We start from the raw sequence: 288,358 nt of genomic DNA, 5'->3' as shown, positions 1-288,358 counted from the left end.
TGATATACCCAATGTACAATTGTTTGCATATACCGGGTAGTGATAAGACTATGATGTATGGATTACATTGGTACAAGTTAACATGATATACCCAATGTACAATTGTTTGCATATACCGGGTAGTGATAAGACTATGATGTATGGATTACATTGGTACAAGTTAACATGATATACCCAATGTACAATTGTTTGCATATACCGGGTAGTGAGAAGACTATGATGTATGGATTACATTTGTACAAGTTAACATGATATAAACAATGTACAATTGTTTGAATATACCGGGTAGTGATAAGACTATGATATATGGATTACATTTATACAAGTTAACATGATATACCCAATGTACAATTGTTTGCATATACCGGGTAGTGATAAGACTATGATGTATGGATTACATTTGTACAAGTTGACATGATATACCCAATGTACAATTGTTTGCATATACCGGGTAGTGATAAGACTATGATGTATGGATTACATTGGTACAAGTTAACATGATATACCCAATGTACAATTGTTTGCATATACCGGGTAGTGAGAAGACTATGATGTATGGATTACATTTGTACAAGTTAACATGATATACCCAATGTACAATTGTTTGCATATACCGGGTAGTGATAAGACTATGATGTATGGATTACATTTGTACAAGTTAACATGATATACCCAATGTACAATTGTTTGCATATACCGGGTAGTGAGAAGACTATGATGTATGGATTACATTTGTACAAGTTAACATGATATACCCAATGTACAATTGTTTGCGAATACCGGGTAGTGATAAAACTATGATGTATGGATTACATTTGTACAAGTTAACATGATATACCCAATGTACAATTGTTTGCATATACCGGGTAGTGATAAGACTATGATGTATGGATTACATTTGTACAAGTTAACATGATATACCCAATGTACAATTGTTTGCATATACCGGGTCGTGAGAAGACTATGATGTATGGATTACATTTGTACAAGTTAACATGATATACCCAATGTACAATTGTTTGCATATACCGGGTAGTGATAAGACTATGATGTATGGATTACATTTGTACAAGTTAACATGATATACCCAATGTACAATTGTTTGCATATACCGGGTAGTGATAAGACTATGATGTATGGATTACATTTGTACAAGTTAACATGATATACCCAATGTACAATTGTTTGCATATACCGGGTAGTGATAAGACTATGATGTATGGATTACATTTGTACAAGTTAACATGATATACCCAATGTACAATTGTTTGCATATACCGGGTAGTGAGAAGACTATGATGTATGGATTACATTTGTACAAGTTAACATGATATACCCAATGTACAATTGTTTGCATATACCGGGTAGTGAGAAGACTATGATGTATGGATTACATTTGTACAAGTTAACATGATATACCCAATGTACAATTGTTTGCATATACCGGGTAGTGATAAGACTATGATGTATGGATTACATTTGTACAAGTTAACATGATATACCCAATGTACAATTGTTTGCATATACCGGGTAGTGATAAGACTATGATGTATGGATTACATTTGTACAAGTTAACATGATATACCCAATGTACAATTGTTTGCATATACCGGGTAGTGATAAGACTATGATGTATGGATTACATTTGTACAAGTTAACATGATATACCCAATGTACAATTGTTTGCATATACCGGGTAGTGATAAGACTATGATGTATGGATTACATTTGTACAAGTTAACATGATATACCCAATGTACAATTGTTTGCATATACCGGGTAGTGAGAAGACTATGATGTATGGATTACATTTGTACAAGTTAACATGATATACCCAATGTACAATTGTTTGCATATACCGGGTAGTGATAAGACTATGATGTATGGATTACATTTGTACAAGTTAACATGATATACCCAATGTACAATTGTTTGCATATACATGTACCGGGTAGTGATAAGACTATGATGTATGGATTACATTTGTACAAGTTAACATGATATACCCAATGTACAATTGTTTGCATATACCGGGTAGTGATAAGACTATGATGTATGGATTACATTTGTACAAGTTAACATGATATACCCAATGTACAATTGTTTGCATATACTGGGTAGTGATTATTGTTTTATGATGACTATAATTAGATCTGGCATAAATCCTTGACATTTATGTGTAGCTGTGATTAACTCTCCTCAAATTCTGAATACTTTTTAAGCTGTCTACCTTGAATCTTTTGAGTTGTGATAATTGAAATCTCAGCTAATGTTACAGGAACTGGCAGACTATGTTTGTGTTTATAAATATTCATTTGATGCTCATATCGACTAATTATGGAACACTAATAAAGAAATGATTTTTTTTAAACAAACTTACATGTACCTTTTTTTTTTGCACACAGCACTTTTGGGGACCAGGTGAGTTTTTTGCTGTTGAAATATGTTAGCATATATGCATTAAACCATGTATGCATTTTCTAATCCCTGTTATTCCCTGTTTCTGTGTGCATTAAACATGTAATCCATTGCCTTTTCTAATCCCTGTTATTCCCTGTTATGTGTGCATTAAATCTGTACTCCATTGCCATTTCTAATCCCTGTTATTCCCTGTTTCTGTGTGCATTAAATATGTAATCCATTGCCATTTCTAATCCCTGTTATTCCCTGTTATGTGTGCATTAAATCTGTACTCCATTGCCATTTCTAATCCCTGTTATTCCCTGTTTCTGTGTGCATTAAACCTGTAATCCATTGCCATTTCTAATCCCTGTTATTCCCTGTTATGTGTGCATTAAATATGTACTCCATTGCCATTTCTAATCCGTGTTATTCCCTGTATTGTGTGCATTAAATCTGTACTCCATTGCCATTTCTAATCCCTGTTATTCCCTGTTTCTGTGTGCATTAAACCTGTAATCCGTTGCCATTTCTAATCCCTGTTATTCCCTGTTATGTGTGCATTAAATCTGTACTCCATTGCCATTTCTAATCCCTGTTATTCCCTGTTTATGTATGCATTAAACCTGTAATCCATCGCCATTTCTAATCCCTGTTATTCCCTGTTTATGTGTGCATTAAACCTGTAATCCATTGCCATTTCTAATCCCTGTTATTCCCTGTTTATATGTCCATTAAACCTGTAATCCATTGCCATTTCTAATCCCTGTTATTCCCTGTTTATGTGTGCATTAAACCTGTAATCCATTGCCATTTCTAATCCCTGTTATTCCCTGTTTATGTGTGCATTAAACCTGTAATCCATTGCCATTTCTAATCCCTGTTATTCCCTGTTTATGTGTGCATTAAATCTGTACTCCATTGCAATTTCTAATCTCAGCAATGTATTCGTAAAACTGACATACACCAAGTTTCTAAATATTTTTTTATCAAATTTGTTCAAATTTTGCATAACTGCAAAACATACAGTACAGTGTAAACATAACATTTAGCTCACTTAAGGTAGAATGCTAATTTTTGGCTCACTGTCAATCTTTTTATGAGTAAATTAATATGCATATAATACCATTTTATCAGTGGTTTCCATGCACCACAATGAAAACACACTCCTCATTGAAAACCTATTATGAATTTTTTAATACTTCTATACAAAGTATAATTGTAAAACACTATTACATTTTATACTTGTTCACCATATGTCAAAATTTTGTGATTTTGAGATTTTTCCTTGCCCTAGGGAACCATGGAAAAATGCCCTTAAACAGACAAAACATGCTATTTTTACTGTAATTTGTTTTTCTCAGAACTGAGTATGGTGACCCCCATAATTTTATATTTATCTTCATCTTTGTAATATTTCAAATATGTAAAAATAAATAATTAAAATAAGAATATTTTTACTTATGTGTAGCCTAAAGCTAGCTTAGCTTAGCTCCAAACTGTCACATACATTTTTGTAAATACTAAAAAGAGTAAGTTAAAATTATGTATGACAATCATTATGATACTTACTTTAAAACATGTTTATTGTTAAAAAAACAAAGCCAGCTTGATTTAAACTAAAACTGTATTGTAAAATTTGCCAATGCATGTAATTTTGGTACTGGTTTTGATGAACTTTAATTGTAATATTCTCTGTTTTGTTGTAATATGTATATTCAACCAAATACAATTTTATCACCGTAAATTTTGTTGCATTAATATTTTGCTAAAATATTAAGAAAATCACAGCCTGTGTGTATATCTGTTTCTATATTGACTGATTTGCTAAAACATTGCATGACTTCACATAAGTTTATTTTTTGAGTCATACCAAAGTGGCTGACAAACAGCTAGTTTTATCTATTACTTGAAATGTACCCAACCATTCTTTGGACACCCTGAGGGTGAATTCATAAAAAGTGCACTGAAATAACTGAAAGTGCACTTGTTGGGTCTCATATGCAAGGCATTTTGTTTTACAATCCATTATAACTATTGATTGCTTGGTTCTGTTTCTATATTTATACTTTTATGATCTCTTTTAGCTTATTAGAATATACAAAATGTAATGACAATTTACATGTGTCCTTGATATTTATATTCACAACACTGCTTATGCACAAAATGAAAATAGCATTACAATCTACACAGTCACGGACATCGCAAATATTGGCCAATTTGTTTAATTTTTTTTTTGTTTCTCCTCAGTGGCAAATTGGGGAATTCCTTTAGCAGCCATAGCTGATATGAAGAAAGACCCTGAGTTAATTAGTGGAAAAATGACTTTTGGTATGTAATGATACTTGAAATCAATATTTGACTCAAACATTCAAGAAAAGAACTTAAATAAAGTGGAGCGCTGTCGTATGATTCTCAAAAATATATACAACATTGGGAAAAATGTTACAGACTATTTTGTAAGCAAAAAGTATGTAATGTAATATTGGTCAACATCAGTTTACCTTTGACTTTGTTTAATTTTCTTGATATCATCAATATCGTGATTAGCCGAGGTATTAATGAGTATTGTCTGTTTCTGTGAATTCAGGTTTCAGCCATAATCAGACTCAATTAAAACTCTAAATCGTCTTGTGGAGATCATTCTAAAGTTTCAATGGAGACTTCTAAATATTACATAAAATAAGTGAGAAATGTCTGAATGTGTGTGAACTACAAGGAACATCTAATTAAGTGTACTGTATGTATTGAAATATATTCAAATTTATACAGTGGCGTTTTGTCAATGATTTTCAACACAACTGAAGATCATTTTGGCTTTCCATTTGATAAAATTGTTCAAATTGTATTTTTCAAATAAACATCTAATAATGCTTTTACATGTGTAGATTTACAAAGATTCTTCTCTGTTCTGAAACACTACAAACTGTATTAATTTAAAACACTGACAAATATTGGGAATTCTTGCATATATCTTGCTATTCTTACATATTCATACATGTACTATTAAAAAAACTTTACAGATGATCCTCATAAACTGTAAATTTAATGTAGATGGCCAATCGCAGAAAACAAGGCAAAATAAACATTTTCTGGTTAAAGGATGTCATGATGATTTTTTTTATCCTTTCCGCTATTTATCTGTACACATACATTAAGAATACAAAAATGTTTTAATATTTAAATTTACCTATTCAGTTGATGCTTGGAATGTATGTTTAGGTTAACGTGTGCTTGTGTTATAATAATTATGTGTGTGTTTGTTTACAGCTCTATGTATTTATTCAGCTCTCTTCATGAGATTTGCATGGAAAGTCCAACCTAGGAATTTTTTATTACTTGCCTGTCATATAACTAATGAAGCAGCACAGATAACACAAGGTGCTAGACTTATAAACCATGGGTAGGTAGTTTTTGTTTTTTTCAATTCACCAGGTTTGAAACATGTTGAAAATTAAGACAGTAAAGCAACTGAGGCGGTTGTAAGACGTTTTAGGTATACAATGTAATTCTGTAAATCATGTTGAAATGTACAATTTTAACGATTTGATTCAATGCACAAATTTAAAGAATCCTAATTTAGGGAAGTCTTATGAGAGTCTTTCATTCAAATTTAAATAGCTACTGGTGCATATTGAATTAGTGAAATTAAAGATTAGTTAAATTAGTTAAATTAATAACATGCTACAGTACACCTATGGCGTAAGCTTTGGCTTCTTTTCGCTACAGTATAGTGACATCGCTTTCACTTCCACATAACATTGTGTCAGCCTCACATCAGCTTTGTGTCGTTTTTCTAAGTGGGAGTAAATTATTTAATGATCTCCTTCAACACTTAGCCTAATTGTATATTATGAACGACAACAACAGTATTCATTAGGCCAAACATCTCAACATTTTCATTGACCTACTATCTGATTGAAATTGACTGGAGAATTTCCAGTTTATTTCCAAACATACAAACCTGCATTTCTCATGTTCTCACTGATTAGTCCCCGTTCGGATGCAGTCCGAAAACGGGGACTTATGTTTTGCCCTGTGTGCGTCCGTGCGTCCGTGCGTCCGTGCGTCCGTGATCACCTGTATCTCGAACATGCATGGACCGATTAAGTTCAAACTTCACTCATACATCACACATTATATGGGACATATGCACATGCATTTTTTTCATGATCCGATTAACGATAGCCGAATAGCGGCCATTTTAAGGCCGAAAATGCATCAAAATCGCACATTTTCACCATTCCGGACCCGGATCTCAGTTATGCATAGTCGGATTTTGTTCAAATTTGGTACATACATTAAACATAATAGGACCTTGATGCACGTCATTTTTTTTTTTGGATCGGGTTCGAAATGGCCGACTGGCGGCCATTTTGTTTTAAAGAATTCAGTTCTGGATCCGTATCTGAGACATACTTGGATTGATCGAGTTCAAACTTCACACACACAAGGTACATCATGTCACAAATATGTATGTGCATTTGTTTCATGATCTCATTAACGATAGCCAAATGGGGGCCGCTTTAAGGCCGAAAATGCATTGAAATCGCACATTTTCACCATTCCGGACCCGTATCTCAGTTATGCATGGATGGATTTTGTTCAAATTTGGTACATACATTAAACATAATAGGACCTTGATGCACGTCTTTTTTTTTTTCGGATCAAGTTCGAAATGGCTGACTGGCGGCCATTTTGTTAAAGAATTCAGTTCTGGATCCGTATCCAAGACATGTCTGGATTGATCAAGTTCAAACTTCACACACACATGGTACATCATGTCACAAATAGATATGTGCATTTGTTTCATGATCTGCTTAACAATAGCGGAATGATGGCCATTTTAAGGCCGAAAATGCATCAAAATCACATATTTTCACAATTGCAGAACCGGATCTCAGTCATGCATGGATGGATTTTGTTCAGATTTAGCACAATGTGTTGTACATATGCAGGTGCATTTCGGTCATGATCTGCTTTGAATGTATATGTCACTCAAATATGAACGGAACGGGGACGTGTCATTGACAATGACTTGTTCATATTATATTATTAGTGACTCCCAATCTAAAATTCCAGCATGTCCTGTTCATAGTTGTTTATAATTATATGCGCACAGTAGGCTGGTGTGTAGTTTAAATTTCCCTTAAAGGGAAAGTATCAGTACTGGCATAACAATTATGTAACACTTTTTTTGCTGGTGTAAACTATTGGTGTATAAATAAAATAGGGCACCCTAACCCAATGAGCTTTCACAAGGCTGTAAGTGAACTAAGGTCCTAACTGCATTTGAGTAGCATGGTCAACTTAATTCACTTTTATTGAATTCAAAGTGAGTTAAACATTCCATTGTTTCATGCAACCTCTATATATTTGTTAAACTTTTATCCACATTGAAGTTTTGAATTTCTCTTTTACAGATTACAAAAAGGTAAATTGTCCAAAGAATCAGCATCACTGAAGTAGATTATACCCACAGTATAAAGACTAAAAATGAAAGTACTGTTTAGAATCTTCCTCATATGAAAATTTCTGCTTACAACTTTTCCAAGGATGATTTAGATTATAACATGATCTAAATCCTAATTTGAGCCAATAAACTTTGTTTTTGTTTTGGTTTTAAGATTCTTTGTTAAGTGCAACATCAAATAAGGGAGCAGCCAACACAACTTTACAAGGAAAACATGGATATTAAATGTAATATCAGGTTTCAAGGCTGTGGAGTCCATAACATTACACTGAATGATCTAAAAAGCATGTATTAGAGATGTACCTACCGGTATGCAGAATTTGACTACTGTATTGACATTGGCTGTTTATTCTATTGATTTAGCTCTTGAGCTAACAGATAACACACATTCGAAATACAGATTAAAAAATTAGAGTTGTAAGCAGAAATTTTCATATGCTACAATTGATGCTGTAGATGTAAGCGGGTCATATCATCCAAATATCTTTTCCTACTCCAATTCAGCTTATTTTCATTATTATGCTTTCTGTGATTTAGTTTCTAAATTTGGATTGGGCAATTTAGGTGGTCTATCTATAATTGGTTTTGTTGATCAGGGTAATGTATCACAGGGTACTACCATACTCAACTAAATTTATGTAAAACATTTAGTGGTTCGGACCTAGATGTAAAAAATAACACAATTCAGGTATAAGCTTGAAAGCCAGTATATTACATTTTCCCTTAGCCTGGTCAGTGTGTCTAGATAGGAATATTTATTTCTCAGCTTAAATATGCAAATACACTGTCGTTTTAAGAGCACATTTTTTTAAAGTCTTTTAATATAAATTTACAGACCAATGCTTTTTTTTTTATGGTGTTACCATATTTGCTTTATTATAAGTATGTGTGCTTAAAGCTTAGTATATGAGTTTGGTACAGTGAAATTCAAGTAGTTTTGACATGACCTGGAGATGCACTTTCAATAAAGTAACTATAATGTGTTCTATGTATCAATGCATTGGATAAGTCACTGTAATAGTAGGGGAACGTAATCTAAATTACTCTCTTAAATTCCCTAATATATTTGTAAATTGTTACTTATTCCCCACATCATATTTCCAACTGCGAAATCTCTGATTATCTGACATCTTAGTCATCTGATCTGCAAACTGAAAAGAAAAAATTAATGGGATTTCCTCAACATTGCAAAACAATTTTGTATTTACCCAACCATTCCTAAACACTGTAGTGATGAAAATCAGTTTTCAACATTACTGACAATATAATACTTGTGTACATCTTTTCAATGCATTGAAACAAGAGTTACTAACAATGTTTTTTTTGGGGGAAGAGTGAAAAAAAGATTGTCTAAAATGAACTTGGCTAATGTATACCAGAATCATGAGATGAGGTGTTTTGTAGACAATCACACAATTGTTGTGATGCAATTTAATAGTTATAATGGTGCATCATTAACGAAACAGAAAAACATACATTTAATTTAATTTGTAATTTGATAAAATAAAATAGACAAAATAAGTGTAAAAATGAAGGGAATCAGGGGCCTCAACATTTTTGTTTGTGCTTCAAGTCACCTACACACTCACATACAATTTTATTTTATTCTTGAAAACTGACCTCCCAGCAGTCAACAAGCTGACCATTTTAACTCAGGATTCCTACAAAATAAGTTTTATTAGAAATCACACATCCACACACATGATCAGCATGAATGTCACAAGGCGAGGACTTCCTGTAATCAACGACTTATACCACCACAATCTTACATAAACATGAAATAAATGCACACACTGCATTGACCCTTTGCTTTCGGCAGAACTGTATCATTTGCATGAATTCAAAATGGTAAATTTTGTGCATTGCCAGGCAAATTAATTGATATCAAATGTAAACATATTTATTTGTACTAAATCCCTTTTAGAGTAGAGGATGTACATGTAGGGAATGACTCTCACTACTGAAGTCATGTTTCAACACTTTTCCAACATTTGAGAAAGAACTCTCTTTCACATCTAAAATTCCAAACCTTGGCTATTCACCAAGCTATGTTAAATATTCACATAAACTGTGGTTGTTACTTGAATGCATATTAAGAAAAACTGTGGTGAATCTACATAGAGAATAAATAACAAAGTGTGGACAATGGGTCACATGACCAAGAGTGGTATGAAATTCATACATATTGAGTTAGAATATTTATGACAACAAGCAAAATCAATGCAATTGAATTGTTATAAAACTAAGGTTTATTAAAATATTCTCCTCTTGTATTCAGAATGAGGGGGAAGTCCCCATTATTTTTAGATAAACCCTCTATTTAGATGAGATGCTGCACATAAGTGTTCCACAACTTTCAGTGCATCTAAATGTTAGTGATGAGTTTATTTGATTTGTTTGACTTTATGTACTTATTTACATCAGGTTTGATATGCATTTATTCTGAATTTCTGCGCGTCACAGCTGTTTCAATAACTTTGAATTCTCAAACATTGACCATAAATCATACAACCACATATGTCATATATTAGTCAAGGCACCAATAAACATTTCTGAGTGCTTAATTTAATGCATTCTATATTAATTTTTCTGCAAATACTTGAGGAAACTCTACAGCAGTAACCATAACAAGTAAATTTGTCTGAAAATGAGTTATGCGAATTATATATACAAGAAAACTAATGATGGTACATCACTTTGTCTTTTGGTTCATGAGAACTATCAAATTTGCTTGTCTAATAATTGATAACTTAAAAGTTCCTGATTGCGTGTTCACTATTGATCCTAACGAAGTGAATCTAGGCATAATATTTCATCAGATGTTTTGATTTGGCTTTTCATTTATTGTTTGTATCAACATAAGCTAATTTACATTATTATCGGTTATGAATTAAGTTTTTTCTTAAAATTCAGTCTGTGTGATACTTTAAAACTATTTATTTTCACCACTTTGATGTTTTGAACAATTTCCGTTGGGTGTAAGTTCACAAACTTTGCAACGAAACAATTAGTTCCACTATTATTTTACATGTTCACATGAATTTAATTTAGTGGATTTTACTTATCTGCAAAAACAGAAAATTAAAAAGCATTGAATAATTGATGTGATTTCAGTACTTTCAATGTCATTGACAATGCCTTCGCTCCCATTATAAAAAATAAATTGTTTGTCGCCATGCTTTCAATGTCATTGACAAAGCTTGTTAGCTACTTTGCTTATATGATACAGATCACCAAATCATTGCAATTCATATGTGCTGCTGTAATATACACCTAATACTAAGCAATAAGTATTTCTAATATTCTGTAATTGGCTTTCTGTTGGTGATGATTTAGTTTTAAATGGTGAACATTCCATCAGAATATTTTATGGTTTCATTTATTTATTCAAATTTAAACATAATTCTCTATTGGTAACTAACAAAGGTTTAGTAGATGCCGAGATATGTCAAAACACTATGTTATCTGTTAAACATGTCAGTAGACCAATCATGGAATTTCCTTTTATTGTTTGATATTCATTTATGTATATATTGTGTTAATTAATTTAACTGATGATTTTACGATCATATTCTTGTGTGATATTGTGGTCTGTTTTTGATATTTCCAAAGTGTACACAAAATAAATTATATCAAACCAAACCATATCTGTCTTATTATTGCCGAAATGAGTTGTAAAATGTGAAAATGGATGATTCATGCTAGGAAAGTGTTTACAAGTCTAAGAAAATGTTGATGCAGTCACAGTGAACATTTTACTAGGGTCCTTGAGATGGTGTAATGACTAACATTTCACGAGGGTCCCTGCAACTGTCACATTGAACATTTCACTAGGGTCCTTGAGACTGTCAGAGAACATTTCACTAGGGTCCTGGAGACTTTCAGAGAACATTTCACCAGGGTCCTTAAGACGGTGTCGCATTGACCATTTTACTAGGGACCCTGAGACGGAGTCACATTGACCATTTTACGAGGGACCCTGAGACGGAGTCACATTGACCATTTTACTAAGGACCCTGGGATGGAGTCACATTGACCATTTTACTAGGGACCCTGAGACGGAGTCACATTGATCATTTTACTAGGGACCCTGAGACGGAGTCGCATTGACCATTTTACTAGGGACCCTGAGACAGAGTCACATTGACCATTTTACTAGGGACCCTGAAACATAGTCACATTGACCATTTTACTAGGGACCCTGAGACATAGTCACATTGACCATTTTACTAGGGACCCTGAGAAGGAGTCATATTGACCATTTTACTAGGGACCCTGAGATGGAGTCACATTGACCATTTTACAGGGGACCCTGAGACGGAGTGACACTGACCATTGTACTAGGGATCCTGAGACAGTGTTACATTGACTATTTTACGAGGGACCCTGAGACGATGTCACATTGACCATTTTACTAGGGACCCTGAGACGGAGTCACATTGACCATTTTACTAGGGACCCTGAGAAGCAGTCATATTGACCATTTTACTAGGAACCCTGAGACGGAGTGACATTGACCATTTTACTAGGGACCCTGAGACGGAGTCGCATTGACCATTTTACTAGGGACCCTGAGACAGAGTCACATTGACCATTTTACTAGGGACCCTGAAACATAGTCACATTGACCATTATACTAGGGACCCTGAGAAGGAGTCATATTGACCATTTTACTAGGAACCCTGAGACGGAGTCACACTGACCATTTTACTAGGGACCCTGAGACATAGTCACATTGACCATTTTACTAGGGACCCTGAGAAGGAGTCATATTGACCATTTTACTAGGGACCCTGAGACGGAGTCACATTGATCATTTTACAAGGGACCCTGAGACGGAGTGACATTGACCATTGTACTAGGGATCCTGAGACAGTGTCACATTGACTATTTTACGAGGGACCCTGAGACATAGTCACATTGACCATTTTAGTAGGGACCCTGAGAAGGAGTCATATTGACCATTTTACTAGGGACCCTGAGATGGAGTCACATTGACCATTTTACAGGGGACCCTGAGACGGAGTGACATTGACCATTGTACTAGGGATCCTGAGAGAGTGTTACATTGACTATTTTACGAGGGACCCTGAGACGATGTCACATTGACCATTTTACTAGGGACCCTGAGACGGAGTCACATTGACCATTTTACTAGGGACCCTGAGAAGCAGTCATATTGACCATTTTACTAGGAACCCTGAGACGGAGTGACATTGACCATTTTACTAGGGACCCTGAGACGGAGTCGCATTGACCATTTTACTAGGGACCCTGAGAAGGAGTCATATTGACCATTTTACTAGGGACCCTGAGATGGAGTCACATTGACCATTTTACAGGGGACCCTGAGACGGAGTGACATTGACCATTGTACTAGGGATCCTGAGACAGTGTTACATTGACTATTTTACGAGGGACCCTGAGACGATGTCACATTGACCATTTTACTAGGGACCCTGAGACGGAGTCACATTGACCATTTTACTAGGGACCCTGAGAAGCAGTCATATTGACCATTTTACTAGGAACCCTGAGACGGAGTGACATTGACCATTTTACTAGGGACCCTGAGACGGAGTCGCATTGACCATTTTACTAGGGACCCTGAGACAGAGTCACATTGACCATTTTACTAGGGACCCTGAAACATAGTCACATTGACCATTTTACTAGGGACCCTGAGAAGGAGTCATATTGACCATTTTACTAGGAACCCTGAGACGGAGTCACACTGACCATTTTACTAGGGACCCTGAGACATAGTCACATTGACCATTTTACTAGGGACCCTGAGAAGGAGTCATATTGACCATTTTACTAGGGACCCTGAGACGGAGTCACATTGATCATTTTACAAGGGACCCTGAGACGGAGTGACATTGACCATTGTACTAGGGATCCTGAGACAGTGTCACATTGACTATTTTACGAGGGACCCTGAGACATAGTCACATTGACCATTTTAGTAGGGACCCTGAGAAGGAGTCATATTGACCATTTTACTAGGGACCCTGAGATGGAGTCACATTGACCATTTTACAGGGGACCCTGAGACGGAGTGACATTGACCATTGTACTAGGGATCCTGAGAGAGTGTTACATTGACTATTTTACGAGGGACCCTGAGACGATGTCACATTGACCATTTTACTAGGGACCCTGAGACGGAGTCACATTGACCATTTTACTAGGGACCCTGAGAAGCAGTCATATTGACCATTTTACTAGGAACCCTGAGACGGAGTGACATTGACCATTTTACTAGGGACCCTGAGACGGAGTCGCATTGACCATTTTACTAGGGACCCTGAGACAGAGTCACATTGACCATTTTACTAGGGACCCTGAAACATAGTCACATTGACCATTTTACTAGGGACCCTGAGAAGGAGTCATATTGACCATTTTACTAGGAACCCTGAGACGGAGTCACATTGACCATTTTACTAGGGACCCTGAGACATAGTCACATTGACCATTTTACTAGGGACCCTGAGAAGGAGTCATATTGACCATTTTACTAGGGACCCTGAGACGGAGTCACATTGATCATTTTACAAGGGACCCTGAGACGGAGTGACATTGACCATTGTACTAGAAATCCTGAGACAGTGTCACATTGACTATTTTACAAGGGACCCTGAGATGATGTCGCATTGACCATTTTACTAAGGACCCTGAGACGATGTCACATTGACCATTTTACTAGGGACCCTGAGACGGAGTCACATTGACCATTTTACTAGGGACCCTGAGAAGCAGTCATATTGACCATTTTACTAGGAACCCTGAGACGGAGTGACATTGACCATTTTACTAGGGACCCTGAGACGGAGTCACATTGACAATTTTACTAGGGACCCTGAGATGGAGTGACATTAACCATTTTACTAAGGACCCTGGGACAGAGTCACATTGACCATTTTACTAGGGACCCTGAGACGGAGTCACATTGACCATTTTACTAGCGACCCTGAGACGGAGTCACATTGACCATTTTACTAGCGACCCTGAGACGTTGTTGCATTGACCATTTTACTAGGGACCCTGAGACGGAGTCACATTGATCATTTTACTGGGGATCCTGAGACAGAGTCACATTGACCATTTTACTAGGGACCCTGAGACGGAGTCACATTAACCATTTTACTAGGGACCCTGAGACAGAGTCACAATAACAATTTTACTAGGGACCACGAGACGGAGTCACATTGACCATTTTACTAGGGATCCTGAGACAGAGTCACATTGACCATTTTACTAGGGACCCTGAGACGGAGTCATATTGACCACTTTATTAGGGACCCTGAGACAGAGTCACATTGACCATTTTACTAGGAACCCTGAGACGATGTCGCATTGACCATTTTACTAGGGATCCTAAGACAGAGTCGCATTGACCATTTTACTAGGGATCCTGAGACGGTGTCGCATTGACCATTTTACTAGGGATCCTAAGACGGAGTCACATTGATCATTTTACTAGGGACCCTGAGACAGAGTCACATTGACCATTTTAATAGGGACCCTTAGACGGAGTCACATTGACCATTTTACTAGGGATCCTGAGACGAGTCACATTGACCATTTTACTAGGAACCCTGAGACATAGTCGCATTGATCATTTTACTAGGGATTCTGAGACGGTGTCGCATTGACCATTTTACTATGGATCCTAAGACGGAGTCACATTGATCATTTTACTAGGAACCATGAGACGATGTCGCATTGACCATTTTACTAGGGACCCTGAGACATAGTCACATTGACGATTTTACTAGGGACCCTGAGAAGGAGTCATATTGACCATTTTACTAGGGACCCTGAGATGGAGTCACATTGATCATTTTACAGGGGACCCTGAGACGGAGTGACATTGACCATTGTACTAGGGATCCTGAGACAGTGTCGCATTGACCATTTTACTAAGGACCCTGAGACGATGTCACATTGACCATTTTACTAGGGACCCTGAGACGGAGTCACATTGACCATTTTACTAGGGACCCTGAGAAGCAGTCATATTGACCATTTTACTAGGAACCCTGAGACGGAGTGACATTGACCATTTTACTAGGGACCCTGAGACGGAGTCATATTGACCACTTTATTAGGGACCCTGAGACAGAGTCACATTGACCATTTTACTAGGAACCCTGAGACGATGTCGCATTGACCATTTTACTAGGGATCCTAAGACAGAGTCGCATTGACCATTTTACTAGGGATCCTGAGACGGTGTCGCATTGACCATTTTACTAGGGATCCTAAGACGGAGTCACATTGATCATTTTACTAGGGACCCTGAGACAGAGTCACATTGACCATTTTAATAGGGACCCTTAGACGGAGTCACATTGACCATTTTACTAGGGATCCTGAGACGAGTCACATTGACCATTTTACTAGGAACCCTGAGACATAGTCGCATTGATCATTTTACTAGGGATTCTGAGACGGTGTCGCATTGACCATTTTACTATGGATCCTAAGACGGAGTCACATTGATCATTTTACTAGGAACCATGAGACGATGTCGCATTGACCATTTTACTAGGGACCCTGAGACATAGTCACATTGACGATTTTACTAGGGACCCTGAGAAGGAGTCATATTGACCATTTTACTAGGGACCCTGAGATGGAGTCACATTGATCATTTTACAGGGGACCCTGAGACGGAGTGACATTGACCATTGTACTAGGGATCCTGAGACAGTGTCGCATTGACCATTTTACTAAGGACCCTGAGACGATGTCACATTGACCATTTTACTAGGGACCCTGAGACGGAGTCACATTGACCATTTTACTAGGGACCCTGAGAAGCAGTCATATTGACCATTTTACTAGGAACCCTGAGACGGAGTGACATTGACCATTTTACTAGGGACCCTGAGACGGAGTCGCATTGACCATTTTACTAGGGACCCTGAGACAGAGTCACATTGACCATTTTACTAGGGACCCTGAAACATAGTCACATTGACCATTTTACTAGGGACCCTGAGACATAGTCACATTGACCATTTTACTAGGGACCCTGAGAAGGAGTCATATTGGCCATTTTACTAGGGACCCTGAGATGGAGTCACATTGATCATTTTACAGGGGACCCTGAGACGGAGTGACATTGACCATTGTACTAGGGATCCTGAGACAGTGTTACATTGACTATTTTACGAGGGACCCTGAGATGATGTCGCATTGACCATTTTACTAAGGACCCTGAGACGATGTCACATTGACCATTTTACTAGGGACCCTGAGACGGAGTCACATTGACCATTTTACTAGGGACCCTGAGAAGCAGTCATATTGACCATTTTACTAGGAACCCTGAGACGGAGTGACATTGACCATTTTACAAGGGACCCTGAGACGGAGTCGCATTGACCATTTTACTAGGGACCCTGAGACAGAGTCACATTGACCATTTTACTAGGGACCCTGAAACATAGTCACATTGACCATTTTACTAGGGACCCTGTGACATAGTCACATTGACCATTTTACTAGGGACCCTGAGAAGGAGTCATATTGACCATTTTACTAGGGACCCTGAGATGGAGTCACATTGATCATTTTACAGGGGACCCTGAGACGGAGTGACATTGACCATTGTACTAGGGATCCTGAGACAGTGTTACATTGACTATTTTACGAGGGACCCTGAGATGATGTCGCATTGACCATTTTACTAAGGACCCTGAGACGATGTCACATTGACCATTTTACTAGGGACCCTGAGACGGAGTCACATTGACCATTTTACTAGGGACCCTGAGAAGCAGTCATATTGACCATTTTACTAGGAACCCTGAGACGGAGTGACATTGACCATTTTACTAGGTACCCTGAGACGGAGTCGCATTGACCATTTTACTAGGGACCCTGAGACAGAGTCACATTGACCATTTTACTAGGGACCCTGAAACATAGTCACATTGACCATTTTACTAGGGACCCTGAGAAGGAGTCATATTGACCATTTTACAAGGAACCCTGAGACGGAGTCACATTGACCATTTTACTAGGGACCCTGAGACATAGTCACATTGACCATTTTACTAGGGACCCTGAGAAGGAGTCATATTGACCATTTTACTAGGGACCCTGAGACGGAGTCACATTGATCATTTTACAAGGGACCCTGAGACGGAGTGACATTGACCATTGTACTAGGGATCCTGAGACAGTGTCACATTGACTATTTTACGAGGGACCCTGAGATGATGTCGCATTGACCATTTTACTAAGGACCCTGAGACGATGTCACATTGACCATTTTACTAGGGACCCTGAGACGGAGTCACATTGACCATTTTACTAGGGACCCTGAGAAGCAGTCATATTGACCATTTTACTAGGAACCCTGAGACGGAGTGACATTGACCATTTTACTAGGGACCCTGAGACGGAGTCACATTGACAATTTTACTAGGGACCCTGCGACAGAATCAAATTGACCATTTTACTAGGGACCCTGAGACGGAGTCACATTGACCATTTTACTAGGGACCCTGAGATGGAGTCACATTAACCATTTTACTAGGCACCCTGAGACGGAGTCACATTGACCATTTTACAAGGGACCCTGAGACGGAGTGACATTGACCATTGTACTAGGGATCCTGAGACAGTGTCACATTGACTATTTTACGAGGGACCCTGAGATGATGTCGCATTGACTATTTTACTAAGGACCCTGAGACGATGTCACATTGACCATTTTACTAGGGACCCTGAGACGGAGTCACATTGACTATTTTACTAAGGACCCTGAGACGATGTCACATTGACCATTTTACTAGGGACCCTGAGACGGAGTCACATTGACCATTTTACTAGGGACCCTGAGACGGAGTCATATTGACCATTTTACTAGGGACCCTGAGATGGAGTGACATTAACCATTTTACTAAGGACCCTGGGACAGAGTCACATTGACCATTTTACTAGGGACCCTGAGACGGAGTCACATTGACCATTTTACTAGCGACCCTGAGACGTTGTTGCATTGACCATTTTACTAGGGACCCTGAGACGGAGTCACATTGATCATTTTACTGGGGATCCTGAGACAGAGTCACATTGACCATTTTACTAGGGACCCTGAGACGGAGTCACATTAACCATTTTACTAGGGACCCTGAGACAGAGTCACAATAACAATTTTACTAGGGACCACGAGACGGAGTCACATTGACCATTTTACTAGGGATCCTGAGACAGAGTCACATTGACCATTTTACTAGGAACCCTGAGACGATGTCGCATTGACCATTTTACTAGGGATCCTAAGACAGAGTCGCATTGACCATTTTACTAGGGATCCTGAGACGGAGTCACATTGACCATTTTACTAGGGACCCTGAGATGGAGTCACATTAACCATTTTACAAGGGACCCTGAGACGGAGTGACATTGACCATTGTACTAGGGATCCTGAGACAGTGTCACATTGACTATTTTACGAGGGACCCTGAGATGATGTCGCATTGACTATTTTACTAAGGACCCTGAGACGATGTCACATTGACCATTTTACTAGGGACCCTGAGACGGAGTCACATTGACCATTTTACTAAGGACCCTGGGACGGAGTCACATTGACCATTTTACTAGGGACCCTGAGACGGAGTCACATTGACCATTTTACTAGGGACCCTGAGACGGAGTCATATTGACCATTTTACTAGGGACCCTGAGATGGAGTGACATTAACCATTTTACTAAGGACCCTGGGACAGAGTCACATTGACCATTTTACTAGGGACCCTGAGACGGAGTCACATTGACCATTTTACTAGCGACCCTGAGACGTTGTTGCATTGACCATTTTACTAGGGACCCTGAGACGGAGTCACATTGATCATTTTACTGGGGATCCTGAGACAGAGTCACATTGACCATTTTACTAGGGACCCTGAGACGGAGTCACATTAACCATTTTACTAGGGACCCTGAGACAGAGTCACAATAACAATTTTACTAGGGACCACGAGACGGAGTCACATTGACCATTTTACTAGGGATCCTGAGACAGAGTCACATTGACCATTTTACTAGGGACCCTGAGACGGAGTCATATTGACCACTTTATTAGGGACCCTGAGACAGAGTCACATTGACCATTTTACTAGGAACCCTGAGACGATGTCGCATTGACCATTTTACTAGGGATCCTAAGACAGAGTCGCATTGACCATTTTACTAGGGATCCTGAGACGGTGTCGCATTGACCATTTTACTAGGGATCCTAAGATGGAGTCACATTGATCATTTTACTAGGGACCCTGAGACAGAGTCACATTGACCATTTTAATAGGGACCCTTAGACGGAGTCACATTGACCATTTTACTAGGGATCCTGAGACGAGTCACATTGACCATTTTACTAGGAACCCTGAGACATAGTCGCATTGATCATTTTACTAGGGATTCTGAGACGGTGTCGCATTGACCATTTTACTATGGATCCTAAGACGGAGTCACATTGATCATTTTACTAGGAACCATGAGACGATGTCGCATTGACCATTTTACTATGGATCCTAAGACGGAGTCACATTGACCATTTTACTAAGAACCATGAGACGATGTCGCATTGACCATTTTACTAGGGATCCTAAGACAGAGTCGCATTGACCATTTTACTAGGGATCCTGAGACGGAGTCACATTGACCATTTTACTAGGGACCCTGAGACAGAGTCACATTGACCATTTTACTAGGGACCCTGAGACAGAGTCACAATGACCATTTTACTAGGGACCATGAGACGGAGTCACATTGACCATTTTACTATGGATCCTAAGACGGAGTCACATTAACCATTTTACTAGGGATCCTAAGACAGAGTCGCATTGACCATTTTACTAGGATCCTGAGACGGTGTCACATTGACCATTTTACTATGGATCCTAAGACGGAGTCATATTGACCACTTTACGAGGGACCCTGAGACTGAGTCACATTGACCATTTTAATAGGGACCCTGAGACGGACTCACATTGACCATTTTACTCGGGATCCTGAGACGAGTCACATTGACCATTTTACTAGGAACCCTGAGACGGTTTCACATTGACCATTTTACTAGGGATCCTAAGACAGAGTCGCATTGACCATTTTACTAGGGATCCTAAGACGGAGTCACATTGATCATTTTACTAGGGATCCTGAGACAGAGTCACGTTGACCATTTTACTAGGAAACCTGAGATGGTGTCGCATTGACCATTTTACTAGGGATCCTAAGACGGAGTCACATTAACCATTTTACTATGAATCCTGAGACGGAGTCACATTGACCATTTTACTAGGGATCCTGAGACGATGTCACATTGACCATTTTACTAGGGACCCTGAGACGGTGTTACATTGACCATTTTACTAGGGACCCTGAGACGGTGTCACATTGACCATTTTACTAGGGACCCTCAGATGGTGTCATATTTAACATTTTACTAGGGACCATGAGACGGTGTCTCATTGACCATTTTCCTAGGATCCTGAGGCGGTATTATATTGAACATTTTACTATGTTCCATGCGATGAAGACACAGTGAACATTTTACTTGTGTCCTTGAGACGATGCGTTTGAGACGTTTGATGGTTATGAATGACTGAAAAGATGAGTAAGTTATACCATTTGATGAATTTCGGCACACTGTCAGTATCAATGTATGTTTAGGCTGGGGATGATAAAGAACTCCTTAATACCACAGTATTAGAAAGCTCATAGGAGTTCTGATTCGTTTGAGAGCACTAGCGTGGCAACAAAGTAATCCCCATAGACATAATATCACCTCATAGACACATGTATAGTATCACTGACGGTACCTGTATTGCCATTATTTGCAAAAGATCTTGCTTTAGCTCACAAGGGTGTTTCACCACATTTCTGATACCCAGTTTCAAAGACTAGAAAAAAGTATTTCATAATAGGCTTCCCACATAGCACTATTTTACTCTGTTGATATAGTTTCTGCATTACACACTATGCACAATTATGGCCATACAAATTGACATTTTATCGCACTCCATTGGACTGGCCGTTTGCCAGTAGTCACAGTGCACATGTTCCTTACATAGACTAAACATAACATAAGCCAACCTCATGCAGACAGTTGTAGCACAGACTGACTCTTCTTTGCAACTGACGAGAAATAGTACAGGTTCAAGTCTTCCGCCAGGCGATGATGTACCACCCTAACACTTTTGAAGATTAGCGATTGTCAATAGACCTAAGCTGACTAAATCAGGACACCCAGGCAGATCATTTCCAAAAGGAATCTCCAGCAGAGTCACTGATACCTATTCTTCTTCATTCAGGATACAAAGTACTATGGCTGTGTTTCCCCTTTCAGTCGAATGTATGTATGAGTATGAGTATGAGTAGTTATGCTATCGATTCTGAAGAGTCAGCGTGTCAGAGGATTATACAGCAGTTAGTAAATGACTTTCCTGTCATCTGTGATTTTTGGTTATGCCCCTTTTCCTATTTGGAATTTGGGAATGTTATAATTGTTATATTAGAGTGCAAGACAGATAACGGGCCTCTGTGTTTTTAGAGTATAAAAGTTTCAATTAATATCTCACTAATGATTTAGTGAAAGGTAAGTATGACCGAATGTTGTAAAGAAGTAATTAAAACACGAGGCCAAAGATGTGACAACCCCATAAACATCAGCTACCAATCTTGTCAGATAAACATGAGCACCAACCCGATAATGAAATTAATCGGTCACTGGAATGATGTTACTAAACCTGTTACAATATCTGAAAGAGTGGATTGGGTGCAGTACTAATACAAGATGGCCACCCAATTGCCTATGCATCCAGAGCAATGACAACTACACAACAGAATTATGCACAGATTGAGAAAGAGGCACTTGCAGTTGTATTTGGATGTGAAAAATTCCATCAGTACATATACGGGAAAGAAATTGACATAGAAAGTGATCATAAGCCACTAGAAGCTATATTAAAAAAAACAATTGGCAGTGCCCCACCAAGAATTCAGAGATTTATGCTGAGATTACAGAAATACCAATACAACGTGCACTATAAATCAAGCAAATATATGTACATACCAGATACGCTATCCAGGGCATACCTAAACAAATGTGATGCAAAGGACGACTTGGAAATATAAGCCCAAGTTCACATGGTGACACAAAGCTTGTCCTTGACACCTGAACAACGTCAATGGTACCAGAAAGCAACAAAAAATGACAAGTCACTACAGACACTTAAAGAAGCAGTTAGGAATGGTTGGCCTAATAGTAAGCAGGACATTCCATACAACATAGAAGAATACTGGAATTGTAGAGACGAGATAAGTGAGGCCGATGGACTAATGTTTAAAGGTGAGAAACTGATAATCCCTTGTGAACTAAGAAGTGACACACTCAAGAAACTACATGAAAGTCATATGGGAGCCGAGAAGACTCGCAAACGAGTCAGAGATGTAATATTTTGGCCAGGAATGTCTTGTGCGATAACTGACATGGTTTCAAAATGTAGTACATGTCTGGAGTATCGACCAAAGAATCAAAAGGAACCCTTGATACCCCATGAAGTCCCAGAAAGACCATGGCAGAAGGTAGGAACTGATTTGTTCACATTAAATGGTAAAGACTACCTTACAACCGTTTACTACTACTCAAAATGGGTAGAGGTACAGTTATTAAATGACAGTACTGTGTCTGCAGAAATCATAACGCAGCTGAAATCAAGCTTTGCTAAATACGGTACTCCAGAAGAAGTAGTGTCTGACAATGGACCGCAGTATGCAAGCTACAAATTTCGCAAATTTGCAAATGACTGGGGATTCAAACACACAACATCCAGTCCACGATACCCTCAATCCAATGGCATGGCAGAAAAAACAGTTGGAACAGTAAAAGCATTACTAAAGAAAGCAATGGATACTGGTAATGATCCATACTTAGCACTACAAGAATACAGAACAACGCCAATTTCTGGTATGGATTATTCTCCAGCTCAGCTCATGATGATTAGACGACTGAGAACCAAGATACCAACATCACACCGCCTCCTACAACCAAAGGTGATACTACAAGTACCTGAAATGCTGAAAGATAGACAAGCATTGCAAAAAAGATTATATGACAAAAGTGCAAAGCCACTACCAAACATAAATACAGGTGACACAGTCAGAATGAAAGTCGGAAGGAATTGGGAACCTGCATTAGTGGTTGAAAGAGCTAATACACCACGTTCATATGTTGTGTCTACGCCAAATGGACAGACATATCGTCGAAATCGTCGTGACCTTATGAAAACAGTGGAACCACCCACCTGAAATCAATGTGCCATACCAAGACGACACCAGCTCAGAAACACCAGACATATCTCCAACCAAGCAGTTGTCCACGGCATCACCACCATCAACTGCTAAGCAAGAATATAGAACAGCATCCGGAAGACTTGTAAAGAAGCCAGCAAGATTCAGTAATGAATAGAATATTTGATAGCCTAATTAGATGAACATCAAGTCACTGTGGAAGAGCAAAATAATCTCTGGGCTTGATGTGTGGAGACAATAGTCTACTTGTTCTCCATTTAGTGTTTATTAGTTGAGTTAAATTTATAGATGTGTTTGTTACTATTTCAGTTGATTGTTACATTAGACAAGTATCGTATAACATACTCAACGTTTCAGAATGTCGCATACAAGTGATCGAAGTTATTATACAGCTATAACATTATCATCAACATTTATCGAATCTATACATAAATTCAACAATTGATTGAAGTCCAGACTGTATGAACTTATCATCCAACTAAAAAGGGGAGATGTCATAGTAATGCATGTTAAGCATTTATATTTCAAATATGAATATTCATGATAAGCAAATCAATGTATTTTGCACATGCGCAATTGTACTTGCTTCTTGTCGTGTTGTTGTTAAATAAAGCAGTCGCGTAAACAGATGCTGGTAGCTTGACATTACAGTCAATAACTCTTTTGAGAATGGATAAATGTACATATAGTTCTACAAACCAAGCGATGCTCAATTGTAAGCTAGTGACGTTTAATAATTCCTCCATCAACATATGATCGATTCCACAAGATTAAATTCAGGTTGATAGACCAGACAAAATTAAGGATTAATTTTAATTAACATTCATTACACAGTTTTACACACTCCGTCTAATTCAAATCAAAAGAAAACTAGATAGTGTGAAAGTTACAGTTGTATTTGTGTTTACATGATGTTAATTGAATCGTTTTGTGATTGTTATATTTTATATGTGACTGATTGTGCATTTATAATCGGGTTGTCATCACTCATTATCTTCTGAGCAATTATACAGGCAGACAACTGTATATTCAGGGCTCATAGCTTGTTACAATGGAGATGGTAAAATTAACAAGGATGAACGATTCTTTTACTTGGGATTCTTGTGACAAGGTGTGTGTATCTCAATTCTTAAAGATTACTGATTTAATCTTTCACTCATGATCAGTGTTTGAGCTTAGGTTATAACAGTCTCACGTTACATGGGATCTCATATGTTATAACTGATGGTTGGCTACAATAGCTACAATAATGAACTGAAGTCATAAACAGCTCAGTATTCATTGAATTTGCCAGATATATTTCACAACCAATTCATTTTACCTTTCAATACCCACAAATGACATTCACCACGAAATGAGGCCAGCTTCATTATATACACATAGTTGCTGTCGACATAGGAAGTAAAGTAAGCAAATAACACCGAATAAACGGCAAGGTAAAGACTATGTCTAATTATAACACGTACTGCGTGCGTGACTCGAACTGGCGCTCGCGTACGGCACCTAATCGCCTAGCTTCACGCCACTACACGTCTTCCCCTCGGCCACCGGGCATCCCCAAAAAAGGATCCTTAATAACCGAGCTTATTACGTGCAGAGAACGTGAAACCCGTCCACGCGATCCGCGCCAAAGAGCGTGGCCAGAATGCGGCAAAGGCCTTCAGATCTGGCTGTAGTAGGATGGTGAAAGTAATGGTACAGCATTGTAACAGTGAATAAATTCTGAGAAATATTTCTAAACTCATAGTTGCTGTCGACATAGGAAGTAAAGTAAGCAAATAACACCGAATAAACGGCAAGGTAAAGACTATGTCTAATTATAGTAAACATGTACTGCGTGCGTGACTGGAACTGGCGCTCGCGTACGGCACCTAATCGCCTAGCTTCACGCCACTACACGTCTTCCCTTCGGCCACCGGGAATCCCCCAAAAAGGATGCTTAATAACCGAGCTTATTACGTGCAGAGAACGTGAAACCCGTCCACGCGATCCGCGCCACACAGCGTGGCCAGAATGCGGCAAAGGCCTTCAGATCTGGCTGTAGTAGGATGGTGAAAGTAATGGTACAGCATTGTAACAGTGAATAAATTCTGAGAAATAATTCTAAACTCATAGTTGCTGTCGACATAGGAAGTAAAGTAAGCAAATAACACCGAATAAACGGCAAGGTAAGGGTACGCGAGCGCCGGTTCGAGTCACGCACGCAGTACGTGTTTACTATAATTAGACATAGTCTTTACCTTGCCGTTTATTCGGTGTTATTTGCTTACCTCATTATATACAGCTCTTTTAGTTGTCATTGACACACACTCTTTTAAATTAAATATTCTAATGTGGTAGTAATAATAATAAATTAATCATAGAAGTAGTAAAACGACATGTTTCCACACATTACCAAAAACATCTCCATGCCGTTAATCGAAGAATACCATCAATTCCCCTAAAATTATATTTTCTTTGTGATTTGGACATAAAAAATGTTTTCTCAATGAATGTCAGAGGCCTTCCTATCACATTTTGCAGTTAAAGTCGGACCTTTTTTTTGAAATTTGAATCAGATCACCTCTGTTCTCAGCCAGCTGCGAGCAAAATAAGGCCATCGTATTTCTCGTTGTTCAGATGCTAAGAAATGTCTAGCTGCAGATAGTTATTGCAAGCCTACAATAAACATCTGTGGGCATGGATTGTGTCATGAGGAACAAACATATTAAACATGTGCCATTCTTGAACGAAGCTAATATATTCGGTAAGGAGATGCAAGCATCATTCTAACTTAAAGGGTTTTACGAATTTCAGTGACCAATCAGTTTCTGTGTTGGACCCAGTTCAAGTGTGTGGATAACAATACTCAACAACTCTGTTTTCATATAAATACGATTTTACCTGTTTTCTCAGGAGGCCAATGTTACAGGCATGAGAAAGACTATAGTGATTTGGTGTTTCAAGCTGTTGAATGCATTAACTGCACTACAAGTTGAAGCTATACTATATGTACCATTTCTGAATTTAACTAGTACTACTAAATTACCACTTGTATGCATGTCTTGTAACCTGTTTAGTGCCAATGATGAAATGCCGTCCTGCTGTTCTATATAAAGTTTCGCCCATGTCATGTAGTATAGCGTGGCTGGTATCTATTGGACTGAGTTTAGTAAAGTCTTCCAAAGGCTCCTAGATTATCCAATGATGACATATATGTCGATCTTTTATTCTACATTGCACCAAATAGTAATTATCCACAACCATTTACCATTCTTGTCACTGCAACACTGAGTGATTCACTATTTGATTGCCCAGCACTTGAATGATCTGATTAGCGTACTGCAGAAACCTGGTAATTAGTACAAGTTGATCTTGTATTTAGTACGACACAAGACACAATAAGAGCAATAATCAGGATAATTATGGCAATAAGCAGTCATGTTTAAAATTCTAAGCAGTGTTGTTCTAAAGAGAGGTCATCTTGTGAGGTCATCCTATAAGTGAGATGCATCTACTGTCGACAATGTTGCTCAGGGCAAATCCATGTCTTAGTCAGTTAGTACAAATTTAAAGCCATGAAAGTTTGCTATAGCACGAAGATTATTTTTGGTATGTATTCACTATTTCAACTTACAGAACCAACGATTTATTACCGGAAAATCAATTAAATCCTGCAATGATTGCCTCTATGTATCAGAAAGAAAATCTGTCTAGTGGTAGAACTCGATTTTGAAAAAAATTGCACCTACTTGTTGTCATCCAACCCAAAAAGTACCCTCTCTACCAGACGGAGCTATGTAGTAATCGTTATTATTATGTGCCATCGAGTTAGAGCGTGCCGTATTTTACGGGGTATTTTCATCCTACCATATATAAGGAAATGCGAATTCCAAAGCGTCCTTTAGTAATAAAAACAAACATGGCTGCCACCAGGGTTTGACGGGACTCCAAACAAAGAAGTTCGCTGATTCTGTTCTAAACTTTTTGAATTTCGGCATTCCGATGATGTATCCTTGGAAGGATGTATATTAATAATAATTCATATTCTAACAAAATAAATTTGATCAATTTTGATTATGTAATTAATAATACGTTACTGTCTAGGGTCGATTCAGTCAATGACCTCGGTGTATTATTAAAATCAAACATGTATTTTAAGGATCATATTGATAATATTGTTAAAAGTCACTTTGAACGCTTGGCTATATTAAGCAAATTAGTACTATAAAACCATTGTACATTTCATTTGTTCGAAGCAGTTTGGAGTATTTTTCAGTTGTGTGGAACCCTTCAATCATTCAATCCCACATTGACTACATTGAAAGAGTGCAAAGAAAGTTACATTTTTATGTCCCAAATCGTAGTTTACGTTTTACCCCTCTATTTTGTCTACCGCGCTGTCGTATTGATATTTTTAAATATTCTCCACTTGTGAGATGCATGAACAATTTCAATAATTTATTGCGGAATAGTTCAGAACTTGACATTTTTAGTAATTTGAGCCGTTTTAAATCTGAGGTACTCAGTTAATTCTTTAAAGTTGAATTCAGATATTTTAAATGTATATGTATTTTATCGTATATTTTTGTATGCTATTTATTGTATTTTGATGTATGTTTGAGCAAGGAGCCTGTGAATGGGACTTGTGCCCGTGGGTCTTTTCAAATGAATAAATAAATAAATAAATAATTTGTCTTTGTGTCAAGTAGTTTTCGAGTAAAACAAGTTTAGTTGATACTGGAGAAAAATTGTATGGGTATGTAATAATGACTCTAGGCGTTTTTTTTCTCATACAGAAACTACGAAAAGGAAACCCCTCCAAGGCTATCATTATTTTTTAAGAGGCTCTAAGTCGTGCATACATATATTCCGTACAAAATGGACGCAGTATATATTGCCAATAGATTGCTCATTGCCATCATATTTCGGCACATATATTTAAAGCATATGGCACTCCATGGACAAAACGTAATACATAGTCAGTTCAATCAGAACATTTTTTTGTGAGATAAAGAAACAATTTGTCGGAAACTATATTGTTTGTTTGTTTGTAAAAATACGACTGATTCAGTACTTTACAATCATCCTTCTGTGTACACTTCTTACCCACCCTTAACACCGCAGCATTAGGTTTTATGTTGCATGTCAGATGACAAGTGGCCAAGTTCATGTTAACTTGGCTTGTGCATATGATTAATAAGACCAATCGTTATGATAGAAGATTAGGTTATCACGATTTTTTATTTTCATTGAACTATTTAGCTTTTTTTTTAAAAAAAATAATTATAATTTGAACCAACCAATTTATTGTTATGAACACTAGCTTTGTGTTCGAGAACTGTGACTCATTTAGCTCTAACACTTACACGTAGAGATACTAGATTCAACCCAAAGGAATACATATTAGTCCATTACATTTTCCAATGGAGAAATGTATGACAATTAGTTCCCGTCGTAATATTGTTTCATTTTGAACCCTAAAACAGTTAGGTAGAATTAATTAGCTCACGGCTTCAGTGCTGTATCTCTAAGTCTCTGAGCATTGATATTTAGCTAGCCTGTGTTTCATGCTTTGTTCTTGTTTGAACCCCGTAAATATTTAATATTAATTTGCATAAAAAAAGTTTTAAGTTAACTGTAGTCAGTGATTTTTTCCTTCTATTTTATGCCTACAATAATCTCAGTTCATAAAAGTTCTTTCTCGGGTTTTCTTCACTTTTTTACTGTGTTTCCTGTTTCTGATATCAAACTATATGTGCTGACAGACCAACGTTTTTATTTCAATAACGTTATTTTATTGTTGTTCTCTGCTAATTATTAATTAATATCTGTATAATCAACATGACGGTATTATAATACCAGTTAATGAAAAAGGTTACAATATTGTACTTACAGTGTTGGAAGTTTAAGGATACAAGAATTATCATATTTTGTGTTACCCAAATCGTACAATACACTTCTTTGATTGATATGCAAATTAGAGTAACAAAGGATCGTGAAGTTCCATTAAACACGATGACAATACTAGTAACATCATTTACATTGGACTACTGTCACGTGACAATATATCTAACAAGAGAAAATATGGAAAGTACAATATATTAGGTATATTCCGGTTTGAAATCTTGTGCAAAACGTTGTTTAGAAAACCACTTCCGTTTGGCCTAATTTTACCATATCTTCCGTGATTATACATTGGCAATATTACCTGCGTCGCCTAGAACATAAAGACACGACACCAATAATAAAAAAGAGAAATAATGGGGCGTGAAATAGATGTCCACTCTACACATTGATTGGTTCCCGCCCTAAATGTCATGGCACGCCAAGCCACAAGAGACCGGTATCTAGTAAGATTTCCAGCATTATGATTGGTCCAGCAACTATATTTTCTATAGTTACATTACGTCAACGCTGTGCGTCAATCACAGGGAGTGTTCGTTCCTTAAAACAGCAAATATAATATTTAGAATAGTTTGCGGTGTCAGTGTAGTGATTCATGTTTATATGTTAACGTATGTGCCTGTTATGTCGTTCTTTGTACAGTGAATAATTTGTACTTCAGGTAAGTTGCGCTGAGAGTGTAACCAAATCGGATTGTGAAACAACATTGTAGGACATGAATAATTGTAATACAGACAATAACAATCTAATTTGATCAACGGCGCAATATTTCAGTATGAAATTGTTTAAAAACATTGTTGCTACTTTTAATATAATATGTCGAAACTTTGGTAAGTGGTTTCGTATTTTGCCATAATGTGGGTATAAGGCATATAACCATGGCTATTCTCGATCGCTCATTGGCTAATTCAAGACAGCTATTGTACAAGTTGATTCAAGCACAATTTGAACAATTCAAACATACGGGATCGATGAAAGCACCCTTTATTAGATAATTGCCAAATGTGATTGGTACTTTGTATATTTGAAATGTATATGGTTGACGTCTACCAATACAATTTGTCTGCAGAACCCTACCAGATTTCAATACGAATCCAATGTAATCTAGTCTAGTATATCACGATTCACACGTAGATTTAAAGCCAATAACCTATTATGTATTCGCTTGTAAGGATGTGTGTGTAGATGTACCCCTGAGAGAACTCGCTCATGTGCTTGCCTTGACCTCCGACACATACACTAAATTGGCTGTCATATGACATGTATAGTATGAGAGATCGTATCATTGATTGCAGTAGGTTATTACAAGTTTCGTAAAGATAAAAAACAACACGATTACCACAGTGTAGTTAATATATTCCCCATGGAGAGTGTCACTTGGGGAAAAACAGCAGTTCCATGCTGATTGAATTTCAATTTCGCTTGAAGTATGTAGATTGTTTTTCACTTCACATCTTCGCTTCAACTACGAGACGTGTAAATTGATATCCACTGATATCCATGTTAATAAAACAGCTATGTATTTCAATTGAGTGATTTGTTAGAATTATTAGAATAATGCTTAAATTACGATCTAATTCTTTGTTAATGCCAATAATTAGCTAACTTTTTAAAATCTAATTTTGGTTAATCATTTCTAATGGATTTTCACAATTTTGTTGATGAAGGAAGTACATTGATTCTTAAAATTATTTAACATTCTTATACATTACAGTTTATACTGGCATTAAGGTGGAGTGCACATGCATTGTGTCTAGCTCCGTATATGATATCAAATCAAGTCTGTCAAATCCTCACATGATCTCAAAATATAAATATTATTGAACACATTCTAGAGAATTGCTGCAAAAAGGAAAATAAGAAATTGATGATGAAATTATACCTTACTCTGACGTCATAAAAATTTATCTTGTGGTTTATTTTAGTATAATCGCCGAAGGCTTATATACCTTACTAGCGGGATCCCGGGGATGAAATCGAGGGTCTCTGAAACGCTATTTCCTGCGTTTGGAGGGGCAAATTTTGCTGACATGCATAGCTGGGCTTCAGCTTGATTTGGGAGCGACGCCATCCGCCACCAAAACATTTTTCAGGGGGGGGGGGATGTTGCACCCCTACCCTACCCGGTGCCGCCGCCAATGAACCTATTGGATTCCCGATGGAGGTTTCCGAAAATATTGGTATTAGAAAGGTAATGCCTATATCACATGTTTATTCAAGAACAAAGGGTAAAGCATACAATACATATTTTGTATTCACGTAAATTAACAGACGTTCAGCGCTAGGCACAATACAACTGGATATGTGATTGTTTCATTCGTAGAATAGGGCTTTATTTGCATCTCATTGGTGTGCGTTTACGAATGTAGTAAATGCCATTGTTTTTGTGAACATTTTGTAATCGCATGAGGATCAAACCCGAGTGTGATTAGTGTGAGTGTGATGACAAAAACTATGAAATTTACAATCGTTGTAAACGAACTCAAACTCGTGCGATTAACTATATACATATCACTTATGGGATATGTGTGTTAGTTGACATTGTTTTTATAGTTACAATCCATCAACAGCTGTCTCACTATTTGACATCACCACATCTGAACTGTATACACATCGTAACTTGTTCGTGATGGTTAGCTATTTTTGAATCGTCATGATATCACGGCATTTCAATATATTTAGCACTAATTGTCAAATCCTTCGTTAATTCTTGAATTGAAAGTAAGTATCATCACGATTCTCTGCGGCAACTAAGTGCCGGACCGCAAAGCATTCATTCATAGCTCGCATCGAATGAGTGCACCAAGTTGAAGCGGCACGTTATGTTAGAATCCGCACCAGTTTCTTTGCACATCATGTTGGATGTACAAGTCACACGTCAAAGGGTGAGATACTAGTGAGTCGCCATTAAATGAACCCTTGTGTGCACTACGTTGTACAAGACATGAGAATCCTCGTCAATAAGGTGAGATACGAGTGAGTCGTCATTGAATGAACCCTTGTGTGCACTACGTTGTACAAGACATGATAATCCTCGTCAATAAGGTGAGATACGAATGAGTCGTCATTGGATGAACCCTTGTGTGCACTACGTTGTACAAGACATGCAATTCCTCGTCAATAAGGTGAGATACGAGTGAGTCGTCCTTAAATGAACCCTTGTGTGCACTACGTTGTACAAGACATGCAATTCCACGTCAATAAGGTGAGATACGAGTGAGTCGTCATTAAATGAACCCTTGTGTGCACTACGTTGTACAAGACATGCAATTTATCGTCAATAAGTTGAGATACGAGTGAGTCGTCCTTAAATGAACCCTTGTGTGCACTACGTTGTACAAGACATGCAATTCCTCGTCAATAAGTTGAGATACGAGTGAGTCGTCATTAAATGAACCCTTGTGTGCACTACGTTGTACAAGACATGCAACTCCTCGTCAATAAGGTGCGATACGAGTGAGTCGTCAGTAAATGAAACCTTTGTGTGCACTACGTTGTACAAGACATACGATAACTCATCAATAAGGTGAGATACGAGTGAGTCGTCATTAAATGAACCCTTGTGTGCACTACGTTGTACAAGACATGCGATAACTCATCAATAAGGTGAGATACGAGTGAGTCGTCATTAAATGAACCCTTGTGTGCACTACGTTGTACAAGACATGCGATAACTCATCAATAAGGTGAGATACGAGTGAGTTGTCATTAAATGAACCCTTGTGTGCACTACGTTGTACAAGACATGCAATTCCTCGTCAATAAGGTGAGATACGAGTGAGTCGTCATTAAATGAACCCTTGTGTGCACTACGTTGTACAAGACATGTGATAACTCATCAATAAGGTGAGATACGAGTGAGTCGTCATTAAATGAACCTTTGTGTGCACTACGTTATACAAGACATGCGATAACTCATCAATAAGGTGAGATACGAGTGAGTCGTCATTAAATGAACCCTTGTGTGCACTACGTTGTACAAGACATGCGATAACTCATCAATAAGGTCAGATACGAGTGAGTCGTCGTTAAATGAACCTTTGTGTGCACTACGTTGTACAAGAAATGAGAATCCTCGTCGATAAGGTGAGATACGAGTGAGTCGTCATTAAATGAACCCTTGTGTGCACTACGTTGTACAAGACATGCAATTCCTCGTCAATAAGGTGAGATACGAGTGAGTCGTCATTAAATGAACCCTTGTGTGCACTACGTTGTACAAGACATGCGATAACTCATCAATAAGGTGAGATACGAGTGAGTCGTCATTAAATGAACCTTTGTGTGCACTACGTTGTTCAAGACATGAGAATACTCGTCAATAAGGTGAGATACGAGTGAGTCGTCATTAAGTGAATCCTTGTGTGCACTACGTTGTACAAGACATGCGATACCTCATCAATAAGGTGAGATACGAGTGTACCCAACCAATACTGCCAGGCACCCAGACATACAGTACGTCAAACCAGTGCCTCAATCCAATACTGTAGATATTGTCTTTCTGTCTCGTTTTAAGAGAGACCAGTGTCTCAAACCAATACTGCCAGGCACCCAGACATACAGTATCTCAAACCAGTGCCTCAATCCAATACTGTAGATATTGTCTTTCTGTGTCGTTTTAAGAGAGACCAGTGTCCCAAACCAATACTGCCAGGCAACCAGACATACAGTACCTCAAACCAGTGCCTAAATCCAATACTGTAGATATTGCCTTTCCGTCTCGTCTTAAAAGAGACCAGTGTCCCAAACCAATACTGCCAGGCACCCAGATATACAGTTCGTCAAACCAATACTGCACATATTGTCTTCCGTCTCGTCTTAAGAGAGACCAGTGTCCCAAACCAATACTGCCAGGCAACCAGACATACATTACCTCAAACCAGTGGTTCAATTCAATACTGCAGATATTGTCTTTCCAGTCTCGTCTTAAGAGAGACCAGTGCCCCAAACCAATACTACCAGGTACCCAGACATACAGTACCTCAAACCAGTGCCTCCTCCAATCCTGCAGATAGTGTCTTTCCGTCTCCTCTTAAGAGAGACCAGTGTCTCAAACCAATACTGCCAGGCATCCAGACATACAGTACCTCAAACCAGTGCCTCCATCCAACACTGCAGATATTGTCTTTCCCGTTTCGTCTTAAGAGAGACCAGTGCCCCAAACCAATACTACCAGGTGCCCAGACATACATTACCTCAAACCAGTGCTTCAATTCAATACTGCAGATATCGTCTTTCCCGTCTCGTCTTAAGAGAGACCAGTGTCCCAAACCAATACTGCCAGGCACCCAGACATACAGTACCTCAAACCAGTGCCTCAATCCAATACTGCAGATATTGTCTTTCCCGTCTCGTCTTAAGAGAGACCAGTGTCCCAAACCAATACTGCTAGGCACACAGACATACAGTACCTCGACCAGTGCCTCAATCCAATACTGCAGATATTGTCTTTCCCGTCTCGTCTTAAGAGAGACCAGTGTCCCAAACCAATACTGCCAGGCATCCAGACATACAGTACCTCAAACCAGTGACTCAATCCAACACTGCAGATATTGTCTTTCCCGTTTCGTCTTAAGAGAGACCAGTGTCCCAAACCAATGCTGCCAGGCACTCAGACATACAGTACCTCGACCAGTGTCTCAATCCAATACTGCAGATATTGTCTTTCCCGTTTCGTCTTAGGAGAGACCAGTGTCCCAAACCAATACTGCTAGGCACACAGACATACAGTACCTCGACCAGTGCCTCAATCCAATACTGCAGATATTGTCTTTCCCGTCTCGTCTTAAGAGAGACCAGTGTCCCAAACCAATACTGCCAGGCATCCAGACATACAGTACCTCAAACCAGTGCCTCAATCCAACACTGCAGATATTGTCTTTCCCGTTTCGTCTTAAGAGAGACCAGTGCCCCAAACCAATACTACCAGGTGCCCAGACATACATTACCTCAAACCAGTGCTTCAATTCAATACTGCAGATATCGTCTTTCCCGTCTCGTCTTAAGAGAGACCAGTGTCCCAAACCAATACTGCCAGGCACCCAGACATACAGTACCTCAAACCAGTGCCTCAATCCAATACTGCAGATATTGTCTTTCCCGTCTCGTCTTAAGAGAGACCAGTGTCCCAAACCAATACTGCTAGGCACACAGACATACAGTACCTCGACCAGTGCCTCAATCCAATACTGCAGATATTGTCTTTCCCGTCTCGTCTTAAGAGAGACCAGTGTCCCAAACCAATGCTGCCAGGCACTCAGACATACAGTACCTCGACCAGTGTCTCAATCCAATACTGCAGATATTGTCTTTCCCGTTTCGTCTTAGGAGAGACCAGTGTCCCAAACCAATACTGCTAGGCACACAGACATACAGTACCTCGACCAGTGCCTCAATCCAATACTGCAGATATTGTCTTTCCCGTCTCGTCTTAAGAGAGACCAGTGTCCCAAACCAATACTGCCAGGCATCCAGACATACAGTACCTCAAACCAGTGACTCAATCCAACACTGCAGATATTGTCTTTCCCGTTTCGTCTTAAGAGAGACCAGTGTCCCAAACCAATGCTGCCAGGCACTCAGACATACAGTACCTCGACCAGTGTCTCAATCCAATACTGCAGATATTGTCTTTCCCGTTTCGTCTTAGGAGAGACCAGTGTCCCAAACCAATACTGCTAGGCACACAGACATACAGTACCTCGACCAGTGCCTCAATCCAATACTGCAGATATTGTCTTTCCCGTCTCGTCTTAAGAGAGACCAGTGTCCCAAACCAATACTGCCAGGCATCCAGACATACAGTACCTCAAACCAGTGCCTCAATCCAACACTGCAGATATTGTCTTTCCCGTTTCGTCTTAAGAGAGACCAGTGCCCCAAACCAATACTACCAGGTGCCCAGACATACATTACCTCAAACCAGTGCTTCAATTCAATACTGCAGATATCGTCTTTCCCGTCTCGTCTTAAGAGAGACCAGTGTCCCAAACCAATACTGCCAGGCACCCAGACATACAGTACCTCAAACCAGTGCCTCAATCCAATACTGCAGATATTGTCTTTCCCGTCTCGTCTTAAGAGAGACCAGTGTCCCAAACCAATACTGCTAGGCACACAGACATACAGTACCTCGACCAGTGCCTCAATCCAATACTGCAGATATTGTCTTTCCCGTCTCGTCTTAAGAGAGACCAGTGTCCCAAACCAATGCTGCCAGGCACTCAGACATACAGTACCTCGACCAGTGTCTCAATCCAATACTGCAGATATTGTCTTTCCCGTTTCGTCTTAGGAGAGACCAGTGTCCCAAACCAATACTGCTAGGCACACAGACATACAGTACCTCGACCAGTGCCTCAATCCAATACTGCAGATATTGTCTTTCCCGTCTCGTCTTAAGAGAGACCAGTGTCCCAAACCAATACTGCCAGGCATCCAGACATACAGTACCTCAAACCAGTGCCTCAATCCAACACTGCAGATATTGTCTTTCCCGTTTCGTCTTAAGAGAGACCAGTGTCCCAAACCAATGCTGCCAGGCACTCAGACATAAAGTACCTCAAACCAGTGACTCAATCCAATACTGCAGAATATTGATTTAAAAAAGTTAGCTTCTAAACCATGCTTCTGTTTCCTGTCAAAATTTGTTTACGGGTACATATGTTTACTATAGAGAAAGTGCCGTCTTGAAAACTGTCTACCAGTTGTCAATTTTGTAGGGCAGCAGTTCAAATTTCACTACTTCAAGTTTATGCATAAATTAGCACCCAGGCAGATTGTCTGTACGATTGTTGTACCACTGTTCAACCAGAAACAATGCCCCGACGGCGTTTTGAAGATAAACACATTGTCAACCAATTGTGGAAATTTCAAAACAAAAGGTCAAAGCGTCTAGGAGCTATTATTTTCAATGTTTTGGGATGTGCACTAAAATAAAGCTGAGATAATTGCTAATTTGAATAACCATTCACTCAGTAAGAAGTTTGCTAATGCTCATAATTAAAATGGCTGTAACAGTTCCAAATTTAAATGTATTATCGTTTTGTTAAAAGTAAAATATAGTGCATAATATGGAGATCCCGTCATTTCTTTTTTTCCCCATGTTTCTTTTTTTATTATTTATGTGCTGCCATGCTAAATCTTGCTAAGCAAAAGAGAGAATGTTTGCACCTGTTATTTATATTCTAAAATCGTCTTATGAGTATGTTCCACTATTCATAATTCTACAAAAGTTTAACAGTCTATAGCCAAGACTGTTTGGATAATAAAAAGCAAAGAAAAAAATTCACTCCCAAGTGCCCACGAACCTGCAACTCTATCTTAAGGGACCAATGTCCCAAACCAAGCATTTTTTGTGCAAAATTTGTAACGTTTACTAGTATTCTGGCTAACATTACATCCCCTCTTAAACCAGAAATTGCTGAAAATAAGTATTAAAGCAATACTACATTTATTTACAACCTAGTGAAGACACACAATACCATTTTCTACAGTATTTTAATATCTGACATTTTACATTACAGAAACTCACATTTGAATAAGATTGGAATTTATATATAATCTTTATAAAAATTAAAACAAACCTCACAAAGTCCACGCCACAGTTATATAAGCATAAGTAAAACGTATAAGTCGAATGTTCCTTTTTTTATATTTGTGTGAATGTGTGTAAGTATATCCACATAAGACATGTATGGGATGATTACGCACCTATTGTCACACTGTATAGTGTGTTGTACAATAAATGATAGAAAGGTACACTAGCTTTCTTTGTTTTGTATTCATATTGTCATAAATACTCAATTGTTATCTGTAACACACAGGAGTGTTAACAACAAAAATATAAAATGAGAGTAATATAATACCTTCATATATTTGTTATAGAAAAATACATTTCAGCTTATATAGGAATGTAGAAATCCAATCAGGTTACGAGTTGCGTCTCTATCACGCCGAAGTAAATTGAGCTGAATACGCAAATACCATCAAATTTAAAAGGTTCGACGACATCAAAATAATAGGTTGATTATATAGCCTGGTTCCCAATTCGCTAAGTAGGGAAATCCTTTAAAAAAACGCTTCAGTGTTGAGTGCTCATCCGTGTCACACTGGATAATGTACCTACACTGTAATATTCACAAAAATATTATAATTCCTTAGCTTTAATATACACAGCATATATTTTTGTATGTCTTTTATTTATCAGATTTTGACCGCCACTCCCTCTGTCCAGTTTCAAATATTTTTTTTAGATAATGCTTTCAGCAATGTAAATATTCTTAGTGTAAACTTGTTTCTGTGCCTGGACAAGAATTTTCTTTCTCTGTCGTTTTTTGCATCTGAGTGAGGAGATGAATCGTCGTCGAAAACTTTCATTCAAAAAAGCGTAAATAAAAGGATTGATACAGCTATCACAGAAAGCCACCAATTGAACAATTGCTAACATTAGCCGGTTTGTCTCATTATCTGGAAGGGGTGGGAATTCTCTGATAACGCTGACAATATGGAATGGGGCCCAGCATACAGCAAAAAGTACCACCACTAATATAAGCATCAAGGTGGCTCGTCGCTTTCTTCTCATCGAGGCAGCTAGATATTCAGGCAGAATCTGCGAAGGTCCAACAGCATTTCTCGCCCAAAGTCTATGTCCAATTCGGGAATAAAGCCCAATCATGACCCCTATTTGTAAAATGTAAAATGTCCCAACAATGAAAAATGTGAACATCTTCTTCTGTTGTTGGTTGGGCCACACCTCTGTACATATTGTGTACTCCCGGTCCCAGATCACGTCCGTGATTACATTTGTCTGTAAAACAAATAACTGCGGTGACATAGCTATCATAGCAACAACCCAAATGAATGCTGCCATGAGTATAGCGCGACCTGATGTCATTTTCACTTTGTTCTGCAGGGGGAAGCACACGGCGTAGTAACGATTGATGGCAATACAAGTAAGTGTAAGTATATTGGATGTGACGGAGACTGTCGTTATATAAGGAAGTATCTTACACATCACTGTTCCTAGGACCCATTCTGCGGTGATAGCCTCGATAAACGTGAAGGGAATACAGAACACTGCGATCATAAAGTTTGAAATAGCTAAAGATACTATGAACACGTTTGTCACAGTGTGCATGGTTTTATTTGATACAACGGCCATGATCACCAAAGTGTTGCCAATGACAGCGAGCAAAAACACTAACGAATAGAAAATTCCCAGTGCTATCTTGGAATACGGAGAAAGTTCGTGTAGGACAGTCGGAAATTCCAGTTCGAAGTGGTCGACGAAATCCCTTATACTGGTGAGATTAAGCTCGGCTAACAGTTTGTGAATGAGCGTTAGGTTAAATCCGAACTGCCCAGCAAAAACGTCATCGTACTCGTCATTCTCCATTTTATGAACCGGAGTAAATCTCCTGCAATATAGACGCTGTCAGTGATCTGTGTTTTTCTCCTTGAAGTAACACGGTCTAATTCAAATACGATTTGATATCCCCTAGATGATTATCTGTGACACTTAGTCAATATATTTTGGCGTCAGTTTTATTGTGAGGATGCACTTTAAGAGATAGCAGTTAATTACAGGCGTCGCTTTGAACAGTGTACATCGCTCTAATGAGTCAATATACAGCAATATCGGGACAAGGTCGTTGCTCATAAAATACTTGTCTTGAGAACGATGATGTCTTCATATGTCTGCAATACAAGAAAAAAAACATGGTTGAAGGTGTATGAATAAGCTCGTCACTGACAAGTACAAATCATGCATACGTAGTAACAGAAAAGTGGCAATAAAAACAAAACAAGAATATACTATGACCGTAATTTTACACGGGAGAATTAAATATAGAAACTTAATATTCATCCGACAATTTGGCATTGGACACATGCAGTGTACTGTCACCTAGATTGAATGTATATTATAAATTGCTGAATCGATCCGTTGTGTATTCTCTGATGGTTTACAAAGTGTCCGGTACCATGTGTCGGATAACAGCTAAGTAGCGTGGAGGCAAATAACGTCCAACAAGTCAGATCCTGTAATCCTAGAATACAGCTGTGTCTCGACGTTGTGCATTCAAGCAAAGCTTCCTTTACGTCATTTAACATGCACATCCAACAACGTCTTATTATTTCCATGATAAAAATGTTAGACAGAAAGCAATTACTCACACCTGAACTACAGTCAGACATGCGGTTAATGATGTATTTGTGGAAGTCCCATGGACTACATGTGTGATGAATATACATGCATTTGTAAACTATCGACGCTTTATTTATATATTAAGGGTTGTGTTTATTTTCATTGATTGTACAATGTTTTATGTTTCGTTTCCTTCTATTTAGTAGCAATGCAGACAATATGTCCCCGCCCCAATATTTTTCTGCGATGTCCTGCACGACAATTATTATATTAATAATACAATATTTTGTAAATTAATTTATATGATTACTAAATGCGCATAATTACCTCTCCATGATATACATTAGACGACTCACAAATAAGCCATATGCAATAAGCAGAACACGAGAGATATGATTGAGAAAATAATATTAGTGTTCAATCGAAAAATTGTAATGCGTGCATACATCATGTTTTTGATTGTCTCTATAATACTTTGCCTTGGGCTAAGGGATTACTGCCATGATATATATGGACTACTATGACGTATTCTTGGAAGCACTGGTACTATATAGCTGGCTAAAATGGCACTACGTATCGTGAAGACCTTCCTGGTATTCTGGGTATTATGCCATTGCAATAAATTCCCTTAATACCACGGCTTAATACATGATTGAGAGATGGAAATTGTGATGATTGTCTGTTTACCCGAAGGAGGATCAATGGGATGATTAGTGTCCGTTATGATATAAATCAGAGCGTTTCACTCAGTCAGTGGTGCGAGATTACAATACTATCTAATTCGAAACCTACAGGTGGTCGATACATGTGTATATTAACTTAGACAAATTGTAAAATATATGCTACATACCATTCAATATGTAGATGATATGCCATGAGTTAACCTGCACTATCAGATTTATTAAACAAGTGTAATAATTTTCATTTGCTCAAAATAAAGTTTAATAATTGTCTATATTATCTATACTGTGTAATACAAGTTCATGCAATCTGATTGGACCATACATGGCCGTCATCGCTTCGGCAGGCAACACATTGTGATATTGTTTTGACAATCAATAGTTATTATTTAATTTATTTTTAGATTACATAATGGGAGCGTCGGCATAACAACGTGAGATGAGTTCTATATATTTCCCTGTGGTATTTGATGTATTATTTAACTCATTGTAACCATTAGTAACGTTACACGCTGGCACGAGTGCAATTCAAATATTGTGTGTGTTAAAGTGACAGTTCTATAATATCTATCTAACGTACATTTCAACCGATAATTCTCATCACCTACATTTATACAGGAGGAAATTTTCATTTAATATAGTATAATTATAATAAGTTTTGCATTTATATTTCAAAACTAATGGGCGTCGTCTTCTTTACATACAATACAATATATTATAAGATCACATATCAAGTGATTACGGGAACACACACTATGAATGAAAATGCATCTTTCATTGTGATTTGCACATGCTATATCCAGCTGTATACAGATTACAATAAATGTATGTTTCTGATCACGGGTACGGTAGCACAGTCAATAATTACCTAATTCATGAGATGCTAACTTGACCACCGATCACACTATAACAAATGACTTACAAGGTGGGTTTAGCTATGACCTCTAAAGTCGAAAATTGTCTGTAACATATGATAGTCGGATAAAGCAATGTAAGCTCGTGACTCATATATTATTATATTATAGCTGACTATGACTGTATTAAGCAAGGATTATACATCCGCCATCACGACATACGCGTGTTTAATGATACCTGTATTTTACATATACAAAACCAAATCAGAACGTGCTTCCACCGATAAAGACATGGTGGTAAATAATAGAACACACAGGCAGTCAGAATTTATATTGTGTGTATTACACACTTTTATAGAATGAAAGTGTTCAGACAATATAAACATTATTCTGTACTATGTTGTATAGTTATATTGGTGCTATGTATGTATTTAATATAGTTGAATTAATTTGTAATATAGTTGCGATGTAAACTGAATTAAAAGGCGTTGTTTATAGGGTTGGGTTTTAATTGGAGTTTAATTAAACTCAATTACAATGCAAATCAACGTAGAATTGCGTTTTATATCCCGTGACTGAACATAGAAATGTTTGCGAAGCTTAGGTTTAGTAAAGAGGGAAGGTATGGTACAATTATATTAATATTAATATTAATATAAACTGTACCATACCTTAATTAACTATTAATATAAATTATGTTTTCCGAGGATTATGAAAAAGGTCCTTGAAAGGTGTGTATGTGTGTATTTTCAATCTCGTTTTCCATTGTATACTACACAAAATCCAAAAATATCGTAAACAGATCTTGTCTCAAGCACTTAGTTTCATAAATAATGCACTCATCAGCTCAGTGTGTTTTGGTTTCATTCTTTCTGTATAGTTTCTTAGATAGATTTTTGTAGATGTTCGTAGATGTTTGACGGCATGGTGAAATAATCTAGATTCGGGTTGTCAACAATGGCAACTGGCTTCGGGATAGATCGTTTCTATATCTTATCACTATTCTATGGTTTCCTCACACGTAACCAGATTTCACACTTTTTCAAAGTGCTTTCATGTTCATCTAGTCTAAGGTTGTGATATTCAGTAGTATTAAATCTAATTCATAATGGTCGTGTTTAGGAAAAAAACCAAGATCATGGATAGGTATAATGTGAATCTTGGAAAATTGGGGATGTCGAAAGCTCTTGTACTTGATTATCACTAGGAAGACGACTACATAAATTAAACCTTTGGGTTACTACTTAAGAATATGTTTAATTCATACATAGAGTGTACCGACTAATGGGATTACCTACCATATTTGATACAGTAAAACAGAAAAGCCACGTGCCGTAGAATAACAATTTCCACTCACTGGGATTGTACTATGATCGAATCCTATATAGTTTTCGAGGTGAAGCTCGTGTTCACTATGATGAAATTGTTTTTGCATATCTGTTGACCGACTTATTCAGTTGATTACTAGCGAATTTCTATGTAATGTCTGTCATCGTTTAGGCAGGCGAGGTCCTGGACGGAACTTGGCTCAGTGATTTGGAACTAATTACGAGATAACCATCGCTATTCTGACTACTATTTCTGACAGTTGGTATTCGTAGTTATTAATGTAGTGAACGATTAATCAAAAGATATGACGTATTCAGTACTTATTCAGTACGCCCTAGAGTCTTTTTTACTGCTTTGTAATTGGTTTGAAATTTGAGAATGAATAAAGAGAGTTTGAGTTGGTCTTGGCGAGTAAACCACGATAGACGCAGTCCAGTCCTGGAGGGTCTTGGGGCGAGCCTTGAAGCAGTCCAGTCTTGGGCTAGTCTTGGTTCAGCCTTGCGATAGTCTTGGGGATTTTTCCCCAGGGCGCTGTGTCTTATAGAGTGCTCGACTGATCGACTAAGACGAGAGTTGAAACGTATTTCGTTGTGTGCGTCTTACTTTCCCGATCCCGTACCTCAAGGGGACGTGATAGAGAGACGAGACGAGTTGTTCTCCTGGCACGTGTCGAGAATCCCAGAGAAAAGATTTTCCCCGTGATACGTGGTGGAGAATCCGGGCATTCAGTATGCCACCGATGTACAACGCTGAAGAGATGAAGACTTCGGAACCCCTTATAAAGGACGAGTATCGGATAGGACAGTATAATCAAGAATTGAGCGACATTAAAGACAAGAAGATGATAAAGAACGACCCGGACTAACGCGATGACAAGAGGAGACGCTTATAGACTTTGATTAGAACTTTAGCTATCTGTGTATTGCTTAGAGAACTGCTCGCTGGACACTGTAACTGACACTGTGTAACTCAAGACATTGAACTCTTTTCAGAATCACAACACTATTGTTCAGTAATGTAATGTATTGCTTGCTTTTCCTATCGTTTTTTCTTACCGTTTTTTGTGTGATATCGAATTGTATGTTATGTAAGCGCCCAGATCTTTGTTTTGAAATGATATTTAGTGACGTTCGAGGTCCTTTATAATGATTTAAGCGCGCGTCAGTGGACAAGTATTTGCAACACAGTGTTATGAGTTTTGTGAAGTTTTATGAAGTTTTAATGAGTTTATGAATACGGAATATAATGGGAGGAATGATGCCCCACGTGTTTTAAGAGTTTTGAGATTTGTCAATGTACAGAGATATCGACGTTTTAAAAGTTGTTTTTGTTTACGTGTTGTTTCCGCCATACTTCTGACGCTTTTTGAGTTGAGAGCACCTTTGTAACGTTTTCTAATGACTTTTTGAAATGAGTTTGGTGCGCCCATATACTTATTGTTTGATAACGCAAGCTTTTGTTCATGATTGACAGGATTATATGAAACTTAGTAGTGTCTATCGTTTTGCTTTTCCCCGTCTTTTTTGCCAGAGGAGTAATGTGTTATGAATAGCTTTGTCTTTGCATTCCTTTTCCACGCCGTAAGACTTGTGTTTAGATTAACGACTTGTGAGTTCAGTTGAAGTTTATAAGCGTATATGACAGGAGTTGGATTAATAGCTTTTTATTCATTGTTTATTAGTTACCACTTTGCAATGCTTTAACCGAGAGACGCATCCCTGGTAATCACGTGATCGTGCTGTCGACCGCCGCGATTGGCCGATCGCTTGGTTACACCGCCACGCCTTAGTTTTTTGACCTGTTGATATAGAGTTTGTAACCTTAGTAACGAGAGACAATGCAGCGAAGGGTTACCTCAGCGAACTGTTTGAGAAAAGCGAGTCGATTGGTAGCCTTTCCCTTGTTTTTGATTGATAACTGTTGACATTTGTGACTTTATAACCATTGTATTTAGACTTTATAATCAGTTTATTAATCAGTGTGTTTTACTCATTTTTGATTTATATCTTTTATTAGTATTGTATTTAACCCATATGACGATGAGTAGAGGACGATATCTCTGATTTATGAACGTGTTATGCCGTGAGGCATTGCTCAGTTTGAGTGAAGGGATGTATGATGAAATTGTTTTTGCGTATCTGTTGACCGACTTATTTAGTTGATTACTAGCGAATTGCTGTGTTATGTCTGTCATCGTTTAAGCAGGCGAGGTCCTGGTCGGAACTTGGCTCAGTGATTTGGAACTAATTACGAGATAACCGTCGCTATTCTGACTACTATTTCTGACAGTTGGTATTCGTAGTTATTAATGTAGTGAACGATTAATCAAAAGACATGATGTATTCAGTACTTAGTGTGATTGGCTTTATGATTGAAGGTTACGCCCTAGAGTCTTTTTTACTGCTTTGTAATTGGTTAGAGTTTTGAAAATGAATAAAGAGAGCTTGAGTTGGTCTTGGCGAGTACACCACGATAGACGCAGTCCAGTCCTGGAGGGTCTTGGGGCGAGCCTTGAGGCAGTCCAGTCTTGGGCTAGTCTTGGGTCAGCCTTGCGATAGTCTTGGGGATTTTTCCCCAGGGCGCTGTGTCTTATAGAGTGCTTGACTGATCGACTAAGACGAGAGTTGAAAAGAATTTCGTTGTGTGCATCTTATTTGACTGTAAAGCGTAAGTGACTTTCCCGATCCAATACCTCAAGGGGACGCGATAGAGAGACGAGACGTGTTTCCCCCCTGGCACGTGTCGAGAATCCCAGAGAAAAGATTTTCCCCGTGATATCACTATAAAATAATTCTTGTTTAGCACTATCATGAATTTTAATTACAATTGATCGAATTAATATATAAATATAATTCAATCTGAATATGACTGTTATTTATTCATATGAATTTTGTTTGAAGATCCTGAGGCTTGATAATCTTATAAATCTTAGAACTACCTGCTAATGTTTAATGTTAGAAAGCCAGTATTAGGCGACTCTAATAATCTTTGTCGGATCCAATGGATCGCATTTTGTATTTGTTGGACAAAAACCTTTCCCGTCATTATAACTAGTAATTATAAGGCAATGATAAACTCGGTCAAACTGACATTCGTTTGGTTAGATGTTAAGATGGTTGAGCATATAGTGTACCTGATTGCTGAACAAATACGATAATGTGTCATTTTCAAAATGTGTGTCGTATCTGCCAAGCCCCCACCCGATGGACAATTGTGTCTATCCCTTGTGCAAACCAGTGTACAGTCGCTAGAATTGAAAAAACAAATGCCGCGGTATCCAATTTACTATAAAATATAAAACATCTGTATGCAACATCTTTATCGAGTATCCTGATATCCACATCCAATCAAACGTTTCCTGTGGGAAGGATTTTGAACAGAGTCTATATAGAACAGAGTAAATTACTTCAACTTGATGAAGTTAGATGGAAAGCAATCAACTTGCCTAGCAATACAGAGTGTAATTTGATGTAGGAGGAAGACAGCAATTTAATTCTATTAGTAATAGCACTGTGAGAAACTTTCTTAATTGATTTCACTTCTTTGAAAATACTTGTCTTTTGTCATAAAACAGTGCGACGTGAATTAGTATAGACTGGCAAGATTTGTATGTGATCATTATACAGTATACTTACGCAGATTGACTTTAGATACGTAGAAAGGTAAAGTGGGAAATCGATATGCAATCTTCAGTTTTATTCTAACTGGGATGCATTTCAAAATAAAGTATTTTTTAAGAAATTTAAATAATATATGTAATCGAATATGTCTTATTTTATTTATATTTTTCTGATTTGTATTTGTGCAATGTCTTTGATTGCATTTGTACTTGGTTTGCTTAATTCTTAAAAGGTCTAGAATTAATGTCGTAGAATTCAACTTATTATGTATGTGTTTGAAGATCACTGTGTATGTGTTTGAAAACACCACTATCTTATTTTGTCCATTTAGTAACAATTAGGTTTAATTAATTGTTGTCGACAAAGTATGTGTAAATGTGTAAGCTGATTCATAGATGGTATTTAGTGAAACTGTTATTAAAGAAAAGCAAGAAATCCTTCCATGGTGCGTCTCCTTCAAAAAAGTATCTAAAAACTAGTCGTCTATATGTTTTATAATAAATACAACAAAATATATTTTGTTTCAATCGTTTTGTATACATGTACAGTCCAATTACATTCCACACTCAGATGTGCTAACTATCTAACATAAAGTAAATCAAGTTAATGCCTTTTTCATCTCTAGCAATGTTAGTATATATCATTAATTATGCGTTAAACATCGCACAAATCAAATTGTCTGGGGCTTTATACTGCGTATCAAAGGTTTAAAATGATCAACCTACTTCATTGAACAATATGTAATTACATGAACTTATTGAGAAACAAGTATTATTACAATTTAAATATCAGTTGACTCATATCTGAACAACTACGGTCATATCACGTTAGTTTATTAGTCACAGTGAAGATTTATTGGTTTCATATTGATATGAGGTTGATGAGCACACAGACCAGAGATAATTTTATTATTTTGTTCACAAGGAAATAATGCCAAATACCTCGACAACGTTATATATCTTGCCATTAGAATTTTACTTTCCTTTTCTAACTAGTGTTTTTGTGAAATATATAGATTGCACAAACGTTGTTGCTTTTTACGAGTTCTTCGTACGATCCCAGCATGTACTATATTTTTGAGGATTAATAAATTGTACGCCCACATATTGGTTGGACGACACTATCCCATGTTTAACGGGAATAACAGAGATACACTACAATAAAACAGGTTCTCTTGTCCGACGCTGACATTGAAGACATTGCTTAAACCTACAAGGTTGCCTTGACTACCGTGAAAGAATAAAGATTACAAACCCGTTCATAGAAGAAGCAATAAATGCACGGTTATACAATGTTAACAAGCTTTGATGAAAACAGAACCGTTTGATACGACAAAAATATATGTGTGTATTTGAGATGATAGTGACAAGTTGCAACTATATGGGAAGAATACAGTTGTTTGCAACCATGGCAACGTATCAGTGAATTGACTTACACATATTTAAACAATGATGTCATTCTCTGAATGGTGAAGTATAATGTAAAAATACTATCATAGAGTATATAATGAGTAGCGTCAAAAAGCAAACAAAACAATTCTCCGATAGAAAACTGATTGACGGCGTTCCATAAATGTTTTATAACCTGGAACCCCTCTATTAGTTATACTTGAGGGTAACACCCTAGATTACTACGCGTACGGTTTGTGTTAATTTTCAAGCCTCCGTAATAAAGATCAAATGGAAAAATTATATTCAGTGACAGGTGTATGATTTTTGTACCTATTTTTGTTGTACAGTTAGGTCAACATATTTTGCTAAAATTATTTGTTATGTCCTCAATGTATATTCTGTATTCAAATGGAAAAACATTCAGATTTTTAATGAATATTCAATGTGGTATATTAAAAAAATGCTGGGGCAGCCGATGAATTTGGCATTATGTTTATTTTTCTTGTAAGCCAAATACACCGCTAACTAATTCACATGTACCTGACACAAACGCACGTTCTGGGGTCGTTGCGAAGATCACATTGCACCGTTCAATTGAAAGATCTATTGACTTTAACAACGTTACATGAATGGTCATATTGCACAACTAACCGTTATACTCAAAAGAGGACCACAGATGCGACAGTGACGTCCAAATAAACTACAGTAACTAATATTCACCGTTGATTGAAAGGCACCAAATGAACTGACAGAATTACGAACCTATTCAAGTATATGAATTCTTCTCAAGCATGAACCGTTTCACAAATTGTTAAAAGTCTCATAACCAGATTGTTGGAATACAATCATTGACAGCCGCGCTGTGCCGTTTTTGAGCACATAAGTCAGGTAGAGAATGCATGTATTTATTTTTGACGCATTGGCGTTGCGAAAAATCGTGTAGTAAAATGAATATATATCAGTAAACGTGATTTTTGACTAGTCAATTTCAACGCGGTAACTACTGGCAACAGTATTTAGTTACTACGTATCGAACCACGTTTTAATGCTCTACAATGTTCACATATATGAAGTAAAATGAGTTCAACAATTTCATAGATTAACGCGTGAAATCTAAAAGGTATGACTTTCAGTGTGTATATATGTTGTGCTAACGTGTGCATATCAATTCCCTCATAATCATTAAATTGCGGTGGTCGGCGCGCCGCGTCCTGTTCGATATGGGACTCATAGCGACGTAAAAAACGCGTGTAAAATATATTGTTTGTTTACATAAAAGTGGAACACACGCTGCGCGACGACCACCGCCCTTTAAAAACCCGGGAGTTAAAATTAACCACGATCACAGAATAACATTCAGTACATCACTGTTACTACATCAACATTGCATTGAGTTTGGAGTTTAGTAAAGCAATAGTAGCGATATATAGTTATGTGATTATTTTAAACACTGTAATTTTATATTAGAGGTGCTACATTTAATTGTTGATCATTGGGAAAATATGATATCAATCAAATTATCAGAAACAATGTTGGAGCTGTGGTTAATGCCTTACTGCCTTAGATATAGTAGGAATTTTGCATTCAAATCACGTAGCCAGTCGAAACACAACGTTTGCTTGACCATCATGTCGATTTGGCGTGAAATGACCTTCAATGTAACTGAGCCAATTGTCGGTGACAGAATAGCGGAATGCAGGTGAAAAATGAATTCCGCTGAATAATAATCTCTGACGCATAATAACGCTGAATTCATTCTACATGATCTCAATTGAACGCGTCTTTCAAATCCGAAAACAAATCACCAAGAACAAATCAAGTAACGGCTAATGGATTCGAATCGTATTTTCAGTAATATAAGTAATATGGATTGACTTATGTTATTCAGTGTTATTGTCATAGAGATGTGGATTTAGACTTAAAAGGTTATTGATAGATGTTTGAGTCGAGTTAAATGAAAAAATAGTTTAGAAATAAACATCATCTTTGCGTCAGAATCTGCAGAAGGCTCCAACACTAAATAAATTATTTTTATTCAATGTCTTATCTAAATCTAAAACTGATGAATAACTGTGTAAAAACATTTCTTATATAGATGAAACATTGCTTACAGTCCTTTATTAATTATGTAAAACATATATGGCTATTATATGTAAACCATATGTTATATGTTTATGTTCATTCATTCATTGTCAGACAGCATAATAACATTGTGGCGTACTGTCCAAAAGTCCATTAAGAATGTCCATTAGTCGATCTGTCGTATTGGGACCGTATAAAAAAATGTCATATGCATGTCATGAAAATGTCGATTTTTCTAGCCAATTCTACTTTATTTTTAATTATTTCTGAAATTAAAATATAAGTAGGTCTATTGCATGTGCAATTTCGGGTCCCACATCGTAAATCCGTATTCAATAGACCAATGACAAATGGTATAGAATTTCCCATTAAATTGTCCGCCTATAGAAATATTGTTGTATCTTATCACAATTCCCTTGCTGATGGTGGCGTCCACGGACATAATTAAACGACACGGCATATAAAAATAAAATGCAAACACAAGGCATCAATGTGTAACAAGACTTAAGTTCATTAAATTTTACGATGGTATCTTGCACACATCGGCGGATGTCTATTGCGTCGATATCGTGGTAATGAGTTATTATTAAGCAGCTGAAAGATATGTTTTCAGTCTAATAGCTACAGACAAACCTTTGATTTTCGTCCAATTACAAGAACAACCTTTACATCCAATGCAGTATTTATAATACCCAAACAAGTGCATGTGTAACAAATAATCAACATTTATCTGAACAGACGAGACGCATATTTCAACGCTACCGTAATTGACCCGTCATTAGGATTCATTGGAAAATATAAAAATACAATTTCAACTGCGGCATAGGTTTTTACTGTTCGCAATTACACACGGGCACTGTTTTTGTCCATTAAATAATTGTGGATTTTCTTTTGATATTTTAGTTTTAGCAGTTAGGAAATATTCTATAATATAATTGTGTTGCACCTCATTGACATAAAACAATATAAAACAATTGTCTCCTGGCGAATAGAGCAAAGTCAAGTGCAATTGACATCCATTTATTATGTTGAATAAGGTTTCTTGTTCATTTCATAGTGCCTGTAAATCGGCGAATTAAAGATATTGCAACAAACCGTCTATATAGAAAATGCCAATGTAAATGACCAGAGAATCCGAGGCGTCAGATAATATTGATAATAGTAGCACATTTATTTATTGGTATCTCATGATTGACCTTATAATATAATATAATATGAAATTTATTGAATTGGTGTAGCAAATTTCATTTGTTCCAAGCCTTGGTGCCTGATGTTTTGTCGAACTATACATCTGTTTTACACTCGTTTTAGCATAAATTATTATTATTATTATTATTATTATTATTATTATTATTATATTTGTACACTGTTTTGACTTTCCATGCCACTTTGCGGTTTACGATTTTGTCAAAACACTCTTTTAATAGTTTTATATTAACTTTATACCGTTATTTTGAGGCGTGCCTGGGCAATTTTCTTCTTTAATAAATAACGCTCTATGATCGGGAATACAGTTAGTGTATTTCTTGTTTACCAGCGCTTCGTATGCTGCGATTATGGTTGTCTAATTTGACAAGGCTGGCAGACACGTAGATCATTTCAAGTCACGGATAACGAATCATATTTATTAGATGAAAATAAACCAAACGAAAAAAAACGTAATACAATTATTGAGAGACGTGATGTGGACAATGTTGTTTTCATTATAATGCATGTTATTGCCAATATCTTATATGTGTTGCTGTAGCGTGTGATCCTTCAAGCGGAAATATGAGATTTCAAAAACACGAGTTTATATTCGTCATCATGTAAAATCAATAAATAACAATTCCATTACATTACATACGAACGAAACAATAGTTGCATGATTGAATTGGCAATTCACTCAAACAGCTACATATATAATGAGTTTTTTATTAGGTTTAACCTTGGTAGTAAACATTCACAATTTACAAATGACGAAGTTACCTTACTCTGCGCTTCAAAATGTTTAAAAAAATCCAGAATGTTGATTCCCAATCTTAGTATAGTAATTTGTGCAGCTAACTCTATTCATCTAGGTTAACAGTACACATATTGGCATCGATGTGCGGCTAAAGTAGACACTTATATAAAAGTTGAGTGATTACGCATACAAACACAAAATATCCGCACTTCATTTATCTAACAGGGTCAGGAAATGCAATACGACTTAACTGAAACATATTAAATAGCACAAGTAGATAATATCATTTATAAAATGTTCAAATCGATGAACCAGAAAATAGTATTTAGAGCGATCTGCTTAAAAACTTTCCGATTTCATAGGCGCATTCACACTGAACCAAAACGTGATTCAGCATACTAATAGGTTTACCAATCATTATCCAAATGAGTTCTACATATATTTCACGGTCACTTTGTTATCTACAAAACTTGATATATCGTTGTGAAATATGAATTCAATTAAAACACATTCATTGCAAAAGGTAAAGCAGTCCCTCTCCTTGTGTTCTACTACAGTAACTATATTTACGACGGAAGGTAAAGCAATCTCTCTACCCGTGTATTATTACTGCATTCACGGCAAAACTAAAACAGTCCACGTCCGTGAGTCACATCACTAACACAACGAGCTAAAAGAAGGAATATCCGATTAGAAACTTTTAAAATCTGCTTACTGTATGTTGTCATTGAACAATTCTATATCGAGGATAAATCTAATTCTATGTAACTAATTGTGAAATGTGAACTAGTTTTCACTCGGCTGTTCAAGAATGAGTATCTTCGGCAATTCTACTCGTGGAGACACGAACCTGCATCTCTACCTTAAGTGTATAGAGTAGGGTTTGCCAAATTGGTCTTGCAGCTTTGGAATATCCCAGACAATTCGACATTTGTTGAATGAAGTTGTGCAATCCACCTTCACATTCAATTTCAAACCATAATTTGAGATTTCTATTACTAGAAATTATTAATTATTAACTATTACTTTGAATAATATTCAATTCTACTGTGGTAAACGGTCGTATTTTTCCAATTTTGTTCTACGCATCAATTTTCTACCAGACATTTTGACAGTCAGCTAATTGGTGTTCCACATGTTCATGGTGTTTAACCAGTCAATATCTTTTGTAAACTAAGTGTATTTATAACGTGTATGCTTTAAAAGTTATTGTACCTGATATGCGTATAGAGTAGCGAAAATCTAGGATTAGTTCGTAATGAAATTATTTCGTGGAATTATTCTTGCTATCTTGTGTATTCTATTCATTTCACCATTTGTATGTATGTGTGTGTGCTTGTGTGTGGCACTATAGACGACATTCCAACAATTCTTGACATCATTAACTATATATTTGTTGTCTACGTCACAAATTACACAACATGCATTTTATCTTAAATATAACATTAACAAATTAAATTAAAAAAATAAAACAAATAAACTTAGGTCAAACAAAATGCCGACAAACATTTATGGTCAAATCGATATATATGGACTTTAAGGATTAGCAAGCGGTGATTCTGGGTATTGTGAGAAAAAAATCACAGCTAACTAACAATTTCTCAGTAATTATCATATATGCAGACATGTTATTACCACAGTGACGTCACAATGTATTATGTATTTCATAACTTCCATATCAGCACATGCGTGATATGGTACCGGACTACTTTCAGAGTTTACAGGTTCATATTTGCCACTACCGTGAGCAAGTTGGTGATGTTTTGAAACGTACACAACAGAACACACGAATCCGGTAAAACTATTAATGTATACAATATGGTATATTTTTTGTATATCTATACGCCGACAATTTCCCGTTGTCTGTCAGCGTATGCGCTCGTTCGCCCACCAGTTCCGTGTATGATTCAAACCGACGATCGTTTTACAACTGTCATCGGATTCCGTAAACTTGAAAATTGACAACCTTGAATTGTGCAAAAACAAAATGACATGAATGTTGCTACATCATTTATATACGAAGCAAAACAGACATGTAGAAATAGTTCATAGTTGATGTATTATAAATATTGCATAAATTCATTCATTCAAAATTCTATGGCGGCATATTCCCTGTCAAATGCGGTGAATCTTGAATTACTAAACTGGGGAATTGGCGTTCGACTGTGCATTCCAATACATGGTGCACGACTCCAAGTCGCGTTTGGTCCTCATGACACCTTAGCCTCTTCATTCATTTATTGGATATTCAATAAATTAGTATTCCGAAGGAGTGTGATTGAGAGATCGTCCTTGTGAATATTATCATATTTTCCCTTTCACAGGCTTAAACGATAACCATCAATAAAGAGACAGAACGGCATTATTCATGTGATGGCGTATTCGGATATGTATGCGATGCTATCTTTAGATGCGACGTGTTCAGCTATGTATGCGATGTTATTTTTAGATGCGGCGTGTTCAGCTATGTATGCGATGTTATTTTTAGATGCGGCGTGTTTAGCTATGTATGCGATGTTATCTTTAGATGCGGCGTGTTTAGTTATGTATGCGATGTTATCTTTAGATGCGGCGTGTTTAGCTATGTATGCGATGTTATCTTTAGATGCGGCGTGTTTAACTATGTATGCGATGTTATCTTTAGATGCGGCGTGTTTAGTTATGTATGCGATGTTATCTTTAGATGTGGCGTGTTCAGCTATGTATGCGATGTTATCTTTAGATGCGGCGTGTTCAGCTATGTATGCGATGTTATCTTTAGATGTGGCGTGTTCAGCTATGTATGCGATGTTATCTTTAGATGCGGCGTGTTCAGCTATGTATGCGATGTTATCTTTAGATGCGGCGTGTTTAGTTATGTATGCGATGTTATCTTTAGATGCGGCGTGTTTAGTTATGTATGCGATGTTATCTTTAGATGCGGCGTGTTTAGCTATGTATGCGATGTTATCTTTAGATGCGGCGTCTTCAGCTATGTATGCGATGTTATCTTTAGATGCGGCGTGTTTGGTTATGTATGCGATGTTATCTTTAGATGCGGCGTGTTCAGCTATGTATGCGATGTTATCTTTAGATGCGGCGTGTTTAGCTTATTTATGTATGCAATGTTATCTTTAGATTCGACGTGTTTAGTTATGTATGCGATGTTATCTGTAGATGCGGCGTGTTTAGTTATGTATGCGATGTTATCTTTAGATGCGGCGTGTTTGGCTATGTATGCGATATTATCTTTAGATGTGACGTGTTCAGCTATGTGTGCGATGTTATCTTTAGATGCGGCGTCTTCAGCTATGTATGCAATGTTATCTTTAGATGCGGCGTGTTTAGTTATGTATGCGATGTTATATTTAGATGCGACGTGTTTAGTTATGTATGCGATGTTATCTTTAGATGCGGCGTGTTCAGCTATGTATGCGATGTTATCTTTAGATGCGGCGTGTTCGGTTATGTATGCGATGTCATCTCTCTAGTGCGGCGTGTTTGGATGTGTATGCGAGTATACAACAAATATTGGAGTTCTGTATTCCACAGATTTAGTAATGTATTAAAACTTAAATGTTGACATAAAACCTGCAATATACACATACAATGAAAAATCTAATAACGATTCAACGTTTTATATTCACTTGGCCCAGTCTGAAATTTGTGCAATAATATCAAATGAAATACAAATAACTATGATTGAATTTAAGCAATTGCAAATATGTTATTGATTAACATTCGAATTTATTGACGTCAGAAAACTAGAAAGAACATTCAATTGGTCATATATTCCTGCAATAATATACATGGACGAATAGAGGGATTTAACGTTATGCTCCGGGCCAACCCAAACTCGGAGTATTTACTATTTCAGAGATCTACACAGTTAATTGAGATGCAAATTACATTTAGTTTGTTTTATGGATAGTGTGTAAGTATAATTAACCTTTGGTACACAGTTATTGACCTCTAGGTAGTCGTCTATCATTGTAATTATATTATAGTATCTTAACCCAATAAATACCGTAGCGGCGGTATTGAAGTAATATCAGGAAACATTGCAATGTAATGGCTATGTCAAACGCGAGTGGACTATTTGCTAAAATCATCAATTGACCGTGATTTAATTAATTTGCACCATGGCTAACGCCAATTTTGGACGTTTCAGCCTATAGCATACTGGGAGTTGATGACGTATATTATGCAACGCACACTGGCCACCTCAGAATAGTCCATATACAACATAAGCCACTCGTATTGTCCAATGTAGACGATAGTATATGTAGGTTACAAACGTGAAGATACCGTAGCGTCGCCACCTCGGCGGCTGATTCACTTGATTAACCGTCGTCTCCATCATCAAGGCGACGAATGCATGCTATTACTCAGTGTTGTCATCATTTCAGCGACGATTTATTGTTCATTGCTCGTCGTTGTCATCATTTTAGAAGCGGATTCAGGCACAATAACTGTCGAATTCACCTTATGGTTTACATTGCCGTTACCTCGACGGCGGATTCAGGAATATCCGTTGTTGCCATGGCATCTAGGCAACGGCTCAACATTATAAAATTGTCCGTCGTTGCCATGTCATTTTGGATGTGGTTTCACGTTGCTGCCCGTCGTTACCAAGGTAGTGAAAATACCAAATTCTTTCAAATCGTTGATTTTTGCAGCGCTATAAAATTCAACGCGGATTTGTTCATAAATGATAGAGATAATATGAGATGGAAAAGTTCACAATGTGACGGTTATATATGCACATACACTCAACCATATTAGATAAATACGCGAGACGAAATTTTCAAGAAAATCATAGACTATTTGTGATTAGAACCATTAACACAACACGTCACGTCACGTCAAGTCACGTGATGATTTATATTGAAAAAGTGCTCAGTTGGATCCTATTCTTCAATTTTATTACATTGTATTAGATTATACGCAGCTGCTTTGGACAAATAATGAGAATATGAAGTCAACTCATAAATGTTTGCGGATTTTCCTGTTATCAAATATACCCAGGGAAAGTTAATGTACGGTATAATTCCAAATTTACGTATAATATTTTCTGGTTAGTTTATAATAACCTAATAAAAATGAATTTTTAAAATAAGTAATTAACAAGATGACCCATTGTACTTTTATCAGTGGAACAATGTAGAATACTTACATTTAAAGGCTCACCGTCTGTGTACGTGATAGAAGCACAAATTAGAAATGCGTATGTTATTTATGCGTGTTCAAGTGGCTTGTGTGCAATTCGTGACATTCAAAGAAAAATCTTGCTTCCCATGCAAAAAGTAAATAAAACCATGTGATTGTTTCACTGCCATTGCAATTCAGAAGAAAAGAGTATAGAGTTGACGTGAATGAATCACAGAATCAGATTGAATTTAGTATTCTATGTACAATACATTAGGCAGATGACGTGTTTTTTTTCTGTTTTGTTTTGTTTTTCGTGTGTTTTTCCCCAAAACTGCCTCCATTTTACAACGTTGTGTCAAACAAGTGCTGGTCATTCACGTCGGATGTATTACCACCCATTGAAAAGCGAATAACAAAATATTCTTTCATTCACATATCAGAGTATATAGTGACCGTGACTACGTTATATATTAAAAAAACATACGTGTTCATTTCTTGAACATATGCGCTTATAATATAACAATGTCAAAACGTACATCCCTATAATTCCCAAAGAAACATTGTTGTGAATCTTCCACCAGATCTTCTGAATGTATATCATTGCAAACCCTTGCGCACATAATGCTCAAACTGGTGAGTATATAGCTCTGTTTGTTTTAATGTCTTCATTCAATCTCAATACAAACCAAGCTGCGTTAAATATAACACCCGCTCGTCTCGTTTTGTCAAAATTACAAAACATATTGTACAGAGAGCAAAGATTATAATATTGAGAACTATGTCGTAGTCGAAATATGACAGCAATTTGATTGCGGTAACTGATGTGATATAAGGGTAAAAAACAACTTACCGCGTTATCAGGGTTTCGACGGTAAGTGTTTGGAGCATTATTATTTATATACAGCCATATACAGTACAATGTACACTTCTACGTGATACACCGCCAATCATGATTCACAAAGATTGTGAATGTAATGCGACTATCTCCGCATCCGATATACGCCGTGGAATCCAACTATTCCAACCTCGTAGTGGCGGTTAGATAGACATACGTCACTGTCACTAAAGGCGGAGCCTTTGATCAGGTGAACAATCAAAACATCTAAATGCGAGGGAAATAAATTACGAATCAACCAATCACAACGCTCGTGCAGGTCGCGAGTATGGTTTGCGTAACAACATATGCGGCAGAAATAATATTGTCGTCATTTGTTTTAGCTCAGTATTGACGCGTTATTACATGAAATCAACAATATTTGGATACATTTAGCGCACAGTTTAGAATCTACATCACTAATTTATTCAGACAATATTTTTTCTGAAAAACAAAAATAGCTGGACATAATAAAGACACATTATTTAATGGATTCACTATTAATACAGTACAAAAAAATTTGTACACATAGACTTGTATTTTGTAAGAAAAAACAATTCCTCACAAGCATTCTACTCCTAAAGTTATACAATATGGAGTTTTCAAAATATTATATACAAAATCTATGTCAGATTGATCAGCATGTTTGGCGCTCTCAGAACGGTGCATGGCGGTACATTGATCAGTATGTTTGGCGCGTTCAGAGCAGTGCATGACGGTACATTGATCAGTATGTTTGGCGCGTTCAGAGCAGTGCATGACCATACATTGATCAGTATGTTTGGCGCTTTCAGAGCAGTGCATGACGGTACATTGGTCATTATGTTTGGCAGTTTCAGAGCAGTGCATGACGGTACATTGATCAGTATGTTTGGTGCTCTCAGAGCTGTGCATGGCGGTACATTGATCAGTGTGTTTGGCGCTTTCAGAGCAGTGCATGCCGGTACATTTTAACGATAATGACTTTTCTGTGAACCAGCTCACTTCTATGAAACTACACTTAACAAACTTACCGTTAACAAATAAGATGCAACTAAGACATTCACAGTGTTTGTACGTATTACTTCACATGTTTGATGTTTATAGGTATGACCCCTAACCTATAATCGTGTATATACGTCATATACATGAGTTATAGTGTATATATTGGAAGCATTATATGTGTTTGTAATACTAATATGCCTTGAGCACTGTTGTACATTGACAGTGTAATGCGTTTTATCTAAAGACATCAAATTTTCCGCTAACTTTCCTGGTTGGGTTGAGTGGGAGTGGGGTGGATCGAAGGTTGGGGTGTTAATGAACGCTAATGTAAACATACTTGTAAATTGATAATATTTAAATAACTTCCAGCATATATTTATTGGAAAAAAATCTTCGTCTACAGTTATAAACCAAACCTTATACTAAAGTGTAAGAATGGTAAACTAACGCCTATAAAAATGTAAACTTCTAAAGCTGTACAAACAAACAAAGTGAATAAGAAAAAGAATAGTTCAGTTTCATAGTAAATTGATTGCTAAATCAATATCATTTATTTATTTATTTATTTATTTATTTATTTATTTATTTATTTATTTATTTATTTATTTATTTATTTATTTATTTATTTATTTATTTATTTATTTATTTATTTATTTATTTATTCATTCATTCATTCTTTCATTCATTCATTCATTCATTCATTCATTCATTCATTCATTCATTCATTCATTCATTCATTTATTTATTCATTTATTCATTTATTTATTTATTTATTTATTTATTTATTTATTTATTTATTTATTTATTTATTTATTTATTTATTTATTTATTTATTTATTTATTTATTTATTTATTTATTTATTTATTTATTCATGTATTTATTCATTTATTCATTCATTCATTACAACCACAGAAGCCATATAAGGCCAATAACAGTGGTGTGTTAGTAGACACATTTGTTAAAAACAATACAACAGTAAACAAAATTACAATTAGAAAATAATAGACTTAAGCTTCTTTTTAAATTAAACAATCTCAGATTAAAAAAATCGCAATTTATGTTGTTATTAAACAACCTAGGCAAACGATTTAAAAACCCATTCTTAGTGACTTCAATGCGTCCAATTGGTACAATAAAAAGAGAGATTTTCCTAAAACTACGTGCAATATGTAAACTGAAAAAAAGGAAATAATTCACTGTATAACCCTAAGACACACTGACACATGAAAACCATATCAAAATAATCTCTGTGTGCTGCTAACGTGGCTTTATTTAAAGTATTGCACATAATTTCATATTGTGTGTCCGCGCCTCAGCCAACTTGATCATATAACAATTTACAAAAATTACGCTGGAATCTTTCAATGCGTTTGACATCAGTTTGATGAATACCATTCCATCAAACTATCCTAAATGATAACTGTGTTCCACTGTTGTTTTGTATACACGCCAACTAAAACAAGGTTACACAAATATTACAATTGAGTGAGAAAACTAGCAACTATGCAGAGAAATTGGTTTTGTATTCTATGAGTTCAATTGATTTACTTGTAACCATGGCAAAAATAAATTACGATTTCTATTTTTTCTAAATATGATTGGTTATCGATGCGTGAGTGGCGTGTATGCAAATGAGATGCCTTATATCCAATGAACTTGAAAACAGAATGATATATGCAGGATGACAGGTACTTGATCCATCTTTATATCACGTTCATCATTTTGCAAATGTGAAATTAACCCGAGGCATCTAGCAGCATATAATGAGAAGATGTCACGTTTTTGATATTCGATAAAAAACGTGTACACACTGCAATTAAATACGTAGTGTATGTCTTTTTTAAGATTCATAAACAATATCATTATAAATTATAATTTATTGCTAGGTGATTTTCAAACTAAAATTCGACATTGGCTAATATAATTAACCTATGTCGCTTGTTACATGTTTGCTGTAAATGTATTTGCCGAGGGATCGCTCTCTCATTTTTAAATTCTTTATTTCTTGAATCTAAGCTCAACACCGTAGTACGTAAAATAATAACAGGTAATATTACGCAATCGTATATACCGCATGCAGTGACATGTTGAGTAAATCCACTTGGGACGTGCACTAAGAATATTGATATATCGCATCGTGTGTAATGTTACATTATATTCGTGAAAAGCGTGTTTAAGTTTTCGATTAATATAAGTATTCTGATCCATTGAATATGACGAGAACACGGTGGCATAACACTGTGTGTGATGACATAGATAATTAGCTTGTCTCAGATACATAATAATGAACGCCTAAATGAAGATTGTTGTTCCAAAAAATCTATTTCATAGTTAATCCGCCTTGTATGACACCGACCGAGGGCAATGTGAGAAGTATCCTATTTCGCTTCTGGGAATGCTTTACTTTAGTAAGATGATTACAAATGTAATATAATAGCTGAATGAGTAATACTCAATTAGGCACGAATATGTGGTTTATGCACAAAAAGGTTGCCGAGTTCACAATTGCCAATTTTATAATTGATATCAAAATTAATATCCTAAATGGGAGATGATTGTCAATTGTTTGTGTGTTGTATACGTATTTCTATTTTATAGAAATATATTATCAATTGTAAACCAACAATCATAACGGATAACTCACAAGTGGCTATTTGGTTGAAGTTTTGTTTCAATGTATCCCACATACGTGTACGTAGTAAACTAAGACACCATTTAGTAAAGCAGAAAATGTGATGCGGCGATGCGACTATTGCTTTTTTTGTAATGCCGATAGACATATACCATGCACAGGGAAGCAACACAAGTGATTATTTGAAATTCGGCAATGCTACACTAGCAACATTCACATGGGTTGGATAACATGTTGCATTATAGTCTGGCCACTTGATGCTTTTTCTTCAATAAATATAATATAGAGATGCTAAAGAAATAACTTTGAATCGGAAATGAAATAGTTTTTATTTTTATTTTAATGTTTTATTTTTAATTATTTTTTAGAACAACAACAATAGCAAGAAAGGTACAAGAAAGGAATGGCTATAGTTACCAGAATACACAAAGAACAGGATACTCCAAAAACAGTAATGATATATTTTAAATTGTGATTTAACAAATTACGGAATTATGAACTCGGGTAAAATATGTCTACTTTGGGATTTGATATAAATTAGTGGAGCTTTCTAATATGGCCACTCAAGGCATTTAAATGAACATATATATAAATGCAGACCAATCCAATCCAAGTAAATATCCGCACTTGGTTCTTGTGCCCAACATTACGTAAATCATCTTTATATTATACACACTAAAGTAATTGATGGCAATACAGTAAGTGAAACAAACATTTTCACATCTGTGGATAATTAAAATAAATCAATCCATTTACCAAAGTAAATAAAATTTACAGCCTTACACTTCGTGTTAATCTATAATCCGGCAAGTCTTTGATTTAACAAATTCGGATAAAAAAATATACCACATGTGTAGAAGCCGAGAATAATTAATAGAAACAGCTTTACGAATATGGAATTAATATTAATTATCAAAAACAACAGTTTTATGATATATAGAACAAATATTGACTTACACAAACATTCCTTGTTCCTAGGAAACGCTTGACGTCAATGCCGGAAATTAAAATTCTAGCAACGGTTTAAAATTATGAAGGTAATTTAGAATTGTCCCAATTTCTTCAATTGTTGTATAATTGTGCAAACAAAGCTATTTTATGCACAAGCGATCTTTCAAAAATAAACAAACTATTTAAGTCCTATTTCCTTTATATTTATACGTTGCTAGTTCCTGTAATGCACGTTGTCATGGAAATTAATAAATTTATTTCGAATAATTGCGTCATTGCTTTTCAAGAAGATAAATTCGCGAAACCTACCTACCTACCAATAAACTATTTTATACACATTCGTGTGTGGAAGTTTAATCAAATATATCATAAAACGAAAAAAAATATAACAACTGAGCTTTCTTTTTCAAACAAACTCATTTCACTATCTAATCTTATAACTCCACACATTTTAGTTTAACATCAGTCGTTTAGATTCTGATATATATATATATATATGTATAATTGATATTTATTTTATTTTATTTTGCAATAGTTGTAATCGATAACTATCGTCATCTTCCATTATCTCCATAATGTTAACTAGGTATTACTAGGTAAAAAAGTAGTGTGTTGCGAAAAAAAAACATTCTTCTCGTTTATCCCACGACGACAAATATGAGTAGTGAAAGTTGCGCATCACGACTGACGTTGATTCTACTAACTATCACAGCGCGGAATCTAACGCCAGATTCAAAATACATATTACGTAATAACATGCTAATATAGCATGTGGTAGTACACTGAAAATAGAAAGGTACTAATACTTTCTTTGTGATACATGTATAATAGGACTGCAAGATTGTAAATTGTCGTCCATAGAGAGTTTAATTGTAGTATGAGACTTGTACATTGTCGTCTATGGAGGGTTTAATTGTAGAATGAGACTTGCACATTGTCGTCTATGGAGGGTTTAATTGTAATATGAGACTTGCACGTTGTCGTCTATGGAGGGTTTAATTGTAGAATGAGACTTGCACATTGTCGTCTATGGAGGGTTTAATTGTAATATGAGACTTGCACAATGTCGTCTATGGAGAGTTAAATTGTAGAATGAGACTTGTACATTGTCGTCTATGGAGAGTTAAATTGTATTATGAGACTTATACATTGTCGTCTCTGGAAAGTTTAATTGTAGAATGAGACTTATACATTGTCGTCTATGGAGAGTTTAATTGTAGAATGAGACTTGTACATTGTCGTCTATGGAGAGTTTAATTGTAGAATGAGACTTGTACATTGTCGTCTATGGAGAGTTTAATTGTAGAATGAGACTTGTACATTGTCGTCTATGGAAAGTTTAATTGTAGTGTGAGACCTGTGAATTGTCATCTATAAGAAGTTTAATTGTAGTGTAAGACCTGTACATTATCATCTGTAAGGAGTTTAATTGAAGTGTAAGACCTGTACATTGTCATCTATGAGAAGTTTAATTGTAGTGTGAGACCTGTACATTGTCATCTATAAGAAGTTTAATTGTAGTGTGAGACCTGTACATTGTCATCTATAAGAAGTTTAATTGTAGTGTGTGACCTGACATTGTCATCTATGAGAAGTTTAATTATAGTGTGAGACCTGTACATTGTCATCTATGAGAAGTTTACTTGTAGTGTGAGACCTATACATTGTCATCTATAAGAAGTTTAATTGTAGTGTGAGACCTGTACATTGTCATCTATAAGAAGTTTAATTGTAGTGTGAGACCTGTACATTGTCATCTATAAGAAGTTTAATTGTAGTGTGAGACCTGTACATTGTCATTTATGAGAAGTTTAATTATAGTGTGTGACCTGTACATTGTCATCTATGAGAAGTTTAATTGTAGTGTGAGACCTGTACATTGTCATCTATGAGAAGTTTAATTGTAGTGGGAGACCTGCACATTGTCATCTATAAGAAGTTTAATTGTAGTGTGAGACCTGTACATTGTCATCTATGATAAGTTTAATTGTAGTGTGAGACCTGTACATTGTCATCTATGAGAAGTTTAATTGTAGTGAGACCTGTACATTGTGATCTATGAGAAGTTTAATTGTAGTGTAAGACCTGTACATTGTCATCTATGAGAAGTTTACTTGTAGTGTGAGACCAGTACATTATCATCTATGAGAAGTTTAATTATAGTGTGAGACCTGTACATTGTCATCTATGAGAAGTTTAATTATAGTAGGAGACCTGTACATTGTCATCTATGAGAAGTTTAATTATAGTAGGAGACCTGTACATTGTCATCTATGAGAAGTTTAATTGTTGTGTAAGACATGTACATTGTCATCTATGAGAAGTTTAATTATAGTGTGAGACCTGTACATTGTCATCTATAAGAAGTTTAATTATAGTAGGAGACCTGTACATTGTCATCTATGAGAAGTTTAATTGTTGTGTAAGACATGTACATTGTCATCTATGAGAAGTTTAATTATAGTGTGAGACCTGTACATTGTCATCTATGAGATGTTTAATTGTAGTGTGAGACCTGTACATTGTCACCTGCAAGAAGTTTAATTATAGTGTGAGACCTGTACATTGTGATCTATGAGAAGTTTAATTATAGTGTGAGACCTGTACATTGTCATCTATGAGAAGTTTAATTATAGTGTGAGACCTGTACATTGTCATCTATGAGAAGTTTAATTATAGTGTGAGACCTGTACATTGTCGTCTATGAGAAGTTTAATTATAGTGTGAGACCTGTACATTGTCATCTATGAGAAGTTTAATTATAGTGTGAGACCTGTACATTATCATCTATGAGAAGTTTAATTATAGTGTGAGACCTGTACATTGTCATCTATGAGAAGTTTAATTATAGCGTGAGACCTGTACATTGTCGTCTATGAGAAGTTTAATTATAGTGTGAGACCTGTACATTGTCATCTATGAGAAGTTTAATTATAGTGTGAGACCTGTACATTGTCGTCTATGAGAAGTTTAATTATAGTGTGAGACCTGTACATTGTCATCTATGAGAAGTTTAATGATAGTGTGAGACCTGTACATTGTCATCTATGAGAAGTTTACTTGTAGTGTGAGACCTGTACATTGTCACCTGTAAGAAGTTTAATTATAGTGTGAGACCTGTACATTGTCATCTATGAGAAGTTTAATTGTAGTGTAAGACATGTACATTGTCATCTATGTGATGTTTAATTGTAGTGTGAGACCTGTACATTGTCATCTATGAGAGGTTTAATTGTAGTGTGAGACCTATACATTGTCATCTATGAGAAGTTTAATTGTAGTGTGAGACCTGTACATTGTCATCTATGAGAAGTTTACTTGTAGTGTGAGACCAGTACATTATCATCTATGAGAAGTTTAATTATAGTGTGTGACCTGTACATTGTCATCTGTAAGAAGTTTAATTATAGTGTGTGACCTGTACATTGTCATCTATGAGAAGTTTAATTATAGTGTGTGACCTGTACATTGTCATCTGTAAGAAGTTTAATTATAGTGTGTGACCTGTACATTGTCATCTGTAAGAAGTTTAATTATAGTGTGTGACCTGTACATTGTCATCTGTAAGAAGTTTAATTATAGTGTGTGACCTGTACATTGTCATCTATGAGAAGTTTAATTATAGTGTGAGACCTGTACATTGTCATCTGTAAGAAGTTTAATTATAGTGTGTGACCTGTACATTGTCATCTATGAGAAGTTTAATTATAGTGTGAGACCTGTACATTGTCGTCTATGTGAAGTTTAATTGTAGTGTGAGATCTGTACATTGTCATCTATGAGAAGTTTAATTTTAGTGTAAGACATGTACATTGTCATCTATGAGATGTTTAATTGTAGTGTGAGACCTGTACATTGTCATCTATGAGAAGTTTAATTGTAGTGTGAGACCTGTACATTGTCATCTATGAGAAGTTTAATTGTAGTGTAAGACCTGTACATTGTCATCTATGAGAAGTTTACTTGTAGTGTGAGACCTGTACATTGTCATCTGTAAGAAGTTTAATTATAGTGTGTGACCTGTACATTGTCATCTATGAGAAGTTTAATTATAGTGTGAGACCTGTACATTGTCATCTATGAGAAGTTTAATTATAGTGTGAGACCTGTACATTGTCGTCTATGTGAAGTTTAATTGTAGTGTGAGATCTGTACATTGTCATCTATGAGAAGTTTAATTATAGTGCGAGATCTGTACATTGACATCTATGTGAAGTTTAATTGTAGTGTAAGACATGTACATTGTCATCTATGAGAAGTTTACTTGTAGTGTGAGACCTGTACATTGTCATCTGTAAGAAGTTTAATTATAGTGTGTGACCTGTACATTGTCATCTATGAGAAGTTTAATTATAGTGTGAGACCTGTACATTGTCATCTATGAGAAGTTTAATTATAGTGTGAGACCTGTACATTGTCGTCTATGTGAAGTTTAATTGTAGTGTGAGATCTGTACATTGTCATCTATGAGAAGTTTAATTATAGTGCGAGATCTGTACATTGACATCTATGTGAAGTTTAATTGTAGTGTAAGACATGTACATTGTCATCTATGAGAAGTTTAATTATAGCGTGAGACCTGTACATTGTCGTCTATGAGAAGTTTAATTATAGTGTGAGACCTGTACATTGTCATCTATGAGAAGTTTAATTATAGTGTGAGACCTGTACATTGTCGTCTATGAGAAGTTTAATTATAGTGTGAGACCTGTACATTGTCATCTATGAGAAGTTTAATGATAGTGTGAGACCTGTACATTGTCATCTATGAGAAGTTTACTTGTAGTGTGAGACCTGTACATTGTCACCTGTAAGAAGTTTAATTATAGTGTGAGACCTGTACATTGTCATCTATGAGAAGTTTAATTGTAGTGTAAGACATGTACATTGTCATCTATGTGATGTTTAATTGTAGTGTGAGACCTGTACATTGTCATCTATGAGAGGTTTAATTGTAGTGTGAGACCTATACATTGTCATCTATGAGAAGTTTAATTGTAGTGTGAGACCTGTACATTGTCATCTATGAGAAGTTTACTTGTAGTGTGAGACCAGTACATTATCATCTATGAGAAGTTTAATTATAGTGTGTGACCTGTACATTGTCATCTGTAAGAAGTTTAATTATAGTGTGTGACCTGTACATTGTCATCTATGAGAAGTTTAATTATAGTGTGTGACCTGTACATTGTCATCTGTAAGAAGTTTAATTATAGTGTGTGACCTGTACATTGTCATCTGTAAGAAGTTTAATTATAGTGTGTGACCTGTACATTGTCATCTGTAAGAAGTTTAATTATAGTGTGTGACCTGTACATTGTCATCTATGAGAAGTTTAATTATAGTGTGAGACCTGTACATTGTCATCTGTAAGAAGTTTAATTATAGTGTGTGACCTGTACATTGTCATCTATGAGAAGTTTAATTATAGTGTGAGACCTGTACATTGTCGTCTATGTGAAGTTTAATTGTAGTGTGAGATCTGTACATTGTCATCTATGAGAAGTTTAATTTTAGTGTAAGACATGTACATTGTCATCTATGAGATGTTTAATTGTAGTGTGAGACCTGTACATTGTCATCTATGAGAAGTTTAATTGTAGTGTGAGACCTGTACATTGTCATCTATGAGAAGTTTAATTGTAGTGTAAGACCTGTACATTGTCATCTATGAGAAGTTTACTTGTAGTGTGAGACCTGTACATTGTCATCTGTAAGAAGTTTAATTATAGTGTGTGACCTGTACATTGTCATCTATGAGAAGTTTAATTATAGTGTGAGACCTGTACATTGTCATCTATGAGAAGTTTAATTATAGTGTGAGACCTGTACATTGTCGTCTATGTGAAGTTTAATTGTAGTGTGAGATCTGTACATTGTCATCTATGAGAAGTTTAATTATAGTGCGAGATCTGTACATTGACATCTATGTGAAGTTTAATTGTAGTGTAAGACATGTACATTGTCATCTATGAGAAGTTTAATTGTAGTGTGAGACCTGTACATTGTCATCTATGAGAAGTTTAATTATAGTGTGAGACCTGTACATTGTCATCTATGAGAAGTTTAATTATAGTGTGAGACCTGTACATTGTCATCTATGAGAAGTTTAATTGTAGTGTAAGGCCTGTACATTGTCATCTATGAGAAGTTTACTTGTAGTGTGAGACCTGTACATTGTCACCTGTAAGAAGTTTAATTATAGTGTGAGACCTGTACATTGTCATCTATGAGAAGTTTAATTATAGTGTGAGACCTGTACATTGTCATCTATGAGAAGTTTAATTATAGTGTGAGACCTGTACATTGTCATCTATGAGAAGTTTAATTATAGTGTGAGACCTGTACATTGTCGTTTATGAGAAGTTTAATTATAGTGTGAGACCTGTACATTGTCATCTATGAGAAGTTTAATTATAGTGTGAGACCTGTACATTGTCATCTATGAGAAGTTTAATTATAGTGTGAGACCTGTACATTGTCGTTTATGAGAAGTTTAATTATAGTGTGAGACCTGTACATTGTCATCTATGAGAAGTTTAATTATAGTGTGAGACCTGTACATTGTCGTCTATGAGAAGTTTAATTATAGTGTGAGACCTGTACATTGTCATCCATGAGAAGTTTAATTATAGTGTGAGACCTGTACATTGTCATCTATGAGAAGTTTACTTGTAGTGTGAGACCTGTACATTGTCACCTGTAAGAAGTTTAATTATAGCGTGAGACCTGTACATTGTCATCTATGAGAAGTTTAATTATAGTAGGAGACCTGTACATTGTCATCTATGAGAAGTTTAATTATAGTGTGTGACCTGTACATTGTCATCTATGAGAAGTTTAATTATAGTGTGAGACCTGTACATTGTCATCTATGAGAAGTTTAATTGTAGTGTAAGGCCTGTACATTGTCATCTATGAGAAGTTTACTTGTAGTGTGAGACCTGTACATTGTCACCTGTAAGAAGTTTAATTATAGTGTGAGACCTGTACATTGTCATCTATGAGAAGTTTAATTATAGTGTGAGACCTGTACATTGTCATCTATGAGAAGTTTAATTATAGTGTGAGACCTGTACATTGTCATCTATGAGAAGTTTAATTATAGTGTGAGACCTGTACATTGTCGTTTATGAGAAGTTTAATTATAGTGTGAGACCTGTACATTGTCATCTATGAGAAGTTTAATTATAGTGTGAGACCTGTACATTGTCGTCTATGAGAAGTTTAATTATAGTGTGAGACCTGTACATTGTCATCTATGAGAAGTTTAATTATAGTGTGAGACCTGTACATTGTCATCTATGAGAAGTTTACTTGTAGTGTGAGACCTGTACATTGTCACCTGTAAGAAGTTTAATTATAGCGTGAGACCTGTACATTGTCATCTATGAGAAGTTTAATTATAGTAGGAGACCTGTACATTGTCATCTATGAGAAGTTTAATTATAGTGTGTGACCTGTATATTGTCATCTATGAGAAGTTTAATTATAGTGTGAGACCTGTACATTGTCATCTATTAGAAGTTTAATTATAGTGTGTGACCTGTACATTGTCATCTATGAGAAGTTTAATTATAGTGTGTGACCTTTACATTGTCATCTATGAGAAGTTTAATTATAGTGTGAGACCTGTACATTGTCGTATATGAGAAGTTTAATTGTAGTGTGCGATCTGTACATTGTCATCTATGAGAAGTTTAATTGTAGTGTGAGATCTGTACATTGTCATCTATAAGAAGTTTAATTGTAGTGTGAGACCTGTACATTGTCATCTATAAGAAGTTTAATTGTAGTGTGAGACATATAAACAACATCAACTTTAATCTAATAATGACTTTTGTGAATGAGTGTTAGTTCATAGGAGTAAATGGATTGCGTGCACTGTTGGCAATTGATCACACACTACTAACCCCCCCCCCCCACCACCACCACCACCACCACCACCACCACCATATATATTTGTTATGTAAATGTAAAAATCTTGCCCATAGTTGATGATACTTTCATCATCTGTCATCTACCGTATTGTTATCTGCCTTACGTTGACAACCTGTTGCCACGTAACCTTGCCTAATCATGACAAACCACATTGTGCCCACTCACCATTTTTATCTGTGTTTCTTCGCTCAGCATGTATTAACTGTCCAAGGCAATAGACATGTATTCTACTTACAGTAGTTTTAGGAGCAGCTTCAATTAGATTTTCAAAACAGAACATAAAAATGTATCACGGTGATTTGTATGTCAAACTTCATTTATGCAGCATATTACCTAGATTTTTTAGTCTATTCCCTGGTAATTCTTTTATGCTTTTCACTGCAAATGGTTTTTATAGATGTAAAAATAAATATAACAGTTAATGGAACATTTTCTCTCTTCACGTTCTATCAATCCACATTTCGTTCGTATACATGACAGATACTATAAAAGTGCGTACATGTTGAACAAGCAGGCAATGGTCTTTTTATTTATAATTAGGCATGGCTTTGCTGCAAGTTTTGAATATTTGTTTCTGTATGTTTGTTTTTTCAGGGAAAAGCTAAACCTGGTTAAGAACGGCCTGGTGTGTGTGTTTAGGGCGTAATTAATTTAATTTTCAAAAGGAATTAGATAAAGTAAAAGGAAGAAAAAAAAGAAAACGTTTCTTACACAGCTGGATATCTTAATGTGGGATTCTTTAGTCAATTGCAACAGTTAACATCGAATTTAATTACTACATCGTGGAAACACATTTTCAAGTTCAAATTGCTCTATCCGTCGCATTGGAATTTAAGAAGTGGGCTCTCATTCGGTTCGTGGCGGATCGGTTGTTGGATAAGAATGTGCCCTTCAATCAAATGAAAATAAGGTGTATGTACTGTTAGCGTGTTCGTCACTGCCCTATAGCATAATAAATCGACATTACACAGTCGCAAGTGACATGCCGTCGGATAGACTGTAATGGTAAATGGCACCGAAACTAATGAGAATTGCTGCCTTCCAGTTATGTCACAAGTACAGTACTGACGTCAATACTTTTTGATCGCGACATAAAAGTATGCAAGTTATTATGTCGAAATTGTATGTATGCTCTGTCTTTTTTGATTCATTGTGTCCTAAAACACTAATGTATTCTAACTAACTTTATATACCAGATACAATCGATGGAATTGGTGCATCATCCTGTAAAAATTCATATAAATACACATTTGGCGGTTCTGAATCGTCAATACACGAATACTTGCAAATATACAGTAGGTTTACATTAATAAATGCTTGATAGTTTGAGCTAAAGTCGGATACTTCCATCATGCAAAGAAAAAACGTCATGAATTTCGACAGTTAGTGTTTACTTACGCACATCTTTTATCTTTAACATTTGAAAAGCATGACGGTATGTTTATTAATTTCACGCAATAGAATACATCTACGATTCTAAGATTACTGAACTATCCTTCAATTTAAATGACTGTGTTCTGTGTGTGAAAATATACAACATCTACACACATTTGAGAAAAAAGGGTACAATGTTTCAATATAAATGATCTATTTTTGTCTCCATAGAATAGAAAGATTGCTTCATCATTTCGATCGTCTTGTTTTCACACTTATAACATTTCCGAGTTCTATAGTGTACAACATACTAAAACACAAATGCACACGTTTTTTTTCAAATGTGGTTGTACGTATCAGATTAATAAAATATCAAACGTCATCCTCACATTATTAACAAGTATTATATTAAACACAAAAATGAGCCACAATCATAAAATAATTAAAAAAAAGTCTGGCGAGCAATTTACAAGGACAACACAAATAACTTGCAAACAATTCACAAACACAACGTTATATAAATCTGTGTTATAGCCATTTTTTACTTAGACAAAATGTACACTGTATTATGCAAATAAACAAATTTTTCTATTCAAACATTGCTCCGAGCGTTTTGACTTGTTTGTTGTGATACTTTACACTATTGTAGCTGCTAGATTGTCTACAAGAACGCCTGGTGTTTTGGACAATGTATATTGTTCTCATGTGAATAAGGCACAAGGATATATACTGTATACTGTCGTGTTTTATACTTTCAATGTCTTTGAGAAAAAATGCATACAACAACTTTTAGATGTTCTTTTGTAGGATAACATATAGTGTAAACATTTCAAAGCAATATATCGGCACTCACGAATAAAAATTTTGAAACTCTCTAAAAAACTCTCTAAAGAAACCGAAAACCGAAAGGAAACTATATGTCATCAAAATGTCACATTGTTTTGTTTTGCAGAGTGCATATGAACCTGTATATATTCTAAATGTGCATAGTAATTCAACGGAATACAGGGAAGTCGCAGCTCTATGTTGGTAATGCGAGTATGCAACAACAAAGAAGATAATAATCCGGTCACGGCAGAATAAGGTTCCTGTTTGTGTAATTTTAACCTTTGTGTATCGGTGAGATCATAGACCTTAGAGTTCTATGGTGAGATGGGAGATAATGTACTAGTGCTTTGAAAGAAACTGAAACTATTCACATTAGATTTTTGACTACGTGCCATGTTAATACCTTGAAGTCACTGATTCTATACGACAAATAATAATTGACATGTGCATCGTGTATTCAACATATTGTGGCCGTCTTACCGTATAATTTTGTGTAGAAATATATGATGCCAACGTTCAGCAATCCATCATTATATCTTGAATTGAAATTACCTAGTCAAGTATACTACATGCGTCATATTCAGGCGTGTCTTTTGTACCATGGTACGAGAGAAAAGAATAAAGGTATATTATATGAAGCATCGGTACTATCCCATAATAGTATCTCATTGGCCCAACACAAAGACATTACCCCTTGCCTTTTATCAGATCATAAATTACATTCATTCAAGAGTTTAGATATCGCTCGCTTTACATCAATTATAGTAATGACTATCACATGCACTTAGATTATCCTGTGGACGGAATGACTGTCACTTTAATTACAGTAAGTGAGTATGGGATGCAAGGGAATAGAAACGAGATGTAAACATAATCTTGTATGACGCAGACGATTCAAATCTTTAATAATGTAACTCGAGTTTAATCTTTTTTTTTCTGGCTGCATATGTATGCTAATAGCGCAAGTTCGTCCAGATAATTATAAAAAAAAACTAAAGGTTCGATTGAGAAGAATATCTTGACGGAACGAATGTTATCTTTTAGTCTATTAACCGAGTTACCTAATTGGTAAATATTGAGTAGGATATAATGCTCTCTAGTAATGTCTAAGTGCGATTACAGTAGTTCTCGCCTTGGGTGAAATATAGCGTATGTTCAATTGCAACAGATAATTGAGTACATTTGAAAAGCTTCAGTACAATGTTTACTCTACTTATTGTGCTCCTCTCACTAAGGAGTTTACTTACCATGGGGTTATTCGCTGGGTAATTGATATATGCTACTAGTTGTATACGATGACTTTAATTGATTTTTTTCAACAATAATTGGTTTACCTTCAGGAGTTACAGTAAATGGGGGGGGGGCATTTGTGAGCATTATTCTCATATGCGTCATTCTACTATAAATACAAATACATTTAAATAGCTGAGCAGCAGACCACATATGATCTACAAATCTACCTAGTTATATCTCACATGGTGTCACATTGGCATTTGGATGATAATTGAAGATGGCTTTCGATGATACTCACGTTACTGTAACTCCAATGGTTTAATTCTAAGTCCTCTGAATTATTCTAGTAACTTTGTTTGAGGGAAATGTATGTGTTGTATATAGACGACTTATCATAAAAATAATCTCATCTACCTCTAAAAATGTGACACTACTTATTCAATATGAATATTTTGATAGATAAATGTATAATTTACTAAGAAATGGAAACAAATAAACAATACATCAAGTTACTTCTTGGGAACATAGTATGTTGCACTTATTTAAATAAATAAATAAATAAATAAATAATCTAAATTATCTAAATACAGTTGTCTGGCTAAAAGTGCTAAATGTAATTTAAGTCACAAACAAATAATAGTTTTTGAATTAATAATATTCAATAAATAATTAAGTCGTTGAGAAAGCTATTATTTTATGTCCTATGAATTGTAACAGTAACACTTTGTTATGAATGTACATCATCGTCTTACTCCAACATATGGTAAATTGTGCTTTTGGTGCTCCAATTATTGGTAGTTGACAGTCTGTAGTCTGTAGAATACATTTCTTGTTATGCTATATTTAGAAAACAATCATGGTTTTGTTTTCCGAACACTAATTCTCCAACGTAAGGTTTCTTGTAATGTCCCGATTAGATAATATTTTGACCTTATATCTCCAAAACAACTGCACATATATTGATCTTGATAATATCAACTTGGGTACTTGCTTTTATGATCGATAAGTAGCTGCAATCAGAAGTATCATTGTGGAATTTACATATAAATGACCTGGGCTCGTGCCACCAGTTAGTTATTACATTCATAAATGTATCACTGCAAGTATGTCTATTAGATGAAAGGACGGTTATACTGAACATATTAGGGACTTTAATGAAGTATGAAAGAGATATGTCGCATAGATTTTGTTAGAGAACATTTTGAATGTTTCATGTGGTGGGTTTAGTGTGATTCTTCTGGCTAGAAATATAAATGCGTTGAATAAATACATAGTTATTTGTAGGTAATATAATGTTTACTGCAAATTTATGCGTTGGTTATTGGGTTTCATGACAATACCTTCAAGATAAGATTAGTGTATTGTGCTATAGTTGCAGGACGGGGCATTCACAATATAACCTGCGAAGTACTGCTATATAGGTTAAAGTTGCATCACTATTGTTAGTTAGTCGGTTGGTTGCGTCGTTTATTAATATTTATTTGTTACCAGGAGTTTAATCACATTTTTTGTGTGTATTGTTTGATGTTCAACTGTAAATCGTTATAATGTACACTCTCGCATGAAATCGGACGTCAACGGTAGTCTTTCTCTGCCCTTAGATACATTTATATGAATCTGAAACTACTAAGAAAATATGTACACGACAGTACAATTCATAATATTCTTTTTTCTCTTATCTTTTTCTCTTTTTCTCTTATCTCTTTCGATTTTTTATTCATTTGTATCCTGAACCAGAAGAGTACTATTACATTATATATTGAGAAGTTTAATTACATTTCAACTTTTAGCCAGTAATTGTATTTAGATATAGCTTATAATACAATACTTCTTTGTCTTAATATGTTGTTCTATATCCAATTTTAAGAATGTGGGTCAAATTACCTTGTTTATTTCTTTTTTCCCCGCCTCATTTATTATTCATTCATCCATCAAAATTATTTTAGTCATATTGTTACTATACACAATATAATTGATTATTTTTAATGTTATTGGCCGTTCTATTACATCTATTATTAGCATTGGTAAATAACCATTGTTTAACTGCGAGGTTGATTGGCTGGTGATTAGCTGAGAGGCTAAACAGCGCCCAGTCAAACAAGTTTCTATAATTTTATTCGGCGATGGTTTAATGAAGACCGCATTCCAACAGCCGATGTCAAATATTAAGACGGTTAAGCATATTTATACAACATGTACATATAATAATGCAACAGTATTCTCTCTGAACAACGGCAATGACCTTAAATACTTTTCTGGTAAAATGCAAGTGCCAATCATTTATTTCAAATCAGCCGTTCGAAATTATGTCGAGCTTCGAATCAGTCAAAATGCATTCTTCATAAATGAAGTTCAATACAAAGATATTAAAGGAAACCTTAAATATGGTAATCACAGGATTGAGTTCAAGATGAGGGTACAGTTCATCTAAAGTGTAACCTGTTACTGAGTTTAATGTCACAAGTTCAACCACTTGTCATACAAACGTTATTTAGTGTTCACAACAATTTTAACTACAATGTTATAATTAAAAAAACTGAATTCCTACAGCGATATGTTGAAAGAAATGGATATTATATGTGTTGCATACACTCTCTGTAACCAGGGCATAGTATATTTGTCGATATCATCCGCTTGCAAATACAATTTGCGTTAAAGACAAACGTTAAAGAAAAGAATAAAAAGATAAAAATGAAAGTACCTTCTAGTATGAACACTTACGTAATATCATCTCAGAAACATGCGACAAGGAATGTAAAATTTAGAACAAAGGTATTAGCATCAGAGTTGTTTATCAACCAGATTTGATTTTTAAATTTCTATGTCACGTGGTATCAGTACGAACACATCATTATTATCCGTCAGTCGTGTTAATAGTTAGTTATTATATTACAAATGTTTGACTTATATTACAACGTGATACACAAGCTACGAACAGATTTACATCCGACATATCACGTTATTCGAAAACCACAATTTGTCAATCATGTTCGTTGATACGTACAAATAACACGGATGTAAAACTGGAGATGATATGAGCTAAGTTTTATAATATAAACACAGTGCCAGTTTAAAACATTATTGACTGTCTTGATTAATGAACTTATACACACATGTAGATATACATATATTTATATGTCCTAGATTATAATTGCTGATTACATATCCAGAATTTATCTTTAATTGATACAAAGTGGAATTTACCTATTATAATACCAGCAGTATTAAATCGAAATGAAATAATTAAAATTGTCTCTAGCTTAATTGTCGTTTTTAAATAGACATGACACGTGACGTCAGACAACTCTATTTATTTTCTCTTAATCGAATTACTGTAACTGTGATTGTTGGCAAAAACAATCTGGATGACTACTCATTATTTAAAAGCATACAATTTGTGGTTCGTATGTTATGCCGTCAAGCACTCTGTATGCACACGCATATCGAGTTCAATGAAAGTTTATGTTAATGACAACTATTCTAATAAGACTACCTCACCTAATCTGTATTATATTGTACAATAATCATACTTTACAAAAATGACTGTAAAATAAACATTTGTAAATATTACACAAATATTCACATTAATTTGCATAGAAAATAATATTAAATGTCGTTTTCATTTTTGTTTTCAGAAATCCTGCCAGAAGAAGTACAATTGGTGTAAATTAGTTTAAATTCACTTGTATTAAATATATTTGAATTCTGAGATGTGTCATTGAGTTCAAGATGAGTACGGGATCACAAACCTACATTCCTTTACTTACAATGTTGGAACATAACGGACAAAATAATGACGTGGAATATAATATACAATATAATATAGCAGAAAGTCTATGCTCTTATTGAGTAATGTCTTCCAACAGCGTCATGTAACACGAGAAGTATACACACTATAGAACGAAAGTCTAAAAAACAATATGCATCTTAAATATAATCCCACAAAATGTTCATTTAGGTTGTCAACAACAGGCATCAGGGATTTTGACAGAGCAGCATAAATTGTCGCCCACAGCTCGGATTAAAGCAAAACAACTTTTTTTTGTAATCAATGGTGTTTGCTGACGACAACCTGAAAGAAAATATCGTGGGATTATATATTTATTAGACGTTTTACCAGACTCTAAAAGGTGAAACGATGGAGCGTTGAAAGTGTGTCTATTTGCTGAAATAACACAAATCACGAATAAATCATTCATATAGCATGTAGATTCAGTTTTTTTACGTTGTGCAATCACTTGTAATAAAACATATTATAAAACTCATTATATACTGGCCTCGATTACAGTATATTTCAGTGTACTTGGGTACAGTATATATAAATTGAGTTTATTACTTACTTTGCATTACAGCTGAAATGTTAACTATGTATTTCATACTTTGTTCATGATACATGATCTGCCGGTCATGTAATGGTGAAATGTGATAGTTTTGCTGTCAATTACGTACGTACAAAGCAAATACGCACAACATAATAATAATAAAAATAATTCCATACATGAACCGTATTCAATTGGTGTTTATATAACAAAATACATAGCTACACGGGTATACATTGCTAAAATTCGTCAAAAAGGAATATTATTACATTAAATATAATGATATTGCAGAAAAGCATTCTTTTGTTTTTGCATACAAAATGGACAAATTTGCACAAATTAATAAATACGACTGTCCTTCTATAGATTTGCATATGGCGGGCATATAATCAAAGTGTGGTACTTATTTTAAATTAGATTCAGCTAATTTACAAGCAGTTTATTTGTCAATGTTGTATTTTCATTTGCCTACCATTGTCACTGCTCGACACATTCTCCCAAATATCGAAAGCTGTAAACGATCTTTTCGAAAACTGAATACATTTTTATTTCGAGATATCGCTCTAGAACTAATGATAAGTGGGTGGTTTGCATGTTTCAAGTCTATAATAACTAGTTGTATCTGTATATCCTGAATATTTATATGTCTATTCGTGGTTGTTTAAAAGTATCGAAGAATTTCATTTGCAACACCTTGATTGTATTATGCTTCTTTAAAACCATGAGTTAATATGATATATTTAGCTAAGTATCTCAGTTATTTTTATTACACACTACTATAACTTACATCAAAATTGAAGAAAAGTGACAAATATCGTGTTAAATTTGAATTGAGTCCCATCATAACTTAGGTATACGGTACAATGTATACTGTACAATGTTATGTTTGCACTCCCTGTGCCACAATGACATCACCATCGTCAGTGTAGGCGTGAGAAAGTGCACATTCTATAGTTGTTGACACGAGCAAAGTGACATATGAACAACATAACGATGTGAGCCAAAGGGCGGGTATTAACCATTGTTGTAACAGCTAATGATCTCAACGAATCTATACTGAATCACAGCAAAGGAACATCGCACGTGCTCTATTAAATGTGATATACGTACTTGCTAAAGGAAGTTAATACATATCAAACTTTCAAACGCGGAAGAACTGTAGCTTTGTCAAGTTCTGCAGTACATTGTGTTCGTCATGCTTTATTTTAGATCAAAATAAAGAAAAAAAAGTGTCTAAGCTAATTATTATGTTGTATTTTATTTTGGAATGCTACGTTTATATATAGCTATGGGTAGTTGGAAAAGAGGAAGGACACAACGACAATTTGAAAAGGATAAAGCTAAAATAAAAATACATCAATAAACAATGTTTATAGTGTACAATATCGCTTAATTGGTTCTGATAATCATAATGATGGTTGCTTCTATTTCACTCACATTTCTGCTTTTTACAGCAGTTAGAGGTTAAATTCCTTAGTACTTTCTGCCTGTATTCAATTCAAATTTGAAAATATAGAACAAAACACATTAACGTACTTTATTAATATATACTAATTAACTACTATTAAATGTTAGATCATTTAGTTGGGCAGTTTGTGAGTGATATCTTGGATATATGGATTATATTTTGTCATTTTCTTGTATTCTAATGTGGCAACCAAACCACGTGTGAGCAAACATAATAGCTTAATAGTAAGCTGCAATGCATATAGTGCATGGATGATGATATCAATGTAGTACTTTATACTGTTATTAAGTTAATCAATAGTTCCAAACGTCACATTCCTTGAATATTTGGAGTCATACTTTCAATGTTACCAAATATCGCAATTACCCAAACTGTATGAGAAGACAATATTGAAGCATTTCCGGCTTTATGTAATTTTATTTTTTGAAAATCTCAACGGCGAGCAAGCGACGTGACTGATCAACATTATTATATACCCTATATTAATATATAATGTAATTTAGTCTCTCACCTCCTTGGCTATTGTCGCCGATTTTTTTTTGTCGGGCGTCTCTAATAAACCGCTTGACAGAATTAATGATATTAACAAAACAACGTACAAGGTTCAGTGAAAATCGTTTGTTTTTTTCGCTCGGAAACGCAAGGGCAATGATTCGATTTTCAAGGACAGGACTTTTGTTTCGAGTTCGTTGTGTGTCTAAAAACGTACATTTTTGGTGAATATAGAACATAGTATACAAATACTGTCTACGTTATACTTCAAAGTGGAAATATCATTATGACAAGGAAAAATAAAGGGTATATAATAAATTCTCTTATTAACATTTTATGAGTATTTTGTGAGTGTACATGGGTACATGTATTGAACTATCTACACCCATTAAAATTATCAAAACTTCAAATGCAATCATAGTACACATGCAAAGCAAACAAGAGTGGTTTTGGATTTGTTAAAATATGTTCAACAAATGTTTGAATTTAGGATCTATCAGGTGGGTAATACAAGATGGTGATAGACCATATGGCCAACCCATATTAAAGCTGATCACCAAACATTTTGGAAATTTTTGCAGCCAAATCATGTTTTGTCACAAATCCAAGATGGCGAACAAACCAAAATCAAGTTAACATTATTCTTACTAGCATGAACAACTTGAGTAGAGTTTGTTATTTAACTGGTTTACTGAAACAAGCGCTATTAAAAACGATAGAAGAAGTAAAAGAAGAAGCCAAAAAAAGAAAACTCAAAAACTGTAAGAATAGGGACCTAAGCCCCAATGGATTGGGCCATTAATAACAATAGCAACCTAAACCCCACTGGATTGGGCCATTGATAACAATAGCAACCTAAACCCCACTGGATTGGGCCATTAATAACAATAGCAACCTAAACCCCACTGGATTGGGCCATTAATAACAATAGCAACCTAAGCCCCAATGGATTGGGCCATTAATAACAATAGCAACCTAAACCCCACTGGATTGGGCCATTAATAACAATAGCAACCTAAACCCCACTGGATTGGGCCGCTAATAACAATAGAGACCTAAGCCCCATTGGATTGGGCCGCTAATAGCAATAGGAACCTAAGCCCCATTGGATTGGGCCATTAATAACAATAGCAACCTAAACCCCACTGGATTGGGCCATTAATAACAATAGCAACCTAAACCCCACTGGATTGGGCCGCTAATAACAATAGAGACCTAAGCCCCATTGGATTGGGCCGCTAATAGCAATAGGAACCTAAGCCCCACTGGATTGGGCCATTAATAACAATAGCAACCTAAACCCCACTGGATTGGGCCGCTAATAGCAATAGGAACCTAAGCCCCACTGGATTGGGCCATTAATAACAATAGCAACCTAAACCCCACTGGATTGGGCCGCTAATAACAATAGAGACCTAAACCCCAGTGGATTGGACCGCTAATAACAATAGAGACCTGAGCCCCACTGGATTGGACCGCTAATAACAATAGAGACCTAAGCCCCACTGGATTGGGTCGCTAAAATCAATGGGGACCTAGGCCCCACTGTATTGAGCCGCTAATAACAATAGGGACCTAAGCCCCATTGGATTGGGCCGCTAATAACAATAGAGACCTAAGCCCCACTGGACCGGGACGCTAATAACAATAGGGACCTAAGCCCCACTGTATTGAGCCGCTAATAACAATAGGGACCTAAGCACCACTGGATTGGGCCGCTAATAACAATAGGGACCTAAGCCCTATTGGATTGGGTCGCCAATAACAATAGGAACCCAAGCCCCACTGGATTGGGTCGCTAAAAACAATGGGGACCTAAGCCCCACTGTATTGAGTCGCTAATAACAATAGGGACCTAAGCACCACTGGATTAGGCCGATAATAACAATAGAGACATAAGCCCCACTAGACCGGGTCGCTAATAACAATAGAGACCTAAGCCCCACTGGATTCGGCCGCTAATAACAATAGGGTCCTAAGCCACACTGGAAGAGACCGCTAATAACAATAGAGACCTAAGCCCCACTGGATTGGGCCGATAATAACAACAGGGACCTAAGCCCCACTGGATTGTGGCGCTAATAATCACATACTCATAAGCCGATTAGGTAATATAACTCGTCCACCTACAACAGCGTAATATGTAAATGATGTGCAAAATTGAAAGCCCGAAGTACATTGATACCCACACAACTATTTGAACGTGATTGTTTTGTCTATGTGCGGTTGACAGAGGTAGGATATAGAATGTTATTTTTTAATTTTCACGAAAGAAAAATAAACTAGAAAAAAATACATTATTCGAATCCTCAGGTCGTATTGTGTTTGTATGAACTCAATGTATCCACCTGTGGTTGATGTGATGTAAGCCGGATAATGTACTCATAATAGTGCAGTTATTCAGATATTACTTTCTTGTCGTTCAATATCTGAACGATTGCCCCACTCGTATATTATTCTCAAGAGGCAAACATATTCTTTACATTGCAATTCCGAGAAAGCCTCATTAAAATTCGGAAATATGACACGTTCAAGGTATGCATATATTTTTTACTATGCGTGTTTAGCACAGTACATATTGGTACAGAAAGTGTGGAATAATTACACTTTAACATCACTGCAATTTACAACTATGTTTAGCACAGTACATATCGGTACAGAAAGTGTGGAATAATTATACTTTAACATCACTGCAATTTACAACTGTGTTTAGCACAGTACATATCGGTACAGAAAGTGTGGAATAATTATACTTTAACATCACTGCAATTTACAACTATGTTTAGCACAGTACATATCGGTACAGAAAGTGTGGAATAATTATACTTTAACATCACTGCAATTTACAACTATGTTTAGCACAGTACATATCGGTACAGAAAGTGTGGAATAATTATACTTTAACATCACTGCAATTTACAACTATGTTTAGCACAGTACATATCGGTACAGAAAGTGTGGAATAATTATACTTTAACATCACTGCAATTTACAATCAAATAGAAAGTTTGCTTTACAGTAAAATCTTTTTGTTTGACATTTAATGGCATTATAGTCTGAAACGTTATTTTACTAAATAGGTGTGTGTTCCTGCACTCTGGTAGCAATAATTGATCTTTTCAGTATAAAGTACATACACTCTGACTTATATTGATGACCCTGTATAATGACCCTAGTCTAGTTCTCAGAAATGATCGCAATCACCGTCTGTCTATAATTTTACCATATCGTCAGCGTACTTGAAATGATGAATTGTATTGCCACCATTGTCACAGCCCATATTAATCGATTTCACATCATGTTATCACTATCTCACCAACACGGACTGCAGGTAATAGCAACATCATTTTCGCTACATTTATTGAAAGGCTTCGTGGGTTTGCAAAGATGCGTACCGGCATTGCTTCACTCAGTTTCCCAAATAATGGCTGTTTTGACTAAAACAAATTCAAAGCACATTCAACAATATTGTCTTGATTTGCCATATAATCAGCACACAAAGCTGTACATGTGGACAGCCCAGGAATTTAATTATTAATAAACTCGTGCAGGCGCCATAGAACGTGACAGATCAACAACATGTTTAACAATGGAACCAAACAATTGTTTGAGTAGTGAAGTAAGTATAAGCTCATGGCAATGTAACGCCACGAATATAGATATGATACATTTATAACACATATCTAGTTGTCAAGCACGAACCAAACTTATCATTCCCATAATACCGTGCACGTATTTTTGCTTAGCTATAGTAATCTGTTTTACGAGATACGCATTCGAAAAATTCAAAAGTATATTTTTAGTAGCCGGTCACACAATTCCTCCTGACATAAGTGATAAGTGGTAAATTATATTCTAATGCCTTGCAGCATTGACGAACATGAGAACTGGTCACGTGACATCTTGCAGGATTTACACAATAATTTTAATTGCATGCATATGTACGTACTAAATGTAATGTGGCCAGGTATTAACCTGGTGAATGGGAAATTATTCTAAATAACCAGGTATTGACCTGGTGAATGGGAATTTATTCTAAATAGCCAGGTATTGACCTGGTGAATGGGAATTTATTTCAAATAGCCAGATATTAACCTGGTGAATGGGAATTTATTTCAAATAGCCAGATATTGACCTGGTGAATTGGAATTTATTCTAAATAGTCAGGTATTGACCTGGTGAATGGGAATTTATTTCAAATAGCCAGATATTGACCTGGTGAATGGGAATTTATTTCAAATAGCCAGATATTGACCTGGTGAATGGGAATTTATTCTAAATAGCCAGGTATTAACCTGGTGAATGGGAATTTATTTCAAATAGCCAGATATTGACCTGGTGAATGGGAATTTATTTCAAATAGCCAGATATTGACCTGGTGGATGGGAATTTATTCTAAATAGCTAGGAATTAACCTGGTGAATGGGAATTTATTCTAAATAGCCATGTATTGACCTGGTGAATGGGAAATTATTCTAAATAGCCAGGAATTAACCTGGTGAATGGGAATTTATTCTAAATAGCCATGTATTGACTTGGTGAATGGGAATTTATTCTAAATAGCCAGGTATTGACTTGGTGAATGGGAATTTATTCTAAATAGCCATGTATTGACCTGGTGAATGGGAAATTATTCTAAATAGCCAGGAATTAACCTGGTGAATGGGAATTTATTCTATGAGAGCCAGGTATTAACCTGGTGAATGGGAATTTATTCTAAATAGCCAGGTATTGACTTGGTGAATGGGAATTTGTTCTAAATAGCCAGGTATTAACCTGGTGAATGGGAATTTATTCTAAATAGCCATGTATTAACCTGGTGAATGGGAATTTATTTCAAATAGCCAGATATTGACCTGGTGAATGGGAATTTATTTCAAATAGCCAGATATTGACCTGGTGGATGGGAATTTATTCTAAATAGGCAGGAATTAACCTGGTGAATGGGAATTTATTCTAAATAGCCATGTATTGACCTGGTGAATGGGAAATTATTCTAAATAGCCAGGAATTAACCTGGTGAATGGGAATTTATTCTAAATAGCCATGTATTGACTTGGTGAATGGGAATTTATTCTAAATAGCCAGGTATTGACTTGGTGAATGGGAATTTATTCTAAATAGCCATGTATTGACCTGGTGAATGGGAAATTATTCTAAATAGCCAGGAATTAACCTGGTGAATGGGAATTTATTCTATGATAGCCAGGTATTAACCTGGTGAATGGGAATTTATTCTAAATAGCCAGGTATTGACTTGGTGAATGGGAATTTATTCTAAATAGCCAGGTATTGACTTGGTGAATGGGAATTTGTTCTAAATAGCCAGGTATTAACCTGGTGAATGGGAATTTATTCTAAATAGCCATGTATTAACCTGGTGAATGGGAATTTATTCTAAATAGCCATGTATTGACCTGGTGAATGGGAATTTATTCTAAATAGCCAGGAATTGACCTGGTGGATGGGAATTTATTCTATGATAGCCAGGTATTAACCTGGTGAATGGGAATTTATTCTAAATAGCCAGGTATTAACCTGGTGAATGGGAATTTATTTCAAATAGCCAGATATTGACCTGGTGAATGGGAATTTATTTCAAATAGCCAGATATTGACCTGGTGGATGGGAATTTATTCTAAATAGCTAGGAATTAACCTGGTGAATGGGAATTTATTCTAAATAGCCATGTATTGACCTGGTGAATGGGAAATTATTCTAAATAGCCAGGAATTAACCTGGTGAATGGGAATTTATTCTAAATAGCCATGTATTGACTTGGTGAATGGGAATTTATTCTAAATAGCCAGGTATTGACTTGGTGAATGGGAATTTATTCTAAATAGCCATGTATTGACCTGGTGAATGGGAAATTATTCTAAATAGCCAGGAATTAACCTGGTGAATGGGAATTTATTTCAAATAGCCAGATATTGACCTGGTGAATTGGAATTTATTCTAAATAGTCAGGTATTGACCTGGTGAATGGGAATTTATTTCAAATAGCCAGATATTGACCTGGTGAATGGGAATTTATTTCAAATAGCCAGATATTGACCTGGTGAATGGGAATTTATTCTAAATAGCCAGGTATTAACCTGGTGAATGGGAATTTATTTCAAATAGCCAGATATTGACCTGGTGAATGGGAATTTATTTCAAATAGCCAGATATTGACCTGGTGGATGGGAATTTATTCTAAATAGCTAGGAATTAACCTGGTGAATGGGAATTTATTCTAAATAGCCATGTATTGACCTGGTGAATGGGAAATTATTCTAAATAGCCAGGAATTAACCTGGTGAATGGGAATTTATTCTAAATAGCCATGTATTGACTTGGTGAATGGGAATTTATTCTAAATAGCCAGGTATTGACTTGGTGAATGGGAATTTATTCTAAATAGCCATGTATTGACCTGGTGAATGGGAAATTATTCTAAATAGCCAGGAATTAACCTGGTGAATGGGAATTTATTCTATGAGAGCCAGGTATTAACCTGGTGAATGGGAATTTATTCTAAATAGCCAGGTATTGACTTGGTGAATGGGAATTTGTTCTAAATAGCCAGGTATTAACCTGGTGAATGGGAATTTATTCTAAATAGCCATGTATTAACCTGGTGAATGGGAATTTATTTCAAATAGCCAGATATTGACCTGGTGAATGGGAATTTATTTCAAATAGCCAGATATTGACCTGGTGGATGGGAATTTATTCTAAATAGGCAGGAATTAACCTGGTGAATGGGAATTTATTCTAAATAGCCATGTATTGACCTGGTGAATGGGAAATTATTCTAAATAGCCAGGAATTAACCTGGTGAATAAGAATTTATTCTAAATAGCCATGTATTGACTTGGTGAATGGGAATTTATTCTAAATAGCCAGGTATTGACTTGGTGAATGGGAATTTATTCTAAATAGCCATGTATTGACCTGGTGAATGGGAAATTATTCTAAATAGCCAGGAATTAACCTGGTGAATGGGAATTTATTCTATGATAGCCAGGTATTAACCTGGTGAATGGGAATTTATTCTAAATAGCCAGGTATTGACTTGGTGAATGGGAATTTATTCTAAATAGCCAGGTATTGACTTGGTGAATGGGAATTTGTTCTAAATAGCCAGGTATTAACCTGGTGAATGGGAATTTATTCTAAATAGCCATGTATTAACCTGGTGAATGGGAATTTATTCTAAATAGCCATGTATTGACCTGGTGAATGGGAATTTATTCTAAATAGCCAGGAATTGACCTGGTGGATGGGAATTTATTCTATGATAGCCAGGTATTAACCTGGTGAATGGGAATTTATTCTAAATAGCCAGGTATTAACCTGGTGAATGGGAATTTATTTCAAATAGCCAGATATTGACCTGGTGAATGGGAATTTATTTCAAATAGCCAGATATTGACCTGGTGGATGGGAATTTATTCTAAATAGCCAGGAATTAACCTGGTGAATGGGAATTTATTCTAAATAGCCATGTATTGACCTGGTGAATGGGAAATTATTCTAAATAGCCAGGAATTAACCTGGTGAATGGGAATTTATTCTAAATAGCCATGTATTGACTTGGTGAATGGGAATTTATTCTAAATAGCCAGGTATTGACTTGGTGAATGGGAATTTATTCTAAATAGCCATGTATTGACCTGGTGAATGGGAAATTATTCTAAATAGCCAGGAATTAACCTGGTGAATGGGAATTTATTCTATGAGAGCCAGGTATTAACCTGGTGAATGGGAATTTATTTTAAATAGCCAGGTATTGACTTGGTGAATGGGAATTTGTTCTAAATAGCCAGGTATTAACCTGGTGAATGGGAATTTATTCTAAATAGCCATGTATTAACCTGGTGAATGGGAATTTATTTCAAATAGCCAGATATTGACCTGGTGAATGGGAATTTATTTCAAATAGCCAGATATTGACCTGGTGGATGGGAATTTATTCTAAATAGCCAGGAATTAACCTGGTGAATGGGAATTTATTCTAAATAGCCATGTATTGACCTGGTGAATGGGAAATTATTCTAAATAGCCAGGAATTAACCTGGTGAATGGGAATTTATTCTAAATAGCCATGTATTGACTTGGTGAATGGGAATTTATTCTAAATAGCCAGGTATTGACTTGGTGAATGGGAATTTATTCTAAATAGCCATGTATTGACCTGGTGAATGGGAAATTATTCTAAATAGCCAGGAATTAACCTGGTGAATGGGAATTTATTCTATGATAGCCAGGTATTAACCTGGTGAATGGGAATTTATTCTAAATAGCCAGGTATTGACTTGGTGAATGGGAATTTATTCTAAATAGCCAGGTATTGACTTGGTGAATGGGAATTTGTTCTAAATAGCCAGGTATTAACCTGGTGAATGGGAATTTATTCTAAATAGCCATGTATTAACCTGGTGAATGGGAATTTATTCTAAATAGCCATGTATTAACCTGGTGAATGGGAATTTGTTCTAAATAGCCAGGTATTAACCTGTTGAATGGGAATTTATTCTAAATAGCCATGTATTAACCTGGTGAATGGGAATTTATTCTAAATAGCCATGTATTGACCTGGTGAATGGGAATTTATTCTAAATAGCCAGGAATTGACCTGGTGGATGGGAATTTATTCTATGATAGCCAGGTATTAACCTGGTGAATGGGAATTTATTCTAAATAGCCAGGAATTGGCCTGGTGGATGGGAATTTATTCTATGATAGCCAGGTATTAACCTGGTGAATGGGAATTTATTCTAAATAGCCAGGAATTGACCTGGTGGGTGGGAATTCATTCTAAATAGCCAGGAATTGATCTGGTGGATGGGAATTTATTCTATGATAGCCAGGTATTAACCTGGTGAATGAGAATTTATTTTAAATAGCCAGGTATCGACTGGTGAATGGGAATTTATTCTATACTAGCCAGGTATTGACCTGGTGAATGGGAATTTATTCTAAATAGCCAGAAATTGACCTGGTGAATGGGAATTTATTCTAAATGGCCAGGTATTAACCTGGTGAATGGGAATTTATTCTAAATAGCCATGTATTGACCTAGGGAATCGGAATTTATTCTATGATAGCCAGGTATTAACCTGTTGAATGGGAATTTATTCTAAATAGCCAGGTATCGACCAGGTGAATGGGAATTTATTTTAAATAGCCAGGTATCGACTGGTGAATGGGAATTTATTCTAAATAGCCAGGAATTGACCTGGTGAATGGGAATTTATTCTATGATAGCCAGGTATTAACCTGGTGAATAAGAATTTATTCTAAATAGCCAGGTATTAACCTGGTGAATAAGAATTTATTCTAAATAGCCAGGTATTGATCTGGTGAATGGGAATTTATTTTAAATAGCCAGGTATCGACTGGTGAATGGGAATTTATTCTAAATAGCCAGGAACTGACCTTGTGAATCGGAATTTATTCTAAATAGCCAGGAATTGACCTGGTGAATGGGAATTTATTCTAAATGGCCAGGTATTAACCTGGTGAATGGGAATTTATTCTAAATAGCCATGTATTAACCTGGTGAATAAGAATTTATTCTAAATAGCCAGGAATTGACCTGGTGAATCGGAATTTATTCTATGATAGCCAGGTATTAACCTGTTGAATGGGAATTTATTCTAAATAGCCAGGTATCGACCAGGTGAATGGGAATTTATTTTAAATAGCCAGGTATCGACTGGTGAATGGGAATTTATTCTAAATAGCCAGGAATTGACCTGGTGAATCGGAATTTATTCTATGATAGCCAGGTATTAACCTGGTGAATAAGAATTTATTCTAAATAGCCAGGTATTAACCTGGTGAAGGGGAATTTGTTCTAAATAGTCAGGTATTGACCTGGTGAAGGGAAATTTGTTCTAAATAGTCAGGTATTGACCTGGTGAATGGGAATTTATTCTAATCCAATACAACTATATTCAAGTTTTAAAATTCGTGATGATGAGATCTACATTATGTTGTCACGGTGATAGACTTCTGTTGGAATGCTCGAACATGTCACAGTAAACCGAATGATATGGCTTATTTGTTCGCTTATTTGTTGTTATTTGTCGTTGAAATCAAGCTGAACGACTCTTACAGATAAGTTTGAGTTGGGTAACTAATTCGTCGTTTCGTATAATATTTTCTCAGTATGACTAGAAACAATAAAGATGGATAACAGTAAATATTTTCACATATGTTTTGTATGTTGTCATTACTTTGGCGCAGTAGTGCAGACGTTCGATTTTATTTTGGTACACGTGACTCCGTCCATTGATAGGAATGGCGCATGTATCTCTACACTGGTAGTGTGTGCAGCTGGTTACGTCACGCATGAACTGTGTGTCGCTGTAATGGCTATCGTTGTACTGTGTGCGTCAACTGAGCATCAATTTTGCACAATAATAAATAATGATATGACAAAATTACCCCGTGCAGTTCCGTGTATCATGTATGATATACACTCACGTGGAACAGCCTAACCGAGTAGATAGATAAATAAAATGCGAATGGTGACAAATGGCAACCATTCTTGTAGTACAATGAAGAAAAACTGCGTATTTTTGGATGTTGTTCTGTCCATTACAATTACACCCAATTGGAAGTCTTGCTGCACGATGAATGTGATAGGGAATGTCTGATATATATTCATGTATTTTCCTACGGCGCAGAATTATTATATTTGTAACATACTATGACAGTCTACCTCTATGCTTTATATTGTTTATACAACGTTTATGTTAATTAGGATTTCAGTTCTACTAGAAATGATGAAATTTATACAAGTATGGCAGTAGAGTTATTGTCATCTTAAATGACACTCTCATATTCAAGTGATGTAAATACGGTGGAAATATTAACAACTGTTAATGTTCTACTTAAAACAGTTTATGGCCACTGATTTGAAATTAGAAGATATAATTTTGACCACATGGAGGGACTGTGATTTGACCAATTATTTGAATGTGTCTTGTGGTTAGGATTATTGTAAAGTGTTAGATAGGTTTCTTGCGTATCAACATAATGCATAATGTCAAGCAAGTATTTCTTTTAATTGGTTTTATAAACTGCCCATTTAAGACTTCTAGGGAAGCGGATAATATCATAGGGGACACAATTTGAATGGCCACTGAATTTGTTCATATTTTGAAGGGGACATTGAAAAACAGCAAACTATAAACTATTGTGTAGAATTTTTCAGTGAAAAATTGGAACCCCACCTTGTTAGTTTATGAGTTACCATCCCTTTGAACAATATATAAACCATCAAATGTTTGAGACAAGTACTGTGAGTGGACAATCAGGGTCTCCTAAATTCATTGAGCGAGATTTGTAAACAATAGACAGTAGTCATGTCCGTGTTTGACCTTGTAGGTTAGTTACATTGTTGGTATCTTTCAGTTGTATAAGAGGTAAAACCCTGTAGTGATCTCAATATTCAATTATCAATTATCACTATTTTTATGTACATTCCGTCTTTCTATCTTTCCATATGCAGTTTACTCGTTCGACATTTCTGTTATACTCATTAACAAGTTTTCACAAGAACACTATATCAATCAAACTGAAGTTTAGTCACTAGGACAAACAAAACACACACAGCCCAGACACCAAACCCATGTACGATGAGAGAATATTTTATGACAGTGTTCATGACATTATGCATGACTATAGTGGCATGATGCTAGTACATTTACTATTTGCTTAAATGTGGCTGACTGGTGGCCATTTTGGTCCTCAAATTCTGATATATGTGCGTGTGCTAACCGTTCTCGGAGACGAACATGACGATTTTATTCGACTTGTGTGTCATGTTCATAAACACTGTGTACAGGTGCACATCATATTTATTTATCTAGAAAAACAAAACTGGCCGACTAGTGGCATTTTTTCATGTTAGGTATGCGCACTGGTTCTTCTGGAAAACAATAACTGATTCTGCTCATTGTTACCAAAAAAGGACTGTGCATTATCAATGCTTGTAAAAACATTCAATGAGTGGAGAAATACCAGTCAATCGTTATTGTCTTAATTTGATAGTAAAGATGACTGGTATCCACAAAGCACTTTGACGTTACCCAATGAACTGCATGCTTACACACTGATATAACAAAAATTATAATAATAGACACACAAGTCGATAAAGCTACATCTTATTCGCAATACTTATTCAAACCGCAATGAAAGCACAGATCCACCCAAACAACAATAGCGGCACAGGTCTATCCAAATCTTTAAAAACGAATAGTTCTATCTAAATACGTAACAAAATAAAACACAGCGGTGATGTACCACGGCAAATTCTGCGACTCTCAAATTATTTAGAGAGACGAGCTGCGCAATCGCTGGCGAATCACCCGAAATCGCTACAAAATCATAGTTTCCTTTTTAATAAGATAGTCATATAATGAAAGCAAACACGGCAAATTAATTATTTCATGAATATTCTCGCGTATGGGTTTCCCCTGACAAGTTATTGGTGTAAATCAGATATATTCGGGATGAATGTACCCGGATGATTATAGACATACGAAAATTGCAGTTGGCAGACACAGGAATATGTCTACATGTATTGTGCGAATCGAATTGGCTGTCATGTTCATGAGGTATAATAATAAAGGTGTTCCAAGTCAACTGGTAAGTGTCACGCACAGTACGCTTTTATTGCATGTAGATTTATGTTCCGCTAAATCATGTTATGCAACCAGGGAACAACCAAATCCGTGAAACCCGATACGATAAATATCCAACTGGAATTATGTGTACTCCTGCAGTTCATCGTTACTCGATACGATATATTGTTATTTCCGTTATATGAATTGAATGCGTAATCATGGACATTAATATTAACTCTCCCAACATGTTTTAACAGCCTACAGTCTGACCCTTCCGCTATTTGAGTTAATTTAGATATCGATACGAGTCGAGAACTATAGATTGAACTATAGACTGTGCAGAGAGGAAAACCAAATCGATTCTAAGATCAAATGCGAATTAGAGTTTGTAGCTGAGAACTGTATACATATGTATTATTGCGGTTAAACTGATATATGCCGTACATAGTGCAGCCAACAGCGTATGAAGCAAAATGAAAATTTGTATAAAGCAATATTCCGGTCACTATTGGGTCGCAGAATATTATATTTTAATGTACATTTGTTTTCAATCATGGTGTTGATTACACATGTGGAGTATTGTGGGTAATGTGTAATCAGGCACACTATAATCGTAATATATTGAAAAGTGAAAAAACAAGAAATATGTTACTTACAAAATTCGACATTCAGCGTCTCAAATTTGTATCACCCGTGCGTTACAATGGTTCAAAACAAGAATGCTAAACGAATCAAGTCTATCAATGCTGACTAGCTTTATAAAGACTGTTTAAGTTGCTGAACATTCGTTTTTATAATCTATGCCTATTTGTGTACGTTGGACGCCAAAGAAGACATAATCTAACTAAAACTCTCGATTTCCTTTTATTTTGTTGTACGCCTAATCTTAACGTCACTATGTCAGAGATTGGAATATGTCGTGTCAGGAATGAATGAATGAATGAATGAATGAATGAATGAATGAATGAATGAATGAATGAATGAATGAATGAATGAATGAATGAATGAATAAATAAATAAATAAATAAATAAATAAATAAATAAATAAATAAATAAATAAATAAATAAATAAATAAACAAACAAACAAACAAACAAACAAACAAACAAACAAACAAACAAATAAATAAATAAATAAATAAATAAATAAATAAATAAATAAATAAATAAATAAATAAATAAATAAATAAATAAATAAATAAATAAATAAATAAATAAATGAAATAAAGTGAAATGAAATGGACATTTTATTTTACGTGTCGTTCATGCTATATTTCCAAACAATAATGCTTTTCCATACGTGGGCGAGTGTACCATCACTGAACAGTGTTATCCAATCTACCGCAGTACATCATTCACCAGAAGGGAAATTATTTAAAACTACCTATGACCGATGTCAAAATAAATATCTCGACATGTACATATATATTGAGTATGCCAGATAAGATAAGTATTACCCGGGGTCATGTGTTGCCCGTAAGCATATTATGTCTATAACAAACTGAGACATGTTGCGTGATATATCCATCAAGATAGTCCTAATGAGAATGTTGATGGCTATGGAAATTGAAGTTTGCATGTTTAACCTCTCCCGTACTGCTAAATGTGGCTTGCCAGTGGGTATGTTACATTCATACATGATAAACCGAAACTAGTGTATTAGGTTACGCACTTGGCTATTTAACTAAATGTCAGTCGGGTATTAGTTTAGTTCTATGTCTACATTGTGAAATTATATAAGATAAGATAATTCTTTATTACAACCTTATAGAATGAATTACATATCTATTTTGGTTTATAAAATGTAATAAAGGTGTTAAAATAAACATAACAAGTTAGATATCTAAAATCTAATATATAGGCTGCAGTTACTATGCTATTGAGGTTAAATCTGTACAATTTGAATTTCTATTATTTGCAGTTTTCAATGTTGACAATCTATTTGAGTGTATACACGAACGCCGGCGTGTACCCAACAAATAGAACACTGAAGCTGGACTACATTTTGAATCAAATTATTAATATTGTAATCACATAAGACCGCGTTTGCAAGACTTACCTCATTTTAGAATGGACTTCTAAATTTGATTTCAGGATTCTTCGTTCGGACACGATTTTTTGTGAAATATACAAAAAGCAAAGCTATTATGTTGCGCACAAGGTTCGTGTGACGGTTTCATACAGATAATACAAACGTAACTTAGTTGCAAATTGTATATATTTGGCATTTCTAGTTTTAGATAAATTCCTGAATACAATGATTATATACAATGTATTATACTATGGATATCTAAAAAGTAGTAATATTGTGACATTCACATGACTAATACAACTGCAGATAATAAATGGACATATAAATGCATATTTATTGTTTCTATTACTTTAGACAAATTTAATCAATTACTAGAATGAAACTTGACAAGTCAATCAATGGGAATCACGTGTTAACGCCTTAGTCTAGAGGATTTTACAGATGTTGATAACACACACATCACAATCTGCACTTACATGTTAATTGCTTTTAACTCGTTGATTGCCACGCCATCAGGAAGACAAGATCATATCCTCCCTTGATACACCAAGCTGAGTTGACCTTTATGACTAAGTACTATGTAATTCCGAGAAACGTACTGAGTCAATCAACTTATTCAAAGTTCGACTGAATGTTTTCACTTCAGTTCGACTGAAAGTTTTCACCTGAGTTTGACTGAACTTTTTCAGTATAATTAGTTGATTAATTAATTATATGATGCAACGTTATATTGATGAATATTAGGAACAGAAAATCATCGTATGAGAACTACCTTATACATCATCGGCGTTGTTAGTTTTGAATTTAAAATCGATTAATAAATGCATTGAATAATCATTCAAATATTGATATGTCAAGCTAGCTTCTATCTTTCGCCGTGTACAACATTTATTTTTAAATACCAATTTTTGTTCTATTTCAGCAGTCTTCGTCGTGATTTTGTTTATCTATTATGTACAATGTCTGTAAATAGGTACAAGTGTTAAGTTTCCGAGATCTCCCGACATGTGGTAAATCATTTCATTCATCCGAAGAGTCAAAGTAAGCAACATAATGGTGTAATGTTATCCTTAGACTACCAATATTGTTAACGTTTAATTGCTACACAATTACAGAATACCCACTGTAGGCCTGTTTTGTGAGGCTAGTGCCGTTATCACTAAAATGATTATATAAATGTGTTCGGTGAATCGTGACAACTGAGGTATGAAACGAGTAATGTGAAATATAGCGAGATACACACATCAGCAGATCGCCGATTCGATGGTAATAAATGTATAGTGTGGAATGCGTGACTTGTTTACAAAACTATAAATTAAAAAAGAAATTTATAGGAACTGAATTTTCCTTGAAAAAATACTAAATACATAAACAAATAGAAAACGTGCGTTTTTACGCATGCGATGGCCAGAAACATGATTTTTTTCCTTACTCAAGTTTCACCAAATTGTATGTACCTTGTTACACGCAACTTACCATGCGAATATTGTGTAGCACCACCAGAGTTATAAATCGTTCAGCCTCACATGTTTGTTTATGAGACAGCATAAAGAAGCGTGTGAGTAGTTGACATAGTAATAGCTATTATGTGACTGTCACAAGAAATTGTTACTTCAATGAGTTTGTTGAACTACCAGTTATGTATTATTTAATAATGCTGACTAGCTGAATATATACTATTGGTGTATCGTGATGTACAGGGAATAACGATTACGTTGTATTTTGACTGCATTTATCGTGCTTATGGCCGAATTTACCATTGATCTGTGCCGAGGAAATCCTCTTTCCCGGCAATAATATATCATGATCTGTTAGGACGAGTTTTGTTAAATTTGCCATACACCAGTTTTGCTTTCAAACTATATGACATGTATTAAATCGGAAATAAGGATTGCTGGAGTCTACTAGTATTTTTTTTATAGAAATGCGGTGTTTGCGTTTATTTTGATATTTAAATACATTTACTTGCTATTTCCCTACAGTTCCACAGAAATAATTCACGTTGTATTTTCACTCAGCTTATGTATTTTTATTCAGTTTTAACTCTACCCTGTATACCAAGTACTAGCGTTATCTATGTGTCTATAAGTTGTTCATTCAGTTGGATGCAATGAAATTGTCTGGTGATAGGAGGTTATGCTTTAAAGATGTTAATATATATATATATATATATATATATATATATATATATATATATGAAATTGTCAAACATTTATATATATATAAATATAAATGGGGGATTCTGTGGCATATATTTGATTACACGATTTATAATTTAATGTCGCACAATCCGCCTATACTTCTGAAACGAAATACACAATGTCCTCGAGTATTCCTTATCAGCCTTATGCATGGCCCCACATACTAGTGTATATCACAACCCTCTAGAGGGTAATGAAAGATGCGAGATTTTTACGGTTACTACATAAGGCCTAATACGCGAGTTCTAGTAAGTATCTATAAATCATTCGTTGATCTCAATATACCATGCACTTCCTTGTAAATAAGAAATTTATTTCAATGCCAATTGAATTCAAAACCGGCCGGCCAATCAACAGCTGGGTTGCGCAACGACGCTTCAAGGCTATTCAATCGTCCAATAGAACCTATTAGTTTCAGCTTGCATTGTGAAATTTATCAATATTTTTAAAGATGAAAAGATCTGGTTTGTTATGCTCACAGAAATTCGATATTCTCGTCTTTCGTATTAAAAAATAGTTTAGTATTTTTCTTAATTGTTCGCTAAATGTGGCTTTGATAACCTGCTATTAAATCCCACCTAGCGGATCTTGACCAATCAAAATGCTAAACTCATAGGACTTTATACTCTAAATGTCCTGACTTGTTTTCTAAAGTAAAATCTTTGTTCTCATCAATTGTTCTAAGACTTTTAGGCAGATCACGTGATAAGTATATGTAACACTGACTGGATTTGATCTGTGCCCATTCAACCACGGTTACTAGAAGAAAGTAACCGTGATTCAAATATTTGTAACTGGATGTTGGTCATGTATTTTCGGGCCATTTACCTCTTTGATTTTTATTATGCAGATCGTGTGCATACTACCTACTAGACAGGCAAAGTCGGGACTTCTTTTTTGTTTTACAAACAAATATAATTAATTGTCAATTTAGCCTTTTTAACGTGATCGCAAAAACTAGCGCTCATGCTAAAAGGACTAAAACAAATAATTATTTCTTTTTGTAAAAGAAAAAAGAAGTCCCGATTTTGTCAGTCTAACTGCCTACCAGCATTATTTCAATATCCAAATTATAAGAGAATACGACCACAAATTCCGTGTCCTGTACATTGTATTGCGTAACACGTATCGAAAAATCCTATTCTCTGGGGCGGAGCTACGTCACAAGACATTCTACGTTGCTAAGACGCGCACCACTGTACCATGTATATCTATGGGCTCTGCACAAGCTGCTGTGGAACGCCGGTGAAAACAGCTAAAGTCGAGAAAACGGCGCAAACTCAATTTTGAAGTAATCCTGAACAAACAAATTTATATATGTTGCACACACAGGGGTAATTTTTCCACAGGATTCAGAGGAGTCTGAACAATTATTCCAAAGTACCGTTTTATGAGAATTTTCGGCCTTTGTTTTCACCGTGATGGTTGCCAGGCGGTGAAAATGCCCGGATGTCCGCTCCCGAGAATAACAGCATACTATAGTATTCTATTTGAAATAAGAGCATGGTTCCAATTCTCATTACAAATTGTGTGCATACAGAATTCACAAGTAGAAGAATGTCCGCAAAGTATACATGTATAGATGGTTTGGGCGGCGGCTTTAGAGTCAGATGAAGCCCTCCTATACCAGTACTATTCTGCTGCCGAGACATTTTATCCCCGGTCGGACTTTATATCCTAGAAAAGTCCGAGTAGGGGGGCTTTATAATACATAGTTGTATCCTTTATTTTTATATTTATAAGTATGAACGTGGGTTTTTTGAAGTTTATTTCGATAGAATTTGTCTTTTATTACACTGCAAAGTAGCTTATAGTGGCATAGTTATCATCGGTCTTCGTTGCTAGGTTTTCCGCCCTTACTTTCTCCACTGCCACAACAAACAAACTAACAACCCGGAAGTTATGATTGCGGGTCTGTCTCAGATGCTATCAACGAGAAGTGACATTGAGTGGGTGGGTTGTAATAAGAGTTGTAGAACCAGGATTTGGACGTGAATCGAATTGTAATGTTGTGAATGATACTTAGTCGGGACGAGAGCGACATGGTAGACTTGGTAGCATCGATACGTAATGAAGGGCCGAAGTGGATATTTTTGGTAAGTAAAAGAGTGTTTATTTAAGTAACTAAATGTTAAACCTATGAATTAAACGTTGTGATGAGATCATTACTAATATTAGTCTAGAATATGTGGAGTGGCACAATAGTAATGCAAATACAATTCCAATAATGAGTTCAGTCTAGTGTACTAGTTCTTATTGCACCCCCTGCAATAGTACCTAGTTCCTATTGCACCCCCTGCACCTAGTTTCTATCGCACCCTGGGGGAAATACTAACTAGGTGTTATTGCCTCCCCTGGTTTTATTGCCCCCCTTTTAAAATTTAAAATGTCATAAATTTTCCGCCTGGGTGGATTTCTATTATACTTATATTATACTAGTCATGGTGGAAGGTGCAAAAAAATGTATTAGGGGTCCACTTCCCATGTTCGTGGAGATGGTTTATTAGTAGGTCCACAACATATGTGTAGCCGGTGGGCGTGAAAACCAACTTTATAACCCACAACAAATGTTTTAGCTACAAGTTTAAGTTGCACACATCAGTCTCTAGTTGATACCATGCATGTGGTCAGTTAGTTTACCCCATGGATTCAATCTTTCAAACCATTCCTATATAAGTGCTGATCCACCAGCATAGCACCTGATCTATAATTAAAACAATATTATCAATCTCAGAAAAGCTGTTGACTGTACTAGAAAAACACTGAATAGTACAGTGGGTTGAGTCAGGGCCTCAGTTTAATAATAATAATAATGATAATAATAATAATGTGAAGGTAAAAGACATCAAGTAACTGTAGTGAAGCCTAAATAGGACATTCACTTGCAAATTTGAAATTTGAGTGTTGTTTTAACCATTGGACTGCACTGAAGCATGGAAGTGAGTGCATACAGGTTTGAGTGTGGTCCAATACAATATGTAGCTTTTATTTCAATGTATGCGCATTCTGAGTCAGTTTTACTGCCTCACTGCTCTGTGCTTTTTTTATTTAGATGCAAATTCGGAACAATTACTGACAAGCTATGAATAGTAACTTGGAGAAAACTTCAAATAGTGGACAGTTTGTCACAGACCTTCTAGTCTATATAGGCACACTGTGCACATTCTTATAATAACAACTCTACATACCGGTAGTAGGAATATATTTATAGGTGTTATTGTAATGTATTTTCGTACATTGTCAGTGAATCTTGTAATTTGTAAATGTAACTTGGTAATTTGTGGTACTTTTTATCGTTCACTGTTAGTAATTTTTTGTTACTGTCTTGTAGATTTTAGTGACCTTACTGCTGGACTTTCCAAAGTCAGTTTTGTGTCATTAAATAAATATAAAGACTGAAATTATTCAGATGAACCAGACTGCATGAGAATATTTCAACAAATCTACTAAAATAACTATGTATATGCTCAATATATGAATTAGACTTAGATCTAGTTAAATGTTCATTATCTTGTGTTATGTCATCTTTTTTTCAAATGACTTATTCTTCAAAAGCCTTAACTCCAACACCTTTATCCTTGGTACATATGTTCCTTGGGTGGACATCTATGAGACTGATCATTTCATGTCAATATTTTAATTTTTTTTGTATTTTATTGTCTATTTTTGTAATTTGTGATTCTTCTTGGCATATTGTATTTTGATTAGTTTGATATATATGTACCTTTATTAGATTTGAACATTTTGCGTGAAAACCAACTTTATAATCCACAAACAAATTTTAGCTACAAGTTTAAGTTGCACACATCCTCATTTGTGGTTGATACCATGCATATAGTCAGTTAGTTTACCCCATGGATTCAATCTTTCAAACCATTCCTATATAAGGGCTGATACACCAGCATAATACCTGATCTATAATTAAAACAATATTATCAATCTCAGAAAAGCTGTTGTATGTACTAGAAAAACACTGAATAGTACAGTGGGTTGAGTCAGGGCCTCTGAGTTTAATAATAATAATAATAATAATAATATTATTAATAATAATAATAATAACGTGAAGGCAAAAATCAACAAGTAACTGTAGTGAAGCCTAAATAGGACATTCACTTGCAAGTTTGAAATTTGAGTGTTGTTTTAACCATTGGACTGCACTGAAGCATGGAAGTGAGTGCATACAGGTTTGAGTGTGGTCCAATACTACATGTATCTTTTATTACAATGTATGTGCATTCTGAGTCAGTTTTACTGCGTCACTGCTCTGTGCTTTTTTTATTTAGATGCAAATTTTGAAGAATTGCTGAATGATCAGTGTTAAGGTCAAAATTGGAAATAAATTTTCATAAACAATATTCTTCTTGATAGTTTATTAGAAACTAAAATTGTGGACATTATATTTCACAATGTAATTGTATCCCCTCTATGCTGAATATCTGACAACTGATAGTATTTATTTGGCTACCCTCCTCTCACCATTTTATAAAAATACAAATAAAATAATCTGGCAGACTTCTGCTAACCTTTTACCAGTGAGAGGCCATTCAGTAACCCTTTGGTTGTCTGCAATGGGCTTCCACTAAACCTTTGCCAGTGAGAGGCCATTCACCCTTTGCCAGTCACCATTGGGCTCCCACTAACCCTTTGCCAGTTAGAGGCCATTCACTAACCCTTTGCCAGTCTCCAATAGGCTCCCACTAACCTTTTGCCAGTCTCCAATGGGCTTCCACTAACCTTTTGCCAGTCAGAGGCATTCACTAACCCTTTGCCAGTTAGAGGCCATTCACTAACCCTTTGCCAGTTAGAGGCCATTCACTAACCCTTTGCCAGTTAGAGGCCATTCACTAACCCTTTGCCAGTGAAAGGCCATTCACAAACCCTTTGCCAGTTAGAGGCCATTCACTAACCCTTTGCCAGTTAGAGGCCATTCACTAACCCTTTGCCAGTTAGAGGCCATTCACTAACCCTTTGCCAGTCAGAGGCCATTCACTAACCCTTTGCCAGTTAGAGGCCATTCACTAACCCTTTGCCAGTTAGAGGCCATTCACTAACCTTTTGCCAGTTAGAGGCCATTCACTAACCCTTTGTCAGTCAGAGGCCATTCACTAACCTCCTGCCAGTCAGAGGCCATTCACTAACCCTTTGCCAGTTAGAGGCCATTCACTAACCCTTTGCCAGTTAGAGGCCATTCACTAACCCTTTGTCAGTCAGAGGCCATTCACTAACCCTTTGCCAGTTAGAGGCCATTCACTAACCCATTGCCAGTTAGAGGCCATTCACTAACCCTTTGCCAGTCAGAGGCCATTCACTAACCCTTTGCCAGTTAGAGGCCATTCACTAACCCTTTGCCAGTGAAAGGCCATTCACTAACCCGCTGCCAGTTAGAGGCCATTCACTAACCCGCTGCCAGTCTCCAATGGGCTCCCACTAAACCTTTGCCAGTGAAAGGCCATTCACTAACCCTTTGCCAGTTAGAGGCCATTCACAAACCCGCTGCCAGTTAGAGGCAATTCACTAACCCGCTGCCAGTCTCCAATGGGCTCCCACTAAACCTTTGCCAGTGAAAGGCCATTCACTTAACCTTTGCCAGTCAGAGGCCATTCACTAACCAGCTGCCAGTTTCCAATGGGCTCCCACTAACCCTTTGCCAAATAGAGGCCATTCACAAACCCTTTGCCAGATAGAGGCCATTCACAAACCCTTTGCCAGTGAAAGGCCATTCACTAACCCGCTGCCAGTTAGAGGCCATTCACTAAACCGCTGCCAGTTAGAGGCCATTCACTAACCCTTTGCCAGTTAGAGGCCATTCACTAACCCTTTGCCAGTTAGAGGCCATTCACTAACCTTTTGCCAGTCAGAGGCCATTCACTAACCCTTTGCCAGTTAGAGGCCATTCACTAACCCTTTGCCAGTGAAAGGCCATTCACTAACCCGCTGCCAGTTAGAGGCCATTCACTAACCCTTTGCCAGTGAAAGGCCATTCACTAACCCGCTGCCAGTTAGAGGCCATTCACTAACCCGCTGCCAGTTAGAGGCCATTCACTAACCCTTTGCCAGTTAAAGACCATTCACTAACCCTTTGCCAGTTAGAGGCCATTCAATAACCCTTTGCCAGTTAGAGGCCATTCACTAACCATTTGCCAGTTAGAGACCATTCACTAACCTCCTGCCAGTTAGAGGCCATTCACTAACCTCCTGCCAGTTAGAGGCCATTCACTAACCTCCTGCCAGTTAGAGGCCATTCACTAACCTCCTGCCAGTTAGAGGCCATTCACTAGCCCTTTGCCAGTTAGAGGCCATTCACTAACCTCCTGCCAGTTAGAGGCCATTCACTAACCTCCTGCCAGTTAGAGGCCATTCACTAGCCCTTTGCCAGTTAGAGGCCATTCACTAACCCTTTGCCAGTTAGAGGCCATTCACTAACCCTTTGCCAGTTAGAGGCCATTCACTAACCTCCTGCCAGTTAGAGGCCATTCACTAACCCTTTGCCAGTTAGAGGCCATTCACTAACCCTTTGCCAGTTAGAGGCCATTCACTAACCCTTTGCCAGTTAGAGGCCATTCACTAACCTCCTGCCAGTTAGAGGCCATTCACTAACCCTTTGCCAGTTAGAGGCCATTCACTAAACCTTTGCCAGTGAGAGGCCATTCACTAACCTTTTGCCAGTTAGAGGCCATTCACTAACCCTTTGCCAGTTAGAGGCCATTCACTAACCCTTTGCCAGTTAGAGGCCATTCACTAACCGCCTGCCAGTTAGAGGCCATTCACTAAACCTTTGCCAGTGAGAGGCCATTCACTAACCTTTTGCCAGTTAGAGGCCATTCACTAACCCTTTGCCAGTTAGAGGCCATTCACTAACCCTTTGCCAGTTAGAGGCCATTCACTAACCTCCTGCCAGTTAGAGGCCATTCACTAACCCTTTGCCACTTAGAGGCCATTCACTAACCTCCTGCCAGTCAGAGGCCATTCACTAACCCTTTGCCAGTTAGAGGCCTTCACAAACCCTTTGCCAGTTAGAGGCCATTCACTAACCCTTTGCCAGTCAGAGGCCATTCACTAACCCTTTGCCAGTTAGAGGCCATTCATTAACCCGCTGCCAGTTAGAGGCCATTCACTAACCCGCTGCCAGTCTCCAATGGGCTCCCACTAACCCTTTGCCAGTTAGAGGCCATTCACTAACCCTTTGCCAGTTAGAGGCCATTCACTAACCTCCTGCCAGTTAGAGGCCATTCACTAACCTCCTGCCAGTTAGAGGCCATTCACTAACCCTTTGCCAGTTAGAGGCCATTCACTAACCCTTTGCCAGTTAGAGGCCATTCACTAACCCTTTGCCAGTTAGAGGCCATTCACTAACCCTTTGCCAGTTAGAGGCCATTCACTAACCCTTTGCCAGTTAGAGGCCATTCACTAACCTCCTGCCAGTCAGAGGCCATTCACTAACCCTTTGCCAGTTAGAGGCCATTCACTAACCTCCTGCCAGTTAGAGGCCATTCACTAACCTCCTGCCAGTTAGAGGCCATTCACTAACGCTTTGCCAGTTAGAGGCCATTCACTAACCTCCTGCCAGTTAGAGACCATTCACTAACGCTTTGCCAGTCAGAGGCCATTCACTAACCCTTTGCCAGTTAGAGGCCATTCACTAACCTCCTGCCAGTTAGAGGCCATTCACTAACCTCCTGCCAGTTAGAGGCCATTCACTAACCTCCTGCCAGTTAGAGGCCATTCACTAGCCCTTTGCCAGTTAGAGGCCATTCACTAACCTCCTGCCAGTTAGAGGCCATTCACTAACCTCCTGCCAGTTAGAGGCCATTCACTAACCCTTTGCCAGTTAGAGGCCATTCACTAACCCTTTGCCAGTTAAAGACCATTCACTAACCCTTTGCCAGTTAGAGGCCATTCAATAACCCTTTGCCAGTTAGAGGCCATTCACTAACCCTTTGCCAGTTAGAGGCCATTCACTAACCTCCTGCCAGTTAGAGGCCATTCACTAACCTCCTGCCAGTTAGAGGCCATTCACTAACCTCCTGCCAGTTAGAGGCCATTCACTAGCCCTTTGCCAGTTAGAGGCCATTCACTAACCTCCTGCCAGTTAGAGGCCATTCACTAACCTCCTGCCAGTTAGAGGCCATTCACTAGCCCTTTGCCAGTTAGAGGCCATTCACTAACCCTTTGCCAGTTAGAGGCCATTCACTAACCTCCTGCCAGTTAGAGGCCATTCACTAACCTCCTGCCAGTTAGAGGCCATTCACTAGCCCTTTGCCAGTTAGAGGCCATTCACTAACCCTTTGCCAGTTAGAGGCCATTCACTAACCTCCTGCCAGTTAGAGGCCATTCACTAACCCTTTGCCAGTTAGAGGCCATTCACTAACCCTTTGCCAGTTAGAGGCCATTCACTAACCCTTTGCCAGTTAGAGGCCATTCACTAACCTCCTGCCAGTTAGAGGCCATTCACTAACCCTTTGCCAGTTAGAGGCCATTCACTAAACCTTTGCCAGTGAGAGGCCATTCACTAACCTTTTGCCAGTTAGAGGCCATTCACTAACCCTTTGCCAGTTAGAGGCCATTCACTAACCCTTTGCCAGTTAGAGGCCATTTACTATCCGCCTGCCAGTTAGAGGCCATTCACTAAACCTTTGCCAGTGAGAGGCCATTCACTAACCTTTTGCCAGTTAGAGGCCATTCACTAACCCTTTGCCAGTTATAGGCCATTCACTAACCCTTTGCCAGTTAGAGGCCATTCACTAACCTCCTGCCAGTTAGAGGCCATTCACTAACCCTTTGCCACTTAGAGGCCATTCACTAACCTCCTGCCAGTCAGAGGCCATTCACTAACCCTTTGCCAGTTAGAGGCCTTCACAAACCCTTTGCCAGTTAGAGGCCATTCACTAACCCTTTGCCAGTCAGAGGCCATTCACTAACCCTTTGCCAGTTAGAGGCCATTCACTAACCCGCTGCCAGTTAGAGGCCATTCACTAACCCGCTGCCAGTCTCCAATGGGCTCCCACTAACCCTTTGCCAGTTAGAGGCCATTCACTAACCCTTTGCCAGTTAGAGGCCATTCACTAACCTCCTGCCAGTTAGAGGCCATTCACTAACCTCCTGCCAGTTAGAGGCCATTCACTAACCCTTTGCCAGTTAGAGGCCATTCACTAACCCTTTGCCAGTTAGAGGCCATTCACTAACCCTTTGCCAGTTAGAGGCCATTCACTAACCCTTTGCCAGTTAGAGGCCATTCACTAACCCTTTGCCAGTTAGAGGCCATTCACTAACCTCCTGCCAGTCAGAGGCCATTCACTAACCCTTTGCCAGTTAGAGGCCATTCACTAACCTCCTGCCAGTTAGAGGCCATTCACTAACCTCCTGCCAGTTAGAGGCCATTCACTAACGCTTTGCCAGTTAGAGGCCATTCACTAACCTCCTGCCAGTTAGAGACCATTCACTAACGCTTTGCCAGTCAGAGGCCATTCACTAACCCTTTGCCAGTTAGAGGCCATTCACTAACTCTTTGCCAGTTAGAGGCCATTCACTAAACCTTTGTCAGTGAGAGGCCATTCACTAACCTCCTGCCAGTTAGAGGCCATTCACTAACCTCCTGCCAGTTAGAGGCCATTCACTAACGCTTTGCCAGTTAGAGGCCATTCACTAACCTCCTGCCAGTTAGAGACCATTCACTAACGCTTTGCCAGTCAGAGGCCATTCACTAACCCTTTGCCAGTTAGAGGCCATTCACTAACCCTTTGCCAGTTAGAGGCCATTCACTAAACCTTTGTCAGTGAGAGGCCATTCACTAACCTCCTGCCAGTTAGAGGCCATTCACTAACCTCCTGCCAGTAAGAGGCCATTCACTAACGCTTTGCCAGTTAGAGGCCATTCACTAACCTCCTGCCAGTTAGAGACCATTCACTAACGCTTTGCCAGTCAGAGGCCATTCACTAACCCTTTGCCAGTTAGAGGCCATTCACTAACCCTTTGCCAGTTAGAGGCCATTCACTAAACCTTTGTCAGTGAAAGGCCATTCACTAACCTCCTGCCAGTTAGAGGCCATTCACTAACGCTTTGCCAGTCAGAGGCATTCACTAACCCTTTGCCAGTTAGAGGCCATTCACTAACCCTTTGCCAGTTAGAGGCCATTCACTAACCCTTTGCCAGTTAGAGGCCATTCACTAACCTCCTGCCAGTTAGAGGCCATTCACTAACCTCCTGCCAGTTAGAGGCCATTCACTAACCCTTTGCCAGTTAGAGGCCATTCACTAACCCTTTGCCAGTTAAAGGCCATTCACTAACCCTTTGCCAGTTAGAGGCCATTCATTAACCCTTTGCCAGTTAGAGGCCATTCACTAACCCTTTGCCAGTTAGAGGCCATTCACTAACATCCTGCCAGTTAGAGGCCATTCACTAACGCTTTGCCAGTCAGAGGCCATTCACTAACCCTTTGCCAGTTAGAGGCCATTCACTAACCTCCTGCCAGTTAGAGGCCATTCACTAACCCTTTGCCAGTTAGAAGCCATTCACTAACCTCCTGCCAGTTAGAGGCCATTCACTAACCTCCTGCCAGTTAGAGGCCATTCACTAACCCTTTGCCAGTTAGAGGCCATTCACTAACCCTTTGCCAGTTAAAGGCCATTCACTAACCCTTTGCCAGTTAGAGGCCATTCACTAACCCTTTGCCAGTTAGAGGCCATTCACTAACCCTTTGCCAGTTAGAGGCCATTCACTAACATCCAGCCAGTTAGAGGCCATTCACTAACCTCCTGCCAGTTAGAGGCCATTCACTAACCCTTTGCCAGTCAGAGGCCATTCACTAACCCTTTGCCAGTTAGAGGCCATTCACTAACCTCCTGCCAGTCAGAGGCCATTCACTAACCCTTTGCCAGTTAAAGGCCATTCACTAACATCCTGCCAGTTAGAGGCCATTCACTAACCCTTTGCCAGTTAGAGGCCATTCACTAACCCCCTGCCAGTTAGAGGCCATTCACTAACCTCCTACCAGTTAGAGGCCATTCACTAACCCTTTGCCAGTCAGAGGCCATTCACTAACCCTTTGCCAGTTAGAGGCCATTCACTAACCTCCTGCCAGTTAGAGGCCATTCACTAACCTCCTACCAGTTAGAGGCCATTCACTAACATCCTGCCAGTTAGAGGCCATTCACTAACCTCCTGCCAGTTAGAGGCCATTCACTAACGCTTTGCCAGTTAGAGGCCATTCACTAACCTCCTGCCAGTTAGAGGCCATTCACTAACCTCCTGCCAGTTAGAGGCCATTCACTAACCTCCTGCCAGTTAGAGGCCATTCACTAACCCTTTGCCAGTTAGAGGCCATTCACTAACCCTTTGCCAGTTAGAGGCCATTCACTAACCCTTTGCCAGTTAGAGGCCATTCACTAACCCTTTGCCAGTTAGAGGCCATTCACTAACCCTTTGCCAGTTAGAGGCCATTCACTAACCCTTTGCCAGTTAGAGGCCATTCACTAACCCTTTGCCAGTTAGAGGCCATTCACTAACCCTTTGCCAGTTAGAGGCCATTCACTAACCTCCTGCCAGTTAGAGGCCATTCACTAACCCTTTGCCAGTTAGAGGCCATTCACTAACCCTTTGCCAGTCAGAGGCCATTCACTAACCCTTTGCCAGTTAGAGGCCATTCACTAACCTCCTGCCAGTTAGAGGCCATTCACTAACCCTTTGCCAGTTAGAGGCCATTCACTAACCCTTTGCCAGTTAGAGGCCATTCACTAACCTCCTGCCAGTTAGAGGCCATTCACTAACCCTTTGCCAGTTAGAGGCCATTCACTAACCCTTTGCCAGTTAGAGGCCATTCACTAACCCTTTGTCAGTCAGAGGCCATTCACTAACCTCCTGCCAGTCAGAGGCCATTCACTAACCCTTTGCCAGTGAGAGGCCATTCACTAACCTCCTGCCAGTTAGAGGCCATTCACTAACCCTTTGCCAGTCAGAGGCCATTCACTAAACCTTTGCCAGTGAGAGGCCATTCACTAACATTTTGCCAGTTAGAGGCCATTCACTAACCCTTTGCCAGTTAGAGGCCATTCACTAACCCTTTGCCAGTTAGAGGCCATTCACTAACCCTTTGCCAGTTAGAGGCCATTCACTAACCTCCTGCCAGTTAGAGGCCATTCACTAACCCTTTGCCAGTTAGAGGCCATTCACTAACCCTTTGCCAGTTAGAGGCCATTCACTAACCCTTTGTCAGTCAGAGGCCATTCACTAACCTCCTGCCAGTCAGAGGCCATTCACTAACCCTTTGCCAGTGAGAGGCCATTCACTAACCTCCTGCCAGTTAGAGGCCATTCACTAACCCTTTGCCAGTCAGAGGCCATTCACTAAACCTTTGCCAGTGAGAGGCCATTCACTAACCTTTTGCCAGTTAGAGGCCATTCACTAACCCTTTGCCAGTTAGAGGCCATTCACTAACCCTTTGCCAGTTAGAGGCCATTCACTAACCCTTTGCCAGTTAGAGGCCATTCACTAACCCTTTGCCAGTTAGAGGCCATTCACTAACCCTTTGTCACTTAGAGGCCATTCACTAACCCTTTGCCAATCTCAAGTTGGTTACAGCTTACCTGTTTTTCTTATAAAGAACATTCTGTTTTTATTTATATATTCATTATTATGTACATTAGTATGAACATGTGTTTTTGAAGTTTGTTTTGAAAATTGTCTTTTATTACACTACTGGGGTTTTAAAATCATCATATTTGCACTATAATAGTTTGCACTATTAGAATGCTTCTAATTTCATTTCAGACAATTTGTGATGTCTACTGTAACAATTAACCTTAATTAACAATTAACTCAAGGAAATACATATACATGTATACATTTGGGTATACTGATTCTAAATGGCGACTATTTTAATGTTAAAAGTTTATCAAAATCAATCATTTCAGCCATTCCAAAACCAAATCTTGACCATGTATGTTGGATTACATTCAAACTTGGTACATACAAAGCCCTGATGTTTGTCTTTAAAAAAAAAAATTCAGTATGGCCGTCTATTGGACATTATTTTTTTTCCACAAATATGTTCCAGAGTTTTATCTCAAGCATGTCTTGACCTTTCAGGTTCAATCTTTGTATATATTTCATATATCATGTCAAACACAGTTCATGTGCCAATACAGTTCAATATGGCAAAATGGCGGCCATTTTTTTTTTAACAGTATATGCGCAATTCCAGATATCACTTTGTTAATGCAATGACAATGTAATGCAGTTTATTATTAATTGTATCAATTATCAATCAATTTAAATAATTAATTTTTCTTTTTTCCTTGTTTACATTCTAGTTGGCATGGCATGCTACTAACATTGGTCTGTGGATATGGGTCTTTTTGAAATTTCAGTTTGGTGATGAATACTACTATACAAACCATCTACTTGGGGTAAGTGCTTGATTCCATAAACTTTTGGTAGTATATTTAGAAGCCACCTGCTTTGAGGTTGATTGATGTGTGCACAAATTTTGGAATCTGTATCATATCAAAATCTTTGTATAGTCTACTATGACCCACATGGTATTCAATCACCAATCATAGTCAATGACCATGGTTATATCCTGCACTATAGCCTTGGCTAACCATGACTAACCATCAACTACCAAGGTTGATGACTATTGTCAAGTCTAACTTGCAAAAAAAAATAACTAACATTTTTTTTTTAATTCACTCTTGAGAATTTATTATGTATTCAATAGGATTTGCTCTTATAAGTTATGCTGTGTAATTGAAATGTATAATAGATACAAGTATAATTGTGATGATGAATGGAAAATTCTATAAGGCATGCAGTAAACCTTTACACTGTAAATAAAGAAGTAATATGAGCATTGATCAACCAATGAGATTCACACTTTTCGACCAACTATCCAATGGGAATCGTGCTCTTCGCAAAGTGACGCTGCGATTTTTTCATAGAGTGCGATAATCAACCTTTGGCGAGTCGCACAATCGCGTCGCAGAGTTAGAGCTTAGACTTCCTTACATACCTTTACATGTTATAAACACATGCATAAGTAAACACATGCATTAGTAATGCTGAGGGTTTAACTTGAATTAAAATAACATGCGAGACATGGTCAACCTTATTTATATGATTAAATTATTTCAGGTTTATTGTTATGTATGACTATGGTGCCATTGACCCATTAGGGTCAGATTCAAAATAACCAATATTATATTCATTTCAGCCTTCGTTAGGTATAGCAAAAGCCAGTGCTATGTGTCTTAACTTTAACTGTATGCTGATATTACTGCCAGTTTGTAGAAATCTTATTTCCTACTTGAGAGGTTCCTGCAAGGTGAGTTTGTGTCATCATTTGAATCATTATCTGTTGTCATGGTGAACCTGTAGCCCTACATCCATCTTGAATAGTCAAATTTCAATTGGTTGAATAAAAGATTTATAAAATAACATATACAACCTTGCTGGTTTATTTTATGTACTCGCTTCTGTTTCATGTATGCATCATTCAAGATTTCCAATCAATGGCATGACTGAACACAGTGAATTCTTAGAAAAAGGAAAACATACATTGCTTGTGAATATGTAAGGATTCTAGCAAAAACAGACTGAGATGAAAACTGACTATTTTTTTTCAGTCTCCCTCAATTGTATTATTATTCTAGAAGTACATGTATACATTTGTCTTGTGACTACATGTATGTCATCATCTCACTATTCATGTTTTTGTCATTGGGATCTTAATCAATCTTGCATCCCTTTATCTTATATATCTTTGATTTCATGATTGGATGTTTGTCATATTTGACATTAAATACTGTGAAACACTAACATAGCAGCATAGTGATGTATCTGTTAACTGAATTATCCAGGGAAAGAGAAGCAGGTGTTATAGAATGATTAGATTACTCTGCATCAGCACCATTTTAACTTGATCCATTATGCAAATTTATTTGACCTCACAGCTAGATGTACAAGACAGGTGAAATTTACTAATTTGGTGCATTATTTGAATCAATTTTAGTGATTGATTTCAATCACACCTGTCAACATTCCTGACTATCATTCATACAAAATATCAGCTCAATGTCACATGTCTTTATCTGTTCAAACCTTTTAACTTGATCTTGGTTATTTGTTGCTTTGCTGTCATTTTCAATGATTTAGGGGACGCTGACTACTAATTGTTCTCTGTATTTTGGACTTTTGAACAATTAACCAGATTGTTTATATAATAGATATCACTGTACTGGAGTTAAAATTAGCTGATTGACAGGCATTTGAAAAATACTAATATATCACTGTGTGCATTTGAAAAATACTAATATATCACAGTGTGCATTTGTAAAATACTAATATATCACTGTGTGCATTTGTAAAATACTAATATATCACAGTGTGCATTTGAAAAATACTAATATATCACAGTGTGCATTTGAAAAATACTAATATATCACAGTGTGCATTTGAAAAATACTAATATATCACAGTGTGCATTTGAAAAATACTAATATATCACAGTGTGCATTTGTAAAATACTAATATATCACTGTGTGCATTTGTAAAATACTAATATATCACAGTGTGCATTTGAAAAATACTAATATATCACAGTGTGCATTTGAAAAATACTAATATATCACAGTGTGCATTTGTAAAATACTAATATATCACTGTGTGCATTTGTAAAATACTAATATATCACAGTGTGCATTTGAAAAATACTAATATATCACAGTGTGCATTTGAAAAATACTAATATATCACAGTGTGCATTTGAAAAATACTAATATATCACAGTGTGCATTTGTAAAATACTAATATATCACTGTGTGCATTTGTAAAATACTAATATATCACTGTGTGCATTTGAAAAATACTAATATATCACAGTGTGCATTTGAAAAATACTAATATATCACAGTGTGCATTTGAAAAATACTAATATATCACAGTGTGCATTTGTAAAATACTAATATATCACAGTGTGCATTTGTAAAATACTAATATATCACAGTGTGCATTTGAAAAATACTAATATATCACAGTGTGCATTTGTAAAATACTAATATATCACTGTGTGCATTTGTAAAATACTAATATATCACAGTGTGCATTTGAAAAATACTAATATATCACAGTGTGCATTTGAAAAATACTAATATATCACAGTGTGCATTTGAAAAATACTAATATATCACAGTGTGCATTTGTAAAATACTAATATATCACAGTGTGCATTTGTAAAATACTAATATATCACAGTGTGCATTTGAAAAATACTAATATATCACAGTGTGCATTTGAAAAATACTAATATATCACAGTGTGCATTTGAAAAATACTAATATATCATGGTGTGCAAATGAAAAATACTAATATATCACAGTGTGCATTTGTAAAATACTAATATATCACTGTGTGCATTTGTAAAATACTAATATATCACTGTGTGCATTTGTAAAATACTAATATATCACTGTGTGCATTTGTAAAATACTGATATATCACAGTGTGCATTTGTAAAATACTAATATATCACTGTGTGCATTTGTAAAATACTAATATATCACAGTGTGCATTTGTAAAATACTAATATATCACAGTGTGCATTTGTAAAATACTAATATATCATGGTGTGCAAATGAAAAATACTAATATATCATGGTGTGCAAATGAAAAATACTAATATATCACAGTGTGCATTTGAAAAATACTAATATATCACTGTGTGCATTTGTAAAATACTAATATATCACAGTGTGCATTTGTAAAATACTAATATATCACAGTGTGCATTTGTAAAATACTAATATATCATGGTGTGCAAATGAAAAATACTAATATATCACAGTGTGCATTTGTAAAATACTAATATATCATGGTGTGCAAATGAAAAATACTAATATATCACAGTGTGCATTTGAAAAATACTAATATATCACTGTGTGCATTTGAAAAATACTAATATATCATGGTGTGCAAATGAAAAATACTAATATATCACAGTGTGCATTTGAAAAATACTAATATATCATGGTGTGCAAATGAAAAATACTAATATATCATGGTGTGCATTTAAAAAATACTAATATATCACTGTGTGCATTTGAAAAATACTAATATATCATGGTGTGCAAATGAAAAATACTAATATATCACAGTGTGCATTTGAAAAATACTAATATATCACTGTGTGCATTTGTAAAATACTAATATATCATGGTGTGCATTTAAAAAATACTAATATATCACAGTGTGCATTTGAAAAATACTAATATATCACTGTGTGCATTTGAAAAATACTAATATATTACTGTGTGCATTTGAAAAATACTAATATATCACAGTGTGCATTTGAAAAATACTAATATATCACTGTGTGCATTTGAAAAATACTAATATATCACAGTGTGCATTTGAAAAATACTAATATATCACAGTGTGCATTTGAAAAATACTAATATATCACTGTGTGCATTTGTAAAATACTAATATATCATGGTGTGCATTTGAAAAATACTAATATATCACAGTGTGCATTTGTAAAATACTAATATATCATGGTGTGCATTTGTAAAATACTAATATATCATGGTGTGCATTTGAAAAATACTAATATATCACAGTGTGCATTTGTAAAATACTAATATATCATGGTGTGCATTTGTAAAATACTAATATATCACTGTGTGCATTTGAAAAATACTAAAATTAGTATTTTTCAAATGCACAAGGTGATGTCAGTATTTTGCAAATGTCTTTCAATCAGCTGAAAATATATCACCTTGTGCATTCCCAAAATACTTAAATATATCGCTGTGTGCACTTGAGCAGATAATGGATTTTTAATGATAATTTAATGTTATACTGTGGATTTTTGATCTACTCTACCTGTGTTGAAATTATGCATGTGATGATTACATGTACTTCAGGATGTTTAATTTAATATCTTACTGATGAGTAACAATGATATGTAAGCTGGCAATAGTGAGAGTTATCCGGCCGGTAAGTAAGTAAGACAACTAAGTGTGCCTCAGTGATTCAAAATTTCATTTTCATTTCTGATTTCATTTCTGAATTATATCTACCAATTTGTATTTTACAGTGTTGTAGAAGAAGTATCCGAAGACAACTTGATAAAAACATAGCATTTCACAAAGCTGTAGCATACATGATTGTATTTCATACATCATTACATGTTGGTGCACATTATTTTAACTTTGATGGATATATGGATGCATATTATAGTGAGGAAGATACATTGGCATTCAGATTGAGTAGTCTACCAACACATGAAAATGGAACATGGTTAAACCCAATTAGAAAAGTGAACGAGGTAACTGAAAAAATACATAAGACATTTTTATTTCCACAATGTTCTACAGTTAAAATCTAATATTATAATAATTAAAGTTTCTTCAAATATGGAAAATATTTTGTATTGTGTGTGTCCTGAAGTATTTAATTGGTGCCACTATGCTGTGATGTAGTTTTAATATTGTTCTAAGACTTGTAACTGTTCATGACCACTCTTCGATAACACTGTTTATTTTGTAAACTTTATTTCACTACCTGACAGTCGACTGATAATCCAGAGTCAGTATAGCAGTTTGCAAAAGTTGAAAATTGAACTGTGAAGTATTAGTGGCTGGACAAGAGCATTGTTAGTAATGTAATAACACTGGGCTCATTTCAAAAATTGGCATTTCAACTGGAGAGCTGTATTAGTACAGGAACCATGCTAAATTCTGATATCTCATAATTTGAAATAGAATCATGTCGCAATCTAAATTCAAAAGTTCTCTATTTGACCAGTAAAATTTTAGTGGCAGGAGTCACATTTTGTTCACTGTCAGTTCTATGATCAATCTCTAGTGTGAAATGGGCTGTTTTTTAAATATGATTTCTGTATATTTACCACACTAATCTTCATTCGGAAAAAGTTCCAAAGACCTGTATGTAAACTTCACACATACATACATCATGCATCCTGGGAAAAATATTGAGCACTTTCATTTGTACAAGATAGTCAAATAGCGACCAATTCCTTGCTAAAAAATCACCAAAATCAAACATTTCTGCCATTTCTGAATCAGATCTAGGCTGTGTACAATGTTTTTGTTCAAACTTGTTAAATACATTGGACATTATGTGATCTTGATGCATATTATTTTGTTTTTCAAATGTAATTTCAGCGCTTCTCTGACATTCCCTGACCAGTTGCTTCCAAACTTTATGTATTTAAGATAAGATAAGATAAGATAATTCTTTATTAAGATAAGATAAAATAAGATAATTCTTTATTACAACCATATTGAAAGAAATTAAATTTAGGTGAATACAAATGTAATAAATGTATAACAAACTATTCTAAAAAGCTAAAACTATACTGTATCATAAAGATACAGTTAAAGAAATGGTACTGGTACATTTGCATAAAGCACTTTTGCCATTCTGGATCTGGATTTTGTTCAAACTTGGTATAAACATTGAACTTTATGAGACATTGAGGCACATTATTTTGTTTGTTGGTTTCAATTTAAAATGGCTGACTGGCAGCCTTTTTCTTGTAGTGAACGCATGGTTGGTGCCATATATACAACATGCTCAAATTTTATATATTTCTAAAACTGTTTCAAACTCTATGTATTTAAACTTGAACCAAATTGTCTTGCTTTTATATTAGTATAAATGGAATATAAATATTTATTATGTTAATAACAGTTTTAATTCTATCTTTTATTCTAAAGGCATTGCCTTTTGGATTAGGTCTGGTAGAAATTGCTTTTATAACAGCTTCAGGAGTTACTGGAGTTGTTGTTACTATTGTACTTATTGTCATGGTGACATCCTCTACAGAACTGATCAGGTATTCATTTTTGGTATTTTTTTTAATTGGTTACATATTTAAGCCATAATAACCAGTTGTAATTTGAATGTCAAAATGTCTACAACACCATTCCATATAATAAAAAAGGTACATGTATCTAGCTAGCCATTTGTTCATCTGTCATTCATATATTTACATTAATGATCTAAAACCACATTTAAAAAACAAAAGTTAAGATAATTGTTTTTGGGTAAGACCAAGAATAATGGTAGAATATTTAGTTTTGCTCCATTTTTTCAGGCTGAGGTGCAGCACTTCTTTGAGGACAATGTATGGATTCCTTGGGTTTGTGAGTAGTGAAAGTATGTGTAATTGAAGTGACTTATTATAATAAACAAGTGGGCTAGATGGAGCTGCCCTTTTTATTTAGTCTCTCAAATTACTACCACTATCATTTAAGTTAGATATTTGTCTATATTAAACAAAGTGGGTTAAGTTCAAATCTACAAAACAAAGCTGCAGGCACTGCAGTCAACCACATACTCAAATTAAGACAAAGTGTATTCAATGCAAACACTTGATACACACAATTGGGTAGGTATGATGTAACGGTACATGTACATGTATGTTAATATCCTATAGCAATGCATTCACCCTGAGTGATTCAGACTTGAATGATGATGCCTCATTGAAAGAAGTTAATATTTACAATATCAGAAAACTTGGGGAACAGACAAGCTACCTGTAAGTGTCCTAGCAAATCCCTAAGACCAACTCTGAAACTTGCACTATAGCACCACTAGTACCTATAGCGCTAGCAAGACTGCCCTCTAAGCAAGTAGGGGAATTCTCTGCCTGTTCGTATTATTAAACCTTGCTCAACTGTTACTAGTGTCAGCTCTATAAAAGCACACTGCCCCACAGGTTTAGGTTACTACTACTCCAGATTAGATTGAAAGGAGAAGAACAAAAGTACATTCATGAAGTACAAACATGGGAGTCTTTTGCATTGGGGTTGTAACTCTGTTGTAACTCTGTTGTAACTGTTGTAATTCTGTTGTAATTCTGTTGTAATTCTGTTGTAACTCTTTTGTAATTCTGTTGTAACTCTGTTGTAACTCTGTTGTAACTCTGTTATAACTGTTGTAATTCTGATGTAACTCTTTTGTAACTCTGTTGTAACTCTGCTGTAACTCTGTTGTAACTCTGTTGTAATTCTGTTGTAACTCTGTTGTCACTCTATTGTAACTCTGTTGTAACTCTGTTGTAACTCTGATGTAACTTTGTTGTAACTCTGTTGTAACTCTGTTGTAATTCTGTTGTAATTCTGTTGTAACTCTTTTGTAATTCTGTTGTAACTCTGTTGTAACTCTGTTGTAACTCTGTTATAACTGTTGTAATTCTGTTGTAACTCTTTTGTAACTCTGTTGTAACTCTGTTGTAACTCTGTTGTAACTCTGTTGTAACTCTATTGTAACTCTATTGTAACTCTATTGTAACTCTATTGTAACTCTATTGTAACTCTGCTGTAACTCTGTTGTAATTCTGTTGTAACTCTGTTGTAACTCTGTTGTAACTGTTGTAATTCTGTTGTAACTCTGTTGTAACTCTATTGTAACTATGTTGTAACTGTTGTAACTCTGTTGTAACTATATTGTAACTCTGTTGTAACTCTGTTGTAACTCTATTGTAACTCTGTTGTAACTCTGTTGTAACTCTGTTGTAACTCTGTTGTAATTCTGTTGTAACTCTATTGTAACTCTGTTGTAACTCTGTTGTAACTCTATTGTAACTCTGTTGTAATTCTGTTGTAATTCCGTTGTAATTCTGTTGTAACTCTATTGTAACTCTGTTGTAACTCTGTTGTAACTCTGTTGTAACTCTGTTGTAACTCTGTTGTAACTCTGTTGTAATTCTGTTGTAACTCTATTGTAACTCTGTTGTAACTCTGTTGTAACTATATTGTAACTCTGTTGTAACTTTGTTGTAACTTTGTTGTAACTCTATTGTAACTCTTGTAATTCTGTTGTAACTCTATTGTAACTCTGTTGTAACTCTATTGTAACTCTATTGTAACTCTGTTGTAACTCTGTTGTAACTCTATTGTAACTCTGTTGTAACTCTGTTGTAACTCTGTTGTAACTATATTGTAACTCTATTGTAACTCTGTTGTAATTCTGTTGTACCTCTATTGTAACTCTGTTGTAATCCTGTTGTAACTTTGTTGTAACTTTGTTGTAACTCTGTTGTAACTCTGTTGTAACTCTATTGTAACTCTATTGTAACTCTGTTGTAATTCTGTTGTAACTCTATTGTAACTCTGTTGTAACTCTATTGTAACTCTATTGTAACTCTATTGTAACTCTGTTGTAATTCTGTTGTAACTCTATTGTAATTCTGTTGTAACTCTGTTGTAACTCTGTTGTAACTCTATTGTAACTCTATTGTAACTCTATTGTAACTCTGTTGTAACTCTGTTGTAACTCTGTTGTAACTCTATTGTAACTCTGTTGTAACTCTATTGTAACTCTATTGTAACTCTATTGTAATTCTGTTGTAACTCTATTGTAACTCTGTTGTAATTCTGTTGTAACTCTATTGTAATTCTGTTGTAACTCTGTTGTAACTCTGTTGTAACTCTATTGTAACTTTATTGTAACTCTATTGTAACTCTGTTGTAACTCTATTGTAACTCTGTTGTAACTCTATTGTAACTCTATTGTAACTCTATTGTAACTCTATTGTAACTCTGTTGTAATTCTGTTGTAACTCTATTGTAATTCTGTTGTAACTCTGTTGTAACTCTGTTGTAACTCTATTGTAACTCTATTGTAACTCTATTGTAACTTTGTTGTAACTCTGTTGTAACTCTATTGTAACTCTATTGTAACTCTATTGTAACTCTGTTGTAATTCTGTTGTAACTCTATTGTAACTCTGTTGTAATTCTGTTGTAACTCTGTTGTAACTCTGTTGTAACTTTGTTGTAACTTTGTTGTAACTCTGTTGTAACTCTATTGTAACTCTATTGTAACTCTGTTGTAATTCTGTTGTAACTCTATTGTAACTCTCTTGTAACTCTGCTGTAACTCTGTTGTAACTCTGTTGTAACTCTGTTGTAACTCTGTTGTAACTCTATTGTAACTCTGTTGTAACTTTGTTGTAACTTTGTTGTAACTTTGTTGTAACTCTGTTGTAACTCTGTTGTAACTCTGTTGTAACTCTGTTGTAACTCTATTGTAACTCTGTTGTAACTTTGTTGTAACTTTGTTGTAACTTTGTTGTAACTCTGTTGTAACTCTGTTGTAACTCTATTGTAACTCTATTGTAACTCTATTGTAACTCTGTTGTAACTCTGTTGTAACTCTGTTGTAACTCTATTGTAACTCTGTTGTAATTCTGTTGTAACTCTATTGTAACTCTGTTGTAATTCTGTTGTAACTCTATTGTAATTCTGTTGTAACTCTGTTGTAACTCTGTTGTAACTCTATTGTAACTTTATTGTAACTCTATTGTAACTCTGTTGTAACTCTATTGTAACTCTGTTGTAACTCTATTGTAACTCTATTGTAACTCTATTGTAACTCTATTGTAACTCTGTTGTAATTCTGTTGTAACTCTATTGTAATTCTGTTGTAACTCTGTTGTAACTCTGTTGTAACTCTATTGTAACTCTATTGTAACTCTATTGTAACTCTGTTGTAACTCTGTTGTAACTCTATTGTAACTCTATTGTAACTCTATTGTAACTCTGTTGTAATTCTGTTGTAACTCTATTGTAACTCTGTTGTAATTCTGTTGTAACTCTGTTGTAACTCTGTTGTAACTTTGTTGTAACTTTGTTGTAACTCTGTTGTAACTCTATTGTAACTCTATTGTAACTCTGTTGTAATTCTGTTGTAACTCTATTGTAACTCTCTTGTAACTCTGCTGTAACTCTGTTGTAACTCTGTTGTAACTCTGTTGTAACTCTGTTGTAACTTTGTTGTAACTTTGTTGTAACTCTGTTGTAATTCTGTTGTAACTCTGTTGTAATTCTGTTGTAATTCTGTTGTAATTCTGTTGTAACTCTATTGTTACTCTGTTGTAATTCTGTTGTAACTATGTTGTAATTTTGTTGTAACTCTGTTGTAACTTTGTTGTAACTTTGTTGTAACTCTGTTGTAACTCTATTGTAACTCTGTTGTAACTCTATTGTAACTCTATTGTAACTCTGTTGTAATTATTTTGTAACTCTATTGTAACTCTGTTGTAACTCTGCTGTAACTCTGCTGTAACTCTGTTGTAACTTTGTTGTAACTCTATTGTAACTCTGTTGTAATTCTGTTGTAACTCTGTTGTAACTCTGTTGTAACTCTGTTGTAACTCTGTTGTAACTTTGTTGTAACTTTGTTGTAACTCTATTGTAACTTTGTTGTAACTCTGTTGTAACTCTATTGTAACTCTGTTGTAACTTTGTTGTAACTTTGTTGTAACTCTATTGTAACTCTGTTGTAACTCTATTGTAACTCTGTAGTAACTCTGTTGTAACTCTATTGTAACTCTGTTGTAACTTTGTTGTAACTTTGTTGTAACTTTGTTGTAACTCTGTTGTAACTCTATTGTAACTCTATTGTAACTCTATTGTAACTAGGTCACTGAGATGTTAGACATCTTTTGATTCCAGTCAGGCATGCTTACAGAATAAAAACTACGTACAACACAGGTTTTGAGCAACAAGATAAAAAATACTTAACAACAAACTGCACAATTTTAACTTGTGATATTAACATTCTTTGTGCAAAAACCACACAAAGTGCTGTATAACTCTGATAATATCAGTGACGAGTCTCTCGATTGAGTCATGAGTGGTATTACTTGAGTAACCATCAATAACAGATGAATGTTCTTTCAGACTCCTGGCGAGTTTATCTTCAGCCAACAATCTCAGAAAACAAGTTTCCAGGGGCTTAGTCTTTTCCATGAAACGAAACAAAACCCTAACCCTAACCTTAAATTTTGTGCTGACATGACGTGACAGCCATTTTGGAATTGTTGAACACTGATGGCGCTATTCATATTGTGTTTCAAAGTGTGAAATTTTCTCAGATATTATTATGCCAATGACAAAAATTGCAGGTTAGGGTTTTGTATCGTTTCTTGGAAAAGACTAAGCCGTTCCCAGGTATTAGAATTCTAACAGATGCAGACATCACAATGGGTGAAATGCTCAGGAACACATGCATGACATCCAGATGCTGGACTGGAAATGAACAACAAAGAAATGCAAACGAACGAGATTTCACCAAACATTGTAGACACAGCTACACAGATCCCCTAACACTTAATAAAATTGTTAACTAAAAAACTGACTTTGGCATCACTGAATTTTCTAGCTAGTGCCTTCTGCTGGAAAATTAAATATTATGCACAATCCTTGGAGTGCTGTACACCTGATGGGTGATACCATTATTCTTGGGGGCTGGCAGCAAGTCAAACCCTCTTTGTATAATTTAGACAAATACCGGTATGTAATATAACGAGAGTACTAGTAAGAGACGACATAATCTAATGAATTGTGCTATAAAGACAATTCTCATGTTTTATTCTCACTGTCAATACAGTTCTATGCAAGTTATGAATGTATTTTACATGTTTAGTACTCTTGTACATTAAAAGCCTTCAACAGTCTGTGAAGTTTTAAAATTTATTAATAATAGGCAACAAATAAAAACAGTGGCAAACGATCATCAGGTGTGCAATATTTGGCACCCCCCTCCATATTAGGTGCAATTCATACTGATAACTGCTCACTCATGTTTATGTTGTTTATTAGGAGGTCGTATTTTGAAGTATTTTGGTTTACTCATCATTTGTTCATTATTTTCTTTATTGGACTGCTTCCACATGGAATACAGTAAGTATATTGACTTGCATATAAGTAATATAAGGTTCACCTGCAGCTAGTCAATATAAGCTTATACACCTGTAACCAGGCAGTATAAAGATTATACACATGTGATCAGGCAATTATTAAGATTATACACCTTTAACCAGGCAGTATAAAGATTATACACCTGTGATCAGGCAATTATTAAGATTATACACCTGTAACCAGGTAATATAAAGATTATACACCTGTAACCAGGTAATATAAAGATTATACACCTGTGATCAGGCAGTATAAAGATTATACACCTGTAACCAGGCAGTATAAAGATTATACACCTGTGATCAGGCAATTATTAAGAATATACACCTTTAACCAGGCAGTATAAAGATTATACACCTGTGATCAGGCAATTATTAAGATTATGCACCTGTAACCAGGCAGTATAAAGATTATACACCTGTGATCAGGGAATTAAGATTATTTTATGTTACTACTACTGGCACATAGCAACCATAAATAATTGCTTTGAGGATGTTCATTTCATAGAGCATTTCACCCAAACATGTTGTATCAGAAATTCAATTAATCCTTGTGACATTGCTTGTGACAGTGTTTTGTTCCTAAGCCTCTTCCAATCAGATACAACAAGAAATGTATACATACTACATTGTTCTACTAGTGAGGGCATCACAGGAAACATAGTACATGCACATATTTGTATTTCTAACCCTACTATTTTTCAGAGGTATTGTTAAATTTCAAACTAACCTAGCTGAACATGACCCCAAAGTCTGCCATAATCAAACAGAGATGTGGGGAGTGTCAAGAGACTGCCCAGAACCACAGTTTGCTGGTAGTTCACCAGTAGTAAGTTTTTATTTTTTATTTTATTATTTTTATTATTTTAATTTCCACAAAAGCATGGTGTATTAGTTGGTATGTCAATATGATAATTTTAGTGAAAAATATTGTTTGTAATCCTAGACATGGTTATGGGTGATTGGTCCAATGTTTCTGTACCTTGTAGAGAGAGTTATCAGATTTGTTAGGAGTTGTCAGAATGTTTACATTACTAAGGTAGGGACTATGCTTCATTGTCATTTCTATTTTTAATTCGTTCATTAGTGAACTGTATTTCCATAAAATGTATTACTTGTTTGTTTGTTCATTTGTTCTTCCAATCATTCATTTATTCTTCCTTTATTAATTAATTCATTCACCTGAGACATGTACCTATTTCTGATATTATATATTTCTAAGAGTCGTAAATTTGCCAAAAAAGAACAAGTATGTGCTTAGGTTTCATCATTAATTGCAACGTGTAGAAATTGAAATTTATTTTTTCTTAATTATTGTTCTACTCAGTATACATTCATCCTATGGTTATTATAATGGTATGCAATTCGTTAACAGGTTGTGAAGCATCCATCTAAAGTGATAGAATTACAGTTGAAGAAAAAAGGATTTGAGATGTTTCCAGGACAATATGTGTTTTTACAATGTTCTAAGATATCAAGATTAGAATGGCATCCATTTACTCTCACATCTGTAAGTTGAATCTGATCATTTTATGAAAATAAGCCTTATTACATAATCTTGATGCATTTATAGTGCTGTAGCAGGGACGGTAATTATAGACTTGATTGCTGCAATCATAGTGCTGTAGTGTAGGAGAAATGAACTTGCTGCAATCATAGCGCTGTAGTGTAGGAGAAATGAACTTGCTGCAATCATAGCGCTGTAGTGTAGGAGAAATGAACTTGCTGCAATCATAGCGCTGTAGTGTAGGAGAAATGAACTTGCTGCAATCATAGTGCTGTAGTGTAGGAGAAATGAACTTGCTGCAATCATAGCGCTGTAGTGTAGGAGAAATGAACTTGCTGCAATCATAGCGCTGTAGTGTAGGAGAAATGAACTTGCTGCAATCATAGTGCTGTAGTGTAGGAGAAATGAACTTGCTGCAATCATAGTGCTGTAGTGTAGGAGAAATGAACGTGCTGCAATCATAGCGCTGTAGTGTAGGAGAAATGAACTTGCTGCAATCATAGTGCTGTAGTGTAGGAGAAATGAACTTGCTGCAATCATAGAGCTGTAGTGTAGGAGAAATGAACTTGCTGCAATCATAGCGCTGTAGTGTAGGAGAAATGAACTTGCTGCAATCATAGCGCTGTAGTGTAGGAGAAATGAACTTGCTGCATTCATAGCGCTGTAGTGTAGGAGAAATGAACTTGCTGCATTCATAGTGCTGTAGTGTAGGAGAAATGAACTTGCTGCAATCATAGTGCTGTAGTGTAGGAGAAATGAACTTGCTCCAATCATAGCGCTGTAGTGTAGGAGAAATGAACTTGCTGCAATCATAGCGCTGTAGTGTAGGAGAAATGAACTTGCTGCAATCATAGCGCTGTAGTGTAGGAGAAATGAACTTGCTGCAATCATAGTGCTGTAGTGTAGGAGAAATGAACTTGCTGCAATCATAGTGCTGTAGTGTAGGAGAAATGAACTTGCTGCAATCATAGCGCTGTAGTGTAGGAGAAATGAACTTGCTGCAATCATAGTGCTGTAGTGTAGGAGAAATGAACTTGCTGCAATCATAGCGCTGTAGTGTAGGAGAAATGAACTTGCTGCAATCATAGCGCTATAGTGTAGGAGAAATGAACTTGCTCCAATCATAGCGCTGTAGTGTAGGAGAAATGAACTTGCTGCAATCATAGTGCTGTAGTGTAGGAGAAATGAACTTGCTGCAATCATAGTGCTGTAGTGTAGGAGAAATGAACTTGCTGCAATCATAGTGCTGTAGTGTAGGAGAAATGAACTTGCTGCAATCATAGCACTGTAGTGTAGGAGAAATGAACTTGCTCCAATCATAGCGCTGTAGTGTAGGAGAAATGAACTTGCTGCAATCATAGTGCTGTAGTGTAGGAGAAATGAACGTGCTGCAATCATAGCGCTGTAGTGTAGGAGAAATGAACTTGCTGCAATCATAGCGCTGTAGTGTAGGAGAAATGAACTTGCTGCAATCATAGTGCTGTAGTGTAGGAGAAATGAACTTGCTGCAATCATAGTGCTGTAGTGTAGGAGAAATGAACTTGCTCCAATCATAGCGCTGTAGTGTAGGAGAAATGAACTTGCTGCAATCATAGCGCTGTAGTGTAGGAGAAATGAACTTGCTGCAATCATAGTGCTGTAGTGTAGGAGAAATGAACTTGCTGCAATCATAGCGCTGTAGTGTAGGAGAAATGAACTTGCTGCAATCATAGCGCTGTAGTGTAGGAGAAATGAACTTGCTGCAATCATAGCGCTGTAGTGTAGGAGAAATGAACTTGCTGCAATCATAGCGCTGTAGTGTAGGAGAAATGAACTTGCTGCATTCATAGCGCTGTAGTGTAGGAGAAATGAACTTGCTGCAATCATAGCGCTGTAGTGTAGGAGAAATGAACTTGCTGCAATCATAGTGCTGTAGTGTAGGAGAAATGAACTTGCTGCAATCATAGCGCTGTAGTGTAGGAGAAATGAACTTGCTGCAATCATAGCGCTGTAGTGTAGGAGAAATGAACTTGCTGCAATCATAGCGCTGTAGTGTAGGAGAAATGAACTTGCTGCAATCATAGCGCTGTAGTGTAGGAGAAATGAACTTGCTGCAATCATAGCGCTGTAGTGTAGGAGAAATGAACTTGCTGCATTCATAGCGCTGTAGTGTTGGAGAAATGAACTTGCTGCAATCATAGTGCTGTAGTGTAGGAGAAATGAACTTGCTGCAATCATAGCGCTGTAGTGTAGGAGAAATGAACTTGCTGCAATCATAGCGCTGTAGTGTAGGAGAAATGAACTTGCTGCAATCATAGCGCTGTAGTGTAGGAGAAATGAACTTGCTGCAATCATAGTGCTGTAGTGTAGGAGAAATGAACTTGCTGCAATCATAGCGCTGTAGTGTAGGAGAAATGAACTTGCTGCAATCATAGCGCTGTAGTGTAGGAGAAATGAACTTGCTGCAATCATAGCGCTGTAGTGTAGGAGAAATGAACTTGCTGCAATCATAGCGCTGTAGTGTAGGAGAAATGAACTTGCTGCAATCATAGTGCTGTAGTGTAGGAGAAATGAACGTGCTGCAATCATAGCGCTGTAGTGTAGGAGAAATGAACTTGCTGCAATCATAGTGCTGTAGTGTAGGAGAAATGAACTTGCTGCAATCAGCGCTGTAGTGTAGGAGAAATGAACTTGCTGCAATCATAGTGCTGTAGTGTAGGAGAAATGAACGTGCTGCAATCATAGCGCTGTAGTGTAGGAGAAATGAACTTGCTGCAATCATAGCGCTGTAGTGTAGGAGAAATGAACTTGCTGCAATCATAGCGCTGTAGTGTAGGAGAAATGAACTTGCTGCATTCATAGTGCTGTAGTGTAGGAGAAATGAACTTGCTGCATTCATAGTGCTGTAGTGTAGGAGAAATGAACTTGCTGCAATCATAGTGCTGTAGTGTAGGAGAAATGAACTTGCTGCATTCATAGTGCTGTAGTGTAGGAGAAATGAACCTGCTGCAATCATAGCGCTGTAGTGTAGGAGAAATGAACTTGCTGCAATCATAGTGCTGTAGTGTAGGAGAAATGAACTTGCTGCAATCATAGTGCTGTAGTGTAGGAGAAATGAACTTGCTGCATTCATAGTGCTGTAGTGTAGGAGAAATGAACTTGCTGCAATCATAGTGCTGTAGTGTAGGAGAAATGAACTTGCTGCAATCATAGTGCTGTAGTGTAGGAGAAATGAACTTGCTGCAATCATAGCGCTGTAGTGTAGGAGAAATGAACTTGCTGCAATCATAGTGCTGTAGTGTAGGAGAAATGAACTTGCTGCAATCATAGTGCTGTGGTGTAGGAGAAATGAACGTGCTGCAATCATAGCGCTGTAGTGTAGGAGAAATGAACTTGCTGCAATCATAGCGCTGTAGTGTAGGAGAAATGAACTTGCTGCAATCATAGCGCTGTAGTGTAGGAGAAATGAACTTGCTCCAATCATAGCGCTGTAGTGTAGGAGAAATGAACTTGCTGCATTCATAGCGCTGTAGTGTAGGAGAAATGAACTTGCTCCAATCATAGCGCTGTAGTGTAGGAGAAATGAACTTGCTGCAATCATAGCGCTGTAGTGTAGGAGAAATGAACTTGCTGCAATCATAGTGCTGTAGTGTAGGAGAAATGAACTTGCTGCAATCATAGCGCTGTAGTGTAGGAGAAATGAACTTGCTGCAATCATAGCGCTGTAGTGTAGGAGAAATGAACTTGCTGCAATCATAGCGCTGTAGTGTAGGAGAAATGAACTTGCTGCAATCATAGCGCTGTAGTGTAGGAGAAATGAACTTGCTGCAATCATAGTGCTGTAGTGTAGGGGAAATGAACGTGCTGCAACCATAGCGCTGTAGTGTAGGAGAAATGAACTTGCTGCAATCATAGTGCTGTAGTGTAGGAGAAATGAACGTGCTGCAATCATAGCGCTGTAGTGTAGGAGAAATGAACTTGCTGCAATCATAGCGCTGTAGTGTAGGAGAGATGAACTTGCTGCATTCATAGTGCTGTAGTGTAGGAGAAATGAACTTGCTGCAATCATAGTGCTGTAGTGTAGGAGAAATGAACTTGCTGCAATCATAGTGCTGTAGTGTAGGAGAAATGAACTTGCTGCAATCATAGCGCTGTAGTGTAGGAGAAATTAACTTGCTGCAATCATAGTGCTGTAGTGTAGGAGAAATGAACTTGCTGCAATCATAGTGCTGTAGTGTAGGAGAAATGAACTTGCTGCATTCATAGTGCTGTAGTGTAGGAGAAATGAACTTGCTGCAATCATAGTGCTGTAGTGTAGGAGAAATGAACTTGCTGCAATCATAGTGCTGTAGTGTAGGAGAAATGAACTTGCTGCAATCATAGCGCTGTAGTGTAGGAGAAATGAACTTGCTGCAATCATAGTGCTGTAGTGTAGGAGAAATGAACTTGCTGCAATCATAGTGCTGTAGTGTAGGAGAAATGAACGTGCTGCAATCATAGCGCTGTAGTGTAGGAGAAATGAACTTGCTGCAATCATAGCGCTGTAGTGTAGGAGAAATGAACTTGCTGCAATCATAGCGCTGTAGTGTAGGAGAAATGAACTTGCTCCAATCATAGCGCTGTAGTGTAGGAGAAATGAACTTGCTGCAATCATAGCGCTGTAGTGTAGGAGAAATGAACTTGCTGCAATCATAGCGCTGTAGTGTAGGAGAAATGAACTTGCTGCAATCATAGTGCTGTAGTGTAGGAGAAATGAACGTGCTGCAATCATAGCGCTGTAGTGTAGGAGAAATGAACTTGCTGCAATCATAGCGCTGTAGTGTAGGAGAAATGAACTTGCTGCATTCATAGTGCTGTAGTGTAGGAGAAATGAACTTGCTGCAATCATAGTGCTGTAGTGTAGGAGAAATGAACTTGCTGCAATCATAGTGCTGTAGTGTAGGAGAAATGAACTTGCTGCAATCATAGCGCTGTAGTGTAGGAGAAATGAACTTGCTGCAATCATAGTGCTGTAGTGTAGGAGAAATGAACTTGCTGCAATCATAGTGCTGTAGTGTAGGAGAAATGAACTTGCTGCAATCATAGTGCTGTAGTGTAGGAGAAATGAACTTGCTGCAATCATAGCGCTGTAGTGTAGGAGAAATGAACTTGCTGCAATCATAGTGCTGTAGTGTAGGAGAAATGAACTTGCTGCAATCATAGTGCTGTAGTGTAGGAGAAATGAACGTGCTGCAATCATAGCGCTGTAGTGTAGGAGAAATGAACTTGCTGCAATCATAGTGCTGTAGTGTAGGAGAAATGAACTTGCTGCAATCATAGTGCTGTAGTGTAGGAGAAATGAACTTGCTGCAATCATAGTGCTGTAGTGTAGGAGAAATGAACTTGCTGCAATCATAGCGCTGTAGTGTAGGAGAAATGAACTTGCTGCAATCATAGCGCTGTAGTGTAGGAGAAATGAACTTGCTGCATTCATAGCGCTGTAGTGTAGGAGAAATGAACTTGCTGCATTCATAGCACTGTAGTGTAGGAGAAATGAACTTGCTCCAATCATAGCGCTGTAGTGTAGGAGAAATGAACTTGCTGCAATCATAGCGCTGTAGTGTAGGAGAAATGAACTTGCTGCATTCATAGCGCTGTAGTGTAGGAGAAATGAACTTGCTGCAATCATAGTGCTGTAGTGTAGGAGAAATGAACTTGCTGCAATCATAGTGCCGCAGCAGTGACGGTAATTATAGACTTGATTGCTGCATTCATAGCACTGTAGTGTAGGAGAAATGAACTTGCTCCAATCATAGCGCTGTAGTGTAGGAGAAATGAACTTGCTGCATTCATAGCGCTGTAGTGTAGGAGAAATGAACTTGCTGCATTCATAGCGCTGTAGTGTAGGAGAAATGAACGTGCTGCAATCATAGTGCTGTAGTGTAGGAGAAATGAACTTGCTGCAATCATAGTGCTGTAGTGTAGGAGAAATGAACTTGCTGCAATCATAGCGCTGTAGTGTAGGAGAAATGAACTTGCTGCAATCATAGCGCTGTAGTGTAGGAGAAATGAACTTGCTGCAATCATAGCGCTGTAGTGTAGGAGAAATGAACTTGCTGCAATCATAGTGCTGTAGTGTAGGAGAAATGAACTTGCTGCAATCATAGCGCTGTAGTGTAGGAGAAATGAACTTGCTGCAATCATAGCGCTGTAGTGTAGGAGAAATGAACTTGCTGCAATCATAGCGCTGTAGTGTAGGAGAAATGAACTTGCTGCAATCATAGCGCTGTAGTGTAGGAGAAATGAACTTGCTGCAATCATAGTGCTGTAGTGTAGGAGAAATGAACGTGCTGCAATCATAGCGCTGTAGTGTAGGAGAAATGAACTTGCTGCAATCATAGTGCTGTAGTGTAGGAGAAATGAACTTGCTGCAATCAGCGCTGTAGTGTAGGAGAAATGAACTTGCTGCAATCATAGTGCTGTAGTGTAGGAGAAATGAACGTGCTGCAATCATAGCGCTGTAGTGTAGGAGAAATGAACTTGCTGCAATCATAGCGCTGTAGTGTAGGAGAAATGAACTTGCTGCAATCATAGCGCTGTAGTGTAGGAGAAATGAACTTGCTGCATTCATAGTGCTGTAGTGTAGGAGAAATGAACTTGCTGCATTCATAGTGCTGTAGTGTAGGAGAAATGAACTTGCTGCAATCATAGTGCTGTAGTGTAGGAGAAATGAACTTGCTGCATTCATAGTGCTGTAGTGTAGGAGAAATGAACCTGCTGCAATCATAGCGCTGTAGTGTAGGAGAAATGAACTTGCTGCAATCATAGTGCTGTAGTGTAGGAGAAATGAACTTGCTGCAATCATAGTGCTGTAGTGTAGGAGAAATGAACTTGCTGCATTCATAGTGCTGTAGTGTAGGAGAAATGAACTTGCTGCAATCATAGTGCTGTAGTGTAGGAGAAATGAACTTGCTGCAATCATAGTGCTGTAGTGTAGGAGAAATGAACTTGCTGCAATCATAGCGCTGTAGTGTAGGAGAAATGAACTTGCTGCAATCATAGTGCTGTAGTGTAGGAGAAATGAACTTGCTGCAATCATAGTGCTGTGGTGTAGGAGAAATGAACGTGCTGCAATCATAGCGCTGTAGTGTAGGAGAAATGAACTTGCTGCAATCATAGCGCTGTAGTGTAGGAGAAATGAACTTGCTGCAATCATAGCGCTGTAGTGTAGGAGAAATGAACTTGCTCCAATCAGCGCTGTAGTGTAGGAGAAATGAACTTGCTCCAATCATAGCGCTGTAGTGTAGGAGAAATGAACTTGCTGCAATCATAGCGCTGTAGTGTAGGAGAAATGAACTTGCTGCAATCATAGCGCTGTAGTGTAGGAGAAATGAACTTGCTGCAATCATAGTGCTGTAGTGTAGGAGAAATGAACTTGCTGCAATCATAGCGCTGTAGTGTAGGAGAAATGAACTTGCTGCAATCATAGCGTTGTAGTGTAGGAGAAATGAACTTGCTGCAATCATAGCGCTGTAGTGTAGGAGAAATGAACTTGCTGCAATCATAGCGCTGTAGTGTAGGAGAAATGAACTTGCTGCAATCATAGTGCTGTAGTGTAGGGGAAATGAACGTGCTGCAACCATAGCGCTGTAGTGTAGGAGAAATGAACTTGCTGCAATCATAGTGCTGTAGTGTAGGAGAAATGAACGTGCTGCAATCATAGCGCTGTAGTGTAGGAGAAATGAACTTGCTGCAATCATAGCGCTGTAGTGTAGGAGAAATGAACTTGCTGCATTCATAGTGCTGTAGTGTAGGAGAAATGAACTTGCTGCAATCATAGTGCTGTAGTGTAGGAGAAATGAACTTGCTGCAATCATAGTGCTGTAGTGTAGGAGAAATGAACTTGCTGCAATCATAGCGCTGTAGTGTAGGAGAAATTAACTTGCTGCAATCATAGTGCTGTAGTGTAGGAGAAATGAACTTGCTGCAATCATAGTGCTGTAGTGTAGGAGAAATGAACTTGCTGCATTCATAGTGCTGTAGTGTAGGAGAAATGAACTTGCTGCAATCATAGTGCTGTAGTGTAGGAGAAATGAACTTGCTGCAATCATAGTGCTGTAGTGTAGGAGAAATGAACTTGCTGCAATCATAGCGCTGTAGTGTAGGAGAAATGAACTTGCTGCAATCATAGTGCTGTAGTGTAGGAGAAATGAACTTGCTGCAATCATAGTGCTGTAGTGTAGGAGAAATGAACGTGCTGCAATCATAGCGCTGTAGTGTAGGAGAAATGAACTTGCTGCAATCATAGCGCTGTAGTGTAGGAGAAATGAACTTGCTGCAATCATAGCGCTGTAGTGTAGGAGAAATGAACTTGCTCCAATCATAGCGCTGTAGTGTAGGAGAAATGAACTTGCTGCAATCATAGCGCTGTAGTGTAGGAGAAATGAACTTGCTGCAATCATAGCGCTGTAGTGTAGGAGAAATGAACTTGCTGCAATCATAGTGCTGTAGTGTAGGAGAAATGAACGTGCTGCAATCATAGCGCTGTAGTGTAGGAGAAATGAACTTGCTGCAATCATAGCGCTGTAGTGTAGGAGAAATGAACTTGCTGCATTCATAGTGCTGTAGTGTAGGAGAAATGAACTTGCTGCAATCATAGTGCTGTAGTGTAGGAGAAATGAACTTGCTGCAATCATAGCGCTGTAGTGTAGGAGAAATGAACTTGCTGCAATCATAGCGCTGTAGTGTAGGAGAAATGAACTTGCTGCAATCATAGTGCTGTAGTGTAGGAGAAATGAACTTGCTGCAATCATAGTGCTGTAGTGTAGGAGAAATGAACTTGCTGCAATCATAGTGCTGTAGTGTAGGAGAAATGAACTTGCTGCAATCATAGCGCTGTAGTGTAGGAGAAATGAACTTGCTGCAATCATAGTGCTGTAGTGTAGGAGAAATGAACTTGCTGCAATCATAGTGCTGTAGTGTAGGAGAAATGAACGTGCTGCAATCATAGCGCTGTAGTGTAGGAGAAATGAACTTGCTGCAATCATAGTGCTGTAGTGTAGGAGAAATGAACTTGCTGCAATCATAGTGCTGTAGTGTAGGAGAAATGAACTTGCTGCAATCATAGTGCTGTAGTGTAGGAGAAATGAACTTGCTGCAATCATAGCGCTGTAGTGTAGGAGAAATGAACTTGCTGCAATCATAGCGCTGTAGTGTAGGAGAAATGAACTTGCTGCATTCATAGCGCTGCAGTGTAGGAGAAATGAACTTGCTGCATTCATAGCACTGTAGTGTAGGAGAAATGAACTTGCTCCAATCATAGCGCTGTAGTGTAGGAGAAATGAACTTGCTCCAATCATAGCGCTGTAGTGTAGGAGAAATGAACTTGCTGCATTCATAGCGCTGTAGTGTAGGAGAAATGAACTTGCTGCAATCATAGCGCTGTAGTGTAGGAGAAATGAACTTGCTGCAATCATAGTGCTGTAGTGTAGGAGAAATGAACTTGCTGCAATCATAGTGCCGCAGCAGTGACGGTAATTATAGACTTGATTGCTGCATTCATAGCACTGTAGTGTAGGAGAAATGAACTTGCTCCAATCATAGCGCTGTAGTGTAGGAGAAATGAACTTGCTGCATTCATAGCGCTGTAGTGTAGGAGAAATGAACTTGCTGCATTCATAGCGCTGTAGTGTAGGAGAAATGAACGTGCTGCAATCATAGTGCTGTAGTGTAGGAGAAATGAACTTGCTGCATTCATAGCGCTGTAGTGTAGGAGAAATGAACGTGCTGCAATCATAGTGCTGTAGTGTAGGAGAAATGAACTTGCTCCAATCATAGCGCTGTAGTGTAGGAGAAATGAACTTGCTGCAATCATAGCGCTGTAGTGTAGGAGAAATGAACTTGCTGCAATCATAGTGCTGTAGTGTAGGAGAAATGAACTTGCTGCAATCATAGCGCTGTAGTGTAGGAGAAATGAACTTGCTGCATTCATAGCGCTGTAGTGTAGGAGAAATGAACTTGCTGCATTCATAGTGCTGTAGTGTAGGAGAAATGAACTTGCTGCAATCATAGCGCTGTAGTGTAGGAGAAATGAACTTGCTGCAATCATAGTGCTGTAGTGTAGGAGAAATGAACTTGCTGCAATCATAGCGCTGTAGTGTAGGAGAAATGAACTTGCTGCATTCATAGTGCTGTAGTGTAGGAGAAATGAACTTGCTGCATTCATAGCGCTGTAGTGTAGGAGAAATGAACTTGCTGCATTCATAGCGCTGTAGTGTAGGAGAAATGAACTTGCTGCATTCATAGCGCTGTAGTGTAGGAGAAATGAACTTGCTGCATTCATAGTGCTGTAGTGTAGGAGAAATGAACTTGCTGCAATCATAGCGCTGTAGTGTAGGAGAAATGAACTTGCTGCAATCATAGTGCTGTAGTGTAGGAGAAATGAACTTGCTGCATTCATAGCGCTGTAGTGTAGGAGAAATGAACTTGCTGCAATCATAGCGCTGTAGTGTAGGAGAAATGAACTTGCTGCATTCATAGTGCTGTAGTGTAGGAGAAATGAACTTGCTGCATTCATAGCGCTGTAGTGTAGGAGAAATGAACTTGCTGCAATCATAGTGCTGTAGTGTAGGAGAAATGAACTTGCTGCAATCATAGCGCTGTAGTGTAGGAGAAATGAACTTGCTGCAATCATAGCGCTGTAGTGTAGGAGAAATGAACTTGCTGCAATCATAGCGCTGTAGTGTAGGAGAAATGAACTTGCTGCAATCATAGCGCTGTAGTGTAGGAGAAATGAACTTGCTGCAATCATAGTGCTGTAGTGTAGGAGAAATGAACTTGCTGCAATCATAGCGCTGTAGTGTAGGAGAAATGAACTTGCTGCATTCATAGTGCCGCAGCAGGGATGGTAATTATAGACTTGATTGCTGCATTCATAGTGCTGTAGTGTAGAGGGAAACAGACTTGCTGCATATATAGTGTTGTAGCAGGAATGGCAAAAGACTCGCTGCATTCAGAGTGTTGCAGCTATAGTTTGTTAAAGATATTTGCCATTCTATTCATTTTATAAAAAAACTCATTTTAGTTTTAAATTAATTTTTTAATTTGGATTTGCTCATAAACTGCTTGAAAATGTTGCTTATTAAATCATAGTAATATGCAGTCCTATGTACACCTCTTACATATGGTCAAAATAACCACCACTCTTTATTAGAAGTGATATTGTTCAGTTTTGAGTTTCTACTTTTATGCATGACTGTGTGCATTTGCATATCAATATAACATATTATTGTGGTTACAGGCACCTGAAGAGGACAATTTTAGTGTTCATATTCGTCTAGTTGGTGATTGGACAGAGGCTCTGGCTAAAGCATGCAGAGCTGATGAATTGGAATTCCAAGAAGCATGGAAGATGCCTAGGTAAGTGAGAAGATGCCTAGGTAAGTGAGAAGATGCCTAGGTAAGTGAGAAGATGCCCGGGTGTGGAGCTACCTATGTGCGTGTTGATATGTCTAGGTGAAGATACCTGGGTGAGTGTGAAGATGCTCTGATGAGTGTGGCAATGTCTGGGTGAATATGACAATTATGCCTCGGTGAGTGTGATGATGCCTTGGTGAGTGAGAAGATGCCTAGGTAAGTATGGCAATGCCTGGGTGAATTTGGAGCTACCTAGGTGAGTGTGGGGCTATCTAGGTGAGAAATTGCCTACATGTGAATAAAGTGACTGTGGGCCTACCTACTTCAATGTCTGTATGAGTGCAGATCTGCCTAGGTGAAGATATCTTGGTATTTATATCCTTTAATACAATTCAAGGAATAAAACAATTTCCTTGAGTTGCATTATGTGAAAATGTGTCTCTTATTCAATGAATGCAGTAAAGGTTATCAATTGAATTTGTATGTTTGATATACAATACGAAAACAGCACAAAGCTGTCATGTATGCAACAAGATTGTCAACTGAGATATTAATATAAATTATTATGGAAAATAACATTGAGTAAATTTTAATTTCATGTTTCGCACAGTTTGTCAGTAGATGGTCCATTTGGTACAGCAAGTACTGATATATTTGAGTATAATGTGGGTGTGTGTATAGCAGCTGGTATTGGAGTCACTCCATTTGCTTCAATATTGAAATCAATATGGTAAGATAGTCATCATTTAGTACTGAATAAAAATGCTGGTCAGTTTGGCAGCACATTTAAGTGTTATGTACAACCTGGAATCATTCCTAGCTTGTATTCTAGTTATTCCTCAATGAATAGATAAGTTTTGAGATTTCTGGCTGCTACCAGTGTATATCAAAATAGAAAGTGGGCGAGCAGTATTATAACCAGTCATTCCTTTCCTTATAATTTTGCACAAGTTGACATCAGAAATGTCTACAAATAATGATGTATGTATCAATGTCAAATTATATTTTGTTGGGAATCATAAGTGAAAATGTTTTTTTTGTTTTATTCTATTAATTTTAATTTGACATTTTGTAAACTTTGAATTATTGCATTTCTATAATACACAATCAACGTGTATAAAGCTGATATGTTGTAAAATATACCTGCCTGAGACTATTTCTGACAACTGATGACCGTCATTATCGTTAACCTTCATTCTGTAATTAATGATATGCAGGCATGTGCCATTTGTAGTGCATGGTTCAAGACAAAATCCATATAAGAAATTAAAGCAGTGTTTGCTTACAACAGTTCTGTTTTTGTGTGTCTAAGAATATTACAACACATCATTGTCAACACTGTTGTTCAGATGGTAACCAAGCACAATAGCGTCTAGCAACAGTCAAGCAATGATGACTGAATTCCTGAATATCAATTTTAATATAATGTGTTGCAACGTATTTTGTCTTATTTCAGGTACAAGTATTTGAATCCTGATTTTGAACTTAAACTACAAAAAGTTTATTTTTACTGGATATGTCCCGATACCAATGCATTTGAATGGTTTTCGGATTTACTGCAATATTTAGAAACACAAATGAAGGAACAAGGCAAAGCAGAATTTCTGGATTATAATATATACTTGACAAGAGGATGGAATCGCAATCAGGTAATATGTTAAAATAATTATAATATATACTTGACAAGAGGATGGAATGTGAACCTGGTAAGGTTGATATTATCATAATTTATAATTCACCAGTATTGATCTGTAAATTATAAAATAAAAAGCTGTGCCAAATCAGACCTCTCAATTTGTGTAAAAACAAATGATATTTATTTTTCACCAATAGAGAGTAACCATTCTGATAAGGACTTCACCAATTTATAAAGAATGTAGTTACGCTACATTTATTCAGTGCCTGGGAAAAACAACATTTATATTATTCCCTTGTTCCCAAATTACTGTGGCTTGATTTTAGAAACACATCTTCAATAAAATGTACAAATAAAGCAAAAACTACATTAATTGTATACTGGGTTATTAAAATGTTCCTATTTTATCTATAGACATACTTACGTCCTTCTCATATGCGCATGTGCTACTAATAGAGTAAATATGGTATTCATCATGTCAAATATCTTGTATTCAGGATCATACACATGAGATGTATTTACAGCTACCAACCTTTATTATGTTAATTAATATACTTTATTTACAGGCAAGAAATATTTACTTACATGAGGGAGATAGTTCTGACATAGTGACCGGACTCGCACAAAAGACATTATATGGCAGACCAAATTGGGATCAAGTGTTTCCTGCTATTAGCAATGCACATCCAAGGTAATATGTCACAATATATTAGTATTATTGTAACATCTCTAAACACACCTCACCCAAACACAACGCCTACCCTGAAAGACCCATTCCTAAACAAACACACCTCACCCAAACACAACGCCTACCCTGAAAGACCCATTTCTAAACAAACCCACCTCACCCAAACACAATGCCTACCCTGAAAGACCCATTACTAAACAAACACACCTCACCCAAACACAATGCCTACCCTGAAAGACCCATTACTAAACAAACACACCTCACCCAAACACAACGCCTACCCTGAAAGACCCATTCCTAAACAAACACACCTCACCCAAACACAATGCCTACCCTGAGAGACCCATTACTAAACAAACACCTCACCCAAACACAACGCCTACCCTGAAAGACCCATTCCTAAACAAACACACCTCACCCAAACACAATGCCTAGTGTAAAAGACCCATTCCTAAACAAACACACCTCACCCAAACACAATGCCTACCCTGAGAGACCCATTACTAAACAAACACACCTCACCCAAACACAACGCCTACCCTGAAAGACCCATTCCTAAACAAACACACCTCACCCAAACACAATGCCTACCCTGAGAGACCCATTACTAAACAAACACCTCACCCAAACACAACGCCTACCCTGAAAGACCCATTCCTAAACAAACACACCTCACCCAAACACAATGCCTAGTGTAAAAGACCCATTCCTAAACAAACACACCTCACCCAAACACAATGCCTACCCTGAAAGACCCATTCCTAAACAAACACACCTCACCCAAACACAATGCCTAGCATAAAAGACCCATTCCTAAACAAACACACCTCACCCAAACACAATGCCTAGCGTAAAAGACCCATTCCTAAACAAACAAATCACTGCCATAATGTGTAATCTGATACATTGCAACAAATAATCTAATTTATTTTATTTTCATTGCAGTAAAAATGTTGGTGTGTTCTTCTGTGGACCTAAAGTGCTATCCAGTACATTACACAAGAAATGCAATGAATATTCCACTATCAAAGCTGATGGTGCACGATTTCATTACAACAAGGAGAACTTTTAACACATGAAATTTTCATAAAGCAGGTTCATGTTATCAGAACTATTTGTGTATTTGTTCAGTCACTTAGCTCATAATACCATAAAAAAAAACTTTCAAAATTCAACCACCAATTTTTTCAATTTATTGGTTGTGCAGATTTTATTTCAGACTCTGATTTAGGCTATTATTAATGAAACAAAAACTATTTAACTCAAGGTACATGGTATTATGAACACAGGGATTCAAAACATCTGGTAAATGATCATCTACTGCTATAACCATACATATAAAATAAACATTGCATATTTTTCAGTCATGGGTTGATACAAAAAATGTTATTTCTTTGGTTTGCTATAAAATATATGTAAACTTAAAGTTTGTATTATTCATGAATAATTGTTTTAGAACACTTATTAGTGTATTTTGATTTGATATGTCAAGAATGTCATCAGAATACAGAGTGGTACACCTGACAGTTTTTGAATATTTGTGACTGCGTAATACATTGGAGAAGTGAAATCATGATCTGTTGTCATTGACTTAATTTATGAGGCGATTAGAGTAAAACAAGTTGTGAAATATGTATTTAGCAGATGAATTGTATTTAATTCATTCACTCAATTTTTTTTTGTCATTGACTTTATTTTAAGAAAGTCATCACTCAACTGATTTTAAGAGTTTTTATGGTAATCATGAGAAAACAGTTTGTATATAGATTGCACAACAGGCTAAACATACACCAAATACAAAAATGTTTTATAGTCAACATATTTATTTAAAACTTCAGGAATGTAATGAATGGAAAATTTCATTTTTGGATACAATATTATCAATGAAAGAAAAAGAAAATTCTTATGTCATTGGACAAATTTTCAAGAAATAAGTCTGAATATTGATCGCTTTTCTTTGTTTGAAAACTAACTCTTCATATCTATAAATTATGCTCTTTGAATTTGGTGGAAAAGTCATAAAATACGAGAATAGGTAACTACCCACATTTTAGGACATTTATACATGTATATATCTAGTCACTATTTAGTCTTTAAAATATGGTATTATCTTAAATAATAAGAATTATCTAAACTTATATACAGATTCACGCCAGCAAATGGTGTTAATGTAACTATAATGAAAAAATAAACCTTAAGCTAATTCCATTTTTAGAGAATTCATTTTAAACAATTTTTATTTGTATAAATTTCAGAAATGTCATTGTAACATAATTTTATGTAATCATGACTTTATAGATGGTGTACCTATCAAGTGTAAAATACTATCATGTTGGTTTTTATATCTTGATTGATGAACTCAGGTTTGTTCAGGTTTCACCCTGGAACTATTTATAAAGTTGTGTTGCAATCTTGGGTTATTATGTGAAATATTTGATGTTGTAAAAATAAATTTGTATCTCAATTTTGTTATTTTAATTTGTTTCATCTACTTTTTTTTGCTATTTAGAGTTTTCAAGAATTAGTATCTTATTTATTAGTATATTATTATTTATACATATACCGGTATATCACGGTCCCGGTTCGTTATATATAAAGTGCATGCTCTAATAATAGTAGATAATGTATAGAATACTATTTTTTATAATGAGAAATAAATACTTTCATACTCTAGAGATAAAATAATTTTATATTCCGGATTTTATTTGTCAACCAACAAATCCCAAGAAAAAGAACTCACTGACAAAATTTTGCAGATGTCTGTCATGCAGAGAGTGTTTGCAGTGTATAATGCTATGGCGGACAAGAGTGCAACAATAAGTCAAGAGTCCCCATAAAAAAAGTGCGGGTTTATTTTTTTTCACTTATTTTGCGTGGGTATGATTTGTGACTGGTCTATACTCAAAATAATTAGGAAATGCCAGACTAAGCAAAAAATCACCAGCAACGTATACAGAAGTAATAAACACATCGAACAGTTTTATTGCACAATTGCAGTATATATCCACTTATATGGCGGAGAACTTTATACAAAAGTAAAACACAACAACGCGCAAATAGTTACGCGCCCTCTTTATAATCTGGGTAGGATACTGAACCCTTGGTGGGAATACCCCTGATTGGTTGAACGCTAAAATCGTAGATGCTACGTGGTGTTTTCTATCACGTTCGTTCTATAATTTGTTACACTGGAAAACTTGTTATGTCATGTCAACAACGTGTCTCTTTATAGCCATAGTTTTAGAGCAAAGAATATGAGTATATTATGTTCATTAATATATATATTAATTATCAAACACAGCATTTAGAAAAATAAGTAAATACGATAATGAATGTTTCGAATAATAACGATCAAAACACGACATATTTCGCTACTGCTCAGCGCTATCTGTTGATGAACAATTGATGAAACTTACAAAATGTGGGAATATAAGGATATAAGGGAAAAAATCGCCCCAATTTGGAAAAATGTAAGACTGTTGATACCGGGTACAACGACTGCATATTTATTTGAAATCTTTAGCTGCAAATTCTTGATTTGTAATCTGGAAAATAAACCATTTGGGATATAACTAAGTAAAACAAATGCAAATATCCGCACAGCAGTTGAGAAACAAATACTCAAACAAACTAACAACCCGGAAGTAAACAATGATCTGTACATCTGCACAAGTTTATTGTCTATCCTATAACTATAAATATTTGTAAAACATTGGTATGGGGGACTGGGTTGTGAATGAAGGACCAAAATGGCTTATATTGGTAAGTAAGTCGGTTGATTAGCTCTCAGCCCAGGCCTAGCGAATGATAGTGTTGAGTGGACGCGTGTCAATAATAGTGCACGCAGTACTCGGTCGGTCGGCCGTGTTTGCACGTGTATCGATTATCAAGAAAAATTGTCCATTGATCGCCTAAACACAGTTCGGCACAGATCTAGAAGCAGTACCTACACACGAATTGGTGACGTCATAAAATACATGACCTTCAATCGGGGTCGTTTCCTCGGTATATACGAATTGGTATATACAAATTACAATAAAGATACTTAAGAAATTACACATAAGGTAAAACAAATCACGTGACAATATAATGATAATAACGGTAATAAATCCTAGCTTAACAGTTGAACAGAACGCTCATATAGTCAGTCGGGTGACGCCGAGGGTCACGAACTGTGTTGCAAAATGGCCGTGTGGTTGAAACTGGGTCATGGCGTGACGGGTGAGGAAGACATCATTAAACACTCAAAATCACAATAAAACGGGGAAGTGGTTGCATATTACGGCGTAGCCAACATGGGAAATAAAAAAACGCCCAATACAAACGACATGGGTTCGAATCACACTAGATACACACTCACCAGAACCGAAGCAATCAGAATCGTTTTGGCTTTTCCGTTCAACTCATCGGAACACTGGAGTAGTTAGAAAAATGAACACCACTTAACGACCAACGTCGTGGCGTGGTACACAAGCGTGCCATCAAAATAAAACAAAATTAGCTTGAAAAGACAGTGGGTTCGAGTCCCGCTCAGAGCTACCGTAAAAACGTAAATCAAATAAACTGAAATCTCTCAAACCGTAAACAAAGAACGTCGCAAAAAAATAATAAACCTCACAAAACTCCACCATACAAAACTGAATGAATAAATAATAAAATAACTAACGTTTTAACCTGGACGACGCGCAATTTGTTCAACAGTTTCCAGATTGTGACAAGAGATAAACAAGACCCAAGTCAAGGTAAGTTTTGTTAAAGTGTCGATGGCGTCCCCTATATTACGAAAACAATTCAGGCAACAGACGAATATCTTCTGTGGTGTTGTTGAATTTATACTGTGTCTGCGGAATTGTTGATTGAGGGTTCGAAGCCAGCAGTTAACATTTTGTTAGAAAGTTTCACAATTATATCCAATGATACCAGTATATTTATTTCATTATGCAATGGTGGAAGTTGGTCAAACACGAGTTCTTACACCTAAATAAGTATCAAATATTTGTCGACACATTTATTCTCTCAACCTTGTAGAGGTGGAAATTAATTAAACAACAGGTATTTACTCACAAATATAATGGTCAATATTTGTCCATACATTCATTCTGTCAATTTAAGAACTTGTAATTGTTGGAATTAATCAAATGAGAGTTGTCTACACCAAAATAAGTTTCAAATACTTGTCCACACATTTATTCTCTCAATTTAACAACTTGTAATTTGTGGAAGTAAATTAAATGCGACTTGTTTAATCAGTTGACATCAATGCAACTTACCCGCAGACAGTGCACAACAGAGTATCATTATTGAGCAATTATAAACAGGAACGTGTCTTGGCATTAGGGTTAGGGTCGGGTCAGGTATGGGCAACGGAATTATTAACAGGAACATTATATAACAGGAACGTGTCTTGGCATTAGGGTTAGGGTCGGGTCAGGTATGGGCAACGCAAATGGCAAAAACCCAATTGGCAAGATGTACACTAACGGGTTATGGCATGCATATAGTTTACACAAGTAAAAACACCAAATTGGCAATTTTTTGGACAATTGTAACTCAATAATAGAAATATGTTGTATTTCTATATATATACACACTATATAGTCTTATCAAATGCAAACACATCCAGTCAATCCATTGTGGTCTTGTGGGTCAGTTCTCTTCATAGTGATCAGGAGGACCTGGGTTCAGTTCCCTTGCCTGCCCATCTTTTTCTCGCAAACACCATTTGGCAATAAAGCTAAATATGACAACAAATTATTTAATTTGCATGACAACCCACATAGCTCAGTTGATTTGTACTATGTCAGCAATGTGAGCGATCGCTGGTTCGAATCCAGTATGTTTAGTTAGATTTTTGAATGCTAGTGAAGACAGTGCTCCTATGAATAGGACTTAAATCCTAACTCCTGTGTGAAGACACTCGTGGTACAGTGGACAAGACAGTGCGCTGGGAACTCAAAGATCGCAAGTTCGAATCATGGATTGGACACTCCTACAAAAGACATGAAAGACGTTAAAAACATAAACAGCGGATTCAGAAAAAACAGAACACAATAATACTACCCCACATGGAAGCCAGTCGAAGTCGTCGAAGAACGAACACAGTCGAAGAACGAACACAGTTGACAGCTGTAGGTCACGTGCAACAACAGACACGAGGAGCAAGGCTGCTCTCCAAATGGGTCCCTTCTTTTGTATTGACCCCCTAAGGATTGCTAATCCCCCTTTCTAACTCTTCCCCCCAAAATAATATATCGCCCCTTTTAAAATGTATTGACCCACAAATTAATGAATATTCATGAGCACAGAAACTGCTAGGTCATGAATAAATTAGCATAATTTAAAAAAAATTTGCATAAAGTGTAGGTACTCCTTCTGGAGCTCTGCCCACAGTTCCTCTATCAGATAGAGGTACTGTGCCTCTAAACACATTTCATCATTACAAGACGTGATCTTCTAAATTCATTATATTTGCTGACTTTGCTCACTTTAATTTGCCACATGAAATAAAATCAGGTACCAGAAAATATACCTGTAACGCTATCTTGGGAAACATTATAATTTTGAGAATTCCACGCATATTATATTTTGTATCACTAGTTAATATGGTATGCCATTAATTTGGGATTATGGCTTGGAATATTCTTTAAAAATGAAAATGGAATTGAATACTACTATACAAATGTATTAACAGGGGTAAGTATAATATTAATAACTTTATTGACATTATTGACTTTTCATTTCTGAATTAACATACATTCAAATGCTAACTACAGGTTGTACATGTATATGTCCAGAAAGTTTGTGTTTCTATTCATCAAAGAACAAGTAGAAATATAATTGTTTGTGGATTTGACATTTTATTGAATATATTACTCAAGGAAGGAGTTTAAATAATAAAGATAATTTATTGCATCCTTAGAAATACAGTGTTTCCATCAGTTTATAGCAACAAAAGTAAGATATTAAAAAACAAAATAACAAAATAACTATAGCAAATAATAAATGATAGATTTTAGTGTTTTTGTTAAGTATCTTTCTCGTTTCTCATTAAGAACAAGCTGTGTATAAATTCTCCAACAAGTTTGATTACATTTGTGTTAGAATTTTTCATTAAGTATGTAAATTTCTGTTGGTCAGTTTTTGTTTCATCAGAAAACTGTATATTTGAGAATATATCCATTCGCAGTGTGTGATATTTTGGGCATTTGATGAGGAGATGCATTTCATCTTCTATGTCTGCTAAAGTACATTGTTTACAAATCCTGTTTTCCAAAGAAATTTTAGGTTGGGTATGTCTACCCTTTTCTATTGCTATAAGGCTGTGATTACTTGTTCGGAATCTAGAGACAGAAATTCTATGTTTTAGATTCAGTATAATTAAGTAACTTTCAAAGTTGTAGTTTGTTTTGAATTGAGTATATGTTCTCAACTTAGGTTTATCCATAATTGTCTCCTTCCAGAATTCAATATATTTTTGTTTAATATTGTTTCCTATTCTCTTTATATTTTGTTTTGTTGCATTCAATTTGTCATTGATATTCTTTATATCTAATGTGTTATCTTCCTTATTTAACTCTTTGTAAATTGACATAATCCATGGGAGTTTGCAGTTTATCTGTTCATGGTATGCCTGTTTTGTTAAATTACATTCTGGAAGTTCTTTGATCCGTGCCAAATACTTTATAAGATTTATTTTGATGTCTACTAGTAATGGTAGTTCACCTATTTCTGCTCTACAAGCTAGATTTGATGAAAATTTATTCAATCCAAGCATTCTTTTACTAAATTTCAGATGGGTTTTCTCGATTGGTGTAATGTCCCATTTATTATTTTCTTGAATTTCGAAGCCCCATACATCTGATCCATATAATATTATTGGTCTTATACATGTTTTGAATAGGTGTAACATTGTTTTGCAGTCAGTTTCTTTTGGCACAGAAGTCATCATTGCATATAAAGCTCTTGTGGCTTTGTCTGCCAAATTATTTCTTGTGTCGCTGAATTTACCATTCGACTGTAATGATACCCCAAGGTAGTTGTATGAAAATACACAACTAATATTTTGACCTTGATATGTAAATTTTTCAGTATTTCTCAAATATCCTCTTTTAAATATTACAATTTTACTTTTTGACATATTCACTTGGAGTTTCCAATTTTGGCAATATTTCTCCAAATTATTGATTGATCTCTGTAGACCTTTATTTGTTTCTGATATTAAAACTAGATCATCTGCATAAAACAGTGAGCTAATTTTGATGTTATTAAGTTGAACTTGATTTTTGTCATTGTTTTGTATTGGACTATTTAAGTCATTGACGTATAGATTGAAAAGCATTGGACTCATAACACATCCCTGTCTTACACCTGTGATAGTTTCAAATATCGGAGATATCTTATCACCGAAACGAATGCATGCCTTTGTATTCTGGTACATATTTTGAATTAATTTGTAGATATTTCCAGTAATACCATTATTTAGCAGTTTATAGAATAATCCTTCTCTCCACACTTTGTCAAACGCTTTTTTAAAATCGATGAAGCAAGTATAAATTTTTTTGTTTTGTTTCAGATATTTATGAACTATTGTTTTTAAGACAAAAATGTGATCAGTTGTCCGGTACCCTTTTCTGAATCCTGCCTGATTGTTGTTTATGATATTCTTGCTTTCTATGAATTGGCATAGCCTAATATTTATTATTGTGCAAAATGTTTTGCCTATACAACTTGAAACTGCGACTCCCCTGTAATTATCTGGTTCAGATCTGTCTCCTTTTTTATAAATATGAGAAATTATACTGATATTCCATATATCTGGGTAAATAGCAGAATGTAATATATTATTAAATAATTTTTTCAGAGGTTTAATTAAATAATCTGAGCTGTCTTTCAATAATTCAGGGCAATACCCATCATATCCTGCTGCCTTTCTGGGTTTAAGTTTACTAATTGCTATTTTTATTTCCTTATCTGTTATTTCTTTGTTTAGTATGCATGAATTATTTATGTGTTCTATATTTTCTGTTGATTTAATTGTAGATGTCAAGTCATTTGGTAAATTTGTGTTTAAATTGTCGTTATTTAATTGTTTATAATATTTGATCCATTCTTCTGGTGAAATTGGGTTTGACCTATTTTTGTTTGAATCCCTAAGTTGGTTGATCAATTTCCAAAACTGATGAGAATTTGCATTTTTTAAGTTTGCCAATTTTGTAACTAATGAATTTTGTTCTTGTAATCTCTTTTTCCTAACTAATTTCTTATATTTTTTTTTCTTGGCATAAAATATTTCTCTAACTTTAGCATCAAATGGGTACTTACTGAGTAAGCGTGCTGTGTTGGAGAGGTCCTTTTTAAGAATTACACATTCTCTATCATACCATTTCCTCCTATATTTTAGTTCAGTTTTCCTTTTATTAATGCTTCTTTTTCTTTTGAAAACCTGACTAGCGGAATTGTCAATTAATTTGTTAAAATCATTCACTGCCTCATTTATTCCATTTTTATCCATAGCATAACTATTATTTAAGAAGCATTTGATCTGTTCCTGACTTGTTTTAGATGCTAATCTATCTTGATATTCAAATACTGATAGTTTGTCCCATATCCAGCTTCTGGGTTCATTGTTTAAATAATTATTGTCACTTGTCTCTGTTCGAATAATATCATTGACTGTAATTAGACAAGATATTTGGCAGTGATCAGATGTACATGTAAAGTCATGTACCTTGAAATATTTAATATTTTGAATTAGATCAGGGGATGCTATTGCATAATCTACAGTGCTCGCACCATTATAGTGATAACAGGTATAACTGCCTTTAGAATCCCCAGGTAAACGCCCATTCAATATTATAAGACCAGTACTTTTACACATTTCTATTAAAGATCTACCATGACTATTGACAGATGAATCACTATTGTTTCGTACTGACGTAATGTTATTTTCCTCATATAAATATGAAAATGGTATAAATGGGTTATTGTCATTGCCTATATGATCAGGGAGAAACCCTGTTCTGCTGTTCATGTCACCAAGTATAACAACATTGCCATGTTTGGAGAAGTTGCATATCTCATTTTGTAAATCATCAAAAAAGTCATGCTTGCAATATTTTGAAATTGCAGGTGGGTGGTATATAAAGCATAGATATATATCCTTTGTTACATTAAAGAAATCCTTTTGTAACTTACACCATATCATGTCATCAGAGTTGGTATTGACTATAGATATTCCTTTTTTGAGAGGTTGTTTGATTAATAGAGATATTCCACCTCTTGACTGATTTTTTCGAGTTATAGAGTATGAGTAATATCCAGGAATATTCAGAACATTTTGAGAAGCTTGATTTAGCCAAGTTTCTCCTAATCCGATGATGTCATGACATGTTATATCTTTCACAAAGTCATTATTTTCTAATTTGCTAGTTACACCTTGCACATTCCAATATGAAATTGATAATGCTCGTTTTCCTGACTTCCATGAAGTCCTCTTTCTGCATTGTTGTTTTTGTACCATTATTGAAGATTTTGTTGTGGTCTTTGACCGTACATGTGCATCTTCCAATCAGGTTGAAATGATAATCCTGGAAATAGCATTTGAGACAATAGTGTTTGTTGGAATTGGTATGGGTCAGCTGGGAAGAAGGAATGTTTAAATGTTTATACTTATCTTGAATATCCTTTCAATGGTGTACATAATGCAGAAATTTCAAAGATAATATAATGCAAACATTGGAGTAGACAATCATTGTTAGTGGTTATAAAATGGTTATAAAAGTGGTTAGCAAGAGCCATATTTATAAGCATTTATTTACAAAAGGAACAATGAAGTTGTCATAGATTTTATTTTTATAATTCATTTTAATCCCAGAATTTTTTTTTTTAATTTACACCCCCCTCCCGGTATGAGAATATGACCAGAATCTTGCACAAAACATCAAGTTCTAGTGTTTTGTGTGTAACAACTTTTTAATTCCTGCAATTTGAGGATCTGCCATGTACTAACATAAAAATAGAATATATTTTACAAATAGCATGCACTATGGCTAGAATCATAAATGTTAAGAGAATGCCAGTTGAATTATCTTTCATTCGTAAAAATTTAATGCTATGTTTTTAGATCATTGATTATTATTTCATTGCTTATTGTTACAAATACATTATATTTGGGACTAATTTTGGACAATTCTTTGATATTCAAAAAAATTAATTTATTGTATTATCAAGATTTATATAGTTTTATCTGTTCATACATTTGCCAAAAAAAAGTTTGAAGAATTAAATCACTGTTATGTGCTAATAAGAACTGAATTAGCAACTAATTCAAATTAATTATTCTTTATTCTTTATGCTGTCATATAGTCATTGTAGTAAAACTTTTATTGTTAATTACAGCATGTACTTTCTTTTTTTCTTTTCTTTAATATTTCTAACATTGCAGTCTACCCTTGGTGTAGCAAGAGGGAGTGCCATGTGTCTAAATTTCAACTGCATGCTAGTATTACTGCCTATATGTAGGAATCTGGTTTCTTATTTAAGACAATCATCTACTGTAAGTCGTTATTATATTATGAAGTTATCACAAGAAACCGCAAAGTATGTATAAAGACAATACGGGTTATATTGACCACTTAGCAAATGTAGATGCGAGCCATGCTGCCTGAGTGCATACATTGCGGTATTCTCATGATAACCTTATTATATTATACATCTTTTTCATAATTTTAGTTATAATTTAATGAGAGTGACAACAAAGATTTTTCGCTGTGTGAGTTTTTGCGTTCAGTGACAGGATTTTTATGCACTATAGCACTTCTGTGTCCAATGTAAACAAAGAATTGTATTAAAATGTCAATAACATGAAATGTGACAATGGTGGGGAAATGTGAATTTCAAAATCTGCCCTCTATGGCCAAACTAACAGTTTTGACGTTAAGATCACATTATTCAGTCTATGACATTGTAAAATACTTTAAATTATTTTAGCTGGAATTAATTTTTACTGAAAAAACTTTTATGGTGTCTTGTATAGAGTTTATTTTCACTGACTTTTGATGAGTTGAATGTGAAATATAGGAAAAATTGTATATTCACTGGATTTTATTTTCATTGAATCATCCCACCAGCAAAAATAGCGAAAATAAATTTCAAGCGAAAATAACACATTACACCTTATATTTATTCACATATAAACAGAACATATGTTTCTGAATTAACCAATTTTATGAATCAATTATTAGTATTTGTATTTCAATTGTTTACAGTGTTGTAGAAGAAGTATCCGAAGACAACTTGATAAAAACATAGCATTTCACAAAGCTGTAGCATACATGATTGTATTTCATACATCATTACATGTTGGTGCACATTATTTTAACTTTGATGGATATATGGATGCATATTATAGTGAGGAAGATACATTGGCATCCAGATTGAGTAGTCTACCAACACATGAAAATGGAACATGGTTAAACCCAATCAGGAGTGTTAATGAGGTATATACAAAAATATTTTTAGATCAACAGATTTCGATCAACACAAATCTTTATTGGGAACAAATTAAAGGAGCAGCTTCAGTTAGCCTTCTTATTTATTAGTCACTCTAATTTGACAATTTTCTGGGGGTCAACTAGTGACCTACTTTGTCAACAAATATTTAATTTAAACAAATAGTACCGGCAGTAGAAATTGGTGTGACGCCATGAACTAAAAAATATATATATATATATAATTATTAGATAATTACAGACAAAAACAATAAACCAGTGAATCACACTGTCAAGCTTCACAGGAGCATATTGCACACAAAAAAGAAAACAATTTCTCTAAAATAAGACCACCAATCCTTGCTGCAGTTAGATCAACGTGCTCTAAATACCATTGATGACTTATTTGATACCTTCCACTCAAACGAAATTACCTAGTTAAAGTTTGGTAATGTCTCAGTTCGTATTTGTTACTCAAAGTCGCCATCTTTGTTAACATGAGACCCATATCTCTCGCATCCGTGGCGCAATGACCATCGCCCTTTAAAGCTGTGACAATCCACTGATAAATTCCTAAATGTGGCCACTAGAGGACAGTATACTAAAAAATAACTGGGGTGCATACCGTATTGGTACTTGCATCATTTTGATAGCTATCATCACATATCAAGTCATAACTTTTGTTATGTCCTATTTAATAAAACATTTGTAACCAAATCTAAATTCTTTACCATTATTCCTCTGAAATTCAATGTGTAAGGGCTCACTCCAGTTAGTACATCAACTCTAAGATAGATGGGCTGCTGATCTGTGAAACTTTTATTTAGAATTTTAATCATATATTGTATTTGAAACTAGTAGCTTCGCGATTTTTATAACTGACGGTTTAGCAATATTAGGAATTGTCATGGGGGCTACAGGTTTTTAAATTTTTTTTTACATTTTATCTTTTGCTTAGTATGATTTCATTACACTGTGTACTTCCAGTCCTTGTATACTGTGTTCGCAAATTATGGCACAACAAAAACACAATGTAATGCAAGTAATGCAATATCACAACGAACATTTCAAATGTTCGCCCAATCTTCTATGTTTATAGATAGGTTATTCATTAGAGGCGCCCGGGGAACCAAAATTTAGCGTGAATGGCTTTCCGAGCTAAAAAAGGCAGAGGTAAAAAAAAAAGAAATAAATTTTCGCTGAATCATTCTATTTTGGGTGATATTTCATTAATTCAGCCCAGCGATAATATAGCTTATTTATTAGAGGCACCCAGGAACCAAAATATGGAATGTGAATTACTTGGACGACAATAATAACCAAGAGGACGCAATTAAAATTTGTTTTTAATATCTAGCATAGCGAACTTAATTTAATGCGAGTGAATACCTCTATTAAAGTATAAATGTTCTAGTTGTCTGTGCTGTCCAAAATTCAATATGGCTCAAAGGCAAAAAACCTTATTATGCTAATTTGATTCCCGGTATGTTAGTTGAAAGATTTTTCTTGGTGATAGCTATGTGAACTACCTAATACCTGAGCGGCCATCCCTCAGCAAATAATTTAGCCATGGCATTTTCCGTGTCAAAATCCTGAAACTATCCGTTTTTACGGAATCTCAGAAGTTGGAATAAAATCAATTACTAAACAAAGTACAGGACTACAAAGCTGAAATATCCAAGAACAAACACATACCAAAATTTATATCTCAAACATGAATATTCGTGGTGTATTTTAAGTCTAACCGGACCGGAAGTGGGAATTTGTTACTACTGGGGTACTCTAAATATCCAAAACCATATTTAGTATAAACCTTGGTGTTTTTTTCTGTAAATGAATTTTGGATATGACTCCAATTAAATACTTGATTCAGCAAATTGTAATGAAATTAAAGCCATATTTCAAATTTTAAGTAATATGCATTTTTTCTTTATTACACTCAGAACAACAAATTAAAGCAATTCAAATGCTTGTATAATATAATATAATGCATAGTTTTTCATTATAGAACATCTATTGAACTATAATAAAAACACAATTAAGGTTTATGCCGTCTAAGATGTAACTTAAAAAACATGAATTTAGTTCAATTGTCTTTATACCGGTATGAAGTGAATGGTTTTAAGATATGATCACTAGAGGGCGTAATAACACCTATGCTTTAATCCTGGTTTCATTTAAGTCTCTGCCATTTGGATTGGGTTTGGTGGAGGTATTATTTGTAACGGTTGCTGGCGTAACTGGTGTGCTAATGACGCTGTCATTAATTGTCATGACAACATCCAGTACAGACACTATCAGGTATGCAATTATATAAATGCTTCTTAGAATAGTATTACCTAATTAAAACTCACATGTAACTGATATTTAATTACATCCAATTAAAGCTCACATGTAACTGATATTTAATTACACCCAATTAAAGCTCACATGTAACTGATATTTAATTACACCCAATTAAAGCTCACATGTAACTGATATTTAATTACACCCAATTAAAGCTCACATGTAACTGATATTTAATTACACCCAATTAAAACTCACATGTAACTGATATTTAATTACATCCAATTAAAGCTCACATGTAACTGATATTTAATTACACCCAATTAAAGCTCACATGTAACTGATATTTAATTACACCTAATTAAAGCTCACATGTAACTGATATTTAATTACACCCAATTAAAACTCACATGTAACTGATATTTAATTACACCCAATTAAAGCTCACATGTAACTGATATTTAATTACACCTAATTAAAGCTCACATGTAACTGATATTTAATTACACCCAATTAAAACTCCCATGTAACTGATATTTAATTACATCCAATTAAAGCTCACATGTAACTGATATTTAATTACATCCAATTAAAGCTCACATGTATCTGATATTTAATTACACCCAATTAAAGCTCACATGTAACTGATATTTAATTACATCCAATTAAAGCTCACATGTAACTGATATTTAATTACACCCAATTAAAGCTCACATGTAACTGATATTTAATTACACCCAATTAAAGCTCACATGTAACTGATATTTAATTACACCCAATTAAAGCTCACATGTAACTGATATTTAATTACACCTAATTAAAACTCACATGTAACTGATATTTAATTACACCTAATTAAAGCTCACATGTAACTGATATTTAATTACACCCAATTAAAACTCACATGTAACTGATATTTAATTACATCCAATTAAAGCTCACATGTAACTGATATTTAATTACATCCAATTAAAGCTCACATGTAACTGATATTTAATTACATCCAATTAAAGCTCACATGTAACTGATATTTAATTACATCCAATTAAAGCTCACATGTAACTGATATTTAATTACACCCAATTATAGCTCACATGTAACTGATATTTAATTACACCCAATTAAAGCTCACATGTATCTGATATTTAATTACATCCAATTAAAACTCACATGTATCTGATATTTAATTACACCCAATTAAAACTCCCATGTAACTGATATTTAATTACATCTAATTAAAGCTCACATGTAACTGATATTTAATTACACCCAATTAAAGCTCACATGTAACTGATATTTAATTACATCCAATTAAAGCTCACATGTATCTGATATTTAATTACACCCAATTAAAGCTCACATGTAACTGATATTTAATTACATCCAATTAAAGCTCACATGTAACTGATATTTAATTACACCCAATTAAAGCTCACATGTAACTGATATTTAATTACACCTAATTAAAGCTCACATGTAACTGATATTTAATTACACCCAATTAAAACTCCCATGTAACTGATATTTAATTACATCCAATTAAAGCTCACATGTAACTGATATTTAATTACACCCAATTAAAGCTCACATGTAACTGATATTTAATTACATCCAATTAAAGCTCACATGTATCTGATATTTAATTACACCCAATTAAAGCTCACATGTAACTGATATTTAATTACATCCAATTAAAGCTCACATGTAACTGATATTTAATTACACCCAATTAAAGCTCACATGTAACTGATATTTAATTACACCTAATTAAAGCTCACATGTAACTGATATTTAATTACACCTAATTAAAGCTCACATGTAACTGATATTTAATTACACCCAATTAAAGCTCACATGTATCTGATATTTAATTACATCCAATTAAAGCTCACATGTAACTGATATTTAATTACACCTAATTAAAGCTCACATGTAACTGATATTTAATTACACCCAATTATAGCTCACATGTAACTGATATTTAATTACATCCAATTAAAGCTCACATGTAACTGATATTTAATTACACCCAATTAAAGCTCACATGTAACTGATATTTAATTACATCCAATTAAAGCTCACATGTAACTGATATTTAATTACACCCAATTAAAGCTCACATGTAACTGATATTTAATTACACCCAATTAAAACTCACATGTATCTGATATTTAATTACACCTAATTAAAGCTCACATGTAACTGATATTTAATTACACCCAATTATAGCTCACATGTAACTGATATTTAATTACATCCAATTAAAGCTCACATGTAACTGATATTTAATTACACCCAATTAAAGCTCACATGTAACTGATATTTAATTACATCCAATTAAAGCTCACATGTATCTGATATTTAATTACACCCAATTAAAGCTCACATGTAACTGATATTTAATTACATCCAATTAAAGCTCACATGTAACTGATATTTAATTACACCCAATTAAAGCTCACATGTAACTGATATTTAATTACACCTAATTAAAGCTCACATGTAACTGATATTTAATTACACCCAATTAAAACTCCCATGTAACTGATATTTAATTACACCTAATTAAAGCTCACATGTAACTGATATTTAATTACACCCAATTAAAGCTCACATGTATCTGATATTTAATTACATCCAATTAAAGCTCACATGTAACTGATATTTAATTACACCTAATTAAAGCTCACATGTAACTGATATTTAATTACACCCAATTATAGCTCACATGTAACTGATATTTAATTACATCCAATTAAAGCTCACATGTAACTGATATTTAATTACACCCAATTAAAGCTCACATGTAACTGATATTTAATTACATCCAATTAAAGCTCACATGTAACTGATATTTAATTACACCCAATTAAAGCTCACATGTAACTGATATTTAATTACACCCAATTAAAACTCACATGTATCTGATATTTAATTACACCCAATTAAAGCTCACATGTAACTGATATTTAATTACACCCAATTAAAACTCACATGTATCTGATATTTAATTACACCCAATTAAAGCTCACATGTAACTGATATTTAATTACATCCAATTAAAGCTCACATGTAACTGATATTTAATTACACCCAATTAAAGCTCACATGTAACTGATATTTAATTACACCTAATTAAAGCTCACATGTAACTGATATTTAATTACACCCAATTAAAACTCCCATGTAACTGATATTTAATTACACCTAATTAAAGCTCACATGTAACTGATATTTAATTACACCCAATTAAAGCTCACATGTATCTGATATTTAATTACATCCAATTAAAGCTCACATGTAACTGATATTTAATTACACCTAATTAAAGCTCACATGTAACTGATATTTAATTACACCCAATTATAGCTCACATGTAACTGATATTTAATTACATCCAATTAAAGCTCACATGTAACTGATATTTAATTACACCCAATTAAAGCTCACATGTAACTGATATTTAATTACATCCAATTAAAGCTCACATGTAACTGATATTTAATTACACCCAATTAAAGCTCACATGTAACTGATATTTAATTACACCCAATTAAAACTCACATGTATCTGATATTTAATTACATCCAATTAAAGCTCACATGTAACTGATATTTAATTACACCTAATTAAAGCTCACATGTAACTGATATTTAATTACACCCAATTATAGCTCACATGTAACTGATATTTAATTACATCCAATTAAAGCTCACATGTAACTGATATTTAATTACACCCAATTAAAGCTCACATGTAACTGATATTTAATTACATCCAGTTAAAGCTCACATGTAACTGATATTTAATTACACCCAATTAAAGCTCACATGTAACTGATATTTAATTACACCCAATTAAAACTCACATGTATCTGATATTTAATTACACCCAATTAAAGCTCACATGTAACTGATATTTAATTACACCCAATTAAAGCTCTCATGTAACTGATATTTAATTACATCCAATTAAAGCTCACATGTAACTGATATTTAATTACACCTAATTAAAGCTCACATGTAACTGATATTTAATTACATCCAATTAAAGTTCACATGTAACTGATATTTAATTACACCCAATTAAAGCTCACATGTATCTGATATTTAATTACACCCAATTAAAGCTCACATGTATCTGATATTTAAATACACCCAATTAAAGCTCACATCTATCTGATATTTAAATACACCCAATTAAAGCTCACATGTAACTGATATTTAATTACATCCAATGAAAGCTCACATGTAACTGATATTTAATTACACCCAATTAAAGCTCACATGTAACTGATATTTAATTACACCCAATTAAAGCTCACATGTATCTGATATTTAATTACACCCAATTAAAGCTCACATGTATCTGATATTTAATTACACCCAATTAAAGCTCACATGTAACTGATATTTAATTACACCCAATTAAAGCTCACATGTATCTGATATATAATTACACCCAATTATAGCTCACATGTAACTGATATTTAATTACACCCAATTAAAGCTCACATGTATCTGATATTTAATTACACCCAATTAAAGCTCACATGTATCTGATATTTAATTACACCCAATTAAAGCTCACATGTATCTGATATTTAATTATACCCAATTAAAGCTCACATGTATCTGATATTTAATTACACCTAATTAAATGTCTCTGATATTTAATTATACATGTACCCTAATAAGCTGAAATAGAATGTCTAAGGGAATAGTTATGAATATAATAGTAAATTAGCCCGTGCTAAGCATTCACACACACTTCGTTAACCCTTGCTAAGCATCCATGCCTGTTTTCTTATTGTGCTAAGGAGCTGTGCATGAATGCTACTAATATTTCCATCTATCACATGTAATGATTGAAGAGTATGCAAATATACAGTAAGAACTATTTTGACCTGATTAAAAACTCCACCTCAGAAATATCAACCTTCAAGTACCTTACAGTTTTTTAATGGCTTCCATATTTTTTAAACATATCAAGTTTATCGTTTTACAACGTTATTATCATTTTTATATCTTTTTTAGGAGATCATATTTTGAAGTATTCTGGTTTACGCATCATTTATTTATCATATTTTTTGCATGCCTCATATTTCATGGGTTTGAGTAAGTATGATTTGATAAAGTAAATTTTAGTTTAATATATCAGTATTATGATTATTTTTATGGTGTTTCTTTCATTGTATGAAGTATTTGTATCACCAATACAATTATTTCAAACTAATGTGGATTCTATGTGTGAATTATTTGTCTTAGAAGTATCGTTCGGGGTCAAACTAATGTGGATTCTATGTGTGAATTATTTGTCTTAGAGGTATCGTTCGGGGTCAAACTAATGTGGATGAGCATAATCCCGAACAGTGTTATGACCAACCATGGGGACCAAATGAAGTTTGTCCTGATCCACAGTTTGCTGGCAGTACCCCTACAGTAAGTGGTATAGACACTTGTGTACATGTAGTTCTATGTTCACCATATCAATAAACTTGACATCTGATATATTCTAATTGCTATATTCCACTCCACTAAATTATGCCTAAAGCTGTTGTAATAAAAATTTATTATCCCTCAAGTATGAGACAGTCAATGTTATTGGACAAACGAAGTCACATGATTGTTTAGTAAATATTGACCGTTCCCAGTGTATTTCTTGCCTCTGACGTCATTTTGTGTGTTTCTAGCCTCTGACGTCATAATGTCTTGGACACTTAGCCCCAAGTGACTGTTATTTGATCGACTAAATAACAGTTACTTTGGGATGATAATTCTTGATATTTGCATCAGGTGAGGTCAATAACTGTATAATAACCTATTAAGTATTATTTATGCAAATGTAATACACACTATGTTATGTTTAATATGCTTCTTGAGAAATGAAATGCATTAGACCTCACCTTTTGCTAAAATATTTTGCATGTTTAATAAGTTCGTCCACAGAAGGCTTTGTGCAGTAGCAAATATTTGAATTAATTAAATCAACTTTTTTTGTTGGTGCACACACTGACCATAAACATATTTTTTTTAGGCCTTACATATAATGGTCAATTTAAAAAAAAAATTATGAAATTCCCCATAACCACACAATCTTCAAAGCATCCTAAAATATCTATGGTCAGTAGTTGACTGCAATAAGATATTACTAGCACTGTAGCCAGGCATTGTAGAGGGTATAGGGCAAGTGGAACATTACTTTGGTTCTTTGCTATATTTTAAGACGGTCAACTGCTGTAAGACAAATAAAGATTGTATGCTATATTGCTTATAATTTTTTTTTATCTGAAAAATGTTTTCAATTACAAATGTTTTTTTTTTTTTCACCCTGTCTGTTCTGGTAAGAAGAAGTTGATGAAAATATGGTCACCTTCTTGTAGAAGTAACCACTTTTTTTATTCAAATTGAATGTTTAGCATTCCCATGTACACCTGTGATACATACAACAAACAAAGAAGCTAAGCAGCAAGTTTTGAATTGACACTGAATACAGCAATTATATTATAAATAGACAGCAACTTGGTAACTTAGGCCGTTGTGGCCAATTGTTTTAACCATTATTAATAATCAGTTAGACCCATGCAAAGTGATTGTGTGGTTAAAAATGAGTGTATCATGTAAACTGATTTGGACGCAACAACTGTGTGGTGCTGAGTGACAGTGTGGTGCTGAGTGGCAATGTAGTACTTAGTGGCAGTGTGGTGCTGAGTGGAAGTGTGGTGCTGAGTGGCAGTGTGGTACTGAGTGGCAGTGTGGTGCTGAGTGGCAGTGTGGTGCTGAGTGGCAGTGTGGTGCTGAGTGGCAGTGTGGTGCTGAATGGCAGTGTAGTACTGAGTGGCAGTGTCGTGCTGAGTGGCAATGTAGTACTGAGTGGCAGTGTCGTGCTGAGTGGCAATGTAGTACTGAGTGGCAGTGTGGTGCTGAGTGGCAGTGTGGTGCTGAGTAGCAGTGTAGTACTGAGTGGCAGTGTGGTGCTGAGTGGCAGTGTGGTACTGAGTGGCAGTGTGGTGCTGAGTGGCAGTGTGGTGCTGAGTGGCAGTGTGGTGCTGAGTGGCAGTGTGGTGCTGAGTGGCAGTGTGGTGCAAAGTGGCAGTGTGGTGCTGAGTGGCAGTGTAGTGCAAAGAGGCAGTGTGGTGCTGAGTGGCAGTGTGGTGCAAAGTGGTGCTGAGTGGCTGTGTGGTGCTGAGTAGCAGTGTTGTGCAAAGTGGCAGTGTGGTGCTGAGTGGCAGTGTGGTGCTGAGTAGCAGTGTTGTGCAAAGTGGCAGTGTGGTACTGAGTGGCAGTGTGGTGCTAAGTGGCAGTGTGGTGCTGAGTAGCAGTGTGGTGCTGAGTGGCAGTGTGGTGCTGAGTGACAGTGTGGTGCTGAGTGACAGTGTGGTGAAAAGTGGTAATGGTGCTGAGTGGCAGTGTGGTGCTGAGTGGCATTGTGGTGCAAAGTGGTAGTGTGGTGCTGAGTGGCAGTGTGGTACAAATTGGTAGTGTGGTGCTGAGTGGCAGTGTGGTGCTGAATGGCAGTGTGGTGCTAAGTGGCAGTGTGGTGCTGAGTAGCCATTTTGTATGAAATGAACAAAATGATCTTGTATTTGTATGAAGTAACTAATTCCTGTTTTTGTGCCCATGATGCTATTTCACTCTTGGCAGTACTGAGTGGCAGTGTGGTGCTGAGTGGCAGTGTGGTGCGAAGTGGTAGTGTGGTGCTGAGTGGCAGTGTGGTGCTAAATGGCAGTGAGGTGCTGAGTGGCAGTGGTGCTGAGTGGCAGTGTGGTGCTGAGTGGCAGTGTGGTGCTGAGTGGTAGTGTGGTGCTGAGTGGCAGTGTAGTACTGAGTGGCAGTGTAGTACTGAGTGGCAGTGTGGTGCTGAGTGGCAGTGTGTTACTGAATGGCAGTGTAGTACTGAGTGGCAGTGTGGTGCTGAGTGGCAGTGTGGTGCTGAGTGGCAGTGTGGTGCTGAGTGGCAGTGTGGTGCAAAGTGGCAGTGTGGTGCTGAGTGGCAGTGTGGTGCTAAGTGACTTTGTGGTGCTGAGTGATAGTGTGGTGCAAAGTGGTAGTGTGGTGCAAAGTAGCAGTTTGGTGCTGAGTGGCAGTGTGGTGCGAAGTGGTAGTGTGGTGCTGAGTGGCAGTGTGGTGCTAAATGGCAGTGAGGTGCTGAGTGGCAGTGTGGTGCTGAGTGGCAGTGTGGTGCTGAGTGGCAGTGTGGTGCTGAGTGGCAGTGTAGTACTGAGTGGCAGTGTAGTACTGAGTGGCAGTGTAGTACTGAGTGGCAGTGTAGTACTGAGTGGCAGTGTGGTGCGAAGTGGTAGTGTGGTGCTGAGTGGCAGTGTGGTGCTAAATGGCAGTGAGGTGCTGAGTGGCAGTGTGGTGCTGAGTGGCAGTGTGGTGCTGAGTGGCAGTGTGGTGCTGAGTGGCAGTGTGGTGCTGAGTGGCAGTGTAGTACTGAGTGGCAGTGTGGTGCTGAGTGGCAGTGTGGTACTGAGTGGCAGTGTGGTGCTGAGTGGCAGTGTAGTACTGAGTGGCAGTGTGGTGCTGAGTGGCAGTGTGGAGCTGAGTGGCAGTGTAGTACTGAGTGGCAGTGTGGTGCTGAGTGGCAGTGTGGTGCAAAGTGGCAGTGTGGTGCTGAGTGGCAGTGTGGTGCTGAGTGACTTTGTGGTGCTGAGTGATAGTGTGGTGCAAAGTGGTAGTGTGGTGCAAAGTAGCAGTTTGGTGCTGAGTGGCAGTGTGGTGCGAAGTGGTAGTGTGGTGCTGAGTGGCAGTGTGGTGGTAAATGGCAGTGAGGTGCTGAGTGGCAGTGTGGTGCTGAGTGGCAGTGTGGTGCTGAGTGGCAGTGTGGTGCTGAGTGGCAGTGTGGTGCTAAATGGCAGTGAGGTGCTGAGTGGCAGTGTAGTACTGAGTGGCAGTGTGGTGCTGAGTGGCAGTGTGGTGCAAAGTGGCAGTGTAGTACTGAGTGGCAGTGTAGTACTGAGTGGCAGTGTAGTACTGAGTGGCAGTGTGGTGCGAAGTGGTAGTGTGGTGCTGAGTGGCAGTGTGGTGCTAAATGGCAGTGAGGTGCTGAGTGGCAGTGTGGTGCTGAGTGGCAGTGTGGTGCTGAGTGGCAGTGTGGTGCTGAGTGGCAGTGTGGTGCTGAGTGGCAGTGTGGTGCTGAGTGGCAGTGTAGTACTGAGTGGCAGTGTGGTGCTGAGTGGCAGTGTGGTACTAAGTGGCAGTGTGGTGCTGAGTGGCAGTGTAGTACTGAGTGGCAGTGTGGTTCTGAGTGGCAGTGTGGAGCTGAGTGGCAGTGTGGTGCTGAGTGGCAGTGTGGTGCAAAGTGGCAGTGTGGTGCTGAGTGGCAGTGTGGCGCTGAGTGATAGTGTGGTGCAAAGTGGTAGTGTGGTGCAAAGTAGCAGTTTGGTGCTGAGTGGCAGTGTGGTGCGAAGTGGTAGTGTGGTGCTGAGTGGCAGTGTGGTGCTAAATGGCAGTGAGGTGCTGAGTGGCAGTGTGGTGCTGAGTGGCAGTGTGGTGCTGAGTGATTTTGTGGTGCTGAGTGGCAGTGTGGTACTGAGTGGCAGTGTGGTGCTGAGTGGCAGTGTAGTACTGAGTGGCAGTGTGGTGCTGAGTGGCAGTGTGGAGCTGAGTGGCAGTGTAGTACTGAGTGGCAGTGTGGTGCTGAGTGGCAGTGTAGTTCTGAGTGGCAGTGTGGTGCTGAGTGGCATGTGGTGCTGAGTGGCAGTGTAGTACTGAGTGGCAGTGAGGTGCTGAGTGGCAGTGTGGTGCTGAGTGGAAGTGTGGTGCTGAGTGGCAGTGTGGTACTGAGTGGCAGTGAGGTGCTGAGTGGCAGTGTGGTGCTGAGTGGCAGTGTGGTGCTGAGTGGCAGTGTGGTGCTGAGTGGCAGTGTGGTGCTGCGTGGCAGTGTGGTGCTGAGTGGCAGTGTGGTGCAAAGTGGCAGTGTGGTGCTGAGTGGCAGTATGGTGCTGAATGGCAGTGTGGTGCTGAGTGGCAGTGTGGCACTGAGTGGCAGTCAGGTGCTGAGTGGCAGTGTAGTGCTGAGTGGCAGTGCAGTGTTGAGTGGCAGTGTGGTGCTGAGTAGCCATTTTGTATGAAATGAACAAAATGATCTTGTGTTACAGAGTAGCTTGAGATAAAGTACAGGTATTTGTATGAAGTAACTCATTCTTGTTTTTGTGCCCATGGCAGTGTAGTACTGAATGGCAGTGAGGTGCTGAGTGGCAGTGTGGTGCTGAGTGGCAGTGTGGTGCTGAGTGACAGTGTGGTGCTGAGTGGCAGTGTAGTACTGAGTGGCAGTGAGGTGCTGTGTGGCAGTGTGGTGCTGAGTGGCAGTGTGGTGCTGAGTGTCAGTGTAGTACTGAGTGGCAGTGAGGTGCTGAGTGGCAGTGTGGTGCTGAGTGGCAGTGAGGTGCTGAGTGGCAGTGTGGTGCTGAGTGGCAGTGTGGTGCTGAGTGGCAGTGTGGTGCTGAGTGGCAGTGTAGTACTGAGTGGCAGTGTAGTACTGAGTGGCAGTGTAGTACTGAGTGGCAGTGTGGTGCGAAGTGGTAGTGTGGTGCTGAGTGGCAGTGTGGTGCTAAATGGCAGTAAGGTACTGAGTGGCAGTGTGGTGCTGAGTGGCAGTGTGGTGCTGAGTGGCAGTGTGGTGCTGAGTGGCAGTGTGGTGCTGAGTGGCAGTGTGGTGCTGAGTGGCAGTGTAGTACTGAGTGGCAGTGTGGTGCTGAGTGGCAGTGTGGTACTGAGTGGCAGTGTGGTGCTGAGTGGCAGTGTAGTACTGAGTGGCAGTGTGGTGCTGAGTGGCAGTGTGGAGCTGAGTGGCAGTGTAGTACTGAGTGGCAGTGAGGTGCTGAGTGGCAGTGTGGTGCTGAGTGGAAGTGTGGTGCTGAGTGGCAGTGTGGTACTGAGTGGCAGTGAGGTGCTGAGTGGCAGTGTGGTGCTGAGTGGCAGTGTGGTGCTGAGTGGCAGTGTGGTGCTGAGTGGCAGTGTGGTGCTGAGTGGCAGTGTGGTGCTGAGTGGCAGTGTGGTGCAAAGTGGCAGTGTGGTGCTGAGTGGCAGTATGGTGCTGAATGGCAGTGTGGTGCTGAGTGGCAGTGTGGTACTGAGTGGCAGTCAGGTGCTGAGTGGCAGTGTAGTGCTGAGTGGCAGTGCGGTGCTGAGTGGCAGTGTGGTGCTGAGTAGCCATTTTGTATGAAATGAACAAAATGATCTTGTGTTACAGAGTAGCTTGAGATAAAGTACAGGTGTTTGTATGAAGTAACTCATTCTTGTTTTTGTGCCCATGGCAGTGTAGTACTGAATGGCAGTGAGGTGCTGAGTGGCAGTGTGGTGCTGAGTGGCAGTGTGGTGCTGAGTGGCAGTGTGGTGCTGAGTGGCAGTGTAGTACTGAGTGGCAGTGAGGTGCTGTGTGGCAGTGTGGTGCTGAGTGGCAGTGTGGTGCTGAGTGTCAGTGTAGTACTGAGTGGCAGTGAGGTGCTGAGTGGCAGTGTGGTGCTGAGTGGCAGTGTGGTGCTGAGTGGCAGTGTAGTACTGAGTGGCAGTGAGATGCTGAGTGGCAGTGTGGTGCTGAGTGGCAGTGTGGTGCTGAGTGGCAGTGTGGTGCTGAGTGGCAGTGTGGTGCTGAGTGGCAGTGTGGTGCTGAGTGGCAGTGTGGTGCTGAATGGCAGTGTGGTGCTGAGTGGCAGTGTGGTGCTGAGTGGCAGTGTGGTGCTGAGTGGCAGTGTGGTGCTGAGTAGCCATTTTGTATGAAATGAACAAAATGATCTTGTGTTACAGAGTAGCTTGAGATAAAGTACAGGCATTTGTATGAAGTAACTCATTCTTGTTTTTGTGCCCATGATGCTATCTCACTTTTCCAATATTTTTACCTCTATATTTTCAAAGGTTTAACGATAACAATAATTCTTTTATTTTCACTTCTGTTTGCAAAGACTTGGATCTGGGTATTGGTTCCACTGACATTGTACTGTATAGAAAGTTGTGTTAGACTGTTCAGAAGAGTACAGATAGTATACATTACAAAGGTAGGTGTCAATTGAGTTCTATATCCAACCTGATGTGTTATACACTGTATGGCACCCATATCCAGCCTGATGTGTTGTACACTGTATGGCACCCATATCCAACCTGATGTGTTATACACTGTATGGCACCCATATCCATCCTGATGTGTTATACACTGTATGGCACCCATATCCAGCCTGATGTGTTGTACACTGTATGGCACCCATATCCAACCTGATGTGTTGTACACTGTATGACACCCATATCCAACCTGATGTGTTGTACGCTGTAATGGCACCCATATCCAACCTGTTGTGTTGTACACTGTATGGCATCCATATCCAACCTGATGTGTTGTACACTGTATGGCATCCATATCCAACCTGATGTGTTGTACGCTGTAATGGCACCCATATCCAACCTGATGTGTTATACACTGTATGGCACCCATATCCATCCTGATGTGTTGTACACTGTATGGCATCCATATCCAGCCTCATGTGTTGTACACTGTATGGCACCCATATCCAACCTGATGTGTTGTACACTGTATGGCACCCATATCCAACCTGATGTGCTGTACGCTGTAATGGCACCCATATCCAACCTGTTGTGTTGTACACTGTATGGCATCCATATCCAACCTGATGTGTTGTACACTGTATGGCAGCATATCCAACCTGATGTGTTCTACAGTGTATGGCACCCATTTCCAACCTGATGTGTTGTACACTGTATGGCACCCATATCCAGTCTGATGTGTTGTACACTGTATGGCACTCATATTGAACCTGATGTGTTGTACACTGTGTGGCACCCATATCCAGTCTGATGTGTTGTACACTGTATGGCACCCATATCCAACCTGATGTGTTGTACACTGTATGGCACCCATATTCAACCTGATGTGTTGTACGCTGTATGGCACCCTTATTCAACCTGATGTGTTGTACACTGTATGGCACCCATATTCAACCTGATGTGTTGTACGCTGTATGGCACCCTTATTCAACCTGATGTGTTGTACACTGTATGGCACCCATATTCAACCTGATGTGTTGTACACTGTATGGCACCCATATCCAGCCTGATGTGTTGTACACTGTATGGCATCCATATCCAACCTGATGTGTTGTACACTGTATGGCAGCATATCCAACCTGATGTGTTGTACAGTGTATGGCACCCATATCCAGTCTGATGTGTTATGCACTGTATGGCACCCATATCCAGTCTGATGTGTTATGCACTGTATGGCACCCATATCCTCCCGGATGTGTTGTACACTGTATGGCACCCATATCCTACCGGATGTGTTGTACACTGTATGGCACCCTTATTGAACCTGATGTGTTGTACACTGTATGACACCCATATACAGTCTGATGTGTTGTACACTGTATGGCACCCATATCCAACCTGATGTGTTGTACACTGTATGGCACCCATATCCAACCTGATGTTTTGTACACTGTATGGCACCCATATCCAACCTGATGTGTTGTATACTGTATGACACCCATGTTCAATCTGATGTGTTGTACACTGTATTTCACCCCTATTCTACCTATTGTGTTGTAGACTGTATGGCACCCATATCCAACCTGATGTGTTGTAGACTGTATGGCACCCATATTCAACCTGATGTGTTGTACACTGTATGGCACCCATATCCAACCTGATGTGTTGTATACTGTATGGCACCCATATCCAACCTGATGTGTTGTATACTGTATGGCACCCATATCCAACCTGATGTGTTATACACTGTATGGCACCCATATTCAACCTGATGTGTTGTACACTGTATGGCACCCATATCCAACCTGATGTGTTGTATACTGTATGGCACCCATATCCAACCTGATGTGTTGTATACTGTATGGCACCCATATCCAACCTTATGTGTTATACACTGTATGGCACCCTTATTCAACCTGATGTGTTGTACACTGTATGGCACCCATATCCAACCTGATGTGTTATACACTGTATGGCACCCATATCCAGTCTGATGTGTTGTACACTGTATGGCACTCATATTGAACCTGATGTGTTGTACACTGTGTGGCACCCATATCCAGTCTGATGTGTTGTACACTGTATGGCACCCATATCCAACCTGATGTGTTGTACACTGTATGGCACCCATATTCAACCTGATGTGTTGTACGCTGTATGGCACCCTTATTCAACCTGATGTGTTGTACACTGTATGGCACCCATATTCAACCTGATGTGTTGTACGCTGTATGGCACCCTTATTCAACCTGATGTGTTGTACACTGTATGGCACCCATATTCAACCTGATGTGTTGTACACTGTATGGCACCCATATCCAGCCTGATGTGTTGTACACTGTATGGCATCCATATCCAACCTGATGTGTTGTACACTGTATGGCAGCATATCCAACCTGATGTGTTGTACAGTGTATGGCACCCATATCCAGTCTGATGTGTTATGCACTGTATGGCACCCATATCCAGTCTGATGTGTTATGCACTGTATGGCACCCATATCCTCCCGGATGTGTTGTACACTGTATGGCACCCATATCCTACCGGATGTGTTGTACACTGTATGGCACCCTTATTGAACCTGATGTGTTGTACACTGTATGACACCCATATACAGTCTGATGTGTTGTACACTGTATGGCACCCATATCCAACCTGATGTGTTGTACACTGTATGGCACCCATATCCAACCTGATGTTTTGTACACTGTATGGCACCCATATCCAACCTGATGTGTTGTATACTGTATGACACCCATGTTCAATCTGATGTGTTGTACACTGTATTTCACCCCTATTCTACCTATTGTGTTGTAGACTGTATGGCACCCATATCCAACCTGATGTGTTGTAGACTGTATGGCACCCATATTCAACCTGATGTGTTGTACACTGTATGGCACCCATATCCAACCTGATGTGTTGTATACTGTATGGCACCCATATCCAACCTGATGTGTTGTATACTGTATGGCACCCATATCCAACCTGATGTGTTATACACTGTATGGCACCCATATTCAACCTGATGTGTTGTACACTGTATGGCACCCATATCCAACCTGATGTGTTGTATACTGTATGGCACCCATATCCAACCTGATGTGTTGTATACTGTATGGCACCCATATCCAACCTTATGTGTTATACACTGTATGGCACCCTTATTCAACCTGATGTGTTGTACACTGTATGGCACCCATATCCAACCTGATGTGTTATACACTGTATGGCACCCATATCCAGCCTGATGTGTTGTACACTGTATGGCATCCATATCCAACCTGATGTGTTGTACACTGTATGGCAGCATATCCAACCTGATGTGTTGTACAGTGTATGGCACCCATATCCAGTCTGATGTGTTATGCACTGTATGGCACCCATATCCAGTCTGATGTGTTATGCACTGTATGGCACCCATATCCTCCCGGATGTGTTGTACACTGTATGGCACCCATATCCTACCGGATGTGTTGTACACTGTATGGCACCCTTATTGAACCTGATGTGTTGTACACTGTATGACACCCATATACAGTCTGATGTGTTGTACACTGTATGGCACCCATATCCAACCTGATGTGTTGTACACTGTATGGCACCCATATCCAACCTGATGTTTTGTACACTGTATGGCGTATACTGTATGACACCCATGTTCAATCTGATGTGTTGTACACTGTATTTCACCCCTATTCTACCTGATGTGTTGTAGACTGTATGGCACCCATATCCAACCTGATGTGTTGTAGACTGTATGGCACCCATATTCAACCTGATGTGTTGTACACTGTATGGCACCCATATCCAACCTGATGTGTTGTATACTGTATGGCACCCATATCCAACCTGATGTGTTGTATACTGTATGGCACCCATATCCAACCTGATGTGTTATACACTGTATGGCACCCATATTCAACCTGATGTGTTGTACACTGTATGGCACCCATATCCAACCTGATGTGTTGTATACTGTATGGCACCCATATCCAACCTGATGTGTTGTATACTGTATGGCACCCATATCCAACCTTATGTGTTATACACTGTATGGCACCCATATTCAACCTGTTGTGTTATACACTGTATGGCACCCATATCCAACCTTATGTGTTATACACTGTATGGCACCCATATCCAACCTTATGTGTTATACACTGTATGGCACCCATATCCAACCTTATGTGTTATACACTGTATGGCACCCATATCCAACCTGTTGTGTTATACACTGTATGGCACCCATATCCAACCTTATGTGTTATACACTGTATGGCACCCATACATGTGTAATAACTAGATCACATTAATCATCCCTATTATATTGTTACTACCGGTATTTATTAATTCTGAAGACAGGTAAGATAATTGGATTGTAATGTAAATGTTTCAATATGTTTTTGAATTTTATTTTTATTGATTTTCAGGTTGTGAAGCATCCATCTAAAGTGATAGAATTACAGCTGAAGAAAAAAGGATTTGAGATGTTTCCAGGACAGTATGTTTTTTTACAATGTTCTAAGATATCAAGATTAGAATGGCATCCATTTACTCTCACATCTGTAAGTAGAATCATATTTTTACTAACTTGTCAGATCACAATCACAGATCACTGCACAATAATTGATTTTCTGATGTGTGTGAGAATTCACGATACGATTTTTGCTTTATCAACCGGTTGTTACTCATGTGACACAGGTCAAGCTTTGTAACAAAATGACGTCATAACTATTGATACTTTGAAAAAATGCACTGAAGTTTATCTTTTTTTGTCGTGTAATTAGACATTTCCAAGATGGAACACTTTCACACTTTTACATACTTCGATAGAATAGCATGTCCAACTATAAGAAAGATATATCAAACCCACCAACGCTGTGCATACTCTTGTGGATGCAGACTTGGCACAATATGATCCCACGACCGTTGTTAAGGAACTTCTTTCCGATCATGGGTGCAATTTTACAGACCCACGTACCCTAACTTATTATTTTTAACACAAATATGGTGGGTGCGTTTGGCTTGTGATAAGGATAATATAGTTTACATCTCATTGCTTCAGATGTTTAATTACATTTCTGTGGATGATGTGACTGGTCTATTTAATTTCAACAACACTTCTCATTGTTGTGTCTCAATCATGAGTATATATAAACTCACAAACACATATACATAATACATTTATTTACAGTTTGCTTAATTGCTTAGCCTATATTTTGTACATACATCTAAACTGAAGTACAGCAATATGTAATATAAAATGAGTTGTAAATTGCACAATTGCACTGTGAATGGGTCAAATGCCCAAAAATATAATAATTTGAGCAACAATCTCTTTTAATTAATCTATGGTCTGAGAGTGCTCTGACACTTCAGGTCTTCCAAATTGATGGTAGTTTGTGTGGCAGCATCACATGATGTCTTGATTCATAATTTATATGCATGGGTATGTCTAAAAAATAAAAACAATATGAATGGTGTTATTTTACAATTTAAATTCATATTATTTAAATAAAAAACTTACAAAGAAATATATGACTAACTTTGCATGACATTTGTATTAAACTTCAACTCAGTCATACATGAACAGAAGAAAGATATGAAACTACTGTAACAGTCTTATTTTCCTTGTAAACACAAACATCTGAAATATAAAAAACATACCGAAAATATTATTGTTTCACCAACCTCGTGACTTTATATTTGTATGTGTTGGAGTAACAAAACTGCACATGTCACTGGAAGGATTATTTTATCAAAACTATCTCTATGGGAACAAGCAGCTAACCAGGAATCACATGTGGTTATAACTTACAATGTAGTACATTCACATTGTCAACCACTCTGACAGGATAACTTGACCTGTGTCATGTGATCATTGTCTGTTGCTATGGGGTTAATCCAGGCCATGTGTTTTCTCCCACAGCTTTGTGTTGCATGGAATATGGCTTATTCATTCAAACAAAATTTAAAGTATAATTTTGACATGGATGTCGTAGTTGCTTGAATGTACGTACATCTTTATAAAGATTGCAATTTGGTAACTTTCATAATCTTTCATTAATCATTATCTCTTCATTCTTGTCAATGCATATACATGTATATCATGAGAGCTAGGATGTAAGTGATAACCATATGCATAACATATGTGTATCTCTACAGTTCTATGTTTATAGTACAGGACGGAACATAAATCACATAGTTTGACATACTGCTTACATACTGGGTACATGTGCTATTGATGAAGATTAATATCCGAGGTTTCTGTGTTTTTATTTGGTCTGATAACTACAGATTGTGCTGAAAATGATTCATGTTGTCAAGCTTGTTGAAATTAAAAACAAATCATAGCTAAATAAATGAATGAACAGAATCTTCAAATAATATAGGCAAGGCATTGGCCTAAAATAAAACGCCATTGCTTCAACAGAATTAACATAGTAGATCCAGACTTTGATATATTAGTATTCAGTTCCACTTTTAACATTCTATGTATGTGATATATATATTTATATATATATATTTATTTATATATTGACATCATCTGATTTTCATCCTCTCCTATGGCTTGGATCACTCATGTTTGCTGATATCAACCTAAGAAAATATTGTGTGGCATTATATATATATCTGCTAAAACATCTTACGAATACAATTTAAAAATCCAAAAATTGAACAAAAGCAAATGTGTATGATTCATTTTCTATATCGAAGCTTTAAGTTTTAAATGTGATAGTTATAACTATTTAGTGTATGTGAGAGTTTCTATATTATCCTTTTTATTCCATGTTTGTTGTTGTCATTTTACCATACTTAATGCACGGATGATGAATTTATGAAAAATTAATTTTCTTTTTTCAACTTAAAATGCCTAAGGTTGCCATATATTCTAATTGGCACTATGTCTATAGGGAAAATAATAATTTTGTCCAATTCAGTTGACATTTGGTATTAAGCGAACTTAGAGTGTATTCGCCGCTGACAAAAAAAAATATTGTGTCATATCACAAATATTTATGTTCGATATTTGCCACAGGAATAGACTTTGATCGAAATACATGTAGTGCCAACTACCAAGTGAAAATATCACATGACTGATATTTTCATCTGGAACACGGCATTAACATGTCATATTTTCACTCCTATACTAATAGAAATCAGTGGATTACAACGTTATGGTGACAGATGTATAATAATTTATATTATCACTTACAATTACAGTGTGTCATAATTTTGTGGTATTGCACTGGATATACCATATTAGGAAATGTGAATTCCGGATATGGAATATTTACTTAAGCATGTAAGCTTTCTCTAATAATAAAAACAAACATGGCAAAGAAGTTCACTAAATCTGTTCTAAACCTTTTAGATATATCTTTGAAAAGAAAAGATGTATATTAATAATAATAAGGTGATTACAAGGATATCCCAAAGTACATGCACTCGGACAGTACACGGTCGCCTCGACCTCCCCTGCACGTCACTTGATACTCCTGCTGTACTGTCTTCGTGCATACTTTTCAGTATTCTCGTAATAACCTCATAATATTACTAACTTGGCTATTATCCTGTTACTTTTAATCAAAGGCACCTGAGGAGAACACTTTTACTGTTCATATTCGTCTTGTCGGTGATTGGACAGAAGCTTTGGCTAAATTGTGTAGAGTTGATGAATTGGAATTTCAGGAAGCTTCCAAAATGCCTAGGTGAGTGTGAAGATGTTTGAGTGAATGAGATGCCTAGGTGAGTGTGAAGATGTTTGAGTGAATGAGATGCCTAGGTGAGTGTGAAGATGTTTGAGTGAATGAGATGCCTAGGTGAGTGTGAAGATGTTTGAGTGAATGAGATGCCTAGGTGAGTGTGAAGATGTTTGAGTGAATGAGATGCCTAGGTGAGTGTGAAGATGTTTGAGTGAATGAGATGCCTAGGTGAGTGTGAAGATGTTTGAGTGAATGAGATGCCTAGGTGAGTGTGATGATGTTTGAGTGAATGAGATGCCTAGGTGAGTGTGAAGATGTTTGAGTGAATGAGATGCCTAGGTGAGTGTGAAGATGTTTGAGTGAATGAGATGCCTAGGTGAGTGTGAAGATGTTTGAGTGAATGAGATGCCTAGGTGAGTGTGAAGATGTTTGAGTGAATGAGATGCCTAGGTGAGTGTGAAGATGTTTGAGTGAATGAGATGCCTAGGTGAGTGTGATGATGTTTGAGTGAATGAGATGCCTAGGTGAGTGTGAAGATGTTTGAGTGAATGAGATGCCTAGGTGAGTGTGAAGATGTTTGAGTGAATGAGATGCCTAGGTGAGTGTGAAGATGTTTGAGTGAATGAGATGCCTAGGTGAGTGTGAAGATGTTTGAGTGAATGAGATGCCTAGGTGAGTGTGAAGATGTTTGAGTGAATGAGATGCCTAGGTGAGTGTGATGATGTTTGAGTGAATGAGATGCCTAGGTGAGTGTGAAGATGTTTGAGTGAATGAGATGCCTAGGTGAGTGTGAAGATGTTTGAGTGAATGAGATGCCTAGGTGAGTGTGAAGATGTTTGAGTGAATGAGATGCCTAGGTGAGTGTGAAGATGTTTGAGTGAATGAGATGCCTAGGTGAGTGTGAAGATGTTTGAGTGAATGAGATGCCTAGGTGAGTGTGATGATGTTTGAGTGAATGAGATGCCTAGGTGAGTGTGAAGATGTTTGAGTGAATGAGATGCCTAGGTGAATGTTTACTAGGTAAAAGATGCCTGAGTGTGAAGATGTCTATGTGTGTAAGACAATATGAGCAATATATTGTGTGTTTACAACAGATTTTAATTATTCCCCGTTCAGATGCAGTTTGAAAACGGGGACATATTGATTGACCTACATGTATATATTTGGCATGCCTAGACCGATTACATTCAAACTTCACACATACATCACATATGATAATATGCATAAGCACATAAAATTGTTTTGCGATCTGTTTCAAGCCATTTTTGTTATGAAAAATCATCAAAATCAAGCATTTCTTGACTGTTTACAAATATATTTTGTTCAAACTTTGTATAGACATTGGAAATTACTGGACCTTGATGCACATTATTTTGTTTTTCAAATAAGATTAAAAATGGCAGAGTGGCAGCTATTTTGTTTTAATGAATGTGGTTCTAATGCCATATCTCTGACATGCTTTGACTGATTTCGTTCAAATTTTAAATATTCATTATACATCATGTCACAGATATATGGATATATTGGTTTGATGATCCAATTCAAAATGGCCGAATGGTGGTCATTTTTGTGGTAAAAAATCATCAAAAATCAAGCATTTGTGGCATTTCTGGATGGATTTTGTTCAAAATGAGCTGGTCATGACCTAGATTTGAATTAGTGACAGGTGGGTAATACCATTATCAATCTCAGTAGAAAATGTAGAGGATGTCAGGGCTACATTTTGATGGGAATTATAGTGGTGATACTGAAACAAACCCAGGTTCTGGTAATATACAAAGACCTGAATTAACAAAGAAGTTAAGTTGTTATTAAAGGTACATCTTAAAGGTTTACTCAGATTTATGAATGCAGTTTCTTGAGCATGTATGAGACATAGTTTGGTTGCACTTGTGTACTCTGAGATTTTGGACATGTGTCAATGAAAGTTTTCAGTTATCAGATTAAGGGAAATCACTTTATGATGAGTTGTACCCACATAGAGTATTTTATAATTAAATAATGAGGACTGTGACATTCATGTCTTGTTGTCATTGTTATATCACTGATTGTAATATAATATGGTGATTGATAAATGCAAAATAGTATAATGACACTTTTTGATTGAAAACACTTTTCACTTTATGTCTTCACTTTATTTTTGAGTGGAAAACACACAAAATCTTTTGTCCATGGAAAAATTGTAATCTTTTTTTATAGAATGATTAAAACCTAAATATATCTTTTGGTAAAATATTAAAGTGGGGGATTCATCACATGTGCATGCAGCAGACAGCCATAGCGTGTCATTGTTTACAAAGTGTCTACCCAGAAGCCTTAGTGTTTGTAGCACTTAAGACTCAATTCCTGTCTGTGCACTGGTGACAACTGCTTTGCTTTAATAGGCATCGATTTAATTTGATTATGGATATTTATAATTATCATTATATGTGGCAACAGAAAGATGGTGAGTGATTATGCTAATTAGCATGCATGCAAATAATTGAACTCTACAAGAGCTTCAGTTTAAAGTACTTCTACTCCTTGTTTTAGTTTTCACATATTTAGATATAGTCATCACCTGGAGTTTTTCTCACCATTTGTGGATATCTTAAACATAGCAATCAAAGAATTCTCATATTCAATTAGTTTGTCATTTACTCAACATTTACCAAAAGACACATATGGACATGTTTTGTAAAATCCATAATTCAGATATAGTCTGAAAGCAGGTACTCATGGATTGACCTCCATGCACCTGAAAGGAGGGAATTCATGGATTGACCTCAATGCGTCTGAAAGCGGAGATTCATAGATTGACCTCAATGCGTCTGAAAGCGAGGATTCATGGATTGACCTCAATGCGTCTGAAAGCGAGGATTCATGGATTGACCTCCATGCGCCTGAAACAGGGGATTCATGGATTGACCTCCATGTATCCTAAAGAGGGGATTCATGGATTGTCCTCCATGCATCTGAAAGAGGGGATTCATGGATTGACCTCAATGCGTCTGAAAGTGGGATTCATGGATTGACCTCAATGCACCTGAAAGGGAGGATTCATGGATTGACCTCCTTGCATCTGAAAGCAGGATTCATGGATTGCCCTCCATGCGTCTGAAAAGAGGGAATTCATGAATTGACCTCCATGCGTCTGAAAGGGAGGATTCATGGATTGTCCTCAATGCGTCTGAAAGCGAGGATTCATGGATTGACCTCCATGCATCTGATAGCGAGAATTCATGGATTGACCTCCATGCGCCTGAAACAGGAGATTCATGGATTGACCTCCATGCATCTGAAAGGGGGATTCATGGATTGACCTCCATTCGTCTGAAAGGGGGGATTCATGGATTGACCTCCATGTGTCTGAAAGGGGAGATTCATGGATTGACCTCCATGCGTCTGAAAGGGGGGATTCATGGATTGACCTGACCTCCTTGCGTCTGAAAGCGAGATTCATGGATTGCCCCCCATGCGCCTGAAAGAGCGGATTCATGGATTGTCCTCCATGCGTCTGAAAGCGAGGATTCATGGATTGACCTCAATGCGTCTGAAAGCAGGATTCATGGATTGCCCTCCATGCGTCTAAAAGCGGGATTCATGGATTGAGCTCCATGCATCTGAAAGGGGGGATTCATGGATTATCCTCCATGCGTCTAAAATCGGGATTCATGAATTGCCCCCCATGCGTTTGAAAGCGGGGATTCATGGATTGACCTCCATGCGTCTGAAAGCAGGATTCATGGATTGCCCCCCATGTGCCTGAAAGAGGGGATTCACGGATTGTCCTCCATGCGTCTGAAAGAGAGGATTCATGGATTGACCTCCATGCGTCTGAAAGCGGGGATTCATGGATTGACCTCAATGCGTCTGAAAGCAGGATTCATGGATTGCCCTCCATGCGTCTAAAAGCGGGATTCTTGGATTGAGCTCCATGCATCTGAAAGGGCGGATTCATGGATTATCCTCCATGCGTCTAAAAGCGGAATTCATGGATTGCCCCCCATGCGTTTGAAAGCGGGGATTCATGGATTGACCTCCATGCGTCTGAAAGCAGGATTCATGGATTGCCCCCCATGCGCCTGAAAGAGGGGATTCATGGATTGTCCTCCATGCGTCTGAAAGAGAGGATTCATGGATTGACCTCAATGCGTCTGAAAGCAGGATTCATGGATTGCCCTCCATGCGTCTAAAAGAGAGGATTCATGGATTGATCTCAGTGCGTCTGAAAGCAGGATTCATGGATTGCCCTCCATGCGTCTAAAAGCGGGATTCATGGATTGAGCTCCATGCATCTGAAAGGGGGGATTCATGGATTATCCTCCATGCGTCTAAAAGCGGGATTCGTGGATTGCCCCCCATGTGTTTGAAAGCAGGGATTCATGGATTGACCTCCATGCGTCTGAAAGCAGGATTCATGGATTGCCCTCCATGCGTCTAAAAGCGGGATTCATGGATTGAGCTCCATGCATCTGAAAGGGGGGATTCATGGATTATCCTCCATGCGTCTAAAAGCGGGATTCATGGATTGCCCCCCATGTGTTTGAAAGCAGGGATTCATGGATTGACCTCCATGTGTCTGAAAGCGGGATTCATGGATTGAGCTCCATGCACCTGAAAGTGGGGATTCATAATTTAAGCTTAAAAAATATGTCAAATCATTTTGATCATTAGTTACTCAGTAAATTTCAAATACTAAGAACTAAAACGAAAAACACCATACAGGTTTTTTTGAAGTCGTATCCTGTAACAAAAGAGTTGTGGAAGAGTTCTGCCACAAGAGGGCATGTTTTGCATGGCTGAAGAAGACTGCTACAATGTAGATGGCTAGAAGAGTTCAATTTCTTTCTACAATAGACACATAAACCTACAAATATTCATTCCAATTTAATTTGTTTTGCATCTTCAATTACCAAAAATATTTATAATATATTAGCAATTAGACTTTTATGTTTGCATAAATGATTTCAATAAAAATTATTTTAACCAGTGATGTTTTTGTAGATAACTGTCACAAATTAGAATTCATGTAATTCTTCTTATGTATATCCCACAGTTTGTCAGTAGACGGTCCATTTGGTACAGCAAGTACTGATATATTTGAGTATAATGTGGGTGTGTGTATAGCAGCTGGTATTGGAGTCACTCCATTTGCTTCAATATTGAAATCAATATGGTAAGATACTATGACAAAACCCCACACCCTCCTTGTGGCCTACATTGCGTATGGATATCCTGCGGCCATACTTTCATGAGCGAAGCAGCAGAATACACCGCATCTCAAGTGAAAATAACTTCCATACGCAATGAAAGCCACATGGAAGGTGTGGGGTTCTGTTATTATTACATGTTTCATATTTGATTATTTCATATTAAAGAAAGAACGTGCGACAAACCAGGATGGCATTTAGGTCGGGAACCCTATTGCCTATTAATAAGTCCCAAGATAGTGTTATGCCATAGCAATGCATGTCAGTGTAGAACGTGTGTCACTGTGTGTGTGAAAAAAAAGTAATCAGACGTCTAATCTGAGTCACTGTCTGAATAAATAACTTGTGGACATTTAGTTGGGGCCACAACAGAACCAGAACTTGAACTGGACGACTATGATACACAGTTTATGTTGAAGTTAAAAGTTCCACCACCGAACTGTGCATTGGCATTGGCAACTTCGGTACTCCACTTACAGGCTTACTTTTGTTGGCAGTGGTCCACCCTACAATCATACTAATTCATGATGTAGATAATTTATCTTTCCTGCAATCACACTAATTTACAATGTAGCTAATTTGTCTACCCTACAATCATACTAATTCATAATGTAGCTAATTTATCTATCCTACAATCACACTAATTTATAATGTAGCTAATTTATCTACCCTACAATCACACTAATTCATAATGTAGCTAATTTATCTATCCTGCAATCCCACTAATTCATAATGTAGCTAATTTATCTACCCTAAATCACACTAATTTATAATGTAGCTAATTTATCTATCCTACAATCACACTAATTCATAATGTAGATAATTTATCTATCCTACAATCACACTAATTCATAATGTAGCTAATTTATCTATCCTGCAATCACACTAATTCATAATGTAGCTAATTTATCTATCCTACAATCACACTAATTCATAATGTAGATGATTTATCTATCCTACAATCACACTAATTCATAATGTAGATAATTTATCTATCCTACAATCACACTAATTTATAATGTAGCTAATTTATCTATTCTGCAATCACACTAATTCATAATGTAGATAATTTATCTACCCTACAATCACACTAATTTATAATGTAGATAATTTATCTATCCTACAATCACACTAATTCATAATGTAGATAATTTATCTACCCTACAATCACACTAATTCATAATGTAGATAATTTATCTATCCTACAATCACACTAATTCATAATGTAGATAATTTATCTACCCTACAATCACACTAATTCATAATGTAGATGATTTATCTACCCTAAATCACACTAATTTATAATGTAGCTAATTTATCTATCCTACAATCACACTAATTCATAATGTAGATAATTTATCTATCCTACAATCACACTAATTCATAATGTAGCTAATTTATCTATCCTGCAATCACACTAATTCATAATGTAGCTAATTTATCTATCCTACAATCACACTAATTCATAATGTAGCTAATTTATCTATCCTGCAATCACACTAATTCATAATGTAGCTAATTTATCTATCCTACAATCACACTAATTCATAATGTAGCTAATTTATCTATCCTGCAATCACACTAATTCATAATGTAGCTAATTTATCTATCCTACAATCACACTAATTCATAATGTAGCTAATTTATCTATCCTGCAATCACACTAATTCATAATGTAGCTAATTTATCTATCCTACAATCACACTAATTCATAATGTAGATAATTTATCTACCCTACAATCACACTAATTCATAATGTAGATAATTTATCTATCCTACAATCACACTAATTCATAATGTAGCTAATTTATCTATCCTACAATCACACTAATTCATAATGTAGCTAATTTATCTACCCCACAATCACACTAATTCATGCTGTAGATAATTTATCTAGAAAACATAAAAGTGTCTATTTTGTCATACTTCTGAAGGACTAAGCAATGTGAAATTTGTGTTATAGAATCATTGATGACCTATATGGGCTACCAACAGAAAGTGTTTTATCGTTAAACAGACCTGAAATTTGTGTTCAGTATATTGCATTGTTCTTAGCTGTAACACTGTTCACATCTTTTTTATTAATATTAGATTGTTTAGATTAAATCTAATTTATTAGCACTCACACTATAGGTGACAGCAGTATTTATTGTATAATACACTTTACTTTTATTGATGTACTTTATGAGGTTTGTGTGAAATGGTGTGTTACTCCTAATAAATAATTTAACTACTATTACCACTATAAAAGCACAGCCATTTGCTCACACATGCATCAATATAATTTTATGTTTTATGTAACGGTTAAACTACTATGGATATGCATGGATGACAAAACTTGAAAAGCTGCGCTATAGTACAAATAAAATCTCTGTAGATAATGTTTACACATGGAGCAAACAGTATCCTCTCATCAGTAAAAAGTTTCATATAAAAATTGCAATTCAACATTACTGAGTATTTTCTATACGTACGTCCTTTTTACTGTGTTTGCTTGTCGCTAACATTCCACTCAGCAATCAAAGCAAGCATTTATTTGTAATAAGTTTTCAAAATGAAGAGAATTGTATTTGTTAGTTCTTATGTGTGTATGTGACTCCTGGTCTTTGATAGAAATCCTAATTGTGGTGTAAAACCTTTATATCAAGTAAGTTTACCTGTGTTTTCAAATAGTTGCAGAATTCTAATAGAAGTATGGAAGCTATTGGCTGCTACCCAAATTAAATATTGTAATATGATATTGAAAAGAGTGTATTTCATTTATTTTTATTACTGCTTAAAATCATCTCTGTCTCTTAGGTACAAGTATTTGAATCCTGATTTTGAACTTAAACTACAAAAAGTTTATTTTTACTGGATATGTCCCGATACCAATGCATTTGAATGGTTTTCGGATTTACTGCAATATTTAGAAACACAAATGAAGGAACAAGGCAAACCAGAATTTCTGGATTATAATATATACTTGACAAGAGGATGGGATCGCAATCAGGTAAAATCTTCTCCAAATGTGTTTTATTACTTTGCCATATCATCAAAGATGAAAGGGAAAGGTTTATCAAGAGAGAAATGTCATTGTTGCCATTGTTGTTAATAGTTGTTAATGTGTAGACAATAACTTTACTAATTCTATTCCAAACTGTATCAAACTTGATCACCTAATTATTAATATAAAATCTTCCGTTAGTGTTAACGACATGCAGATGTCCTGTATAAAAATATCATGCAAAAATTTAGAAAGTAGTAGTCAATATTTGGACTGTTTCTATTTGACTGATTGCTGGTGATACACATTCACAGATCACTGATCCTAGTGGGAATATGCATTACTGCATGTGTTCAATGAAATAAATCATTTATTTTGTAATCAATATCATTGGTAATGTATCTCCCAAATTCCATGGGAATACTAGACTGGGTTTCAATCAACTCGTGGAGAGAATTGTTGCACAGTCACAGTTGCACATTTGCAAACTTACCAATAAAATACATAAACTATCTTAACAGAAAACAAGATATCAGATAACCGGTATAAGCACTCTTATGAATAACCCTTTGGATGCCAATCTTTTGATCAAGATCTGAAGCCAATAGAAAATTATGTCTGTTTAGTCCAAAGTCATCAAAACAAAAATAATGGAAATATGCATAACAGGCAAAATATTGCATCCACATTTTGAAAGGAAAAATGTAAAAAAATTTTTTTTTGACATACAGTTCATTTGACAAAACATTTCTTTGTCGAAGTATATAAATTTCAAAAATCTAAATTCGCAGGAATAGTAGTACACAATTATAGAGCTTTTATATTACTAATTTAAAAACACACTTCAAAAACATTAATCACGATAAGTGCTTAGGGATATCCCCACTTACTTATCATACAAAAGACACAAAATAAACTAAAAATATTCATAGTGGTGAATTCCATCTTAATACATTTATTCCAATTGTCTCTGTGATGGCTGTGCATTTTTTACTGCTGTTTCAATCCTAAAACTTGTTTGTATTAAAAATTAATAATGATGTGGCATATTCATTGAATATTGAATTAAACTATGATAAAGGAAATAATACTATATATCAAAGGGAAAGGTCACTAGAGCTTAACTATGTTGTATTAATGTTTTTAGTTTGATTTTTTGCAAATGTTTTTACAGGTCTATATTAAAATATACATGTATGAATGAATCTGGACAAAATTATGTGACTATACTGTGAACAGTGACAACAGTTGACTTTAACATTCAAATGTATGACCTGATGCCTTTAATGTTCCAATGTATGACCTGATGTCTTTAACATTCCACTGTATGACCTCATGCCTTAAACATTCAAATGTATGACCTCATGCCTTAAACATTCAAATGTATGACCTGATGCCTTCAACATTCCAATGTATTACCTGATGCCTTTAACATTCAAATGTATGACTTGATGACTTTAACATTCAAATGTATGACCTGTTGCCTTTAACATTCGAAGGTATGACCTGATTCCTTTAGCATTCAAATGTATGACCTTATGCCATGAATATTCAAATGTATTACCTGATGCCTTTAACATTCAAATGTATGACCCTATGCCTTTAACATTCAAATGTATGACCTCATGTCTTTAACATTCAAATGTATGACTTGATGCCTTTAACATTCAAATGTATGACCTGATGTCTTTAACATTCCACTGTATGACCTCATGCCTTCAACATTCAAATGTATTACCTGATGCCTTTAACATTCAAATGTATTACCTGATGCCTTTAACATTCAAATGTATGAGCTAATGCCTTTAACATTCAAAGGTATGACATGATGCCTTTAACATTCATATGTATGACCTGATGCCTTTAATATTCAAATGTATGACTTGATGCCTTTAACATTCAAATGTATGACCTGATGCCTTTAACATTCAAATGTATGACCTGATGCCTTTAATATTCAAATGTATGACTTGATGCCTTTAACATTCAAATGTATGACCTGATGCCTTTAACATTCAAACTTATGACATGATGCCTTTAGCATTCAAATGTGTGACCTAATGGCTTTAACATTCAAAGGTATGACCTGATTCCTTTAGCATTCAAATGTATGACCTTATGCCATGAACATTCAAATGTATTACCTGATGCCTTTAACATTCAAATGTATTACCTGATGCCTTTAACATTTAAATGTATGACCTTATGCCTTGAACATTCAAATGTATTACCTGATGCCTTTAACATTCAAATGTATGACCCTATGCCTTGAACATTCAAATGTATTACCTGATGCCTTTAACATTCAAATGTATGAGCTAATGCCTTTAACATTCAAAGGTATGACATGATGCCTTTAACATTCAAAGGTATGACATGATGCCTTTAGCATTCAAATGTATGACCTGATGCCTTTAACATTCAAATGTATGACTTGATGCCTTTAACATTCAAATGTATGACCTGATGTCTTTAACATTCCACTGTATGACCTCATGCCTTCAACATTCAAATGTATTACCTGATGCCTTTAACATTCAAATGTATTACCTGATGCCTTTAACATTCAAATGTATGAGCTAATGCCTTTAACATTCAAAGGTATGACATGATGCCTTTAACATTCATATGTATGACCTGATGCTTTTAATATTCAAATGTATGACTTGATGCCTTTAACATTCAAATGTATGACCTGATGCCTTTAACATTCAAACTTATGACATGATGCCTTTAGCATTCAAATCTGTGACCTAATGGCTTTAACATTCAAAGGTATGACCTGATTCCTTTAGCATTCCAATGTATGACCTTATGCCATGAACATTCAAATGTATTACCTGATGCCTTTAACATTCAAATGTATTACCTGATGCCTTTAACATTCAAAGGTATGACATGATGCCTTTAACATTCAAATGTATGACCTCATGTCTTTAACATTCAAATGTATGACTTGATGCCTTTAACATTCAAATGTATGACCTGATGCCTTTAACACTCAAATGTATGACCTGATGCCTTTAACATTCAAATGTATGACCTGATGCCTTTAACACTCAAATGTATGACCTGATGCCTTTAACATTCAAATGTATGACTTGATGCCTTTAACATTCAAATGTATGACCTGATGTCTTTAACATTCAAATGTATGACTTGATGCCTTTAACATTCAAATGTATGACTTGATGCCTTTAACATTCAAATGTATGACCTGTTGCCTTTAACATTCGAAGGTATGACCTGATTCCTTTAGCATTCAAATGTATGACCTGATTCCTTTAGCATTCAAATGTATGACCTGATTCCTTTAGCATTCAAATGTATGACCTTATGCCATGAACATTCAAATGTATTACCTGATGCCTTTAACATTCAAATGTATGACCCTATGCCTTGAACATTCAAATGTATTACCTGATGCCTTTAACATTCAAATGTATGAGCTAATGCCTTTAACATTCAAAGGTATGACATGATGCCTTTAACATTCAAATGTATGACCTGATGCCTTTAACATTCAAATGTATGACTTGATGCCTTTAACATTCAAATGTATGACCTGATGTCTTTAACATTCCACTGTATGACCTCATACCTTCAACATTCAAATGTATTACCTGATGCCTTTAACATTCAAATGTATTACCTGATGCCTTTAACATTCAAATGTATGAGCTAATGCCTTTAACATTCAAAGGTATGACATGATGCCTTTAACATTCATATGTATGACCTGATGCTTTTAATATTCAAATGTATGACTTGATGCCTTTAACATTCAAATGTATGACCTGATGCCTTTAACATTCAAACTTATGACATGATGCCTTTAGCATTCAAATGTGTGACCTAATGGCTTTAACATTCAAAGGTATGACCTGATTCCTTTAGCAATCCAATGTATGACCTTATGCCATGAACATTCAAATGTATTACCTGATGCCTTTAACATTCAAATGTATTACCTGATGCCTTTAACATTCAAAGGTATGACATGATGCCTTTAACATTCAAATGTATGACCTCATGTCTTTAACATTCAAATGTATGACTTGATGCCTTTAACATTCAAATGTATGACCTGATGCCTTTAACACTCAAATGTATGACCTGATGCCTTTAACATTCAAATGTATGAGCTAATGCCTTTAACATTCAAAGGTATGACCTGATGCCTTTAACATTCAACTGTATGACCTGATGCCTTTAACATTCAAATGTATGACCTGATGTATTTAACATTCAATGGTATGATCTGATGCCATTAACATTCAAATGTATGACCTGATGCCTTCAACATTCCAATGTATTACCTGATGCCTTTAACATTCAAATGTATGAGCTAATGCCTTTAACATTCAAAGGTATGACATGATGCCTTTAACATTCAAATGTATGACCTGATGCCTTTAACATTCAAATGTATGACTTGATGCCTTTAACATTCAAATGTATGACCTGTTGCCTTTAACATTCAAAGTTATGACCTGATTCCTTTAGCATTCAAATGTATGACCTTATGCCATGAACATTCAAATGTATTACCTGATGCATTTAACATTCAAATGTATGACCCTATGCCTTGAACATTCAAATGTATTACCTGATGCCTTTAACATTCAAATGTATGAGTTAATGCCTTTAACATTCAAAGGTATGACATGATGCCTTTAACATTCAAATGCATGACCTGATGCCTTTAACATTCAAATGTATGACTTGATGCCTTTAACATTCAAATGTATGACCTGATGTCTTTAACATTCCACTGTATGACCTCATGCCTTCAACATTCAAATGTATTACCTGATGCCTTTAACATTCAAATGTATTACCTGATGCCTTTAACATTCAAATGTATGAGCTAATGCCTTTAACATTCAAAGGTATGACATGATGCCTTTAACATTCAAATGTATTACCTGATGCCTTTATCATTCAAATGTATGAGCTAATGCCTTTAACATTCAAAGGTATGACATGATGCCTTTAACATTCAAATGTATGACCTGATACCTTTAACATTCAAATGTATTACCTGATGCCTTTAACATTCAAATGTATGAGCTAATGCCTTTAACATTCAAAGGTATGACATGATGCCTTTAACATTCAAATGTATTACCTGATGCCTTTAACATTCAAATGTATGAGCTAATGCCTTTAACATTCAAAGGTATGACATGATGCCTTTAACATTCAAATGTATGACCTGATGCCTTTAATATTCAAATGTATGACTTGATGCCTTTAACATTCAAATGTATGACCTGATGCCTTTAACATTCAAATGTATGACCTGATGCCTTTAATATTCAAATGTATGACTTGATGCCTTTAACATTCAAATGTATGACCTGATGCCTTTAACATTCAAACTTATGACATGATGCCTTTAGCGTTCAAATGTGTGACCTAATGGCTTTAACATTCAAAAGTATGACCTGATTCCTTTAGCATTCAAATGTATGACCTTATGCCATGAACATTCAAATGTATTACCTGATGCCTTTAACATTCAAATGTATTACCTGATGCCTTTAACATTCAAATGTATGACCTTATGCCTTGAACATTCAAATGTATTACCTGATGCCTTTAACATTCAAATGTATGAGCTAATGCCTTTAACATTCAAAGGTATGACATGATGCCTTTAACATTCAAATGTATGACCTGATGCCTTTAACATTCAAATGTATGACTTGATGCCTTTAACATTCAAATGTATGACCTGATGCCTTTAACATTCAAATGTATTACCTGATGCCTTTAACATTCAACTGTATGACCTGATGCCTTTAACATTCAAATGTATGACTTGATGCCTTTAACATTCAAATGTATGACCTGATGCCTTTAACATTCAATGGCATGATCTGATGCCATTAACATTCAAATGTATGACCTGATGCCTTTAATATTCAAATGTATGACCTGATGCCTTTAATATTCAAATTTATGACTTGATGCCTTTAACATTCAAATGTATGACCTGATGTCTTTAACATTCCACTGTATGACCTCATGCCTTCAACATTCAGATGTATTACCTGATGCCTTTAACATTCAAATGTATTACCTGATGCCTTTAACATTCAAATGTATGAGCTAATGCCTTTAACATTCAAAGGTATGACATGATGCCTTTAACATTCAAATGTATGACCTGATGCCTTTAATATTCAAATGTATGACTTGATGCCTTTAACATTCAAATGTATGACCTGATGCCTTTAACATTCAAATGTATGACCTGATGCCTTTAATATTCAAATGTATGACTTGATGCCTTTAACATTCAAATGCATGACATGATGCCTTTAGCATTCAAATGTGTGACCTAATGGCTTTAACATTCAAAGGTATGACCTGATTCTTTTAGCATTCAAATGTATGACCTTATGCCATGAACATTCAAATGTATTACCTGATGCCTTTAACATTCAAATGTATGACCTTATGCCTTGAACATTCAAATGTATTACCTGATGCCTTTAACATTCAACTGTATGACCTGATGCCTTTAACATTCAAATGTATGACTTGATGCCTTTAACATTCAAATGTATGACCTGATGCCTTTAACATTCAATGGTATGATCTGATGCCATTAACATTCAAATGTATGATCTGATGCCTTTAACATTCAAATGTATGACCTGATGCCATTAACATTCAAATGTATTACCTGATGCCTTTAACATTCAACTGTATGACCTGATGCCTTTAACATTCAAAGGTATGGCATGATGCCTTTAACATTCAAAGGTGTATGGCCTGATGCCTTTAACTTTCAAAGGTATGACCTGATACCTTCAACATTCAAATGTATGACCTGATGCATTTACCATTTAATTTATGACTTGATGCCTTTAACATTCAAAGGTATGACCTGATGCCTTTAACATTCAAAGTATGACCTGATGCCTTTAATATTCAAATGTATGACCTGATACCTTTAACATTCAACTGCATGACCTGATGCCTTTAACATTCAAATGTATGACCTGATGCCTCTAACATTCAAAGGTATGACCTGATGCCTTTAACATTCAAAGTATGACCTGATGCCATGAACATTCAAATGTATGACCTGATGCCTTGAACATTTAAATGTGTTACCTGATGCCTTTAACTTTCAAAGTTATGACCTGATGCATTTAACATTCAAATTTATGACCTGATGCGTTTAACATTCAAATGTATACCCTGATGCATTGAACATTCAACTGTATGACCTGATGCAATTAACATTCAAATGTATGACCTGATGCCTTGAACATTCAAATGTGTTACCTGATGCCTTTAACATTCAAATGTATGACCTGATGCCATTAACATTCAAATGTATGACCTGATGCCTTGAACATTCAAATGTGTTACCTGATGCCTTTAACATTCAAATGTATGACCTAATGGCTTTAACATTCAAGAGTATGACATGATGCCTTTAGCATTCAAAGGTGTGACCTGATGCCTTTAATATTCAAATGTATGACCTAATGGCTTTAGCATTCAAAGGTATGACCTGATGCCTTTAGCATTCAAAGGTATGACCTGATGCCTTTAATATTCAAATGTATGACCTGATGCCTTTAACATTCAAATGTATTATCTGATGCCTTTAACATTCATAACCAGATGACTTGATGCCTTTAACATTCAAATGTATGATATGATGTCTTTAACATTCAAATGTATTACCTGATGCCTTTAACATTCAAATGTATGACCTTATGCCTTGAACATTCAAATGTATTACCTGATGCCTTTAACATTCAAGTGTATGAGTTAATGCCTTTAACATTCAAATGTATGACTTGATGCCTTTAACATTCAAATGTATAACCTGATGCCTTTAACACTCAAATGTATGACCTGATGCCTTTAACATTCAAATGTATGACCTTATGCCTTTAACATTCAAATGTATGACCTGATGCTTTTAACATTCAAATGTATGACCTGATGCCTTTAATATTCAAATTCATGACCTGATGCCTTTAACATTAAAAGGTATGACCTGATACCTTTAACATTCAAATGCATGACCTGACGGCTTTAACATTCAAAGTTATGATCTGATGCCTTTAACATTCAAATGAATGACCTGATGCCTTTAACATTCAACTGTATGACCTGATACCTTTAACATTCAAATGTATGACCTGGTGCCTTTAACATTCAAATGTATGACCTAATGGCTTTAACATTCAAAGGTATGACATGATGCCTTTATCTTTTAAAGGTATGATCTGATGCCTTTAACATTCAACAGTATGACCTGATGCCTTCAACATTCAAAAGTATGACCTGATGCCTTTAACATCCAACTGTATGACCTGATGGCTTTAACATTCAAAGTTATGATCTGATGCCTTTAACATTCAAATGTATTACCTGATGCCTTTAACATTTAACTGTATGACCTGATGCCTTTAACATTCAAATGTATGACCTGATGCCTTTAACATTCAATGGTATGACCTGATGCCTTCAACATTCAAATGTATGACATGATGCCTTTAACATTCAAATGCATGACCTGATGCCTTTAACATTCAAATGTATGACCTTATGCCGTGAACATTCAAATGTATTACCTGATGCCTTTAACATTCAAATGTATGACCTTATGCCTTTAGCATTCATAACCAGATGACTTGATGCCTTTAACATTCAAATGTATGATCTGATGCCTTTAACATTCAAATGTATGACCTGATGCCTTTAACATTCAATGGTATGACCTGATGCCTTCAACATTCAAATGTATGACCTGATGCCTTTGACATTCAAATGTATGACCTGATGCCTTTAATATTCAAATGTATGATCTGATGCCTTTAACATTAAAAGGTATGACCTGATACCTTTAACATTCAAATGTATGACCTGATGGCTTTAATATTCAAATGTATGACCTGATGCCTTTAACATTAAAAGGTATGACCTGATACCTTTAACATTCAAATGTATGACCTTATGCCTTGAACATTCAAATGTATTACCTGATGCATTTAACATTCAAATGTATGACCTTATGCCTTTAGCATTTAAAGGTATGACATGATGCCTTTAACTTTTAAAGGTATGATCTGATGGCTTTAACATTCAAATGTATGACCTGATGCCTTTAACATTCAGATGTATGATTTGATGCCTTTAACATTCAAAGGTATGACCTGATGCCTTTAACATTCAAAGTATGACCTGATGCCTTTAATATTCAAATGTATGACCTGATGCCTTTAACATTCAACTGTATGACCTGATGGCTTTAACATTCAAAGTTATGATCTGATGCCTTTAACATTCAAATGTATTACCTGATGCCTTTAACATTCAACTGTATGACCTGATGTCTCTAACATTCAAAGGTATGACCTGATGCCTTTAACATTCAACGGTATGACCTGATGCCTTCAACATTCAAATGTATGACCTGATGCCTTTAACATTCAACTGTATGACTTGATGCCATTAACATTCAAATGTATGACCTAATGCCTTGAACATTTAAATGTGTTACCTGATGCCTTTAACTTTCAAAGGTATGACCTGATACCTATAACATTCAAATGTATGACCTGATGCGTTTAACATTCAAATTTATGACCTGATGCGTTTAACATTCAAATGTATACCTTCATGCCTTTAACATTCAAATGTATGACCTGATGCCTTGAACATTCAAATGTGTTACCTGATGCCTTTAACATTCAAATGTATGACCTAATGGCTTTAACATTCAAGGGTATGACATGATGCCTTTAGCATTCAAAGGTGTGACCTGATGCCTTTAATATTCAAATGTATGACCTAATGGCTTTAACATTCAAAGGTATGACATGATGCCTTCAGCATTCAAAGGTATGACCTGATGCCTTTAATATCCAAATGTATTATCTGATGCCTTTAACATTCAAATGTATGGCCTGATGCCTTTAACATTCATAACCAGATGACTTGATGCCTTTAACATTCAAATGTATGATCTGATGCCTTTAACATTCATATGTATGACCTGATGCCTTTAACATTCATAACCAGATGACTTGGTAGATTGTTTTGTATGTACTGTTAATGATTTGGACTTTTTGTTAACAATGGGATATACAATAGTTTCACACATTCAATTGAATTTAGCATGTTTCAGTTATGGCTGAGAATATCAATATTAAAATCCCATCAACAATCAAGGTTTTCACTGTGTATACTGGTGAAAGACGGTGTCTGAATGTTAGGTTAACTGAGATTTATAATTAATTTGTTCTGATATACATGGGAGACAAATTTACTATTTTATAATAGTTGATACTGATTTAAAATTGCTTTTTAAGTGGATCCAGTCTTTTATTATAATGTCATTTGTTTACAAAATTTGTTGACTATTAATGCTGTTCTATTTCTATAGGCTCATAATATTTATTTACATGAAGGAGATGAGAGTGATATTGTGACCGGACTGAAACAGAAAACTCATTATGGCCGGCCTCAATGGGACCAGATATTCCCTACAATAGCAGATGCTCATCCCAGGTAAGTGCATCTCATTCCTAGAGCTACAATGGTCTCATCCATTGTAATTATATTCAACTGTGTATACCATAATCTTACTATTTGGTAAAGTCTCTGAATTATGCCATGATGAATGGTTTATCAAATGTAAAAGTCTGTCCAACCTATAATTTGATTAAATGAGCACACTAAAGAGTAAAACGTGTTGAGAGCCATGGGTGGTTCACAGTCAGTATGTTGAAGACAACAGGTGGTTGGGAGTCAGTATGTTGAGGACCACAGGTGGTTAGGAGTCAGTATATTGAGGAACACAGGTGGTTGGGAGTCAGTATGTTGAGGACTACAGGTGGTTGGGAGTCAGTATGTTGAGGACAAAAAGTGGTGGGGGGGGGTATGTTGAGGACAAAAAGTGGTGGGGAGTCAGCATTATGAGGACTACAGGTGGTTGGGAGTCAATATGTTGAGAACTACAGGTGGTTGGGAGTCAGTATGTTGAGGACTACAGGTGGTTGGGAGTCAGTATGTTGAGGACAACAGGTGGTTGGGAGTCAGTATGTTGAGGACTACAGGTGGTTAGGAGTCAGTATGTTGAGGACAACAGGTGGTTGGGAGTCAGTATGTTGAGGACTACAGGTGGTTGGGAGTCAGTATGTTGAGGACCACAGGTGGTTGGGAGTCAGTATGTTGAGGACTACAGGTGGTTAGGAGTCAGTATGTTGAGGACTACAGGTGGTTAGGAGTCAGTATGTTGAGGACCACAGGTGGTTGGGAGTCAGTATGTTGAGGACTACAGGTGGTTAGGAGTCAGTATGTTGAGGACTACAGGTGGTTAGGAGTCAGTATGTTGAGGACCACAGGTGGTTGGGAGTCAGTATGTTGAGGACTACAGGTGGTTGGGAGTCAGTATGTTGAGGACAACAGGTGGTTTGGAGTCAGTATGTTGAGGACCACAGGTGGTTGGGAGTCAGTATGTTGAGGACTACAGGTGGTTGGGAGTCAATATGTTGAGAACTACAGGTGGTTGGGAGTCAGTATGTTGAGGACTACAGGTGGTTGGGAGTCAGTATATTGAGGACAACAGGTGGTTGGGAGTCAGTATGTTGAGGACTACAGGTGGTTAGGAGTCAGTATGTTGAGGACAACAGGTGGTTGGGAGTCAGTATGTTGAGGACTACAGGTGGTTGGGAGTCAGTATGTTGAGGACTACAGGTGGTTGGGAGTCAGTATGTTGAGGACAACAGGTGGTTGGGAGTCAGTATGTTGAGGACTACAGGTGGTTAGGAGTCAGTATGTTGAGGACAACAGGTGGTTGGGAGTCAGTATGTTGAGGACTACAGGTGGTTGGGAGTCAGTATGTTGAGGACAACAGGTGGTTTGGAGTCAGTATGTTGAGGACCACAGGTGGTTGGGAGTCAGTATGTTGAGGACTACAGGTGGTTGGGAGTCAGTATGTTGAATACAACAGGTAGTTGGGAGTCAGTATGTTGAGGACTACAGGTGGTTGGGAGTCAGTATGTTGAGGACTACAGGTGATTGGGAGTCAGTATGTTGAGGACTACAGGTGATTGGGAGTCAGTATGTTGAGGACAACAGGTGGTTGGGAGTCAGTATGTTGAGGACTACAGGTGGTTGGGAGTCAGTATGTTGAGGACAACAGGTGGTTGGGAATCAGTATATTGAGGACTACAGGTGGTTGGGAGTCAGTATGTTGAGGACAACAGGTGGTTGGAAGTCAGTATGTTGAGGACCACAGGTGGTTGGGAGTCAGTATGTTGAGGACTACAGGTGGTTGGGAGTCAGTATGTTGAGGACAACAGGTGGTTAGGAGTCAGTATGTTGAGGACCACAGGTGGTTGGGAGTCAGTATGTTGAGGACTACAGGTGGTTAGGAGTCAGTATGTTGAGGACTACAGGTGGTTAGGAGTCAGTATGTTGAGGACCACAGGTGGTTGGGAGTCAGTATGTTGAGGACTACAGGTGGTTAGGAGTCAGTATGTTGAGGACTACAGGTGGTTAGGAGTCAGTATGTTGAGGACCACAGGTGGTTGGGAGTCAGTATGTTGAGGACTACAGGTGGTTGGGAGTCAGTATGTTGAGGACAACAGGTGGTTTGGAGTCAGTATGTTGAGGACCACAGGTGGTTGGGAGTCAGTATGTTGAGGACTACAGGTGGTTGGGAGTCAATATGTTGAGAACTACAGGTGGTTGGGAGTCAGTATGTTGAGGACTACAGGTGGTTGGGAGTCAGTATATTGAGGACAACAGGTGGTTGGGAGTCAGTATGTTGAGGACTACAGGTGGTTAGGAGTCAGTATGTTGAGGACAACAGGTGGTTGGGAGTCAGTATGTTGAGGACTACAGGTGGTTGGGAGTCAGTATGTTGAGGACTACAGGTGGTTGGGAGTCAGTATGTTGAGGACAACAGGTGGTTGGGAGTCAGTATGTTGAGGACTACAGGTGGTTAGGAGTCAGTATGTTGAGGACAACAGGTGGTTGGGAGTCAGTATGTTGAGGACTACAGGTGGTTGGGAGTCAGTATGTTGAGGACAACAGGTGGTTTGGAGTCAGTATGTTGAGGACCACAGGTGGTTGGGAGTCAGTATGTTGAGGACTACAGGTGGTTGGGAGTCAGTATGTTGAATACAACAGGTAGTTGGGAGTCAGTATGTTGAGGACTACAGGTGGTTGGGAGTCAGTATGTTGAGGACTACAGGTGATTGGGAGTCAGTATGTTGAGGACTACAGGTGATTGGGAGTCAGTATGTTGAGGACAACAGGTGGTTGGGAGTCAGTATGTTGAGGACTACAGGTGGTTGGGAGTCAGTATGTTGAGGACAACAGGTGGTTGGGAATCAGTATATTGAGGACTACAGGTGGTTGGGAGTCAGTATGTTGAGGACAACAGGTGGTTGGAAGTCAGTATGTTGAGGACCACAGGTGGTTGGGAGTCAGTATGTTGAGGACTACAGGTGGTTGGGAGTCAGTATGTTGAGGACAACAGGTGTTTGGGCGTCAGTATGTCGAGGACTACAGGTGGTTGGGAGTCAGTATGTTAAGGACAACAGGTGGTTGGGAATCAGTATGTTGAGGACTACAGGTGATTGGGAGTCAGTATGTTGAGGACAACAGGTGGTTGGGAGTCAGTATGTTGAGGACAACAGATGGTTGGGAATCAGTATGTTGAGGACTACAGGTAGTTGGGAGACAGTATGTTGAGGACTACAGGTGGTTGGGAGTCAATATGTTGAGGACAACAGGTGGTTGGGAGTCAGTATGTCGAGGACTACAGGTGGTTGGGAGTCAGTATGTTAAGGACAACAGGTGGTTGGGAATCAGTATGTTGAGGACTACAGGTGGTTGGGTGTCAGTATGTTGAGGACCACAGCTGGTTGGGAGTCAGTATGTCGAGGACTACAGGTGGTTGGGAGTCAGTATGTTAAGGACAACATGTGGTTGGGAATCAGTATGTTGAGGACAACAGGTGGTTGGGAGTCAGTATGTTGAGGACTACAGGTGGTTGGGAGTCAGTATGTTGAGGACAACAGGTGTTTGGGCGTCAGTATGTTGAGGACAACAGGTGGTTGGGAGTCAGTATGTTGAGGACTACAAGTGGTTGGGAGTCAGTATGTTGAGGACTACAGGTGATTGGGAGTCAGTATGTTGAGGACAACAGGTGGTTGGGAGTCAGTATGTTGAGGACAAAAGGTGGTTGGGAATCAGTATATTGATGACTACAGGTGGTTGGGAGTCAGTATGTTGAGGACAACAGGTGGTTGGAAGTCAGTATGTTGAGGACCACAGGTGGTTGGGAGTCAGTATGTTGAGGACTACAGGTGGTTGGGAGTCAGTATGTTGAGGACAACAGGTGGTTGGGCGTCAGTATGTTGAGGACAACAGGTGGTTGGGAGTCAGTATGTTGAGGACTACAGGTGGTTGGGAGTCAGTATGTTGAGGACTACAGGTGATTGGGAGTCAGTATGTTGAGGACAACAGGTGGTTGGGAGTCAGTATGTTGAGGACAACAGATGGTTGGGAATCAGTATGTTGAGGACTACAGGTAGTTGGGAGTCAGTATGTTGAGGACTACAGGTGGTTGGGAGTCAATATGTTGAGGACAACAGGTGGTTGGGAGTCAGTATGTCGAGGACTACAGGTGGTTGGGAGTCAGTATGTTAAGGACAACAGGTGGTTGGGAATCAGTATGTTGAGGACTACAGGTGGTTGGTTGTCAATATGTTGAGGACCACAGCTGGTTGGGAGTCAGTATGTCGAGGACTACAGGTGGTTGGGAGTCAGTATTTTAAGGACAACATGTGGTTGGGAATCAGTATGTTGAGAACTACAGGTGGTTGGGAGTCAGTATGTTGAGGACTACAGGTGGTTGGGCTTCAGTATGTTGAGGACCACAGGTGGTTGGGAGTCAGTATGTTGAGGACTACAGGTGGTTGGAAGTCAGTATGTTGAGGACAACAGGTGGTTGGGAGTCAGTATGTTGGGAACAACAGGTGGTTGGGGGTCAGTATGTTGAGGACAACAAGTGGTTGGGAGTCATCTTGTTGACGACCACATGTGGTTAGGAGTCTGTATGTTGAGGACTACAGGTGGTTGGAAGTCAGTATGTTGAGGACAACTGGTGGTTGGGCGTCAGTATGTTGAGGACAACAGGTGGTTGGGAGTCAGTATGTTGAGGACTACAGGTGGTTGGGAGTCAGTATGTTGAGGACTACAGGTGATTGGGAGTCAGTATGTCGAGGACTACAGGTGGTTGGGAGTCAGTATGTTAAGGACAACAGGTGGTTGGGAATCAGTATGTTGAGGACTACAGGTGGTTGGGTGTCAGTATGTTGAGGACCACAGCTGGTTGGGAGTCAGTATGTTGAGGACTACAGGTGGTTGGGAGTCAGTATGTTGAGGACCACAGGTGGTTGGGAGTCAGTATGTTGAGGACTACAGGTGGTTAGGAGTCAGTATGTTGAGGACTACAGGTGGTTGGGAGTCAGTATGTTGAGGACTACAGGTGGTTAGGAGTCAGTATGTTGAGGACTACAGGTGATTGGGAGTCAGTATGTTGAGGACAACAGGTGGTTGGGAGTCAGTATGTTGAGGACTACAGGTGGTTGGGAGTCAGTATGTTGAGGACAACAGGTGGTTGGGAATCAGTATATTGAGGACTACAGGTGGTTGGGAGTCAGTATGTTGAGGACAACAGGTGGTTGGAAGTCAGTATGTTGAGGACCACAGGTGGTTGGGAGTCAGTATGTTGAGGACTACAGGTGGTTGGGAGTCAGTATGTTGAGGACAACAGGTGTTTGGGCGTCAGTATGTCGAGGACTACAGGTGGTTGGGAGTCAGTATGTTAAGGACAACAGGTGGTTGGGAATCAGTATGTTGAGGACTACAGGTGATTGGGAGTCAGTATGTTGAGGACAACAGGTGGTTGGGAGTCAGTATGTTGAGGACAACAGATGGTTGGGAATCAGTATGTTGAGGACTACAGGTAGTTGGGAGACAGTATGTTGAGGACTACAGGTGGTTGGGAGTCAATATGTTGAGGACAACAGGTGGTTGGGAGTCAGTATGTCGAGGACTACAGGTGGTTGGGAGTCAGTATGTTAAGGACAACAGGTGGTTGGGAATCAGTATGTTGAGGACTACAGGTGGTTGGGTGTCAGTATGTTGAGGACCACAGCTGGTTGGGAGTCAGTATGTCGAGGACTACAGGTGGTTGGGAGTCAGTATGTTAAGGACAACATGTGGTTGGGAATCAGTATGTTGAGGACAACAGGTGGTTGGGAGTCAGTATGTTGAGGACTACAGGTGGTTGGGAGTCAGTATGTTGAGGACAACAGGTGTTTGGGCGTCAGTATGTTGAGGACAACAGGTGGTTGGGAGTCAGTATGTTGAGGACTACAAGTGGTTGGGAGTCAGTATGTTGAGGACTACAGGTGATTGGGAGTCAGTATGTTGAGGACAACAGGTGGTTGGGAGTCAGTATGTTGAGGACAAAAGGTGGTTGGGAATCAGTATATTGAGGACTACAGGTGGTTGGGAGTCAGTATGTTGAGGACAACAGGTGGTTGGAAGTCAGTATGTTGAGGACCACAGGTGGTTGGGAGTCAGTATGTTGAGGACTACAGGTGGTTGGGAGTCAATATGTTGAGGACAACAGGTGGTTGGGAGTCAGTATGTCGAGGACTACAGGTGGTTGGGAGTCAGTATGTTAAGGACAACAGGTGGTTGGGAATCAGTATGTTGAGGACTACAGGTGGTTGGTTGTCAGTATGTTGAGGACCACAGCTGGTTGGGAGTCAGTATGTCGAGGACTACAGGTGGTTGGGAGTCAGTATTTTAAGGACAACATGTGGTTGGGAATCAGTATGTTGAGAACTACAGGTGGTTGGGAGTCAGTATGTTGAGGACTACAGGTGGTTGGGCTTCAGTATGTTGAGGACCACAGGTGGTTGGGAGTCAGTATGTTGAGGACTACAGGTGGTTGGAAGTCAGTATGTTGAGGACAACAGGTGGTTGGGAGTCAGTATGTTGGGAACAACAGGTGGTTGGGGGTCAGTATGTTGAGGACAACAAGTGGTTGGGAGTCATCTTGTTGACGACCACATGTGGTTAGGAGTCTGTATGTTGAGGACTACAGGTGGTTGGAAGTCAGTATGTTGAGGACAACTGGTGGTTGGGCGTCAGTATGTTGAGGACAACAGGTGGTTGGGAGTCAGTATGTTGAGGACTACAGGTGGTTGGGAGTCAGTATGTTGAGGACTACAGGTGATTGGGAGTCAGTATGTCGAGGACTACAGGTGGTTGGGAGTCAGTATGTTAAGGACAACAGGTGGTTGGGAATCAGTATGTTGAGGACTACAGGTGGTTGGGTGTCAGTATGTTGAGGACCACAGCTGGTTGGGAGTCAGTATGTTGAGGACTACAGGTGGTTGGGAGTCAGTATGTTAAGGACAACATGTGGTTGGGAATCAGTATGTTGAGAACTACAGGTGGTTGGGAGTCAGTATGTTGAGGACTACAGGTGGTTGGGCTTCAGTATGTTGAGGACCACAGGTGGTTGGGAGTCAGTATGTTGAGGACTACAGGTGGTTGGAAGTCAGTATGTTGAGGACAACAGGTGGTTGGGAGTCAGTATGTTGAGGACTACAGGTGGTTAGGAGTCAGTATGTTGAGGACTACAGGTGGTTAGGAGTCAGTATGTTGAGGACCACAGGTGGTTGGGAGTCAGTATGTTGAGGACAACAGGTGGTTGGGAGTCAGTATGTTGAGGACTACAGGTGGTTTGGGGTTAGTATGTTGAGGACAACAGGTGGTTGGAAGTCAGTATGTTGAGGACAACAGGTGGTTGGCAGTCAGTTTGTTGAGGACCACATGTGGTTAGGAGTCTGTATGTTGAGGACCACAGGTGGCTGGGAGTCAGTATGTTGAGGACTACAGGTGGTTTGGAGTCAGTATGTAGAGGACTACGGGTGGTTGGGAGTCAGTATGTCGAGGACTACAGGTGGTTGGGAGTCAGTATGTTAAGGACAACAGGTGGTTGGGAATCAGTATGTTGAGGACTACAGGTGGTTGGGTGTCAGTATGTTGAGGACCACAGGTGGTTGGGAGTCAGTATGTCGAGGACTACAGGTGGTTGGGAGTCAGTATGTTAAGGACAACAGGTGGTTGGGAATCAGTATGTTGAGGACAACAGGTGGTTGGGGGTCAGTATATTGAGGACAACAGGTGGTTGGGGGTCAGTATGTTGAGGATCACAGGTGGTTGGGGGTCAATATGTTGAGGACCACAGGTGGTTGGAAGTCAGTATGTTGAGGACAACAGGTGGTTGGGAGTCAGTATGTTGAGGAGAACAGGTGGTTGGGAGTCAGTATGTTGAGGACCACAGGTGGTTGGAAGTCAGTATGTTGAGGACAACAGGTGGTTGGAAGTCAGTATGTTGAGGACAACAGGTAGTTGGGAGTCAGTTTGTTGAGGACCACACGTGGTTAGGAGTCTGTATGTTGAGGAACACAGGTGGTTGGAAGTCAGTATGTTGAGGAAAACAGGTGGTTTGGAGTCAGTATTTACAAGACATGGTCAATTTTATTCACAATAGGTTCTAAAATATACATCATTTTATGCACATATTGTTGACAAACAACATTTTGACATGTCATCAACCCTTTTCCAGACTTCACTTGGAAAAAAAAAATGTCCTCAAGCATGTATTCTTACTTACCTTCTGAATTTGATAGATCATATTATTTGAATGACCAATATAGAAATATGAAGCTATTTATTTAAAAAATCATATTTAGAGCATTTGATATTAATACTGTTTTCTTTTTTTTCAGTGTTAATATTGGTGTCTTTTTCTGTGGACCTAAATCCTTATCCACAGTGCTGCATAAAAAGTGCAATCAGTATTCCTCTATCAAGACAGAAAGTGCAAAGTTTCACTACAACAAAGAGAATTTTTAACTAAATTGACTGTTTTGTTGATTTATTGACAGTAGTTGATTTTAAGCAGTGTAAGTATTTAACAGGGTTACACATTGTTAGTTTGATATTCATTTGTTTAATGAAAATGTCTGATGTCTTTCAGTCATTTTGGAAATTGAGGAAATCGCCTATACTAATAGTATGTATTCTTGTTAGCTCTGCTGTTGACTTTGTCTATCAGAACTTAACATATGAACAATTGACCTTCGGCGTATGTTGCCGTTGCAGTCGTTCGTGTCAACTTTTTACTTTTTCGACTTCTACTTTAAAACTACAAGCCTAAATGCTTCGATACTTGGTATATAAGTACCTCGCATAGACCTCTCTAAGATTTGTTCATTTTATGATGATATCTTTAATTCTTTAATTTTGGTGAATATTTTTGTAATTTTTGGTAAAAAGTGATATTTTCGCCGTCTTGTTGAAAACCGCAAGTCCAATTGCTTTGATATTACATATATAGGTACTACATGTGGACTTCTCTTACATTTGTTCATTTCGTGATGGTATCTTTAATTCTCTAATTTTAGTGAATATTTTTGTAATTTTTGGTAAAAAGTGATATTTTCAACTTCATTTTAAAAAACGCGAGTCTGATTACTTTTATATTTAATATATAGGTACTACATGTGAACCTCTTTCAGATTTGTTAATTTCGTTGTAATATCTTCAATAATTCAATTTTGATGATTATTTTTGTCATTTTTGGTGAAAAGTGATAGTTTTGAATTCTTGTTGAAAACAGCAATTCTGGTTGCTTTGATACTATAGATATTATTCATTTTCTAATGATATCTTCAGTTCTTTAATTGAAATGTGCATTGCTATCTCATCCGACAAGCCTTGTATCTTTCCACTGTCATATAGTACAGTAATTTATTGTGATATATATTGCCATTTGTCTTGCCAATCAGCTACCAAGACAAAACAAAATTTCATTGCTAGCAAAAGAGAGAATTGTCTTTAATGTTGAGAATTTATATTATATGTTTCTCTATGCCTAGAACATGTTTAATGTCTTATTTTTTATAAACATTGCATTAATTTAAATTAAATATAATACCGGTAATTTAAATATAACCTATTGTGTTTTCTATTTTATTGTTACACAGTTCCTTGCTTATTTTAGATGATCCACTCAATTACAGTTGTGTGAAAAGTCTGGTAACTGCTACCCACACTTGCATAGTTTGTCTTTCTTCTTATCACAACTATTGTGATGTCATCAAAGCTTCAGACATATCATATAAGTGAAGTCATAAATACAATTCATTGCAGGCATCTAGTATGGGAATTATCAAGTAAAGATTTCTCTGAAAAGTGCTGATGAAGGATTAATTTGGTTAAAATAATCACTTCCTAACTGTAAAAAGATTTACAGTTTTGTCCTATGCAATACAGTTAATGCAACATTAAATCAATCAACAATGAATTCCCCACACCCACACACACGTCTTACCGTTGTTGTAACAGCAAACTTTTAATATGGTTGCAATAAGAATTTGATTAAAAAGTGTAGGGTTGCGTTTTAATTTGAGTTTGATTAAACTCAATTACAATGCAATTCAACATAGAATTGTGTTTTAATTAAGTTTAATTAAATAAAAGTTGAATATCCTGTGACTTAACATAGAAATGTTTGCGAAGCTTAGGTTTAGTAATGTGGGAAGGTATGGTACAATTATATTAATATAAATTGAACCATATCTTCCCCCTTTACTAAACCTAAGCTATGCAAAACTGACTTAAATTTGATTAAATATTAATATAATAATTATGAAAATAGTGAGGGTTGTCACATTGTAGGTTCTGTCCAAAGTCGGTGTAAAGTTAAAATGAAGTCGTCACAATGTTGGTACCATACACACACACCCACACACCCTGATTCAGTCATAACAACAATCGTCATTCACAGATATTTCACTCGAAACAAAAGAATTCAATTATGTGTTCTGCGGACCAATCAAAAATGAGCTGTTTTAAACATAGCTGTAACACAGTTTATTCTGACACCAATATGTTTACATTTCTGGTTTGTTGTCAGACTGTAATCAGACAGTAATGTTGGGTATTGACTAAATATACAATTACAAAATTGTGAACCACGTACAATTATGTACAGTATTGTGTGAACACATTGACATCATTATATGTTGAAGAAATAAACATTATGTACATAAAAAGAATATTTACATGTAAGGAATAATTGTGTATGAAAAATAGGACATCATTAAACATGTTTCAATAAACTAGTTCTACAGAGATTTTCCCACATTTTCAGAAGTTTGGCAACATGGTGTTAGAAATCAAATAAACATTAAATATCCCATTTAACGCTTCATAGCTTTATCTGATTGATAGTGAGGAAAAGTGGGTAATTATGACTGTCATGACATTGTTCATTTTGATTAACAATGAGTCACAAATCATTGGGAAATATGCCAAAGATATATACAAGTCGCAATTTAGGGCTCAATGTTAGAAGAATATTAACCATACAAATAGCTACACAACTGTTTTGTGTAGAGTACAATAAAACCAGTAGAAGCATTTTCACTGATAATATAGAGCTGCCATGGAAATGCCATGGATAAGAGAGCCCTACAAATAAATTGTAATTAATGCTGTATTTCAAATATACAAGGTATTCTGTTTAACATACTAATATTCAGGTGCACATTATCAGGAAATGCATTACAGATGAAATGTGGATAATTGTACAAAAAAAATCCTAAGGTTAATCATAGATTAATGATCTGTCTATCATTATCTTGATTTACAAACTATCTACTAATGAGTTTTCAATTCGTAGTTAGACTTCATTGTACTATCATAGTCGTCATAGTGACCTAGTCCATCTAATATAATGTAGTGTGTGTACCGTAGTATGTCCATTTTCAAAAACTCTATGCTTTAGTTTAACGGGCCAACCTGAGCCAATCAGGAAACCTGATCCTGTTTTTCATGAACATGAAAGGATTTTCCACCATAGCTTGATAACTAAAATAGTTATGCTCGAAATTGTTAAGACGAGTTGAGTGGAGAAATGAAATGGTTTTTTTTACAAAATGTGTATCCATTACAGTTTTTTTTTGAAAGAAATATTCCCCACTACCAGATATCTCAAAAGTTGCGGACAAACAAAGAAGGACACTTCATTGTTGCCAAATAAGATCATTGTAAGGATAAGTACTTTGCATTTGTAACAAAAGTATGCATACTTGACATGCCTGCTGGTTATTAATTTATTTGACAGAATCGCTAGGCACCTAGCCCGTATTACACAGCCAGATAAATCGATCAGTGCTATTTATTATTAATATTTTCTCAATATTTCATCGCCACAAGCAGAAGTAGCAGTGAAAAATCGGTAAAAATGTATAATAAATAAAACTGATCGATTTATTTGGAATTTTAGCTCTCAAGTGACTGTGTCTCATTTCTTTCATTTCCCAATGGGCAAAAATCAATCATTGTTAAATCTAATAGACAAATTCAAAATACAAACATATATATTTTACTGGAGTCAGTGAACGGAATAATTTATTACGTATATATGTTGTTAAAGCTATTTTTAAATGGCAGCCTGCAATCCACTGTGTATTATTTTGAAATGTACCAATTACTAAATTTGCATATGCTAACCGTGAAGCTAATTATTGTCTTAGGAGAGATGGGGTAAGGTAACAAAGAATCATACCTGAAACGCACACACCCAAAATACATCAATACATCATCCATTTAGACAACTAATTTCAAAATAGTGTACTATACAACGGCCACCACTAAACAGCGATTTCGTATCTTCTCATAAGTGAAGTCAAAACTTGGTTTTCTATAAAACACTAAACCGAAAATGTATTGAAGGCAATTTAAAGAAATACGTGTCATTAAGGTCTAGACTGATATACCTAATGCTAATACCAATTAAATTTAACTTAAGTTGACGATGAATTTTATTAAATTAATGGTATTTTAAATAGATATAGTTTAATTAAATGCCATTTCTATAAGAGATTTAAATTGATATTATATTGCATTCCTATATAGGATAGCAATTTAGTCTAAAATCGTAATTCGCAAATCGCGTTTAGTGATGACCATATATGAGTGACTGGCACAAAAAAGGCTAAATTGAACCATCTGTAGACACATTGCATGTAACGAGTCTTTCACGCCAACACGAGACTGGACGCATTACAAGGCATCACTCTAAATGCCAGCATTTTATACGCGAGACATAATGTTTGCTGTAAGACGTGATATTGAATGACATTGACTTCAAGCATTCATTTTCTAGCAGTACAGTACAGACACAATGAATGACAATGACTTCAATCATTCATTCCTTAGCAGTACAATCCCTCGGTAAAATATGCATATAAGTCTTCTCTTGTGTCAAGCCACGCTTTCGTTGAAGCTTCGAATACCTGCCTCACGTTACGTCCATATTTTGCTGAACATTCGAAAAACGCGTATGCACCAAACCTGGCAGCTAGACGTTCGACCTGTAAGATAGGAACATATTAATTGTGTCATTGACTTGCCTGAAGTACACGTGTCCTTTCGGAAGTATACCGACAACACGATTACTAAACAGTAACCGTGACCGACTATCCGATCGAGTATAGCTAAATCGTCTGTTACTATACAAAGGGTGCGACATTGGCTAATCTTAGTTACATGCATTCGAGGGAGACGGCATGGTTTTCTAATCAACATTCACAAAACAGTTGTGATCGGGAAATAATTGCTTGGATGTTTTATAATTAATAGTACACCGTACATAATTTTAACTTACGGAGAAATATATGGGATAAACTTAAGTATTGTTTGTGACATCTCCCATACTTCATTTCACTAGAGAATGTATGTTAGTGAGATGTTGAGTGAGATTGATATACATGTATCTTCTGGGCAATCACCCTTGACAATAGGGCGTCATGGCGTTATACGCGTGATTGGAAGTTTGGATTCTACTGTGTGGTGAATAGCGGGAGCTAGAAACGCAATATGCGCGACGGAGTTCTGACAATGCATGGTGTGATGGTTCATTAATGGTTTGACCCGCGTGACAAAGTACAGGAAAACTTTCACGGGCTCATGGATTGCGAGGCTAAGCACAATTGTGGTGTCAAATTTGGGTTTACTTACTAAGTATAATAAAAGTTGAAAATTTGAAAAGGAAATTCTAAAGCTCAGCGATGGATGATACATAACTGAAACTCGATGTATATCATATAGTAGCAATAAGTCATTTCTTCAGATTTATCGATATACCACTCCGATTGGCGATTTATTCGGGAATCTATATAATTAAAATTAAATGTTTGTTTGTGACAATGCCAATATTGGTTTAAAAACAAACTATTGTTATTTTGAAATGTAATAGAAAAGCTTATCTAACCTATGCAATATCGCATCTGTGCGGTATTGTAAATATATTCTAACCTATGCAATATCGCATCTGTGCGGTATTGTAGATATATTCTAACCTATGCAATATCGCATCTGTACAGTATTGTAGATATATTCTAACCTATGCAATATCGCATCTGTGCGGTATTGTAAATATATTCTAACCTATGCAATATCGCACCTGTGCGGTATTGTAAATATATTCTAACCTATGCAATATCGCATCTGTGCGGTATTGTAAATATATTCTAACCTATGCAATATCGCATCTGTGCAGTATTGTATATATATTCTAACCTATGCAACATCGCATCTGTACAGTATTGTATATATATATTATAACCTATGCAATATCGCATCTGTGCAGTATTGTAAATATATTTTAACCTATGCAATATCGCATCTGTGCGGTATTGTAAATATATTCTAACCTATGCAATATCGCATCTGTGCAGTATTGTAAATAATTTATATTCTAACCTATGCAATATCGCATATGTGCAGTATTGTATATATTTATATTCTAACCTATGCAATATCGCATCTGTGCAGTATTGTAAATATATTCTAACCTATGCAATATTGCATCTGTGCAGTATTGTAGATATATTCTAACCTATGCAATATCGCATATGTGCGGTATTGTAAATATATTCTAACCTATGCAATATCGCATCTGTGCAGTATTGTAAATATATTATAACCTATGCAATATCGCATCTGTGCAGTATTGTAAATATATTTTAACCTATGCAATATCGCATCTGTGCGGTATTGTAAATATATTCTAACCTATGCAATATCGCATCTGTGCAGTATTGTAAATAATTTATATTCTAACCTATGCAATATCGCATATGTGCAGTATTGTATATATTTATATTCTAACCTATGCAATATCGCATCTGTGCAGTATTGTAAATATATTCTAACCTATGCAATATTGCATCTGTGCAGTATTGTAGATATATTCTAACCTATGCAATATCGCATATGTGCGGTATTGTAAATATATTCTAACCTATGCAATATCGCATCTGTGCAGTATTGTAAATATATTCTAACCTATGCAATAACGCATCTGTGCAGTATTGTAGATATATTCTAACCTATGCAATATTGCATCTGTGCAGTATTGTAGATATATTCTAACCTATGCAATATCGCATATGTGCGGTATTGTAAATATATTCTAACCTATGCAATATCGCATCTGTGCGGTATTGTAAATATATTCTAACCTATGCAATATCGCATCTGTGCAGTATTGTAGATATATTCTAACCTATGCAATATCGCATATGTGCGGTATTGTAAATATATTCTAACCTATGCAATATCGCATATGTGCCGTATTGTAAATATATTCTAACCTATGCAATATCGCATCTGTGCAGTATTGTAGATATATTCTAACCTATGCAATATCGCATCAGTGCAGTATTGTAAATATATTCTAACCTGTGCAATATCGCATCTGTGCGGTATTGTAAATATATTCTAACCTATGCAATATCGCATATGTGCCGTATTGTAAATATATTCTAACCTATGCAATATCGCATCTGTGCAGTATTGTAGATATATTCTAACCTATGCAATATCGAATCTGTGCAGTATTGTATATATATTCCAACCTATGCAATGTCGCATCTGTGCAGTATTGTAGATATATTCTAACCTATGCAATATCGCATCTGTACAGTATTGTGTATATATTCTAACCTATGCAATATCGCATCTGTGCAGTATTGCAGATATATTCTAACCTATGCAATATCGCATCTGTGCAGTATTGTAGATATATTCTAACCTATGCAATATCGCATCTGTGCAGTATTGTATATATATATATTCTAACCTATGCAATATCGCATCTGTGCAGTATTGTAGATATATTCTAATCTATGCAATATCGTATCTGTGCAGTATTGTATATATATTCAAACCTATGCAATATCGCATCTGTGCAGTATTGTATATATATTCTAACCTATGCAATATCGCATCTGTGCAGTATTGTAGATATATTCTAATCTATGCAATATCGCATCTCTGCAGTATTGTATATATATTCTAACCTATGCAATATCGCATCTGTGCAGTATTGTAGATATATTCTAATCTATGCAATATCGTATCTGTGCAGTATTGTATATATATTCAAACCTATGCAATATCGCATCTGTGCAGTATTGTATATATATTCTAACCTATGCAATATCGCATCTGTGCAGTATTGTGTATATAATCTAACCTATGCAATATCGCATCTGTGCACTATTGTAGATATATTCTAACCTATGCAATATCGCATCTGTGCAGTATTGTATATATATTCTAACCTATGCAATATCGCATCTGTGCAGTATTGTGTATATAATCTAACCTATGCAATATCGCATCTGTGCAGTATTGTGTATATATTCTAACCTATGCAATATCGCATCTGTGCAGTATTGTATATATATTCTAACCTATGCAATATCGCATCTGTGCAGTATTGTATATATATATTCTAACCTATGCAATATCGCATCTGTGCACTATTGTAGATATATTCTAACCTATGCAATATCGCATCTGTGCAGTATTGTGTATATATTCTAACCTATGCAATATCGCATCTGTGCAGTATTGTAGATATATTCTAATCTATGCAATATCGTATCTGTGCAGTATTGTGTATATAATCTAAACTATGCAATATCGCATCTGTGCAGTATTGTGTATATATTCTAACCTATGCAATATCGCATCTGTGCAGTATTGTATATATATATTCTAACCTATGCAATATCGCATCTGTGCAGTATTGTATATATATTCTAACCTATGCAATATCGCATCTGTGCAGTATTGTATATATATATTCTAACCTATGCAATATCGCGTCTGTGCAATATTGTGTATATAATCTAACCTATGCAATATCGCATCTATGCAGTATTGTAGATATATTCTAACCTATTCAATATCGCATCTGTGCAGTATTGTGTATATATTCTAACCTATGCAATATCGCATCTGTGCAGTATTGTATATATATTCTAACCTATGCAATATCGCATCTGTGCAGTATTGTAGATATATTCTAACCTATGCAATATCGCATCTGTGCAGTATTGTGTATATATTCTAACCTATGCAATATCGCATCTGTGCAGTATTGTAGATATATTCTAATGTATGCAATATCGTATCTGTGCAGTATTGTATATATATTCAAACCTATGCAATATCGCATCTGTGCAGTATTGTATATATATTCTAACCTATGCAATATCGCATCTGTGCAGTATTGTAGATATATTCTAACCTATGCAATATCGCATCTGCGCAGTATTGTAGATATATTCTAACCTATGCAATATCGCATCTGTGCAGTATTGTAGATATATTCTAACCTTTGCAATATTGCATCTGTGCAGTTTTGTAGAAATATTCTAACCTTTGCACAATATCGCATCTGTGCAGAATTTTAGAAGATGTTTAGTTTCTGGAGCGTTGAAAACAAGCCATGAAGTATTCAAATGCTTAAATTTCAAGTTTATAATTTATGTTTATGATTTGCATTTTAATTTCATATATGACATTCCAACATCATCGGACACGATCATACTTTTTCCGAAATAAGATAGCGAACTTAGTGAGCATCATTTGTGCTCGGCATGCTAGTTGTCATTTACTGCATTCCCCTTTATCCCTAAACATTTGGTGTTTTTTGTTATTGATCACCATCAATGCTCCACACTAAATATATGGTTGTTCCGTCCATTATTTTAGTATTGGCAACAAACTTGCATTAAAGTGTGGGTAGTATTTCCCCATGCGAACTACAACATCACCCACAATGCATTAATTGACAATATATATACACATATGAATTATGCATAACTATACTAAGCTACAAGTAATATTTAGTTAGATACCTCTTTGATGCTGACCAAATCTAATGCTTTCTTATGAAGATCATTGTTATGTAGTATTTGTCTCAAATCCGCTTTACAACCAACTAAAATAAAGGGTATATCTTCGCCACATTTGCTTCTTATCTCGGGTAACCACTGGGGAATAGAGAAGAGAAAATAAACATGAATGCCATTGTCGCTGTCACGTTCGATATGGTTGATATTGGCAGTGAATGAGATAGAACCTATCAACGGGAAATGTTTCACTGAACAATTTTGAAACTTAGACACAAGCTATAATACTGACCGATAATTGAAAAGGACTAATAATCATTGCGAATAGAAAACATCGGCACTTGACATGAAAATGACAATCATATAATTGCTATTCCCTGATTGGTTCTCAATTACCTGAAATGTAATATATATGTTATCGTTTATTCCGTAGATGAGCGCCATCTTTATATAATATGACCCATTATGTCCCTCATAATGTCGGGAATAGTTATTTCAAAATTTTTGTATTTATGGAAAACTGATTTATTTGGTCATTCTTTTCACACATCTTAGAATAATTAAATTCTTGATGACTCAGTTCATGGAGCTATAATGAGTGACTAAATCCATGCACAGTTGTTTAATGTTTGTTTTGCTTACGATTCCTAGCCTGTTCGAGACACATGTAAACCATAGTACTTGTTGCTGTTCAACACTTCATCGCATACTTGGTATTTGCGAAACGATATCCACCCACGACGTTTCTCATTAACACTATAATTCGTGTTAACAGAACATTTCATTGTATCCACCAAAACATCGCCATGTTCTCTGGTGCGTTATGTGCAGCTGTCGAATCTTGGGTCACCGTGCGTATTATGAAGCGAAACCTTTAATAAGTTTCATGAAAATACCCAAGTGGGTGTTCACCATTCAACATTCATATATATATCGTTTATTACATTGTTAAGGTCCTTCTAGCGTCAACTGACTACTATAGATTCGACAATGAATGCATTATATGTTTGTACGTCTGTCCTCCTACTATATAGTATTGCATGTTTCAAGGTATAGTTTTAATTAATACAATGACTCGCCATCGTATAATATAGCACCCCAAGTGTGCACGCTGTGAATCCCATGCCTGATATACTAAAATACTGTCTAATTGAATTGAAATTTATCATTATTCATCGACAAGTTGTCTGCAATTGATTCAACTCTTTCTTCATTAGATATAATCACATTTAGTTTACCACACTTTGTATAATATGTTTTATTTTTAAATCAAGTATTCACACCACAAGTTAACAATTATAGCGAATTAACATCCACCATGATGTAAGTCTTATGGGAATATAAATACAGACACTCCTAGTCTCTATATATCACGAATTGTTTCGGTTCGTGATTAAAACACGAGCCAGTTGTCACCTTTTCTATCGGCTCAGTTTACCTAGAGGCATTGTCTTTTATAAATATATTTACAGCCTTTGTCCAATTTAAAAATCGACAATAAAAGAAAGAAGTGTTAGGTGGTCCATGTGCTCTCATGCCTTGCACTATAGCAATTGGCAAGGCCATTGCTTATTAAATGATTCCTTGACCTATGAAATCACCTTCCCAAGTGTTTCCATGGATTTCCCCAGCTTTTCATTGCTACACATAATTACTATATTTAGCCAAGTGTGTGATGTGATAAATCATGCTTGACATATCATATTACAATACTATAATGAACATATGTGACATTGTCTTATAGTTTAAATTAACCTTGCCAATCAAAAAATGTATTTCCAAGAATCGGTTTGAGTTGATTGTATGTCAGAAGGCTTTCAAGAAAACACAATATGAGATACAATTACTTCTGTCAATGTTAACTACTGTGTGGATATTATTGTGTCTACTTTCAACGTAATCACGTTTGGTTTAATATATTAAATGCATGACACTTCCCAATATTCAGTCATTGTAATTTCTAGTATAGCATATTGCTCGACATTAAACAGGCCATCTATCGGGTCAGCTCATTGCTCGGTACAGTAGGCAGACCTCATGTCGGGTCAGCATATTGCCCCGGCCGGGCATATTGCCCAGTACAGTAGGCAGCTCATTTGTCGTGGGTCAGCATATTGCTGGATACATTAGACAGGCCATCTTTCAGGTCAGCTTATTGCCCGGTACAGTAGGCTGACCACCTGTCGGGTCAGTGTATTGCCCGACACATTAGACAGGCCATCTGCGTGTCAGCATATTGTCTGGTCCAGTAAACAGATCACCTGTCGAGACAGCATATTGCCTGGTACAGTAGGCAGGCCACCTGTTGGGTCAGTTTATTGCACGACACATTAAAATTAACAGACCACCTGTTGGTCAGCTTATTGTCCGGTACAGAAGGCAGACCATCTGTCTGGTCAGCTTTTTACCCGATACAGTAGACAAACAACCACAGTTTGAAAATGAAAAGAAAAATATTTGGAATTTGATGACAGTTATTTTAGTTTGACTAATTCCCATCCCCATCGTTCACCTTTCGAAATAAATTACAGCGTTCTTTTTATTTTTCAAAAATGTCAAGATCTGAATATGAGGAGTTTTCCTTGCATTACATGGTAATATAGATTCCAAGTCACGTGTAAATATTTTGTTAATACAAATTATCACATTGAAACAAAATACACTTATGAATTGTTTTAGCTGATTGACCTGATGTCGCCCATAGTTTTAAAGATAGTATAACATTTTAGCTGATTGACCTGATGTCGCCCATAGATTTAAAGATAGTATAACATTTTAGCTGATTGACCTGATGTCGCCCATAGATTTAAAGATAGTATAACATTTTAGCTGATTGACCTGATGTCGCCCATAGATTTAAAGATAGTATAACATTTTAGCTGATTGACCTGATGTCGCCCATAGATTTAAAGATAGTTCCTTATATTCTGACTAGACGTATAACTCTGATATTGTTGTAAATGGGAGTTTTATATTCCCCCAAAGATGGAAACCATTCGAAGGATGTATCTACATGTAACTAAATTCAGTACGTTTAGTAGGAATGTAATAACTGTATACTGTATTCATTCGCTTGGATTCAAAATTCGTCATATTGTTAGATGTCATTAAGATGTATTTTATTTGTACTGATAGATATCTTGATGACATGGCAAACATATGATGTAAAACAATCCATGTCACTGTTTTATATATTAAGAACTCTTAAATTTTAAAGTAAATGCCTACTACTAGAGCCCTTTCTTGTGCAAACAGTTGTATAGCTGATTTTTAAATACCTATTAGATCTTGCCACCCATAAATCACTGGCCTGTGAACTGCGATTAACATTAACTGTGACGTCATGACGATAATGACCCAATTCGAATTAACGTGTCTAAGTTATATCAAATATAGAATGAATTCCGCGCGCTACACTAAAAAGTGAATTGTAAACACAGTATGTGTTAGATTTGAGTAGCCAATAAGAGCATATCAACCACAAAATAGATATTTAACTCGCGACGTGATGTAATTAGTAAAATGGCCAATCAAAACAGATTTGTTTCCTGTTATGTGATATTTACGAAAATGATGATTTTAAATATATTTATTTCACTTGCTTTCAAAACTATGTTGGGGCCTTGACGTAATAATGTACGAATACATGTATGTGTAGTACACACAGATGCGATGAAATGTGTAGTTTACCTTGAACTCTGCGTTCTTAAGCGTCTCTCGTTTTGACACGTCATAGCAAACAACAAACGCGTCTGCATCCGCATACGTCAAATTGCGCATGCTCTCATAGTCTTCCTGACCTGTTGAACGAGATAATATGCACCATGTATTAAAATATTATGATATATGTTTTCAAACCAATACAATTAACATCATTAGAGTAGATTTACATCATTAGAACTGTAGGTGATATCTACACAGCCATTCTTTTGATACATATGCAATTCATACTAAATATGTTACACTTTAAACCATATCTAACATGGATTTTGTGAGCAAACCTTTTACTGGTAATATTTACAAGTTTGAAAATATTCAAGTTACCCCAACCACAATAACTTTGTTAATGACGACGTAAACATCAACTTATCAGACTAAGATTAAGACAATTGTTTACATTTCAGAGACAATCTGTCGTGCATGGTACTTATCATTTCTGGATGATTTGTAGGGGGTTACTCGCACACGCTCGAGTTTATATATGTGTTGTTAATGCTGACGCCACAATATCTAAATAACTTTTATGGATTTTAGTGTCCCGTAAAAAAGTGTATCCGAGTATGTCATCAAATCTGACATTCCTTTCATCCTCGTCCGTTGCCAGTGACGGCTTTCATCCTCGTCCGTTGCCAGTGACGGTGTAATCACTAAATCAGTTTTCCAAATATCCATCAATTACGCCACGATTGGCAAGTACAATTTTTGAAATAGTCGATTTGTGTGTACACGAGGCGGAAACAATGCTCGTCATAACATCGACCTCGAATGATTCAAGTTACTGATGAAATCTAATAGTATGTTTGCAAGATACCATTTAGCAACTACACTTTAGCTAACGATCGTGATCTCACCTGATATATCGTGTAAAGAGAGCGTGATAGTACTTGAGCCTAAGTCAAAGTCAACCACACAGGATTCAAATATTGCAAATTCATGGCCCTGTAGTGTGAACAGAAAAAAATACATTAACATATTTAATGTTGAAACTTTTTTTGAATGACCTATTTATGGGATGACCATAAGAACAACGAACAAAGGAATCCTGTATACAAATTGTAAGACGTTCTGAACACTCTACACTTATTCACATCCTTCTGTCATCTAAATATTCGTGTCCGAGTGTAACAATATACCAATAACTTGAGACGTGATTTGCCCTTGTGGTTTTAGATAACATAATGTCCGGGAAGTTCAATGTGCATGCTCATTTGTGAATCAATATATTCTATGAGAAGTAAATAGTACATGAACGGGAAATCAAAATATGAATATTTTGTTATAATGTTGTTATCTATAGGTATATACTGAAATGACAATGTACATCATAGACCAATACCGCTCTTTTTTGCAAACAGGACGCTGTAAATTACCATCACCAACCATTCATTGAATCATTGCGGATTGAGGCGTTGACAGACTTCTCACTGCGTGCCTTGTCTCTTTTTAGAATAAACGCCATACAGCAATGAAGTGAGTAAAAGCGGAATAAAAATCTGTTTTATTTACACAAAGCATATCTGGTTTGTGTGTGAACAATCCATGCATGTCACGTCTAGTCTGTCGTCTCATTTATCTTTTTCAATTTAATTACACATAATCGCGTTGGTGACTTAATTCTCACGTGGCCACTAAGCTCTGACAATCGTTGTTATTTTTCTCATGTACATGTATGTGTGTGTATACAACTCGTTTAACTGAATTCAGGTATAGCAGCTACAGTAAGATTGGGTCGATTATATGTGTTATACTGTTTTTACTGTTGCCATTTACACACGCTTATTGCTTCACCTTCATTAAATCGTAATGACTCTGTAATGTATAATAACACAAACCTTCATTCTATTTCCCAATATACAAGCGAATCAATCTACTAGATAACACAAGCTAATACTTAACCAGTAAAACCATGTATAATTAATTCATCTTATACAGTATAAGTTACGTGATGTTGTCGTGAACCAGAAGTGTGTGCACTATCAAAAAAGAAAGAAAATGACAGCCATTTGCATATGTAGACTATTATTACAAGTTGATTCGTGAACTAAATTATAATGACACTTTCTGACAATCTTTGTTACTATAAATCAAACAATAAAACTTTACATTAATTGAACATTAAAATATTAACCTAAATATCGAGCTAAAGAATACCTATGTCGATAACTAAAAAAGTAAAAAAAGTAGTAAATAATACTAAAAATTTAGAAGATTTTTGTAGAATTATATTTAATTACAGCCGCGATAAACTAAGCATGGTATGGGGAAACTAAATACTCTTATTATATCGCGTGTGTGTTACGTGTCATGTGAATAGCGTATATGCTAAACCATGTAGAAATCTGAGATAGATGTAGATCAAGTCTAACAACCTCGAGTAATTGATAGTCTATATTAAAGTTGCACAAGAAATAATATAATGTTAAACCACGCATTACTTAATATGTATTCACCCTCTGTCCTATTTATAGTGCATTATTAGATAAACCCATGATTAAATCAATTAGTATGATGTTATTATTATTGCTAAATTTAAATGTCATAATTAGAAGCTACAATGTTTGTAAATTAAGTTATAGTCTCCATAGGTAAATGAAGCTATAATGTGTTCGATTTTGATTCACTAATTAAGCGTATATGCATCAATCATAGTAATTACAATCTATTAAATAAACAGCTGTAACTAATACAATATACATTATATGAGCTATGTGTGATACGACAACGTTCTTATATCAATCTATTATTTCAGGGATAGCAGTTGTATCCCTGAAATAATCGGGCGACACAAATTGAAGCGGGCATTATGTTTAACGTCAGAAACATTCAATGGTTGAGCGGGCAGTAATTTAAGTTATAATGTAAATAACTATACATGATCACATTTCACTTTAAATAGTTCTTAATATTTTGTTCTGATAGCAGGAAGTCTTTTTAGAATGTATGTACACACTGTCCCGATGATTCATTGAACCACTAATGTAATATCATACCTCTTTAGAAGAAAGACAAAAAATCGTATCTGTATCACCGATACACAGTCAGGATACGTGGATGGAATATCTATAGTTCAATTATAGTCGGTGACTGTCTTAAAACTCTTCCTCGTTATATAATTGCTTAGCACAGGACCTAACGAGCTAGTTTCGTTTTTACTGTTACTACCTGACTTCACCCCTTATCCGAAGTCTGAAAAGAGATTATAACTTCACCTCTGTGAAATTCCATCCATTCGTCCATCCGCGCCTTTATCCCGGACCATATCCAAATCTATCAGGTTCATACTGCCTCATACATCATGCATCTTCAGATATTAGTTTCGTGATCTGATTTAAAATGACCGAATGGCGGCCATTTCTAAAAGTTATCAAAATAAAAAAATCTGCCCTTCCGGAACCACATATCGGTCGTGTATAAACAAATTATCGTCAAACTCAAACATACATCGAACATTATAGAATCTTGATGTACGTCACTTTGTTTTGCAGAGGGAATTCAGTATGACCGACTGGCGGTAAATTTGTTTTAATGAAAATCTTCTGTGCTGTACGGAATATTATCAAATTTAGTAACTTGGGGTAATACGCAGTAATGTTATGATTAGCTTAAGTTTTGGGGACATTTCCCTGCATATTAAGTAGATAGTTTGCAGATTATCTCATTTCAGCCGGTGTAGGCAAATTCTCAAAAACTCCCAATGAGACTTTGATCGAATTTGCTATATATTTGTTCTGGATATCTACTGTCTGATAAACATAGCCTCCAATACCATTTCTCCTTCACTGACTGGAATTTTCATTTCCTAGATATGTCATGAAACAGCAATGATTGCAGGTATTCTGTATTCACACGGGAGCTTTGCAAGTTTAACTTTGATATAGATCGGATTCAAAATGGCCGACTGGTGGCCATTTTGTTTGACTTGCATTGGAAACGGACGGGGACTATATAATTCTATGGCTTGCATTGAAAACGGACGGGGACTATATTGTGATATGACTTACATTTAAAACGGGCGGGGACTACACTGAGCTATGGCTTGCATTGAAAAAGGATGAGGACTATATTATGCTATTTCTTGCATTGGAAACGAACGGGGACTATATTATGTCAATGGCTTGTATTGAAAACGGACGGAGACTATATTATGCCATGGCTTGTATTGAAAACGAACGGAGACTATAGTATGTTATAACTTGTATTGAAAACGGACGGAGACTATATTATGCCATGGCTTGTATTGAAAACGGACGGGACTATATTATGCCATGGCTTGTATTGAAAACGGACGGGGACTATATTATGTCATGGCTTGTATTGAAAACGGACGGAGACTATATTATGTCATGGCTTGTATTGAAAACGGACGGGGACTATATTATGCCATGGCTTGCACTGAAAACGGACAGGGACTATAGTATGTTATCACTTGTAGTGAAAACGGACGGGGACTATATTATGCCATGGCTTGCATTGAAAACGGACGGGGACTATAGTATGCTATGACTTACATTGAAAACGAACGGGGACTATAGTATGTTATAACTTGTATTGAAAACGGACGTGGACTATATTATGCCATGGCTTGCATTGAAAACGGACGGGGACTATAGTATGTTATAACTTGTATTGAAAACGGACGTGGACTATATTATGCCATGGCTTGCATTGAAAACGGACGGGGACTATAGTATGCTATAACTTGTAGTGAAAACGGACGTGGACTATATTATGCCATGGCTTGCATTGTAAACGGACGGGGACTATATTATGCCATGGCTTGCACTGAAAACGGACGGGGACTATATTATGCCATGGCTTGCACTGAAAACGGACGGGGACTATAGTATGCTATAACTTGTATTGAAAACGGACGGGGACTATATTACGCCATGGATTGCATTGAAAACGGACGGGGACTATAGTATGTTATAACTTGTATTGAAAACGGACGTGGACTATATTATGCCATGGCTTGCATTGAAAACGGACGGGGACTATAGTATGCTATAACTTGTAGTGAAAACGGACGTGGACTATATTATGCCATGGCTTGCATTGTAAACGGACGGGGACTATATTATGCCATGGCTTGCACTGAAAACGGACGGGGACTATATTATGCCATGGCTTGCACTGAAAACGGACGGGGACTATAGTATGCTATAACTTGTATTGAAAACGGACGGGGACTATATTACGCCATGGATTGCATTGAAAACGGACGGGGACTATAGTATGTTATAACTTGTATTGGAAACGGACGGGGACTATAGTATGATATAACTTGTATTGAAAACGGACGGGGACTATATTATGTTATAACTTGAATTGAAAACGGACGGGGACTATATTACGCCATGGCTTGCATTGAAAACGGACGGGGACTATATTATGTTATAACTTGTATTGAAAACGGACGGGGACTATATTGCGCCATGGCTTGCATTGAAAACGGACGGGGACTATAGTATGTTATAACTTGTATTGAAAACGGACGGGGACTATATTACGCAAGGGCTTGCGTTAAAAACGGACGGGGACTATAGTATGTTATAACTTGTATTGAAAATGGACGGGGACTATATTATACCATGGCTTGCATTGAAAACGGACGGGGACTATATTATGCTATGGCTTGCATTGAAAACGGACGGGACTATATTATGCTATGGCTTGCACTGAAAACGGACGGGGACTATAGTATGCTATGGCTTGCACTGAAAACGGACGGGGACTATAGTATGTTATAACTTGCATTGAAAACGGACGGGGACTATAGTATGTTATAACTTGTATTGAAAACGGACGGGGACTATATTATGCTATGGCTTGCACTGAAAACGGACGGGGACTATATTATGCTATGGCTTGCACTGAAAACGGACGGGGACTATAGTATGTTATAACTTGCATTGAAAACGGACGGGGACTATAGTATGTTATAACTTGTATTGAAAACGGACACGGACTATAGTATGTTATAACTTGCATTGAAAACGGACGGGGACTATAGTATGTTATAACTTGCATTGAAAACGGACGGGGACTATAGTATGTTATAACTTGTATTGAAAACGGACACGGACTATAGTATGTTATAACTTGCATTGAAAACGGACGGGGACTATAGTATTCTATGGCTTGTTGTTGCTGCTGTATATCGCTGACCTTTATACGAACATATCTTATTTCACAAACGAGAAAACCCAGTGATCAGTGGATTTTGTGGTTGTATATAAAGTACGTTTCTGGTATAAAGGATGTAGATTGTTATAAATGCAATAAGTCACGTTTGTAATCCATTAAAAGTTATTTATCATTCTGTGTACGAATCTTCTCCAGCTGTGTTAATAGGAATCACGTTTCTGATTGCCATGATAGAATCACCTTATATTTGATATATTATTAATTGCAATCTAGGCAGCTAGTGAGTTTGAATCTCCCACGTTGAGCTAGTATTCATCACAAACTGCGTGTGGCATACGTATTCTTTGCATGAAGTTGACATTATCTCTACCATGCTACGATATTCACGTTGAAACAGACTCTAATAACATGTGGTTAAACTTGTCGTAATCATCGCAACTGACACGTTTCACATGCAGGAATGTCACCAGGGAACTACATTGATAATTGCGCTGTCGTCGGTTGTTTTTCAGTGTTTCCCTCTGCTTACTGGCAATATAGCTACATGTGTGTAGATGCCTGCGAGTAACACAAAACGTACACGATCTTCTTCTGTATACAAACAACTAAAGGGTGATATTTTATTTCTACTGGGTTGGTTTAACAAACATTTTTGCAAACAAAATGTTTGAGAGAAAATAATAAGTTTAATATGTTGTACAAGTCCCTGGAATACTCATAAATGATTACAGTATATATTCTCAAAGACAAAAAAGAGCATTATAATAATAATCAATGTGTTAATTAAAGAATAATAAACCCCAACTACGTCACATAGGATGGAGAGAAAGGTCCATGGCAAGATAATGCGTGAGACACTTCATGACGTCTACACCCTTTATCCGAATCCATTTTTGTTTTTATAAATCATTTAGTTGAATTTAGTGGCTAGTTAATGAATTGGTCCGACAGAAAAATGACCTGTTATTGTGTAATTACTCGACAGCACCTGGTACGATCGACCCATCAGAACACGCTGCTGCAGCACACGATATTATTAAATAGCACTGTTCAATGCCGCAATATTCGTTAGTGACGTATAACTTTCTTTAGGCAGACACTTCCTATTCTGTGGTCATGAATAAGATTTACATCTAACTATTTAACGATGTAGTTACCGTAGATATTGAACCGACCGCATGAGAAAAACACAGTAATAGTGACATTGGCGGCGGTACGGGGGCAGAGGGGGCCGAAAACAAAATGCCCCCCCCCCCAATCAAGCTGAAACCCTTTGTGTCAGCAAAGCTTGCCCCTCAAAATGCAGGAAATAACATTTCAGAATCTCTAAATTTCAATTTTTTTGAAGAGAAGCATGCCCGGACCCACCTAGGAATGGTGATCATATTTCGCCCCTCTATGCAAAATTTTGTGCCGCCGCCTCTGAGTACACTCGTTACGTTCAGAATCAGATGACGTCATTAAACGGATAACAACCTGCTGCAGAGGTTACATATGACAAAACTAAAACATCTCTGCATCTCGGTTTTCACGAACAAGTTCAAATAAAGTGTGCATACATTAGTCCCTGTCATAGTGGTGTGCTTTCAACATGTTAAAAGTCAATGTTACATGTGAATGCCACCAATCAATGCGTGCTAAGGAATTAATAGAATTTGATGCGTTGTAGCATATCATTATTATTATTAGTGATTCGGTCATCTGCAAAAACTAATATGAAAAATTCATGAAGTATCTTGTAAATATGTCACGTCTTACCTTGTGAATACAAGACTAATATACACTGCATGATCATATTATCGAACTATAACGGAGCAGGCATACGTGGTTTGGCTTATTTGGGAATAATATTCAACCAGGTATTTATAATTTAAAAATTGGCATATGGCATTTATTTAAATTAATTAATGAGTAACTGGATGAATATTTAAAAAAAAATGAAATTTGGCATTGTGATTACTTTCTCAAGTATGTTTGCTGTACGCGAACATCGTCATTTTAGCTTCTGTGACACATATTATTGTATCTACAAAAATATGAGACTTATAATCCGGGGAGGAGTGGATAGTCAAATTCAATCTAGTTATCCATCGAAGCAATAAATTAGGCATCTGATAAATCGTGTATATGACACTCAAATGCAGAGACCAAAATGAATCCTTGATATGATCAGAATCAATTAGCTTTGAAGTAAAAAGCGAATGTCTACAAGAAAATCACTGAAATGTGAACACACGTGGGAAATTAGTTCAAAAACAATCACATCAACAAGTGTTGCATTGATGACACAATGTGATATTATGCGTTATATGCCGAAAATCCCAAGAGATTTGCAAAGCACTGGGGACATCAGCTTCTATTTGAAGTTTCCGCCCAATCAAGTAGAAATTATTTGTTTGGTCTTGAAATAAAAAATCGATATCTTCAAAATGTGTACAAACAATGAATGAAATGCGTGCAACCCCCGGGAAAACATTTACTTGGGTGTCAACGATAACGCAGCGGGGAGTTAGACAATCTGATCAAAATCTGATGTAGTGTACGGGCTTTAATTATTTTGGATATAAACTTATTTTAATTTTATTTTTTATTACTTTTGTTAATGCCTTTTTATTTTACTTTGATTTTGTATTTTTTTTAATTCCGCCCTACCTACATCCGATCCGACGCCTATGTAAGTCCCGTTCAAATCTCGCGTAAGTAACAGCCAATCACAGCCCCACCCCCTTTTATACAGGCTGTTGGTTGCTTACTTTTCAGTGTAGCGATACTCTACGGGCAATCTTTCTGTACATTATATTTTGCCTACTTGAAGAAACCAATAATAGAAAATTGCTAGTATATTTTTATTTACAAAAGAAATTCCACAGCATTTTACAATTTATGTCATTACATTGAATATTTTTTTCACTTCCAACAAATTTAAATGTGTACACTTCCAGATACATCTTCGACAGTCAAGGTTCGTTCATTCAGTCATCGCTTCAATTTTACATCAAACACTGAGCATAATTATATAGAATGGAAGCAAACAAATAAGTAAATTGTAATGATTAGAACACTGTAAACAGCTAACTGATTTTATATTGTATAACGGTCACCGGCCCACGGCATCGACGCAGAAAATTGGAGCAAACAAATATTTCGTGATCAATTGCGATGTTTTCCAAATAAAAAATATTTTATTCCAGTCCAAATCAGCTCAATTACTTTAATAAAGAGTTATTGTATAATGTACAAAATGTTGATACATTTTGAGGAATATTTACAGCTACGGCTTCAATACCGTAGACGATTTTGGCCCAATCGTCAACAAAGCATCGCCCGTCTCCAGGGCAAGCGACTGGAAAAAGACACCGGTGTTCGGTCGAACCGGTGGAAACAAAATCGTCACTCCCAGAATAACTACGCAAAATAACGACCTAAACTCGAGCCACAATATTAACATAAAAATGACATTTGTTGCATTTGACAATGATAAACTTACCCAAAAGCCGTGTTATTCTCGGTCTCTAACGTCGGTTTAATCCGCCATTTTATTTGAGTGTGTTTGCCACCTGACTTTGACGTCATCGTGTGCGCTATAGAAGGAGGTCTGTGATTCGTTGACTAAAATCGTCGATAGTGGGTCTCGTTGAAATCTCGTTACATAGGCATCGGGTCAGATGTAGGTAGGGCGGAATTAAAAAAAAATCACAAAACCCAAATCAAAGTAAAATAATAATAAAACAAGCAGCCTATCGGCTGAGATAGCTCCGCTGTTAGAAATGCACATTTCAATTAACTGAAGACATCATCAGAAAATGAACAATATGTATAGTATCAAAGCAATCGGACTTACAGTTTTTAACAAGAAGTCGAAAATATCACTTTCTACCAAAAATGACTAAAATATTCACCAAAATTAGAGAATTGAAGATATCATCACGAAATGAACAAATCTGAGAAAGGTCTACATGTAGTATCTATATATGTAATATCAATGCAATTGAACTATTGGTTTTTAACAAGAAGTCGAAAATATCACTTTTTACCAAAAATTACAAAAATATTCACCAAAATTAGAGAATTGAAGACATCATCACAAAATGAACAAATCTGAGAGAGGTCCACATGTAGTATCTATATATGTAATATCAAAGCAATCGGACTTGTGGTTTTTAACAAGAAGTCGAAAATATCACTTTTTACCAAAAATGATAAAAATATTCACCAAAATTAGAGAATTAAAGATATCATTACAAAATGAACAATTCTGAGAGAGGTCCACATGTAGTACCTATTTATGTAATATCAAAGCAATTGCACTTGCGGTTTTTAACAAGAAGTCGAAAATATCACTTTTTACCAAAAATGACAAAAATATTCACCAAAATTAGAGAATTAAAGATATCATTACAAAATGAACAAATCTGAGAGAGGTCCATATGTAGTACCTATATATGTAATATCAAAGCAATTGCACTTGCGGTTTTTAACAAGAAGTCGAAAATATCACTTTTTACCAAAAATGACAAAAATATTCACCAAAATTAGAGAATTAAAGATATCATTACAAAATGAACAAATCTGAGAGAGGTACACATGTAGTACCTATATATGTAATATCAAAGCAATTGCACTTGCGGTTTTTAACAAGAAGTCGAAAATATCACTTTTTACCAAAAATGACAAAAATATTCACCAAAATTAGAGAATTGAAGATATCAACATGAAATGAACAAACCTAAGAGAGGTCTACCCAAGGTACATATACACCAAGTATCAAAGCATTCAGGCTTGTAGTTTTCAAGAAGAAGTCGAAAAAGTAAAACATTGACACGGACGACGGACGACGACGACGGACGACGACGGACGACGACGGACAATCACTCATATGATAAGCTCCGCTCGACAAAGTCGACAGCGGAGCTAATAAAAAGGCATTAATAACAAAAGTAATAACAAATAAAATTAAAATAAGTTTATAGGCAAAATAATTAAAGCCCGTACACTACATCAGATTTTAATCAGATTGGGAGTTAGAATGAATGAAGGTAAAACGTAACCATTATGGTATATGTTATTATCTCATTCATTATAAGAATGATAGCATATCATGTATGTTAACACTTAGAACAGTCCAGCTTTAAAATGTTATATTAACCCCTAGAACAGTCCACTTTCTAAATGTTATATTAACCCTTAGAACAGTCCAGTTTTTAAATGTTATATTAACCCCTAGAACAGTCAAGTTTTTAAATGTTATATTAACCCCTAGAACAGTCCAGTTTTTAATGTTATATTAACCCCTAGAACAGTCCAGTTTCTAATGTGATATTAACCCCTAGAACAGTCAAGTTTCTAAATGTTATATTAACCCCTAGAACAGTCCAGTTTTTAATGTTATATTAACCCCTAGAACAGTCCAGTTTCTAATGTTATATTAACCCCTAGAACAGTCAAGTTTTTAAATGTTATATTAACCCCTAGAAAAGTCCAGTTTCTAAATGTTATATTAACCCTTAGAACAGTCCAGTTTTTAATGTTATATTAACCCCTAGAACAGTCCAGTTTCTAAATGTTATATTAACCCTTAGAACATTCCAGTTTCTAAATGTTATATTAACCCCTAGAACAGTCCAGTTTTTAAATGTTATATTACCCCCTAGAACAGTCCAGTTTTTAAATGTTATATTAACCCCTAGAACAGTCCAGTTTTTAAATGTTATATTAACCCCTAGAACAGTCCAGTTTTTAATGTTATATTAACCCCTAGAACAGTCCAGTTTCTAAATGTTATATTAATCCCTAGAACAGTCCAGTTTCTAAATGTTATATTAACCCTTAGAACATTCCAGTTTCTAAATGTTATATTAACCCCTAGAACAGTCCAGTTTCTAAATTTTATATTAACCCTTAGAACAGTCCAGTTTTTAAATGTTATATTAACCCTTAGAACATTCCAGTTTCTAAATTTTATATTAACCCCTAGAACAGTCAAGTTTCTAAATGTTATATTAACCCCTAGAACAGTCCAGTTTTTAAATCTTATATTAACCCCTAGAACAGCCAAGTTTTTAAATGTTATATTAACCCTTAGAACAGTCCAGTTTTTAAATGTTATATTAACCTCTAGAACAGTCCAGTTTCTAAATTTTATATTAACCCCTAGAGCAGTCCAGTTTTTAAATGTTATACTAACCCCTAGAACAGTCAAGTTTTTAAATGTTATATTAACCCCTAGAACAGTCCAGTTTTTAAATGTTATATTAACCCTTAGAACAGTCCAGTTTCTAAATGTTATATTAACCCCTAGAACAGTCAAGTTTTTAAATGTTATATTAACCCCTAGAACAGTCCAGTTTTTAAATGTTATATTAACCCCTAGAACAGTCCAGTTTCTAAATGTTATATTAACCCCTAGAACAGTCCAGTTTCTAAATGTTATATTAACCCTTAGAACAGTCCAGTTTTTAATGTTATATTAACCCCTAGAACAGTCAAGTTTTTAAGTATTACATTAACCCCTAGAACATTCCAGTTTCTAAATGTTATATTACCCCCTAGAACAGTCCAGTTTTTAATGTTATATTAACCCCTAGAACAGTCAAGTTTTTAAGTATTATATTAACCCCTAGAACAGTCCAGTTTCTAAATGTTATATTAACCCTTAGAACATCCAGTTTTTAAGTATTATATTAACCCCTAGAACAGTCCAGTTTCTAAATGTTATATTAACCCCTAGAACAGTCAAGTTTTTAAGTACTATATTAACCCCTAGAACATTCCAGTTTCTAAATGTTATATTACCCCCTAGAACAGTCCAGTTTTTAATGTTATATTAACCCCTAGAACAGTCAAGTTTTTAAGTAATATATTAACCCCTAGAACAGTCCAGTTTCTAAATGTTATATTAACCCCTAGAACAGTCAAGTTTTTAAATGTTATATTACCCCCTAGAACAGTCCAGTTTCTAAATGTTATATTACCCCTAGAACAGTCCAGTTTCTAAATTTTACATTAACCCTTAGAACAGTCCAGTTTTTAAATGTTATATTAACCCCTAGAACAGTAAAGTTTTTAAATGTTATATTAACCCCTAGAACAGTCCAGTTTTTAAATGTTATATTAACCCCTAGAACAGTCCAGTTTTTAAATCTTATTTTAACCCCTAGAACAGCCAAGTTTTTAAATGTTATATTAACCCTTAGAACAGTCCAGTTTCTAAATGTTATTTATATTAACCTCTAGAACAGTCCAGTTTCTAAATTTTATATTAACCCCTAGAACAGTCCAGTTTTTAAATGTTATACTAACCCCTAGAACAGTCAAGTTTTTAAATGTTATATTAACCCCTAGAACAGTCCAGTTTTTAAATGTTATATTAACCCTTAGAACAGTCCAGTTTCTAAATGTTATATTAACCCCTAGAACAGTCAAGTTTTTAAATGTTATATTAACCCCTAGAACAGTCCAGTTTTTAAATGTTATATTAACCCCTAGAACAGTCCAGTTTCTAAATGTTATATTAACCCCTAGAACAGTCCAGTTTCTAAATGTTATATTAACCCCTAGAACAGTCCAGTTTTTAATGTTATATTAACCCCTAGAACAGTCAAGTTTTTAAGTATAACATTAACCCCTAGAACATTCCAGTTTCTAAATGTTATATTACCCCCTAGAACAGTCCAGTTTTTAATGTTATATTAACCCCTAGAACAGTCAAGTTTTTAAGTATTATATTAACCCCTAGAACAGTCCAGTTTCTAAATGTTATATTAACCCCTAGAACAGTCAAGTTTTAAGTACTATATTAACCCTTAGAACATTCGAGTTTCTAAATTTTATATTAACCCCTAGAACAGTCAAGTTTCTAAATGTTATATTAACCCCTAGAACAGTCCAGTTTTTAAATCTTATATTAACCCCTAGAACAGCCAAGTTTTTAAATGTTATATTAATCCTTAGAACAGTCCAGTTTTTAAATGTTATATTAACCTCTAGAACAGTCCAGTTTCTAAATTTTATATTAACCCCTAGAACAGTCCAGTTTTTAAATGTTATACTAACCCCTAGAACAGTCAAGTTTTTAAATGTTATATTAACCCCTAGAACAGTCCAGTTTTTAAATGTTATATTAACCCTTAGAACAGTCCAGTTTCTAAATTTTATATTAACCCCTAGAACAGTCAAGTTTTTAAATGTTATATTAACCCCTAGAACAGTCCAGTTTTTAAATGTTATATTAACCCCTAGAACAGTCCAGTTTCTAAATGTTATATTAACCCCTAGAACAGTCCAGTTTCTAAATGTTATATTAACCCCTAGAACAGTCCAGTTTTTAATGTTATATTAACCCCTAGAACAGTCAAGTTTTTAAGTATTATATTAACCCCTAGAACATTCCAGTTTCTAAATGTTATATTACCCCCTAGAACAGTCCAGTTTTTAATGTTATATTAACCCCTAGAACAGTCAAGTTTCTAAGTATTATATTAACCCCTAGAACAGTCCAGTTTCTAAATGTTATATTAACCCTTAGAACAGTCCAGTTTTTAAGTATTATATTAACCCCTAGAACAGTCCAGTTTCTAAATGTTATATTAACCCCTAGAACAGTCAAGTTTTTAAGTACTATATTAACCCCTAGAACATTCCAGTTTCTAAATGTTATATTACCCCCTAGAACAGTCCAGTTTTTAATGTTATATTAACCCCTAGAACAGTCAAGTTTTTAAGTAATATATTAACCCCTAGAACAGTCCAGTTTCTAAATGTTATATTAACCCTTAGAACAGTCCAATTTTTAAGTATTATATTAACCCCTAGAACAGTCAAGTTTTTAAATGTTGTATTACCCCCTAGAACAGTCCAGTTTCTAAATGTTATATTACCCCCTAGAACAGTCCAGTTTCTAAATTTTACATTAACCCTTAGAACAGTCCAGTTTTTAAATGTTATATTAACCCCTAGAACAGTAAAGTTTTTAAATGTTATATTAACCCCTAGAACAGTCGAGTTTTTAAATGTTATATTAACCCCTAGAACAGTCCAGTTTTTAAATCTTATATTAACCCCTAGAACAGCCAAGTTTTTAAATGTTATATTAACCCTTAGAACAGTCCAGTTTCTAAATGTTATTTATATTAACCTCTAGAACAGTCCAGTTTCTAAATTTTATATTAACCCCTAGAACAGTCCAGTTTTTAAATGTTATACTAACCCCTAGAACAGTCAAGTTTTTAAATGTTATATTAACCCCTAGAACAGTCCAGTTTTTAAATGTTATATTAACCCTTAGAACAGTCCAGTTTCTAAATGTTATATTAACCCCTAGAACAGTCAAGTTTTTAAATGTTATATTAACCCCTAGAACAGTCCAGTTTTTAAATGTTATATTAACCCCTAGAACAGTCCAGTTTCTAAATGTTATATTAACCCCTAGAACAGTCCAGTTTCTAAATGTTATATTAACCCCTAGAACAGTCCAGTTTTTAATGTTATATTAACCCCTAGAACAGTCAAGTTTTTAAGTATTATATTAACCCCTAGAACATTCCAGTTTCTAAATGTTATATTACCCCCTAGAACAGTCCAGTTTTTAATGTTATATTAACCCCTAGAACAGTCAAGTTTTTAAGTATTATATTAACCCCTAGAACAGTCCAGTTTCTAAATGTTATATTAACCCCTAGAACAGTCAAGTTTTTAAGTTCTATATTAACCCCTAGAACATTCCAGTTTCTAAATGTTATATTACCCCCTAGAACAGTCCAGTTTTTAATGTTATATTAACCCCTAGAACAGTCAAGTTTTTAAGTATTATATTAACCCCTAGAACAGTCCAGTTTCTAAATGTTATATTAACCCTTAGAACAGTGCAGTTTTTAAGTATTATATTAACCCCTAGAACAGTCAAGTTTTTAAATGTTATATTACCCCCTAGAACAGTCCAGTTTCTAAATGTTATATTACCCCCTAGAACAGTCCAGTTTCTAAATTTTACATTAACCCTTAGAACAGTCTAGTTTTTAAATGTTATATTAACCCCTAGAACAGTAAAGTTTTTAAATGTTATATTACACCCTAGAACAGTCCAGTTTTTAAATGTTATATTAAACCCTAGGACAGTCCAGTTTTTAAATCTTATATTAACCCCTAGAACAGTCAAGTTTCATAATGTTATATTAACCCCTAGAACAGTCCAGTTTTTAAATGTTATATTAACCCCTAGAACAGTCCAGTTTTTAAATGTTATATTAACCCCTAGAACAGTCAAGTTTCATAATGTTATATTAACCCCTAGAACAGTCCAGTTTCTAAATGTTATATTAACCCCTAGAACAGTCCAGTTTTTAATGTTATATTAACCCCTAGAACAGTCAAGTTTTTAAGTATTATATTAACCCCTAGAACATTCCAGTTTCTAAATGTTATATTACCCCCTAGAACAGTCCAGTTTTTAATGTTATATTAACCCCTAGAACAGTCAAGTTTTTAAGTATTATATTAACCCCTAGAACAGTCCAGTTTCTAAATGTTATATTAACCCCTAGAACAGTCAAGTTTTTAAGTACTATATTAACCCCTAGAACATTCCAGTTTCTAAATGTTATATTACCCCCTAGAACAGTCCAGTTTTTAATGTTATATTAACCCCTAGAACAGTCAAGTTTTTAAGTATTATATTAACCCCTAGAACAGTCCAGTTTCTAAATGTTATATTAACCCTTAGAACAGTGCAGTTTTTAAGTATTATATTAACCCCTAGAACAGTCAAGTTTTTAAATGTTATATTACCCCCTAGAACAGTCCAGTTTCTAAATTTTACATTAACCCTTAGAACAGTCCAGTTTTTAATTGTTATATTAACCCCTAGAACAGTAAAGTTTTTAAATGTTATATTACACCCTAAAACAGTCCAGTTTTTAAATGTTATATTAAACCCTAGGACAGTCCAGTTTTTAAATCTTATATTAACCCCTAGAACAGTCAAGTTTCATAATGTTATATTAACCCCTAGAACAGTCCAGTTTTTAAAAGTTATATTAACCCCTAGAACAGTCCAGTTTCTAAATGTTATATTAACCCCTAGAACAGTCCAGTTTTTAAATGTTATATTAACCCCTAGAACAGTCCAGTTTTTAAATGTTATATTAACCCCTAGAACAGTCCAGTTTTTAAATGTTATATTAACCCCTAGAACAGTCCAGTTTTTAAATGTTATATTAACCCCTAGAACAGTCCAGTTTTTAAATGTTATATTAACCCCTAGAACAGTCCAGTTTTTAAATGTTATATTAACCCCTAGAACAGTCCAGTTTTTAAATGTTATATTAACCCCTAGAACAGTCAAGTTTTTAAGTATTATATTAACCCCTAGAACATTCCAGTTTCTAAATGTTATATTAACCCCTAGAACAGTCAAGTTTTTAAATGTTATATTAACCCCTAGAACAGTCAAGTTTTTAAATGTTATATTAACCCCTAGAACAGTCCAGTTTCTAAATGTTATATTAACCCCTAGAACAGTCCAGTTTTTAAATGTTATATTAACCCCTAGAACAGTCAAGTTTTTAAGTATTATATTAACCCCTAGAACATTCCAGTTTCTAAATGTTATATTAACCCCTAGAACAGTCAAGTTTTTAAATGTTATATTAACCCCTAGAACAGTCCAGTTTTTAAATGTTATATTAACCCCTAGAACAGTCCATTTTGTTAAATCTTATTGACCAAGAGATGGAAAATTATGTTTATTTGCACACACAAATTATAAAAAAAAATATTTAAAAATATGGTGCAAAAAATGATAGCGGTCAAAGGATCAACAGATCTTTCCGATTCGCAGTCTAAAGCTTCATTACATTACCTCAGAATAACATTAGTTTGACGGAAAGATATTGAAAGGTAATTAGACAATCGGTAGGGCACCCAGGGCAATGAATTTCAGCGCAGCTTGGAGTGTGCTGCATTAAAACTAAAATAGACATAGAGAAACCGACAAAAGCACGGAAGCATATGGTTAATTATACATCGTGGCATATCGCATAGTATGAGCGGAATTGTACGTTGTAGTTATGAAATGCAATTGTTCACTTATATATCCCTAGCCAACGCTAAAGAGGTATCACATGATTTGTACACGTGAGAATGACGTAATGCGAATGGTGGCGTCTGGGTAAAATTACAAAATCACTATGGCATACTTTTACAAACCATAACATTAAATGAAAATAAATTTGAAAGCGCAAATAAGCCAATTAATAAGTAATTGCAGGGCAAAAGAAGTCGTCACGTTTTGCTGGCGTGGTAGACATGAAGCCAAACAATTAATTTCAAGATAACGTCAAATGTTCATAGTGCAGTCGTACAAACAAACGCTGTTCTCATATTGCATCTCCAGGGATGACAACACTATAGCCAATATTGGGGGCCTATAAGGTAGATTGGCAAATTAAAATAAACTTATTTATAATAATTTACCTAAGCTCTACATTTCAATAATGATATGGTTATATAATGCTATTAGTGTGTCAGGTTTGTCAAATGTCAAGGTTATCCCCCCTGGGATATAGTAATAGATGTCTCTCCTTAATCTCACCCACGCATCCTGCACTCTCACTAGATTGCGTTGTTTCTGTCTGTAAGTCAATTATTGAACTGAGGAATGCCAACATTGGCTGATCATTCTATGGATTGTACTGTATAGTATCTAATCAGATGTTTATCCAAATTGTAGCTGACCTGTGTTTTTTTTTTGCTTATTATGTTTAGACAATCAATTGTATCGTTGGATATTTATGGAAATCCGTAGACAACAGTTTTCTTGATTTTGCAGTATACAGGATATTATATAATCACGGATTGGCAGCCCGATATTAGAGCCTAAATGTACCAGAGAATGAAAAATCGAACCTGGAATGTATTTCTTGGAAATAAGCATTTCAGCAATATATGCAGCACGTATGAGCAGTTGAAATGTGTAATTACATTTCTTCTCTTCTCTTGTAATCTTATATTTATGTCCTTTAGATGAGGGCGCAAGCTGAAGTCACTAAAGATGGACCATTCATTTACTCTCCTAGGAAAGCAAGTTTTCAAAACAGGATGATGAATGTCGTGAAAGTCTAGCCAGTTGAATATAATCTGTTATAAAACTGTGAAATATACCACATCATAATAAAGTGTGTTATGGCTTAAAGCGAGGTGGTCGTCGCGCTGCGCATGTGCGAGATATACGGGTCTCATATAAACAAAGATGGCGACTTTGACTGTTGCGCAGATCAACGAGTACGAACTGAGACGTTTCCAAGCTTTAATTAAGTAATTTTCATGTTATTGGAAGGCATCGAAGGAGTCACCGGCGGTAATCAGTGCAAGTCGCGCCAAGGTCAAACGTCATACTTGTGATTTCCATTTGAAGAGCGCATTGGATTGTGGGAAAGTCAATGTTTATCAACACAAATGTGGCACATGCGCAGCGCGACGACTACCGTGCTTTAATCGTCAAAGCTCGCACCACAATTACAAACAAAATCTACTCCTAAACGAGACTTGGTGGAGTTATTCTAACTAGCAAATCACACATCCGCCAGTTTCCAAACGGGTAACGGCTCCCAAAGAAAGCTTGTTTTGCTTGGTTGGCCAAGCTGAGAGTAATCGATCAGCATGGCTGACACACTGACGTATACACTCTGAATGAATGTGATTCTGGCGTACTGTTTTAACCCTTAGGTGTTTCATCATTTCTTCTAGAAAATCAGCTATTTTATCTGTGTCAAGTATGCATTAGTATATCACTTTGACAACCCCGCCAATCCCACAGATAATGTATCTATTTCACCGTATCGATGTAATACGGAATGTACGTACGTATTATGTTTAAATGCGACTAAAATATTGCAATTGAGCATATGCAGTTTGTTCAAATATATGGGTGAACCAATGCTATTTTGTTCCAATCTCTATTTGACTTCCCTGGATCAGATTCGAGATAACGATTGCTTAGGCTTAGGAGAAAGTTCGATATTTTTGCTGATTACGCTCCCTCTGGAGTAAAGTAAACTACGTACTTAGGGTTACAGTACCGGATATAATTCAGCTCAACCAATGACTAGTCGATGCGAAGTTCGAACATGGTTGCAAGAGGGAGTAAACCACCACCAACATGTCATACATTGATTATCTTGATGGAGGATAATATGTGCTCTTACATTTCAAAAACAAGTGATAATATATTTGTTTATGATAAAACTAAAACTTTTTAAAATACAAATACGCTTTCCAAATTAGTGTGCACGTGTAAGATTTGATAAAACCTAATACAGCGATCATTCTGAGCAGCCACACGAAAACTGATCTATTCTATACAAAGCCTGTATTCCTCGTTTTCTCCCACACACATTTAGAGAGCAAAATATCCAATACACGCAGAAGATCTAAAATGTCTTGATAGCATGTGTGATGTCTAACATTGATGTGCTGTATTATCATTGGTTCACAATGACGTCACATGATATGTTTATGTCATATAATTGTTAAATAATCGAGTCACGCCATTAGCAATTGCGCTAAGCCATACACACATACCCCGGGACCACACAAACACAAGACTCGTGAACGTGTTGGTTCTCACTATGTGCTTTCATACACTCACAAGAAACATGAACGTGTTGGTTCTCATTATGTACTTTCATACACTCACAATACTCATGAACGTGTTGGTTCTCATTGTGTACTTTCATACACTCACAAGACCCATGAACGTGTTGGTTCTCATTGTGTACTTTCATACACTCACAAGACTCATGAACTTGTTGGTTCTCATTATGTACTTTCATATATTCACAAGACTCATGAACTTGTTGGTTCTCATTATGTACTTTCATACACTCACAAGACTCATGAACGTGTTGGTTCTCATTATGTACTTTCATACAATCACAGGACTCATGAACTTGTTGGTTCTCATTATGTACTTTCATACAATCACAGGACTCATGAACTTGTTGGTTCTCATTATGTACTTTTATACACTCACAAGACTCATGAACTTGTTGGTTCTCATTATGTACTTTCATACACTCACAAGACTCATGAACTTGTTGGTTCTCATTATGTACTTTCATACACTCACAAGACTCATGAACTTGTTGGTTCTCATTATGTACTTTCATACACTCACAAGACTCATGAACGTGTTGGTTCTCATTATGTACTTTCATACACTTACAAGACTCATGAACATGTTGGTTCTCATTGTGTACTTTCATACAATCACAAGACTCATGAACGTGTTGGTTCTCATTATGTACTTTCATACACTTACAAGACTCATGAACATGTTGGTTTTCATTGTGTACTTTCATACAATCACAAGACTCATGAACTTGTTGGTTCTCATTATGTACTTTCATACACTTACAAGACTCATGAACGTGTTGGTTCTCATTATGTACTTACTTTCATACACTCACAAGACTCATGAACGTGTTGGTTCTCATTATGTACTTTCATACACTCACAAGACTCATGAACGTGTTGGTTCTCATTGTGTACTTTCATACACTCACAAGACTCATGAACGTGTTGGTTCTCAATGTGTACTTTCATACACTCACAAGACTCATGAACGTGTTGGTTCTCATTGTGTACTTTCATACACTCACAAGACTCATGAACGCGTTGGTTCTCATTGGGTACTTTCATACATTCACAAAACTCATGAACGTGTTGGTTCTCATTGAGTACTTTCATACACTCACAAGACCCATGAACGTGTTGGTTCTCATTGTGTACTTTCATTCACTCACAAGACTCATGAACTTGTTGGTTCTCATTATGTACTTTCATACACTCACAAGACTCATGAACGTGTTTGTTCTCATTATGTACTTTCATACACTCACAAGACTCATGAACGTGTTGGTTCTCATTGTGTACTTTCATTCACTCACAAGACCCATGAACTTGTTGGTTCTCATTATGTACTTTCATTCACTCACAAGACTCATGAACGTGTTTGTTCTCATTATGTACTTTCATACACTCACAAGACTCATGAACGTGTTGGTTCTCATTGTGTACTTTCATACACTCACAAGACTCATGAACGTGTTGGTTCTCATTATGTACTTTCATACACTCACAAGACTCATGAACGTGTTTGTTCTCATTATGTACTTTCATACACTCACAAGACTCATGAACGTGTTGGTTCTCAATGTGTACTTTCATACACTCACAAGACTCATGAACGTGTTGGTTCTCATTGTGTACTTTCATACACTCACAAGACTCATGAACGTGTTGGTTCTCAATGTGTACTTTCATACACTCACAAGACTCATGAACGTGTTGGTTCTCATTGTGTACTTTCATACAATCACAAGACTCATGAACGTGTTGGTTCTCATTATGTACTTTCATACACTCACAAGACTCATGAACGTGTTGGTTCTCATTATGTACTTACTTTCATACACTCACAAGACTCATGAACGTGTTGGTTCTTATTATGTACTTTCATACAATCACAAGACTCATGAACTTGTTGGTTCTCATTATGTACTTTCATACACTCACAAGACCCATGAACTTGTTGGTTCTCATTATGTACTTCATACACACACAAGACTCATGAACGTGTTGGTTCTCATTATGTACTTTCATACAATCACAAGACTCATGAACGTGTTGGTTCTCATTGTGTACTTTCATACACTCACAAGACCCATGAACTTGTTGGTTCTCATTATGTACTTCATACACACACAAGACTCATGAACGTGTTGGTTCTCATTATGTACTTTCATACAATCACAAGACTCATGAACGTGTTGGTTCTCATTATGTACTTTCATACACTCACAAGACTCATGAACGTGTTGGTTCTCATTGTGTACTTTCATACACTCACAAGACTCATGAACGTGTTGGTTCTCATTGTGTACTTTCATACACTCACAAGACTCGTGAACGTGTTGGTTCTCATTGTGTACTTTCATACACTCACAAGACTCATGAACGTGTTGGTTCTCAATGTGTACTTTCATACACTCACAAGACTCATGAACGTGTTGGTTTTCATTGTGTACTTTCATACAATCACAAGACTCATGAACGTGTTGGTTCTCAATGTGTACTTTCATACACTCACAAGACTCATGAACGTGTTGGTTCTCATTGTGTACTTTCATTCACTCACAAGACCCATGAACTTGTTGGTTCTCATTATGTACTTTCATTCACTCACAAGACTCATGAACGTGTTGGTTCTCATTGTGTACTTTCATACAATCACAAGACTCATGAACTTGTTGGTTCTCATTATGTGCTTTCATACACTCACAAGACTCATGAACGTGTTTGTTCTCATTATGTACTTTCATACACTCACAAGACTCATGAACGTGTTGGTTCTCATTGTGTACTTTCATACACTCACAAGACTCATGAACTTGTTGGTTCTCATTATGTACTTTCATACACTCACAAGACTCATGAACGTGTTGGTTCTCATTATGTACTTTCATACACTCACAAGACTCATGAACGTGTTTGTTCTCATTATGTACTTTCATACACTCACAAGACTCATGAACGTGTTGGTTCTCATTGTGTACTTTCATACACTCACAAGACTCATGAACTTGTTGGTTCTCATTATGTACTTTCATACACTCACAAGACTCATGAACGTGTTGGTTCTCATTATGTACTTTCATACACTCACAAGACTCATGAACGTGTTGGTTCTCATTGTGTACTTTCATACAATCACAAGACTCATGAACGTGTTGGTTCTCATTGTGTACTTTCATACACTCACAAGACTCATGAACGTGTTTGTTCTCATTGTGTACTTTCATACACTCACAAGACTCATGAACGTGTTGGTTCTCATTGTGTACTTTCATACACACACAAGACTCATGAACGTGTTGGTTCTCATTGTGTACTTTCACACAATCACAAGACTCATGAACGTGTTGGTTCTCATTGTGTACTTTCATACACTCACAAGACTCATGAACGTGTTGGTTCTCATTATGTACTTTCATACACTCACAAGACTCATGAACGTGTTGGTTCTCATTATGTACTTACTTTCATACACTCACAAGACTCATGAACGTGTTGGTTCTCATTGTGTACTTTCATACACTCACAAGACTCATGAACGTGTTGGTTCTCATTATGTACTTTCATACACTCACAAGACTCATGAACGTGTTGGTTCTCATTATGTGCTTTCATACACTCACAAGACTCATGAACGTGTTGGTTCTCATTATGTACTTTCATACACTCACAAGACTCATGAACGTGTTGGTTCTCATTGTGTACTTTCATACACTCACAAGACTCATGAACGTGCTGGTTCTCAATGTGTACTTTCATACACTCACAAGACTCATGAACGTGTTGGTTCTCATTGTGTACTTTCATACAATCACAAGACTCATGAACGTGTTGGTTCTCATTGTGTACTTTCATACAATCACAAGACTCATGAACGTGTTGGTTCTCATTATGTACTTACTTTCATACACTCACAAGACTCATGAACGTGGTGGTTCTCATTGTGTACTTTCATACACTCACAAGACTCATGAACGTGTTGGTTCTCATTATGTACTTTCATACACTCACAAGACTCATGAACGTGTTTGTTCTCATTATGTACTTTCATACACTCACAAGACTCATGAACGTGTTGGTTCTCATTATGTACTTACTTTCATACACTCACAAGACTCATGAACGTGTTGGTTCTCATTATGTACTTACTTTCATACACTCACAAGACTCATGAACGTGTTGGTTCTCATTGTGTACTTTCATGCACTCACAAGACTCATGAACGTGTTGGTTCTCATTATGTACTTTCATACACTCACAAGACTCATGAACGTGCTGGTTCTCAATGTGTACTTTCATACACTCACAAGACTCATGAACGTGTTGGTTCTCATTGTGTACTTTCATACAATCACAAGACTCATGAACGTGTTGGTTCTCATTGTGTACTTTCACACAATCACAAGACTCATGAACGTGTTGGTTCTCATTATGTACTTTCATACAATCACAAGACTCATGAACGTGTTGGTTCTCAATGTGTACTTTCATACACTCACAAGACTCATGAACGTGTTGGTTCTCAATGTGTACTTTCATACACTCACAAGACTCATGAACGTGTTGGTTCTCAACGTGTACTTTCATACACTCACAAGACTCATGAACGTGTTGGTTCTCATTGTGTACTTTCATACACTCACAAGACTCATGAACGTGTTTGTTCTCATTATGTACTTTCATACACTCACAAGACTCATGAACGTGTTGGTTCTCATTATGTACTTACTTTCATACACTCACAAGACTCATGAACGTGTTGGTTCTCATTGTGTACTTTCATACACTCACAAGACTCGTGAACGTGTTGGTTCTCATTGTGTACTTTCATACACTCACAAGACTCATGAACGTGTTGGTTCTCGATGTGTACTTTCATACACTCACAAGACTCATGAACGTGTTGGTTCTCATTATGTACTTACTTTCATACACTCACAAGACTCATGAACGTGTTGGTTCTCATTATGTACTTTCATACACTCACAAGACTCATGAACGTGTTGGTTCTCATTATGTACTTACTTTCATACACTCACAAGACTCATGAACGTGTTGGTTCTCATTGTGTACTTTCATACACTCACAAGTCTCGTGAACGTGTTGGTTCTCATTGTGTACTTTCATACACTCACAAGACTCATGAACGTGTTTGTTCTCATTATGTACTTTCATACACTCACAAGACTCATGAACGTGTTGGTTCTCATTATGTACTTTCATACACTCACAAGACTCATGAACGTGTTGGTTCTCATTGTGTACTTTCATACACTCACAAGACTCATGAACGTGTTGGTTCTCATTGTGTACTTTCATACACTCACAAGACTCATGAACGTGTTTGTTCTCATTGTGTACTTTCATACACTCACAAGACTCATGAACGTGTTGGTTCTCATTGTGTACTTTCATACACACACAAGACTCATGAACGTGTTGGTTCTCATTGTGTACTTTCACACAATCACAAGACTCATGAACGTGTTGGTTCTCATTGTGTACTTTCATACACTCACAAGACTCATGAACGTGTTGGTTCTCATTATGTACTTTCATACACTCACAAGACTCATGAACGTGTTGGTTCTCATTATGTACTTACTTTCATACACTCACAAGACTCATGAACGTGTTGGTTCTCATTGTGTACTTTCATACACTCACAAGACTCATGAACGTGTTGGTTCTCATTATGTACTTACTTTCATACACTCACAAGACTCATGAACGTGTTGGTTCTCATTGTGTACTTTCATACACTCACAAGACTCATGAACGTGTTGGTTCTCATTATGTACTTTCATACACTCACAAGACTCATGAACGTGTTGGTTCTCATTATGTACTTTCATACACTCACAAGACTCATGAACGTGTTGGTTCTCATTATGTGCTTTCATACACTCACAAGACTCATGAACGTGTTGGTTCTCATTATGTACTTTCATACACTCACAAGACTCATGAACGTGTTGGTTCTCATTGTGTACTTTCATACACTCACAAGACTCATGAACGTGCTGGTTCTCAATGTGTACTTTCATACACTCACAAGACTCATGAACGTGTTGGTTCTCATTGTGTACTTTCATACAATCACAAGACTCATGAACGTGTTGGTTCTCATTGTGTACTTTCATACAATCACAAGACTCATGAACGTGTTGGTTCTCATTATGTACTTACTTTCATACACTCACAAGACTCATGAACGTGGTGGTTCTCATTGTGTACTTTCATACACTCACAAGACTCATGAACGTGTTGGTTCTCATTATGTACTTTCATACACTCACAAGACTCATGAACGTGTTTGTTCTCATTATGTACTTTCATACACTCACAAGACTCATGAACGTGTTGGTTCTCATTATGTACTTTCATACACTCACAAGACTCATGAACGTGTTGGTTCTCATTGTGTACTTTCATACACTCACAAGACTCATGAACGTGCTGGTTCTCAATGTGTACTTTCATACACTCACAAGACTCATGAACGTGTTGGTTCTCATTATGTGCTTTCATACACTCACAAGACTCATGAACGTGTTGGTTCTCATTATGTACTTTCATACACTCACAAGACTCATGAACGTGTTGGTTCTCATTGTGTACTTTCATACACTCACAAGACTCATGAACGTGCTGGTTCTCAATGTGTACTTTCATACACTCACAAGACTCATGAACGTGTTGGTTCTCATTGTGTACTTTCATACAATCACAAGACTCATGAACGTGTTGGTTCTCATTGTGTACTTTCATACAATCACAAGACTCATGAACGTGTTGGTTCTCATTATGTACTTACTTTCATACACTCACAAGACTCATGAACGTGGTGGTTCTCATTGTGTACTTTCATACACTCACAAGACTCATGAACGTGTTGGTTCTCATTATGTACTTTCATACACTCACAAGACTCATGAACGTGTTTGTTCTCATTATGTACTTTCATACACTCACAAGACTCATGAACGTGTTGGTTCTCATTATGTACTTACTTTCATACACTCACAAGACTCATGAACGTGTTGGTTCTCATTATGTACTTACTTTTATACACTCACAAGACTCATGAACGTGTTGGTTCTCATTGTGTACTTTCATGCACTCACAAGACTCATGAACGTGTTGGTTCTCATTATGTACTTTCATACACTCACAAGACTCATGAACGTGCTGGTTCTCAATGTGTACTTTCATACACTCACAAGACTCATGAACGTGTTGGTTCTCATTGTGTACTTTCATACAATCACAAGACTCATGAACGTGTTGGTTCTCATTGTGTACTTTCACACAATCACAAGACTCATGAACGTGTTGGTTCTCATTATGTACTTTCATACAATCACAAGACTCATGAACGTGTTGGTTCTCAATGTGTACTTTCATACACTCACAAGACTCATGAACGTGTTGGTTCTCAATGTGTACTTTCATACACTCACAAGACTCATGAACGTGTTGGTTCTCAACGTGTACTTTCATACACTCACAAGACTCATGAACGTGTTGGTTCTCATTGTGTACTTTCATACACTCACAAGACTCATGAACGTGTTTGTTCTCATTATGTACTTTCATACACTCACAAGACTCATGAACGTGTTGGTTCTCATTATGTACTTACTTTCATACACTCACAAGACTCATGAACGTGTTGGTTCTCATTGTGTACTTTCATACACTCACAAGACTCGTGAACGTGTTGGTTCTCATTGTGTACTTTCATACACTCACAAGACTCATGAACGTGTTGGTTCTCGATGTGTACTTTCATACACTCACAAGACTCATGAACGTGTTGGTTCTCATTATGTACTTACTTTCATACACTCACAAGACTCATGAACGTGTTGGTTCTCATTATGTACTTTCATACACTCACAAGACTCATGAACGTGTTGGTTCTCATTATGTACTTACTTTCATACACTCACAAGACTCATGAACGTGTTGGTTCTCATTGTGTACTTTCATACACTCACAAGACTCGTGAACGTGTTGGTTCTCATTGTGTACTTTCATACACTCACAAGACTCATGAACGTGTTTGTTCTCATTATGTACTTTCATACACTCACAAGACTCATGAACGTGTTGGTTCTCATTATGTACTTTCATACACTCACAAGACTCATGAACGTGTTGGTTCTCATTGTGTACTTTCATACACTCACAAGACTCATGAACGTGTTGGTTCTCATTGTGTACTTTCATACACTCACAAGACTCATGAACGTGTTTGTTCTCATTGTGTACTTTCATACACTCACAAGACTCATGAACGTGTTGGTTCTCATTGTGTACTTTCATACACACACAAGACTCATGAACGTGTTGGTTCTCATTGTGTACTTTCACACAATCACAAGACTCATGAACGTGTTGGTTCTCATTGTGTACTTTCATACACTCACAAGACTCATGAACGTGTTGGTTCTCATTATGTACTTTCATACACTCACAAGACTCATGAACGTGTTGGTTCTCATTATGTACTTACTTTCATACATTCACAAGACTCATGAACGTGTTGGTTCTCATTGTGTACTTTCATACACTCACAAGACTCATGAACGTGTTGGTTCTCATTATGTACTTACTTTCATACACTCACAAGACTCATGAACGTGTTGGTTCTCATTGTGTACTTTCATACACTCACAAGACTCATGAACGTGTTGGTTCTCATTATGTACTTTCATACACTCACAAGACTCATGAACGTGTTGGTTCTCATTATGTACTTTCATACACTCACAAGACTCATGAACGTGTTGGTTCTCATTATGTGCTTTCATACACTCACAAGACTCATGAACGTGTTGGTTCTCATTATGTACTTTCATACACTCACAAGACTCATGAACGTGTTGGTTCTCATTGTGTACTTTCATACACTCACAAGACTCATGAACGTGCTGGTTCTCAATGTGTACTTTCATACACTCACAAGACTCATGAACGTGTTGGTTCTCATTGTGTACTTTCATACAATCACAAGACTCATGAACGTGTTGGTTCTCATTGTGTACTTTCATACAATCACAAGACTCATGAACGTGTTGGTTCTCATTATGTACTTACTTTCATACACTCACAAGACTCATGAACGTGGTGGTTCTCATTGTGTACTTTCATACACTCACAAGACTCATGAACGTGTTGGTTCTCATTATGTACTTTCATACACTCACAAGACTCATGAACGTGTTTGTTCTCATTATGTACTTTCATACACTCACAAGACTCATGAACGTGTTGGTTCTCATTATGTACTTTCATACACTCACAAGACTCATGAACGTGTTGGTTCTCATTATGTGCTTTCATACACTCACAAGACTCATGAACGTGTTGGTTCTCATTATGTACTTTCATACACTCACAAGACTCATGAACGTGTTGGTTCTCATTGTGTACTTTCATACACTCACAAGACTCATGAACGTGCTGGTTCTCAATGTGTACTTTCATACACTCACAAGACTCATGAACGTGTTGGTTCTCATTGTGTACTTTCATACAATCACAAGACTCATGAACGTGTTGGTTCTCATTGTGTACTTTCATACAATCACAAGACTCATGAACGTGTTGGTTCTCATTATGTACTTACTTTCATACACTCACAAGACTCATGAACGTGGTGGTTCTCATTGTGTACTTTCATACACTCACAAGACTCATGAACGTGTTGGTTCTCATTATGTACTTTCATACACTCACAAGACTCATGAACGTGTTTGTTCTCATTATGTACTTTCATACACTCACAAGACTCATGAACGTGTTGGTTCTCATTATGTACTTACTTTCATACACTCACAAGACTCATGAACGTGTTGGTTCTCATTATGTACTTACTTTCATACACTCACAAGACTCATGAACGTGTTGGTTCTCATTGTGTACTTTCATGCACTCACAAGACTCATGAACGTGTTGGTTCTCATTATGTACTTTCATACACTCACAAGACTCATGAACGTGCTGGTTCTCAATGTGTACTTTCATACACTCACAAGACTCATGAACGTGTTGGTTCTCATTGTGTACTTTCATACAATCACAAGACTCATGAACGTGTTGGTTCTCATTGTGTACTTTCACACAATCACAAGACTCATGAACGTGTTGGTTCTCATTATGTACTTTCATACAATCACAAGACTCATGAACGTGTTGGTTCTCAATGTGTACTTTCATACACTCACAAGACTCATGAACGTGTTGGTTCTCAATGTGTACTTTCATACACTCACAAGACTCATGAACGTGTTGGTTCTCAACGTGTACTTTCATACACTCACAAGACTCATGAACGTGTTGGTTCTCATTGTGTACTTTCATACACTCACAAGACTCATGAACGTGTTTGTTCTCATTATGTACTTTCATACACTCACAAGACTCATGAACGTGTTGGTTCTCATTATGTACTTACTTTCATACACTCACAAGACTCATGAACGTGTTGGTTCTCATTGTGTACTTTCATACACTCACAAGACTCGTGAACGTGTTGGTTCTCATTGTGTACTTTCATACACTCACAAGACTCATGAACGTGTTGGTTCTCGATGTGTACTTTCATACACTCACAAGACTCATGAACGTGTTGGTTCTCATTATGTACTTACTTTCATACACTCACAAGACTCATGAACGTGTTGGTTCTCATTATGTACTTTCATACACTCACAAGACTCATGAACGTGTTGGTTCTCATTATGTACTTACTTTCATACACTCACAAGACTCATGAACGTGTTGGTTCTCATTGTGTACTTTCATACACTCACAAGACTCATGAACGTGTTTGTTCTCATTATGTACTTTCATACACTCACAAGACCCATGAACTTGTTGGTTCTCATTGTGTACTTTCATACACTCACAAGACTCATGAACGTGTTGGTTCTCATTATGTACTTTCATACACTCACAAGACTCATGAACGTGTTTGTTCTCATTATGTACTTTCATACACTCACAAGACTCATGAACGTGTTGGTTCTCATTATGTACTTTCATACACTCACAAGACTCATGAACGTGTTGGTTCTCATTGTGTACTTTCATACACTCACAAGACTCATGAACGTGTTGGTTCTCAATGTGTACTTTCATACACTCACAAGACTCATGAACGTGTTGGTTCTCATTGTGTACTTTCATACAATCACAAGACTCATGAACGTGTTGGTTCTCATTGTGTACTTTCATACAATCACAAGACTCATGAACGTGTTGGTTCTCATTATGTACTTTCATACAATCACAAGACTCATGAACGTGTTGGTTCTCAATGTGTACTTTCATACACTCACAAGACTCATGAACGTGTTGGTTCTCAATGTGTACTTTCATACACTCACAAGACTCATGAACGTGTTGGTTCTCAATGTGTACTTTCATACACTCACAAGACTCATGAACGTGTTGGTTCTCATTGTGTACTTTCATACACTCACAAGACTCATGAACGTGTTTGTTCTCATTATGTACTTTCATACACTCACAAGACTCATGAACGTGTTGGCTCTCATTATGTACTTACTTTCATACACTCACAAGACTCATGAACGTGTTGGTTCTCATTGTGTACTTTCATACACTCACAAGACTCGTGAACGTGTTGGTTCTCATTATGTACTTTCATACACTCACAAGACTCATGAACGTGTTGGTTCTCATTATGTACTTTCATACACTCACAAGACTCATGAACGTGTTGGTTCTCATTGTGTACTTTCATACACTCACAAGACTCATGAACGTGTTGGTTCTCAATGTGTACTTTCATACACTCACAAGACTCATGAACGTGTTGGTTCTCATTGTGTACTTTCATACAATCACAAGACTCATGAACGTGTTGGTTCTCATTGTGTACTTTCATACAATCACAAGACTCATGAACGTGTTGGTTCTCATTATGTACTTACTTTCATACACTCACAAGACTCATGAACGTGTTGGTTCTTATTATGTACTTTCATACAATCACAAGACTCATGAACTTGTTGGTTCTCATTATGTACTTTCATACACTCACAAGACCCATGAACTTGTTGGTTCTCATTATGTACTTCATACACACACAAGACTCATGAACGTGTTGGTTCTCATTATGTACTTTCATACAATCACAAGACCCATGAACTTGTTGGTTCTCATTATGTACTTCATACACACACAAGACTCATGAACGTGTTGGTTCTCATTATGTACTTTCATACAATCACAAGACTCATGAACGTGTTGGTTCTCATTGTGTACTTTCATACACTCACAAGACCCATGAACTTGTTGGTTCTCATTATGTACTTCATACACACACAAGACTCATGAACGTGTTGGTTCTCATTATGTACTTTCATACACTCACAAGACCCATGAACTTGTTGGTTCTCATTATGTACTTCATACACACACAAGACTCATGAACGTGTTGGTTCTCATTATGTACTTTCATACAATCACAAGACTCATGAACGTGTTGGTTCTCATTGTGTACTTTCATACACTCACAAGACCCATGAACTTGTTGGTTCTCATTATGTACTTCATACACACACAAGACTCATGAACGTGTTGGTTCTCATTATGTACTTTCATACACTCACAAGACTCATGAACGTGTTGGTTCTCATTATGTACTTTCATACAATCACAAGACTCATGAACGTGTTGGTTCTCATTATGTACTTTCATACACTCACAAGACTCATGAACGTGTTGGTTCTCATTATGTACTTTCATACAATCACAAGACTCATGAACGTGTTGGTTCTCATTATGTACTTTCATACACTCACAAGACTCATGAACGTGTTGGTTCTCAATGTGTACTTTCATACACTCACAAGACTCATGAACGTGTTGGTTATCATTGTGTACTTTCATACAATCACAAGACTCATGAACGTGTTGGTTCTCATTGTGTACTTTCATACAATCACAAGACTCATGAACGTGTTGGTTCTCATTGTGTACTTTCATACAATCACAAGACTCATGAACGTGTTGGTTCTCATTATGTACTTACTTTCATACACTCACAAGACTCATGAACGTGTTGGTTCTTATTATGTACTTTCATACAATCACAAGACTCATGAACTTGTTGGTTCTCATTATGTACTTTCATACACTCACAAGACCCATGAACTTGTTGGTTCTCATTATGTACTTCATACACACACAAGACTCATGAACGTGTTGGTTCTCATTATGTACTTTCATACAATCACAAGACCCATGAACTTGTTGGTTCTCATTATGTACTTCATACACACACAAGACTCATGAACGTGTTGGTTCTCATTATGTACTTTCATACAATCACAAGACTCATGAACGTGTTGGTTCTCATTGTGTACTTTCATACACTCACAAGACCCATGAACTTGTTGGTTCTCATTATGTACTTCATACACACACAAGACTCATGAACGTGTTGGTTCTCATTATGTACTTTCATACACTCACAAGACCCATGAACTTGTTGGTTCTCATTATGTACTTCATACACACACAAGACTCATGAACGTGTTGGTTCTCATTATGTACTTTCATACAATCACAAGACTCATGAACGTGTTGGTTCTCATTGTGTACTTTCATACACTCACAAGACCCATGAACTTGTTGGTTCTCATTATGTACTTCATACACACACAAGACTCATGAACGTGTTGGTTCTCATTATGTACTTTCATACACTCACAAGACTCATGAACGTGTTGGTTCTCATTATGTACTTTCATACAATCACAAGACTCATGAACGTGTTGGTTCTCATTATGTACTTTCATACACTCACAAGACTCATGAACGTGTTGGTTCTCATTATGTACTTTCATACAATCACAAGACTCATGAACGTGTTGGTTCTCATTATGTACTTTCATACACTCACAAGACTCATGAACGTGTTGGTTCTCAATGTGTACTTTCATACACTCACAAGACTCATGAACGTGTTGGTTATCATTGTGTACTTTCATACAATCACAAGACTCATGAACGTGTTGGTTCTCATTGTGTACTTTCATACAATCACAAGACTCATGAACGTGTTGGTTCTCATTATGTACTTACTTTCATACACTCACAAGACTCATGAACGTGTTGGTTCTTATTATGTACTTTCATACAATCACAAGACTCATGAACTTGTTGGTTCTCATTATGTACTTTCATACACTCACAAGACCCATGAACTTGTTGGTTCTCATTATGTACTTCATACACACACAAGACTCATGAACGTGTTGGTTCTCATTATGTACTTTCATACAATCACAAGACCCATGAACTTGTTGGTTCTCATTATGTACTTCATACACACACAAGACTCATGAACGTGTTGGTTCTCATTATGTACTTTCATACAATCACAAGACTCATGAACGTGTTGGTTCTCATTGTGTACTTTCATACACTCACAAGACCCATGAACTTGTTGGTTCTCATTATGTACTTCATACACACACAAGACTCATGAACGTGTTGGTTCTCATTATGTACTTTCATACACTCACAAGACCCATGAACTTGTTGGTTCTCATTATGTACTTCATACACACACAAGACTCATGAACGTGTTGGTTCTCATTATGTACTTTCATACAATCACAAGACTCATGAACGTGTTGGTTCTCATTGTGTACTTTCATACACTCACAAGACCCATGAACTTGTTGGTTCTCATTATGTACTTCATACACACACAAGACTCATGAACGTGTTGGTTCTCATTATGTACTTTCATACACTCACAAGACTCATGAACGTGTTGGTTCTCATTATGTACTTTCATACAATCACAAGACTCATGAACGTGTTGGTTCTCATTATGTACTTTCATACACTCACAAGACTCATGAACGTGTTGGTTCTCATTATGTACTTTCATACAATCACAAGACTCATGAACGTGTTGGTTCTCATTATGTACTTTCATACAATCACAAGACTCATGAACGTGTTGGTTCTCATTATGTACTTCATACACACACAAGACTCATGAACGTGTTGGTTCTCAATGTGTACTTTCATACACTCACAAGACTCATGAACGTGTTGGTTCTCATTGTGTACTTTCATACAATCACAAGACTCATGAACGTGTTGGTTCTCAATGTGTACTTTCATACACTCACAAGACTCATGAACGTGTTGGTTCTCATTGTGTACTTTCATACACTCACAAGACCCATGAACTTGTTGGTTCTCATTATGTACTTCATACACACACAAGACTCATGAACGTGTTGGTTCTCATTATGTACTTTCATACAATCACAAGACTCATGAACGTGTTGGTTCTCATTATGTACTTTCATACACTCACAAGACTCATGAACGTGTTGGTTCTCATTATGTACTTTCATACAATCACAAGACTCATGAACGTGTTGGTTCTCATTATGTACTTTCATACAATCACAAGACTCATGAACGTGTTGGTTCTCATTGTGTACTTTCATACACTCACAAGACCCATGAACTTGTTGGTTCTCATTATGTACTTCATACACACACAAGACTCATGAACGTGTTGGTTCTCATTATGTACTTTCATACAATCACAAGACTCATGAACGTGTTGGTTCTCATTATGTACTTTCATACACTCACAAGACTCATGAACGTGTTGGTTCTCATTATGTACTTTCATACAATCACAAGACTCATGAACGTGTTGGTTCTCATTATGTACTTTCATACACTCACAAGACTCATGAACGTGTTGGTTCTCATTATGTACTTTCATACAATCACAAGACTCATGAACGTGTTGGTTCTCATTATGTACTTTCATACAATCACAAGACTCATGAACGTGTTGGTTCTCATTATGTACTTCATACACACACAAGACTCATGAACGTGTTGGTTCTCAATGTGTACTTTCATACACTCACAAGACTCATGAACGTGTTGGTTCTCATTGTGTACTTTCATACAATCACAAGACTCATGAACGTGTTGGTTCTCAATGTGTACTTTCATACACTCACAAGACTCATGAACGTGTTGGTTCTCATTGTGTACTTTCATACACTCACAAGACTCATGAACGTGTTGGTTCTCATTATGTACTTTCATACACTCACAAGACTCATGAACGTGTTGGTTCTCATTATGTACTTTCATACACTCACAAGACTCATGAACGTGTTGGTTCTCATTATGTACTTTCATACACTCACAAGACTCATGAACGTGTTGGTTCTCATTATGTACTTTCATACACTCACAAGACTCATGAACGTGTTGGTTCTCATTGTGTACTTTCATACACTCACAAGACTCATGAACGTGTTTGTTCTCATTATGTTGTTTCATACACTCACAAGACTCATGAACGTGTTGGTTCTCATTATGTACTTACTTTCATACACTCACAAGACTCATGAACGTGTTGGTTCTCATTATGTACTTACTTTCATACACTCACAAGACTCATGAACGTGTTGGTTCTCATTATGTACTTTCATACACACACAAGACTCATGAACGTGTTGGTTCTCATTGTGTACTTTCATACACTCACAAGACTCATGAACGTGTTGGTTCTCAATGTGTACTTTCATACACTCACAAGACTCATGAACGTGTTGGTTCTCATTGTGTACTTTCATACAATCACAAGACTCATGAACGTGTTGGTTCTCATTGTGTACTTTCATACAATCACAAGACTCATGAACGTGTTGGTTCTCATTATGTACTTTCATACACTCACAAGACTCATGAACGTGTTGGTTCTCAATGTGTACTTTCATACACTCACAAGACTCATGAACGTGTTGGTTCTCAATGTGTACTTTCATACACTCACAAGACTCATGAACGTGTTTGTTCTCATTATGTACTTTCATACACTCACAAGACTCATGAACGTGTTGGTTCTCATTATGTACTTACTTTCATACACTCACAAGACTCATGAACGTGTTGGTTCTCATTGTGTACTTTCATACACTCACAAGACTCATGAACGTGTTGGTTCTCATTGTGTACTTTCATACACTCACAAGACTCATGAACGTGTTTGTTCTCATTATGTACTTTCATACAATCACAAGACTCGTGAACGTGTTGGTTCTCATTGTGTACTTTCATACACTCACAAGACTCATGAACGTGTTGGTTCTCATTATGTACTTTCATACACTCACAAGACTCATGAACGTGTTTGTTCTCATTGTGTACTTTCATACACTCACAAGACTCATGAACGTGTTGGTTCTCAATGTGTACTTTCATACACTCACAAGACTCATGAACGTGTTTGTTCTCATTATGTACTTTCATACACTCACAAGACTCATGAACATGTTGGTTCTCAACGTGTACTTTCATACACTCACAAGACTCATGAACGTGTTGGTTCTCATTGTGTACTTTCATACACTCACAAGACTCATGAACGTGTTGGTTCTCATTGTGTACTTTCATACACTCACAAGACTCATGAACGTGTTGGTTCTCATTATGTACTTACTTTCATACACTCACAAGACTCATGAACGTGTTGGTTCTCATTATGTACTTTCATACACACACAAGACTCATGAACGTGTTGGTTCTCATTGTGTACTTTCATACACTCACAAGACTCATGAACGTGTTGGTTCTCAATGTGTACTTTCATACACTCACAAGACTCATGAACGTGTTGGTTCTCATTGTGTACTTTCATACAATCACAAGACTCATGAACGTGTTGGTTCTCATTGTGTACTTTCATACAATCACAAGACTCATGAACGTGTTGGTTCTCATTATGTACTTTCATACACTCACAAGACTCATGAACGTGTTGGTTCTCAATGTGTACTTTCATACACTCACAAGACTCATGAACGTGTTGGTTCTCAATGTGTACTTTCATACACTCACAAGACTCATGAACGTGTTTGTTCTCATTATGTACTTTCATACACTCACAAGACTCATGAACGTGTTGGTTCTCATTATGTACTTACTTTCATACACTCACAAGACTCATGAACGTGTTGGTTCTCATTGTGTACTTTCATACACTCACAAGACTCATGAACGTGTTGGTTCTCATTGTGTACTTTCATACACTCACAAGACTCATGAACGTGTTTGTTCTCATTATGTACTTTCATACAATCACAAGACTCGTGAACGTGTTGGTTCTCATTGTGTACTTTCATACACTCACAAGACTCGTGAACGTGTTGGTTCTCATTATGTACTTTCATACACTCACAAGACTCATGAACGTGTTTGTTCTCATTGTGTACTTTCATACACTCACAAGACTCATGAACGTGTTGGTTCTCAATGTGTACTTTCATACACTCACAAGACTCATGAACGTGTTTGTTCTCATTATGTACTTTCATACACTCACAAGACTCATGAACATGTTGGTTCTCAACGTGTACTTTCATACACTCACAAGACTCATGAACGTGTTGGTTCTCATTGTGTACTTTCATACACTCACAAGACTCATGAACGTGTTGGTTCTCATTGTGTACTTTCATACACTCACAAGACTCATGAACGTGTTGGTTCTCATTATGTACTTTCATACACTCACAAGACTCATGAACGTGTTGGTTCTCATTATGTACTTTCATACACTCACAAGACTCATGAACGTGTTTGTTCTCATTGTGTACTTTCATACACTCACAAGACTCATGAACGTGTTGGTTCTCATTGTGTACTTTCATACACTCACAAGACTCATGAACGTGTTTGTTCTCATTATGTACTTTCATACACTCACAAGACTCATGAACATGTTGGTTCTCAACGTGTACTTTCATACACTCACAAGACTCATGAACGTGTTGGTTCTCATTGTGTACTTTCATACACTCACAAGACTCATGAACGTGTTTGTTCTCATTATGTACTTTCATACACTCACAAGACTCATGAACGTGTTTGTTCTCATTATGTACTTTCATACACTCACAAGACTCTTGAACGTGTTGGTTCTCATTGTGTACTTTCATACACTCACAAGACTCATGAACGTGTTGGTTCTCATTATGTACTTTCATACACTCACAAGACTCATGAACGTGTTGGTTCTCATTATGTACTTTCATACACTCACAAGACTCATGAACGTGTTTGTTCTCATTGTGTACTTTCATACACTCACAAGACTCATGAACGTGTTGGTTCTCAATGTGTACTTTCATACACTCACAAGACTCATGAACGTGTTGGTTCTCATTATGTACTTACTTTCATACACTCACAAGACTCATGAACGTGTTTGTTCTCATTATGTACTTTCATACACTCACAAGACTCATGAACGTGTTTGTTCTCATTATGTACTTTCATACACTCACAAGACTCTTGAACGTGTTGGTTCTCATTGTGTACTTTCATACACTCACAAGACTCATGAACGTGTTGGTTCTCATTATGTACTTTCATACACTCACAAGACTCATGAACGTGTTGGTTCTCATTATGTACTTTCATACACTCACAAGACTCATGAACGTGTTTGTTCTCATTGTGTACTTTCATACACTCACAAGACTCATGAACGTGTTGGTTCTCAATGTGTACTTTCATACACTCACAAGACTCATGAACGTGTTGGTTCTCATTATGTACTTACTTTCATACACTCACAAGACTCATGAACGTGTTGGTTCTCATTGTGTACTTTCATACACTCACAAGACTCGTGAACGTGTTGGTTCTCATTGTGTACTTTCATACACTCACAAGACTCGTGAACGTGTTGGTTCTCATTGTGTACTTTCATACACTCACAAGACTCATGAACTTGTTGGTTCTCATTATGTACTTTCATACACTCACAAGACTCATGAACGTGTTGGTTCTCATTGTGTACTTTCATACACTCACAAGACTCATGAACGTGTTGGTTCTCGATGTGTACTTTCATACACTCACAAGACTCATGAACGTGTTGGTTCTCATTATGTACTTACTTTCATACACTCACAAGACTCATGAACGTGTTTGTTCTCATTATGTACTTTCATACACTCACAAGACTCATGAACGTGTTGGTTCTCATTATGTACTTTCATACACTCACAAGACTCATGAACGTGTTGGTTCTCATTATGTACTTTCATACACTCACAAGACTCATGAACTTATTGGTTCTCATTATGTACTTTCATACACTCACAAGACTCATGAACGTGTTGGTTCTCATTGTGTACTTTCATACACTCACAAGACTCATGAACGTGTTGGTTCTCGATGTGTACTTTCATACACTCACAAGACTCATGAACGTGTTGGTTCTCATTGTGTACTTTCATACACTCACAAGACTCATGAACGTGTTGGTTCTCATTATGTACTTTCATACACTCACAAGACTCATGAACGTGTTGGTTCTCATTATGTACTTTCATACACTCACAAGACTCATGAACTTGTTGGTTCTCATTATGTACTTTCATACACTCACAAGACTCATGAACGTGTTGGTTCTCATTGTGTACTTTCATACACTCACAAGACTCATGAACGTGTTGGTTCTCATTATGTACTTACTTTCATACACTCACAAGACTCATGAACGTGTTTGTTCTCATTATGTACTTTCATACACTCACAAGACTCATGAACGTGTTGGTTCTCATTATGTACTTTCATACACTCACAAGACTCATGAACGTGTTGGTTCTCATTATGTACTTTCATACACTCACAAGACTCATGAACTTGTTGGTTCTCATTATGTACTTTCATACACTCACAAGACTCATGAACGTGTTGGTTCTCATTGTGTACTTTCATACACTCACAAGACTCATGAACGTGTTGGTTCTCGATGTGTACTTTCATACACTCACAAGACTCATGAACTTGTTGGTTCTCATTATGTACTTTCATACACTCACAAGACTCATGAACGTGTTGGTTCTCATTATGTACTTTCATACACTCACAAGACTCATGAACGTGTTGGTTCTCATTATGTACTTACTTTCATACACTCACAAGACTCATGAACGTGTTTGTTCTCATTATGTACTTTCATACACTCACAAGACTCATGAACGTGTTGGTTCTCAATGTGTACTTTCATACACTCACAAGACTCATGAACGTGTTGGTTCTCATTATGTACTTACTTTCATACACTCACAAGACTCATGAACGTGTTGGTTCTCATTGTGTACTTTCATACACTCACAAGACTCGTGAACGTGTTGGTTCTCATTGTGTACTTTCATACACTCACAAGACTCATGAACTTGTTGGTTCTCATTATGTACTTTCATACACTCACAAGACTCATGAACGTGTTGGTTCTCATTGTGTACTTTCATACACTCACAAGACTCATGAACGTGTTGGTTCTCGATGTGTACTTTCATACACTCACAAGACTCATGAACGTGTTGGTTCTCATTATGCACTTACTTTCATACACTCACAAGACTCATGAACGTGTTTGTTCTCATTATGTACTTTCATACACTCACAAGACTCATGAACGTGTTGGTTCTCATTGTGTACTTTCATACACTCACAAGACTCATGAACTTGTTGGTTCTCATTATGTACTTTCATACACTCACAAGACTCATGAACGTGTTGGTTCTCATTGTGTACTTTCATACACTCACAAGACTCATGAACGTGTTGGTTCTCGATGTGTACTTTCATACACTCACAAGACTCATGAACGTGTTGGTTCTCATTATGTACTTACTTTCATACACTCACAAGACTCATGAACGTGTTGGTTCTTATTATGTACTTTCATACACTCACAAGACTCATGAACGTGTTGGTTCTCATTATGTACTTACTTTCATACACTCACAAGACTCATGAACGTGTTTGTTCTCATTATGTACTTTCATACACTCACAAGACTCATGAACGTGTTGGTTCTCATTATGTACTTTCATACACTCACAAGACTCATGAACGTGTTGGTTCTCATTATGTACTTTCATACACTCACAAGACTCATGAACGTGTTGGTTCTCATTATGTACTTACTTTCATACACTCACAAGACTCATGAACGTGTTTGTTCTCATTATGTACTTTCATACACTCACAAGACTCATGAACGTGTTGGTTCTCATTATGTACTTTCATACACTCACAAGACTCATGAACGTGTTTGTTCTCATTATGTACTTTCATACACTCACAAGACTCATGAACGTGTTGGTTCTCATTGTGTACTTTCATACACTCACAAGACTCATGAACGTGTTGGTTCTCAATGTGTACTTTCATACACTCACAAGACTCATGAACGTGTTGGTTCTCATTGTGTACTTTCATACAATCACAAGACTCATGAACGTGTTGGTTCTCATTGTGTACTTTCATACACTCACAAGACTCATGAACGTGTTGGTTCTCATTATGTACTTTCATACAATCACAAGACTCATGAACGTGTTGGTTCTCAATGTGTACTTTCATACACTCACAAGACTCATGAACGTGTTGGTTCTCAATGTGTACTTTCATACACTCACAAGACTCATGAACGTGTTGGTTCTCATTGTGTACTTTCATACACTCACAAGACTCATGAACGTGTTGGTTCTCATTGTGTACTTTCATACACTCACAAGACTCATGAACTTGTTGGTTCTCATTGTGTACTTTCATACACTCACAAGACTCATGAACTTGTTGGTTCTCATTATGTACTTCATACACACACAAGACTCATGAACGTGTTGGTTCTCAATGTGTACTTTCATACACTCACAAGACTCATGAACGTGTTGGTTCTCATTGTGTACTTTCATACACTCACAAGACTCATGAACGTGTTTGTTCTCATTATGTACTTTCATACACTCACAAGACTCATGAACGTGTTGGTTCTCATTATGTACTTTCATACACTCACAAGACTCATGAACGTGTTGGTTCTCATTGTGTACTTTCATACACTCACAAGACTCGTGAACGTGTTGGTTCTCATTGTGTACTTTCATACACTCACAAGACTCATGAACGTGTTGGTTCTCATTGTGTACTTTCATACACTCACAAGACTCGTGAACGTGTTGGTTCTCATTGTGTACTTTCATACACTCACAAGACTCATGAACGTGTTGGTTCTCAATGTGTACTTTCATACACTCACAAGACTCATGAACGTGTTGGTTTTCATTGTGTACTTTCATACAATCACAAGACTCATGAACGTGTTGGTTCTCATTGTGTACTTTCATACAATCACAAGACTCATGAACGTGTTGGTTCTCATTATGTACTTACTTTCATACACTCACAAGACTCATGAACGTGTTGGTTCTTATTATGTACTTTCATACAATCACAAGACTCATGAACTTGTTGGTTCTCATTATGTACTTTCATACACTCACAAGACCCATGAACTTGTTGGTTCTCATTATGTACTTCATACACACACAAGACTCATGAACGTGTTGGTTCTCATTATGTACTTTCATACAATCACAAGACCCATGAACTTGTTGGTTCTCATTATGTACTTCATACACACACAAGACTCATGAACGTGTTGGTTCTCATTATGTACTTTCATACAATCACAAGACTCATGAACGTGTTGGTTCTCATTGTGTACTTTCATACACTCACAAGACCCATGAACTTGTTGGTTCTCATTATGTACTTCATACACACACAAGACTCATGAACGTGTTGGTTCTCATTATGTACTTTCATACACTCACAAGACCCATGAACTTGTTGGTTCTCATTATGTACTTCATACACACACAAGACTCATGAACGTGTTGGTTCTCATTATGTACTTTCATACAATCACAAGACTCATGAACGTGTTGGTTCTCATTGTGTACTTTCATACACTCACAAGACCCATGAACTTGTTGGTTCTCATTATGTACTTCATACACACACAAGACTCATGAACGTGTTGGTTCTCATTATGTACTTTCATACAATCACAAGACTCATGAACGTGTTGGTTCTCATTATGTACTTTCATACACTCACAAGACTCATGAACGTGTTGGTTCTCATTATGTACTTTCATACAATCACAAGACTCATGAACGTGTTGGTTCTCATTATGTACTTTCATACACTCACAAGACTCATGAACGTGTTGGTTCTCATTATGTACTTTCATACACTCACAAGACTCATGAACGTGTTGGTTCTCATTATGTACTTTCATACACTCACAAGACTCATGAACGTGTTGGTTCTCATTATGTACTTTCATACACTCACAAGACTCATGAACGTGTTGGTTCTCATTATGTACTTTCATACACTCACAAGACTCATGAACGTGTTGGTTCTCATTATGTACTTACTTTCATACACTCACAAGACTCATGAACGTGTTGGTTCTCATTATGTACTTTCATACACTCACAAGACTCATGAACGTGTTGGTTCTTATTATGTACTTTCATACACTCACAAGACTCATGAACGTGTTGGTTCTCATTATGTACTTACTTTCATACACTCACAAGACTCATGAACGTGTTGGTTCTCATTATGTACTTACTTTCATACACTCACAAGACTCATGAACGTGTTGGTTCTCATTGTGTACTTTCATACACTCACAAGACTCATGAACGTGTTGGTTCTCAATGTGTACTTTCATACACTCACAAGACTCATGAACGTGTTGGTTCTCATTGTGTACTTTCATACAATCACAAGACTCATGAACGTGTTGGTTCTCATTGTGTACTTTCATACAATCACAAGACTCATGAACGTGTTGGTTCTCATTATGTACTTTCATACAATCACAAGACTCATGAACGTGTTGGTTCTCATTGTGTACTTTCATACAATCACAAGACTCATGAACGTGTTGGTTCTCATTGTGTACTTTCATACACTCACAAGACTCATGAACGTGTTGGTTCTCAATGTGTACTTTCATACACTCACAAGACTCATGAACGTGTTGGTTCTCAATGTGTACTTTCATACACTCACAAGACTCATGAACGTGTTTGTTCTCATTATGTACTTTCATACAATCACAAGACTCATGAACGTGTTGGTTCTCATTATGTACTTTCATACACTCACAAGACTCATGAACTTGTTGGTTCTCATTGTGTACTTTCATACACTCACAAGACTCATGAACGTGTTGGTTCTCATTGTGTACTTTCATACACTCACAAGACTCATGAACGTGTTGGTTCTCAATGTGTACTTTCATACACTCACAAGACTCATGAACGTGTTGGTTCTCATTGTGTACTTTCATACAATCACAAGACTCATGAACGTGTTGGTTCTCATTGTGTACTTTCATACAATCACAAGACTCATGAACGTGTTGGTTCTCATTATGTACTTTCATACACTCACAAGACTCATGAACGTGTTGGTCCTCAATGTGTACTTTCATACACTCACAAGACTCATGAACGTGTTGGTTCTCATTGTGTACTTTCATACAATCACAAGACTCATGAACTTGTTGGTTCTCATTGTGTACTTTCATACACTCACAAGACTCATGAACTTGTTGGTTCTCATTGTGTACTTTCATACACTCACAAGACTCATGAACGTGTTGGTTCTCATTGTGTACTTTCATACAATCACAAGACTCATGAACTTGTTGGTTCTCATTGTGTACTTTCATACACTCACAAGACTCATGAACGTGTTGGTTCTCATTGTGTACTTTCATACACTCACAAGACTCATGAACGTGTTGGTTCTCATTGTGTACTTTCATACACTCACAAGACTCATGAACGTGTTGGTTCTCATTGTGTACTTTCATACAATCACAAGACTCATGAACGTGTTGGTTCTCATTATGTACTTTCATACACTCACAAGACTCATGAACGTGTTGGTTCTCATTATGTACTTACTTTCATACACTCACAAGACTCATGAACGTGTTGGTCCTCAATGTGTACTTTCATACACTCACAAGACTCATGAACGTGTTGGTTCTCATTGTGTACTTTCATACAATCACAAGACTCATGAACTTGTTGGTTCTCATTGTGTACTTTCATACACTCACAAGACTCATGAACTTGTTGGTTCTCATTGTGTACTTTCATACACTCACAAGACTCATGAACGTGTTGGTTCTCATTGTGTACTTTCATACAATCACAAGACTCATGAACGTGTTGGTTCTCATTGTGTACTTTCATACACTCACAAGACTCATGAACGTGTTGGTTCTCATTATGTACTTTCATACACTCACAAGACTCATGAACGTGTTTGTTCTCATTGTGTACTTTCATACAATCACAAAACTCATGAACGTGTTGGTTCTCATTATGTACTTTCATACACTCACAAGACTCATGAACGTGTTGGTTCTCATTGTGTACTTTCATACAATCACAAAACTCATGAACGTGTTGGTTCTCATTATGTACTTCATACACACACAAGACTCATGAACGTGTTGGTTCTCATTGTGTACTTTCATACACTCACAAGACTCATGAACGTGTTGGTTCTCATTGTGTACTTTCATACACTCACAAGACTCATGAACGTGTTGGTTCTCATTATGTACTTTCATACACTCACAAGACTCATGAACGTGTTGGTTCTTATTATGTACTTCATACACTCACAAGACTCATGAACTTGTTGGTTCTCATTATGTACTTTCATACACTCACAAGACCCATGAACTTGTTGGTTCTCATTATGTACTTTCATACACTCACAAGACTCATGAATGTGTTTGTTCTCATTGTGTACTTTCATACACTCACAAGACTCATGAACGTGTTGGTTCTCATTATGTACTTACTTTCATACACTCACAAGACTCATGAACGTGTTGGTTCTCATTGTGTACTTTCATACACTCACAAGACTCATGAACGTGTTGGTTCTCATTATGTACTTTCATACACTCACAAGACTCATGAACGTGTTGGTTCTCATTGTGTACTTTCATACAATCACAAGACTCATGAACTTGTTGGTTCTCATTATGTACTTTCATACACTCACAAGACCCATGAACTTGTTGGTTCTCATTATGTACTTCATACACACACAAGACTCATGAACGTGTTGGTTCTCATTATGTACTTTCATACAATCACAAGACTCATGAACGTGTTGGTTCTCATTGTGTACTTTCATACACTCACAAGACCCATGAACTTGTTGGTTCTCATTATGTACTTCATACACACACAAGACTCATGAACGTGTTGGTTCTCATTATGTACTTTCATACAATCACAAGACTCATGAACGTGTTGGTTCTCATTGTGTACTTTCATACAATCACAAGACTCATGAACGTGTTGGTTCTCATTATGTACTTTCATACAATCACAAGACTCATGAACGTGTTGGTTCTCATTATGTACTTTCATACAATCACAAGACTCATGAACGTGTTGGTTCTCATTATGTACTTTCATACAATCACAAGACTCATGAACGTGTTGGTTCTCATTGTGTACTTTCATACAATCACAAGACTCATGAACGTGTTGGTTCTCATTATCTACTTTCATACAATCACAGGACTCATGAACGTGTTGTATTTTGTATTTTCATACACATGATATTGTACTTTTGACATTTTTCGTGTTTATTTCTTATACTTTGTCATTCAGTACATACATAAAGAAGCGATGCAATAAGATTTGGTATTATATTTTTGGAATATTCACACACCATGACCGATGAACGGTGTTCTGTATCTACCAATGTGCACGACGATATGAAAATGTACATCGACGTGTTTGAAGTGCGTCTGTCAGCAATTTTATGACAAAGTTTCTTCCACTAGAATATTGTTTCAGTATAAATACCAGAAATCTTCCCACTCACATACTCCTACTGCATCACGTATACTAGATATTTACCATGTGACAAATGTTGTTTTTATATCTAATTAGATTTTGGTGATTCTATAATTTTCAAATCATCTGTTTTTAAAACAGCAAACCTTACAATATCATAGCCATGTCAATTCCGTAACCTTGCACAAATCTATGAGTGTACAATTATTCTGAATTGAACCTTGTTGAGTTCGTATTTGATCCACCTGCCTGTCTACTTGAGTAGACGCTTGCTGCTTTCCAGTAGAAATTATACACGTACGCGTACTTATGCACCTAGATATATATTCCTGCTACTCTGCGAACTGAACAAAAAAATTTTCAGAAACTTGAAACGCAGTAAATGTAAGCAGATGCGATTGCCAAAATCATTACACACGTAGTAAGTGGCCAAACAATATGTACAGTCGTGATACACTTTCAAGGTAGTATGTGCGAGCAATGGCTTTACTTACAATATGTTACATACTGACATTGAAGAACATGATTTCAACACGTTTAGTTACTAAGTGTCCCGAGGTTTAGCTTTGTCATAAATGAATAAACTGCTTTTTGAATTATGCATCGAAGTGACCCGATCATAGAATGTACGGAATCCACAATACCGTAAAGTCACAGAAATTAGAATGAATTGATTTAAGCTCCAATATCTAGCAATGGTCGATCATATTACCTTTAGTGTCAGTCTCCGATATCTAGCAATGCTCGATCGTATTGCCTTCAGTCTCCGATATCTAGCAGTGGTTGATCGTAGTGCCTTCAGTCTCCGATATCTAGCAATGGTCGATCGTATTACCTTCAGTCTCCGATATCTAGCAGTGGTCGATCGTAGTGCCTTCAGTCTCCGATATCTAGCAGTGGTCGATCGTATTGTCTTCAGTCTCCGATATCTAGCAATGGTCGATCGTATTACCTTCAGTCTCCGATATCTAGCAGTGGTCGATCGTAGTGCCTTCAGTCTCCGATATCTAGCAGTGGTCGATCGTAGTGCCTTCAGTCTCCGATATCTAACAGTGGTCGATTGTATTACATTCAGTCTCCGATATCTAGCAGTGGTCGATTGTATTGCCTTCAGTCTCCGATATCTAGCAGTGGTCGATCGTATTGCCTTCAGTCTCCGATATCTAGCAGTGGTCGATCGTATTGCCTTCAGTCTCCGATATCTAGCAATGGTCGATCGTATTGCCTTCAGTCTCCGATATCTAGCAGTGGTCGATCGTATTGCCTTCAGTCTCCGATATCTAGCAATGGTCGATCGTATTACCGTCAGTCTCCGATATCTAGCAATGCTCGATCGTATTGCCTTCAGTCTCCGATATCTTGCAGTGGTCGATCGTAGTGCCTTCAGTCTCCGATATCTAGCAATGGTCGATCGTATTACCTTCAGTCTCCGATATCTAGCAGTGGTCGATCGTATTGTCTTCAGTCTCCGATATCTAGCAATGGTCGATCGTATTACCTTCAGTCTCCGATATCTAGCAGTGGTCGATTGTATTGCCTTCAGTCTCCGATATCTAGCAGTGGTCGATCGTATTGCCTTCAGTCTCCGATATCTAACAGTGGTCGATTGTATTACATTCATTCTCCGATATCTAGCAGTGGTTGATTGTATTACCTTCAGTCTCCGATATCTAGCAATGGTCGATTGTATTGCCTTCAGTCTCCGATATCTAACAGTGGTCGATCGTATTGCCGTTAGCAATGGTTGATAAATATAAAGCATTCTACATATTTTTCCAACAACGAGTAACAACCCGCAATGATAACACATCTACCAAATTCTCTAACTCGGCGACACTGTTCTAAAAATTGATTTGATTGTTTTGCGGATTGACAGTATACACAGTGGCGTCTGTTATGTGGCACTAACTACTTGATGTGCATTTTTTTTATGAAGGTTCGACATAGTCCGTCAACTACAAGCCCAGAATTTGAATCATTGACAATTCTGAAAAAGAATGGTGATTTGGCCAATAGAATAAATTAATAGTGGCATACAAGTCAATTTATGATAAAATGACATTTATTGCTAGACGAATTTGCAAGTGATATTTAAGACAAATATTGATAAATCATCCGTGAGTGTGATTACCATGGTAATATGGTTGAGATGTCTAAAGCTGTCTCTAAATAGGATATCTATATATAATGCCACGATGCCGATTGAAGCCGCTGAGAAGAATGTGCAACGTTGAAGTGACTTACAAATTGACGTCAGAATACGACGATAACGAGACCCTTTACGAGTATTAGCGCCAATTTCCTATCATTACTGGCAAGTACCAATCAATTACTATATTTTATAACAGGCTTTACCACACGGTTTATTGACCCGACCAAACAAACAAACCCGCGTATAGGTTTACCAGAGTCAAGGTTAAAACACGTAATGTAAAAGCCGACAACACATCCAGCATATGAATCCCAGCACAGACTCACACTATTTTCTTGGTAAAATCGATATCAATAACACAATCTGTCAGTGCAAACAACACACATGCTTCGATGCAGTATTTTTTATGATGTAGCATTGCACGGTAAATCCGATACCGATTCCGTGCAAAGGGTCACGTGGTAAAGCTTATTATGGTGTGCGTCACCTTGATGGTTATTTTATTTGATATTATTTCATGTACCACACACATTACACTGATAATATGAGAGCTTGTAGGTCTCACATACATTATGTATCTGCTAGGTTCTTATAAACCACAAATGTCATGTTGCTTAAAGGAGCGACACTGAGCTAGAAAAAAAGGAATCAAGCGATCTTTCCGTTGCAATAATAAGAAGTGTTTAATTCATAAATTAATCCTGTCTCTTTCATTCAAATGAGGTTCCATCACTTGTTTTCGAATCCAAGTGTCAAGTGGGTTTCCTCGCTTTATACGCATAATGGAATATTCTAGTGGAATTCTCTAATTCTAAAAAGGTCAGCTGCCGTCAGACAGAAATACATACATGTATATTATACCGAGAATTACCGACAAGACTTGCAAGATATGGTTTCATATCAAGACCCTGGATATATGAACAATTCAGTGTTCCCCTGGATTGATTGCTGCACGTCGCTGGGTTCCAATACAGAGTATTGCCTAACGCAATTGTGAATATACCAAATAATTCATTCTATAAATCGTATTATACTACATTTGTGACAGTTCGAATAAAGCAATTAATTTGTATGTATACAACAATTTAAATATGTTCATTGTGTAAGACTGCCTAATAATACACCTGAAAACAATCAATTTCATCTTTGATAGAAACACCAAGATGGCGTTCCTGAGATCTGTTTTTGCATTCACCATTATACTTCAGAAGTAAGTGTGATGAGTGTTATACGTTTTATCTTCAAAGTATAGTTTCTTTAGATTTACAACGCGTGTAAAATACATGAAATTCGAACACGGGCTGCGCGACGACCACCGCCATTGAAGGTCATATTCCCATGTGTGCGGAGAAAACACACAAAACGTAGTTGTAAAAAGGACGCTTCTATTTTTGAATTCAATTTCGAGTCATGCTCATGCGAATTCCGTCAATTGCTAGAGGCATTAACATATTTATTTATTTATTTATTTATTTATTTATTTATTTATTTATTTATTTATTTATTTATTTATTTATTTATTTACTTACTTATTTATTTATTTATTTATTTATTTATCTATTTATTTATTTTGAAGTTTGAAGATGAAATGCATTAACGTATTAACTATAGTGCATAACAGATAGCCATTTAACCTACCTTCCATTAATGTTTAAATACTTTGTACGTGTACGTAGTGTGAGTGAGTAAGAGTGCCAGTAAATGTACAGTCATATTAAAGTACTGGAATAGAGATTGGTAATCAGAACAATCAGCAGCCTGCCGTTATAGGAAATGGAAATAATCATTTGTTGTAATTTAGCTGTGCCTTTGTGTGTAATATATACGGCATTACCGTGCCAATGGAAATACAATACGGCAGATAATATCAAACTCTGATTTAATTTTTACTATCAGAAATATGGTAAAAAACAAATTAACCCTACAAATGTTAGCAAATTTTAGTATAAAAGAATTCATATACAACTGACAGAAATGTACTGTTACTAAAGATGCAATCAACAATTACTACATAATATGTGTATATAATACTACAATCCCATGTAAACCAATATATTTAGACATGAATAATACTGACGTTAAAAAAATACTGTTAGACGTTCAGAATGTGATTAATTGTGATACGTTAATAAAACGACGCCATTTAAACGTGTGATACATGCACTGCTCAGAGCTACAAACAACGTTACATAACATCGCTGTGCCAATCCTATTATAGGTAAACAATTTTCAGCGCCGAGAACAACAAATACAAATCTAACTAGGGAAATTTCTAAAAACACAAATATTACTCTTGTTGCCACAGCCTGGTATCAACATAGCACGCCAAATGTGAATTCAAAGGTTTGAATTGACCTGACTTTGACCTCTCACATCGCCAATTATAGAATAGTAATGGACTGAACAATGCTAGATTTGTGATTCAAAATTGTATTTGTGTGAACAGTTGGGAGACCACAGTAGAAGGTCATCTAATAGAATACCAAGTTTATTTGCATTCCGAAGTCAAATTGACAAATTTATTAACATAAAATCAGACTCTAGTTTGTTCAGTAATCTTTAAAATGTAGCCATTCGATTTCGAAGTTGGAATTTTGCAGGTTGACCAAGCTAAAATATTGCAACGCTACGAAGAATATAAAACCATCGACAGCGTAAACATACCAGACTTTAGAACTCATCCCGTGTTATGGCATACAAAGACCTGGAATGATTTGACAAACCACACACGGGCTGTGTGTTACTAGTTACCATAAGCCACACACGGGCTGTGTGTCACTAGTTACGGTAAACCACAATGTGTTACTAGTTACTGTAAGCCACACTGTGCTACTAGTTACTGTAAGCCACATACTGTAATATTAGTTTCGTTACTGTAAGCCGCACACTATGATACTAGTTACTGTAAGCCACACACTGTGTTACTAGTTACTGTAGGCCATACTGTGCTACTAGTAACGGTAAGCCACACACTGTGATATTAGTTACTGTAAGCCACACTGTGCTACTAGTTACTGTAAGCCACACACTGTAATATTAGCTTCGTTACTGTAAGCCGCACACTGTGATACCAATTACTATAAGCCACACACTGTGTTACTAGTTACTGTAAGCCACACTGTGCTACTGTAAGTCACACACTGTGTTACTAGTTACTGTAAGCCACACAATGTGTTACTAGTTACTGTAAGCCACACACTGTGTTAATAGTTACTGTAAGCCACACACTGTGATACTAGTCACTGTAAGCCACACATTGTGTTACTAGTTACTGTAAGTCACACACTGTGTTACTAGTTACTGTAAGCCACACAATGTATTACTAGTTACTGTAAGCCACACACTGTGTTACTAGTTACTGTAAGCCACACACTGTGTTAATAGTTACTGTAAGCCACACACTGTGATACTAGTCACTGTAAGCCACACATTGTGTTACTAGATGCTGTAAGCCGTACACTGTGATACTAGTTACTGTAAGCCACATACTGTGTTACTAGTTACTGTAAGCCATACACTGTGTGTTACTAGATTCTGGCGTGTTAAAAGTGAATTAAATAGCATATCATATCTAATTCACTTATGTCATCATAGTTTACCGATAGTAAGTTAAAATTAAAGATGAATGTGCAATAATGAGTATCCCGTATGTCATGTGCAGGTGAATTATAGCGTCGTTTCGTGGGCGCAGAAAACATAGATGGAATATTTTTTGAATATCAAAATACTGATATATGTATATTAAACTTGATAATGTCATCAATGTTTGCAACAAAGAGGCACGCTCTATAGTCAATTACGTAATTCATGGTTGCATTCGATCTTCGCCCTAACAATGTGCAAATCGTGTACTCAATTATATTTGTTCATATCAATTGTCTTTGCGAATGTGTGCAGATATACTCACCCTAGTGTTACCATTCAATATCTAAAACAGGTCAATTAATATTATTTTCCAATTTAATTAAACATCATCTAAGGTGTGCCCAATGACTGCTTCGATGGATGTAGTGTCTGTGTATTTGTTTTGTGAAAGCTACCATAGTCAAATTATTGGCCTTTAAGCAAGGTTTTCAGCAACAATCTATTCATAAAATTTGATTATTTAAAGTGAGACTCATTGTCTCTTATTAAGTTAGTCATCTAAATTAAATACATATTATTCAAGTCAATGTACTGCACAGAGCTATTCACTGTGATTGTCCCGCTCTAACTGCATGCACTGCACAGAGCTATTCACTGTGATTGTCCCGCTCTAACTGCATGCACTGCACAGAGCTATTCACTGTGATTGTCCCGCTCTAACTGCGTGCACTGCACAGAGCTATTCACTGTGATTGTCCCGCTCTAACTGCATGCACTGCACAGAGCTATTCACTGAGATTGTCCCGCTCTAACTACATGCACTGCACAGAGCTATTCACTATGATTGTCCCGCTCTAACTGCATGCACCGCACAGAACTATTCACTGTGATTGTCCCGCTCTAACTGCATGCACTGCACAGAGCTATTCACTGTGATTGTCCCGCTCTAACTGCGTGCACTGCACAGAGCTATTCACTGTGATTGTCCCGCTCTAACTGCATGCACTGCACAGAGCTATTCACTGTGATTGTCCCGCTCTAACTACATGCACTGCACAGAGCTATTCACTATGATTGTCCCGCTCTAACTGCATGCACCGCACAGAACTATTCACTGTGATTGTCCCGCTCTAACTGCATGCACTGCACAGAGCTATTCACTGTGATTGTCCCGCTCTAACTGCATGCACTGCACAGAACTATTCACTGTGATTGTCCCGCTCTAACTGCATGCACTGCACAGAGCTATTCACTGTGATTGTCCCGCTCTAACTGCGTGCACTGCACAGAACTATTCACTGTGATTGTCCCGCTCTAACTGCGTGCACTGCACAGAGCTATTCACTATGATTGTCCCGCTCTAACTGCATGCACTGCACAGAACTATTCACTGTGATTGTCCCGCTCTAACTGCGTGCACTGCACAGAGCTATTCACTGTGATTGTCCCGCTCTAACTGCATGCACCGCACAGAACTATTCACTGTGATTGTCCCGCTCTAACTGCATGCACTGCACAGAGCTATTCACTGTGATTGTCCCGCTCTAACTGCATGCACTGCACAGAGCTATTCACTGTGATTGTCCCGCTCTAACTGCATGCACCGCACAGAACTATTCACTGTGATTGTCCCGCTCTAACTGCATGCACTGCACAGAGCTATTCACTGTGATTGTCCCGCTCTAACTGCATGCACTGCACAGAACTATTCACTGTGATTGTCCCGCTCTAACTGCGTGCACTGCACAGAGCTATTCACTGTGATTGTCCCGCTCTAACTGCATGCACTGCACAGAGCTATTCACTGTGATTGTCCCGCTCTAACTGCATGCACTGCACAGAGCTATTCACTGTGATTGTCCCGCTCTAACTGCATGCACTGCACAGAGCTATTCACTGTGATTGTCCTGCTCTAACTACATGCACTGCACAGAGCTATTCACTGTGATTGTCCTGCTCTAACTGCATGCACTGCACAGAGCTATTCACTGTGATTGTCCCGCTCTAACTGCATGCACTGCACAGAGCTATTCACTGTGATTGTCCCGCTCTAACTGCATGCACTGCACAGAGCTATTCACTGTGATTGTCCCGCTCTAACTGCATGCACTGCACAGAGCTATTCACTGTGATTGTCCCGCTCTAACTGCATGCACTGCACAGAACTATTCACTGTGATTGTCCCGCTCTAACTGCATGCACTGCACAGAGCTATTCACTGTGATTGTCCCGCTCTAACTGCATGCACTGCACAGAGCTACAGTATTCATTGTGATTGTCCCGCTCTAACTGCATGCACTGCACAGAGCTATTCACTGTGATTGTCCCGCTCTAACTGCATGCACTGCACAGAGCTATTCACTGTGATTGTCCCGCTCTAACTGCATGCACGCCGCTAACGGGTGCCAACCCAAACTTACGGACATCCGGAAATTACATTGCTTTCTTGGAATCGAGTCAAAATGTTTCTATATTTTACAGGAAACAAAAACTGCCGCTTTGATAGTTTTTTTTATACTATTATCGTTGAAATTACAACGATTTGACTTTTCTTTGTAACAAAATTTTGTTTCCATGGTGATATCTTATGATTTCTGTCACTTCCATGTACACGTGAACTACTTTTGCTGTGATTTGTGGGCTAGTCGTAACGTCACGAAAATGAGGCAAACATGTTACGTAATATCACGTACTTCTCGTCAGCAATGTATTACAAAGTCTTATTTAATATCATCTGTGTTGTAGCTATAACGTTTGTTCAGACCGACATTCAGTGTTATAATGTAGTGAAATAAATTATAGAACATGATTATATCATAATAATTAATACTGAATATTAAATTGTATTTATTTTCACAAAAGACGAGATTACAATACAAAGATCATATATCGATTTAATTATCGAACTATACACTGTAACAGTGGAAAACAATTGTTTAGCCAAACATCTGTGTTAATTTCACAAAACACAGCACATAACACAATTATATAAGCGCTATAATTTGTTTCCGGCAAAATGTTTGTCCCAGAATTTGTGTGTATTTTTCTATATTTTTGTTTGTTAATTTTTGTACAAATGGAAATGATTTTTTATTGGTAAAAGATCTTGATCCTATGGTGTGAACAGATGCGAGAAACATCATCCAGATTAGTGAAAGGTAACATAAGTCTGGCGGCGCTAAACTCCTAAACGATATGTGGGAGTTGAATAGTCTTCCTGTAACATGGTAAGTGGTTATATGTCTTATAATCTATTGAAATTATGATTTTAAGCCGCATTAAAACCACAACAATAAATATTTAGTAGAATCTTCAGTCACGACACGAAAATTGAACTGGTGAAAACATGCCATTTTAAATATGTTTATTGTCTCGTAATCTCGTATTGTTTCTACGGTTACTTATTTTACCTCTAGAGTCATGTGCTGTCTACCAAGTTTGCAATGTCACTCACTTAAATAGTATATTTCCGTCATCATAACACCGAGTATTTTGGCATAAATATCCCGAATATAAAATGAGAAAAATCAACTTGTCTTTGGTGGCGTATTTATTACGATGAACTCTATTCAATACGATATTCACATATTTCAAGTTCAGTCTTCTGAACATAGTTAGTAGTATGTCATGGGAACAATATGCCGACAAATAGCGTCCAGAAATGCTGTTGCATTACTTGTCTGTTTGTACAAATTATTATAATAGTTTCTAGTATCCTTGATTTTCACTAAAAATTATGTACTAAAACGCACGAGTAATGTGCAGTTATTATAATAAATGAAATAAAATATTGCATTACTCAAAATATAGTGTGGCAGAGCATGTGTGAGAGAGGTATGTTAGATGTAGTTGTACATGGTGAATGTATGTTCGATTTGACATGGTTATTCAAGCAATATCACGATTTTGTGTAGACCCACGGGCTGTTAGTCAAGGCCAATATCCCTTTAACAGACAACAAATCGTGATATTGACCTCACAAGCATGTGTTATTATTTAAATATTGTCTAGTATTCATTGTTTCAAACGAGCCCAATTGTTCCGTCCATTAATAATATATTTTAAAACTGTGTACATTTAACATATTCTTCATGTCTGCATCATTCTCATCGCCTCCATTTTCGATCTTTGAAAGCAGTGAAGAATTCATCAAGAAACTGTAGACAATTAATTAATATGCAAAACATCCTCCATCTCGTCGTACAGATATATTGATGATAAGAATGATTCTCGATTTAAATGAATTCAACTCATAGAGTATTTGTCTTGAGTTTCTAAGCAATTATGCAACGTAAATTAAACGTTTTGGCGGTGTTACAGTGTTACGATGTTACAGTGTTACGGTGTTACAATGTTATAGTGTTACAGTATTACAGTGTTACAGAGTAACAAATTCAATAACTTCGATTTCGAATTGTTACATTTGTTCGCATAGTGTTGGCAACATTTCCCATTGTACTGACTGGCGTCCTGTGCGTACAAGCAAGACTGACACTTTTGTACCGTTTACCACTAACGAATGCACTACTAGTATTGGTGTTTATCTAAGGCGTGACATAGCATTCTAGACTATGGAGCCGTATTGTTAAACTTATTTTCTTTAACTCACTAAAATACATTTGTATTGAACATAATGACGACTGCTTGTACGTATAGAACAAATATGCCTTGGGGATTTATCTATTAAATTTTCAGTGAAATCAGACAATGCTGATAGCAGACATTGTGCACAATGAAACACGGCATTGACTTAATTCATGAATATAGACACAGTGACCTTTGGATAACCCCAGTGCCCGGGAGGTTCACGCACAGAATACAAATGGAGAATCGGTTCTGATCAGAGTGGTTCACTGTAGATATAACCCTATTTAAATCATGGCCGCCAATTTATTTAAAGCGCTCGTCGAGAAAACAGAAGATTAAATGGTCACATAACAAACTGAAACATACACTCACTAAAAATTCATAAAAAGTACATTAAAAGTACAGAAATGAGGTAAAACTGCGTAAGAAGCTAAATAAAAAAAATCCAGTGATATATAGATTACAGTTTGTTTGTTTTTCTATTGAAATTGGGAATGTTTTATGTTTGGTTCATATAATTATTGATATGTTTATTAGTGAGGTAATAGCGAACATAATTTTTATGTAGTGTTCTTCATCCTCCACGTCATTCTTCGAACATAATTCACATATATGTTTTTATTTGGGTTTGGCTAGAACTGACTGGTTTTATAAGTTATACATTGTTCCTGTTCGCACGGTTCGAATAGTCTTAAAGACTATGTGTCTGCCAACCGAATGGTTGTTGTTTTGTTAGTCTGTGAATGCTAGTGCGCCTCATTTAAATAAACGCCATGTAACCATGAAAAAAACGGTATGCAGATATAAACTGTTAAGTATATTTTCCTAAATATTCCTTTAATCATGTATTTTCTGAATATTTCAGAGCCCTTTAACACCCATGCAATCAAGCTACCCCACCCCACCAACACAATTCATAGACGGTAACGTAGTAGTCAGGCTTGTCTGTCTTAGAAACAGTCAAATATCAACAACATTCGGAAAGATGATGTACATTTCTCTGAGGACAGACGGTACACGGGGCTGACAACAACACATATTGGAATCGACCCAATATAGTGGTGGTCGATTCACTATATATTTGCTGACGAGAGATGAACACGCATCTTATCGCTCTCTTAACCAGGTTTTATGACGTCATAATATTTACATTCGTTCACCGGCCTCCAGCTCAAAACACCGCCGTGGATCCTGCTATAGAAAATAGGCCAATTGGACAGACGATCAACGGTTTCTGCCAAAACAGAATGGTATTTCATTTGATAATAGGGTATAACATTATATTAGTAACAAGCACAACATTCCACTTATCAGATATGCGCATTGTCACATCATCACTGATATCTAAAGATTTGTTCTTGATATATTGGTGGAACAGATATACATAAATACACTCAAATACCTACACAAATGAACTAAACTGCAACGACTCCCGACAATTAAATACATATTGTGTCATATGCAAATTACTGCACTCGTCGGAAACAAGAATATGTTGAACAAATAAATAAAAAACTTGATAAACACACCAACCACAATAATTCACCTTATAGATTTCCTGATTCAGATTTAGTGGATTTCCACCAAAAACATATAAGTGTTTCTAACCAGCTACATGCCTAGTTGTATTGAATTAGATTATCGGTTCTTTAGATGTCGGTAGTTGACAGCCACATATATGTTTTTCAAAAAAATGCATCTCAAAACTAGGCGAACGAAAAAAACAATTTCTACAGTATTTCACAGTTTTTAATGATTTACCCTTTACTAAACCAAGTGACCTCGTGGTTGAAATAGCTCCACTGTCTTTGTAGAGTGTCCTCCTCAAAAGAAGACCTACGGTCCGCTGAGTTGCAAAACCAGGTGAATGTGCAGCAAATTGGTGCTCACTGGTTTGAATCAAACATATGAAGTAAACATTATATCGATTTATCTGTAAAAATATCACTTACACTTAGATAAGTTCTGTCTTACGTGTCTACTCAATTTTACTATAGCAGGATGACAGGCTATGACAGTGTTTGAGGAGGGTCTACTCAGTTTTACTATAACAGGATGACAGGCTATGACAGTGTTTGAGGAGGGTCTACTCAGTTTTACTATAACAGGATGACAGGCTATGACAGTGTTTGAGGAGGGTCTACTCAGTTGTACTATAACAGGATGACAGGCTATGACAGTGTTTAAGGAGGGTCTACTCAGTTTTACTATAACAGGATGACAGGCTATGACAGTGTTTGAGGAGGGTCTACTCAATTTTACTATAACAGGATGACAGGTTATGACAGTGTTTGAGGAGGGTCTACTCAATTTTACTATAACAGGATGACAGGCTATGACAGTGTTTGAGGAGGGTCTACTCAGTTTTACTATAACAGGATGACAGGCTATGACAGTGTTTGAGGAGGGTCTACTCAGTTTTACTATAACAGGATGACAGGCTATGACAGTGTTTGAGGAGGGTCTACTCAGTTTTACTATAGCAGGATGACAGGCTATGACAGTGTTTGAGGAGGGTCTACTCAGTTTTACTATAACAGGATGACAGGCTATGACAGTGTTTGAGGAGGGTCTACTCAGTTTTACTATAACAGGATGACAGGCTATGACAGTGTTTGAGGAGGGTCTACTCAGTTTTACTATAGCAGGGTGACAGGCTATGACAGTGTTTGAGGAGGGTCTACTCAGTTTTACTATAGCAGGATGACAGGCTATGACAGTGTTTGAGGAGGGTCTACTCAATTTTACTATAACAGGATGACAGGCTATGACAGTGTTTGGGAGGGTCTACTCAGTTTTACTATAACAGGATGACAGGCTATGACAGTGTTTGAGGAGGGTCTACTCAGTTTTACTATAGCAGGATGACAGGCTATGACAGTGTTTGAGGAGGGTCTACTCAATTTTACTATAACAGGATGACAGGCTATGACAGTGTTTGGGAGGGTCTACTCAGTTTTACTATAACAGGATGACAGGCTATGACAGTGTTTGGGGAGGGTCTACTCAGTTTTACTATAACAGGATGACAGGCTATGACAGTGTTTGAGGAGGGTCTACTCAGTTTTACTATAGCAGGATGACAGGCTATGACAGTGTTTGAGGAGGGTCTACTCAATTTTACTATAACAGGATGACAGGCTATGACAGTGTTTGAGGAGGGTCTACTCAATTTTACTATAACAGGATGACAGGCTATGACAGTGTTTGAGGAGGGTCTACTCAATTTTACTATAACAGGATGACAGGCTATGACAGTGTTTGAGGAGGGTCTACTCAATTTTACTATAACAGGATGACAGGCTATGACAGTGTTTGAGGAGGGTCTACTCAGTTTTACTATAACAGGATGACAGGCTATGACAGTGTTTGAGGAGGGTCTACTCAGTTTTACTATAGCAGGATGACAGGCTATGACAGTGTTTGAGGAGGGTCTACTCAATTTTACTATAGCAGGATGACAGGCTATGACAGTGTTTGAGGAGGGTCTACTCAATTTTACTATAGCAGGATGACAGGCTATGACAGTGTTTGAGGAGGATCTACTCAATTTTACTATAACAGGATGACAGGCTATGACAGTGTTTGAGGAGGGTCTACTCAGTTTTACTATAACAGGATGACAGGCTATGACAGTGTTTGAGGAGGGTCTACTCAGTTTTACTATAACAGGATGACAGGCTATGACAGTGTTTGAGGAGGGTCTACTCAGTTTTACTATAACAGGATGACAGGCTATGACAGTGTTTGAGGAGGGTCTACTCAATTTTACTATAACAGGATGACAGGCTATGACAGTGTTTGAGGAGGGTCTACTCAGTTGTACTATAACAGAATGACAGGCTATGACAGTGTTTGAGGAGGGTCTACTCAATTTTACTATAACAGGATGACAGGCTATGACAGTGTTTGAGGAGGGTCTACTCAGTTGTACTATAACAGGATGACAGGCTATGACAGTGTTTGAGGAGGGTCTACTCAATTTTACTATAACAGGATGACAGGCTATGACAGTGTTTGAGGAGGGTCTACTCAGTTTTACTATAACAGGATGACAGGCTATGACAGTGTTTGAGGAGGTATACATATATAAGAGCATGGCACTAAAATGGTTCCATGGAAATAGGTTTACACAGACACAAACGATTCCGACCCTTTGTCCAACAATTGACGTTGTAAGTCTTATTGAAAAGGTTGTGTCCAGTCGTTCACTGGCAACAACGACAGATTTGAAGTGTTCGTATAGCTAAGATAAACGAGGTTGCAATAGTGGAAATATAAACAGTTTGTAGTGTGAAGCAATGCACAAGAAATGAAACCGGTCGCCTAAGAAATTGTTTTCTTGTAATCATACTTTTAATGTTATGAATACACTCTCTACCACTTTCCATGGAAAATGCACTACTTAAATATGGTTTCTGCTAAAATATCGTATATCAAATGAAAGTGAAAATGGCAATAAAATAAAACAAAAAGAAAAGAGGCGCCCACCGAAATATTTTTTTTAACATCTTAGTACCGAAAACAATTTTTTCGCCTGAAGAATATTGTAATATACTAGTGAATGATTATATTATCTAGACGCATGTGCTGTTTGCCACAAATATAATGATTATATTATCTAGACACATGTGTTGTTTGCCACAAATATAATGATTATATTATCTAGACGCATGTGTTGTTTGCCACAAATATTGCTATATTAATTATCTTGCCAGATTCTTCAGCAGACATTTAACACACTTCGCTTCAACTGTTGAAATATTGTGCGTTGTGTCTTTGTTATTCCATAGTAGAGATCCCTATGCGGGGATGGGGTATTTACCCGTGATAACATATGTCGTATATTTGTTTTTATTTATTTTGTGTTAATAGCATTGAGTAGTTTGTTATCGACGTAGGAGCGTGGTACGTACTGGTACTATACATGACACTGAGATATTGCACAACTGTCAACAATAGGATTCTAATTAAGTGGATTAAAGTGCACATGTATAAATAGTGATTACATCTCATCAGAAGTCAATACGTGAGTGGAGAATCATGTTAACGTCAATGACCGCAAACTGTACTTTAAAGCTAAGTAAAGTTATTTTGTGCTGCTTTTCACTACGCTTCGATCACATTTAAGGTCAACGAGATAAGAAGCGACAAACTAATATGAATATTGAGACAAAAGCGCAACAAATACATATTGTATCATCATTCCTGTTATGAACCTAATCCCTACACTTAATTGGGACATGTCCCTCTAGTATTTGTATTTGTAGAGATTCTGTTTCTGTTATCTGACGTGGTATGCACTTCCGCTAAGGGACGGCTCAGTTTGTATGACAGGGGTTGCATCTTAACTTCAACATTACAAAAATCGTCCTTTTTTTAATTAATTTCTTTTTATTTATTCACAGCATTGGTTATTTATTTAAGTTTTCCCAAATATCACTGATTACTTGTTTAATTGATTCACTAGTGATTCGACTGCTTATCACATACAACGTAAGTAAGTGACATGTACAATATATGGATATTAAATATGAACTATAAATAATTTCAAATACATTAAATTTAATGATTCAAACAGAAACCAATGTTAATTTCTCTTTTGTATGTATTTTCTTATGATTTGGGGTTTCTTCACCTCCATGGCACGGCAATTTTATTATTTTATTGTATTCTAGGCAGTATTGGTCGTTTGGGATTTATGATTTCTCTTTTTTTTCAGGACGGGTGGGCTGAGAGGGGTCATCATGTTTTGATTGGATGACCGGAAGTCATTATTTGTGTACAACTTAATAAAGATTGTTCCGCCCCCCGGTCATTAAAGATGAGCAGTCCCTAAAATGAGAAATTAATTGGCATAGAGGACTAAAGTGCACATCAATTTATGCTGACTGCAATAACAACACACAAGTAAACTATTGAATTAACAAGACTGATGCGTGTCTGACATGACTGTGGTGTGTATTAAGTGGTCAACAAAGTTAACGCCAATGACCCGGCCGTAAACGGTACTTGTCAAACACACATACCATTTGTACCGTTTGTCATTATATTTCAAATATCTTGATATTTCTAAACTCTGGGTAACTGGATCCAGCTATTTAACTCTGGGTAACTGGATCCAGCTATTTAACTCACTATATTTTATCACATGCACCGGTAGTGAATTACCGCTTCAGTCACCTCGTGAACAAAGAAGGATGATATTAACAATAACTCCGTTGTTTTGTCAACGAAGGGGAAATATATAATGAGACATTTCCAACATATCGCGATGTAAAAATAACAAATAAACACTAATAAGACAGTGATATTCATGAAGGTATGAATGTTTTTTTTTTAAACTAAATATTCCGAGTTTTTTAAAACGTCTATTATTTATACACGTGATATTATTTATACACTAATGTTTAAGTTTATACAGTCTAAACTGTATATATTTTTTCCAGCAAACATTTCAACAGTCTGGCAACATTCTTTCTTTTTTCCTTTAGTCCTAGTGTCCTGGTAATGTAGAAAATAGATACACACAAACATATGCTACCGTTTGTTTTCTCAAAATCAATAAAGTAGGCGTACTATTTCAATTACCGCTTCACACGACACCTTTTCACCGTGGAAAACACTTATGACATTGAGTTGACACAGGGCATTGAAATCGGAAAACCCTATTGTTTGATGTTAACTAGTATAGTCTAACTCTAAAGCATCGCTCTAAGTTTGTTGACAAAGCAATCAGGGACAGAAAACTTAGTTCATAGGGTGGAAGGCCAGAACAGAAAAGTTGGTTTTAGCTGATGCCAGTTTAATTTTCAAACCGTAGAAGATAATAAATTGGTATATATGTGACAACACATATGATTCTAAAGGTAAATGTGAGATTGTGGATGTGCAGTAGAGCGTATTGTCTTATTTTAAATGACCTTCAAGCGCGGCTTGTTTTTCTTCGAGCCATTTCTGGTAGAGTACACGATATTTTTAAACACATGTATTTGAATGCATTTTTACAAATGAGCGATGTATGTAGTGTTGTTCATTGATCAGTTAAGAACTTGGTACGTGAATGGTTTTATGAAAGCTAACATGCTAACAGATTTTTTGTTTCACTCGTCAGCATTCAGTAATACATGATTAGACGCATATGATGGCACTGCTTTCCTAATGGCATATCAATTCCATTCTATGTATATTCCTATGTTTACATCACGTAACCAAGTACCGCAGGGTACTTTTATATGTGTGCCAACTATTATCTGTCATAAATGTACTATCGATCTGACATGGTTCTGATTTTAAGTGTATTGCCTACTAAAATTATTGCATGATACTCGTAATAACAAATTATCGAACGCGACTATCGCTAGACTCGATGGGCGCCAGTTATGCATGTAACCTAAAAAACGTAGTCCATAAGTGGTTGTTATGTCTACACTGATTTACCGTGCAGGAAACCACGATACGAAGGTTGCTCTGTGATACGCGCTATTATACCATAATGACAAATGGATGTTAACAGTTACAGTGTTGTAGCTTACCTTTCCTTTATTGACAAAGGAGTTCAGTAATAAAGTCTTCCCACAAAATTGGTCTCCAACGACAACAATTTTACACCGCGCGAACGGCGAACGTGCAGCCATGACGACAAATCCAAATGTTCATTTCATGTAAATGAAACGGGTGCAGGTCCTTGTTTCAATAGGCAGTTATCATAAAAGACGAGTATTCATACCAATGTGGGTAAGCGCGGTAGTCGATAGTAACCTGATGATATCTTCAATAAATTGAGGTAGCTTTGCTAACTGACCAATAAATGTATGTATACAATGCAATTCACTCCAGTCAACAACAAGGTCATACTCGTGAGACCCAAACCACAACAATGAAATGTGCTCAAACAGTGAGGTTATAAGTAACCTATAAGTGATCGTTATCACCGATGAGGGCACTGTTTTAAAAACACGCACTTCTCCAAAAGTTTACGTGCACTCGTAAATAGTTGAATACGAAAATCCAATACAAATTTAACTATTTTTTCCGTCATGCATGACACCAAATACAACCATTTTAACTAGTAATGACAGACAATGTCAACCTATAAAATCACTAATATATGGGTATTAACTGATTCATACTCGACTTGGAGTAATCAAATACAGGATTACAATTTTGAAGGTCGTCATGCTGAATTGATTAGAGTATGGTCACATTGTAATGAATAAAAAAAAAACAGTGACACCGATTTCATTAATTACGAAAACAAATATGTCGTCGGCCACAGACTCTAATGTTCGATTTATGTGTACTATTGTGTTATTGACCCTCAAAAATTGTCTGATAATTGGGTCAACGGAATAAACACGGGTAAACTCTAATCTTACAGCACGACCATCTTATCACTCTGCACGACGGTTAGTTTTTTATAGAATGTGTGAAGCGGCCTTCGGGATTTTATCGGAGTTGAACAATCGCCATTGTGTAATGCACCATGATTGATTATTATAATGACGCTGTCTCCGCTCCTGTTGTCAACCTAACAACAATGAAATAATAGGTCACGTGACAACGCCGTAATTCGATGATATGAACCCTTACAGATGACATCCTAACAATCATATTGAGTCACATGACCATGATCACTAACAGGCAACGCCATGTGGACATGACGGTGTACTGCAGTATCAGTGCAGTGTGTAAGACCATGGAACTATAAACCCCGGGGTTTATAGTTCCATGGTAAGACCAACTCCCCAATGGCCCGTGGTTTTAGATACTTATACAGTGGCTGCTCCAATCATTCTTTGACACTGACCAATCAAATGCCAGAATGAAACTCGCTTTACGACTGTACTGCTTAAAATAAATCAACCCTCTCAACAACTCACTGGAAGCCCATGACTCATATGAAAATTTGTGCTTACAACTGGTTTTTAATCCGTGTCAAAAACGTGCACAGAATGGTCGTTTTGTGCACGTTTTCGACACGGCTTATCAGCCACCTCAAGTGCCAAATCCATGAAATAAACAACCAATGTCAATAGAGTAGCCTAGGTGTTAAAAATGGATTAAGTACTGGCAAACCAACTTCTGCATAGGTATGTTTCTAAACGCTTGCTTTTTGGCTGATTTAGTCATCTTTTTTGAACTTAGAAGAACGCAAAACCTAATATTACATGTGAGAACGAAACAAATCCGTCGAGATTTCACGTTTTCCCGTAAAAAGGATGCTGGCTGTTCCCTCTCTGGGCTCCCTCCCCGAGTATACTAGTACTGGTACTACCATGGATTAGTACCTTCCATGGTACTTCCATGGAACTATAAACCATGGTACTTCCAACTCTAACCATGTCGCCATTTCGTGACACATTTCAAGCTATAAATGGGCATCAATACTCATTTCGCCCAATATTTCGCTTTTATAACATTTTAATCAACAGCATATCGCTTAGTTTCCGACCGGTAAAACGACCATGTTTTTATCCCTTTTTTTTCTCACTCGCTTATTAAAAACACTGACCGCTTGTTCAAACACTGAACACTGGCATATTAGTTGTCGGAATGGTTTATTAGTACTAAAGTTTGAGGATTCAATATGAGTATTAACCATTATTTAATTTCGAACGACACTTCGAAACCATCATACTTTGTTTCGTTCGCGAACGTAACTTGAACTATGACATCTTGTTGTGTGAACGTTCCACAACAAGCTGATAGAGCGGGATTGTGTTCCGTTTGAATCCAGGGCTGCTACCTCGTTTCAACAATATGATTATCGAGACAATTACTCCTTAGGGCAGAGAGCAGCGACACCGGGAACATATTGATGCCACGGCCATGTATTTAAAATGCGGCCACGGCCATGTTAATAAAAATTAAGCGGAAATTATTCAACATGCGGTTGCAAAAGCGAGTAAAAATAATGATCGAAAAGCAGAAGCGAGCAGGAGGTTGGGTGAATTTAGTGCTTTACATTCAGGTCCTTTGTAAAAATACGATCGGCCGAGTTCTATGTCATTCTGTAGCACGCCAGAGACAGACAAAATGCAGTTTTAAATATTGACACCGTTCGTATTTTTTAAATGAGTCAAAAAATAAATAAATTGCTTAAGCGATGATCAAAACAGACTCGTTTTGCAAGTTTTAACGGCTACGTTCTGCTGAAGATATAAGACTTCACTTTCGGAGTTATTACCGAAGATAATGTGCGACAGCAAAAAAACAACAACATTTGGTTATGCGAAATAGAGTAGCATTCATGTAGGCCCAATCAGTACTGTTGTATCGTCTATTTCGTCAACCGAACGTTACTACCCAGACCTGCTCGTCGATTATTATTGCAAATGTCATTTCTTCCCAGAATCAATTGGGTATAAGTACTAGTACGTTATTTTAGAATGATTTTCATTTGGTTTCACGTGATAGTTAATCTGATTTATCATATAGCATTACAAACAGGAAGTCCTCGGCATGGGTCAGAGTACTAGTATACCCCGGACCACTCGTTTTGATGAATCATGGAGGTGAAAAGGATGAATGGTCTGGGTGTGGCTTGTGGGTAGGAATAGAAAATGAATTTCGGTGAGGTTGTGATTATTTGGATTTTTGAGAACGGATTTTTACTATTGAAATAAAATTATCACGTCTAGGGGTGAATTGTTAATAGGTGAAGTGATGTTAAAAACATAAGTAGTTCATCTTCTTGCGTACACCGCAACAACAAAGGTTTATTTTTCAACACAGATCTCTAGTCAAGAGGGTGGCGTTTGGACCATGGAGCTCCATGTTTGGACGTAACCGTAAACCATAGACATTATAGTAGGAAGAACAAGCAACTCCAGCGATTCTATTGTAGCAGGGTAGGCTGGAAAAAAGTTAAGCTGATTTAAACCATGGAGGTCTCTTTTCTACCTCCATGCATAAACTAAATGTTTATTTCGATTTTTCGTTAAGGTAGAGATGCAGTTTACCTGACAGGTATTTTAATTAGTTAATTAGGCAACCAAGATGACCTCCCTTGTCCACAAAACCATATATTTTTGGAAAGCTTATTGTATGAATTTTAAAATTTTGTAAGTATTTTTTTATGGACACTGTAGTTTGAAATATGCACAAAAATGTGTATTTTTGGTCAAAAGTGATTCTTTAAAAATTAGCTCATAAACCATGCTTCTGTTTCCTGTCAAAATTGGTTTACGGGTACATCTGTTTACTATGAAGAAAGTGCCGCAGTCCAGGGCGCCACCTACGCCAACTTGTCAGGCTAGCTGATCACGAGTTCCCGTGTGTAGATGATTTGGTCGATGTTTTTTTTTCCGGATTTTGATGACGGTGGAAATGATAGTGAAGAAGATCCAAACGCAGTAGACACGGCAATTCATGTTAACAACTCTGTGTGTGTGACTCAGATTCCGGGCATCAACATCGGAAATAGCGAAGATTTGCGTTTTCTTGATCGTCACGTAAAAGAAACCCTTTGAAACGCTAACAAAAAACCGAAAATAGTGAAAATAAAATAATAAAGACAATCGTGCCTCATTTATACACAAGTATTAGAGTTATTTTGTTGAAATTATTAATAAAAACAGGGTATAACGTAGGTAGACGTGCATTCAGGCTGAAAGACTGGACGTGTAGTCAAGATGGCGACAGACGTGAAAACGGAAGACGGAATGAAAGTCTATTAAAAAAAATGCGAGACAGAGAACAACAAAAACCAAGTGTAGTCGGTGAAAATAACAAAATTTGAAGATTCATGCATCATGAAAACAATAATATTCGCGTATTTTGTCGAATACGGGGTACAAACTTACACATGCAGTCCGTTTGAAAGAGTGTGAATAGGTAGTCAAGATGACGACAGACATAAAAACGGACGGATTGAAAGTCAAGATGGTGGAAGACGAGAGAACATACTGATTAAAAGTCTGTTTGAACAAAAATGCGTGGCAGAGAAAAATAAAAAACGAGCATAGCATGTACGGAAACATTACTGCCGTCTGAAACTAAATTGTATTCAATTAAACAGGAACATATATATTAAAAGTCATATTTTTTACTAGTGAACCACGTTCACGAGAACATCTGATAAATATTGTGTGTTCGGAAGATGCGTATTGCGGAAAGAAAACGACTCGTTTGGGGAAAGATACTTGTAGTTCGATACGAAAGTAGTGACATCGCATCGAAGTAAATATGACGTCATTGTTTACTTGCTCATCATAATATTCCAGCCCAGCTTACGTTAGGCATACGGCGTTTGACATTGGTGTTACTATACTACTATACTGTCTAGGGCCCAAATTGATAGGGAGTAAAACACGGAAGTGGAAGAGCTGTCCATGCATTGACCAATCACACAAGAGTTCACAAACACCAACGAAATATTTGTTGTTGTACTTAACAAAGGGGTTTGGCACGAAAAACAATGGAACGTTTATAGGCTTAACGTTGGATTTAGATCGTGTTATAATCCAAATCCCCTACTAAGACTTGTAAGCACCAATTTTCATATGTCAACAACACACTGGAAGCCCATGGCTTGTCTCTCACTAATGCAAGAAATCATCCGCAACGCGTACGCTTACTGGCGACTCGGACTGATCACCTTGCGAGAGCATTAAGTGAATAGCTTTCAGTTGCGAATATGTAATTATTCTATTAAATATATGCATGGTATTTCCTTCATTGTAATTGTTTACCATCACAGTTGCAGAGTTGACTTTCCTTTTAACTAAATAGGAAGCGAAACCTTCACTACCGAACTAAGTTTTCCACAAAACGGTCTCAAAAATTGATCAAAATGCGTTTTTTGAATAGTTTACAATTGATCTCTATGGCAAAAACATTTTTCAAAATTTGGTTTGGTGACTTGTCACGAAAAATGTGAGAATTTTGAATATATCCATTTAAATAATGTGTAGTCCTATGAAAAATGTACCAAAATTTTCATTTTTTAAAATTATTTTGCATATGTTTTCTTGGAAACATTACCTTCTTTCTCCGTATAAACTTTAAATATGAATGATGACGGGCATATATGTGAATCATTACGCAACAACTGTTGAATAATTTACTGTGACAATTTTTTTCATGTTATAATGGTGGCTAACTACCTTAAAAATTATAGTGGAAAAAAGGTAGAATGAAGGTATAAAATGGTGTCTCTGGATTCCGCGACAATACCGATTTTTTTTATTTATAATTTTTTTTATTATTTTCCACACAATATTAACATAATAATTTACAGAAACAAAAGCGTACACACACAGGAAAACTGAAGAGAAAACGAGAATGAGATGTGGGCTAATGTTGCGTGTTTTCTATTTTCAATACCGGAATTTGAATCTTGCAGTTTAGTTTAATTTGAAAAAACGCTCTAATATTCCAATCTATTTTATCGATTATGAGTGCGGAATCTGTATTAAGAAAATACATAATTTTGACGTAAATGTTCCTTATTGTAAGTCTAGTATGTACGTAAATGCCTGATTTGTTTTCATGCAAAATTCGAACACGTGCCGATGGTGGCGCTTTAAATACCACGACAAACTCAACAAATTGTGTTGCTATATATAACATAAAATGTTTTGTACCTTTAATAGAGTGCTACGTGAAATACTTTCTCAACGAATCAAACCTCAGATTGTATTACTAGTCTGAGATCAAACATATAAATATGGCTTTAAACGTGTGTCTGTAACACAGAGTAATCTAAAACGAACTCAGTTCTCATAGCGAAGCTTCAAAATTCATACGACGGTTACTCATTCAAATTAGCCTGATTCTAATTATTAAAACGCGACAATTCCGAAAATGACAACTACACGATACATGTCATTTATGTGATTTAATTCATGCAGTCCGTCTTATAAAAAAAACACACTTTTATTAGTCAATTTTATTATTATTCATGGCTAAATCACTTGTTCACAATTCATCGTTAATCCGAACAGCTGTGTTTAATAACCAGTTAGAACAGCTGTTTTCTTTACATTGTGAGTTGTCTAACCCTTTCGCTTCGCAAGTACGTGAGGTCCGTGCTTATATTTGTTCTACAAATGTATAGTGATTAGTTAATATGATTCTTCATTGGCGGCATCTTGTCCGTGTATTGAACAACACAAAATCTAACAGTTCTAACCTGAGTTCATCGATCGATTTACAATAAGTTACAAATAAATATCACTTAAATGTACGGTTTGATGTGATATGAATGATGACAAAAATATTGACGTCATGAATATGCTTATGAAATAACACAATATACGAGTGGTATATTACGGGAAGTAGATAAGATATACGCCAGTTATATTAAAAGAAAGTATATAATATATGTTTGGTCTATCATGAAGAAGTAGATAACGCAGTATATGCGTAATATTTTACGGAGAATAAATAAATCGCGTTAATAACCAATTTTTGATAGATAGATAGGACAATAGATAAGACATTATTTTATTTGGAACAGTTTTGACAAATAAACAGGACAACAACGATTATGACATTATTATTTTCAGTTTGTGTGTTTGAAACGTTGAAGAGGGCATAGAGACTTTATACGAGATGCCCGTGGTGTGAACGCAAATTACCGCAACACATCTCTAAATTGAACACAAGTAATAGTCCGGGTAAACTCCAGCCCAACATTTCAACGAATCACTGTGGTGGCACGCGACTATATATCTGTTAAACTGGCATGGCGTTTTTTCAGCCCACGTTGCCTGACTTACCTAGGTGATGCGATTATCTTAGGAAATGTTCGTTCAGGCATAGTCCTGTCTAGAATCTCAGATGCCATAATACTCCTCATGTACTTGGTTGTACTTGGTTGCTCAGTTCACAGCCGTACGAACACCTAATTACACGAAGAACGTAGAACAGTTTACATGGGTATTTGAAACCTTGGTTGCTCAGTTCACAGCCGTACGAACACCTAATTACACGAAGAACGTAGAACAGTTTACATGGGTATTTGAAACCTTGGTTGCTCAGTTCACAGTCGTACGAACACCTAATTACACGAAGAACGTAGAACAGTTTACATGGGTATTTGAAACCTTGGTTGCTCAGTTCACAGTCGTACGAACACCTAATTACACGAAGAACGTAGAACAGTTTACATGGGTATTTGAAACCTTGGTTTCTCAGTTCACAGTCGTACGAACACCTGATTACACGAAGAACGTAGAACAGTTTACATGGGTATTTGAAACCTTGGTTGCTCAGTTCACAGTCGTACGAACACCTAATTACACGAAGAACGTAGAACAGTTTACATGGGTATTTGAAACCTTGGTTGCTCAGTTCACAGTCGTACGAACACCTGATTACACGAAGAACGTAGAACAGTTTACATGGGTATTTGAAACCTTGGTTGTTCAGTTTACAGCCGTACGAACACCTAATTACACGAAGAACGTAGAACAGTTTACATGGGTATTTGAAACCTTGGTTGCTCAGTTTACAGCCGTACGAACACCTAACTACACGAAGAACGTAGAACAGTTTACATGGGTATTTGAAACCGAA

The 288,358-nt window shown here is 36.7% G+C and overlaps 4 protein-coding genes and 1 pseudogene across 4 annotated transcripts; 3 read left to right on the top strand and 2 right to left on the bottom strand.

Moving 5' to 3' along the window:
• The first annotated feature begins 2,411 nt into the window (after positions 1–2,411).
• Positions 2,412–8,166, top strand: LOC102802906 (mitochondrial pyruvate carrier 1-like). The gene is made up of 4 exons (XM_006821155.3): positions 2,412–2,421; positions 4,651–4,731; positions 5,671–5,803; positions 7,824–8,166. Exons 2-4 carry the CDS (start codon positions 4,689–4,691, stop codon positions 7,867–7,869), a joined length of 222 nt encoding a protein of 73 aa, XP_006821218.2. The 5' UTR covers positions 2,412–2,421; positions 4,651–4,688; the 3' UTR covers positions 7,870–8,166.
• Positions 8,167–38,544: 30,378 nt separating this feature from the next.
• Positions 38,545–40,734, bottom strand: LOC100378880 (QRFP-like peptide receptor pseudogene; annotated as a pseudogene).
• A 59,409-nt stretch (positions 40,735–100,143) lies between these two features.
• Positions 100,144–141,839, top strand: LOC102809132 (NADPH oxidase 2-like). Its single transcript, XM_085505561.1, has 14 exons — positions 100,144–100,327; positions 111,536–111,631; positions 112,435–112,545; positions 116,317–116,547; positions 117,962–118,080; positions 123,856–123,936; positions 124,656–124,779; positions 124,897–124,989; positions 125,326–125,460; positions 136,715–136,833; positions 137,441–137,560; positions 138,287–138,479; positions 139,033–139,157; positions 140,100–141,839. The coding sequence occupies exons 1-14, from the start codon at positions 100,247–100,249 to the stop codon at positions 140,224–140,226; spliced, it is 1,755 nt and encodes a 584-aa protein (XP_085361687.1). The 5' UTR covers positions 100,144–100,246; the 3' UTR covers positions 140,227–141,839.
• A 979-nt stretch (positions 141,840–142,818) lies between these two features.
• LOC100377887 (NADPH oxidase 2-like) lies at positions 142,819–201,028 on the top strand. Its single transcript, XM_085505370.1, has 14 exons — positions 142,819–142,916; positions 145,752–145,847; positions 150,598–150,708; positions 151,421–151,651; positions 153,825–153,943; positions 158,965–159,045; positions 159,252–159,369; positions 165,834–165,926; positions 170,361–170,495; positions 173,524–173,642; positions 178,675–178,794; positions 181,628–181,820; positions 192,241–192,365; positions 200,690–201,028. Exons 1-14 carry the CDS (start codon positions 142,872–142,874, stop codon positions 200,814–200,816), a joined length of 1,713 nt encoding a protein of 570 aa, XP_085361496.1. The 5' UTR covers positions 142,819–142,871; the 3' UTR covers positions 200,817–201,028.
• A 1,795-nt stretch (positions 201,029–202,823) lies between these two features.
• Positions 202,824–280,703, bottom strand: LOC102809312 (uncharacterized). Its single transcript, XM_078012668.2, has 5 exons — positions 280,369–280,703; positions 214,753–214,840; positions 213,872–213,981; positions 210,188–210,322; positions 202,824–205,345 (listed from the first exon to the last, which is right to left on the bottom strand). Exons 1-5 carry the CDS (start codon positions 280,468–280,470, stop codon positions 205,187–205,189), a joined length of 594 nt encoding a protein of 197 aa, XP_077868794.1. The 5' UTR covers positions 280,471–280,703; the 3' UTR covers positions 202,824–205,186.
• Between the last annotated feature and the right edge of the window lie 7,655 nt (positions 280,704–288,358).

This window comes from Saccoglossus kowalevskii, chromosome 11, assembly GCF_978046115.1.
Source record: "Saccoglossus kowalevskii chromosome 11, keSacKowa6.1, whole genome shotgun sequence".
NCBI classification, from domain to species: Eukaryota; Metazoa; Hemichordata; class Enteropneusta; family Harrimaniidae; genus Saccoglossus; species Saccoglossus kowalevskii.
The sequence above is the reverse complement of the archived record's forward strand: the minus strand, read 5'-3'. Positions and strand labels throughout refer to the sequence as shown.

What these genes read in the sequence shown, in the direction of transcription:
- LOC100377887 (XM_085505370.1), top strand. Translation starts at nt 142,872, where the DNA reads ATGGGGGACTGGGTTGTGAATGAAGGACCAAAATGGCTTATATTG. An exon ending in CTCATATTTCATGGGTTTGA is followed by an intron (nt 159,046 to 159,251) that starts GTAAGTATGATT and finishes TATTTGTCTTAG; the next exon opens with AGGTATCGTTCGGGGTCAAA. An exon ending in ATCCATTTACTCTCACATCT is followed by an intron (nt 170,496 to 173,523) that starts GTAAGTAGAATC and finishes TTTTAATCAAAG; the next exon opens with GCACCTGAGGAGAACACTTT.
- LOC102809312 (XM_078012668.2), bottom strand. Translation starts at nt 280,470, where the DNA reads ATGGCTGCACGTTCGCCGTTCGCGCGGTGTAAAATTGTTGTCGTTGGA. An exon ending in CCTTTGTCAATAAAGGAAAG is followed by an intron (nt 214,841 to 280,368) that starts GTAAGCTACAAC and finishes TTCACACTACAG; the next exon opens with GGCCATGAATTTGCAATATT. An exon ending in ATTTGGTCAGCATCAAAGAG is followed by an intron (nt 205,346 to 210,187) that starts GTATCTAACTAA and finishes CCTATCTTACAG; the next exon opens with GTCGAACGTCTAGCTGCCAG.
- LOC102802906 (XM_006821155.3), top strand. Translation starts at nt 4,689, where the DNA reads ATGAAGAAAGACCCTGAGTTAATTAGTGGAAAAATGACTTTTG. An exon ending in TAGTGGAAAAATGACTTTTG is followed by an intron (nt 4,732 to 5,670) that starts GTATGTAATGAT and finishes GTTTGTTTACAG; the next exon opens with CTCTATGTATTTATTCAGCT. An exon ending in GCTAGACTTATAAACCATGG is followed by an intron (nt 5,804 to 7,823) that starts GTAGGTAGTTTT and finishes TCTCTTTTACAG; the next exon opens with ATTACAAAAAGGTAAATTGT.
- LOC102809132 (XM_085505561.1), top strand. Translation starts at nt 100,247, where the DNA reads ATGATACTTAGTCGGGACGAGAGCGACATGGTAGACTTGGTAGCATCG. An exon ending in ATACAAACCATCTACTTGGG is followed by an intron (nt 111,632 to 112,434) that starts GTAAGTGCTTGA and finishes TATTCATTTCAG; the next exon opens with CCTTCGTTAGGTATAGCAAA. An exon ending in ACTTGAGAGGTTCCTGCAAG is followed by an intron (nt 112,546 to 116,316) that starts GTGAGTTTGTGT and finishes TGTATTTTACAG; the next exon opens with TGTTGTAGAAGAAGTATCCG.